Source organism: Panthera pardus, unplaced genomic scaffold, assembly GCF_024362965.1.
Source record: "Panthera pardus isolate Hobbes unplaced genomic scaffold, ASM2436296v1 HiC_scaffold_7, whole genome shotgun sequence".
Taxonomy (NCBI): domain Eukaryota; kingdom Metazoa; phylum Chordata; class Mammalia; order Carnivora; family Felidae; genus Panthera; species Panthera pardus.
This window is the reverse complement of record NW_026527002.1, coordinates 27262000-27550357: the sequence shown is the minus strand read 5'-3', so window position 1 is coordinate 27550357 and position 288358 is coordinate 27262000. Positions and strand designations below refer to the sequence as shown.

The window sequence follows — 288358 nt, the reverse complement described above, 5'->3', positions numbered from 1 at the left end:
CTTGTGAGGCTCTGCGCTGACAGCGTGGAGCCTGCTTGGGATATTCTCTCTCTCTCTCTCTCTCTCTCTCCTCACTCCCCTTCCCCCCACACATGTGTTCTCTCTTTCTCTGTCTCAAAATAAATGAATAAACTTTAAAAAAGTAATGCCACATCAACAGAAGACTGTCAAAATAATACTTTGGCACAACTTTTAGCAACATGGATGGGGTGTTTTCAGTATCCAGAATAAAAAAAAAATCTTTATTACATCCATATGGTATGAATTAGTTAGGATAGGTTGGGTTAAACTGTAGTAGCAAATATGCTTCCAAATTTCACAATTTAAATTAGAGTTTATTTGTTACTCTCACTACATGTACAATGTGGGTCAGCAAGGGGTGTTTACTCATGGGGGTCACCTGTGGACTTGGACTGATGAGGATCCATCTCAACAAACAGATGTTTCTATAAGCATCGTGGTAGATAAAGAGAATCATAAGGAATCATGCATTGGCTCATACTACACTTTTCTTCACATTTTACTGCTCAAAATAAGTGATATGGGCACATCTACCTTAAAATGGGTGGGAAATGCAACCATGCATGTCCCAGAATAGCTTTATGTTTCCCAAGTTTAAAAAATATATTCACAGGTGCCTGGGTGGCTCAGTCAGTTGAGCATCCAAGTCTTTATTTGGCTCAGGTCATGATCCCAGCATCATGGGATCAAACCCTGCATCAGGCTCTGTGCTGAGAGTGGAGTCTGTTTGAGATTCTTTCTCTCTCTCTCTCTCTCTCTCTCTCTCTTTCCCCTTCTGACCCTCCCCTCCCCACTTGCATGCTCTCTCTCTCTCTCTCTAAAAAAATTTAAAAATAATTAAAAATATGTATACATTTAGAAAAACTCTTTTATGGTGTTGTAGTTCCAATGTTGTGTGATGGGTTCAGAAATATGCATTTAATGATTATGCTTCATACTCTAATATCTATCACGTATATCAGATATTATATCTAAAAAGATAATACAGAAAAATGGAAAAATAAAAATAATCGCATGACTGGACCAGGAAGTTTAGGTGTTTAGAAGCAGCCACTGACTTGGTGATCTGCCTCATATTTCAGTTCCCCTGGAATTATTATGCTACTTTCTTCTAATTAAAAAAAAAACAGATATATAGTCTTTCATCTTCAGATAGCAAGTCTGCCTCCCTATTGTCAATATGTTTGAACTACATACTTATTGCCAGTCTATCTGACTTCATTCATTTATTGATTCATTCAATCATTTAGTCACTCACCAGAGATTTATGTAGCACGTATAAGTCAAGACCTATGTTAGATTTTGAGGATGTAATAATAAAAAAACCAACTTCACTTTGCTGTGGTAGCAATAGCCATGAAATATAAAATTATGAAAAAAGTGAAGTACAATAATAAAATCAAATCCATTATTCTTGTGGTACGGGAGACATGATAAAATCTGCTTAGAGGGATTGGGAAAGAACTTTATGGAACTGATAATTCATTTGGGACTTAAAGAATAATTTGTGTATCACCTCAGGACTTGGAAAAACAGAGTATTCATGAGTATTCCCATGTAACAGGATCCTCATATAGACTGGCATAAAGAGAATACAAGTCTTAAAAAAGGAAAGAACACCAGAATATGAGACTAAAGGAAGCAAAAAGGGTTTAATTCTTTTAAACTGAGAAAACGGATTATTCATAATTGAGCCACTTTGTTTTAGTTTTGTTTTTCATTTTCTGAATGTAAACTTTGAGAGTAAGTCTTCAAATGAGTTCATACTTGAATGTTATCCCAAGAAGTTTGTTTTTGTTTTGCTTTTTTAATACAGGAATTCACTGGGGTTAAAATAGGGAGTAACACAGTGACTGATTTATATAACTTAAGATCATTTTGACAGTCATTGGATGACAGATTGGCTGAAAGCAATACTAAGCTGGGACACCATTTAGAAGGACATCACACTAGTTCTGGGGTCAAGAAACAGTGAGATCCTAAACTAAGTTGAAGCAGTGGTGATAGACAGGAGTATTTGCAGACAAATTTAGGGGATAAAGTGGTAATTGTTCACATGAGGAGCATGGGAGGGAATTTACAGATGAGAAGGTTAAAGAAGAGGGAAGGCTTAAAGATGACCCTTAAGATTTGGATTTGATAACCAAGTGGAATTTTGGTGCCAATGATCATGAGAGAAAATATAGAAGGAGGGAGAGGTCATCAAGTTGTGAGGTTTGGGAAGGGCTAATGAAGACTTCTGCATAACATATAGGGAGTAAATGTACTTACAAAGCATTGTTTAGATTAAGTTGAATCAACCTTTTCAAATCCATTCACATAGACCAAACAAACTGAGCCTCATAACTCCTGGCCTATGTGGTGGTACTACTTTACAGCTTTTCAGGTACATTGCTGAAAGACACTGTGGAAGGAGAATCCTCTTAGTGAGCAGAACTAGGAATAGTTCACCTGGTTGTTCATTTTCCTTGGAAAGGAAAATGGTTAGAGGTATTAATCTGTATATTTTAATGGGCTGAGGCCAGCAGGACTTGGAAGAAACATAATTAGAATAAGTGGTGACAAAAAAGTATGGGGAAGAGGCATGTGGAAGAACCTCTATAAACGGGCAAATTAGGTGAAGATATTTGTGTCAAAGAATGACCTTAGTAGAGAAAGATTTTAATAATCAAGCATGGAAAATGGACCACTGAATGGATACCAGTGACCTTTTCCCCAGCCACTCCTATCACTGCCCGATGGCCTCAAGAACAAAGTTACCATGGTGGCAGGAATGGAGGTTATGCATGGGCTCACCAACATGGGCTTTCACTCCTTGACCAGGGTCAGCCTGGCTACCTCCAGTTCTGAGTGCCCATTCTGCCCACAGCAGAGGCCTATGCTATATCGCCAATATGGAACCATTCCCCAAGATCCACTAGCTACCTGATAGAAGGCTGATTTCAGTGTACTGCTTCCATTATGGAAGGTCTTTACTCTTACCAAAATGGACATTTACTGTGGATACAGATTTGCTTTCTCTGCATGCAATACCAAAACTATCATCTGTGCACTTATAGAATATCTTATCCACTATCATGGCATTCCACACAGCATTGCTTTCGTCAAGCAATTTACTTCACAACAGTTAAATGTGACAATGGGCTGATGCTCACTGAATTCACTAGCCCTGATGTGTTCCCTATCATCCTGAAGCAGCTAGTCTGATGGAATGATGGAATGGCCTTATAGATTCAGTTACAGGGGCATCTCGGTGGCTCAGCAGCTTAAGTGTCCTACTCTTGATTTCAGCTCAGGTCATGATCTCGTGGTTCGTGGGTTTGAGTATCGCATCAGACTCCACCCTGACAGTATGGAGCCTGCTTGGGATTCTCTTTCTCTCCCTCTGTCTCTGCTCCTCCCTCCTGCCTCAAAATAAATAAATAAACTTGAAAAAAATATTCCAGCTAGGTGGTGGTATGTTGCAAGACTGGGGCAAGGTTCTCCAGGAGGGTGTATATCCCCTGAAGTACTGTCCAATATATATGTCCATACCCAGAATCATGAATCCCCAAATCAAGGGATAGAAATGGGAGTAACTCCACTCATTATTATCCTGAGTGATCTACCAGCAAAATTGTTGCTTCCTGTCCTCTCAGCTGTAAGCTCTGATGGTCTAGAGATCTTAGTTCCAAAGAGCAATATTTCAATCAGGAGACACAATAATAATTACATTGTAGTGAATGTTAACCATCTACTTTGGGCTCCTCATGCTTCTTCCTCAACAGGCAAGAAATGGGTTACCCTATTGGCTGAGGTTATTAATCCTTATTATCAAGGATCCTTATTATCAAGGACATTGGGTTGATACCTGGAGGAAGGAAGGGATATCCTGAATACAGGAGATCCCTTAGAGTATCTCTTAGTACTTCAATGTTTTGTGATTAAATGAAAAACTACAACCTGTTTCAGGCAGGTGTGCTAGTGGCCCAACACTTTAGACATAAAAGTTTAGGCCATCCCAGTGGCCAAAGAACTATGACCAACTGAGATGCTTGTTGAGGGCAAAGGAAATATGGAATGGATAGTGGAAAAAAGTAATTATAAATACTATCTATAATCATCAGACCAGTTTCAGGAAGAAGGAGTATAATACTATGAGTATTCCTTATTTAATTTTGAATAAGTATGCATATATATTAGCCAAACATTTTTGTTTTTCCTCTCTTATCCCTCATCATCGAATATGAGATGTTACTATTAGTTACCTTTATATAACAGTGAGTTACAGGATATCAAGGGATAACAGTGAATATCACTCAAGAACTTTGTATCTTCTTCTGTGGAAAAAGAAAAGTATCTTTTCATTTTTAAGTAGAATAGTTGTATCCTGGTAGGTGGAAGCATGACTTTGCTATTGGCTTTATTTGGATTTTAAGTATGGGTTAAGGAAATGCATATAGATGTGGTGGTGTTTTTGTTGTGTCAACTTGACTAGGCTTCAGACCCCAGGTATTCAAATACAAATCTAGGTATTGGTGTTGAAGTACTCTGTAGATGTAATTAAAGTCTATAATTAATTGATTTTAAGGAAGGGAGATTATTCTAGATAATCTAGCTGGACCTGAGCCAATCAGTTGAAAGGCTTTAAAAACAAGGCTGAGGTTTCCTGAGAGAAGAAATTCTGCCTGCAGACAATAGCTTTGACTATACCCAAGAATCCCAGTCTGCTCTTCTTAGTGGCTAGCCCAGTGGGCTTTGGTATTGCCCAGACATGTCCCTTAAGCTAACTTACTGCAGTAACTTCCTCAGTATGTATCTTCTAATGGTTCTGTTTCTCTGGTTGACTCCTAAGTGATGTAAACAGGAAGCACATGTCTGCTGTGATCACAACTTAGTAGACTATATACCAATAGGTATGAGAAAACTGTGGGACTAGACTAAATCTGAAGAGATGATGATAAAAAAGTCAAACAAAAATGAAAATATTTATTAACAATATATTCTTTATGCACGGTTTGATCAAATTTGTCTTCTTTCTGAGAACCATCCTCTGAAAACTTCAGCTGTGGGAAATTAAGCAAATCCCAGCAAAGATGTGGCATGTTGCCTTATAAATTATTGAATCTGTCAGTTATTGAATTTGTGTTCTATAAACTCATTTCTAAGATGACTTGGCTTGCCTAGCATGAAGCCAAGCTCAGATTCATTTTTTATGTGGCAAATTTCAGGAAGCATTTTATTTGACCAATGATGGAGGGCAACCCAGTCCACTGCTTGGCTTTATCAGGATTTTATTAAATCTCCTCTGAGGCTCCTCAGATTTTCACTTTTAGAAATAAATAATGCTTTAGGCCTTGCTTAAATCATTTTCATTATTTTGGGGTGCTTTTTAAATGATTTATGTTATGGTGCTTTAGTTGTTGACCTTATTTATGATGGCCATAATACAATTCTCTGTATTTCCTTTAAAATAATAGTAATGATGCCAATATGTTGAGGGGTTACAATATGCAAGGTGCTCTGCTAAATTCACTATAGTGATTGCCTCATTTAACCCTCAAAAGTCCTTTGAGGTAGGTACTGTCATTATTCCCAATTCATAGATGAAAAAGTAGAAGCACAGAGAAGGGAAAAATAACCGGCCACAGGTCACATAACTAATAGACTCAGCTCCGTATAAGTAGAACTCATGTTCTTAACCACTGTGGGTTACTGTGATTAATTTAGAAGGAAAAGGAAATTAAGTATTTTTTAATTTCATAATTGGTTAATGTCCTAATGACTGACTTTTAAGATGAATACATTAAATGTATTATTAACTCCAAAAGCAAACAAAACTAGCTTGTTTTTGTTGGTATTCCCAGAAGTTTTTTCCTGAAAATTGATAATGCATAATAAAGCATCCTCATTCCTGATTCATAACATGACAGAATATATTCTGTTTTCAAACTTCTAAGAACAATAAAAAAATTTTCTTGACTTACCAATATTTTAATACTAGAAGACAGGTATTCTAATTAATGACTGGCCTTTCCCTCTTTCTTTCCTTCTCCTCTTTCCTTCCTTCTTTGCTGCTATTATTTCACTTTTGAAGAGTACTTGTGGATGCTTCCCTTGCCCAACTTTAGAAATGTATAGACCTTTCTTGAAGTCAAGATTAGTTATGCAGTCATTGCAAGCCTGAGTGAAACTTACAAACAGATAAACACTGTTCCCATCTTCCTGACCATGATGTCTCTCTGAGAAGCTCTTGTTCCCTCTTTTCCTTTTGAGAAAGAAACGAAATTCTTCACACATATTAATGCCTTTACTAGATTAGACTTACTGGAGGTTTATGCCGCAGCACCATGGCTCAATATCTCTTGAAGATGTGTCTTCTCTCTTCTCTCTCCTTTTCTTTATCTCTACCTGTTGTTTCATCTCCGTACCTGTTTGTATGAAAGTACATCTTCCTCTCTGACTCCTCCCTTGGCTGACATCCATTCTCTCTCATTCAAGGGAGGAAATTTAGGAAAGAGGACTAGTAAAGGAACATAGAGTGATATTGAGGAAGACTAGAAGTCCTGAATTTCTCTAGGGAGATAATGAATCAAGCAGCAATAGTCTAGTATGGTTCTTCTTCCTCAGCCCAAGGATGCAAACCTGTTCTTCATAATGACTCTGGTGGGAGAAAAATAAAACAGCAGAGAGAAGGGCTCAGTCATGTTTGGTATTGTACAACATGGAAGAGGATCAGTATAATTTGCTTTCTCAGTTTGAAATATAAGCTACAAATAGCAATTGTAGACAGCACTGCCCTAAATTGAGAGATATCCATGGGTTTCCAATGCAGTCTAGTTCTAACTCTGAATGATTCATGAGAGCGGGTACTCAGTTGCCAGGCTCCTCATCTATAATAAGCCTAACTCTTTCAAGGGACACTGATAAACCTTTGTATAGCTGTATTGACTGACTAAATGTTCTCCTTTAATAGGGTAGAGAAAAGGGATTTAAATAGATGGCACTTGAAATACCCTCCAGCTAGAAATGGTCTTATAATAAATGTATCCTAATTAACTATCACAAAATGTAAAGCCTGAGGTGACCAAGTAAGATCGAAAGCCATGTGCCCTCACAAACAGCTGAGATGAGGAGCACTACCCTCAAAACACCATGAAATGTAGGACAGGGATTAAGAACACGTTTTCAGGAGTCAGACCACCCGGTTTCAAATCTGACTTTATGTCCCACCTACTGTGTCACTGCAACCACTCAGAGAATTTCTTTTTACTTCTGTACCTCAGCAATAATCCTTCCCTTATAGGTGTGCAAAAATTGAATGAGGTAATGTGTGTGAGATATTGAGCATGCTGCCCGGCACATAAAAACAGCTTAGTGGAGGTTAACGTAATTAAGGGAAGAGAAAGATTTACAGTTGCTTTCAACACTGAAGGATATGCTTTTTTTCTCTCTTTTTTTAATTTTTAATTTTATTTTTAATTTTCTAAAATTTACATCCAAATTAGTTAGCCTATAGTGCAACAATGATTTCAGGAGTAGATTCCTTAATGCCCCTTACCTAGTTGCTAACTAGGTTGCCATCCCCCCTCCCACAACCCCTCCAGCAACCCTCAGTTTGTTCTCCGTATTTATGAGTCTCTTCTGTTTTGTCCCCCTCCCTGTTTTTATGTTATTTTTGTTTCCCTTCCCTTATGTTCATCTGGTTTTTTAATGAATTGAGGTGAATTTTTAAGAGAAAGACTTTAAGACAGACGTAGCATTTCATAGTTATCCTGAGGCTCTAACTTAGCGTTCTAGTTGCTTATTTACTTCTCTGTGTCACCTTCTCCAAATTCCATTAGCTGGGACAAGGACTCCGTTTTCTCCCTCTTGTATTCTCATCACGGCCACCATGTGCAGCATATAATATAGTGTTAGTGTAAAGAAAGACGGTGACTAGATATAGTATTATGTTGGTTTTCACTACTCACTTTTTCCCCAAAATATATGATTTTCCAACAGGAGATCATGATATTTTTACTTATTTTGTTTTCTTTTTTAAATTCATTTTTTAACTTTGTACTTGAAAACATTTTCAGATTCACAAGAAGTTGCAGCGATAGTACAGGAAGTGCCATGTACCCTTCACCCAGTCTTCCCCGGGTAGTTGTTGCCAACATCAAACCCAGGAAACTGACATTAGTACCATGTGTATGTAACTATATGCTATTTAATCACATGTGACAGCTTGTGTAACCACCACCACAATCAAAATATATAACTATTGCATCACCCCAAAGATCTCCCTCATTTTACCATTTCATAGTCACTTCCATTTCCTTGTTTTTCTTTTCTCAGTCTCTGGAAGCCACTAGTTGGTTCTCCATCTCTACTGTTTTGTCATTTTGAGAGTGCTATCTAAATATAATTATGTAATATGTGATTGTTTTTAGGACTAGATTTTTTTTTCATTTACCATAATGCGCTCGAGAACTAAGTTGTTGTTGCACATATTAATAGTTTGTTCCTTTACAGTATTGAGTGATATTTTTTGTATGGATGTACCATAGCTACCATGGCTTATTTAGCCCTTAACTCATTAAAGCCTATCTAGATTGTTTACAGTTTTCTGCCTATTAAAAATAAAGGAACTATGAACATTTGGGTATGCAGGAGTTTTTTTGTTTTATATATATATATATATATATATATATATATATATATATTATATACATATATATATATATTACTTTTTTAAATGTTTATTTTTGAGAGACAGAGAGAGAGACAGAGTGTGAGCAGGGGAGGGGCATAGAGAGAGGGAGACACAGAATATGAAGCAGGCTTTATGCTCTGAGTTGTCAGCACAGAGCCTGACACAGGACTCAAACTCACAAACCATGAGGTCATAACCTGAGCCGAAGTCAGATGCTTAACTGACTGAGCCACCCAGGCACTCTTATATATCTTTTAAATCTTTATTTATTATGAGAGAGAGAAGAGAGCACATGTGAGGGGAAGGGGGAGAGAGAGAAAGAGAGAGAGAGACAGAGAGAGCGAATCTCAAGCAGGACTCATGCTGTCAGTGCAGAGCCCGACGCAGGGCTTGATCTTGTGAATGGTGAGATCATGAACTGAGCCAAAATCAAGGGTTCAACACTTAACTGACTGAGCCACTCAAGTACCCTGGGTATGTAGTTTTTTTATGTGGCTATAAATTTTAATTTCTTTGGGATAAATACCCAGGAGTGAAATTATTGGGTCATATGATAAGTACACAGATAGTTTTATAAGAAACTGCTAAAACATTTTCCTGAGTGACTGCACCATTTTATATTCCCATAGGCAATACATGAGAGATTCAGTTTCTTCACATCCTTGCCAGCATTTGGTCACAGTTTATCAGCATTGACATTTTACCAGTATGAGTACATTTAGAAAACTTACTTCCATTTACATCCTTATGCCCTCCACTATCTAAAAGTGTCTTAAAGGTTTCCTCTTTATACATTGAAAACTACATCAGACAGTATTATAACTTTTGTTTCAAATAACAAGTAAAATTAAGAAAACTCCAGAAGAGAAGGAAAGTGTATTGTTTTTACACATATTTTTACTCTACTATTCTTTCTTTCTGATATTCCAACATTCCTGCTTTTTTCACTTTCTGTCTGCTAAAAGAACTTCCTTTATCTATTTTTTAGTATATGCCTGCTGACAACTATCTTAGTTGTCCTTTATCGGAAAATGTCTTGATTTATCCTTCATTCTTGAAGAGTAATTTTTGTTAGATACAGAATTCTAGGTTGACAGTTCCAGTGTTTCTGTACTTGAAAAATATCATACCACTTCCTTGGCTTCTGATGAGAAATGTGCTGTAATTTCAATAGTGTTTCCCTTATTGATAAGATATTGTTTCTCTTTTGCTGTTTTTAAGGGTTTTTTTTTTTGTCTTTAGTTTTTAGAAGTTTGATTATGAATTGTGTTGGCATGGATTTCTTTGGATTTACTCTGTTTCATGGTTTGTTCAGCTCTTAAATCCTTTGTGAATTTTGCCAAAATTGGGAAATTTTTAGCCATTATTTCTTTGAAGACTTTTTCAGTCCCATTTTCATTCTTTTCTCCATCTAAGATTTCAAGGATATGAATGTTAGATCTTCTCTTATAGTCCTGAAGGCCCCTGAATGTCTGTTTACTTTTTGTTTCAGTTTATTTTCTTTCTCTTTTTCTATCAAGTGATTTCTATTTCTGTATCTTCAGGTTATCTTCTATCTTTTTTCCTCTTGTCCTCTTCATTTTACTGTTGAGCCCAGCAGCTAGTGTTTGGTTTGCTTTAGGGTGGTTTTTGGTTATTGTATTTTGAAGTTCTGAGATTTCGTTTGATTCTCTCTATATCCTACATATCCTATATCTTATATCCTATATCTTTATTGAGACTTTGTGTCTTTTCATTTGTTTCAAGCATAATTTTTTTAAATTTTTATTTATTTAAGTAATCTCTACACCCCATGTGGGACTCAAACTTATGACCCTAAAATCAGGGGTCCCATGGTCTTCTGACTGAGTCAGGCAGGCAACCCAAGCCTCTTCACAATTTTTTAATAAAGCATTTTCACAATGGCTGATTAAAAATCCTTGCCTGTTAATGATAACCTCTCTTTTATCTTGGTGTTGGCATCTATTGATGGACTTTTCTCCTTCAAATTGAGATAGCCCTGGCTCTGGGTATGATGGCTGATTTTCAAGAATCCATGAACATTTTAAATAGTAAGTTATGAGGCTCGGCTGTTTCAGTAGACCTTTCCTGACACCACACCAGTGAGAAAATGGGGAACTTCGACCTAACTGCTAGATGGGGGAGGAACTTCAGGTTCCCCGCTTGACCCCCAGTGACACCAGGAAGGTGGGGAGGGGTAACCTGTTACTGTGGGCAGGGGCAGGATTCAGGTTCCCTGCCAATAAGGAGAACAAAGCAAGAGAAATTGAACCAAAAATGAAGAATCTTAGAACATGTGGCCCACCGATGTCCATCTGGGATATACAGGACATGACATTCCTAAAGGGTCTCGTGACTAATGTTTTACTACAGAATAAAGGGTAACCTTATCGTGACAATAGCCAACTTTCCACGGTCTTAGAGACCTTACTTTTAACGTGCACAAATTCTTTGGAGACTTGTACTACCTCTAACCCCTGCTGACTAAAAAGTATAGAATCAGTCACTCCTCACAATCCCAGTGCAGCTCTTTCAGCCCACGGTCCTGTCTCCATGGTATAACAGAACCACCCTTTTGCACTGAAAATGTCTCACTGGCCCCACATCACCCAACTTGGCCTCTACTGATACCACCATGGAAGTAGGAGAGGTAGACTGCCTTGTTACTCCTCACTATGTGGCCTCCACTGGTGTTGTATCATGTGGCTGCATTATCACTGGACATTGGAGACCCTGACTAGTTACAAGGCTTCCTCTGACATTATCCCAGCGAGTAGAGAGAAGGATGTCTCATTACTGTCATGTGGGAATGGAAGTCCAGATCTCCGCTAACACTGGGATCCAGGGAGCCCATTGCTGCCTAGTAGGAATGAAAGACCCCCTTGGTATTTTTTGACACCAACATAGCAAGAAGAGTGTTTTATTCCATAGGGTGAGGGTAAAAGTCTATACTCCCCACTCAGCTTTTGCTGGTGTAAGTTGAATTAGGGCCACAAATTATTGTGTGGTCTTTGGTTGGAACAATACAGTTTCGATTTTTTTTTTTATCTTTTCACTTTTTGGTCTTTGGCTAGATAGACAAAGCTTTTTTTCTAGTGTTTTCTTTTGTTTTTGTTAGCATTGATGAGTAGTTGGCTTCTCCAGTTCAGGATGTATATGGCAAAAAAAAAAAAAGGAAACTCTCCACCATCCTGTTCCTCGGGTACTGTAGTTTCTAGCTTGTCTCTGCCTTTTTCTCTCCATTTTTAATAGCATATATTGTTTTATATGTAAGTTCCAGGAATTTTAGGTGATGATAATGAGAGGTATAGGGGGAAATACATCTATTATATATTTCTGCCATAGTATTTAGTATATTTTTTTTAAGTACTTTTTGTCAACTGTCTCTATGGAGAAAAAGAAAAGTAGAATTTGGGAGCAGAAGATGGAGAGAAAAGTAAAAACTCTGGCCCTGATAGTCTACAGCAACATAGGAATTAAGCAGCTTGGATCCCTGGTTATTAGAGCCTCCTGCAAGGCCTGGAAATATTCTTCGTGTCCAGCAACACAAACTTCCTTGGCTGCCCAAGAGCTAAACACAGAATGGATGAGGCCTGGAAGATAAGAGAGGAAGGAAATAGGTTGGGAAAACCACTAGTGGGTAAGAAGGTGAATCCTACTATGTCACATGGTATGGATTAAATAATGAGCTGTATTGGGGAAGATTATATGCCCAGGGCTCAGCCTCTCATTCCTTCCATCAACCCACAGAGAGGGGAATAGGACCCAAGCACTGCTGGAGACATGGTATGCCCTTGAGGAGAAGAATCCCATCCTCTTTGTTAGCCTTCCTTCCTATAAGGTAAATGCGGATGAGCAAAGAATTCAGCTCCAACTAGTCTGGGATTCATTGCCAGAGGAGTTGGCTTGAAAAGCCATCTGCCTAACAGTAGAAGAACATGGAGTTCATGGGAGGTTCAGTGTTTTCTCCAATTCTGTGGTAAGTTCAGTTCAGATGCAACCTTTCTAGCAGGAGGAGGGGACTTCTCAGCCACAACCCGCTCCTGGCTAGCACATTGTCCAGATAACTCAGAATGAGATGTAAACATCACTTCCAGACGCATCTGTTCATTGGATCACACGTACCCCACTGTGTATTTCATAGCTAGGTCTACTCCTCCCTAGATACAAAATCCTTTTGTTTCAAATTATTATTAGCCACAAAAGATGGACCCAATAAGTCAATATATATGAATAATAACAGGGATATATTAAAATAGATTTTCTTTAAACTGATAACAGTGAAAAGCAATACAGTTTCTTTAAAAGTCAGCAGTTACACAGCTTTGTGACACAGCAGGGAGTGAAATCCAGGTTTGAACTGCAAAGTCACTTCCTTCTATTGCAATACGAGACAGCCTAAGCTGCCGTTTCTGTAAAAAAGATGATATCATTTTTTCTGAGTCTCAAGAAAATGCCACCATCTTTCCTTCCAATCATTATAGCAAACCAGATAAATCTGCATACTTATTTTTTAAGACATCTTTACCTTAATCATAAGTTAACTTTATTGTTCACTGCAACTGCCCCAAAATTAAATTCTTGCTAAAATTTGCATCATTTAACTGTGACAAAACAAGCAGTTTAACTAGTATTTTAGTCTTGTGTAAACAAAGTAATTAACAGACAAAAAGAATTCCACTTTTCAGCTGATTGTCAGGAGGCTTTGCTGACAGATCAAAGGAAGAAATAAATGAAATTATAAATCAAAAGCTGTCAGCACTGACTTCAATGTAAATCAGTGCTGACTAGAATCAACATACACAATACTTAGTCATTTTACAAAAAATATTTATCATCTGTCATATTTTGTTAGAAGGACTTAAAGAAGATTCAACACATGACTGCTGATTAATGGGTGGTGTGCAAGGACTGACAGCATCCCAGGCTGAAGAAGTGTGTTAGTGATATAGTCACACATAAGAAAATGACAAAGGAATGTTCTATTCAACACCAAATCTCTCCCTTTTTCCAGCATAGATGTGCAGGCAATGTATTGAGAAATTGGCAATGAACATGCAATATTTAGAAACATAAATGCAGCCCCGCTGAGAAATATCCTGGTCCAATTACTTGGGCTTCTTTCGGGATAAAATTAAGTTGCCAGGCAACGGACAAAGATCTAATTTCTCAGAAATAAGAGTGTATGTGAGGCGGTGTGTGTGAGGGAGGCAGACAGAATACACAAAGCGCCTTGATTCTAAATGGTTAGATATGACAGATTTGTTGTGATGGTGAATATAATAATGGGAAGGTGTTAATAAAATTGATTTTTCAAAAATATGGATTCTTACAAAGCAAACAATCCCCCCTCTATGCCCCCCCATCTTTTTTTTTTCAAATGGCCGTGATGCAGACATGAGAAAACCAACCTGTGGTAACTGATCAGGTAAGAGGCCAGGCTGTGACTTCTCTGTGTGTGCCACAGCATAGCATTAGGAGGCAAGAACTGAGAGAGGCATATTTCTTGATGCTCCTGCTGAGCAGGAAATATATGATGTGGCTAGAACTACAAAGGGTCGCAGCTTTTATTCACCATAGGATAGAAAAGCTAAGGCCAGTAAAGGAAGGCCTCAGCCTCCCATTGGAAAGGCAGCAGTGTAGAGATGAGCAAGGAGCATCATTCTCATTTTTTTGTATGTGTATGAAAAATCAAAGTATTTGCTTGTAAAGTCGGTAAGGGATAACACATATTGTTTTCCAAATCTCTAGCAAGGTATTCAACAAAGGTCCAAACTCATTCCTACACACACACACACACACACACACACACACACACACACACACTCCTCCTTTTTAAGTACATGATTGTCACCTGCTGCAATCTATGCAAATGTCTGTTCCAGATCTATCCTAATTGGATAAAAAAAGCAATAAATGTAATGGGACATAGTTAACCTCCCAAAGGCCTATTAGTCTGCTCAACTGTGACAGCTAGGAGGAAATTCAAGTAGTTCTAATAAATCACCCAAAGGCAGAGAGCAACTGCTAATAGAGAATCTCAGGGGAAAAAAATCTGATGGAAAACATTCTGGCTTTATAGATTATGAATCTACAGTTTCTTTAAACCTTACCCTAGCTTCCATCTGTCTCTGGTATCCTCCATCCAGTACTGTTTTTCTACAGAAGCGAGCTTGAATTGGTGCTCCCTAAATCTGAGTTTTTACTCTGTAGCGTTTCCATAATGTTTTCTTGGCTCACCATAGACCTTATGGAAAGTCTTATTGAAAAGGTCCAGTGCTTAGTATCACTTTCTCACATGGCCCATTGCATGCATATGTATGTACACACATGCTTCACATACACAGGCTGAAAATTCAAAATGAGACCAGCACTATAGCATGGACTCTTGGTATTCACAGATTTAGCATCCTAGGTTTTGGTATTCACAAAACAAAATTTTGAAGACAATGAGAGCTTGTGATTTTTAATTTAGCTGAAGTAAAAAAAAAAGTTTATTTTCTTAAAACATGTTTTTAGTTTATTTATTCATTATTTGAGAAAGACACAGACAGCATGAGTGGGGGAGGGGCAGAGAGACAGAGAGAATCCCAAGCAGGCTCCACACTGTCAGCAAAGAGCCTGATGTGGGGCTTGAACCCACAAAATCGTGAGATCATGACCTGAGCCGAAACCAAGAGTTGGACACTGACCAACTGAGCCACCTAGGTGCCTTAAAAAAGTTTCTCAGGTTGTTTTGAAGAGTATGTTTTATAGGTCATGGGTCAGCTCAGTTAATTGTCAAATATCCTGTTCATATTGTGTGTATTTTAGATGAGAGGTTAAATGACTTATTCAGGGGCCACAAATGGTGAATAGATATGCTGAATCCAATGTAGATCTCTTGAACCATGCCTAGAAAATAACTCAAATTATGAATGTTCTCACATAACCACATCAAAGGTTGTTCCAAACCCTTTTTTTGAAGAATTTACCAGACTCATTTTGCACATCAGGAAACAAAGTTTTTACAAGTTGAAGGTTGAATTGCTTAGAGCACAGTAAAATGATACTTTTATGTGTTTCATAAATTTTGAAGCTATATGACTAGGAGAGCTATCGACAACTTTTGCAGTTAAATATTTTTACTGAACGGTGCAAGTTATCTGTTTTCCAAATACAATCCACATCTTAAAACATTTTTTTAACTTGCTTCTTTTCTCTCTTAGTTCTCTCTCTATGACTCCATAGGGGCATGCTGGCAGGATTCTTCAAGGCTTCAGAAGATGTTTCTGACCACTTGCTGCCTGTGGGTCTTTGCAAACCACTAGCCCACGGACAATAGCAGATTGGAGGGACAATATGCCAAGGGTGAAAGAGCCCCTTGGCTGGCTGCTGGACAGGAGAGAACGGTAGCACACACCCCTAAGAGGCTGGGGCAGACCCTTCCCAGTGGTCAGCAGAGGCACAACATTCATAGTCCTTGCCCCAGGAAAGAAACAGCCCTATTTTCCTTACCTATAAAGAAGCCAGCAACCTGACCCACAACACTTAGGGGAAATACATCTACAGGTAAACAATAATAAGAAATAGAATTTGTATAAGGTACTTATTCACTTAAGACTGGAAAATCATGTTGGGGAAAAAAAAACCCAAAAACTGGTAGCTTTCATTGAAACAGAAGTAATAGAAGAGATGAACAAAATCTTCAGACAAAAAGTAACAAGAGTCTTCAGGAAATAGAATTAGAGCTCCGAAAAGACTTTCTAGAACTAACAAATGTGGTTTCTGCTTTTTTAAAACTTACATTTAAAAACAAAAAGAAAAAAAGAAAGATGTATGCTAATTAGCCATTTAGGGTTCTCAAAGATTAAGAGAGATATGTTACAAAAAAATTAAGTTTCACAGAGCTGGAATTTATGAGTGAGAGGCCATGAGCCACACAGAACAGACCCAGAAGATCTAATGTAACAAGAATGCCCAAAAGGACAGTGGGGTATAGATGGGAGATGAATTATTAGACAAAACTTTTTTTAAAAAAAGAAATCTACCCTGAATTGTAGAATATTCAGATCAAGATTTCACCATGCCATAGGCAGTGTTAATAAACACACACACATACACACACACTCACGTCTAGACAGATCATGGCAATGTTTCTGAAATGGAAGAAGAGAGAAAAATCTTACAACTTTCAGAGAGAAAATTACAGAAGAAAGACACACTTCTCAAATCATCTTTCATTAAGAGTTAAGTCTCGATGATGCCAGAAGGATCAGAATTTTGTAAAATGCATTCTAAAACAATTATTGAAGATGTAAAGCAAACCATCATGCTGTAAACCTTAAACTTATACAGTGATGTATGTCAATTATTTCTCAATAAGACTGAGAAAAAGAATTATTGAAAAAGAAAATATAATTTAAGAGACAGTCTCACAATAACATGAGACTAAAAATTCTTAATTGTTTTAACTAAGGATTTGAACCAAGCATGGAAGGAAGTAGGAAATAAAATATTTTCTAAAGGTTTCATGTTTGTGTGAAGTGTAGAAGAGACAGCAAGGAAAACCTTGTAGGAAGAGAGTATAGTTATTATTTAACACTCTTAAAATATTAGAAAAATACATGTTTAATTTTGATTGTTAAAGACTGGAATCAAACTCTATAATGAATAAGAATAAAGAGGAACAAAAAGAGAAATTTGCTAAGACAAAGGCAAGAAAAGGAAAAACAAAAGAAAAAAGAAAAAAACGGCAAAAAAAAACAGTAGCTTAAGTAAGATTTAAGAAATAAAACCCATGTTACATCACCAAAGTAAATATGAAGAAATACTGAAAATAAGTAAAATGTTTAATCTAAGAAAATGGAAGGAAAAACAAAATAGCAAGGAATCAATCATAATAAATACTGTAAGTAGTGAGAAATAATTAAAATAGAAAACAAAATATTAAAAGAATAATAAAAGAAAACCTAATTCTTTGGAGATGAATTAAATAGATAAAAAACCTGAATGAGGAAATAAAAAATTTTAAGAAAGGAATATGAAGGAATATAACTGTAGATAAGGCAGCAATGAAAAGAATCACAATATACCACGTGACTTCATAGCAACATATTGAAGTAGCCAGAGCAATGGTGCCAGTGGTGCCTAATACGAATGCAGGGGTGAGAATGTTCTCTCTCTGCGTCATCCCATATGGTAGCCACTAGCTACATGTAGCTGTAGAGCACGTAAAATGTGGCTGGTAAGATTGGAGAACTAGCTTTCCCCCTAAGGTCAGGAACAAGACAAGGATGTCCACTCTCGCCACTGTTATTCAACATAATATTGGAAGTCTTAGCCTCGGCAATCAGACAACACAAAGAAATAAAAGGCATCCAAATCGGCCAGGAGGAGGTCAAACTTTCACTCTTCACAGATGACATGATACTCTATATGGAAAACCCAAAAGATTCCACCAAAAAACTGCTAGAATTGATTCATGAATTCAGCAAAGTTGCAGGATATAAAATCAACGCTCAGAAATCAGTTGCATTCCTATACACCAACAATGAAGCAACAGAAAGAGAAATCAAGGAATCAATCCCATTTACAGTTGCACAAAAAACCATAAAATACCTAGGAATAAATCTAACCAGAAAGGTGAAAAATCTATACACTGAAAAGTATAGAAAGCTTATGAAAGAAATTAAAGAATACCCCAAAAATGGAAAAAGATTACATGCTCCTGGATAGGAAGAACAAATATTGTTAAAATGTCAATACTACCCAAAGCAATCTACATATTCAATGCAATCCCTACCCAAATAACACCAGCATTCTTCACAGAGCTGGAACAAATAATCCTAAAATGTGTATGGAACCAGAAAAGACCCCGAATAGCCAAAGCAATCTTGAAAAAGAAAACCAAAGCAGGAGGCATCACAATCCCAGACTTCAAGCTATACTACAAAGCTGTAATCATCAAGACAGTATGGTACTGGCACAAGAACAGACACTCAGATCAATGGAACAAAATAGAGAACCCAGAAATGGACCCACAAATATATGGCCAACTAATCTTTGACACAGCAGGAAAGAATATCCAATGGAATAAAGACAGTCTCTTCAGCAAGTGATGCTGGGAAAACTGGACAGCAACAGGCAGAAGAATGAACCTGGACCACTTTCTTACACCATACACAAAAATAAACTCAAAACGGATGAATGACCTCAATGTAAGACAGGAAGCCATCAAAATCCTCAAGGAGAAAGCAGGCAAAAACTTCTTTGATCTTGGCCACAGCAACTTCTTACTCCACACGTCTCCAGAGGCAAGGGAAACAAAAGCAAAAATGAACTACTGGGACCTCATCAAAATAAAAAGCTTCTGCACAGTGAAGGAAACAATCAGCAAAACTAGAAGGCAACCGACAGAGTGGGAGAAGATATTTGCAAATGACGTATCAGATAAAGGGTTAGTATCCAAAATCCATAAAGAACTTATCAAACTCAACACCCAAAAAACAAATAATCCAGTGAAGAAATGGGCAAAAGACATGAATAGACACTTCTCCAAAGAAGACATCCAGAGGGCCAACTGACACATGAAAAAATGCTCAATATCACTCATCATCAGGGAAATACAAATCAAAACCACAATGAGATACCACTTTACACCTGTCAGAATGGCTCACATTAACAACTCAGGCAACAACAGATGTTGGCGAGGATGTGGAGAAAGAGGATCTTTTTTGCATTATTGGTGGGAATGCACGCTGGTGCAGCCACTCTGGAAAACAGTATGGAAGTTCCTCAAAAAACTAAAATAGAACTACCCTATGACCCAGCAATTAATTGCACTACTAGGTATTTATCCAAGGGATACAGGTGTGCTATTTCGAAGGGACACATACACCCCCATGTTTATAGCAGCACTATCAACAATAACCAAAGTGTGGAAAGAACCCAAATGTCCATCGAGGGATGAATGGATAAAGAAGCTGTGGTATATATATACAATGGAGTATTACTCAGCAATCAAAAAGAATAAAATCTTGCCATTTGCAACTACATGGATGCAACTGGAGGGTATTATGCTAAGTGAAATTAGTGAGTCAGAGAAAGACAAAAATCATATGACTTCACTTGTATGAGGACTTTAAGAGACAAAACAGATGAACATAAGGGAAGGGAAACAAAAATAACATAAAAACAGGGAGGGGGACAAAACAGAAGAGACTCATAAATACGGAGAATAAACTAAGAGTTACTGGAGGGGGGATGGGCTAAGTGGGTAAGGGGCACGAAGGAATCTACTGTGGAAATCATTGTTGCACTACATGGTAACTTGGATGTAAATTTTAAAAAATAAAAAATAAAATTAAAAAAAAGATTGGGGAACCAATTTTTTTCAATTTCATTCAATTTAAATAGCTACCTATGGTTAGTGTCTACTGTATCGGGTATGGGGCAGCACAGAGGAAACAAGGAGACCCCCCCCAAATTTGACATAAGAAGGAGAAAATTTGAGTAAACCACTAATCATACAAAAGATCAGTCAAAAACCTACTAATTTAAAAAGCAACAAACCTAGACATAACAGCTGGCTTCTACCTGATGTTTAAAGATGATCACCATAGTAGTAAAAATATTACAGATTATTTAAAAATAAATAGAAGTTTCTCTAATTCGTTTTATAAAGTTGGGAAAATCTTGATACCACAACTTGACTAAGATACTGCAAAAACAACACTGTAGGCCAATTTCACTAATGAATACTAGTGCATGACTCCAAAAATCAACAAATCAAATCCAGTAGCATGTTAGAAGATTAACAACTGAGTTTTCTACTAAAATTATTGGTGTGGTTCAAGAGCAGAAAATCTGTCAACGTCACTCACTGCACCATTAAATTAAAGAAGGAAAAATATATGATTATAGGAATAGATGCTGAAAGCATATGATAAAATGCAAACTCATTCCTAATAAAAACTTTAAAAAATAAATTACTTAAACATGTTAAAGGTTACTCAAAATCAATAGCAAACACTATGCATGGTGAAATACTGTAACCAATTCCAGTGGATCATGAAAAAAGAGAAATAATGTATCTTTATTGCTAATTAAAATTATTTTAGACATCCTAATGCTCCAACACAATAAATAGAAATAATTACTATCAATTTGCAAGGGTAAGCTAAATTGGCTTTCCCTGCAAATGAATAAATGACTTAAATGTTTTCTTACACTGAAATATTATAGGGGTGCCTGAGTGGCTCAGTTAGGCATACAACTCTTGATTTGGGCTTAGGTCATGATCTCACAGTTTGTGAGTTTGAACCCCACATCAGGCTGTGTGCTGGGTGTGGAACCTGCTTGGGATTCTGTCTCTGTCTCACTCTCTCTCAAAATAAGTAAGTAAACTTAAAAAAACCTGAAATATTACAATAAAATCCAGAAAATTTTGTATATAAATTTAACATGTAAGACATCTTTTCCAGAAGTCAAGAACTCCAGAATCCTCAAAATAATCAAAGAACAAACCTGGACGCAAAAACAGAATAACTGAAGTAATTCAAAAAACTATTTGCCAGAGGAATTAAAATGGAAAATGAGCAAATAAAAAGGTGTTTAATCACACAAGTGGTCAGAAAGGTGCAGATTATAACTAGAGGGAGATATCATTTTTTAAGACATTAAATTGGCCTACAATTTATTTTTTTTTTATTTTTTAATATATGAAATTTACTGTCAAATTGGTTTCCATACAACACCCAGTGCTCATCCCAAAAGGTGCCCTCCTCAATACCCATCACCCACCCTGCCCTCCCTCCCACCCCCCATCAACCCTCAGTTTGTTCTCAGTTTTTAACAGTCTCTTATGCTTTGGCTCTCTCCCACTCTAACCTCTTTTTTTTTTTTTTTTTTTTTTTTTCCTTCCCCTCCCCCATGGGTTTCTGTTATGTTTCTCAGGATCCACATAAGAGTGAAACCATATGGTATCTGTCTTTCTCTGTATGGCTTATTTCACTTAGCATCACACTCTCCAGTTCCATCCATGTTGCTACAAAAGGCCATATTTCATTTTTTCTCATTGCCACGTAGTATTCCATTGTGTATATAAACCACAATTTCTTTATCCATTCATCAGTTGATGGACATTTAGGCTCTTTCCATAATAATTTGGCTATTGTTGAGAGTGCCGCTATAAACATTGGGGTACAGGTGCCCCTATGCATCAGTACTCCTGTATCCCTTGGATAAATTCCTAGCAGTGCTATTGCTGGGTCATAGGGTAGGTCTATTTTTAATTTTCTGAGGAACCTCCACACTGCTTTCCAGAGCGGCTGCACCAATTTGCATTCCCACCAACAGTGCAAGAGGGTTCCCGTTTCTCCACATCCTCTCCAGCATCTATAGTCTCCTGATTTGTTCATTTTGGCCACTCTGACTGGCGTGAGGTGGTATCTGAGTGTGGTTTTGATTTGTATTTCCCTGATAAGGAGCGACGTTGAACATCTTTTCATGTGCCTGTTTAAATTGGCCTACAATTTAAAAGAATAATAACATCTAGGGTTGGTAGAATATTAATTGCTACAATCTTTGGGATTTAATATGGCAAAATTTGTTAAAAGTATATGACTAATGCCTGGAAAGCCACGTTGGGATTTATCCCTTAGAACTAAGTGTGTGTATATATGGGAGCTGCATTGCAGCATTAACTTCAGTAGTATAAACCTACTACTATATGTTAACCAGTGGAAGAACTACAGAACATTATGTGACCATTTGAAAGAATGTGTTGGAGCTATGTCTGTTGTCCTGGTGATACAGATGCATATGTTTTATTCTTCTATGTGAAAATCAATTTGTAAAGTATATAATATGATTCAGTTTTTATATAAAGTAAATCCTATGTATGTGCTTAAATGCTTCTGGGACGAGGAAAAAACGTGTGGAAAGACATACCTATTAGACCATGTATTTGTTGCTATTTGATATTTTCCCATTTTATTGTTTTTTAATTTTTTTAAACTTTGTTTATTGTGAGAGAGACAGAGACAATGCAAGTGAGGCAGGAGCAGAGAGAGAGGAAGAATGCAGGCTCCTCACTGTCACAGCTGAGCCAGATGTGGGGCTCGAACCCACAAACCGTGAGATCATGACCTGAGCAGAAACCAAGAGTTGGACACTTAACTGACTGAGCCACGCAGGTGCCCCAATATTTTCCCATTTTAAACCTTCTTTTACATTATATTTTTTATTTTTGAAAAGTAAAATATTCTTGGTGTAGCAAATGAAATACTAAACTACACAAAGAAAAGCTAATTATTGCCCCTGCTTCATGTCTCTATTCCCTTTCTCCAATACCACCCCTTGTGATAACAAATGTTAACAGCCCAGGATGTATTCTTTCTCATCTTTATTCTTGCTTAAACAAATATGAATATATACAAGCATATGTTCATACATAATGGTTTGCTTATTTCTACTAGATTAGTATCATGCTGCACATATGACTTGGTGACTTGATATTTTTATCAAGTAATCTATCAGGGATATTTCTGATATACAAGTGTGAGTTTGTGTGTGTGTGTGTGTGTGTGTGTGTGTGTGTGTGTGTGTGTGATTGTATTTCTTTTTTCTCCCTCTGTTTTAGTTCATATACTAAACACAGTGTATATAACACAAATGTTCAAATAAATATTGGGAGGTTTTATCTTTTTTGATATTGGTTTGGCTTGATTTTGTGTTTCTGTTTTTGTTTTTGTGTTTTTGTTTTCCAGTCTTCTCTCCCCATCTTTCACAGACCACGCTATTAAAACTCAATACTTCAGATGAGTAGAAATTGAAGAATTGTTATTTTTTAGTAAATCTGGTCATTTTTTTCTCTTTAAAATGTTCAGTTATCTAGATAATCTAGTAAGGACAAAACTGAAGGGAAAATGAATTTATTGATGCTGTATACTATTATGTTCCAATTTTTATTCCTTGTATTTCACTTATATTCTTATTATATGGTACTCCTTATATACGAAGAGTAATTTAATAATAAGAATGTGTATGAAAAATCCATCTCGAATAATGTAACAGGTTAATTCAGAAGTTGGGGAGAAGAGGGTGCTCAATAAAATGCCTTACTAACCCCAAAAAAGAGTCATTTGGGAAGAATAACATATAGTACCAGTTTTCAGATGTATATAGTCCATTTCTGAAGAGACAGATTAATTCATTGAATTAAATATCTACCTGTAAAGACAACTGTGAGAAAATAACCCACGGGGTAAACTGTTTCCACCATAAACGAAAGGATGGTTGAAGCACAAAGCACCAGCCCCAATGTCATATCTTTAGCTTTACATGTCTACTGCTTGCAAACTTTGAATACTTTGAAACTAATATAATTCTACTCCCTTTGGAAAGGCTCTTCACTGGCTGTAGAGTACAGTGGTGCGGTGGGAAGCACACAGGCTCAGCCCCAGATTTTCTGGATTTGCATTGTAGATCCACCTCTCATTCTCTGTGTGATCTCAGTGTCCCATTCCTTATCTGTACAACAGACACAGAGAAAGCATTTGCCTCATAGGGTAATGGGGAGGATTCAGTAAATGAATATATGTGAAGTACTCAGAAGAGTGCTTGGCACTTACTTAGTGCTATGTAGGTGTTCGCATTATTTTTGTTGCCGTCAGTGTTGTTGAAACACGATTGGCCGTCACGCAGTGGGCTACTATCCTGAGTGAGAAGCAGAGTCCACCCAGCACCCTTCCTAGGAAACTCCTTGCCAATTCATATCAGGATATTCACAAACTGAACTCTCCCGGTTAAAGCATCAGTCTAAGGCCAATGTGAACACCGAGAGATTCTGAGAAGGGAAAGAGTATAACATTAAAACATGGAGTCAGGTGAAATTTTTAAAATTTGAAGTCTAAGATATTTAGAAAGCTGTCAGACTCGTACAAGCTGCAGTGTGTCTGCCTCCAGAAATTATTTCGCCCACCTTGTTCCTCATCCTAATGTCCTGTTTCCTGTCTACCATGCATTAAAATTTTAACTAAGTCAATTTTTTTTTCTAAAATAAAAGTTAGTATCATCTTCGCCAGAGACAAAAATAACAAAAATGTGGATAGAATATAAGAGTTTAAGTTGAGATATCTTTGTCATATCTATTTTGGAATTGCTCCACTGTTTGTCATATGATTTCTATTTGTTTATTATTGTGGTCTGTTGGATTTACATTTCAGATAGCTTTAGTAGTTGTATGGATATCCTGGTAAGTGAAATACAGATAAGGAACCTCTTATTCCTGCCAACCAACACTGCCATCCAGCCTCCCTCTCTCTGAACTTGAAACGGTCTCTTGTATCCCAACTCTTTTAGTCACTAGGTCTCAGTCTTCAAATTGTCTCTTTCATTGTGTCTTCTCTGTGCCCATCACCAGCACTCTCCTTTTTACTGATGGTACCTCATAGCAGGATCGCTATCACAGCCTCCTAGCTGGATTTCCTGATGCATCAATTTCCTGTACAATACATCCTGTATCAACATAAACAAGGGACTTCCTTCTCAACGTAATTTGTCTTCTCTTTTAAATTCTGAAATGATCAACGACTGGAACCATGATATGTTCATGTCTGTACTTCCAGGTTTTTAATTTTCAAAAATTTATTATTGAAGTGCAATTGATATACAATGTTATATTAGAACGTGTGCCCAATACACAGCAATTGTGGGGTAGAGGGATTTTGAATTTAAATTTTGCTTCCAGGGCTAAGAGTGCTATCATCAAGTTAAATGCTTTTACTTTAAACAGATTAGTTTACAAGCTCTTTGGGGTATTATGAGCTTGTGTAGGAATCAGAGGCTTTCTTTGTTTTTGTCTATTCAACCTTCTCAAATGTCTACTGCCTGTGCCAGGAGGAAAATCTAAATCTTTGTATGGTCATGCGTGAGTACTTGAAAACCTGTTTCCCCAACTGTTAGCAACAAAAAGATTCCCCATAGAAAAAAGTATCATAAAGATAACCTGATCTTAATTTTGGAAATAATGATTTTGATTAACAATTTATGTAAAAGGAAAAATATTACAAGTGAGTCATTTCTTTGGTAGAACAACAGGTGGCAGCAGAGGGAGATAATCTTGGCAGTCCCATTTTTTACAATTATTAAAACTGAAGATTGTTTTTTGTAAACCATTTTGAATCCTGTCTAAAAATGAACATGATTGCCAAAAATCAGTGTGTAGTTTTGTTTAGTAATTATAATACATTCAGCTTTTGAAAATAATGATGTTCCTGGGACAAATACACAGAGATGAACTCTCTTAGAACACTCTCTTGAAAAGTTACTTTTTGGTAGACCTGAAAAGAAGAAAAATAAACCAACTAAGTAGATACTTGGTTTCCAAAAAGATAACCACTGGACGTTTCTCTTACATTAATCAAATTTTCTCTTCCTATTATTCAATTTATCACGGCAACATTTCAGTTTTTAAATCACATTTAATTTATCATGTGATTTGGTATAATTTTTTTTAATCCAGAACTGAAATCTTTTGGCAAGAAATAGTAAATTTGAGGGGCGCCTGGGTGGCTCAGTTGGTTAAGTGTCTGACTCTTGATTTCTGCTCGAGTCATGATTTCGCGATTTGTGAGTTTGAACCCCCTCATTGGGCTCCATGCTGACAGTGCAGAGCCTACTTGGGACTGTCTCTCTTTCCCTCTCTCTCTGTCTCTCAGAATAAATAAACAAACTTTAAAAAATGGTAAATCTGAATAAAGAGCATTGCAGTTTTATAAAAGGCGCCAGAGCTTATCTATTCTTGGAAGAGAACTATGGCATTTTTCTAATAATTTCAAAGGTTAAGGTGCACCTTGACACGAGTTATCTGGACAATTGACTAAATTTTTCATTTTATTATTTATGTGATTGTAGCAGTGAAGACAACTCTTTTATTTTTATTTTATTTTTTTCTTTTGAGAGAGAGAGAGAGCATCTGTGCTCGTGAGCAGAGGAGTGGCAGAGGGAGAGAATCTTAAGCAGGTTCCACGCCCAACATGGAGCCAGTAGTGGGGCTCGATCCCACAACCTTAAGATCATGAGCTGAGTCAAAATTAAGAGTGAGACACTTAGCCAACTGAGCCACCCAGGCGCCTCTACAAATACTTCTTTTAGAGAAATACTCTTTTCATGTGTAGTTTTGTATGTGGAGGGAACTAAGGTCAGAGGGAGTCAAAGGGTTAAGATCCTTTTTTCACCCAAAGGGAACAGAAAGAAAATAATTAATAATCATATCAAATCTCTGGAGTAGCCCGAAATACACCAAAACTGATGACAGCTAACAGTAGAAGGTTAGACTCAGGTTTAATTATTGGTAGTTTTGAATGCATTTAAGACTTTCAGGCCACTTACAAATAAAATGGTCTTTTTTTTCTTCTTCCTTTAAAAGACATAATCTATGCTTTTAGAGACAGATCTTGCTGGGCTAGCCTACAGAAACTTTTTTTTTTTTTTATTGTGGCAGCAAGAAGGGATAAAGTTTGCCAGATAACAAAGTTTGCCAAACAAATTTTAGGAGAAGTATAGACTCACATAGTGTTTTAAAATCAGCAGTAAAGGGACACCTGGGTGGCTCAGTTGGTTGAGTGACTGACTCTTGATTTCAGCTCAGGCTATGATCTCACCGTTTGTGAATTCAAGTCCTGAGTCAGACTCTGTGCTGACAGCACAGAGCCTGCTTGGGATTCTCTCTTTTCCTCTCTCTCTCTCTCTGCCCCTCCTCCACCTGTGTTCTTGCTCTCTCTCTCTCTCTCTCTCTCTCTCTCAAAGTAAATAAATAAACTTTAAAAAATTTAAATAAGTAGTAAGGTATTTTACGCCCCAGCTTTCTCTTCTTTACTTCTTCCCTTACTCCTAGCAGCACTAGCCTCTTACCTCAGGCCCTCAAGCCTCCCTACACCTTCTTTCCTCTACCCTTTCAGGCTTACTTTCAGATTAAATAGAAATAAATAACTTATAACAGGCGCAAAGGCCTTAAGTTAAAGTTCCACTGAGTAGAATAAAAGTGTCAGGCTCCCAACTATCAAACCAAGGGGGCTTGTCAACAGTGAAAGGACAGAATTATGGGTACGGCACTGAAATAAATCATGTAGTTGCTCCTTCCTCTGTTTCCATGATGATGAGCTGAAACAATTGCAGACGTGGCCATGATGTTGGTCTTCAAGGCACATAACCTCTACGTCACCGTGATACACACCTATGACCAATACAATCAGAAACCAAACCACACCAACTAAACAAACAAAAAAGCCAAGCTCATAAACACAGAAAACGGATTGGTAGTCGCCAGGGAAGAAGGTAGGTGGGAAATGGGTGAAATGATTGAAGGGGGTCAAAAGGTACACACTTCCAGTTATAAAATAAATTAGTCATGGGGATGTAATGTGCAGCATGGTGACTATAGGTAATAATACTTATTGCGTATTTGAAAGTTACTAAGAGACTATATCTTCAAAGTTCTCATCACATGAAAAAAAAATTTAACTCTGTATGGTGATGGATGGTAACTAGATTTACCATGATGATCATTGCTGCAATGTATACAAGCATCAAAGATTAATGTTGTACACCTGAAGCTAATATATTAGCTTTGCCCCTCAATAAAAAAAGCTCAAATGTCCCTCAATAAAAAAAAAAATTACAACTCATTTGAAATGGTCTGAAGGGTACAGGTTCTCAAATGGAAAATTAGATCTTCTTCTTCAATTAAATAGTTTTAAGAAACAAGGTCTGCACACACATGTCTTTGATGACTTCCTCTCTCAAAAGAAAATACCTGAGCTGGTTTCAGAGTGTTTGTTTCTATCACACAGCAATGGCTCACTCCCAAATGGGGGAAGCTCTATAGGCAAAATGTGACTTAGGAAAGGGGAAAGAGAGCAAGATTAGTCAAAATAGTGAAAATACCAACAACACAAAGGAAAAAAGAAAGAGAATCATAATAAAGGAATTTTGTTTTTAGAGCAGGAAGAATCACACGTACCAGGACTGCCACATTCTGTCAAAAACATGTGGAAAATATGTCTCCTACTCAAACAACTCTTGGCAACTGAATGATAACTGTGGGTGTTGGGTCAGTATCAGGTCCTCTTGACCACCGAGGCTTACAAACAGGAAGAAAAGGAAGCATCTGAGTCAGGTTCCAAAAAAGGACAACAATGTGTATGTCCTCACTGTGTTTGGTTATCTCTAAATGAAAATAAATCTGGTGCCACCTGGATCACTACCAGAACAAGGTGATGATCTAGAGATGGGTTCATTCTATTCTCTTGTAACTCTTGTGGGAAAGAAAAGCTGTTACAGTACAGTTATATCACTAAAAACAAGAGCAGAAAGACAGTGATGACATACATTTCACCTCACAGGTTTAGAACAAGGATGCGTCAGAGCACATTAAAATCTGTGGAAAAAACAGTCTGTCAGATAGAAATGAAGCCAGAGTGTCAGGATATCTTTGAGCTCAGCTCAGTTCAACCAATCAATCACATTCTTGCACAGATCCAATCAATAGAATGAAAGCTTAAATAAATGGGTACAAGCCAATGTCTCTCTAATGGTCACATAATGAAGGTGTATCTAATTACACATGGATGTCCAACTGATCCAGCACCATTTATTGAAAAGACTATCAATTCCTCATTGACTTATCTTTGAATTCCTATCAAAAAATGGTTTCTTGTAGCATTAGAGTAAGTCTTGAAATGTTACTGTGAGTCCTCCTCCAGTTTTTTCTTTCTTCTTGAGTATTGCATCCGCTGTCCAAGGTCTCTTGACTTTACAGACACATTTTAGAATGATTTTGCTGGTATCTAAAAATAACCTTTATAGGACTTTAATTAGAATTGAATTGAATCTCTATATAAAATTGGGAAAATATTCTAAACCAATAACATAGATTATCTTTCCAGTATTTTAGTCTTTATTTATTTCATCAGTGTCTTCTAGTTTTCCACACACAGAAATTGTGCATACATATTAGACTTGTGCCAAAGTACTTTAATTCCTCATGGTATTGGAATTTTTTTTTAAATTTTGAATTCCAAGTGTTCATTGCTGGTATACAGAGAAATAATTGGATTTTATATATTGATTTGATATTTTACAACCTTGCAAAAAATCAAGACTTTTACATAAACTCGTCTGTAAATAAAGACAGTTTTATTTCTCTCTTTCCAATATGTATATGTTTATTTATTGTTCTTGTCTTATTGCATTAGCTAGGACTTGCAGTACAATGTTGAATAGGAGTGGTGAAAGAAGATATCCTTGCCTTGTTCTAGATCTTAGATGTCTCACCATTAAGTATGACGTTAACTTCAGTTTTTTATTTAAGTCCTTTACCAAGTTGAGGAAGTTCCCATTCTACTCCTAGTTTGCTGACATTTTCTATCATGCGTGGGTACTGGATTTTGTCAAATTATTTTTGCCAGTTGATATAATTTCTATTCTTTAGACTTTTTTAGAGAGGCCATGGTAATTAGACATCACCTAGCAGATGTTGGAGGATGAGGAACCTGAGGAGATATGAAGGGGGATTTGATATTGATGATGCAGGGTTGGCGGGGGAGGCTTCTGGTTAAACTGACTTAGCAGAATTCTTACTAAAGCTGAATTTTACAAGGAAGTGAGCAAATTGGCCTAGGAGAAGTTTCAGACACATGACTCACATTTTGTCAGGCAAGGAATCTTTGTTAAGCATAATGGATGGTCTCATTGAATGAGTTAGGAAATGTTCCTTCTGCTTCTATTTTATGTAAGAGATTGTGAGGAATATCATTTGTTATAATTTCTTCTTTAAATGTTTAGTAGAATTGACCAGTAAAACCCTGGACATGATGTTTTGGGTTTTTTTGAAGGTTTTTAATTTCCTTATTCCATTTCTTCAGTTATAGATGTTTTTCCCTTTAACACAAAGATCAGTCTGTAACAGATTTTGAATAATAATAATAATAATAATAATAATAATAATAAAAACCTGGTCCTTTACCACAAATTATTTGAGTATATCTCCTCCAAATTGTTGTATACTCCTGTAGCATGAAATGAATGTGTTATAAACACATTGGCTGCCTTCCAGAATCCATGAGATGGGTGAAGTTCCAGGCCTGGGCAAACTAAGGAACTAAAGGAAACCGAGTGGCCAGGAACATCACCAAGACCTGTCCTCAGAACGGTCCGATGAGAACACCAGGAACATCATTGCTGCCACCATGTCACAGTCGATCCACTCAAGGGGTCTGTTGATACCAAACAAAGATGCTGCTGCCACCTCTACTGCCCCTGGAATAGGTCTTTCCTGCCTCTGAGTCTTGGAAAAACTCACTCTAGGTTCAAACTACTGGATTAGAATACTCATTTCTCAAACCAAGTTCCTTCATTGAAGTGGGTTCTTAAAATGCCTAAGATCTGGGAATGTCCTCTACCAGCAATGTCTGTCCTGTTTTTTCACTCTTACCTAAGAACCAGACTCTGGTTATGGACAATGGGTATATTGTTATAGACAATGGGCAGATGGTCCTTGGGTAGTCATTGAAGACACTGAAGAGGTTCAAATGAGGGATTGAGACTCAACACCAAGGAAACATCCCTAAAGCATGTGCCATCTCTTGCTTTGTGGCAAATAAAATCACTCATATAATTGCCTACAACTCAGGAGTATGTATTCCTCCAGTGACCATGTTTCATTAAGGGCATAAAGCCTTAAAATTCTCAGGAATACAAACTCAGAATCAATACTGTTCTTTATTTAATATTAAGCTGTAGGAAGAAAGAGGAAGAATCTAATCTTTAAGCCAGTGTCCCCAGAATTCATAAGAGAAATATCAAACCCATGTGGAAACTGATGGCATATACATAAGATTCTACACATTATCTACATGTAATGCTGACATAGTCTTTCCTTGATATCTTGTTTTTCTTTGCAAAATAAATATTAATACAGTAATTTCATGCTTTCTCAGGAGTGAGACAGAATTTTATATCTATTAAGAAGCCGTTATTAAGGAGTAGCACAGAAAAAGCCTGTAATAACAGTAATAAAATGATGCAAAATCATGTATCATCAGGGACCTAAAATACCCAAAACTTTTTTTTGAATGCTATAAAATAGTGTGTTTTGATGGTGGGATATGGAGAGGAAAATAGAAGAGGCTTGGGGACAAAGTGCTGTTTTCTTTGTTGCAGAATTGAGTACAAAATAGTTCCAATGACTTAGCATGTGACAAGCTCTTTCTTAGTTATTATCAAAGTTAAAGTGAATTTCTGGAGCATGGCATGTCTATAAGCCTTAAATTTGTAGAAATGACAGTCTGTCTGAGAAAAAAACTTTTAGCATATTCTCAGCGGTGGCTAAATGTGAAATGTGAGACCTCTCCCTGTTCTGCTGAATGAATTTTTATGGAGACCTGATGTGTGATTATCTTATTTCTGAGGGTGAAGGAAAATTTACCGTATCTTTGGCATATTGTGCTTCTATATGCCCTTACGTACTCTACAAAGAAACCAAGTTTAAAAATCACAGAAATGCACAATTATACTATGTAAAATCACAATGTCAAAAGGTACCATAACAACACAATTCTAGTGTTGTAGAGAATGGAAAATAACATTTAGGCAAAGAGCAAATCTAACAAACAATATTTTAATATGATGTGGGCCATGTAGCTGGTTTAATATGTGAAAAATATGTCCCTGGCCAGCATTAGAGTTACAAATTTCTTATTCATGCTCAAGCAAAATGTTACCAAGATCTGGCATGTCACAGAACGCATCACACCAGTGAAACTCTATGACTTGGATATGAGGCACCAGATTCTACTCCTGTACTCTCAGGTGAGAGGAAGCCACTCTTTTGACAGATCCTAATAGCCACTACCAAATAGCTCAATCTGACTCAAAACTATTGAGATAATCATAGTGGTATTTTTGCCAGCTCAGACTTTTCTCACAAATGTAAAACAGTAAATTATACAATGTCCAAATGCGAATGCATGATACACATCAATCTTTCCAAGTTTATTTTTTTTAATTTTTTTAATGTTTATTTTTGAGAGAACAAGCAGGGGAGGGGCAGAGAGAGAGGAAGACACGGAATCTGAAGCAGGCTCCAAGTTCTGAGCTGTCAGCACAGAGCTGGATGCAGGGCTTGAACTCATGAACACCGAGATCATGACCTGAGCCGAAGTCGGTCATTTAACCGACTGAGCCACCCAGGAGCTCCACAGTCTTTCCAAGTTTAAGTTGCAAGATTGGTGACATTGCATAGACTATGTGATCTGCTTACAAACCTGCTTTGCTAGAAGTTTGCAGCAACAACTATCTTTTACTCTGAAGTGATGGAACTTCTGATTTAACTACAAAAATATTGCATAGGTAGTTTTAGGGTCATTATTCAGAGACCTGGCTGAGTGGTCCTCATTCTGGAAATGTGAATTAAATAAGGAACAATGCATAACAGGTGGTAAGTGCATGTTCTTTCCATTGCATCGACTGCTATGAAAACGAGAGGAAAGAGATTAGAATACTATCAAAATTAGTGGAATACTATTTTCATGTCAGCACAGAGAATTTCATGGAGGTTTTATAAACAATTGCAAACCCATCCTCTTTGAGTATTGATGTTATTACAGGTTGCTGAACTTGTACAGCTTGCCATTTGAAGACAAGGCCCACTTCATATTCATTCCTATATGCCCACTGCCTTTCATGGTGTCTCCTTGTAGATTGTCTCATTTACTAATACTTAAATCTGAATAGGTAAAAGCAGACACTGAGATCTGGATTGTCATAAGAACTATTTTTTTTGTCTGATTTGATTTCCTCCCTTCACAAACAACAGCTAAACTTATTAAGTGGTTTCATAGGGCAGGCACTATTCTTTTTTTTTTTATGTTTATTTACTTATTTTGAGAGAGAGCACTAGCAGGGGAGGGGCAGGGAGAGGAAGAGAGAGAATCCAGGGAGAGGGAGAGAGAGACTCTATGTTGTCAGCGCAGAGCTAGATGCGGGGCTCCAACCCACGAATTGCAAGATCATGACCTGAACCGAAATCAAGAGTTGGTTGCTTAACTGACTGAGCCACCCAGGGGCCCCTGGACAGACACTATTCTAAGTGCTTCGCGTTCCAATTTATTGACTCTTCAGAACAACCCTATGAGATTCTACTATTACCCTTACACAAATGAGGCACAAGGAGGTTAACTTGCCCAACATACTACCACTATTGAGTGACTGAGTTGTGATTTGAACTAATGCGGTTCTGGATCTGGAGCTGTGTTCTCAATTATTCCACTAGGCTACTGAAGGCACACGTGAGTTTAAAAGAGAATGACAAAATTGGACCCTCTCAAACATTTTTGGCACTTTCAATATCTAAGCAACTTTTCTCTCTTGATTACTATAACTTTTCACTGAGATCCACTTTATTATTAATCAAAACAAATTTCTTTCTTATGGCACTCAACTCTGAAAACTTCAAATACCTTTAGTAATGCGAGGTAAGCACCACCTTTTGAAGATAATACTTTATAGCAATATTTCTACCAGTTCTAGTCCACTTGGAAGTCTTAACATCTGAGGAATATAAAGGAGTAAAATATTTGAAGACATAATTGTCTTTTCATGTATTTATTGTATATATCTAACATATAATTAAATATTTTTTGGCTGCAATGGAAAAAACAATGTCTGTTTCTACTATAAAGTCCAGCCCTTATCTGATGCACAGACCTGGATCCACATGCTCTAGGTTATAAAGCATCTTCCTTTTATAATGGAAGATATCTAAAATCTTCTCATTTGGAATTTCTACACATGTTAATTAAATTCTTTTGAAAATCCTTACAGCACTTAAACCTAATTTCTGATTAAAGTATTGAGGTTGGTTGTGTGATGCTGTCTTGCTGTCATTGTTGTTTGTTTTGCTTTATGTAGGGACTAGTTTACCTGCTGTCTCTTTTCCAAAGGCTGCTTCTAAAGTAACTCCCATTGCCCAGCCCAACTGAATGGAACACTATTGCATTAATGTTTAAAAAGCATTGACTATGGTGTTGGTAGACATGTTTTCAACTACAACATATTTTACGTGTAAGAATCAAATCGCTTAACTTCACTTGCTTTACGTCCCTCATTTGTCCTATGCGGATTGTGATCATCTATTCTTCATGGAGTTCTTTGCTCATTCACTAACTCATTCCATCAGTCAGCAGATCATTTTAGCATCTTCAGGGGCCAGACACCAGAGAACCTACAATGAGTAAACAAATTGCCTTCCTTCAGGAAATCACAGTGGAGTGCTATTGGAATTAAGTAAGAAAAATGTAGGTAAAGTCTTCAGTGCCTCATGCATAGTAAACCCTAAAAACACATTAGATATTTTAATTAAACCAGAGCATTTCCTTTACCCATAAGGGTTTAAAAGGATGAGCAAACCTATTTTCAGTCCTCAGGCCCTGATAATCTTTGGGGAAACACAGGGACTACCAACTAAAGAGAAATGGGAAGTTGGAGAGTGTACTGAAGCAAAGATGTGAGTGATTAATTTTACTTAAAGTTACATGAAAAGCTTCATAGAGAAGGGTATTTGATATTTGATATTTGGGCAGAAGGGGAAGAGGAATTCGGCAACTGGATAAGAAAAGAAAGGGCAATCTGGGATCTGGGTGAAAGGAATGGCGTATGTAAAAGCTGAGAGAGGTGAGGGTGCATGATATGTCATGGGAAAAAACAAGGATCTAAGCAGAGTGTAAAGATGAGAGATGAAATTGGTAAGGCAAGTTTGTGGTCATGTTGCAAGCAGCCTCAAATGTCATGCTAAGTAAGAAGTTGGAAACCATCTTAAATATCATGTGGAGAAATATGAAGGTTTTAAACTAGAAAATGAAGGGATGGGTGCGTTATTTCAGAAATGTCACAGCTATACAGATCTGAGCGTGAAACCCTAGAGATGAGAATGTCCATTACAGTCTATGGTAATAATTAAGGGAAGATACAAAGAACCAGCATTGTGAGGTGAAAAAGTAGACTACAAAATCACTTTGAAGGAGAAGGAGGACCATTTGGTGAAAGGAAGTAGGTAAGGAAGAAAGTGAGGGAAATGAATCTTTTGAAGATTTGAAATACAAATCATTATCCTTTTAGAGGTAATGTTGAATATTGAAGAGGTCAATCAAGAGTCAGGAGGGATATAGAAAGAGGAAAAAGAGAGAGAGGGAAGGAAAAGGAAGGAGTGAAGGTATGGGAGAGAAGAGATTGATACCAGGAGTTTGAGGTTAATCAGATTATATATATAAAATTGCTGCCCCTGGTAAATGGCTAGGTTGTTATAGATTTTAGAAATTAGGAATAAACTCAAAGAAATCAAAGACGCAGAATGCAGACACAGGTCACATTGAAGAAATATGGTCCAGTCTCACAAAAGACAAATCTAGTAGATTCAGGGATGAAGCACACATTTTCAAGGACCAGAGGATAAGAATAGTAAATGAGACCTGATAACTACACTGAAGATTCTTATATCTAAAACACATAACAGAGAAGAGAGGAATATTTTTTCTAATAGGTTTTAGTACATTAAAAATAAAACATAATCTAAAAACTAGGAATTTTAAAATTTCAGTGAAATAGGGAAATTGACTGGTTTTACATAAGTGGAAATTAAGGCTGAGAGACATTATAGCTAATAGATCTGACTCTCAGACTTCAGCTCCTGCTTTTATAATTTGAGGAATTTTCCCATTGTACTACTCTTTTTATCTTTCACACATAAGATGCTTACTGATATAATAAGAGAATACCGATTTATTGGATGAGGTAGATTTAGTAGGATACAAAGCAAAGCAATTTCATTTTCTCTAATCATTCCCTTTAACACTAGCTATTGAACAATACATAATTATTAACATGACCAGCCAAGTCCAGTATTAAAGCTCTCAACTTTCTGCCAATTAAATACATCTTCACTCCCCAGCTTGAATCTGTCTTAAGTGGAATGCACTGGTTTATTGTTTCTCTCCTGCTGGCTCTAGTTTCTGGCCTCTTCTAAATGTGTAAATTGAGGTTAGGCAGGGAGGTTAAGGGTCAGCAAATGTTCTAAGAGACTAGTAAAGTTTTAATATGGCCCTCTGGTTTTTCTCTCATAGGTGCTATTTTGGATTTCTCAGAAATATCTATCCTCAATGAGAACCTCTGGTTACAATTTCAGGCAGTTGGAAATGCCTCCTTCCACCTGGCTGGTAGCTTACAAGGTGAAGCACCCCCACTTCAGCTCCGACATCTGGAAATCTCCCCCAGGCTCTTTCTGAAGTGTTCCTCTCATTCCTGGCAGAAAGGCCTCTCGAGTGGGGTCATCTCAATGTACTCTCTCCTTCCATTATTCCACCACTGGTATAGTTGAGGCTGGCTCCCAACGAGGCCTTTCTTCTTAGTTACCAATAAACCAACCAGCCTAGAAATTGGGGACCTGTCCCCAAATCTCCCAAATGATCAGGGCACACGCTTTGTGAGAGTTATAATGAAGCTTGGAGTACGCCTTGAAACATCTTTCTTCCCATCTTCAAATGGGGTTGGGTATTGTGGTAGGCAGCTTCCTCATTAAACAACATGTCTGTTTCTCTTCTCCTCTATATTTCCCAGGGAACCCTGTTGTATCTCGACCACACAAATACCCACACATTTTACATTAGAAGCTGAAAATTCTGTATTAGTTTTCTGCTATTTTGTGTGAACTGTCTTAGAGCAAAAGATGAATGCCTGTCTGTCTTTAGGGCAAATGTTGTCACGGGAAAATAAAACAATACATGCTGTTTGGTGTTTCAAGTTTGTTTTTTTTTTAATATATGAAATTTATTGTCAACTTGGTTTCCATACAATACCCAGTGTTCATCCCAAAAGATGTCCTCTTCAATGCCCATCACCTACCCTTCCCTCCCTCCCACCCCCCCATCAACCCTCAGTTTGTTCTCAGTTTTTAAGAGTCTCTTATGCTTTGGCTCTCTCCCACTCTAACCTCTTTTTTTTTTTCTTCCCCTCCCCCATGGGTTTCTGTTCAGTTTCTCAGGATCCACATAAGAGTGAAAACATATGAAAGAATGAAATATGGTGTTTCAAGTTTTAATCTACGAAAAATTAACACTTCACATGCCATCTGCCACAATAGGAAAACCAGAAACAAAATAAGCACTTCATGTTTATTCAAATATATCATGTTAAAGCCAATTATCACAGAGGTTCTCATTCCACACTTCATCTTCCAGAACTTCCCATTGGCCTCCTCTCTCTCTTCTTTTTCTAGTCTTTCCCTGACTTCCATTCATTCCACTTTTCCTTTTTATGGTGTTTTTTTCTTTCATTTTTCAACTCTCGTCCCTGAAAAAATGCTTGCTGTAAAGGGTTCATAGAGCCATATTTGCTGCAGTTTAGGTGGTATATTCAGTACAAGGCAGTACATTTGCTCCACAGGTTGTTATATCACGCACCTTGGATCAAGATCCAAGGAGAAATCTGCTATTCCTTGAACCAACTCTAATAGCAGTTTTGCACAGCTTCTTCATTACCATGGACAACTGCTATTAATGATCTAAAATATTGAAATATCAGTTCGAGAACACTAAAACTTGCTAATAAACTGATTTTTGTGTGGATGATGAATCCCATGTTCATAAATATGGTGATCATGCATATTTTGACAGAGAGAGAAAAACCATAGGGTATGATGTTAGTATTACTAACACTAATCTTAAAATGTAGTAATGTAGATGGACAGTTTTTAATTTTTAAAAAATAAATTCTGATCCAATCTAGCCCCTTTTTATCAGGTCATGATTTTGGCTTTCCTACTTTCTGCCCATAATAACACTGTGTGCCACCAACCCTCATAAACTCTAGCCTCACTGCACTTGACACAGTTTAATGAAAGTGTATTATGGATGCATTGCTAAGTTGTTATCTGACAGAGTTGAAGTACAAATAATGAACACGTGGATTGACCACCTTCAATCTGTAGGCTATCTCATTCCTCTGTAAGAATGTAGCTGCAATGATCTGTTCCCTCCCTCCTCAAAACTATTTCCCAAATTCTATCTGATGACCTGGCATTAACAAACTATAGCTTTCTTTTTTCTATAAACTACCTTCTTAAAGCTAATTATCAATCACTCTTCACATGACCTTTTGTTCTCAACCTCTTATAGTGCAGCTACCTTCACTGTCAGGCAATAAAAATCGTTCTCACCAAAACCATCACTAGTCTTCCAGTTGCTACATCCAATCAATTGCTAAATTTCAGCCCTACATAACTTTCCTGTAACACTTGGCATTGTTCACCCTCACTCCCTCTTTCTAGAAACTCTATCCTGATCTCTGTATTCCCTCCTCTCCATTGTCTAGTAATCCTGTGGCAATTTCTACTCTTTCATCTGTTGACTTGCCCTTTGAACATTCACTGTGTGTTAGAGCTCCCAGACTATGGCCTTCTAATCTTGCTCCAAATACTCTCCTCTGGAGAAACACTCTCATTGCTTTAACTTTGTGCAAATTTTAATTATGTCTCTAGCTTTTGTCTATTTCCCAGCCTCCAAATCCAATTTTGCAATTGTCTCCTGAGAAAATAAACTTTGTTTTCACACAGCTCCAACTTAACATCCAGAATAAAATTCTTAACCTACCTATATTCACACACAGACTATCCTGCATATACTTCCATCAGACAGGAAGTGTATTTAAGGTTCAATAGCATGGAGTCTGGGACCACACTGCTTGGGATTACATATTGACTCTAGCACTGATAGTTTTGTGACTTTAGACAAGTTGCCTAACCTCTCTGTGCTTCACTTTGTCACATGTAAAGTGGGGATGATGATGGCAGCTCCTTTTAAGATTGTTATAAAGATGTAAAGAAGTTGTTCGTATAAAATATTTAGAAGAGTGTTCCTATGGATTGAATATTTGTGTTCCCCAAAACTCATGTTGAAATCCAAAGCTCCCAATGTGATGGTATTAGGAAGTGGGAGGCAATTAGATCGTGAGGGTGGATCCTTCATGAATGGGATTCAGGCCCTTTGAAAAAGACATTAGAGAGCATACTTTTTCTCTGTCTCTCTGCTCTGCACCATGTGAGCTATCTGAAAACTGGAAAGCATGACCTCACCAGATACGGAATCTATCCCTCAGGAAGCGTGTGAAATAAACTTGCGTTGTTAGAGCTACCCAGTCGATGTTACTTTATTATAACAGCCTGAAGGGACTTACACAAATGTCTAGTACATAGTAATCACTCCAAAGTTAGCCATTATTAGTCATTACTGCATTTACCAGAACATAATAAGCTTTTTAATCCTACGTCTCCACCCACTAAACACTGAGATTCCTGATGGTAGCAACCATTTCTCAGTCATCTTATGCCAGGTTCCTAGGCAGCTCCTGCCACATGGAAGATAATCCATGAAAGGCACGTTGAATAAAAATCTTACTGGCAGCCTGTGTTCTCACATTAATTTAGTGACTTACCACCATAGCAACTCCCCTCTCGATCATCAAAATCTGTGTGCATGCTTTAAGGACCTCTGTCCCCTATCTCCACTGCCACTGAGAATCTTCATCATATCAGACTTGGGCTATTGAAATAGCTCCCCAAGTAGATTGCCATGATCCTCACATATCATCTCTAGGCCTCCTTTCTTTAAAAAAAAAATCATGTTATTTCTCAGGTTGAAAGCCTCCATTCATTACCTTCTACCCACAGAATAAAACACAACTCCACAGTATAACATATGAGATTTTTCAAACCCTAGTCCTACCCCATTCCCCATCTCCTGTCACCCCCTTTAATGCTCCTGCCACCTTGAACTAAATGTTCAGCAAATATGTCAAGTTCCTCTAATGTCCAAGTCTTCACACAAGCCTTAAAGCTTTTTCCTACCTATGACCCTGAGAGAATCTTAGTTGTCTTTTAAAATTCAACTCAAGTGTGATTCGTCTGCAAGACCTTCCTGACTCCCCTAAGAATTTGTCATTCTCCCTTCAATGATTCCACCATGCCTTGTTTCTATTTCTTAATGACATTTCTCAGGCAACACTCTTGTTACTACTCACCCATATGTCTCTTCCATTAGACTACAATCAGTTCTTTAATCATAGGGGCGATGTGTCTCCCCCTTCCACAAAGCCCAATCAGTTGAAGATACTTAAAAAAAAATGACTATTAAACTCATCACCAAATCCAATCAACCCACTCAATGGACATTCTTATCATCTATTCTTTATTAGATACTGTATTAGTTTTAGCTAGGAAAATTAAAATGTTCCCCTATGTAAAGTAAGAAGCTGCTCAACTATAAAACAAAAATATTTCCTTTCCTTTTCTTTCAATTTGGGAAGAAGTTTGGTTAAAGAAAACAACATTCCTAGGAAGGTGGATAGGAGTGTGGAGAGGAGGTAATGATAAGGACCAATTTTTGTGTGTGTGTATTAGCTTACCAAAATACATACATACATACATACATACATACATACATACATACCAAGCAAGTACTAGGAGCCCAAAACAATGAAGTTATTCCTAGCCCACACACTCTTACAGTCATTTGCTGGGGTATCTCTTTTCCTCCTGACCACTGCTTCTATGTCCCCATTTCTTTTTCCCCCAATTCTCAGAGCTGGGCACCTGTTGTAGCAAGATTGAGAAAAGAAAAGAGAAACTTTGGAAGGTGCTGCTAGAGACATGTCTTACAGATTGCAATGAAGAATAATTTGCTCTTGCAGATCTGCAGTAATCAATGGGTTTTTATCCCCAGATATATGTACGGCTACATAATAGTTGCTGGCCTCGATGCAATGCATAGGCTTAGGTTTGAAATTCCACAGCTGCAGCACATATGAGGACATGGAAAGGCTCAGCAAATTCTACTGGGTGCTTTCCACCTTCCCTAGGCTTAGCAACAGCCACACAGAAATTCCTCTCTCCTTTTTATTTTATTTATAGTGTCCTTTTAGGAAAAAGGTTAGAGAAATCAAGGTAAAATACATTAAAAAGCTTGTTTATCCAAATTTATCATCAATGAAATGAAAGAATGTTGCAGTGGAAGGGGACCTAGATTACATGCCAAGTACTGCTAACTAATTATGGGATCTTGGTTGAGGCACGTGTTTTCTCCAGCCTTCAGTTTTCCTCTCCGAAAAAAAGAGGGTGATCACATGGACAATGTTTTATGCCTAAAGTCCAGTCAAGACCCAAGACCAAACAAACTGAAGAATTCAACTAATTTAAAAAAATAAGGAGTGTGTTGAAAATATCTGAACATAATAAAGTCCAAGCTTAGGCAAATGAGGACTATACATAATAGCCACATTAAAAACTCAGCTCAAATTCTCAGTCTTCCAGTCTCAAGTTACAGTTCCCAGCTGGTGATTATTGAGCATAAATGCAACTTTTGGGAGGAAACTGAATTGTTTCCCAGTATAGAGACTTTTAAAAATGGCAAAAGTAAAGTAAATCGTGCCAATGTTCTTGTTTGGAATTGAATGTGTGCATAGCACCGTGTCCTTTTACAAGGCCTTCCTGTCCTCTACATAATTTTGTTTTTCATAATTAGCACAATTACCTCTCTTTCATAGAAAAGGGGAAAAAATGCCCTGTTGGTGAAGCCAATTATCTGAATCGAGTCCATTGTTATTTCCACAAACAAGGAGAGGATTTATTACTGCATTCTTTCTTTAACACTTAGAGAGTGAGAAGACAATGGTTCAGGACTTTCACCTGAATTCACCCCTTTCTTACTTCTTAGGAGAAGCAAGCATTAGAAAGAGCACCTATGGGGTCACAGTCCTCAAATCCCCCCTAAGAGCCTCTATGCCCTTGGTCATAGATTTAGTGCTTAAGATCCTGATTTGCAAAAAGTTGCAGTTGAACTAGATAACTGGCTGAATCTAAAACCCAATAAATGTGCTTGTTCTTATTTTTAGACTTTATTTCTCTAAGTGAAATAAATGAGAGTAATATTAGTTACATCAATGGCACTACTAAAGCATTCACTGAGCTTCAATAATAAGAGTAACAATAACAATAAAACTTTATGGCTTTTTTTCTCAAAGGAAATTGGAACACTTTACCAACATTATTGTCTCATTAATCTCATGTCTTTGAAAAATCGTGCAGCGTTGGGAGGATGGAAGGGTATGAACCAGGGAATCAGACAGACCTGTTTTCCATGTACCTACCTGGAAATTGTTTCAGTCATGAGTAAATAAGATAATGTACATCAAGTATGTACCTGCACAGTAAGCACTCAATACATAATTCTCTCCCTACTTCTCTATCTCTCCAGACCTATAGCCCTTTACCCCTCTGCTCTTCTCTCCCTCCCCCTGCTCTGGCAATCCCTCCCCTCTCCCTTCTCCCCTTTTGTAACCGTGCAAGCTGAGACAATTTCATTAAAGTTTTTGTCTTATTTTTGTTTTAGTGGCACAAAAGTATTCTGATCCCCTCTGAAAGAGCTCCTATAAGTTTGCTATCACTATTCATCTGTCAAACGTAGGCAAGAGTCCAGCTCTTACCTTTAATCAAGTCTCCAGAGGGTAAGTAACTGCAGATAAGTAACTCTTTGTCTCAATATCACTCTTCTTGGGTTCAAAAGAGTCTTAAGTTTGAGGCATCCTAATGTCTACACTTCGGGCACCTGCATGAAACAGTAAATCTCTAAATGGAAATATGCTAAAATCTAACATGGAATGAGACCTACAATTCCCAAGAATTCAAGTTATAATCTCTGTGTCAGTGTCTTTCTGTACATATGTCTCGTTGGTTGCCCCAAACCCTTTGCTACATACCACCTGTTTAAACGTTGTAGCCTTGCCCTGGGACATCATGAGAAAGACTGCACATTCATGCTTGGGTCGGGTTGTTCAACAGGGAGCTGTGTACTGTTTGAGGCCGACATAGTGGTGCTGGTGGAAGAAGCAGAAATAAATCCAAGAGCCTCTCCCCCTTCCATGGTAGGGTATCTTAGAATGAAAGTCAACTGACTTTTTCCCCACCCAAACACCTTCAGTGGGGATTATCTCTCCATTTCCAAACTAGGAGAAGTGGGAGTTTTGTAACTACAGACTGTGAAGTTTTATTTCATAGAAGGTAGCGTAATGTGTGAAATTTTAAAATACATATAGAAGAAATAGCTTATTCAAGAAAGTGTCATCATGTAGCCACCCTGAGGTTTTGCCCAGAGCAAGAGGTAGTAAATGACAGTGTTTATTCAGATATATACTTGGACAGCCTGATACTCTAGGAAATATTGCGATTTGTGGGATACTGAACTTGATGATGTCTTAGAGAAAAATAAATCATGATTTTAGGAGCTGGCTACAAATTTCTCTGAATCATAGTCGAATTGTGAGGCCCAGTCACTGGCTTGAGCACCATCTTCATTTTTGAAAAGAATGGAGCAAAACTGGATTCTATAAGCACACACACACACACACACACACACACACACACGAAATTATGAGAAACAGTTCCTGAATCAAAGTGAAAGGGAGTGCAATGAATAATCCTTTAGAAAAAGCAATGGATTTAGCAATGGGGACTGATTTATAAGTTAGTATTTTGAGAGGCAGATTTGTATACCTTGGCTCAAATAATTACAAAGGAAGACAGTAATAATGTAGGATTACAAGGTTGTAGTTTTAAAACCTCCTCTTTTGGAGGAGCAAAAAAAGTGTGGTTGCATTTTTAAAGGATATAGCAAAGCAGAACAATGAGAAATTAGGTAAAAGAAAAGCTGAACTGCTCTCACGAACATTTTCTCAACAGGAAGATGTGTTACCAAAGAGTGGCGTCTCCCAGGACTGCTAGAAATGCTTCACTGTTCATGTCATTTCAAATAAAATACATAAAGCTGCCATAGCAGGTGGACAAGGTGACCAGATGGGTCTCCTGTCTCTAATTTCTGTGATTTAAAGGTTCTGTCCTATTACCCAGCAAGAAGCACTGCTTCTTAGTGATTCCATTTATAAAATGATCCTACTGGTGTTTTCTCTTAACTTCCACCTTTGCAAACTCTTTTCGTTTTCACCTATGCAGTAAGACTCCAGATTACTGTATTCAGCATCACAGAGAGGGGAGGGTAAGGAGGGCGAGTTAAACAGAGTAAGTGGTTACTTACTTAGGAAAAATATTAAAGGCAAGGGAAACTGGAGGGAAAATGAAAGATCATCACACGCTAGTGAGTTTCTCTGCATCCAAATGGAATTTTGATTCAGATACCACATTTCTGTAAGAAAAGCTGCATTGAGTGTAGAAAAAAACCTTCACATTAATCTTCCTGTTGACAAGGCTAAGGAAAAACAAACAACGGAACTAATTTAACACTGGTTTATTGAAGTTCTCAGATCGTAATTTGATTCTTGAAGAAGTCACAGGATAGTGACAACCTTTGGGTGACACTGAGCATCTCCGACTTGTTAAAAGCCTTTTCATGACAGTTCTGGAATGTAATCCATGTGTGCCATTTACATGATCTATGTAAATCTTTATCTTTTGGTCCAGATGGACTTGGATTCACAGGATGAAAAACTCTCAGATGGCAACCCTTGCTGGGTTTCAGTTATAAATACAAGGTTTAGCCTGAATCTTTTCTCCCTATTGTGGGCAGTTGTGAATGGGGCCCATTGTGAATACTGTGTATTAATTATAAGAGACTGGATCACTGGTGGTTGCAATACACTTCAGCAGAATTCAAAGCTGATTTTTTGCTGTCAGAATAAAAGAATTTTAAATTGGATTTAATGTTTTAAGCTCGCATAGACTAGCAGGGGGACCTCTTAACCAGTCACTTAGTGTGAAAAATGAAAGAGAAAGGGATCACTTATGTCAGAGTTCAAAACTGGAGCAGGGCAGGGTTGGGGGGGGGGGGGGGTGGTCATTAAGGAGATGAACCTTATCATGTCCTAACCAGATGAAGGCATGAACTTTGAACTGGCCCACACTGCAACTCTTCCAAAGACTCTGCCCCAACACCTGCAACTTTGTTGCAGTAAGAGACTGCTTAGCGATAGCCTTCGTAGCCGGTTACATTCAGCCAACATCAGTTTCCAACATCAATCAAATTTCTTTGCAAATAACACACAAAGGTGTTAAAGTCCTTGACTTTTGTTCCCTAGGGGACACGTTTTGTGTTGCTACTTAAATCTGTGCTCCCCAGGGGCGCCTGGGTGGCTCAGTCGGTTAAGTGTCCGACTTCGGCTCAGGTCACGATCTCGCAGTATGCGAGTTCGAGCCCCGCGTCGGGCTCTGTGCTGACAGCTCAGAGCCTGGAGCCTGTTTCAGATTCTGTGTCTCCCCCTCTCTGACCCTCCCCTGTTCATGCTCTGTCTCTCTCTGTCTCAAAAATAAATAAATGTTAAAAAAAATTTTTTTAAATAAAAAAAATCTGTGCTCCCCAAATTACAATTCTGAGACCCCAGACTAGTACTTTGGCTTTATTTCAGCTCTGCTGCTTTCCTTTGGTTTTAACTTTATTTACTTATTTTAAGAAAGAGACAGAGCGCTCACAAGTGGGGGAGGAGCAGAGAGACAGGGAGAGAGAATCCCAAGCAGGGTCTGCACTGTCAGCACAGCAGCGCCCTACTCCGGGCTCTATCCCACGAAGTGTGAAATCATGACTTGAGCCGAAATCCAGGGTCAGATGCTTAACCAACTGAGCCACCCCCGTGCTCCACTGCCACTTTTCTCGGTTGACACGAGCAAGACACACTCTACCACTGAAGCATTAGGGTCATTTGTGACAAACTGCCACGTTCTGGGATCCACAAGGAAGAAGAACAAGACAATTCCTCTTTTTCTCATGCACACACACACGCACACACTCCTCCACCCCAGGCCTCCACCACCTATCAGTCTCGTTTCCATTTCTTTCTTCTCCCAGACATTGTATGAGAAGCATCAACCACAATGACAGTAAAAGACAGAGCATAGTTGTTGGATTTAACAAAACAAACGGAAGCCTTTGTTTTCCTCAGAACCTGGATGGAATAAGAAAGTCTAAGCTTGCACTAAAGAACATGAATGCCATTTTCCACACCTGCCCAATTTTATGACATTTGACTCCGTTGCTATTGGGCACTCTCACTGTGCACCCTCTACAGTAAGTCCACCCACACATCTACATCATCTTTTTCCTTAAATTTCACATGTAGGTGAAATTTTCAACACTCCTTTCCTGGCATTTTGCATATAGCTTTTTGTAGCTCTTAATATGTATTTCTGTAACTAATTAATGTATGAACATGTTTATTTTTGACATAGATAATGTAATCTGGAAGGGAAGATACAAGTTCTAAATGTGTTTATATTATCTGTTCCTGAAGTTTTAGCCCAGAGTTAGGAATTTTTTAATTAAAAAGTTTGTTGCATGAAGAAAATGGATGAATTTATCAAGAAATGGATCCCTGCTTACTCATATGGGAGGATCAAGGGAATATCTAATGCTTTGGGTACAATACAGGGTCCTATTTTTGAGATAATGTTGAATTATTGTTGCAATATACTTACCAAGAAGTTGGCAAAGCCATTACCTGGAAACTTCTTTCAATGAGAATCTGTAAGGCTTCGAAAAATATCTCATTTTTTCTATGAACTACTCTTACAAATTTGATATATATTGGGCTGATATATGTCTCTTGAAAATATCCACACACATAGGTTAGTTCTAGTACATGAGTTTACTTAGAAAATAAGTACTGCTAAAATTAGAAATAAGACAAAGACGCTATCTCTGCTATTATTCAATATTATATCAGAAGTACTAGCCAATACAAGAAGGAAAAGAACTAAGAAGGAATAAAAAATGAAAAAGAAAATATGATTGTCCTTATTATTCCATTTAAGAATATGACAGTATTCTTAAAAATACCAATCAAGTTTACTGTTGTGTTAGTTGAGCTACTAAGGGAATTCAGCAAGGTTGCAAGTAAAAAAACAAAACAAAAAAACATACAATTATTGGTATCATTGTAATTCAGTAATAAATGCTTAGAAAATGCAGTGGGCCAGAGATTCCATTTATTGTGGCTACAAACTATTATAACCATATTATTCACTTTATGTTGTCTATAAATTAGCATCTATCTATCCTTATCTTCCTTATTAAAAGAGTCTGATGGTGTTCAGATTCTTATCTCTGACAGAAGGGACACCATTCCCAGCTCAGGAGTATATTCTAAAAAGACTAAGTCAGCTATTGATTTTTAGCATTTCCTTTGCTTATGATTGGTTTGGGACAGCCCCTAAGCCAGTGGTAGCTGGGAAACGTGAGGGCTGCCCCTCAGAAAGAGTTACTTGCCCCTCAGAAAGAGTTACAGGCTCTTTTTCTAGTAGTTTTTTCCCTGTCTAGCTGTGATGCCTGTGTGGCAGCCACTCAGTGACAAGGAGGGAAACAAGCCAAAGGGGAAAAGAGAAACGTTAAGCATGACTAAGCTGAAAGATGGAAAGAAACTGTATTCTTGATGATTACTGAAGCCACTGAATTGACCGATCCTTAAGACCACTACTCTGTAATTGTGCTTCATAAGAAGATACACTTTCCTTACTATTTAAGCCATTTACCAAATAAGAGAAACAACGGACAGAGGGATTTATTTGCAATGCACCTAACCAATCAAGAATTATATCCAGAAGAAAGGAAAAAGAGAGTGAGAAAGAAAGAACAAAAGCTCTTATAAATTTATAATAAAACCATAAATAATCAAATAAGAAATCAGTGAAGGATATGAACAGGGAATTTACAGAAGGAGACAATAGAATATTCATGAACATAAGAAAGAATGCCCACCTCAATAGAAATCAGAAAAATTCAGAGTAAAACATAATGAGTATAATTTCCAGCTCATCAGACTGGCAAAAAAAAATGTCTGACTAAATTAAAATCACACTGATGATGGTATGGATAATTATGAACTCTCATGGAGGCTAATGAGAGAGTTAATTGATATAACACACACAAAACCAATTCAACCATGTCTGGCTAAAGATGTCTATATCCTTCAAGTCAGTCGTTTATTTTCTAGATGTAACTCTTAAGCAAACTCTAGCACATCTGCACAAGAATACATGTACAATAATATCTAAAAGCATTTTTATTATAAAGGAAACTGCTTAAATATCTATCATAAGGAGAATGTATTAATATTATTAATTGAGTGGTATAGAATACCATAGTTTAAATAAATGAAATAATCCATATATAACCTGGATAAATCTTATATGATACAATGTTGAGAAAAAATTACAACACTATCTAATATGGTATCCATAATAGTTAAAAAATATATAACATATACATTGTTTTTTGATGTACAGTCACATAGTAATAATAAAGCAGATATATGGGGATAATAAACACTAAATTAAGGATAATGGTTTCTTCTGGATCATAGAGGGAAGCTTCAACATTTTGAACTCTCATTTTTAAACTCTTTTGAAATTCAGATTTTTGAAAGTTAATATTTTTTCAAACTGACCACTTTAAGAAATCCATGGAGGAGGAGCCAAGATGGCGGAACAGCAAGAAAATTTTTTGTGTGTCTCCTGTCCATGAAATACAGGTAGACCAACACTAAACCATCCTGCACACCTAGAAAACTGATTGGAGGATTAACACAACAATCTGCACAACTCAAACCACAGAATTCAGCAGGTACGTGGTGCAGAGAGGTGAACTTGGGGAGAGAGAAGCCAGAGGTGGGCAGGGAGCCGCCTTTGCAGGCGTAGAGAGGATAAAGACTGGGGCGGGGGAGAATACGGGAAAAACACCCCTCCCCCAAAAGCAGCTGGAGAGAAAGTGGAAAATTGGAAACAGCCACAGGGACTAAACTAAAAAGGGAGAGAGGAGAAAGGAGAGGGTTTAAATTCCATTAAGACTGTAAACAAGGGGAGCGCAAAGGCTGCAACTCCGCAGTTCCATACCTGGCTCTGGTGCTCTGGTGGGAAGGGTGAATCCCTAGGAGCAGAGTGGGGTCCGGGAGGTTCTCGGGCCACACGGGGAAAAGCGGTTCCACTGCTGGAAGGACATTTGGTAGAGACTGTTGAAGCCATCTGGTCCCAGCCCAGAAGGGGGCCACATTCGCTGGTGCTGGAACAAGGTCCTTAAGGTGAAGCCTGGTGCCGGACGTGTGATGTGATTTTCCATAATCCCTGAAAAGCTGCTGCTACACTATCTCACGAACTTTTTCTGGGGCGAGCTGGCAGCTGGCTGCAGTCTTGGGGCACCGGCAGCAGCGGGGTCCAGCAAGTGTTCCTTGGTACAGCCGGCATTCAGTCATTGCTCGGTGAGACCCTCCTGCAGAGAGTCAGAACAAGTCAAAGCTGCAGTCCTTCAGAAGTAAGGGGCCAGGGAAAATAGCCACATCTGAGACAAAACTCAGCAGAGAGGTACTGCCTGGGGCTTGGTCACGGACAGTGAAAAAGCAGGGAGTGGACGAAAGCTGAAGACAGAGGAGGGGTGCCCAATTGCTGATCGGGGAGAACAGAATTCTGATACTAGAGACTGGGTAGCTGGGTGGCGCTGTTTTCACCGCTCCTGCGTTTTCACCGCTCCTGCGTTTGCGCATACGCACCTACAAGCAACAATGTTCCACCCCATTAGGCTACCAGCGCCATCTAGTGGAGAGCATAGCCATTACAGAGTCCACCCAACAGGGCCAACCTCGCTCTTCAAGAGCACAAGTCTCACTGCCTGCTTAGTTTATGGACTATAAAGTGCTTCATAGTCTGACTTCTAGGAAAAACAAAGTTTTTCTAGGGAAAAATTTTATTAAAAATATTTTTCTTTAATTTTTTTACTATATTTTTTATTTTTATGTAAATTTTTTTCAAATTCTATTTTACTTTCATCATTTTATTTTAGTCTACTACAGTGTATTCACTTTTTCAAATTTTCAAACAATTTCCTTTTTTCTTTTTTCTCTTTTTTGTTTCTTTTATTTTTCTTGAATACAGAAAGAGAAAAAAATTCATTTTTATTTTCAATTTTTACTAAAAATATTTTTCTTTAATTTTTTCTACCATATTCTTTACTTTTGTATAAATTTTTTCAAATTATATTTTACTCCCATCATCTCATTTTATTCTACTTCAGTGTATCCATTTTTTCAAATTCTCAAACAATTTCCTTCCCCCCCCCTTTTTTTCTCTAATCTGCCAAACCACTTTCACCACCTAGACCAAAACACAACTAGGATCTAGCATCATTTATTCTATTTTGTGTGTGTGTGTGTGTGTGTGTGTGTGTGTTTCTAAGTTTTTAAGTTTTTATTTTTAATATTTTTTAATTTAATTTTTTTAATTTTAATTCTTCTACCTCATTAATTCCTTTTCTCCCTTTGACAAAATGAAGGAATTCACCCCAAAAGAACACAAAGAAATGACAGCTAGGGATTTAACCAACACAGATACAAGCAAGATATCTGAACCAGAATTTAGAATCACAATAATAAGAATACTAGCTGGAGTCGAAAATAGATTAGAATCCCTTTCTGCAGAGATAAAAGAAGTAATAAGTAGAATGAAATTAAAAATGCTATAACTGAGCTGCAATCACAGATGGATGCAGCGGCGACAAGGATGGATGAGGCAGAACAGAGATTCAGCAATACAGAGGACAAACTTATAGAGAATAATGAAGTAGAAAAAAAGAGGGAGATGAAGGCAAAAGGGCACGATTTAAGAATTAGAGAAATCAGTGACTCATTAAAAAAGAACATCAGATCATAGGGGTCCCAGAAGAGGAAGAGAGAGAAATGGGGATAGAAAGGTTATTGGAGCCAATCATAGCCGAAAACTTTCCTAACCTGGGGAAAGACACACACATCAAAATCCAGGAAGCACAGAGGGCCCCCATTAGATTCAACAAAAACTGACCATCAACAAGGCATATCATAGTCAAATTCACAAAATACTCAGGCAAGGAGAGAATCATAAAGCAGCAAGGGAAAAAAAAAAAGTCCCTAACCTATAAGGGAAGACAGATCAGGTTTTCAGCAGACCTATCCACAGAAACTTGGCAGGCCAGAGAGGAGTGGCAGGATATAGTCAATGTGCTGAATCAGATAAATATGCAGCCAAGAATTCTTTATCCAGCAAGGCTGTCATTGAAAATAGAAGGAGAGATAAAAAGTTTCCCAGACAAACAAAACTTAAAGGAGTTTGTGACCACTAAACGAGCCCTGCAAGAAATTTTAAGGGGGACTCTTTGAGGGGAGAAAAGATGAAAAAATAAATACATACATACATACACACCAAAAGCAACAAAGATTAGAAAGGACTGGAGAATACCACCAGAAACTCCAACGCTACAAGCATCATAATGGTAATAAATTCATATCTTTCAGTACTCACTCTAAATGTCAATGGACTACATGCTCCAATCAAAAGACATAGGGTAACAGAATGGATAAGAAACAAGATCCATCTATATGCTGTTTACAAGAGACCCCTTTAGACCTAAAGACACTTTCAGATTGAAAATTAAGGGGATAGAGAACCATCTTTCATGCTAATAGTCAACAAAAGAAAGCTGGAGTAGCCATACTTATATCAGACAATCTAGACTTTAAAATAAAGACTGTATCAAGAGATACAGAAGGGCATTATATCATAATGAAAGGGTCTATCTACCAAGAAGACCTAACAATTGTAAATATTTATACTCCAAATGTGAGAACACCCAAATATATAAATCAATTAATCACAAACATAAAGAAACTCATCAATAGTAATACCATAATAGTGGGAGACTTCAACACCCCACTCACAGAAATGGACAGATCATCTTATCAAAAAATCAAGAAGGAAACAATGGCTTTGAATGACACACTGGACCAGATGGACTTAACAGATATATTCACAACATTTCATCCTAAAGCAGCAGAATATACGTTCTTCTCCAGTGCACATGGAATGTTCTCCAGAATAGACCATATACTGGGACACAAATGAGCCCTAAGTAAGTACAAAACAATCGAGATCATAGTGTGCATATTTTCAGACCACAATACTATGAAACTCAAAATCAACCACATGAAAAAATTTGGGAAGGTAACAAATACTTGGAAACTGAAGAACATCCTACTAAAGAATGAATGGGCCAACCAAGAAGTTAAAGAGGATAATAAAAAGTATATGGAAGTCAATGAAAATGATAACACCACAACCCAAAACCTCTGGGATGCAGCAAAGGCGGTCATAAGAGGAAAGTCTATAGCAATCCAGGCCTTCCTAAAGAAGGAAAAAAGATCTCAGATACACAACCTAACCTTATGCCTTAAGGACCTGGAAAAAAGAACAGCAAATAAAACCCAAAACCAGCAAAAGACAGGAAATAATAAAGATTAGAGCAGAAATTAATGCTATCGAAACCAAAAAAAACCAAAACCAAAAACAAAAAACACAGTAGAACAGATCAATGAAACCAAAAACCGGTTCTTTGAAAGAATTAACAAAAGTGATAAACCACTAGCCAGTCTGATCAAAAAGAAAAAGGAAAGAAACTCTTTCCACTGTTCAGAAAAAGTGGCAGGAACTCTTGCCACTGTTATTCAACATAATATTGGAAGTCTTAGCCTCTGCAATCAGACAACACAAAGAAATAAAAGGCATCCAAATCAGCCAGGAGGAGGTCAAACTTTCACTCTTCACAGATGACATGATACTCTAAATAGAAAACCCTAGATTCCACCAAAAAACTTCTAGAATTGATTCATGAATTCAGCAAAGTTGTAGGATATAAAATCAATGGGCAAAAATGGGTTGTGTTCCTATACACCAACAATGAAGCAACAAAAAGAGAAATCAAGGAATCAATCCCATTTACAGTTGCACAAAAAAACCGTAAAATACCTAGGAATAAATCTAACCACAAAGGTGAAAAATCTATACACTGAAAACTATAGAAAGCTTATGAAAGAAATTGAAGAAAAAAAAATGGAAAAAAGATTCCAAGCTCCTGAATAGGAAGAACAAATATTGTTAAAATGTTGATACTACCCAAGGCAATCTACATATTCAATGCAATCCCTATCAAAATAACACCAGCATTCTTCACAGAGCTGGAACAAATAATCCTAAAATGTGTATGGAACCAGAAAAGACCCCGAATTGCCAAAGCAATTTTGAATAAGAAAACCAAAGCAGGAGGCATCACAATCCCAGACTTCAAGCTATACTACAAAGCTGTAATCATCAGGATAGTATGGTACTGGCACAAGAGCAGGCACTAGATCAATGGAACAGAATAGAGAACCTAGAAATGGACCCTCAAATGTATGGCCAACTAATCTTTGACAAAGCAGGAAAGAATATCCAATAGAATAAAGACAGTCTCTTCAGCAAGTGATGCTGGGAAAACTGGACAGCGACATGCAGAAAAATGAACCTGGACCACTTTCTTACACCATACATAAAAATAAACTCAAAATGGATGAAAGACCTCAATGTAAGATAGGAAGCCATCAAAATCCTCGAGGAGAAAGCAGGCAAAATCCTCTTTGATCTTGGCTGCAGCAACTGCTTACACCACATGTCTCTGGAGGCAAGGGAAACAAAAACAAAAATGAACTACCGGGACCTCATCAAAATAAAAACTTCTGCACAGTGAAGGAAACAATCAGCAAAACCAAAAGGCAACCGACAGAATGGGAGAAGATATTTGCAAATGACATATCAGATAAAGGGTTAGTATCCAAAATCTATGAAGAATTTATCAAACTCAACACTCAAAAAAACAAATAATCCAGTGAAGAAATGGGCAAAAGACATGAATAGACACTTCTTCAAAGAAGACATCCAGATGGCCAACTGACACATGAAAAAATGCTCAACATAACTCATCATCAGGGAAATACAAATCAAAACCACAATGAGATACCACCTTATACCTATCAGAATGGCTGACATTAACAACTCAGGCAACAACAGATGTTGGCGAGGATGTGGTGAAAGAGTATCTCTTTTGCATTGCTGGTGGGAATGCAAGCTATTGCAGCCACTCTGGAAAACAGTATGGAGGTTCCTTAAAAAATTAAAGGTAGAACTACCCTACGACCCAGCAATTGCACTCCTAGGTATTTATCCAAGGGATACGGGGATGCTGTTTTGAAGGGACACATGCACCCCAATGTCTATAGCAGCACTATCAACAATAGCCAAAGTATGGAAAGAACCCAAATGTCCATCGATGGATGAATGGATAAAGATGTAGTGTGTATATATATATATACACATACAATGGAGTATTACTTGGCAATCAAAAAGAATGAAATCTTGCCATTTGCATCTACGTGGATGGAACTGGAGGGTATTATGCTAAGTGAAATTAGTGAGTCAGAGAAAGACAAAAATCATATGACTTCACTCATATGAGGACTTTAAGAGACAAAGCAGATGAACATAAGGGAAGGGAAACAAAAATAATATAAAAACAGGGAGGGGGACAAAACAGACTCATAAATATGGAGAACAAACTGAGGGTTGCTGGAGGGGTTGTGGGAGGGGGGATGGGCTAAATGGGTAAGGGGCACTAAGGAATCTACTCCTGAAATCACTGTTGCACTATAACTAATTTGGATGTAAATTTTAAAAAATAAAAAATTAAATTAAAAAAAAAAACATTCCATGGAGCACCTGGGTGGCTCAGTCAGTAAAGGTCTGACTCTGGGTTTTGGGTCAGGTCATGATCTCACTGTTCCTGGGACTGAGTCCCACATCGGGCTCTGTGCTGGCAGTGTGGAGCCTGCTTGGGATTCTGTATCTCCTTTCTCTCTGTACCTCCCCCACTCACACTGTCTCTGTCTCTCTCCAAATAAATAAATAAACTAAAAAATAATTTTTTAAAGAATTCCACATGCACCAAAAATTTAAATATGAAAAAAGTCCTTATTTTTCCAGCATTCCCCATACTTCTTTTTTAAGGATAAATCCATTCATCTAGGTGCTCAGATGAAAGTTCTTCAGGACATCCCTGACCTCTGTTTATCCTTAGAACTTGCATCCAATCCACTGGCCAATTTTCTTGGCTCAATTTCACCACCAATTTCATCCCCACTCTGGTAAGTTGACCATTATCTCTTGATTGGACCGCTGCTGCAGTTTTCTTACTCATCTCGCTGCCTCCACTCTTTCCCCTTGGTATCTGTTTTTTAATTAGCAGGCAGACTTGATTCCTTTAAAAGATTAGCCTAATCATGTCACTACTCTGCTCAAAGTACTCAATGAGCTTCCTATGACATCCAGATTAAAATCTAGTTGCTCTTGCCTCCTTAATGCTCCTTCAACCTTCTAAACACATTTCCACTTGTGTCTGGGAGAAGGCCTGGGGCTTACCCTTCCATCTTCTAGACACAACTTTCCACATGGGTTGTCCTTTCACATTGTCAAGAATGGCTTGCCTTCACCACCCTTCTCTAAAATCCCCTCTTCTTTTAGTCTCTTTCCTTCCCCTGCATAAATTGTTCCATGGCATTTCTCAACTCCTGACACACTGTGTATTTTGTATATAATACATATATTTCCTATGGGTGTTTTGGTTTTACTGCATGCTCTCATTAGAATGCAAATTCCAGGGAGTAGGGATAGTGCTTCATTGTTTTGTTGTACCTCTTGTAACAAGAACAGCACTTGTCAAATAGTAGAAGTTAAAAAATTATTGACTGGTTGAATTTCTTGATCTGCAGTTTTTTAATCTAAAGCAAATATGATAAAATTTTATATTTGATAAGTCTATGTGCTGCCATCATGGAATTTTTCTACATTTTATAATTTAAAAAAAAGAAGACCCTTTATTCAAGATTAGACCTGCTTTAAAAAATGACTTTGGGACATGAGAAGGGCCAGACAATAGAAGAAATGGCAGGAGGAGAACAGATAAAGAAAGATATTTCCCTTAATTTAATCTGACAGAATAGATCAGAAATTCTTTACTAGGAAGTCATTAGAAACTAATATCAAAACCTTATCACACATTACCTAATGTCATTGTAAAGAATGTGCCTGCATCCCCAAAGGCAAGGGAATTAAAAGCAAAAATGAACTACTGGGACCTTATGAAGATAAAAAGCTTCTGCACAGCAAAGGAAACAACCAACAAAACTAAAAGGCAACCAACGGAATGGGAAAAGATATTTGCAAATGACATATCGGACAAAGGGCTAATATCCAAAATCTATAAAGAGCTCACCAAACTCTACACCCGAAAAAACAAATAACCCAGTGAAGAAATGGGCAGAAAACATGAATAGACACTTCTCTAAAGAAGACATTCGGATGGCCAACAGGCACATGAAAAGATGCTCAACGTCGCTCCTCATCAGGGAAATACAAATCAAAACCACACTCAGATATCACCTCATGCCAGTCAGAGTGGCCAAAATGAACAAATCAGGAGACTATAGATGCTGGAGAAGATGTGGAGAAACGGGAACCCTCTTGCACTGTTGGTGGGAATGCAAATTGGTGCAGCCACTCTGGAAAGCAGTGTGGAGGTTCCTCAAAAAATTAAAAATAGACCTACCCTATGACCCAGCAATAGCACTGTTAGGAATTTACCCAAGGGATACAGGAGTACTGATGCATAGGGGCACTTGTACCCCAATGTTTATAGCAGCACTCTCAACAATAGCCAAATTATGGAAAGAGCCTAAATGTCCATCAACTGATGAACAGATAAAGAAATTGCGGTTTATATACACAATGGAGTACTACGTGGCAATGAGAAAGAATGAAATATGGCCCTTTGTAGCAACATGGATGGAACTGGAGAGTGTTATGCTAAGTGAAATAAGCCATACAGAGAAAGACAGATACCATATGGTTTCACTCTTATGTGGATCCTGAGAAACTTAACAGAAACCCATGGGGGAGGGGAAGGAAAAAAAAAAAGAGGTTAGAGTGGAAGAGAGCCAAAGCATAAGAGACTCTTAAAAACTGAGAACAAACTGAGAGTTGATGGGGGTGGGAGGGAGTGGAGGGTGGGTGATGGGTATTGAGGAGGGCACCTTTTGGGATGAGCACTGGGTGTTGTATGGAAACCAATTTGACAATAAACTTCATATATTGAAAAAAAAAAAAGAATGTGCCTGTCTATGTGTTTGTATACTAAAGGTAATTGTATAAAGTAAATAAAATTTCATTCCAAAATTATAGACTTAATCATCCTCAATTAATTCCTTTCCTGTTATATGATGTCCTGGGTTAAGAAAAGTACCTAGATTGCATTGATATCTACTGAAAATTTATTAAAATAAGTAACCTTTTTTTTTAGAAAAAACTCATTGCAAGCTGCATTTATGCCTCTGTATGCCATGTCCTATATTTGCAGATGGCTTCAATTTGATATCATGGATTTTGTTTCTTCCCTTCTTATTCAATATAATTTATAATGCCCCTGCTATTTAGTCAATCCTCTAGGAATACAGCAGAAAAGAATGATGACAATCATAATATGATTATTGTCATTACATTATATAATATTGATAATATTTGTTTATCATAACAAGAGTCAACACTTATACAGTGCCTATCATGAACCAGATACTGTTGTAAGAGTTTTAGATACAATACTTCATTTAATTGTTACAACAACCTTAAAAAGAAATAGAATCGATTCACATAAAAAAGTACTGGAAGGTTAAGCATCTTGCCCAAGATCACTTAGGATCAACTTCAAGGGCAAGCAACTAGTATAGTTGTCTTGAAGGACCCTGTATTTAGAAAGGCTCACACTTGTTTTAATGCTCTACTGTGGCTGTCTCAAAATTCTTAACACATTTTTAGTAAGGTGCCCTGCATTTTAATTTTGTGTTAGGTTCCACAAGTTACGTAGCTGATTCTGCTTGGATATGAAAATGGGTGGTTGATTTATGGCAACCTTGCAATTAATCACCATGCTCTACTACTTTTTTCTTCATGCAGAAAGGGAACTTTTCACACTTATTTACTCAACAAATATCACGTGCACGTCTTCTATGTTCCAGACACTATTCTAAACATTGGGGATACAGTGAGGAGCAAGATAGGTGATGTCCTCCTAATAATGAAGCTTATTTTAGTGGACATACAGATAATAAACAAATGAATAACAAAAAATCCCACATAGGATTGTGGTAAATTCTATGAGGTGAATTAAATTAGAATCATAAGATCAAAAATAAGTGGTGGCTGCTATAGATTGATCAAGAAAGGATGACATGCAAAACAAGAAATAACTAACAAGACACCACCCAGGAGAAGGTCTGAAGAATGTTTCACTTAGTTTCACGTTTGCTCTTTATTTGTTCACCTTCAGAAATAGACTTGACCAAAACTAAGAGCAATTTATTTTCCTCATTTCACATGCTTTTATTTGTTTTATTTATAATTCTTAGCGAATTCATTTTTCAAAATGGAAATTACATCAAAAGATCTGTTGAGAAAGCTTAGTATCTCTTACATTGAAACGCCAAAGGACTTTGTCAGTGATTTATAAGTCGGTATGCTTAGGAAAATCTGGCCATGATGCTAATTAATTGCAATGAGAACAAGATGGAACTGATTAAAATATTGACTCATCAAATCCAGGCTGCTGTGTGCTCTCCATGGGGAGTGCCACCTGAAGTTGTGTGGTGTGACATCACTGATGAGGAGTTGGCTTATAGCATGCACTTTCCAAAACCAGTAGAATATAAAACATTATAGTTTACACCTTTTATTTCACGGATGGGGAATCTAAGGCACAGCAAGTTCATTTAGGTGGTCAGAGGAAGTTCAGGCCTCCCGATTCATGCCCTCCTGATTCCTGTTATTTATCTTTAATTAAGGATGGAACATCATGACATATTTGTATTGCAAATAAGGGCCCGAAAGCAAGTCAGGATGATCTGCAGATGATTAGTTCTTCTGAAACGCTTATTATGCCCCACTTAATATACCTTCCCTTATACCACATTCAGACCCCAAGTCCACTTCCACACACAACCCCACATGCACATTTCATTCAGGAACAAAAGGGTCCTTATTCAACATAGATATTTGATACTTTAGAATTAAAACAAGACCCTGTTAATGAGATCATGTCATTCTTCTTTATACCCTTGCATGTCTTAAGTATTTCAGTATAGCCTACACTAAATTGCTCTTCACAAAAATAAGGTAAAGATATTAATAATTACATACCTTGCCCAATTAATATGTTTCTTCCACATATTAAAAAAAAATGTTCCCCTCCTAACAGTGATCAATTATTTGTAATTAGAATCTACTCGCCTTCATTTATCAAACTCTGCATTGCTGAAAATGACAAATAGCCCCTGGACATTTGAGAAAACAAGGAGTACAGTCAGAAATATGAAAATATTGTCTCTTAAGGAGTGTGGAGGAAATTATGGTCTTGGATTTCTAAGTACAGCTCACCTCAAGGCATGTTCTCATCTATTTGGAAACTCATTGGCTTTCTCTGACTTCTTTTTAGGGAGACAGAGCATGCGTGCAACCAGGGTGGGGACAGAGGGAGGAGAGAGAGAATCTTAAGTAGACTGCATGCCCAGCACAGAGCCCAATCCAGGCTTGATCCTGTGATCCATGATGTCTCAGCTACATACAATTTGCTTGTGAGGTTTTGAGAATGAATTAAGACACTGCATTAGAGAGTTCTCTATAGAATGTGAAGCAATCTGACTAGAATTCTTTTTTCTTCTGTGAAAAAGTAGACAATGTTGCATCTGCTTCTAGCAATCTAATACGACTATATTCATCAGAATATGGAGTCATTTTAAGCATTATTGCTTTCACAATTATACGTTAAAAAGGTGGAAGATAGGATATCTTCAATCATCGTGGCAAGACAACCTGAGTTCATATTACCATTTGTTTTAAAGTTTTGTCATTTTCTTCAGCTCTATTATTATTTCACAGCCTTTCCACCTTACCTGGTGAGAGCTGAATAATCCAGTGGTTAATAAGAATCTTTTTAACATTTTGGAGCGCCTGGGTGGCTCAGTCAGTTAAGCATGTGACTTTGGCTCAGGTCATGATCTTGCGGTTCATGGGTCAGAGCCCTGTGTTGGGCTCTGTGCTGACAGCCCAGAGCCTGGAGCCTGCTTCAGATTCTGTGTCTCCCTCTTTCTCTGCCCCTCCCCTGCTAATGCTCGCTCGCTCTCTCTTTCTCTCTCAAAAATAAATATTTTTTTTTTTAAAAAACAATCTTAACATTAAAAAAACCCGAATGTATGTATCCTGTTACCTTACCTTGTATCAAAATACATTATAATACCTTCGAGACAGAAACATCACTCCACATTTATTGCAGCTTGGAGCTATTTGTGATAACACTGTGAACACTATGTTTGGATTTCAGCTTCATAAAGCTGGTGTATGTATACATGCTTGTGCTCTTGCAGGTCATGTACTTGATCTAATTTAACTGCCCTTACTAACCAGTGACATGTTTTTATTGGTGTAATACTGGATCAGAAGCCATCTCATTTCTGTGTTAAATAGACTCCATTACAGAGCCTGTTGCATTTGACATTATGGAACTAGCCTGAGAGATTTTTGCGGGCAACTGTTTTGTGGCAACTCCCTTGAAATCCATGGTGAAGCTTGATCTTGGAAGGTTGGCTTTCTACTATTACATCTTTGCAGAGCCTCAGACAAATAAAATGCAGGAAGTTAACTTGAATTTAGATTGAGCTGTTTAGTAAATTGAACGCAACAAGTTTCTAAGTAGTGTAAAAATCATAACTGGTCACTGTGCTCTGTTAATTAATTAAAGAGATAAACTGAATTTAATTTTTTATTTAATTTAAAAACAAGCTACATATCTAACACATATCCTTAGAATGATCAAATTAGGGGTACCTACGTGGCTCAGTCGGTTAGCGGCCGACCTTGATTTTGGCTCAGGTCATCATCTCACAGTTTGTGAGTTTGAGCCCCCACATCGGGCTCTGTGTTCAGAGTGTGGAGCCTGCTTCAGATCCTCTGTCTCCCTCTCTCTCCCTGCCTCTCTCCCTCTCTCTCTCTCTAAAAAGAGAAAAAAAAAACCTTAAAAGAGAAGAATGATCAAACTACGTCAAGTTCTTTGTAAATCTAAATCCATTCAGTGTAGATGAAGTTCACTATATTTAAAATATATCCAGCACTATAAAAATAGTTCTTTTGTATTTTCTCCTTATTCTTCTTCTCTATTACAGAATCTGATGGACTTGACAAAGCAGTTGTTCTGTCATACCTTTCTTCCTACTGTTAGGTCCTCTCCACAGCCATGACACTGGACAATGTGTTACAAAGTCAACCCTTTGTGTTTGCTTACATTAATAGGTAATTTGACTTCCTATATACACTTCATATTCTTAAGTTTCCCAATATTTTATATAAAATTTAAAACATAGATTCACTTGTAGTTTATACATTGCATAGAGTGCAAAATTCATGCATTCCCTGTGTATCGTTTCTAATAGTCATTCAACCAATCTTGGCATATGAGAACTTCATACTCGGATTCAACTATTTCTGAAATTATGACATTTTGCTCTTCATTCCACATATTAGGAAGCTCGGAGTCACGTTAATTCCTCCCCCCTTTTTTCATCTCCTTTCTATTTGAATCAATTTATAATTCCTTTTTGCTTTACTTTTGAAAAGCGTTGGTTCTTCCTGTTCTCGGTGCCTTTCATAGTAAGATCACCAGGGTTAGTACAATACTGCCTAATGGGTACATGGCACCTCTAGACTCATCTTGTCATCTACCTCTCTGATGAGTTTCAATTTTATCTCTATGCAACTCTACTGAAGTTGTTTTCCTGGAATGAAAATACGATTGATGATCCCATTCCCCTGCTGGTGAACATTTCAGTTATTCTAATTTTCAATGTCACAAACTATATTGCAAATAACAATAGCATATATACCTATATATGCATGTATGAGTAATTTTGAAAACTAACAACCTAAAAGTGAAATTAATAGGTATGGGGATACATACTCTGTTAATTTTGATACATACTGCAAAAAAAATCATTTTAAAGATGATATTCATTTCTGTACCAACCCATAATATCTTTTTCTCCTCATACATACTTTCAGAGGATATTATCAATCTTTGTAATTTTTTCAATCTTAGGGGGAAAAGTCCTAACTTCTTGTTTTTTCCAAATTATTAGTGAGTCTAAGCATCTTTCATATGTCTTTATTATTCTAATGTGTTTCTTTTTCTGTAGTTTGCCTATTTATATGTTTTGCTTAGCTTAAATGTCAAAAACAAGTTTCACAGTCAAACAAAATGTCCAGATGTAATTATTCTAACAGCCACATAATGTTTTATTTTTTATTTTTTAAGTTTATTTCTTTATTTTGAGGGAGAGAGAGAGAGAGAGAATGCCAAACAGGCTCTTCCCTGTCAGCGATCATGACCTGAGCCAAAACCAAGAGTCAGAAACTTAACCGACTGGTTGAGCCACCCAGGCACCCCCTTCCTACATAATATTTTAAAACAAGTATATTTCATAATTTATTCAGTAGTTGTCATGTTAATAGATATTCAGAATGGTTCTAGTGTTTTGCTATTACTACTAATCCTACATTATATGTTTTTACCAAGAGGTGTTTTTAGTGCATTAGTAGAAATTTCTAAATGTGGTATTGCTGGGTTAAAACACTGACATATTTGCATACTTTTTTTATTTTAATAAATACTGATAGCTAACTTTTCTTTTGAAAATATTTGTATTTATATGTACAGTCAGATTGAGAACATGCTTGTGTATTTGTATGACTACTGTATTTGGTAGTCTTTCCCACTAGATTGTAACAACATTGACAACAAGGAATGTTGTCTTTTGTTCACTCTGTATCCCCTTTGTGTAGTGTACTGCATGGCACATTATAGACACTTAAAAACATGTTTTATGAGTAAACAATAATTGAATGCATATACAAGTTCCTAAATTCTAAATGTGATACCAAACATTAAAATCATGATACCACTGACATTTCATTCCTTCAGATAGAAAAGATAATTGGCAAAATAATTTTATGTAGTTATTTGATTGTCATACATTTTAGTGTGTCTTTACTGATACTGATACAGTATGTATCACATGACTGTGCATGTGCATATGACTGATGAAAATGACAGCAACTTTATAATCAACACAGAAACTATAATTCTGTGTCCAGAAAATTCTTCTCCCCCAAAGATTCAAGATTCAGAGCTTCTAAAATCCCCTTCCTTTAGTTCCCAAACATTCTCCATTTTCTACAGATTCTTTTTTTAAAAAAGTTTTTATTAATATATCTTGAGAGAGAGAGAGCACGTGCATGCATGAGTTGGGATGGGGCAGAGAGAGAATCTCAATCAAGCTCTGCACTGCCAGTGGGGATCCCAACACAGGGTTCAAACTCACAAACCGTGAGATCATGACCTGAGCCAAAATCAAGACTGGGACGCTTGACTGACTGAGCAACCCAGGCGCCCCTGTCTACAGATTCTATGACAAACCTTTCCTTGTAAAAAGAGAGATTAGCTGTTTTTAGACCATCAACACCCAACTGCTTTTTCTCTTTGATAATTGGAAGAACTCTAACTGTATTGAAAAAAACAGAGGACTCTGGACAGAAAGTAGTTACATATAGGAAGCATTTTCCTTGGGGATAGATGCTAACACCATTTGTCTAGTCTAAAGTTTTCCAGGGGTCCCACTTTCTAGGAAAGACAAACGTTATCCATGTATTTTTTTAATCATATATCTTTGGTCTTTAAAAAAAACCCCTATAACCATTTTATTATGTTAAGGGATTCTGTGCACCAAAAATTGGGAAAGAGATCAGTGGGAATGCCTTGTCTCTGTTCCATATGGGGAGCCTCAGCTAGGAAGTCTTGTAGCCTGGAGGTAAGTTGATGACTAAAGGTTGGCATCATTTGAAGTCTTGTTCACTCATGTCTAGTGGTTGATGCTGGCTTTCAGCTGAAGCCTTAGCTGGGACTCTATGGTACATGAAGTCTCTCCAAGTAATGATTGGGCTTCTTTACAGCAGTGTGACAGCATGGATTCAAAGAGCAAGTATCCCCAGTCCACAAGGCAGAAATGCTTGCACTTTTACAATCTAGCTTCGGAAGACATATAAAGTCACTTCTACTGTACTCTGTTGGTTGAGACAGTCACAAAGTTCCACCCAGGTTCATGGTGAAGGGGCACAGACCCAACACTAAATGAAAGAAATGATAAGGGCACATTATAAGAATATGCGGGATGAGAGATATTATTGTAGCCATTCCTGGAATACACAATCTGCAGTATTACTACTCAGAATTTGGTATTTGATATTTCTATGTATTTTTTTTTAATTTAGTATACATGCATGTAAAAATGAAAATACATTTTTATGCTTTAAAACTTTATACATATATTTCACAAGCTATCTGTGTTTTTTTTTTCCTCAATGTTGCTTTTTTTGTTCTGTTTTCTTTTGTTTTGAGAGAGAGAGAGAGTGTGTGCACAAGCAGGGGACAGGGGCAGAGGGAAAGAGAGAATCCCAAGCAGGCTCCACGCTCAACGCAGAGCCAATGTGGGCCCAATCCCATGACCCTGGGATCAAGACCTGAGACAAAATCAAGAGTCCAATGCTCAACTGACTGAGCCACCCAGATGCCCTTCCTCAATGTTGTTTTATGACTGATGTAGATTGTGGGGCACCCGGGTGGCTCAGTTGGTTAGGCATCCAGTTCTTGATCTCAGCTTAGGTCATGATCTCGCAGTTCCTGAGCTTGAGCCCCAAGTCCACCTCTGTGCTGACCACTTGGAACCTGCTTGGGATTCTCTCTCTCTGCTCCTCCCCTGCTCTCTCTCTTTCTCTCAAAATAAATAAATAAACTTTTAAAAAAGGATTGATGAAGACTGATACGTATATCTAGTTCTTTCCTTTTAACTTCAGTAGAATATCCTTTTGTGTAAGAATACCATAACTTATTTGTTCCTACTCCTGCTCCTCTGGTCTTAAAGTCCCAGCAAAAGTGAATTGTCAGCACTCTTTAACACTCTACCTGCAATGACAGCATGGTCCTCAATGTGTTAATTATAAGTTGCCACATTATGTTAACAGGAAAATAAAATTGAAATAGCTTGAGCCTCAAAATCTAGGTGAATGTTTAACTTATATACTCATTCCAAAAGTGTTTTTTTTCCCTAAAATTTTAATAGGTAATACTTGTAATATCGTTATAAAATAACAATATGTTAAACGAATGAATCAATCAACCAGTCTCCTGATGATTAGCCAAGCAGTAAATGAATTCATGGCCCTCCATTTTCTGGAGACATACTTTCCAACTTGGCTTATCATACTTCTTCCTCTGCTGACATTGGTGCCTCCCCTTGGAATGCCTTCCATTTGAATTTCTGTCAGTTACAAACCTTTCCATCCTTCGAGCTGCCTCTGAAAGTCAGTCTGGCAGGGACAAAAGCTCAGGCTCCAGATTCAGACAAATCTAGATTTAAATACCTGTTTAGCCACTTTCAAACTCTATGAATTTGAGAATATTTTCTAGACTTTTTTGTTATCAATAAACTACAGATAATAATAACATCAACCTGGCAGCCTTATTTTAAAAATTAAAAGATTTGTATCTTTTCTATGAAAAATGCTTATCATGTGGTACATTTTCAATAGATATGAGTTGGATGACATTTCCTTCATGACACCTCTGACCACCAATCCCAGTAACATAGTGAGGTAGTTCCATCAATTTTTTTTGTTTATTAGAATCATATGGAGGATCTTTAAAATTCCAAATCCCAGGTTACACCTCAGAACAATTAACCAAGTCAAAATCTCTGGGGGTGGAACAGAAGAATTTGTAATTTTTTTTTTTGAAATTCACTAGGTGATTCCAATGGGAAAACAAACTTGAGAACTATGGCAATAGTATCCCTCCAATTTTCCTGATCACAAAAGAAGCATCTAGAATATTTACTAAATAATTAAAAGAGCCTCCTCAAACCTAAGAATCTGAATCTCCAAGGCAGAGACATAGTAATCTGTATTGTTAAAAAGTGTCCTAGGTGGGGCACCTGGATGGTTCAGTTGGTTAAGCGTCAGACTTCGGCTCAGGTCATGATCTCAAAGTTGGTGAATTTGGGTCCCAAGTCAGGCTCTATGCTGACAGCTCAGAGCCTGGAGCCTGCTTCAGATTCTGTCTCTCTCTCTCTCTCTCTCTCTCTCTCTCTCTCTGCCCCTCTCCTGCTTGTGCTCTCTCTCTCAAAAAATAAACATTAAAAATAAATATTAAAAAAAACATTAAAAGTGCCTTAGGTAAATCTCACCAACAGGAAGGTATGGAAACAAGCTATTGGTATATTGGATGTACTTCTATATTAGAGTCTCTGAATAATTTCTAAGCTCATTTTCAATGTGGGAGAGTTCCTCTTTCAATTTTGTGTTTCCTAACATAGTGCTTACATATATTGGGTATTCAATAAATGTCTTTAGTTGAACTGAATTAAGAAACACAAAAGTAGAGTAATTATTATAAGTCCATTTGCTAATTAAAACGTTTCCAATTTGTATTAAAAAGTGAAGGTGAAACACTAGTATCCAAAGTACAAACACTTGTACATAATCTGTCATCCGAAAAGTGCTGGCATTAGCCTCAGCTTTGCCACCATCAAGCTTCAGGATCTTGGAAAGCCACTTAGCTTCTCTGAGCCTCAGTTTCCTTATACGCATAATGCTGTTCATACACAGATTAGGCAGACTGTCTACAGTTTATTCACTGTAAATGCCAAACAAGTCCAAACTGTATTAGGTATGCATGAGGAGAAACTGAAGCAAATTTCTCTATTTTAGGTTGCCTCTCTTAATTTTTCTTCCTGGAAACAATTGCATCACTTTTCTACAGCCAAACATTCTTTCCCATTTTATGCAGCTCTTTAGTATCTGCAGATGAAATGTGGTCAAAGCCTCAACGCCACTGCCCTTCCCACAGGGGCGACAGCCTCCAGGACTGCACTCTGCCACTGCTACATATGTCTGTGCTTATTTTTATTCTGAGACTTCTCTCTCACTGTCTGGTTTGTGAATTATGTGTCTGCTTTCTGTTTCCTGCCAGAATGTTCTCTCCTCAGCAGTCGGTCATTTTTCATCAGCAGACATACACAATCATCACTCTCATTGGTAATCCTCTCACTGTACCAAATGAAAAACATATTTATTTTTGTTGCTGTATTTTAACCCCATCTTTTCTCACTTTTCAATGAGTTTCGTTTTAAGATTAAGATGATCAGAATAAAAGAACAGATATAAGATGGTTCGTCTCTGGTCTTCCTACTCAAAGATTATAACAGAATCACCCTCAGAAAGGATAGAATAGTCAGTAATTAGCTGCCAGTTTATTTTTCACTAATTATGTGGAAGAAAAGACAGTGATATTGAAAAACTACTGACCTCAACTGACTTGAATGACTGCAATACACACAAACAAGGAGTGATATCTGCGCTAATAGGTACAATTTTGATAGTCAATTTCTATAACTGAAATTATAAATCTTTCTTTCCATCATTTTCTGTAAGAATTCATACACTGAAAGATGATTGAATTTTTTTAAATTTAGGACAAAATAGATATTAAAGGAAGTAAAATGAAAAAATATAAATAACATCTGATATCAAAATACTTTTAAAAGAAAATAATATTGGATTAGAACCATGGTGCATGTCTCTTGAATAAGAATATGCTTTTCTTCAGTGCTGCCTTTTGCAAAATGTGATTGAAAATGTTATCCAAAAAAGGAGGTAAAATGTTATAACTAAATCTAACCAGGCCTTGGGACCAACACCTGTTTCATTTCTTCAATTGATGGTTTAAATGTTAGGTAAAGGCCAAATGTCCATGATCATTCTGTAGGTCATTCAACTACCTGCAGTCACAATGAGTCATAGAGCATAACAGAACAGACGAGAATATTTTATGGTGGTTCTGTTTCTGTATCTGGATGAAACTAGCAGAGAGATTTTTCAGCAAGACATCTACAATAATTGTCCCAAACTTGAATGAATCAACAAATCTCTGTTCAGTGCCAGTAAACACCTTAGGAGATAAAGTAAAAGATGAAGAAGAAAGAACAACTGCCACTTCAGGTTTTAAGCTGCATATCGAGGACTGATCATACAGGGGTGGCTGTTGAAGACGTAGAGATAACCGGCACATGATCCGGAGACAGATGGTTTTAATAAACCCAGGAGCTATAATCTGATGGAGTTCCATTCTTACATCCATTGAGCGTTGTTCCTCAAGATAATCACTCTGAGCAGATATACAATATTCTCCGTAATTGTCAGTGCTCAAAACAATTTTGAAATACCTCTTTTGGTAGAAATAATGCATTTTTCAAATGACAATTGTGACTTGTTTGTAATTGGTCCTAATTTTTTAATTGTCTTGGGAAATATATTTTTATATATGTGCATGCATAGAAAAGTGTTTAAGAACATGGAATCTGGATCAAAAATACCTGGGCTTAAATTCCACCTCTACCAATTCCTACCTGTAAGAACTTGAACAAGTTACTTAACCCATCTGCGCATAGATTTCTTTCTCTATATCTCTGTACCTAATTCACAGAAAGGTTGTAAGGATCAAATGATTATACATATATGTGCAGATACATGTGTATACTATAAACATACATATATAAAACGCTAAATGAGAATTTGCTGTTATTGTTATTATTGAATAATTAGAGATCATCTTTCTTTTCATATTTTTCTTGGTGACGAGTTTCCTCTGAAGTTATTTAATTTTCCCTTTGTAAATTAATACCTTTAACCATGCTAAGTATATTTTCAAAATGTTATAAATTTTACTAGAAGTAAAATTAATATCATAATCTTAATAGGAGCCCTAGGGTGGCTCAGTCGTTTAAGTATTAGACTCTTGATTTTGGCTCAGGTCATGATCTCATGGTTGTGAAATTGAGCCCCACGTTGGGCTCCATGCTTGGTGTGGAGCCTGCTTAAGATTCTCTCCCTGTCTCTCCCTCTGCCCCTCTCCCCTTCGCTCACCCTCTCTCTCTCTCAAAAAAAAATTAATTAAAAATAGTAATTTTAATATAAATTGACATGATGATCTCAATATGTGAATAGTAATTATTACATGTTAATTATTCTATATGGTTGTAGAATAACTTTAAATTTTTACATTTAGGAAATATACGAAAATAATATTTATATGATATTTAATATTTCCACAAAAGTACATAGCCTATCTCTCCCTTTTCATGTTTTAATGTTGCTCACCAACAGTTTATAATTTAATTCATATTGTTATTTATATGTATTTTGCATTTTTAAATATCTTTTCTTTTTTAATGTTTATTTATTTATTTATCAGAGAGAGAGAGAGAACACAAGTTGGGGAGGGACAGAGAGAGAGGGAGACACAGTATCCGAAGCAGGCTCCAGGCTCTGAGCTATCAGCCCAGAGTTGGATGCTCAACTGACTGAGCCGCCCACGTGCCCAATATGTATTTTAAATTTTTCTGTGATTTATTATGAATGGAATTTTTTTCCCATTGTATTTTGTAACAGGTCATTGTTGATATCTTAGGTTGGTTTCCCAAAAGCAGATGTGGAGACAAATATTCATATGCAAGTAATTTATTAAGAAAGTATTCCCATGGAAATGTATTCCCAAGAGAGTGGGGTTAAGGAGGACAGAGAAGAGGTAAAATCTCAGCAAAGATACAGTCTCAGACCAAGTCTTGCCTAAAGTACCTTCAACTTGATCCTATGGGGAACTATGACATGTAAGCTAAGACTCATGTCAAGGAACTAGAGCTTTCATATGCCCATGCATGTCAGTCAATGGTTAATGGACAGACCCAGGAAATATAAGTTCCCAGAAACTTCTAGATATTCATTGAGACAATGTAAACACTAGTAACCTGAATGCAGTTATGCAACAAACAAGTGCCACAAATCCACCGACTGGAAATCAAAGATACTAAAGCCATGGCACATAAAAACAGTAAAAAGAGGACCTGATGCTCAACATCACTAATCATCAATGAAATAAAAGAAAAGCAAATAAAACCACAATGAGATATCACCATATATCTGTCAGAATAGCTAAAATAAAATAGACAAGAAATAACAAGTGTTGGTGAGGATGCAGATACAAAGGAATCCGTATACACCGCTGATGGGAATGTAAGTTGGTATAGTCATTGTGGAAACAGTATGAAAGTTCCTTAAAAATTAAAAAATAGAAATACCATATGGCCCAATAATTCTGCTACTGGATATTTACCCAAAGAAAACAAAAACACTAATTTGAAAAGATCTAGCATCCTGATATTTATTGCAGCACTATTTACAATACCCAAGTTATGGAAGTAACCTAAGAGTCTATTGGTAGATGAAAAGACAAAGAAGATTGGTATATATCTACAAAGGAATATTACACAGCCATAAAAAGGATGAGATCACGCCATTTGCAACAATATGGGTGGACCTAGAAAGTATTATGTTAAGTGTAATAAGTCAGACTGAGAGAGACTAATACTTTATGATGTCATTCATATGTGGAATCTAAGAAATAAATAAATAAACAAACAAGAAGCAGAATCATACCTGTAAATACAGAGAACAACTGATGGTTGCCAAAAGGGAGGATAGTTGGTGGTGGGCCAAATGAGTGAAGGGAAATGGGAGATAAGTGATTCCAGTTATGTAATGAATAACTCACAAGAATAAAAGTCACAATGTAGGGAATAGCATCAATATCATAATAGTGTTGTATGGTGACAGGTGCAAACTTCATCTGGAGTGAACATAGCATAATGTATGAACTTGTCCAATCACTCTATGTACACCTGAAAGTAATGTAACATTGTGTGTCAGCTATACTCAAAAAATAAATAAATAAAAAGAGAAAGAGGGAGAGAGAGACAGACAGACAGAGATTGAGAAGGAGTAAAGGTGACAGGAGACTTTTGCATAAGATTCCTGCACAGAATCTGTCAGCTTCACTTACAAAAATCATAGAAAATACAATTTTCTATAGAGGTGCTATTCATTGAATAAAATAGATGTTTTCCTGAAAAAAATAAATAAAAGAGGATCTGAGAAGATCATGACAGGGCATCTATATTGTCCCCTTTGGGACAAGCCTTGCTTGTCTCACACCCATTCCCATCTTATATTGAGTTCACTCCATCCTGTAACAGATTCTTCAAAATGATGGTTGGTCACAGTTTCTTAGAAAAAAATAGTTTGTATCTGGAACAGTAGCTGGAATTGGAGTTGCTACCTGATAAAGTTTAAAATAATGCAATCATTTTCAAAGACACACCACATTCTGCACAGGCTAATAAGAAGAGATAAATGGGAATGTGAACAGCATCACTACCCTTCATCTTCTGAGCCTTTCATAGTGGCACACACTTCAGCAATTCCCAGCATAAGTAAAGTGTACTTTCAATTCAACATCCTGAAGACAGGAGAAGTTCAAAGGCTTCCATGCACCCTTCCTACCATAATGACCATCACTTCCTGGATCATAGGGCCACTGGAGGGATTCTTCCAGATGCCAAGTATGCTCATTCCAAGTATACATTCAGGAACTGAAGAAATAAACACAGGATGGGTCTGTGGATCCACTGGGCACTTGATGATTCAAACTTGGGACATAGTCCATTTATTACTTGATTATTATAAACCTCACATTGGTATTTTGAGTCCCTAAGAATTGGTGTTAACCTCCAAGAGTTTATATTTCTCATTTTCTCCCATGTACAATTACTGTAGCAATTTACCTCAGATTTCTTTTAACAGGGCTGGAGGAAGAAAAATTGTTGATGCCCATGGCAGTGTTGAATGCGAGCCCAAACTCTTCCTTCAATAAAGAGGCTCTTGGTCTGTGAACTGACTTAGGTTTCGAATTAGGGGAGATGACATGATTCTCCATTGTGTTGACTCAAATAATGAATTTAGGCCACTACCTGGAATTTTTCTTGTTCTATATCAGGTAATGTTTTTGCTATGCTGTACATTTACTTTGTTTTAAGGACGTGAGATTGATTAGCTATTTCTAAAGATTTCTGTGGGTCAAAACTTCTAATGTACTTACACTAATATTTTCATTTTTTCTCTGGCCATTAAATGTTGTATTATCTTCATGAGTAGCCCAGCTCAATGATGGCATATCCTAACATTAAACCTATTGAAGACATTCCCATATTTTAAAGATATGGATGTTCCTCTCACCTATGTAATTTCCCAATGACTGAGTGAAGGGAGTGTCCTTTGGGCTCTCACAGAAAAAGCAATGTGGGGAGGACTGGTTGCACATGATAAATCCATTCCAATTTGCCTATTTCCCTAAGTCCTTGAATTCTTTCCTCTATATTATACCAAGGAAGTTCTGGTATCTCAAACTTATTATTGAGTTACTGGAAACAAATTTTTACTCAACAAACCAGGTAAAATGTTAGAAGCCCTTCCACCTGTCACAATGAATACATTACATTCAGACCCTTTGATAGGTGCACCCATATCAATAAATTTGGCCTTATCTATTCATACACATTTTGCAATTGATTTTGGAGTATAAGCTATTTCCTCCAGGTCACTTTGAGCATATCCCTTGGAGCATGCTGAGAATTGACACCAGTTATAAGATGGTTGGGATGAATCTTGAGAAGAAGGGGCATTACTTGTATGACAACTAAATCAGGAAAGGTTATTACAGTATCTTTAGTAAGAGAAAGCTAACCTCACAACAGGAGGGAAGGCTATTTCCATTAGCAAAGAAAGTTTAGAGTGTTCAAATGTTCAACATTCTTAACATGTCTAAGTCTTCCCAATTATCCCATTCCAAGTCTCAGGGTCCACACATTCTCCATCAATGTCCTGACTTTCACATTAAGAGATTTGATGAGGCTGTGAATTCACCTTTTGTAATCCATACAATGAAATTTTGTTTCTGATTTTTCAGGGAGATTATCATAGAACTTCAGGAAATAAAGATGATGGTTAGGTTCACCATTGAAGTTCTCTGGCTCCCTGATTGTGACTTGACTGAGATTCACATCACTTGAAAGTTTAAAGATTTGAAGTATTATTTTCTTTCTGAAAGCACTTCAATGTGCTGGGGAGCAGCCATCGCCCTCCACAGTGTTTTTGATCATCATTGGAGCCACAACAGTGAAACACATCAGTCACTTCAATTCTCCAACCATTTGTTTCACTGGATACTTTACCACACAATCAACTGGAGATGATAAATGTGTTAATCATGACATCACTGAATGTCATGACTTATCTGGATCCCATTTCATTTTCACAAGAATGGTAGCACTGCATTCAAGTTTAGTTCAGAGAGAAATTGAACCAATCCCTAAAGACAACCCAAATGTTTGCAAAGACAAACACACCTTGGGACAAAATACTTGCAATGCGTTTAGCTACAAATGATTAATATCCAAAACATAAAAAAGAATTTCTACAACTAGTAAGAGAAAAACTAATACCACAAGAAAAAATAGGTAAAGGCATATGAACTACCAACTGCACAAAGGACATGACCAATAAAAGCATGGTATAATCTGATTAATTGAGTACTTAATCTGTAGGTAGTGGTCCTTTTTATTTCTAATTATTTTGTCTTAAAAAATAATTTTTTTATATTAATAAAGTAATAAGAGTTTCTTTGGTTAATATCTTCTGGGTAAATTTTCTTTTTGCTATCTTTCTGCATCTTCAGTTGTCGGCTGTAAACTGCATAGAGCTGATTTTTAAAAATATAACCTATTTATTCTCGCTGCTGAGAATGATCTTTTTATATTTATTGCAGTTATTGCTATATTTGGAGCTGTTTCCACTCTGATCATTTCCATCTCATCTTTGGTGCTATCGTTGTGCCATATTTTATATGTCTGTTGATTTATTCTAATGTGTAGGCACTATTGTTATATATGTTCAATGATTGTTTATATTTACTCATGTGTTTAACATGTTAATTTTGGGGGCACCTGGGTAGCTCAGTCAGTTAAGGGTCTGACTCTTGATTTCAGCTCAGGTCATGATCTCACAGTTCTTGAGTTCGAGCCCCACATTAGGCTCTTTGCTGACAGTGTAGAGCCTGCTTGGGATTCTGTGTCCCTCTCTCTCTTTTCCCCTCCCTCTCTCTCAAAAATAAATAAACACTTTTTTAATGTTATTTTTTTTGCCCATTTAATGTATCTCACACTCTTTCTAGGATAATTTTCCTTTTATCCAAAGTACATCCTTTTCAAGTTCCTTTAGTGAGTATAAGAATAAACTCAGTATTTATTTGTCCTAATTTGAAAAAAAATAATGAATGAAAAACTCTTATTCTTGAAAAAGAGTAAATATTCTAGATTATTTTTTTCTCATAACTTTGAAAAAACCCTTCCTTTCTTTTCTGGCTTTCACTGTCATGAAATCTGCTGTCAATTTTATTCACATTAAGTTCATTTTTCTATGGCTTCTTAAAGATCTCTTTACCTTTGGAGGTCAGTTAGGAAACTGTAATGCATTTAGGAATTGATCTTATCTTCCTTTTATCTGCTTAAGATTCATTTAAGCTTCTGTAATTCAGTAATTCATGTCTTTAATCAATTATGAAAAGTCTTAGACTTTATTAAATAGATTCTTTCCTTCATTGATTCCATACTCTTCTAAAAGTCCTATCGGTTTGATTAAAACTTTCATGGTAAATATGTTTGAATATATTTTTTATTACAGATTCTTTTTGTTTCCTTGTATACTTGTTCTTCTTTTTTTTTTTTAATTTTTTTTTAACGTTTATTTATTTTTGAGACAGAGAGAGACAGAGCATGAACAGGGGAGGGGCAGAGAGAGAGAGGGAGACACAGAATCTGAAACAGGCTCCAGGCTCTGAGCTGTCAGCACAAAGCCCGATGCGGGGCTCGAACTCACGGACCGCGAGATCGTGACCTGAGCCGAAGTCGGCCGCTTAACCGACTGAGCCACCCAGGCGCCCCTTGTTCTTCTTAATATTTGTGCATCTTTCTCATATTTTCTATGTTGCAGTTGTTCCCAGTGTTTTAGTTTTAACTGTGATTTCTATTCAGTGGACTTTTTCTGGGGAATTTTCACCTCTCCTGGGATGCATCCTTCTTCAGAGGATATATATTTTTCTGACCACATATGTGAAGCATCTTATTTCATGCTGTTTATTTTGTTCTTTCTTTCTGTTCCATTTTGCTTTTCTTTTATTACGTGTTATATTTTTTTGCTTTCGGATCAACTTAATTCATGTTTCTGCTTGTGGTTCCCGAAAGCACAAGAGACCAATGCGATTACACATTCTCAATGTAAACTTTTTGCTCATTGTTTGACCACTGAAAGTAGTAGCCAAACCAGATAATTTTCTTTGTCTTCTTTCTTTACAATAAAATTTTTTTGGTTGTTATTTTTGGTTTGTTTTATTTTTTTCATCTATTCTTTTACTAATATTTAACTCTTTTGATTCTCAACTCTGTTCAAGAACTTCACATCCAACCTCCTTCCCTTTGCCTAAAGACAGCCAAGGCCTGGTCTCCTGGGAAAGCTTCCTGGTTTTCTGGAATTCTTCTGCAGAAGAATTATAAATTTCAGTTCTATTTCCCAATCAGTTTTCTAACTCTTTGGTTTTTATCTCTGGAGATTCCCTCACCTTTTGATGAATGCATTAAAAATTGTTTGTTATATTTTATCCTCATAGAAATGTATGCTGTAGTGAAGTTTTTCTGAGTATGGATACTGCATCATTGCCAGAAATACAAGTCCTGAAATTTTCATTTAAATTTCATCTTTTATTCAAGAGTTCCTTGAAGATAATATTTGATTTTCAAATAGTTGTTGAGTATTGCTGTTTGATTTTTGAGATTTATTGAAAGGTTATTCTAAAATATGACCTGTGTGTTTCCCCAATTGGGTAACTTATTGGGATTTCTTATGTGGCCTAGAATATCATCAATTTGGTCAACGTTTTAAGAAAAATGCAAAGGATTATATATATATATATATATATATATATATATATATATACACACACATATATATATATGTATATATATATATACACATACACACACACATATGTATATATATATATATACACACACATATATATGTGTATATATATATATACTTGAGTACTATATATTATACATATGTGTATATATATATATATATATACTTGAGTACTATATATTATATATATGTATATATATATACTTGAGTACTATATATTATATATATATATATACTTGAGTACTATATATACTCTAGATATATATATACATAAATTTATATATATATAAATACACACACACACATACATATGCATCTATTTTTTTTTTGAGAGAGAAGAGGGGAGAGGAGCAGAGGGGCAGAAAGAGATGGGGGGAGAGAAAGAGAGCAAGAGGGAGAATCTCAAGCAGGCCCCATGCTTAGTGGGGAGCCAGATGTGGGGCTTGATCCCACAACCCTGAGATCAGGACTGAAATCAAGAGTCAGATGCTCAACCTACTGAGTCACCCAGGTGCCCCAAGGATGAGATATTTTTAAGGGAAGAAATGTCAATTATCAATCTACTAGAATTTACTATTAAATCTATTAGGATGTTCTATGCTCTTATTTATTTTATAATTTATCATTTGCCAAAAATTGAAAGTGGTAAGAACAACATGTTTCAAATTGTACTATTTTACTTACTTTTCTTTTCTCTAGTAGTTTCTGCTCTGTATACGTCAATGCCACGTTATTTGCTGCTTAGATTTTGGTTCTATTATATGCTCAGTGCAGACAGTAATGTTCATCTTTCTTCCATTTACTGGTTTTGTTTGTGAATTATATTTCAGGGGACATTTGTAGTCACACTCCTAATAAATAATAGTTATTGTTTGTTGAAGATACCTTTGTTCATCCTTTTGTTGTTTACTTTTTTCTGCTATACTGTTTTGTGTATGGTACATATTTACATATTTGGGGTGACCAAATGCTAATCTTTTTTTAAATTCCAATATAGTTAACATACAATGTTAAATTATTTTGGGTGTACAAGAGAGTAATTCAACAATTCCATACATCATTCACTGCTCATTATGAGACTTTCAGCTATTTCTCCCATCCCCCCCCCCATGGTAACCATCAGTTTGTTCTCTATTAATCTTTATGCTTTATAAGAGAGTTAAACTTCTTTTTCCTTTGCATTTATGGTTGTGTATGAGATATTTAGTCATATAAACATCCCTGTGTTTCATGCTCTGTTTATTTTGTGCCTCCTTTCTGTTTCCTTTTACTTGTCCTTCTCTATCTAGATATTTTGTTTAATTTCTGTAGTGATTTAAGAGTCACGTTGTTTTTATGTTTCTACTGATCACTTACAAATTAACATTTAAAAAATGCAGTGGAAAATATCTATATTTAAATTTTTCTACATCAGTGCAGAAGTGCTATCCGTTGACTTCCTCCTATGAAAGACGAGAAATGTAGTGTGCTCTACTTCCTCTCCTCCTGCCACCAACCCCACCCACTGCTTAGTTTTAATAAAAAATAATCTGGATTCTTAGGTCCATTTTGGTATTAATACATGGTATGTATCTGAAAGAATTGTCCTTGTATACTAACATTAATTGTTACAGCCGTTTTTATAGCTCCTAGGTATCAAATAAAACAATCTTCAAATAGTTTCAATGCTTACTGACTGTTATTTTATACCATAACTTCCCCATTTTTGTGATCTCTATTTTAATTAATCTCTTTTTCAACTGCTAAATTTTTTTTCAGAAGTGAATGTGGGCAGTGTATTTTCTTAGAGTTTGCATGCAAGAAAAGAACTTTCTGTTGCCAAAACACATGACCAATGATCTGTCTGTGTTACAGGATGTTTCACTGGAAGCATTTTCCCTCGAGAAAGAAAAAAAAAAGGAAAAGAAAAAAAAAACTATGCCCCAATTTTTCCCCCTAAGGCACTTAATAATGCAGAGATAATTTTATTGCCTGATTTTTTTTCCTTTGGATCATTTAAAAAATATCTCAGGTCAGAGATCGAGTTGTCATCAGGGAAATAGGTTAGCATATCCCCACATAATTCAAGTAGGGCCTTTGCCTCTCTACCAATTCTTCCCTGTTGTCCTTGTCTACAAGAGAAGCAAGTCTCTACAGGACATGGTTTACCATCTGCCTAGCTGCCTATACCAGAGAGGAGACATGGAAGCACTGGGGACCACCATGTCAGGAGTCACTCTCCATGCTGTCAACTCTCTGCTTGGTGGAGGCTGAAACATAGTTACATGTTTAAAAAAGAGAGAAGCAATCCAAGTGCAGCACTCTTCATAGGCTACAAGTCTCATTTGCCTCCTTCATTCACCTCTTGATGTAGATATAAATATTATTTTTCATCCCCATCTTTCAATATTTATGTAAACTCATGAATCTGACTTTAGCTCTTTCATAAGAAGAAATGTATGGCTCAGCCTCTTAAGTCTTGGTACCACCAGCACAAAACAAAAACTTCTTGGCATGAAGACAGATCACATGTATCTGTGGAATATATACTGAGTGACTCTGTTTTGACTTTTCTTTTATGAAACTGAACTTGGTTTTCTATGCCATCTGCCTTTGTGAAGGATATTAAATGAAATCATCCTATGAAATTCATAAACATACTCACTGTCAGATATTGATGAGATAGTGTTAATTACTTTGCTCAGTAAGGCTGTCACCTGTAGATTCAGCCTTAACCTAGGTTTGAAAACATATCTTGTCCCGAAGTAGAGAAAACTTTAATTTTGTTCTGTCGATATATCCTAATCTCTAAAATTAGGTTATTGTCTTGTGACTTAGTTTCAGTAAGTGAATTCTGTTCTAGTAAGGCTATTTCTTCCCAGAAGTTCTTTGTTCTGCCTTGTCCTCATCAGTCTTCCTAAGTATTAGGAAGCTGTCTCTAAATTCCTGTTCTTATGATAGAATGATGGCTATCTGGATGAGACGGATTGGCCTCACATAGCTCTTCGCACTTACTGGTTCTCAGCCTACTGTTCTCCATGCATCTCTTGGCCATTGACTGTATCTCTCTTCAGAGCCTTCTCATTTCTTTCCCACTTCAGAGGCTTTCCAAAGTACTCCGCCATACCTCAGTGGGCCTATGCAACCCTATGAACCTGCATTCCTAAATCCAATCTATCCTACCATCCACCAAGCCCTTAGTTCTAACACAATATACTTATTTTTCACCAGAACTAAGGCAATTCTCAAGACTTTATCTGAAATTGCTTTTGAGTGACTAAAGTCTTTGGTGAAGGCAATAATATTTGCAGTGACTTAAGGAATGTGTCATAATGTATGAGGGGAGATTTTGAGGGCATATTTCCAGTCATCTGAAACTGAAATTTAGTTCATTCAAATTAAGATGATACCTCCTTCACACCACATAATTTTACCTCTTTTTTGCATGTAAATAACTCAAGGGTTTCTAGGCATGTTTTGCATTTTTTCTCTAATCATCTTCACAAAGGAAACCATGAATGGTTATTCCTCCACCACTGAGTAGTACAAAGAAAGAAATATACGAGTATCTTCATTTGTTTTGCATGCTTCTAAGTAAACTTTAACAGCATTTCTACATATATTTTCCAACAAGTAGAAATTCATTATTAAAATACTGGCAACTTAGGGGCGCCTGGGTGGCCCAGTCAGGTAAGCATCCGACTTTGGCTTAGGTCATGATCTTATGGTTTGTGAGTTTGAGCCCCATGTCAGGCTGTGTGCTGGCAGCTCAGAGTCTGGAGCCTGCTTCAGATTCTCTCTCTCTCTCTCTCTCTCTCTCTCTCTCTCTCTCTCTCTTTCTGCCCCTCCCCTGCTTGCACTCTGTCTCTCTCTCAAAAAGAAATAACAATTAAAAAAATTTTTAATAAAAATAAATAAATAAATAATAAAATACTGGCAACTTTTATTCTGCTTAAATCAAGAAATGGCTATTTTATCCCAAAAGGGATGAAAATTTTCAGAAATTCTGTTGGGATAATCCCCGTTGAAGTATGGATTGAAAATTTCTAATTTGAATCCAATTAATAAAAGAACAAAACAATCCAAACCTTTTAACAATTGTTTTTTTTTTCTGAGATAACCATTTTATCTTCTTGAATCTCTGCATGACTTGAGTTTCTATGATGACTTTGCACATAGTTATTTCTATTTATCAGTGAGCATTTATTGAGTGCCCATTATCAATCAGACCCTTTTCTAAGCATTTCATGTGTGCTACCTTGCTCCATTTCACATCAGACCTCTAATGCAAGGTCATCACCTTTCCATTGATGAGAAAACTGAGACCCAGACAGCTCCCCATTGCATCCCACTATCAAAGAACTTCTATCCAAACATTCTGGAGGGATAGGAGAAAAGAGAGCTAATTGTTAATATAAACATGTTACCTAGAGCATAGTGATTCTATAAAAAAAATGTTTATTATATTTAAACAAATACCACTGTCAGGCACCATCCTTTTTTAAAACAAATACCCACAATTTACAAATATCAACAACATGATGAGATAAGTACTATTCTTTTTTTTTTAATGATTATTTATTTTTGAGAGAGAAAGACAGAGAGACAGAGTGAAAGCAGGGGCAGGGCAGAGAGAGAGAGAGAGACAACAATCTAAAGGAGGCTCCAGGCTCTGAGCTGTCAGCACAGAGCCCAATGTGGGGCTTGAACCCACAAACTGGAAGATCATGACCTGAGCCAAAGTCCAAGTTCAGTACTATTCTTATCTCTGTTTTGCAAATGAGAAAACTGAGGCACAGAGAAATTATAATTGAGATACCTCAGTAAGTGGTGAATCAAAATTTTAGATCCTGGCAGGCAGGTTTCAGTGTCCATGTTCATAGTCATGACCATCATGCTAAAAAGCAAAATTAAAGGGTGCCTGGGTGGCTCAGTTGGTTGAGCATCTGACTTCAGCTCAGGTCATGATCTTGCAGTTGGTGAGTTCAAGGTACTCCCAACCCCTCACCTCTTACCTCTCCCACCTTCCACCCCCTGCTGAGCCCCACATTGTCTGGCTCTGTGCTGACAACTCAGAGCCTGGAGCCTACTTTGGTTTCTCCTTGTCCCTCTCGCTGCCCCTCTCCCACTCATACTCTGTTTCTCTCTCCTTCTCAAAAATAAATAAACATTAAAAACATTGAGAAAAAAAAAGCTAAAACAGCATAGGCAATCTGTACAGAGCAATAACCGATAGTGATATTTCCTTATAATGTTTTCCTTTCCACAGATTTGAGATTTTTGAATTTTGCATGCAACTCATCTCATTGAGAATAACAATGCATTATGTGCCTTTGCTCTGGGTTTTAGACAGTATAGTAAAGAATGAAAATCAGTGACTGACAAGGAAAGTCAAAATGAATGTTCAAGGGCTTTCTCTTTTGGGAAGGATCGTTCCTAGGAATTTGTTATTTATTTGGGGGATTATAATATTTGAGTGAAATATATTCATAGAATTATTAAATGTGAAATGCAAAAAAAAAAGAACTTTGAAATGTAAAAAAAAATTTAAAAGGCACTATCCAGAAGTATTTTTCCGCAGAATAATTTTAAATCACCTTAGCTTTAAACCTTCAGTTTATACAACCTAAGCGTTAAGGAAGAGTTGTTTATTTTTCAGTAAGTGAAATAAACTCCATCTCAAGTGATGTGCTACTAAAGGTGGCACGAGAAAACACATTTTAAAAAGTATTCTTTTCTTTTTACATTTTTGCAGCTCTCTGCTTGTCCTTGGGAATTTGTTTCTTTAAACCCTTTATCAGTCGGCGTCTGCCCCCTGTGGTAAGCTGAGGAGGCAGCAATAGCATGTACATGTTCCTGTATATTACAGAGTGTGTGTGACGAGGGCCCTGCACTTTGTACAAATTCAGCCCTATGGCCTTTTAAGGAGGTGTGACAGGGTCACTGGAGGCCTAAGAGAAGGGAAAATTGCACTCTGGATGCCCTGTGCTTCTAGGGGAGCTAGAATGTTGCAGGATCTGTTTTATTTCCTTGGTGCCTATGATGGCAACTGTGAAATCCTGGCCCAGGGAATAATCCCAGTGGAGTACCCGGCTTCTTGTTTCCCCAGGCGTCTGGGAGACGGGATGATGGCTCAGGCCTCTTGGATTCAAAGAGAAGTGATCTCGGTTAGCCTGAAGACCCCAATCAATCAATTTGCTAAATACCAATTTGTTAAAGAAAGGCTGTGCTCTGTGGAAAAATGTAAATCAAATTGGAGACTTTATGTATTTAATGTTCTACTTTATTTACAAATAGTTTAAAAATTATCCACAGAGAGGCGCCTGGGTGGCTCAGCCCATTAAGCATTTCATTCTTAGGTTTGGCCAGGTCATGATCTTGGGGTTTGTGAGTTCGAGCCCCACATTGGGCTCTGTGCTGACAGCTCAGAGCCTAGAGCCTGCTTCTGATTCTGTGTCTCCCTCTCTCTGCCCCTCCCCCGCTTGCACTCTCTCAAAAATAAATAAACATTAAAAAATTAATAAAAGATAAAATAAAATAATCCACAGAGAGATATATACCTAGGTAAAGAGCAAAATTATGCTAACATCAACTAGAATTTTTCTGTCCAAAATGCTAATATTCAGGCAGGGGAGGGGCAGAGAGAGGCAGAGAGAATCCCATCCTGTCAGCACAGAGCCAGATGCAGGGCTTGAACTCATGAACTGTGAAATCATGACCTGAGCCAAAAACAAGAGTCAGATGCTTTACCGAGTGAGCCATCCAGGTGCCCCACACGCTGAATACATTTGTAAGCAGCCTGGAGAGAATGAGGGGAAAAGAGGTGAAGAAGGAAGAATATATCAATTCTGACTCTCGGTGAACGGATGGCACTACTATTCAGATGTTTATAATTTATTTTTTTATTGAGACAACATTCTAGGTATGGTGCTGCAATACCATTGACTTGAACTCAGAAATGAGAATACCTGATTCTAGGGGAGACTGGGTGGCTCAGTCGGTTAAGCATCAGACTCTTGATTTCAGCTCAGGTCATGATCTCACAGTTTCTTGAGTTCAAAACCTGCGCCAGGCTCTGCACTGATAGTACAGAGTGTGCTTGGGATTCTCTCTCTCTCTCTCTCTCTCTCTCTCTCTCTCTCTCTATCCCCCTTCCTTTCTATCTGCCCTTCCCCTGCTCACGCTGTCTCTGTCTGTCCCAAAATAAATAAATAAACTTAAAAAAATTTTTTTAAGTTAAAACACCTCATTCTAATTAAGTGTAGTGGAAAGAAACAGGCCAGCTTGCAGCTTTGTGAAGCAATGGAAGGTAGTATAGCAGCCAATGCAGTTAAGGGTCCTGGAAGCACTCCCAGGTCTCCCACTCATCTGCTCCATGGCTTTGGTAATTTGCTTAACCTCTGTGAACAACAATTTCCATACCCACAAAATAGGGTTGATCGAGTTACTATGTTAGAAAACTTTGACAATCTTTAGCATCAGGTAGAGAAGCAATAAACACCAGAATGCTCCCAGGCACTGCCCTTCCCAAGAATTGTCCCACTGAAAGATACCTGGCAAGCGACAGGGAAATGTGACTTGGAGTCTTGTTTATAAGATGCCTGACATTTGAAATAAAAATTGACATTTCTGGGAGATCCAGGACCCTTCATTACTGGAGAGAACCAGCCTGGTAGGGGCCTCTGCTCTGCCTGTGAGGAACAGTTGGATAATTTCCTTTCCCATTCTACACCCACAGAATACTGATGGGGAGAAAAAAAAAACTAGAACACTTGATTCTTCTAGGGAAAAAAACCATAGACTATTATTTAAAGGCCATTAAAATCTTAAGAGCTATTCATATTTTAAGAGCAAAGTGGAGTTTGAGAACCATCCCTGAGATGGCAAATTTTAAGAAAGCAGCCACAAGTAGCAAGGTCCTACCCTACAAATGCTAATTTCACCCTTTCTCTCAGCCTATACCTAGAGTGTTAAATAGGGTGTCATAGGGCACTTGCAGAGCAATGTTCCTAGGGAGAAACAAATATAAGATCAGCTGTGTTTGGGGAATGTTTCAATATTATATTATTGGGGATGACAAAGATGAAAAAGACAAAAAAAACATGTGTATGTATATATTTACTGAATCTAAAAAAAGGGGAGAGAGGTGCGTGAGTGGCTCAGTGGGTTAAGGATGGAACTTTTGGTATCAGCTTAGGTCATGATCTTGGCTTCGTGGATTCAAGCCCCTCATCAGGATCTCTATTATCAGTGCAGAGCCTGCTTAAGATCCTCTGTCTTCCTCTCTCTCTCTGCCCCTCCTCCCCCCTCTCAAAAATAAATAAATAAATATTTTTTTAAAAAAGGGAATAGAGAACATGAAAAGAGAGAAAAAGAGACTTGGGGCTGAGAGAATTCCTGAACATTCCATTTCCAATGTATGAATGTGGGTGAAGTGTTCTCCACCCTACTCTGCTGAATCCTGCAACCCATTACCATGACCACAGTGGGAAAACAAGGTGTTCCCCCACTGTCAACAGCAGCCTATAAATGTTCCATGAATTAGCAATCCACAGAGCATAATTTGGAAAAGCTTCACAGTGTAAGTCATATAAATATAGCAACTAAGTGAACAATGAATAAGAAGATATAGGTATATAAACAAGTACTACTATCCAAGTTCTTCTGACAAATTTTCAATTCTTACATACCTTTATATTTGCCTATTGATAGAAGTCACTAGATCTTAATCCTGGCTGCACATAAAATAACCCAAGGAGCTTTAAGAAAACAAAAACAATATCTAGATCTCACACCCAGTGGCTGATAATAATGTTCTCGGAAGAGGCCCAAATGCTTATATAGTTAGAAGTACCCAGACAGTCAAGTGGAAAACTCAAGATGAATAGTCAAAAAATACCTCCTTCCCTCTTGGTTATAGCTCTTTGGTGTTCTTTCCATCCTCTTTCCTCTTCTTGCCCAATATTGCTGTTGACAAAATGTCACCATTTTCCTCTTTCACTAAGAACTGAATCAAATGAGCAAGAGTAATGGTGGCAACAGAAGCGGAAATAAGGAGAGATAGGAGGGACCTAACTGCTCTTATGGACTGATCTCCACCTGAGGGTGGAGGGTTCCAAGCCCTCAGGCAACTCCTCCCATGATTCCCACATGCAACTTCAGATTCTTGGTCAGTCCTGAGATTATTCAGGTGATGTATTTCTTAACCCTGAAATCTCTTGGAGAGAGTCTAACGTACACTTGTAGAGCCAGTGTCCATCAACTTGACCAACACTTGTCTCCTACACTCTCTTGTATAGGGTCCTACCATGACTGCTGGACTCAGGGATTGCAAACTCGAACAAGGATGCCAGAAAAAATTTACCAGAGCCTAGCCCAATTATCTCCCAAAATGCTCATTCCCACTCCCAGTCTTTCCTGTTCCTCTGCTTAATATTCTTGGTTTCCCTTTAGGACTTGAAGCATTTTCTGGACTCTAAGTAATGTGTCTAAATCCTGGGACTGTAGGTAATTTTTGTCAGGCCCTTCCTTTGTGTGTACCTTGTGATGTTGGACCTGAGTCAAGGCTTGGCTTTCTAGGGAAGACACATGCCAACCACCTGGGCTTCAACTTTCCAAATACAACATGAATCACACCTATCATGACCCACCCATAGGACTGTTAGCTTGGCATGCACACCTCCAGAGTTAGGAATGAGATAGATTCATCACCATCTGATTGCCCTCCGCTGAGCCAGCCTCAATAGCAAGATCAGTGTCCCCCAACCTGGTTCTGGCTCAGATTGCAGTTTCCAACAAGACCTTAGGAGGCTTAATGCCTATTAGGACACCTGCATCAAAGCGTATAACTCTAAACTCTATCACAAAAACATCCAGAGCAGGTGTGAGAAAAGCATTCTATAAAGTGTAATACTAAGCATATTATATATTAACAGCAATTAGCATAGAAGTTTACTTAATGTTTAATTTTTAAATGTTTATTTATTTTGAGAGAGAGAGAGAGATTGAGAGAGAGAGAGATTGAGAGCGAGTGAGCCATGTTCACAGGAGGGGCAGAGAGAGAGGAAAACAAAGAATTCCAAGCAGGCTCCCTGCTGTCAGCATAGAGCCTGACAAGGGACTTGAACTCACCCAACTGTGAGATCATGACCTGAGCAGAAATCAAGAGTCGATGCTTAATTCACCGAGCCACCCAGGCGCCCCAACAGCAATTAGCTTTGAATTTCCCTTAATAGAGTAGTCATGTCAGGTATATGATATATATTAAATAGGATCTATTGGTCTTCCTGAGATACTGATTACCATGACTGAGATTAGTTCTATGAATAAAATGCATTGAATTCTAAAGCATCTATTGGCATGCTTGACTCCCCAAATAGCTCATTAAACTATAAAACCAGTGACACTTGGTAGACGTAGGTAAAAGGTGCTTTTTTGGCAACATGTTTTCCAAAAGGTAGCTTAAAAAACAAGATTTGTCATCTTTTTTGTATTTTTTACTGTATCTAAAAGAATATATGCCAATCGAGATGAAAAGGGATAATTCAGTGTGGAGAATTGACTCAAAAAAGCCTTTATTGCTTTGTGTTTCTGGTGCTGTTTGCAAGAGACACAGCCCTAATGAAATCTGCCCAGAAGGGGCTCTGCCATATCACAGTTGTATATATTAGAGCACCAATACGCAGTTAGGTTAGAAAAGCAGAGCAAGTCTGTCCTTAGTTATAAAATCTGCTGCACTGCAACTAAGTAAAAAATCAGTGTGTCCTTTTCCCTTTAAATGCTGGGGTTGACTTCTCCTTACTGGATATGTGTGTTCCATATATTTTCCAGTAAGTTCTAATTTCCTCTGCACTGACCATTAGTTCCAATCAGCTTATAACTCTTCCCTTATATGAAATTCTTTAGCCCAAAAGGAAAACTCTAGGGTGCCAAAGTGATTGATGGTTTCTGTTAACATCATCTAAGGCAAATAAAAATTCTCTTTAAATGTTCACATTTCACTTGTAGTGGCCAAACTTGTGCCTTCATCCCATATTGTTCACAAGAATATTTGCATAAGCTTTGGACTTTCTCCCAAATCATATTTCTGGTTTTTAAAGCTAAAAGTGATGGGGATTAGTCTTCCACGTGAGCTCATGGGTGCAAGGGTCTGTTTCTCTGCCCTGTCTGCCCTCACAGCTCCCTGCCTCCCTCTACTTTTCAGACCCTCCTAACCTCTCAGCTCCAGCTTCTATTCTATGTTCAGTTTTGTGGACTTTGTTCTGGCAGTCATGGGCATGCTCTCTCCGAGCTCTCTCTGATTTGGATGTGGACACTATCTAGTTGAAAACATCAGACGGGTTGAAGGCTGGGTCCTCCTACTCCACCATCTTCCCAAACTCCCTGCTACCAATTTTGTGTTTCTGCCAAGGGACACTAAACTCAGTCACTACCAAGTGACTCATTCCCAACTTACCCAGCCTCTCAGCACATGTGATTAAATTCCTATCTCAGCAATATTTCAAATCATTGCACTTTGGGGCTAGTGTTAATTCACCAAAATGATGAATGTTCACTATTCCAAGGTGCAGGGTCTCCTTCAGTTCACAACATTTATGGGCTACACTCACATACCACATGCAATGACAGAGATGGTCCAACCCCAGAGCTATCCCCAATATCCAAAAGATGACCTAGAATTTTTTCTCTTTCTTTTCCACTTAAGAAATCACATTACTTGGAATGCCTGGGTGGCTCAGTTGGTTGAACATCTGACTCTTGACTTTGGCTCAGGTCATGATCTTAGGACCATTAGGATTGAGCCCCACGTTGAGCTCTGCACTGAATGTGGAACCTGATTTGGATTCTCTTTCTCTCTCCCTCTGCCCCTCTGCCCAGCTTGTTTTCTCTCTCTCTCTCTCTCTCTCTCTCTCTCTCTCTCACAAATAAAAAAAAAGAATAATTAAAATTTTAAAAAAAGAAACTGTTATAAATCAAATTAGTGACGATGCTATTATAAGTCTAACATGGAACACAGTATGTTTTGTCTTTAAAAAGGAAACTATATGATATCACTGACTTGGAAATATTAAGGAACTTGCAACATACTTCACAATGAATCTCAACACATCAATGTGTTACAAGAGCATATTTGAAAAGTATTGGTCCATAGGTTTCATTGCAGGGCAATGGGATTATTATGGCACTTCATATACATTGCTTCATTCAGTTCTCACAATATTCCTGTAAAGTGGGAGATGCACAGATAACTTCCTTCATACTAAAAGCCCAGTAAGCAGTTCTGTGTTGCACAAGGGGACATTTAAGCATTTGCTGCATTGAATGGAGGGAAGGAAGGAGTAGAAAGGGGGGTTTGGAGGGATGCCTTTATGATTAACTTTGCAAGGCTCACATTCAAAAGAGTTTATTCTTAACTTCTTCACCTGCAATTAGGAAATCATGTTGTTATACCAGTATTTTAGAGTCTGTTCTACAAATTCATTTTTCCCTTGTAATGCTTTATAGAAAATAAAAAAGGTGCTGAATTCAAATAAGTTCTAGGAAACACTGCATATTATGTCTGTTTTGTGGAATCACAATGCCCTTTTTTTTTTTTTTTTAATTTTTTTTTCAACGTTTTTTATTTATTTTTGGGACAGAGAGAGACAGAGCATGAACAGGGGAGGGGCAGAAAGAGAGGGAGACACAGAATCGGAAACAGGCTCCAGGCTCTGAGCCATCAGCCCAGAGCCTGACGCGGGGCTCGAACTCACGGACCGCGAGAACGTGACCTGGCTGAAGTCCGACGCTTAACCGACTGCGCCACCCAGGCGCCCCCACAATGCCCTTTTGTATAGTAAAGGTGCTGAAAATTCCTTCAGGAAAGAATCATGTTTAGTTTTGCTTCGCATGTATTATTTTTTTTTAATTTTTTAACAGTTATTTATTTTTTGAGAGACAGAGTATGAGTGGTAGAGTGGCAGAGAGAGAGAGAGGGAGTCTCAGATTTGGAAGCAAGCTCCAGGCTCTAAGCTGTCAGCACCAAGCCCCACGCAGGGCTGGAACTCAGGAATGTGAGATCATGACCTGAGCCGAAGTTGGACACTTAACCAACTGAGCTACCCAAGCACCCTGCTTCATATGTATTATTAACATTTATCTGACCATAACAAACTTTTCTCTTATATTTCCTTTTAACATGACATGTAATTCAGTTTTGAGAAACACATTTTGAGAATTGCTTTGTGAAGTGTTAACTGTCTCATGGTTCAATAATAAAGTGCCTTCTGGATGCTTTTTACTCATTTTTATTTGATAGAAAAAAATGGGCAATAATCTTATGAAAATCCCTTATAAAGGCCTCTTCTTGAAACTGACAGAACCAAAAGAAACAAAAATGAGAAAAAAATGTTTATCAGTTCTGAAACTAGTAAATACTGCCAAGGATGTAACACAAATCTTTGGCAGGAATGACTACCAAATACAGTAAATTTGAATCAGTGTGAAGAAAAACATCGAAGGTTGATGTGCAACTTCCCTTCCTGAAAATGTGCAGTTTTCAGAGAAGTAACTAAGGCAAATTCTGCCAATTCCCACTAATGGTGAATAAATGTAGAACAGGACTAGAAGCACAAGAGGCTTTGGGAGAAAGACTTCTGCCCTAATCTGTCCCTGCCCCCAGGCTAATGCGGGGGTGGTGGGTGGTGGAGGAAAGAATGAGCAGCTACTCTGGTATGGTTATTTGTTTAATGGTGCCATTTACTTAAAAGTAACATTATTTTCTCCAACCTGGCTGCTGGTAAGGGATCCTGGTAATCTGAAGACTCTAGAAGTAAGGGTGAGCAATTTTTACAGATACAAAGGTGCTTATGAAAGAAACAGGAAGTAAAAAAAAACAAAACAAAAAAAAACAAAAAACAAAAAACACTTGGCCTTACCAAACTACAAGGTCTTAGGCCCTAAGGTTTTTCTCTAACCTGACTTCCCATCTTCTGTCTTAGCCTGCTTGGGCTACTTAAGAAATAGCATAGACTGAGTGGCTTAAACAAGACATTTATTTTTTTTCTCACACTCTTGAAAACAGAAGACCAAGTTCAGGGTGCCAGCACAGCAACATCTTGAAGGCTCTCTTGTTGGCTTGTAGAGGGCTTCCTTCTCACTGTGAGCTCACATGGCCTTACCTAAATGAATACACTTTCTCATCCTCTTCTTAAAAGGGCACTTTCAAGGACTTTCTATCATGAAAGTCCTACTCTTATGACCATATCTAAACTTAATCACCTCCCAAAGGCCCTACCTCAAAAACCATCACATTAGGGTATCAATATATGAATTTGGGGGACATAACTATTCAGTCTATAATACCTGCCTAGCTAAAGTAGGTGAATAATACAGAATCAAAGGGGTCCTCCTTTACACCCTCAGTTCAGGACACATATACAACTCCCTACTTACCTCCTCAAATGTCTCATCTCCCCCACCCTGCCCACCTCTTCCACCGCACCCCTACCTGTCCATACACACTGGAATTCACCCCACACACTAGAAGAGAAATCCCAGTGCATTTTCCCCAACACATACAGAGAGTAATGCATACAGAAATGAAGTTTCCCACGGCCACAGCTCTTTTACTACCTGTCTCAGGTGTAGCATAACTGAATTTGTCTTTAAATTTTAAAGATGAATTAAAATGGGAGTCAGATAAGCAGAAAGGGAAACCATGAAAAATCTACCTAAGCTCTTTTGGGAACAATAGCAGTCTTGCCTTTGTTACTTTACACGAAGATAAGTAAAAGCAAAAAATTTGTTTAAAAATATGATAGAATCATACGGCATTTTTTGTGACTGGCTTATTCTAGAGATCTGCTGTTCAACACTGTGCCTATGGATAACAATTCTGTACTGCACACTTAATGGGGGGGAGGGGAAGGGAAAAAAAAGTTACAGAAGGAGAGAGCCAAACCATAAGAGACTCTTAAAATCTGAGAACAAACTGAGGGTTTGATGGGGGGTGGGAGGGAGGGGAGGGTGGGTGAGAGGTATTGAGGAGCACTGGGTGTTGTATGGAAACCAATTTGACAATAAATTTCATATTTAAAAAAAAAGTCTATTAAGAGGGTGGATCTCGTGTTGTGCTCTTAACAAAATAATTTTTTAATTGGTTAAATAAAAGAAATGAATCAAGCATTTATCCTTACTTTCCTGTTATCTATACCATTGAGCAATCAAGTAGCTTAGGAAAAATATCTTGTAAAATTGTTCCAGTTATTGAATGAAAACAAAATGAGAGAATGTGAGTGTTAACATTTTAGAACTCCCAATGTTTTAATGGACGTAGGTGTTGAGCATCAGTGGATGCTAACATTAAAAAAAAAAAAAAAAAAAAAGTGAAAAGCCGACATTATGTACTTCCTAATGAAAGAATGCATCCCGGCTACAATCAAACCAGAGTCTAATCAAGCATCTGGATCCAGTTACCAATTAATAGGAAATGCAGAAGAAAAAAAAAAAAACCTACTAAACTGTAAAAAACTCTGTCAGTCCAATTCCCCTGGTTCTTCAAGATATTTATTAGAATGGAAAGAAAGAAAGGAGAAAGAATGTGTAGATTAAAAGACAATAGTAAAATAAAGTTTTTGAAAGTGGGCGTGTACTCTTGGGTGATAAAATCATAAGGAAAAACAAAGAAGTAATTATGCTAAAAGTCAGGAGAGTGGGTACTTTTGGAGGGAGAAGAGCCATGATTAAGATGAGAAAATAAGATAAGTAAATCCTAGGTATACAAAGTACAGCATGGTGACCATAGTTAATAATACTCCATTATATATTTGAAAGTTGCTAAAAGAGCAGATCTTAAAAGTTCTCATCACAAGAGAAAAGAAAATTGCAAGTATGTGTGGTGATGGATGTTAATTAAACTTATTATGATAATCATTTTGCAATTGTACATGTATCAGATCATTAAGTTGTACATACAAAACTGATGCAATATTATATGTCAGTTATATATCAATAAAAAAATAAATAAATAAATAAGTAAAATTCAACAAAAACTACAAAAAAGAGATAGAAAATGGAGGGCCTTATGGGATGACTGCTAAAGTTCTATTCTTGAGCTAAGTGATGGTAATAAGATTATTCACTTTATTTCAGTTACATAAGATAAATAAGTTCTTAAGATATATATAGCAAGGTACCTACAATTAACAGTGCTGTATTGTATGCTCAAAACTTGCTAAGATGATAGATCTTATGTTAAGTATTCTAATCACAATAATAAATAAATTAATCACAAAAATAAATAAATTAAATAAATAAGCTAATAACAATAATAAAGTGGTAAGAAGGGAACTTTGAGAGGCAATCGATGTGCTTACAGCCTTGGTGGCAATGGTCTCATGGGCATATACTTATTCACAAACTGATTCAGTTGTACACATTACTTGTATACAGCTTTTTTACATGTCAATAATACATCAATAGTGTGGTTTTTAAAAAATTATTCATTTTATAATAATTTAGTAATCTCAAACTCTTTTATTGTTTTAAAATAAAAAGTTAAAAAATATGGCAGAAAGCAAAGTATGCAAAATGTAGATTAAGCATATTGGTTGCAAAAAAAGGTACTCCAAGAAAGAAAATTTTAAAGAGGATTTAAATGTCAAGATAATTATAACTATATAAAATAATATAAACTATTATCTACAGGTGATTCCCCTTCTTTTCAAGTTCCCAAGGAAGTTATTAAGTTTATGTAGTCAACTTTATGATTAGAAGTGTGAAAATATGTTTGAAAGACCTTTTTTCCTGGAAAAGCATAAATGAACTACATCCCCTCAAAACATATCAATGGTAAAATAAAGCACTGACAAAGCTACTATGCAACAACAAAGTATGTATTACAGGATAATTCTTTCAGATTTCAAGGAAGAATATTTCTATGAGTATGGACATGGAAGGAAAGGTTCAGTTTACACAAAGTTAATGTAATCCTGAAACAAAACCTAACCAAAACATCATACAAAAAAATGAAATCACAGACTCTTCCTTTATAAATTTAACAGCTAAAATTGCTGATACAATGTTAACATTTGTAATCTATTGACATATTGAAATTCTATTATATGACCAACTGATAGCCATTTCCAGAATGTAAGAATAGTTTAATAATAGAAGTTTTGTTAGTATCATTTCTCTCAAAATTGGATGAAGGGAAAAATACTCTGTAATCATCATAGGTGCCAAAAGTCATCAAACATCTATTCTACATTTTATTTAACTTCTTAATAAATGACAACATGGCTAAAAAAAAAAAGCCCTCAGTAATAGCCAGAAATTTTTACTCTCAACCTACTATTCATACTGTTCTATCTCAAGGAGGCTCCACACTGTCAGTGCACAGCCTTATGCAGAGCTCTAACTCATGAACCGTGAGATCATGACCTGAGCCCAATCAAGAGCCACCCAGGCACCCCAGGCTCAAAATTTATCAATTGCAGAAAAAATAGTTTTGTACATGAAGAAAACAAGAACATTGATTCAAAATAACTGAAAATAAGACAATTCCACAAAGGCATTCATTTTCAAAATTAATATTTTATCTTTCAGCAAATTAACTACTTAAACATATTCCATTGACAATAGCAATTGTTAGGCAATAGTCTTACAGACATCAAAATATAAATAGTAAGAAATGGGAATACATGGACTTTTTCCAACTTTTTTTTTTTTAGTTTTCTATACATCTCTATTTTTTTGTTTATTTATTTATTTGAGAGAGAAAAGGTGTGTGCATGCATGCACACAAAAAAGAGGGGCAGTGAGGGAGAGCACAGGGGAGGGGCAGAGAGAGAAGGACAGAGGGCAGGGGAGGGGCAATGAAAGAGAGAGAGAGAGGGAGGGAGAATCCCAGGCAGGCTCCACACTGTCAGCACAGAGCCTGCTGTGGGGCTCCATTCCAGGAACCATGAGATCATGACCTGAGCCGAGATCAACAGTCAGGAGCTTAACTGTCTTAGCCACCTAAGTGCCTCATCCTTTAAAAAGAAGAACTATCAATTTTATTGTCAACATCTAAAGACCTATTTCTTTAAAAATTGAAAAATAAAATCCATCAATAAATTTTATGATTATGTTTTAATAGATGATAGAATTTAAGACTCACCTCAGGGAAATATTGCTTTAGTTATTTTCATTTTATTTATTGTTTATTACTATTTTATTTTTTTATTTTTTTAGTACTAGGAGAGTCTTTAGATTATGTCTACCTCAAGCCCTCATTTTCAAATGGGAAATTAGAGCCTCCTCATAAAGGGTTTGTTTAAGATTTCTAGTCAATGACAAACCCAGGACTTCTGATTTTGAGTACATATTACCTTTACTTTTACCTTGATTCCTCTTATCTCCCTCACTCTCCATTATACCAAATGCCTAAGTTTTAGCCTTTCATGGTCTTTGTTTCATCTGACTTAGATTTAGAGTGTTAATAAAACACTTTTTTTGACTCTCTGTTCAACTCTCTGTTCAACTCTGTTTGGAGTAAAAATTTGTCAGTGGAGATTTGGGGATTCAGTCAAGCCTGACACTGAAAATTCCTGTGTGTATCTCCTCTCATCTGATACTGACTGTTCTGCCACAGCCACAACAATGCATATTTTCTGCTAAGATGATAAAACTAAAAATGGGCAAATATTCCTCTTTCCAGGGACTCCTTTGGCCCCTTCTTATCCATCTAAGAACAGAACAGATAAAGGGGACATATCCATTTACAAAAATACACGTCCTTCTTGCCCATTCCAGAAACTCTTTAAAAAGAAGTAAAGGTTTTGTGGCCAGCTGTTAGATATTGCTTTATTCATCAAATGGTTATACTAGTTTATAATCATGTTTCCATGATCCCATTCCACAAACTTGACTCAAAAACAGTTCCCTCTTTTAAATCTAGTCATAAATCCTCATTTAGCCAAACATAACCCCCATGGTCAACTTTAATTATCGATACAACAGTGGAATAAATTAAAAGTACAAATAATTAGCCCCAGGACAGTAGGTAAAGCACAGAAGTGCAAGCAGTGAAGTTTAGACAAGGAAAGGGAGAGTAGTTGGAGGTTTACTCTTCAAGAAGCAGAGGCAGAAGAGGAGAGAGGCTGAGGGTAGAACTCTAGCAATTTTGACTGACCTTAGAGCACCGAACTGCCCTGAGCTACCATGGTTAGGGTGCCTGCCACACATCCCCACATGCTTGTGCACTGTGATTATCTATAAAAACAAAAAAGAAGGGGTGCCTGGATGGCTCAGTTGGTTAAACGTCCATCTTCAGCTCAAGTCATAATCTCTCAGTTCATGAGTTCGAGTCCTGCTTTAGGCTCTGTGCTGACAGCTTAGAGCCTGGAGCCTGCTTTGGATTCTCTCTCTCTCTTTCTCCCTCTCTCTCTCTCTCTCTCTCTCTCTCTGCCTTGCCCCTCCATTGAACCACACTCAGACCAACATCTCCAATGACCTCCAAATTACTAAATCTAATTCTACCTAGTCTTAATTTTCATTTTATTTGATCCACTACAAAGAATCCTTTAAAATGGTTCTTTACATGGCTTTCAAGACATGTTCCAGATTTTCTTCCTCCGCACCCCTCCCGCCCCCACTGGTTATTCCTCCTCCATTTTCTTTTCATCCCTTCCTCTCCTCCCAGATCCTTTAATGCCCAAACATCTGACACTGAGTCTTTTAGCCCCACTTCTAAGTACCTTAACTGCTTTGGTGATTTTATCCTGATTCATGGTTTTCAATATCACCCTGTCATGGAGAGCACTTTATATCTGCAGCTCACAATCTTCCTGAACTACATATTCATACATCTAGGGTCCTTATGTGACATTTACAATTTAGATTAACATATCCAAAACAGAGCTTTCTTCTTTCCCAAATGCTGCACCTTTTCCCCATCCCTGGTAATGCAATTACCATCCATTCAGGTGTTCTGATCAAAACCTTGGACTTGCCTTGATTCCTCTTTTTCCGCATACCTTACATCTGTTCTCTTAACAAATTCTGATGACTCATTCTAAAAATTATATATAGGATCTAACCTCTCCCTAACACCCTCAATATCATCACCCTGAACTATGTTACTAGCTCCTCTCACCTGGATTATTACAACACCCTCTGAACTGGTTTTCTTGCTTTCACCCTTAACCCACTCCAGCCTGTCAATAAGGCAGCCAGAGTGATCATTTAAAAATGTCACTCATAGCCAATTACTCTTCTGCTTAAAACCTGCCTGTAAAATAAATATGCATTTGAAACCCTGCATGTAGGGGCACCTGGGTGGCTCAGTTCGTTAAGCGTCCAACTTCAGCTCAGGTCATGATCTCATAGTCCATGGGTTCGAGCCCCACATCGGGCTCTGTGCTGACAGCTCAGAGCCTGGAGCTTGTTTCAGATTCTGTGTCTCCCTCTCTCTCTGCCCCTCCCCCACTTGTGCTCTGTCTCCCTCTGTCTCAAAAATAAATAAACATTAAAAAAAAATTAAAAAAAAAAGAAACCCTGCATGTAAAATAAATAACTCCCACGTTAGAGCAAAAGCCAAATTCTTAAAATTGCCTACAAAGTCCTACACATCTGGCCCCACCATTGTCTCTCTGACCTCCTGGTGTCCTGCTCTCCCCCTTGATCCTTCTGCTTTTGCCACAATGGATCCACTAGTATTCCTAGAAGAAATGAGAAACTCTTTTGTCTCAGGGCCCTTGCACTGGCTATTCTCACAGCCTACATCCAACCTGTTAACAAATCCTGGTGGCTCTATCTTCAAATTAATTCTAGAATTTCATCTCTTCTTAACAACAACAAAAAAATGTTCTCACATTTCCACCCCCAATATCTATAGGGCTCACTCTACTCAGACATCACCTTGCCAATGAGGCCTACCCTCACTGCAACCCCTAACCCTCTGGGTATTCCCAAACCCCCTTATGTTGCTTTATTTTTTCTTGGTTATACTTACAATCTTCTTACATACCTTGCAGCTTAATTGTTTATTATGTTTTATTGTTTCTCTCTCTCTCTCTCTCTCTCTCTCTCTCTCTCCTTACCAGAATAGAAGTTCTGTAAGAGCAGGAATATTTGCTGTCTTTTTCACTGTTTTATTCCCACTATCTAAAAGTACATTAAAACATAATAAATCAATAAATCATTACATGAGTGAATGAATAAATGAATCTAATTGAGTAACTCATTACCACAATGGGATTTACAACAAGAATATTTTGCTTCCAGAGTAAGCTTGGTGTTACTATCAAAAACAATGACATCTTACATTTGCTTAGCACCTTACTCACTGTTACTCACCTCAACTCAGAGTTGCAAAATGATTTTCTAGAGAAACAGGTTTCCAATTTAAAGCTTAGATAATCAACAAGATATTTCCAAATAGTTGAATCTTTGTTAAAACTCAGCCTTGGTTTGTGATATCCCAGTATTTAAGCATGTGAATTTTCCACCTGCTTGCCTCATATCCTTAGATTATTAACTGACCCACTCTTTCCTTTTGCTTGTCACAGTATATTTTGAATTTATCTAATAAAACATGTAGCTCAAGATATAATTTAGTCTGTAAACCCATTTGTTCTGTGACCTCTTTCTTGTACAGATAACTTGCCTGGTAGTGCACTTGAAGTTCTAAGTATAAATAACACCAAGGTCATTTCCCACACAACATTGGAAGTATTTAGATCATCTTCTGACTGTAGGTGGACATGTTGCAATTACATTTCAGTATTAATAACATATCAATTTGTGATAAAGGATGATAATGCTTTCTAATCTGTAGAGTATACAAATCTGCTTTTGAAGATATCAAATTGGAGAAATGAGACCAGATTATATAAAGAACGGGTCTGTGCTTTGAGAAATTTAGAAATATGATCGTGTCAATTTTTAGAACACCTGTCTTTAAGCACAAAACATCACTGATGCATGGGTGGGTTTTTCCCCTACCTCTTCTAGATGTTAAAATACAATGGATTTCAAAAAACAATAACTGATGAAATATTACCAATATTTTTTAAATTCTACCTAATATCAAACCAACAGATCAATTCTATGTAGATTTCCAACTGCAACTTCCTGGGAAACCATGATGGAAGCAGTATTTTAAGCTGACACAGTAGGACTTGATATTTCTACAAATGCAGAAAACTGGTAATGTGACTATTACCAGTACTCTGCATTGGTGGTACTAAGACTCATCTTCCTTTTTTCCTAGAACCATTGTAGCCCAGGATCACCTAAAATTCTTTGCAAAGTGAGTCAGGCTAAGACAGGGTGAGAATGTGGTCCACTTCATGAAAGAAAAAGACCCACTGCTAAAGCAGAAGACTGTAGACCATGTAAATAAACCTGCCTCTGGCCAGGCTGCATCTGGTTAGGCTCTCTCACTCTCTCTCTGTCCCTCTCAATCTCTCTCTCTCACTCTCAGTCTTTCTCATTGCCTTTATACCACCACCATCACTCAGACACATTTCTGATTGCGATTTGTAGAATCTCAGTTTTGTGGATTCTTACAGATCTTGTGTTCACCAGACCTTTGTGTTAAGGGAGCATCTACATGTACTTGGTTAGAGAACTGAGGATTATTACAGCCTAATATAAATCTTAGAACATATGACATGTAACTGAAAAAAATAACGAGATAATTTTTCACTATCTATACCGTCTTTATCTCCAAGCATAGTGAAAGTCTCCATTACTGTAAATTACTACACTGTTTCACTTACAAAACTGAAAAAAAGTTTAAAAAAGCAAGAGTGTTTCCCATGAGCCTAGCAAAATGCTTCTCAGTCCTCAATCTATATTTTACCACCACATAAAAGACTGAAATATCAGTAAGTGAAGAAATCAAGTGCTAACCAAAAAGCGACTGAGGAAGAGAGCTGTTTCCCGCTCTAGTTCCAGACTGCTTGCATCACAGAATCAGGCCATTTCCCCTTGCTGCTGGAAACGTCTCTGCTTCCTGCATGCCCTCCTGTGGTGGGCTCTGTGCCCCTGTAGTAGATAGACAGACCTTTAGCGTAGTGCTAACTGACCAAGGTGTCCCAAAGGCACTGAATGGATAATTAATGTCATGAGGATGTTGTTTAGGGAGGAATAATTCAAAAGCACACCACCAGCATGGTCTTTTTAATTTGGAAAGAGCCAAGTTTTAAGACAATGTTTTCACTACAAAGCTATATCCCTATCTGGCACACACATCAACATAAATCACAGCACAGATTACAGAATTTTATGTTTTAAAAAATAAGAAATAACAAAGAGAATTAACTAAAGAAATGGGTCAAAGTGGTCAGAATTTTACAAACTTTCAGTTATAAAATAAGTAAATCCTGGGGATATAACGCACAGCATGGTGACTATAGTTAACACTATTATATTGCATGTTTGAAAGTCCCTAGAAGGGAGTAGTAGACTTTAAAAGTCCTCAATGAAGAAAAAAATTCTGTAACTATGTGTGCTGAGGGATGTTAACTACCTTATCGTGATAATCATTTAGCAATATTCACACATATCAAATCATTATATGATACACCTAAAACTTATACAATGATATGTCAATGACATTTCAATATTTTAAAAAGCTAGAGAAAAAAATCAAAATATCAAATTTCAAAAGACCTTTCTCATCCTAAAACAAGAATAATTTTAAATTTTTATAGATTACTGTATATATTATTTTAAAATTTCTGAACATGAAAATACATTATAAAATCAAAAGGCAATTAATAAATTGGAAAAATTATGTCAGCATAGATGAGTAAAAGGGTTAATGTTACCTAATGTATAAGGATGTTTTATAAATCAATATGAATAACCTGGTAGAAAAATAGGTAAAGGACATGAACAGGAATTTTACCAAAGAAGTACTGAAGACCATGAATAACACTTAAGTGTTCAATAAGCATATGAAAGCTCAAACTCATTAGCATTGTGAAGAATGAAAATTAAAACCAATGGTGCAATGGTTTTTTTTTGATAGCCTAGGTTATGGTGTGGCACTATAATAATCCCCAAATCTCCATAATTTAGCAAAAGAAAGCTGGTTTCTCATTCATGCAACAAATTTATCACAGATTAGAGGGGAGCTCTGTTTCATATAGTTACTTAGAGATCTACACTGAAGAAGGTCCCACTAACTCACAGCTCTTCAATCTGAAACCCGTGCCCTTCTTAGCCAATGAAGTATGAGAAGAGATATGAGAATCACACATAATCTTTTCTCTGGCTTAGCCTAGAAGTAACACATGCCGCTTCTGTTCACAATTTCCTTGGCTGATACTTATCACATGCCTTTCCAATTTTAGCATTGTTCTCTGCCAACCTTTCAAACCGGCAAAGATTTAAAAAAAAAAAAGGATGGACGGATGGATGGACAGAAGGAAGGAAGGAAGGAAGGAAGGAAGGAAGGAAGGAAGGACCTGTGTTGATCAAGATATTTATCAAAAAAAAAGCCATGCAAGTAAAGGAAAGACACATGAAACTGTATGACACATTTGGAATTCTGCAAGGTATTTGCCTGGGAGAGAAATGAAGATAAGAAATAGATTGGGAGGCAAAGAACAGCCACCTGATAAAGGTCCTTAAAGGCTCCACTCTGGAGATAATGGGTATTACTGATAAATTTTAAGCAGAAGAATGGTATGATCAAATGTGCATTTTTTAAAATTGCTTTGGCTTCTATAAAAAGTGGAAGCAGAAAAACTGGGAACTGAGAGATCAAGGAAGGCACTGTTGCAGGTAGTAATAAAAGTATAAATTAAAAATTATGACTATCTACCACCTAACAAATTTGGGTATGTCTATTATGTTAAATCAGGAGGGGGGATCACATTTCCATGTCAGTTTCATACAAAAACTGAGCATTAAAAACCAACTTCATCAACCAAACTATAAGATTTAAAGTTAATATTGCAGCTGGTACAAGAAGTTGCAAAACCCTTTTCCCGACTGTTCACAGCACTGGGATCTTATCCTTGTGTGTGACATTTTTTGGATACTGTGCCCTCCTTCCAGTTACTGTAATGAGATGGGTTCTAATAAGCTGCAGCCCCCAGTAAGCCATCTATCTTCAACAGCATGCCTCTCCCTTTCCAAAATCCATAGAATACATGCAAACCTTTATTTGATTTCAGAAGGAAAGGAGGGTTCTCAGTGTCACATTCTTACTGTAATCCTCATTTTTTTTCTATATGGCTTGTTCTTTCTTTCTCTCTATAGAGTTATTGCAAAGCCCCTTTGATACCCTTTGCCTTTCCTCCTCTATCATTCCACCAACTGATTTAATATCTCACTTGGAAGAGAGTAGATTGTAGCAGTTAAGAGCACAGACTGAACCAGACTGCTTGAATTCAAACACTAGTGCCACCATCTAATTACTCCATGACCTTCATCCACTTACTTAGCCTCTCCATATCTCAGCTTCTTCTAAAATGAGCATAATAATACCCATCTGTGGAAAAAGTTGCAAAAATGGCTCCAGTTCTTTACTGGATCCATATACTTGGCATTTGACTTCGCAACTGTTCTTATAAAGAAGCAGATTCTATTCCCCATCTCTTGAACTTGGACTAATGTCTCGACCTACCTTGTCCATTTGAATATATAGGAAGTGATAGTGTGCAGTCTGAGCTTGGATTTCAAAAGTTCCACTTTTCTTTCTTGGAATCTTGCTGTAGCTATGAGAATAAATCCTAGGCTGACCTTTTGAAAAATTGGGGACCACACAGAAAAGGACCAAGTTGTCATATCTGAGACCTTCCTAGACCCCACAACTCAACCCAAGTAGGCAGCTGAGTGTAAACAAGTGAGTGATTCAGGTCAAGGTCTTTTGGGCTTAGTCCAGATCACCAAACCAGTGATCTGTGAAAAATAATAAACAGCTATTGTTGTAAATTGTTTAACATTTTTAAGTTTTAGAGTGGTTTGTTATACAGCTATTATGGCAGTGGATAACTGATGCACTATCTCATAGGGTTGAGGCTGAAATGAGGTAATATGTGTCAAGTACTTAAAAATGGTTAGCATTTAGTAAGTTTTATTTAAATTGGTAGCTAGATTTATGGCAACCACCCAATTCTAAGAGATAGGAAGAATCTTCTCTGCTTTTAGCAAGAGATGCAGATAACAAAACAAAGAAAGGGGGTGGGAAAGACTCAAATAAGTGCAGATAATGTAGGTAAAAAAATGGGACAATTAAATTTCTTTTTCTCTCTCTCAACATAAAAGAAAATATTGCAGCCACAAATCAATAAAAGCTTCTCTACAAAAAAGGGGGGGGGGGCGGGAATCAGAAAATAAGAGCTCAAAAATTGGGGTTTAATTAATCACTCATTACTTTAAACTGAGACATCAAAAAGTTGTGCCCTCACGGTAGGAGCACTATGAGCAACACAAGCCTCATATACACGGATAGTCTGGTTTTTCATTATCTGGATGGTCCAAGAAACTTCAAACCTGGAACTCAGATTGACAGTCCCAAACTGGAAGTACATCTAGTTACCTGTCATAAGAACACAAAAGTTCTGTCTGGAGAAAGATGTCCATCATTCTAGACCTCCAGTCATTCCTACAAATAAGGTTTCTACAACAATGTCTAGCGCAAAATGACAGGACCATAACCCGGCACACAAAGAAACAAGACTTTACGAGTGAAAGCAAGCAGAAATAACAGTAGATAAAAACATACCCACAAATACTTAGCATACTATCCTTACCATAAATAAGTGGAAGTATAAGAAAACTATAAAACACACGTGCTTACTTTATTCAATAAAAAATAAAATTTTTTAATGTTTTTTATTTATTTTTGAGAGAAAGAGAGACAGAGTGCCAGCGGGGGGGGGGGGGGGGGGGGGGCAGATACAGGAGGAAGACACAGAATCCAAAGGAGGCTCCAGGCTCTGAGCTGTCAGCGCAGAGCCCAATGCAAGACTCCAACTCATAAACCAGGAGATCATAACCTGAGCCAAAGTCAGACACCCAACTGACTGAGCCACCCAGGCACCCCTATTCAATAAAAAATAAAAGACCAAGCTTAAACATTTCATCAGGGCACTATAAACTACCTGAGTAAGTTTTACAATGTATCATATCAAAAAGTAAATCTCTAAAATAGAGTTAACACTTCCTGTGAGTTAGGCCATTCTTCTGTGTGATGGCCCTAAATGCTTAAAAACTACTTTCTTCTGCTAAGCCAATATCTCACAACTCTTGTGTATAATGGTGTGCTGGTAAATGACACATCTGTATCATTTTCTAGTTTCTGTGGCAGAAATACCGTGGCTGGCTTCAAGTAACCAATAGGATGTCACTAAATGCACAGCTGAGAAGAGATGCATACAATCAGCTCTCCTAGTCCAGTATGAACCAACACACTGTTGGATGTATTCCTGATGATGTCTTTTCTTGCTAAGGTTAAATATCCCTAATTTTTTGTTATTTCCCCCATGCAGTTGATTATATGTGGAATATTCATTCATTCAATGGGTATTTATTAAAGGCCTACTATTTCCCAGTAATTGTTCCAGGAACTTAATATACATCAATGAACAGAAAATATCTTCATGGAGCTTATGTTAAAATGGAGAAGAAAAGATAATGAATAAACAAAAACAAGTAAATATACAATCTGTCAAATGTCGATAAATGATATGGAGAAAAATATATAGGGATAAGGTAGGGGGGATTTCTATTTCATATGGGGAGAAGGCCTCACTGATAAAAGACCATATGATGTATTTAATCTTCAGAGTTTGCCATAAAGCTTTTGATAAATTACAGAGAAAAGCAGTTGGTGTGTAGAGAGTTGAACTTATAAAAACTTTAAGAAGCTTTCATACAATGTAAGTACTATGAAGAGGTATTACTCCTAAGCAGAGATTGCAAATGAAGTGTTGAAAAGAACTGAACCAACATTTAAAAATTGGGAAGAGCCAGTGAATATGCAAATTTTCAGTTTTGCCTGCAAGACTGGAAACCAGGCAATGCTGATCTTACATTCTGATTTCCTTTAGAAAGGCCTGATCTCCCCAGGCAGTCACTGCAATCCCTAAAAGGCTGTCTAGCTTTCAAATGGCCCCTGCAGCCATTTGAATTCCTGACCTTGCCAAAATTAATTAAAAATTATTTTTTTAAGGATTCCATTGGAGTGCCTGGGTGGCTCAGTCAGTTGAGTGTCCCACTTCAGCTCAGGTCAGGTTCTCAGGGTTTGTGAGTTCAAACCCCACACTGGGCTCTCTGCTGTCAGCCCAGAGACTGTCCCCCTCTCTTTCTCTGCCCCCTCTCTTTCTCTGTCTCCCTCTCTGCCCCTTCTCTTTCTCTGCCCCTCCCCTGCTCACGCTCTCTCTCTAAAAATGAATAAACATTTAAGAAAAAGAATTCCATAATTCTTTTCGTTTCCAAATCAGTTTTTTCATTGTCTTTGAAAATCAAACCACAAACTTTTAAAAAGTAATATACTAATGAGGCTCTGTAACCTATTCTAAAGGTGTTTCTAAAATACATTTTGAAAAATGATGGCATGAACATAAAATTGATTTATAAATTCACAAGATAGCCACTTTAAAGGGAAAAAAATTAAGAAGTAAAAATTCCAGAATGTTAAAATAGTCATAATACTTTTTATTAGTAATCAAGATATATAATATTATATAGATATTCATATTTTTCAATATGTGTCCATTTCAACATAAATTGTTAGTTTTGGAGCATAGTTTTTTCTTGTGATTGCCCTTACCCTCTCAGCATCACTAAAATATAGTGACATACAAGTGGCATTTCATACTTTGAAAGTATTTAATATATATTAGACAATATGGAGGTCTGACAAAATTAATTACAAATTAATGAAAATAACTTCATCAATGAATGTAGTGTAAAGGATATCAAATTACTGCCCATCCAATTCAGATAGAATATTTCTTTAATTCATAATTCCAGAATACAAATAAAATTCAAAACAAACAGCAAAACCAATACCTACACTACTTTATAAAACAAATTTTCTGGACTCACTTTATGCAACATCACCTTCTGTCTGCCAAGACACATAGTTAAAAAATTTTATTTACAATGCTGCCTAGAAACCACTATTAGTCATCATAAATATTGCTATAACCAAATAATTCCCATAAACCAAATGTTGCAAATAAAAACAAGTGATTCTGGAATAATTTCTAGAACCAGTCTCTTTGATTTCAAATTATTTGTTTATGGGAAGGAATAGCAAGAGGATAAAATAACTAAAGTAGATCTTACAACTAAACCTATAATATTTTCAACTTAATAGTATATATGAATGGAAATGTTTGACAAAAGAAGCTATTTCATAATTAACTCAATTCTCTTCCCCATCACTTTGCGATTTCCTTTTATGTATTTCTTAGTTATAGAACACATACAACACACACAAAGTTGTTTCATCTTTATAGTGTTATTTTATGTAGATTATGTGAGGTTTAAAGATATTGAATTTTCAGGACAGTAATTGTCTCTTATAGCACAATTTTTTTTTATTTGAAAGAAAGAAAGAGAGAGTGGAGGAGAAGGGCCAATGGGGGTGAGAGCGAGAGGGAGAGGGAGATTGAGAGAGAGAAGCAGAGAGAGAGAGAGAAAATCTTAAGCAGGCTCCACACTGAGTGTGGAGCCCAACATGGGGCTTGATCCCACGAACCTGGGATCATGACCTGAGCTAAAATCAAGAGTCAGACACTCAACCAACTGAGTCACTGAGGCACCCCTCTTATACCACATTTTTAACATAGCCAAATATGTTAGTATGTTGATATCAGATATGCATGATGAAATCATAATACATTTGTTGTGCAAATATATAACTAAATTGAATGTGTCTAAAAGGTAGAGTCTGTCTGTATTTAGAATTTCTGAGTGAGATATTCCAATTAATCTAAACCCTAGTTATGAACTGATGTGTAAATAAACCAGCATGAATACATGCACCTACCTCTAAGATGATATTGGCTACATGTGTACTGAGTGCCTGTGATGTCCAGGGATTATGCTAAATATTGAGAATAGAACCAAAAATAAGATAGGTGCCTATCCTCAGGAAACTGTGAAAGTCTAATAGTGTAACATACAACAGTGGAAGTAGCCATCTATTCATTCAACATACATCAAATGCCTAAGGCAAGATAGCTTTGTGCTGGGCTCAAAAGATAGCATAAACAAAAAAGAAGTCTGTAGCCTCAAAATCATCAAAACAATTACAATATAGCTGCTAAGTGTTAGATAAAATAAAGACCTAGTTCATACAAGTGACACTAGATAGAACATCCCGTAGGAAATAAAAACTGAGCTTAACCTGAAGACTGTCAAGAGCACTCTAGACTGCAAGGACAGCAGGTGCAGAGCGAGGGAAGCCTGGGAGTCTGAATGACTTGAGGATTCAGGATGCTGGTGGGGTGTCTGTCTAAATGATCGGATGGCAGGAGGGTGGAGCTAAATCATGAAGAATCTTGTATTCCATGCAAAGCGTCTATTGACACAGCCCTTAAGAAACAGGAAGTCACTGAAAACTTTAAGCAAGGAGTGACATAGCTAATCAATTTTTTTCAAAAACATCTTTTAAGGAGGTTTTGTAGTGGAGGAAAGAGAGAGTGATTCCTATTGCCTAAACAAAGGCAATGGATGAGAAGATAGTAATAAGCAAATGGTATCACAAAGGGTTTTAGTGGTTAATTTTATCATTCCTAGGTTTCCAGCCTAGGGGATAAAATGTACAATTAAATTATATATTCTGGAAGGATATAGAGTGGGAATAATGAGGTAGAAAATAAGTATATGATGGTATATGTTGAGTTTGAGATATGTTTGAGAAACTCAGGTAGATGCACCATAGCCTGTTGGATAACGGGATTGGAATTTAAGGTCAGGTAGGATTATCCCAGAAACAAAAAATGTAGGCAATGAGCAGAAAGTAATGGTTAAAACCATCTGAATGAATGAAGTAACTCAGGAAGTGAGTGTAGCATGAGAAGAGATAGGTGAAAACAGAACCCTGAAGAATAGAAATGTTACAGGGGTGCCCGGGTGGCTCAGTCAGTTAAGTATCTGACTCTTGATTTCAGCTCGGGTCATGAGCTCACAGTTAAGGAATTGAGCCCTGTGTCCAGCTCAGTGCAGAGCACAGAGTTTCCTTGGGATTCTCTCTCTCTCCCTCTCTCTGCCCCTCCTTTGTTCGTATACATGCATGCTCTCTCTCTCTCTTTCACTAAATAAATAAACTTGAAAAAAAAAAGAATAGAAATGTTACAACAAATAGGCAGAGGAAGAGAATCAAAGGAATGAGAAGGAAAGATTTTCAGTTTACAAAATGAGAATTAAGGATGGCCATGAAAACATAGGAAGGAAAAAATATTCCAAGAAGGAGTGATTAAGTGTCAATGTTGCCGAGACATCAAGTAAGCTAAGTAGTAAAATGGACACAAAGTGCTTTTACAAGACTGCATCCAAACCAAGTGGCCAGCAATAGATAATGTTTAAAAAATTATGAGCCATTTATATATAATGCAGCTACCACACACACACACACACACGCACACACACACACAAAGTCTCTATGCTCTGATTTGGAGAACATATTTACCTACTGGGGGAAGCAAAGAAGGGACAGAAGAGGAAAGAGAAGTAGAAGTTCTGCCACACAGAACTTCTGTAGTAGTCTTTTCTATGTATCTCAATTTAGAAAATACCATTGGAAACAACTGAACCTATCATATATTAAATCAGCAAAATAGCCATAAATAAAAAAGATTGATTTTAAATTACCCTGTAATGCAACATTTTGATGTTATATATGTCCTTAGAGGGATGTGTTCAGGAACAGAAAGAAGTATGTAAACGGTTTAAAATTCCATTAGAAGGTATGTTGTTTAATATAATATTAGTATTAATATTTTGCAACTACTTTATGTCTGTTGTCAAAAAACAAGGAGTTAAATTAGGGATATCAAGAGTCAATATCCTTCAGTGAAAGAGAAAAGTGATAACATTCTAAATAAATAAATTAAGTGAAAAAAAGCTGAACTATTAAAATGTAATTAGAAAGATCAACACTAACTCATAATTTTTCCCAGCTGTGGCTACTGAAAGGTCTAGAAGAAATGGGCACTTCTAGTGCCCAGAATGTGATCTCTAATACAATAACCTACTAAAATAACCCAAAGCTCTAGTGTAATAGAGGTTTGGGGTCAATTTTGGAAATTTGAATATCTAGATATTAGATATGAATTACTGAAATATAAAGGTAGAGACAGATAAAAGAAAACAAAGTATGTTGCAGATCAATATGTATAGTATGATCTCACTTTGATTAAAAATATATATTAACAGCATAACCATCATAAATATGATGGCTAGATGGAGTGTTAATTTTTTAAAACTTGCTTGTCTCGATTTATTCAATGCTTACACTTTACATGTTCTGCTTTTATAATTTTAAGAAGTCAATTTAAGAAGTAACATCATCAAGAATTTACCAACTAGTTCCCTGAAGATCTGGAACATGGTAGACAGAAGCCAGAGTGCAGTGATGAATGAATAGGAGTGGAAACTGTAAGTGAAAACTATTCGGGAGTCCCAAGCCGAAGAAGGGGAGAAAGAAGGAGAGCAATTAGAAGCAGGCGGCTCAAAGGCTCAAATGCCTGTGGGGTGGCTGCAGGCTAAAGGCATTCTTTGCCCTAGAGTTTTGGTGCTGGATTTCCTCTCTCCAGAAGATGCTTCTTAGACATATCCATGTGACTCACTCAATTACCTCCTTTCAATCTTTGTTCAAGTGTCAGCTTCCTACTGAAGTCTGTTCAAAATCACAGCTCTCTCCCCTACCCTCTCTTCCACTTGCACAAAGCCCCTGCCCTGATGCTACTTTTTTTCCATTGATCTTGATAATTTTCTAAATTTTATATAATTTTTACCTTTTTCTTGCTTATCTCCTCCCCTGGAATGTAAAGTCAATTTAACAGAAATTATTTTGTCTTTTTTATACACTGATATATTCTAAGTACCTAGAACAGTGTATGCCACATAGTTTACTTGATAACCATGTTTTGAATTAAAAGAAGGGTTATTTAGGACTGGGAAAGACTTAAGCACATTTATGTGCTAATCTTAACTATTCCCAGGAAGAAAGGAAGAAAGGTAACCCCTGATCAATAAAGTTCACGACGGCAAAGCAATCTTTATGACATTTCCTTTGTATCTTCCTAGAGCATATATATCACATGTATAGCAGTAAGCAGATAAAAACAGTTCAGGATGTCTTATATGCCATTGAAAGAGTGGAACTGATTACCATTTTGTGTACTTGCTATTTGGCTTTTATTTCTAGTAACATAAAATGCACTGCCAGAACAGCTATACCAAATTTTGTTGGTGCTTTTTCAGTGGAAGATATTCATTGCTTTGGCAACCATGCATTTCAGAAACACAGGCTGTTTGAGTTGGTACTAACTACCATGGAAAAGCAAAGGTCCGGTTAATTCCATTTAATGATATGATATATTGAATTAACTGCACGTACACAGAAGGAAAAGCACCAAAAGAGAACTGTCAAAAAGGTCTGCTTACAAGAACAGGGGTGTCATAAGGTTTACTTCCTTTTACAGTTTAATATTCAATAAAGATTAAAAGGAGGGAAAAAAAGTAATTGTATTAAGTCAAAGTCAACAATACAAATATTTATTAAGAGAATCAAAAGACATAGAGGAAATTAAAGTCAGAAAGATAGTAGTCTCAATCAATATTAACACAAAGTAACTATAATAATATGTTGGAGGATGTGACTGCTGGTTGACCTTGAACTGGACCACCAAATCAGAGATTCCTCACCGCCCTCCTCCTCCCCCCATTCCTTGTAATTTAGGTTCCACTTGCATTCTCCCTTCCCAGTGGCTTCTTCAAAGATACAGCCTTGAAACAGTGATGTGGTGTTGAGACCATCTGGATGGTATACGTGATTGAATTCGGTTAAGACCTCTGTATAAACTTTTAAGATTTGGTGGGCAGGTGCAGAGATCTACTCATCTTACTTCTGCCCAGGACAAGCCCCTTGCCAATCTGGAGTGGCCTGCCTCTTTCTTCTGTCTCTCCCTGACCCCTGAGAACATGGACCAGTTTTAGGTTACACCTGGGAGGTTCCTAGGAGCCTGCTTGCAAACTGAAACAAGAACAAAAGTATGAATTTGTTCTACTCCATATCTCCTAGCATTTTTCTAGATCACCTCCTGAAATTTCTTTGGGCCTTTAATCTTTTTTGCCTTTTGATAGTGTCTTGTGGCTCTTGAAAGTCTTCAGTTTTGTATTGTTCTCATTGTTTGGGGATCTTACTTTAAAGTCACTGATTTATATGTGGCTATGGAACGATGCTTGAAAAAACCTCTAGTCTCAAAGGATCATTCTTAAACGATCAATGCACCAGCACATGCAGTATTTGTTTTTGTCTTGTCTGTTGGTTAGATCTCATTGGAGGCCACTTAGATCATGTATATAAAATGAAAATATATATTCTTAAAAGTTTAAAAGTAAATTTAAATCATTTAATACCTGAGGACATATTTGTACTTGGTAAACAGCTCTAATTTCATCAAGTTTAAGATAAAAAAAAAACGTTCCGGGGGCTCCTGGGTGGCTCAGTCCGTTAAGCCTATGACTCTTGATTTTGGCCCAGGTCAGGATCTCATGTTTTGTGAGTCTGAGCCCTATGTCAGGCTCTGCACTGACAGTGTGGAGCCTGCTTGGGATTCTCTGTCTCTCTCTCTCTGTCTCTCTCCCTCCCCCTCTTGTGTGTGTGCATGTGCTCTCTCTCTCTCTTTCAAAAAAAAAAAAGTTCTAATACAAGTTAGTTTGGAATTAGAACCAAAAGATCCTCACTTTTCTAATATAAATAAAAGTTTAAAAGTCTCAGAGAATGAAAATAACACAGAACATCATTTTGAAAGGAAAGAAATTATAAGAAATAGAAATTATTAGTCACTGGGGGGAGAAGCGAAGATGGTGGGACAGCATGGAAGGTTTTTTTGCATCTTGCCTCTATGAAATACAGCCAGATCAACACTAAACCATCCTGCACACCTAGAAAACTTATTTGAGGATTAACACAACAATCTGCACAACCTGAACCACAGAACTCAGCAGGTACGTGGTGCAGAGAGGTGAACGAGGCTCGGAGGGAGAAACCCACAGAGGGCAGGGAACCGTTTTTGCTTGCAGAAAGATGACAGAGACGGGGTGAGGGGTGGGGGAGCTTGGGAAAAGCACCCTCCACACCAAAGCAGGTGGAGAGAAAGTGGAAAAGTGGAAACAGCCACAGGGACTGAACTAAAAAGGGAGAAAGGAGAAAAGAGCGGGTTTAAATGCCACTAAGACTCTATAAACAAGGGGAGCGGAGAGTCTGCAACTCCGCAGCTCTATACCTGGTGGTGCTCTGATGAGAAGGGCGAATCCCCAGGAGCAGAGTGAAGTCCGGGCAGTTCTCGGGCGACATGGGGAAAAGCAGCTCCTTTGCTGGGAGGATATTTGGTAGAAGCCGTGCAGCTGACAAAGGTGCCAGCAGACCCCAGGGAACAAACACATTCTCTGGTGCTGGAACAAAGTCGCTAGGAGTGAAGCCTGGTGCCAGATGTGTGTTGTGATTTTCCATAATCCCCGAAATGCTGCTGCTACACAAGTGCATGAACATTTTCTGGGGTGGGCTGGCATCCAGCAGCAGTCTCTGGACACCAGCAGCAGCTAGTCCTGCGAACGTTCCAGGGTGTGGCCGGCACCCGGCCATTGCTCGGTAAGAACCTCCCCCAGAAAGTCAGAGCGGGATAAAGCCACAGTCCCCGGGAAGTGAGGGGTTGGGAAACACAGCCACATCTGAGATACAACTCAGGAGGGAGGTGCCGCCAGGCAATCTGACGGCTTGGTCACGGGCAGTGTAAACGCGGGGAGTGGAAAGAAAACAGAAACAAAGGACAGGCGCGCAATTGCTGATCTGGAGAATAAAGGTCTGTAACTACAGACTCGGTAACTGGCTGACGCCATTTTCACCCCTCCCGCGCATGTGCATACACACCTACAAGCGCCACAACAATCCACTCCAGTAAGCTAAGCAGCACCATCTAGTGGAGAACAGAGCTGTTACACTAAGCCCCGCCCTCCTGGGCCACCTCCCTCTTCAGGAACACCACAAGTCTCTCCGCCTGCTTAGTATATGGACTATAAATTGCTTCATAGTTTGACTTCTAGGGGAAAATGATGTAATTTCAATAGTACTTTGGTCTCTTTGCTGGTCCATCTATTCAATTTTCTTTTCTTTCTCTCCTTTTCATTTTTTTTTCTTTTTTTCTTGAATACAGAAAGAAAAAAAATATTTTTATTTTCAATTTTTATTAAAAATATTTTTCTTTATTTTTTACTATATTTTTTACTTTTTTGTAAATTTCTCAAATTCCATTTTACTTCCATAATTTCATATTATTCTATTTCATTGTATTCATTTTTTCAAATTTTCAAATGTTTTCCTATTTTTTTTTCCTTCCTCTTTTTCTCTAATCTATCAAGCTCCATTCAACAACCAGACCAAAACACACCTAGGACCTAGCATCATTTATTTGATGTGTGTGTGTGTGTGTGTGTGTGTTGTTTTTAATTCTTTACTTTTAATTCTTTTTACCTTATTAATTCCTTTTCTCCTGTCAAAATGATGAAATGAAGGAATTCACCCCGAAAGAAAGAGCAGGAAGAGACAACTGCCAGGGACTTAATCAACAAAGATACAAGCAAGTTGTCTGAACCAGAATGTAGAATCACGATAATAAAAATATAGCTGGGGTTGAAAAGATTAGAATCCCCCTCTGTGGAGATAAAAAACTAAAAGCTAGTCAGGATGAAATAAAAAATGCTATAACTGAGTTGCAACCTCGAATGGATGCCAAGGTGGCAAGGATGGATGAGGTGGAGCAGGGAATCAGTGATATAGAGGACAAACTTATGGAGAATAATGAAGCAGAAAAAAAGAGAGAGACTAAGGTGAAAATACATAATTTAAGAATTAGAGACAAGAGTGACTCATTAAAAAGGAACAATATCAGATCATAGGGGTCCCAGAAGAGGAAGAGAGAAATGGGGGTAGAAAGGTTATGGGAGCAAATCATAGCAGAAAACTTTCCTAACCTGGGGAAAGACACACACATCAAAATCCAGGAAGCACAGAGGACTCCCATTAGATTCAACAAAAACTGACCATCAGCAAGGCATATCATAGTCAAAATCACAAAATACTCAGGCAAGGAAAGAATCATGAAAGCAGCAAGGGAAAAATGGTCCTTAACCTACAAGGGAAGACAGATCAGGTTTGCACCAGACCTATCCACAGAAACTTGGCAGGCCAGAAAGGAGTGACAGGATATATTCAATGTGCTGAATCAGAAAAATATGCAGCCAATAATTCTTTATCCAGCATGGCTGTCATTCAAAATAGAAGGAGAAATTAAAAGTTTCCCAGACAAACAAATATTAAAGGAGTTCATGACCATTAAACCAGCCCTCTTCTGCAAGAAATTTTAAGGGGGACTGTCTGAGGGGAGAAAAGAAGGAAAAAAAAAAAGACCAAAAGCAACGAAGACTAGTAAGAACCAGAGAACACGACCAGAAACTCCAACTCTACAAGAAGCATAATGGCAATAAATTCACATCTTTCAGTACTCACTCTAAACGTCAATGGACTGAATCCTCCAATCAAAAGACAGAAGGCAACAGAATGGATAAGAAAACAAGATCCATCTATGTGCTGTTTACAAGAGACCACTTTGGACCTAAAGACACCTTCAGATTGAAAATAAGGGGATGGAGAACCATCTTTTGTTGAATGGTCGACAAAAGAAACCTGGAGTAGCCATACTTATATCAGACAATCTAGACTTTAAAATAAAGACTCCAACAAGAGATGAAGAAGGGCATTATATCGTAATTAAGGGGTCTATCCACCAAGAAGACCTAACAATTGTAAACATTTATCCTCCAAATGTGAGAGCACCCAAATATATAAATCAATTAATCACAAATATAAAGAAACTCATCAATAGTAATACCATAATAGTACTGGACTTCAACACCTCACTGCAATGTACAGATCATCTAAACAGAAAAGCAACAAGGGAACAATGGCTTTGAATGACACATTGGACCAGAGGACTTAACAGATATATTCAGAACATCTCATCCTAAAGCAGCAGAATATACATTCTTCTCCAGTGCACATGGAACATTCTCCAGAATAGACCATATACTGGGACACAAATGAGCCCTAAGTAAGTACAAAACAATCGAGATCATAGTGTGCATATTTTCAGACCCCAGTGCTATGAAACTCAAAATCAACCAAATACTTGGAGACTGAAGAACATCCTACTAAAGAATGAATGGACCAACGAAGAAGTTAAAGAGGATAATAAAAAGTATATGGAAGTCAATGAAAATGATAACACCACAACCCCAAACCTCTGGGACACAGCAAAGGCAGTCCTAAGAGGAAAGTCTATAGCAATCCAGGCCTTCCTAAGGAGGGAAGAAAAATCTCAGATACACAACCTAACCTTATGCCTTAAGGACCTGGAAAAAGAACAGCAAATAAAACCCAAAACCAGCGGAAGACAGGAAATAATAAAGATTAGAGCAGAAATTAATGCTTTTGAAACCAAAAAAAAAAAAAAAAAAAAAAAAAAAACCCACAGTAGAACAGATCAATGAAACCAGAAGCTGGTTCTTTGAAAGAATTAACAAAACTGCTAAACCACGAGCCAGTCTGATCAAAAAGAAAAAGGAAAGGACCCAAATAAATAAAATCAAGAATGAAAGAGGAGAGATCACAACCAACACAGCAGAAATAAAAACAATAAGAAGAGAATAGTATGAGCAATTATACGCCAATAAAATGGGATATCTGGAAGAAATGGACAAATTCCTAGAAACATACACACTGCCAAAACTGAAACAGGAAGAAATACGAAATTTGAACAGACCCATAACCAGTAAGGAAATCGAATTAGTAATAAAAAATCTGCCAAAAAACAAGAGCCCAGGGCCAGATGGCTTTCCAGGGGAATTCTACCAAACATTTAAGGAAGAGTTAACACCCATTCTCTTGAAGGTGTTCCAAAAAATAGAAATGGAAGGAAAACTTTCAAACTCTTTCTATGAAGCCAGCATTACCTTGATTCCAAAACCATACAGAGACCCCACTAAAAAGGAGAACTATAGACCAATTTCCCTGATGAACATGGATGCAAAAATCCTCAACAAGATATTAGCCAACCGGATCCAACAACACATTAAAAAAATTATTCACCACGACCAAGTAGGATTTATACCTGCGATGCAGGGCTGTTTCAATATCTGCAAAACAATTAACATGATTCATCACATCAATAAAAGAAAGGACAAGAACCATATGATCCTCTCAAAAGATGCAGAGAAAGTATTTGACAAAACATAGCACCCTTTCTTGATAAAAACCCTCAAGAAAGTAGGGATAGAAGGATCATACCTCAAGATCATAAAAGCCATATATGAAAGACCCAACGCTAATATCATCCTCAATGGGGAAACACTGAGAGCTTTCCCCCTAAGGTCAGGAACAAGACAGGCATGTCCACTCTCCCCATGGTTATTCAACAGAGTATTAGAAGTCTTATCCTCTGCAATCAGACAACACAAACAAATAAAAGGCATCCAAATCAGCCAGGAGGAGGTCAAACTTTTACTCTTCACAGGTGACATGATATGGAAAACCCTAAAGATTCCACCAAAAAAACTGCTAGAACTGATCCATGAATTCAGGAAAGTGGCAGTATATAAAATCAATGCACAGAAATCGGTTGCATTCCTATACACCAGTAATGAAGCAACAGAAAGAGAAATCAAGGAAGCGATCCCATTTACAATTGCACCAAAACCATAAAATACCTAGGAATAAATCTAACCAAAGAGGTGAAAAATCTATACACTGAAAACTATAGCAAGCTTATGAAAGAAATTGAAGAAGGCACAAAAAAGTGGAAAAAGATTCCATGGTCCTGGATAGGAAGAACAAATATTGTTAAAATGTCGATACTACCCAAAGCAATCTACATATTCAATGTAATCCCTATCAAAATAACACCAGCATTCTTCACAGAGCTAGAACAAATAATCCTAAAATTTGAATGGAGCTAGAAAAGACCCCCAATAGCCAAAGCACTCTTGAAAACGAAAACCAAAGCAGGAAGCATCACAATCCTGGACTTCAAGCTGTATTACAAAGCTGCAATCATCAAGATATTATGGTACTGACACAAAAACAGACACTCAGATCAATGGAACAGAATAGAGAACCCGGAAATGGACCCACAAATGTATGGCCAACTAATCTTTGACAAAGCAGGAAATAATATCCAATGGAATAGAGTCTCTTCAGCAAGTGGTGCTGGGAAAACTGGACAGCGACATGCAGAAGAATGAACCTGGACCGTACATAAAAATAAACTCAAAATGGATGAAAGACCTCAATGTAAGATAGGAAGCCATCAAAATCCTCGAGGAGAAAGCAGGCAAAAACCTCTTTGACCTTGGCCGCAGCAACTTCTTATTCAACACGTCTCCGGAGGCAAGGGAAAAAGCAAAAATGAACTACTGGGACCTCATCAAAATAAAAAGTTTCTGCACAGTGAAGGAAACAATCAGCAAAACTAAAAGGCAACTGATGGAATGGGAGAAGATATTTGCAAATGACATATCAGATAAAGGGTTAGTATCCAAAATCCATAAAGAACTTATCAAACTCAACACCCAAAAAACAAATAATCCAGTGAAGAAATGGGCAAAAGACATGAATAGACACTTCTCCAAAGAAGACATCCAGATGGCCAACCGACACATGAAAAAAAGCTCAACATCACTCATCATCAGGGAAATACAAATCAAAACCACAATGAGATATCACCTTACACCTGTCAGAATGGCTCACATTAACAACTCAGGCAACAACAGATGTTGGCGAGGATGCAGAGAGAGAGGATCTCTTTTGCATTGCTGGTGGGAATATAAGGTGGTGCAGCCACTCTGGAAAACAGTATGGAAGTTCCTCAAAAAATTAAAAGTAGAACTACCCTACAACCCAGCAATTGCACTACTAGGCATTTATCCACGGCATACAGGTGTGCTGTTTTGAAGGGACACATGCACCCCCATGTTTATAGCAGCACTATCAACAATAGCCAAAGTATTAAAAGAGTCCAAATGTCCATTGATGGATGAATGGATTAAGAAGCTGTGGTATATATATATACAATGGAGTATTACTCGGCAATCCAAAAGAATGAAATCTTGCCATCCACTACGTAGATGGAAGTAGAGGGTATTATGCCAAGTGAAATTAGTCAGTCAGAGAAACACAAATATCTTATGACTTCACTCATATAAGGACTTTAAGATACAAAACAGATGAACATAAGGGAAGAGAAGCAAAAATAGTATAATAATACAAAATAAATATAATATAAAAATAAAAAAGTAATATAAAAACAGGCAGGGGGACAAAACATAAGACAAAACTCTTAAATATAGAGAACAAACAGTGTTACTGGAGGGGTTTTAGGAGGGGGGGATGGGCTAAATGGGTAAGGGGCATTAAGGAATCTACTCGTGAAATCACTGTTGCACTATATAACCAATTTGAATGTAAATTTAAAACAATAAATTAATTAAATTAAAAAAAAGAAATAGAAAATATTACATTTCACTGGTAAAAACAATGTCTTACCCAGGACAGACCAGGAACAAAAGTGTTTGTCAGAGAAATAATGTAATGAGGAAGACATGATTAGAAAATTTGTTAGTTAAACATTAGGGAGAATTGCTAACATAGTAAAAGAAACAAGGAAATCAAAGCATATAACCGCCATTTCATAGGCCGTATTACTCAAGAAACCAATGACACTTGCTCCATTGTTTGAAGAAATCATTTCCTGAAACACCAAACTCAACAGCTCAGTGTTTTGATCTCTCAAAAACTTCCATTTTTATGCTTTTCACATTGAAGTGTATATGTCACTACCAGCTAATATATTGAATTTTTAGGCAAGCATGTCAGTGGTAGTACCAGGCTTTTGGGTTGCTAATTAATCGACACACTATTGGCATAGAGGAACAACTGATACCCTGGGAACTCAGGGACATATAAGATCTTTTTTAATTATTACTATTTATGGACTTAGTTACTGCTGCAATACACTTAATCATTCTATGTCAGGTACAAGTTAATGGATATTCTAAGAGTCCAATCAGAATCCGACACAGTGACAATGTGCTGGAGCAACTTGGCTTGCCTGAAGGAGAAGCAGATTGAACTAACTTTGTAATTTAACAATAAAAGGATTTAAATAAGACACACAGTCCTCCATACTAGAAAAAGAAGTCTAAATTTAAATTAAATATAAGAATTTTGACATGCCTACCAGATCCCTAGACATATCGATGTCAATCAGTAGTTGTTATTATAACATTCTTGGATATTACCACAGGTTTGCCAAAGCATTGTTCTCTGTAAGAATAGCAAGTCAAGACCCATGCAATTGGATATCTCCCTTTTCTACAAGTCATACTTGGAAAGAATCTGTAACTTGAATTCTATTGATTTCAGAGAATTCCAGGTTGAATAAGATACTGTCGCTATTGTCCATGGAGCTCACAAGAACAACTCAACATCTTCACATAGCAACTGGCTGATATTGAGGGACTCTGTCCAGGGATTTTAAAGCAATAAGGGGAAAATATTTTTCCCCTTTCTTCCAATAATTTCCACGAGGAAAATTGTCATAAGTGTAATCTTCTTTAATTAATCATCTATAAAGGCAATAGTTAAAAGCAGAGTCCCTCCAAAATTTAGTACCTAAAAGAAAACCCTAATTGCCAACAACATACCCATTAGTGTAAAAAAGGACGGGATGATGTAAACTACATAAGCTACTGCTCCTCCCTCTGAAAGACAATTTGGGCAATATTTCATCCTTACCCTAGCCAATACTCAATCCAGAGTACACAGGTGAGGTCATAGAAGACATTGCAATAAGAAACATGAAATTAGACACCAGATTTATAATCGATTCTGATTGTTTAGAATCACACAATTTAAGGACTAAAATGAAAGAGGAGAGAGAAATGAAGGGATCACATGAAGAAATCGTGTATCTTGGGTTTCTCAGTTCCATCCTTTCCTGCTTCTTCCAGAGAACCTAATTTCACTAATTATTATATAAATATGCTTTAGTACCACTCATGCATGAAAACAGAAACTTCTGTTATGCTTTACATGCCTTTCAAACCATAGCCTGATTTCTTTTATCTTACCAAAGATCTTTTAAACGCTGTCTCTTCTCCTTGCATCTTCCCTAGTACCCCACAAATTGGAATATAGCTTTTCTCTATACTGCTCTTCTCAAATTGTTGTCACAAGAACCACGGACAAACTCTGCTCTGCCAAATTAGTGGGCACACTTTACAATCTTCATTTTTCTTGATCTTTTTGTGACATTTGGAAATACTGACTACTTAACCTATTTTGAAATCATATCCTGGGACACTGACTTCTGCCTCTCCCACTCTGCTGTCCACTAGCTGTTAGTTTGTTGGTGGGCACCCATTTCTCCATCTACCCTAATGTTTGTGTCTCACGGTCCCTCCTGGCATTAGCCCTCTCTCTTTCTTATCTCTTCTAAGTTGGATGATTTCATTAATTTTCAATGGCTCAAGCAATCATCGATATGCTGACATATACATTTCCAGTAGGGTTCCTGATATTCTGATTCAGCCTCAGAAGAATCTTTTTATTTTGACTCTTCTAATGCTTGAAATTGATAGTCTCATCTGATCCCTGGGCTGTATCCCATGAAATTCAGTATGATTTATTGTTGAAATCTAGTCAATCACCCAGAAACAAATAGTTCATATAATAATTAAACATTTACAGTTTTAGAAAACAATAGAATTCCCAAATTCCTTTGTGAAGCCAAGAAAATCTGATGAAATATCCCAAGTCTGGTTAAATATAATATGAAGAACAAACACATACCAATTATAAATATAACTGCAAAAGTCTAAGTTAAATATTAGCAACTTGAATTTAGCATTATGGTAAATTTGATTCAGGAATACAACAAGAAAAAAATATGACCATGTAAATAGATGCTCAGCAGTCATTTTATAAAATTCAAAATCCATCCTCAAGCTCAGGCTTGAAAATAAAACAGATATGATTTAGAATTATAGGTTGTCCACTTACAGCTATTTGTCCATCAGATAGGTAGATTAACATTTTTTTAGATTTTAGTTTCACTAATCTTTAAAATGGGTCTAGATTGCCTTAACCCTTATTTGAAATACATCTCATCCTTTCCTTTTCATAACATTCTTTTTCTTTGAAGTCATACATTTAACATACATTCCCCCCCTCCCCAGATTGAAACCACCTTGAAGACATGCATATATGTGTGTGCATGACCAGTTACAGAATTTGCAGGGCCCAGCGCAAAGTGAAAATGAAAGTCCCCTTATCCAAAAATAATTAAGAATTTCAAGACAGTGACTGCAGGGTATTAAATTAAGCAGGGAGCCCTTCCATGGATAGGCCCCTGTGCAACTCCACAGTACGTATAAGGCTTTATGTGTGTGTGGTGAGTCTGTGTGTGTGTCTGTGATTGACATATGTTGAGTATTATGCCTGGAAAATTAAGTCATAGATACCTCAAAAAATATCCGTAGACAGGGGTGCCTGGGTAGCTCAATTGGTTAAGCATCTTAATTCAGCTGAGGTCATGATCTTTCAGTTCACGAGTTTGAGCTCCATGTCCGACTCTGTGCTGACAGCTCAGAGCCTGGAGCCTGCTTTGGATTCTGTGTCTCCCTCTCCTCTCTGCTCCTCCCCCCCAAACTAAAACAAAAACATTAAAAAAATTTTTTTGAATCCATAGACAAAAAGATAGCTAGCATTCAGATCTCAGACTATAAACAATAGTCATATTAAGTTGGGTAAAAAGTAGTTCATATAATTAATAAAGAAAATGTTTTCAGCTTTACCACAAACTAACTAATTTGACTGAAGATTTCAGAACAACTAAAAAGACATTGGTTAACCTTTAACGATTCTCTCTTTAAGTAGACATTCATATCGTTTTATTTCAGTTCTTTCTATTATATTGTTTAAATCATTCTGAGATGATGTCTTCCCTCTTAATATTTCTTGATTGTAATTTATAAACTGTGTACTATTTTGTTTCCATGGTGATTTTTCTGCACGATACATGGATTCTATGAGTGAACATTATAGTAACCACTCCATTTCTCTAGTTATAAAACATGAGCATATAAAAAAACCATAAAATGTTTAATCCCTGTCCATCTGTTTGATAAAAAAATAATGTTCAGCTTATCAAAATATCAACCACTGATTTAAGACTTCATTTTGGAATTTTTTTCCAAACAGTATTTATTCTCTTATACACAGAAAAATAATAACTTGATGTAGTCACAATGTATCCCCTTTCATATATCAATAGCAATTTCAAATTCTTCATGAATATTTTCTTCAGAGTGATTCTTTACATTTGGGGCCAAAATTTAGTGAGGAATTTACATGTCCTCTCCTGGAGCTCTACATAATTTCCCTTCATGATTCCCCAAAGTTCATTTATGCGCAAGCCTTTATTCTGCCATGTTTTATGGTGACTGCATGAAAAAGGAAGACGGATTTCCTCTTGAGCAAGTTATTGATGAATGCTCTTTTATTTGTCCCTGAAAAGTTTTTTTTTTTTTTTTTTTTTAAAGGTGTAGGCTATGTGCAATTGCATACCTCAGTGGTGCTATCAGGGATTTTAAATTTATAAATGACCAATCTAGGTGTGTTTAGTTACAGAATTCATTTTTAAAAGTCACTCCAGCCTCCTGTTTCTCCACTCCCCACTTGCCACTCTAGGTTCCACTCAAATGGAAATACTTGGCTTTTTCCACCCCATTCTGTCTCCTGGTCTTTATTGCTTCCCTCTGCTCTTCCTCTTTTCTTCTATTTCCCTCTGCCTTTACGTACGTCCTCTTCGTGTATGTTCTCATTCATGCATTTTCATACAATTGTTCTCTCTCATTCTGTCACTCACTTCCTGAATGCCTGTGTACTGGGTACTGTTCTTCTAAGTGGATGTAGGCTTGGCTGGGCACAGGAAAGAAAAGGCTTGGGGAGCGTTGTGAGATGTGCAGCAGGGAAGATCAGAGAAGGCAACAGTACCCAGATCACCCTGAACCTGGAGGGCTCGGTACACAGTGGGAAGTGGCCAGAGGGTGACCACAGAAGGTGGCATTGTGGAAATCAAATATCCTGCTGCTGTGAGGAGAGTGAAGGAGTCTTCAGCAAGGGTGAAAGCTGGATGATCCCCTAGACAGCAGGGTTTTAATGATCGGCCCATAGGCAATTCACATAATGGATAGATTGGTTCAGGGTTCATTTTAGAGGTAAAGTTGACAAGACGTGCTTATGGATTGGATGTGAGAAGTGAGACTAAAAGAGGAATCAGAGATCCAACTGTCAGGCTTGAGCAACTCTGTCTCACTCTCTATTTCACTGTTATTCTCTATTTCTTTCTCCCTTCTTTCTTTTCCTCTTTTCTTTGTTCACACTGTAATAGACTCTGGAAGGTTCACATCCCTACTTTAGTTCCTGCTTAAGTCTCCATTTAGAACTCAGAAACTCCAGAAAGCTTTCCTGAGGTCCCTACAGTGGGGAATAGACACACCCACATGATACCTGACCCTGCCTCCCTCTTGGCACCAATCTCTACACTATTCACAAGGATCACTAACACAAGAGTTTGCAAGCATGAACTCTAGAGTCAAAATACAGCAGGTTTGTGCCCAAGCTCTATTACTAACTAGCTAAGTGAACTCTAGCAAGTTACTTAAGGAAGTCTCTGTTCCCACATCTGTGAAGTGTAGATAAGAAAATTGTCCACTCAGAGAAAAGTTTGCATGAGAGGATATATATAAAATGCTTACTACTATACTAGTACAAAGCAAATGCTAGATAGATGATAGCCATTATCATCATCATCATCATTATTGTCACTTTACAGTACCCATCTTCTTTTAAGCAGGGTTCCTGCCGAATATCAGAAAACAAATTCAAACAGGAAATAGTAAAATAATTCAGGCTTAGAAAAACACACTAACTCTTCAGTAAAACACAGTAAAAATGGATAGTATGATTTATTGGCCAATTCTGACAAATGTATACGTGGAAGTCATAGTCGGGTTCAAACATACCACTTACCAGATTAGATGCACCCACAGGATTATTTTTCTTTGAGGTCTCACCTGGGCAGGTGCATCTACAAACCACAGGGCAGAAAGAGACTGATTACAGAGGTTGAGGGGCTGAGGGCGTGACCCTCTTAAACATTCTTTACTTCCTTCCACCCCACCCACCCCACCCCACCCCCACCCCCCACCCCACCCCCGCCCCAAGATGTCTTGGCATCAGTAAATCCGTGGCGACGCCTCCCTTGTGGCGTAGGCTTGCAATAGCCCAGCTTTCGCCCTACACATTTGCGGCTTCCGTGGACACATTAGCAACCAACGCTTTTAGATCCCAGTCGCCTAGCTTTGCCAAGGCGGTCAGAGGTCATTTGGAGAGTGTTTTGCCTCGAATGGTTCTCATTCAGAAGGCCATCTCATTCCTTCTGTGGTGCTTTGGAAATTCGCGCCCTCCTCTGGTCCCGGTTCAGGTGCAGAGAAACGTCTGGGGGAGGACGCAGGTGCTCAAGAGAGGTGGGGCGGTGAAGGCGCCCGAGTGGTGAACCCAAGATCGAACCTGCAGACCCAGCGCAAAGTAGAAACTGAAAGTACATTGCCGGCTGATCCTACGGAAGTTATGGGAAAGGCAAAGCGCAGAGCCGGGCCGTGGTGTGTGCCGCCCCCCTTGGGATGGATGAAGCAGCAGGCGCGGCGTGGGTGAAAGGAACCAGCCGCAGAGACCGCCCTACCCAGCACGCGCTCCCAGCAACTCCGCGGAAGACCAGGGGCCTGGCAGCGACTATGGGCGGTGAGAGCTTGCTCCTGCTGCAGTTGCGGTCATCATGACCACGCCCGCCTCCCGCAGACCATGTTCCATGGTAAGGACTCCTATTCCAGGCGCACCGGTTCGCGCGCCCTGCACGCCCGGGGACTCCAGGACGCTTTGCCGGGCCCGGCGCCCAGGCGCGTCCGGGAACAGTCCAGCCTTGCACTTTGGACCTGCCGAGAGCACTGGCTCTCTCACAGGCAGGCGTCAGCCGCGCCTCAGTACCCTGGCCCACAGCCACTTGCACTTGGGACTGCTGCTCCTGGCCGGCTGCGAGAAGCCGTCCCAGACGCCGGCTTTCCGTCCCGAGCCCTAGAGCTGCAGCCTCGGCGCCGCTCAGCGGTGGCAACCAGGTCTCAGAGGTAGCCAGTGGCTCGCCGTCAGTCTTCCCGAGCCAGCGCTGTCCTCGGTCAACCCGGCTCCCAGCCCGCCCTTCCCGTGCTCCTGGCGGCGCCCAGTTACTCACAGGCGCCTGGAGAGGGGCGAGTACCTGGGCTCCTGTAGCTCCGTACTCTCTAGAGAAGTGAAAGCGAAGCTCCCACGGGACGCGCTTTTAAACCCTAAAGGGACAGGTCTCTGGAAAACCCCGTTTCGCCCCCTCAGTGAGGCTGGGAGTTTCCGACTGGGGCTGTACCTCGTGCCCTTTGCTGGGAAACCGAGTCCTTGAGCTGGCACCGAGAAAGGCGAGTTTCGGGTTTTTGTTTTTTCCTATATGGGTACTCCTTGGAGGAGGCAGGATTAAATAGGCAAAAGTTCAAATTCTAGACTTTTGCTAGGATCCGATATATTTTATTTGTGCGGACTACGGACAGAGAGTAACAAGGACAAGGGCAGAGCCGAGTCGAGGGACCGGGATTCCGGTGGCAGCCATATGGCCAAGGAAAAGAGCCAGAAAGTTCACTGGAAGGGGAAAAAGGAGAAGACGAGATGTGAGGGGCGAAGATCTGTTGAGGGAAATTAGAATGCTTTATAGTGAATACTTCCTCAAGCAAAAAAAGACGGGTGGGGGAGGGTGCGGGAGTAGGGAGCAGTTTGCTCTTCCGTTTGATGCCTGGTCTGTGCGCTTTCCAGGCTACACCGTTAGATCAAAGAAAGGAGCCTTTCCTTCCTCTCTCATAGGTGTTAAAGAATCAAGAATTGGCATAGCGAAGAAGTACCAGATCAGTACCAAAATAAAGGGGGTTGTGGGGATAGAGTGTGGAGGACAATTATGGAAAAAGATTTGTAATGGGTGCCGTCCAGAAGTTCAGCATAGAATTAGAAATTAGGTATATCCCTGCCTTCCTTACAATGCCATGGATCGCCTGCAATTCTTTCTTTCTTATTGCTCTTGGTTCTAATCCCTGCATCACCTCTGATTTTAAGTGGAGAGGTTACAAAGAGAAAAGAAAAGAAATGGAAGCTAGGGTATGCATTATTAACAGGGAGATTTATTTCCTGAAGTGTATCTATATTGTTCATTTACCATAAGGTATTATTAGCAAACAATAGAATAGAAAACTGAACTTCTCATAATGTGTGGCTTTTGCATTTTGTTCCAAGAGATTTCACTAGAAGCTTAAAGACAGAGTTACTGTGAAGAGGGTTTTGTTTTGTTTTGTTTTGTTTTTGTTTGTTTGTTTTGTTTTGTTTTGTTTTGTTTGCTATTTGTTTTGGGAGTTGAAGTCGTTGAGACCCTACTATGTGGTTCTCAACTATGCTGTCTAGTTTAGGTAATGTAATCATATTTGAGGGGCAAAAGTGGAATAGTAATAAAGACAGGGAACCGAGAAAGATGAGAAAGCCTAAACAGGTACACAGGACAATCACACATGGTACCGCATTGATATTTCCATATCTGAAACAAAAATGAAAAGGCTATTTTATAGGACCAAGTTACATGTCATGTTCACACTCATGCACATGAGATTATTTTCTAGGATCTCACCTCTGACACATAACCTAGTGTAATAAGAACAAATATTTAGTGTCTGTTTTCTGAAATAAGAGTGTATTATGGTACAGTATTTCAGAGCTTGGCCAGGAAGCACCTTAGTGAGGTTCATGTGGGAAAAGATGGGTTTTTGTACATTCCCCCTAACTACACACACACACTTTTTTTTGGTAGCAAGCAGTGTAACTCGGTGGCTAAAAGCTGAGTTTCTAAATTCTTCCCTCTTCACAAAGTTTCTTTGTTCCTCAGATTCTCCATCTGCAAAACTGAGTGGTAGTACTTACCTACAGAAGTGGTTATGAGATTAAATGAAATATTGTATGCAGTATCATAGGACAGCTGCAGAAATGTCTTTAAGGGTTTATCATGGGATTTGTGGATAGAGTTTACAGTGCAATCTTAATATTGGCTGTGGGAGATATTAGATTTCTTTAGCTGAAGATAATCAAACTTATGTTTGTAACCTTAACGAGATCATTTCCATACAGCAGATGGTTTTCTGTTTATTAATTTTTTGTTTGCTTTATTGCACCAATTTGCTTGTGCCAGTTGTTCATATTAAAGGCAAGTCTTATATATTCAGATAATGTTTTCTGTTTCATCTTGAATGTCTTTTGAGTACTTTTTTTTAATTCCCAGTGAAAATGGGTCTATGAAATGTTATAATGGATATTAAATAAGCACTTATTGGTCTTAAAGACTGATGAAAGATTGGATTTGATACACAGTAGAAACTAATTTTTTCTAAGTTTATTTATTTATTTTGAGAGAGAGGGGCACACAGAGAGAATCCCAAGCAAACTCCATGCTGTCTGCACAGAGCCCCACTCAGGGTTCAATCTCATGAACTCTGAGATCGTGACCTAAGCAGAGATCCTGACCTGAGCCAAGATCAAGAGTCAGACGCTGAAACTACTGAGCCACCCAGGCTCCTCTGTAGAAACTAATTTTTTTACGTTCACTTTGACCCCATAACTTATACAGCTGAGGTTTGAATGTATTATTTGGCTTAAATTAAAAACCAACAAGAATTTTTTAGACAGTCATCATTCTGGTTTGACCAAATTCCCTACTGAAAACAAATTCTACAGTTTCAATCCCTTCAGGAAATCTAAAGACAATTCCACAGGCCCAAGCTTGCCTTGCATTATTCCTTATGGTTTGTCTTTTCTGTAACCTGAAGAAAAGTTCAGGGTTGGGAAAAGGGTGCATATCTATGTATAACCTGAAACAAAACAGAATGAAAGCAGAGATTGTTTCCTGTTGTGACAAGGATGTCAAAAGCATGCTCACACGAAGCAATATTAATATGTTTACTCTCTATATGGTGTGGAGGAAAGACTTCAATTGCAGACCAAACTGCAAATTGTCAATTCGAGAGGTGGGAACCTGAGAGATGTGATTCTGAAGCCCTGGGTGTGTTTGCAGTATTGTCCAGAGGTGATGTCAAGTCTAAAGAAATGCCTTATTTGGATGGCCAGGGGGATTCTTAGAATTACGGTGCTTGAAAGTTGAATGAGACGTTGAGAGATCATTTAGTCTAAAGATTTCCTTTTACAAGTCAGTTAAACAAGACTTAGAAGATGCTGTCATTCAGTCAGTCTCACAACACATTGTCATACAACCCCTTGTCAGAGCAAGACAAAACCCCCAAATCTCCATATTCCAAACCCTCTGTGTTTTGTATTGCTCTACTCCCTCTGGAGCTAAGCTGTTTAACAACAGCAACAAAAGACACTCTTTACAGACAAGGCAAATTACGTTTCAGAACTGAGAAATTAGTTGTAGTACATAAAAAAGACTGAGGTTTCTACCAAGGCATCATTGAAAGCCCTGATAAAATGTCATTCAATGAATAACTGAATTGATACGAATTTGGGGAGCACTAATTACTGAAAGTTAGGGTGAAGAGGACACAACACATACTACTCATAGAAAGTAAAACGGCCTCCTTTATTAAAACATGAAAGGTGGATGTTTGAAATAACATTCATTTCATAAATAGTAAAATATTATGAAATACTATTTCATAAATAGTAAAAGTGTCTCTTTTTTCATTAGTATTTAATTATTTTATTATATTCCCCCTAAATTGTATGCTGTATAGCTTCTCCTTATCATCTACTCTTTCCAAATACCTTTGGGACACCTGTAAAACAACAGAAAAAATGAAATTTGGCTGTAGGCAATCTATACAAATCCAGTATATTTAGTGAATAAATAGCAATTGATTATTGTTTGAGAATCTTCAGGATGCAGGAACATTAGTACAAGAGAGAGGCAAATCTGTGTAATATTACACAGAGATGGGTTTCATTCAGAGGACTAATGTAATTACATGTTATTAAAAGATTATGGCCATTTCTGATAAAATGCTGGTGAGGCAGTAAACTCAGATTAGAATCTGGACCTGGGACCTACTATCTGATTTTTACAAAAAGATTAATTTGCAGGACCCTTTTGATCTTTACAGATAATGTATATAAGGTAACAAAGTGCTTGGCACATGATAGGTACTCAAAAATAACTATCGTCATCATCATTATTCATCTCCTATGTGAATTTTGCCTGAACGCATATAGACACTTAGCGGCAGAGCTATGAATACATTACGTGTCTCATTTTGCTTCTCTTACCTTGTCAAGTGTCCATGATATATGAAGATGAGATATAGGATTCATATTTGTTGTTACACCTGCTATTTAGCCCAGTTCCTGTATTTGTAAAAATCTGGGTCACTAATAGCATATAATTTATTGGGGAGTGCTATTGATTTTTATACGACAGATAATGATATAATAGATGATAATGTTATTGGGAACTTTATGATGTATTTAACAGTGTTTAGATTGTCGTAATATTAGGTCCTTGGGTTCCAAGGAGTATTGTTTGTAGTACTACTCAGAAAAGGCACAGATGTGAAATGTCTTGCAGTCAACAAGTACAATTAAACTTCATTTGGAAATTCACAGGAAATATATTGTTAACTTAGGTCAAAAGTTTGCAGAAAGATGCAAACAAGACATTTTCACAGGCTTACGAAGAATAAGTCTGTATATGACCAGATTTTAATGTCTCTGGGAATAACTGGCTTTCCATCAGTGCGTTATTACTGCCTGAAATGATAACCATTTTTAATTTCATTCCTTTTGTTTACACAATTGTCTCCAACTAGGAAGGCTTACCCAAAACAGATATAAATCATTAGCTAACAGGGTGTGAATTTATTTATTGGGTTTTTCTAACATGTCAAGAAGCTAGACAGAACTGTGTTTGAAGAAAATAGGAGTCTCTGGGCACTTAGAAACCTAAAAGATAAAATGTGAAAATATAAATGCCAACTTTGTCACAGTTCTGGGAAGGGTAAAACTCTTTAAGGTCTAGTATTAAAAAGAAAGAATGTAATTACAGTGCACTATAATTCTGCACTGCTGCCTCCAGGAGCAGCTGGATACCTGGGCAACCATCAAGGTTTACATAAATATTCATGCCACAAATCATAAAATTTCAAAACATTTTATTTTATTTTTTTTTACCTATAGTTTACTTGTTTACCTGTAGATGCTTTTTTTGTAGAAATGTTCAACATAAACTGAAATTGAATAAACTGATTTATACCCTAGAGTGTTTTTCAGAGGCAAAGAGGCTGCTTTCATCACGCCTGTTTGGAGCTTTTCCAAAGAGTAATTTTTAAATAAAAAAGTAAAAGAAATCTGAACTCTAAAATGTAATCTTACTTTGGCTGTTACATAATATTGAATTTTAGGGTTCTTTCCACACTATCCAAAAGCCAAGATGCATTTTAAAAACTTATTAGAAATAAATGGTCAGTCTGGGGCGCCTGGAGGGTGCTGAGTTGGGTAAGCGTCTGACCCTTAATTTTGGCTCAGGTCATGATCTCACAGTTCGTGGGATCCACCCCATGCGGAGTTCTAGCTGAGAGCTTGGAGTCTGCTTGGGATTTTCTCTCTCTCTCTCTCTCTCTCTCTCTGCCCCTCCCCGCCTTGTGTTTCTCTCTCTCTCAAAATAAATTTAAAAAGAAAGATAGAAATGGTCAGGCCAATTGAAACAACACAATCAAACTATATAATATGACGTATAACATTTAGCTTATTCTTACTCACTGTTCAATTTAGTTTCTTTTAGGTATATCTTTGGAATTCCTCCCCTGATCCTTGTTCTGTTGCCAGTAGCATCATCTGATTGTGATATTGAAGGTAAAGACGGAAGAGAATATCAGCACATTCTAATGATCAGCATCAATTACTTGGTATGTGCTTGTTTGTTTTTCTCACATTTTAACAGTTTTATATTCAAGTATCCATCTGTATTCCTTGGAAGAAAGTGGAATAACTAAAGAGCAAAATTTAATGAGCTACTAAGTACATATTTTTGTAGTTGGCATCATTATATCCTTTTAAAATGATTCCTTAGTAGACCTTCAGATTCCCACCACTATCCATTTCAGCCCAGTTCCCTTCACTACTAAATTTCTTGTAAGCATAATTTAGCACAACTATCTGCATTTCCTCACTTCCTGATGACTGTTAGTCACTGTAGAAGCACTATAATAGAAAAGGGAAAATAACAGAATACAACATTAAAAAATTATCATGAAAAGAGATATATAGTTATTTTATCTGACTGTGTGTACATGCATATGTATTATACAGATATTTTTATACCCATGTATATAAGTAACTTGCTGTGAATTAATTTTTTAATTTACTGTGGACTTTCTTTACAATATATTTTATATTTTAGAGCGGTTTTAGGCTTCCAGAAAAGTTAAACAGAAAGTAGAGAATTCCCACATACTCATTCTTCCTCTGTACAATTTCCCTTATTATTAACATCTTGCATTTGCGTGGTACATTTGTTAAATTGATGAACCAATATTGATACATTATTATTAATTAAGGTCCATAGTCGACATGAGGGTTCACCTTTTCTGTTGTCCAGTGCTTTGGGTTTTAACAAATGCAGTGTCATGTATCCACCATTACAGTATCAGAAAATAGTTTCAGTGCCCTTAAAAATCCTTTGTGCTCCACTGATTCATCCCTCCCTCCTTCCCTCCACTTGAATCCATGGCAATCATCAATCTGCTTATGGTCTCTATAATTTTGCCTTTCTAGGATGTCATATAGTTGGAATCATGCAGAATGTAGCTTTTTTAGACTGGATTTTTTCACTTGGCAATGTATATTTAAGGTTACTCCATGATTTTTTTTTGTGTAAGTGGCTTAATAGCTCGTTTCTTCTTTTGCTGAATAAAATTCCGTTGAATGGATATACCACATTTGTTTCTCCATTCACTGATTGAAACACATGTCTTGGTTGCTTCCCATTTTGGGCAATTATGAATAAAGCTTCTATAAGCATTCATATACAGGGTTCTGTGTGGACATATGTTTTCAATTCATTTGGATAAATATCTAGGAGAGTTATTGCTAGATCATATTGTAAGACTGTCTTTAGTTTTATATAAAACTGTCAAAGGGTCCTCCAAAATGACTATACCATTTTGCATTTTTACCAGCAATGGATGAGAGCTCCTGATGCCTCGTATTCTCACCAGCATTTGGTGTTGTCAGTCTTTTTAATTTTAGCCATTCTTAGGTGTGTGATGGCATCTCATTGTTGTTTTAATCAAGTCCCCTAATATCGTAAGATGTTGAACATCTTTTCATACGTTTATTGCCATCTGTACATACTGATCGATGAAGTATCTGAACTCACATCTAAACTGACATCTTAAAAATATTAAATCCTATTGTGAAATATCTTTCCATTTATTTAGATATTTCTTTGATTTCTTTCATCAGTTTGATATTTGTCCTCATACAGATCCTGCTTACATTTTCTCTGATCTGTATCTAAGTATTCCATATTTATGGTGCTATTGTAAATAGTGTTGTGTTTTGAATTTCAAATTCCAATTGTTCATTGCAGATATGTAGGAAAGCAGTTGACTTTTGTATATTATCCTTGTATCCTGAAACCTTACTGCAATCACTTTACTAGTTCCAGGAGGAAAAATCCTTTGGGATTTTTTACACAATTATGCCACCTACAAAAAATGAATTTTTTGACAATTTAAGAGCTATATCAACATAATCAGATGTGTTGATTTAACAGATAATCAGTTCTTGAAGCCCCAAATGGCAAAGGAGAACCCTCCCAAATGTTCATGAGTTGGGAGAAATTGTCTAATCTGCCCCCTCCTGCCATTCCTTATCATCCTCTCCATATGCTTATACTGAAGTAGCACGTGACACATAGAAAAAATCATTGTTCTGCCTCTTAGAGGGATATGGGAAATTCAAGATAATATTGAACAGGGACCACAGAGGTCCCTGATTTTGCTCGTTGACAAGGAAAAAAAAATGTACTCTAAATGGTAATTATATCATTTTATATTTCATTCATTTTTGACACTTGACATTTTCTGCATTAATGCTACTAAATTAATGTTTTTGAGTCAAGATAATGCTTTTATTAAGTTTTATTATCTGGGCAAGGAATCAACTAGTATTGGTCCTACATTTATAAATAACTATTATGTGTGTAAAACTGCAAAAAAAAGAAAAAAATGCTACTAGCAATCCAAAAGGAGAGTTTTATCTACCAGATTCATAGCACATTTTTCCTGGAAATTTAGAGGAGCTTATCTCATTAAACCACACAGCAGCAACAAGAACAACAGCAGCAACAATGATGCTATTTAAACAAAGCAAAATATGGCTACTCTTCTTAAGAGATTAATTCACAAGACATGGAAGAGTGTATGAACTAATCAATTCCAGTGAATAGTGCCATGATAATCTCGAGAAAGCTGTTTGTAAATGTGAGGTGATAAATCAGAAGGAAGGAGAAAGAATTCACAAAGAATTATTCATAACAACATGCAGAATATTCATGCACTCAGTGTGAACTAGACGCTTTGTGGACATTACTGGGTTTGAGTCTCAGGGACACCATAATAATACTAATATTTACGAAATGTTTGTTATGTTCCAGGTGCTAGCCAAATAAACAGTATGCCTATAAGAAAGGTGCTTTTATTACATTTATTTCACAGAGGAAGAACCTGAGGCTCGGGGCGCCCAGTTTGTGTCAGAACCCGGATATGAGCCTCTGCTGTTAACCAGTACACTCACCTGCCTCTTGATAGCAATATCTGTGTTAGCGTATTCATGAAGCAAACATCTATTTGGAGCCTGCTATTATGGAAAACCTTTCTGTGGGGTGAAGTGGTGGGGGCTTCAGGGTAGATATAATGATGGACTAGGTATAGACCCTTCTTTTTTTTTTTTTCAATATATGAAATTTATTGTCAAATTCGTTTCCATACGACACCCAGTGCTCATCCCAAAAGGTGCCCTCCTCAATACCCATCACCCACCCTCCCCTCCCTCCCACCCCCCATCAACCCTCAGTTTGTTCTCAGTTTTTAAGAGTCTCTTATGCTTTGGTTTTCTCCCACTCTAACCTCTTTTTTTTTTTTCCTTCCCCTCCTCCATGGGTTTCTGTTAAGTTTCTCAGGATCCACCTAAGAGTGAAAACATATGGTATCTGTCTTTCTTTGTATGGCTTATTTCACTTAGCATCGCACTCTCCAGTTCCATCCATGTTGCTACAAAGGGCCATATTTCGTTCTTTCTCATTGCTGTGTAGTACTCCATTGTGTATATAAACCACAATTTCTTTATCCATTCATCAGTTGATGGACATTTAGGCTCTTTCCATAATTTGGCTATTGTTGAGAGTGTTGCTATAAACATTGGGGTACAAGTGCCCCTATGCATCAGTACTCCTGTATCCCTTGGGTAAATTCCTAGCAGTGCTATTGCTGTAGACCCTTCTTTAAAGAAGCTTTCATTTGGTGATGGTTAAGTCTTGGTGTGAAGTATGCAACTTGCATACTTCATATGGAGAGGCTGCCATACTGTCATTCAAAACAAACAGACTGGTTGCGAGCTAGATTTGGGAATCAGAAGATATAAGCTGGGTTCTCTGAGGAGGAGAATAGATTAGCGTGGCCCTAGGAGAGAGACCATGCTGTGGGATAGTGCATTGATCTCCAGACTTTAGACAGTACACTCGTTAGTAAAATTTTTGGAGCCTGCACTACAAATACACATTTAGCATTTATTTACATATTAGAGCATTTCATAGTATTTTTTTCATGCATTAAGAAAGATATATATATAGATATATATATATAGATAGATAGATATATAGATATAGATAGATAGATAGATAGATAGATATAGATATAGATAACAGAAGAAAATTTACAAAGGATGAGATAAAAACCACATGTAGATAGGATTTCTAAAATTTTCTTCCCACACAGCAGTGGAATCCCAAGCAGGCCCTGCACTGTCAGCACAAAGACTGATGTTGGGCTTGAACTCATCAATCGTGAGATCGTGATCTGAGTCGAAACCGACTCCGACGCTTAACTGACCAAGCCACCCAGGTGCCCTCACATACATTATCTTACTTGAGCTTCACAATACCCCTATGAGGTGATAATAATAATAATAATAGTAATAATAATAACTAATACAAATACAAGGTTTACAATGTGCCAGTGCTGCTGTGAGCACTTTCTGTGTATCAACTTATATGATTCTTAAAACACCTCTAGTAATGGGGAAACTGAGACCTGGATCACATAGGTAGAAAGTGGCAACACTGGAAATCAAACCCCAGCAATCTGGTTCCAGAAAATATACTCATTATTGTGAGGAAAAATAGAAAATAGCTCTGCTATTGTTTTGGCTATTTCAGGTCCTTTGCAATTTCATATGAATTTTAGAATCAGCTTTTAATTTTTAGGAAGAAGTCAGTCAAGAGTCTGATAGGGATTTTGTTGCACCTGCAGATAAATGTGAGGGCTTTGTATTTTCAACAATGCATAACAGTGCTTCTGATTCATGAACACATGAACATGGGATGATTTTCCTTTTATTTAGATCTTCAATTTCTTTTAACAAATATTTTGTATTTTTCAGACTGTAAGCTTTGAGTTTTTTTTGTTAAATGTATTCCTAGGTAATTTATGTGTCTTTGATGCACTTGATATTGTTAATGGGATTGTTTTCTTAATTTCATTTTAAAATTGTCTGTGGTTCTTAACCCAGTACTCCTTGTACACTTACCTAAGTTTATATCTTATTTCCCCATACTAGTCAGTAAGTATCTTAAGGACAGTTTATGCTTGATTTATCTTTGTATCCCATAGAATGTTTAACAGAGTACCTTGCATATAGCAGTTTTTCATAAGTAACTATATGAATTATAATAATATATGATAATAATAAATGAATTCAAAATCAGTACCATAAGTTAATGAGAACCCAGACCTTGTTTCAAATAGGCTAGAAGTCTCTTTACTTGAACATCTGTTTCTTTGGAAATTTGTTATGAATCAAATGTCAGGTACCTTCCTGATATTCAATCTGAACTAGTTTGAGATGGTGAATACTGTTGTGTTTTTTCCATAAAAAAATATTTTGCCTAAACATAATTCATATGGTTGAGTTACATAACTCTTAGTCACCAAAACAGAGGCTGATAAAAAATAAAAAGGCTGCTAGATATGGTCACATACTTTCTAGGAATGAGTCAGTCTGATTATAGGCACATGAAGGGCTGTTCTTTATTATAAGTTATTAAGTTATAAAATGTGAATAGGTGATAACTGGCTTTACAATTTCCAATGTCCTTAACTCCATCTCCATCTTTATTTGAGGGGCCTTCATGTATTCAACTTCCGTCTTTGCATACATAGATGGCCCTAAGGTTTACACCCCTTTCATAAACTTTAGCACCATTTAATTTAAATATCAATTAGAAGTCTTTACTCAGATGTACTGTACTGGCACATCATGCGTAATAGAAAACTAATTATCATCACTTTTCACCTGTTTCTGCTTCTACATTCTCTATCTTTGGTAACATCATTTGCATTTGCCCAGTCTATCAGTGTTGAAAGCCTGGAATTATCCCTGGCACCCTCACTCCTTCATTTCATCCATCACAGATTATTGTAACTCCTTAACACCTGTTTAAGTCATTCATCTATTGACTTCCACTAGTATAATTTTAGATCAGGCAGTCCTCGAACATCACTGAGATGGCTTCCATAGCCATCAGGAGGTTCCCCGCTGTATGATCTCCCCGCCACCAGAGTGTATCTGTCCTCTTTGCTGGCACTTTGTTATCTTTCCAAAATTCAAACCTGATACACTCTCTCTCCTTTTCAAAAAGCTCTTTAACATTTAAAAATCTCTCTCACCTGATACCTATTAGACTTTGATCTTGCATTTCATTTCATTGGTTTGCTGATAAAGGTAGACAAGAAAATAAATGATCAAAGTCTTGTCAAACATTACCTTATAAACATGTCTAAATATGTTTAAAAACTGTTATTAACAGAAGAAAAAAGATTTAAAGGAGCTAAAGTAAACCTTAAATTAGTTCTTTTTATATCAGATTATGCTAGAAGATAAATTCTCTGTGTATATAATTTAGCAGTCTGACTGAATCAGTTGCAATTTAACAAGAGAAGTTAGCTTTTAAGAGGCCAGTCTTTTTGTTCTATTAATGCTTTATTTTAGTTATAAAAATAAAACCAAAATACACTACTTCAAAGACAGATTTTCTGAGTGGATTTAAAAAAAAAAAAAAGGGAAAAAAAGGCCCAACTATATGTTGTGTACAAGAAACATACTTTAAGTATAAAGATATACATAGACTAAAAGTAAAAAGATGGAAGATGATATGCCATGTTAACACTAAACAAAAGAAAGCTGAAGTAGCCATGTTCATTTCAGGCAAAGCATGCAGTAAGGAAGATTATCAGTAAGGCATTAAATAATAATAAAGAGGTAAATTCTTTAGGGCAGCATAACAGTATTTAACGTGTATGTGCCTAATAACAGCATCAACATTTGTGAAGCAAAAACTGGTAAACTGCAAGAAATAGATACATCTGTTATTATAATTGAAGACTTCAACACCCCTCTATCAGTAATTGACAGATTCAGCAGATAGAAAATCAGTAACCATATAGTTGAACTGAAAAGCACTATAAAAACTGGACCCAACTGACATTTATAAAATACTTCATCCAATAACAGCACAATACACATTTTGGGCAAGGTGACATGGAATATCATTGGAATATCAATATCCAGGTCTGAACATATTCTGGGTTATAAAACACATCCTAACAGACTTTTAGCATATAGAAATCATGTGAAGTATGGTCTCAAACTAAAACATAATTGTAATTAAACTGGAAATCAATAACAGAAAGATAGATGGAATATTTGGAGTTTAAACAACATTTTAGATAACATATAGGTCAAAGAAAAAGTCTCAAGAAAAATTTAAGAATATTTTGAACTAAAGAGAAAATATACATTACCAAATTTGTTGGACACAGTGAAAGCAGTACTTAGAGCATTGAATTCATATATTAGAAAAGAAGAAAGATGTAAGTCAGTCATTTAAGCTTCCATATTAGGAAAATAAAAAGAGAACAAATTAAAACTAAATTAATCATAAGAAAAAAGATAATGAGAATTAAAAAAGTAATTCAAAACAAGAAATCAATAGAGAAAATCGGTGAAATCAGAATCTGGCTCTTTGAAAAGATCAATAAACTTGGTAAACTTTTCTCTAGCCAGGCTAACCAAGAAGATAAGAAAGACGCAAATTACACATATTAGAAATAAAAGAAAGGACACCACTACTAATACCATGGATATCAAAAGGATAATAAAAGAATATTATTGTGATGGTTAATTTTATGTGTCAGTGTGGCTAGGCTATAATACACACCCATTTGGTCCAGTAGCAGCATAAATGTTGCTGTGAAGGTATTTTTTAGATGTCAACATGGAAATCCATAGACAATGAAGAAAACAGATTATCCTTCATGATGTGGGTGATACTCATTTGTTACAGACTGAATGGCTATATTCTACAAAAATTCATATATTAAAGCCCTTAACCTCCAATGTGATGATCTTATTAGGAGGTGGGACTTTGGGAGGTAATTAGGTTCAGATGAGGTCATGAGGGTGGAGCCCCCATGATGGGATTAGTGCCCTTAGAAAAGCAGGAGAGAACCAGAGCTTTCTCTCTCCACCAAATGAGGCCACAGTGAGATGATGGCTCTCTGCAAATCTGGAAGAAAGTTCTCACTGGGCACCAAATTGACTGGCACCTTGATTTTGGACTCTCCAGCCTCTAGAACTGTGAGAAATAAACATCTGTTGTTTAAGTCACCCAGTCTATGGTATTTTGCTATAGCAACCTGAGCAAACTAAGACATCATTCAATGTTCTGAAGGCTGTAAGAAAAAGCACTGAATTCTCCCAAAGAAGAAAGAATTCTGCTTTCAGACTCAAGACTACAACATCAACCTCCCTGGGCTTCCAGCTTACTGGCCTATCCTGTAGATTTTGAGCTTGCCAGCCCCCACGATCAAATCAGCCTAATTCCTTAAAATACCACCCCCCCCACACACACACCTCTTTCTTCCCCTCCCTCCCTCTCCTTCCCTCCCTGTCTCTCTCTCCTACTCCTTATCTATCTATCTATCTATCTATCTATCTGTCTATATCTCCTATTGGTGGTTCTGTTTCTTTGGAGAACCTTGACTAATACAATTATGAACAACTCTATGGATACAAGTTTGATAATTTTGATGAAGGCACCAGTTCCTTAAAAGACACAAATAATAAAAACTCACACAAGAAGAAATAGATGACATGGATAAGACTGTATTTATTAAAGAAATTGAAAAAGAATTGATAACTTTTCAGAATACAAAATGCCAGATCCAGATGGTTTCACTGGTGAATTCTACCAAACATTTAAGTAAGAAAGTATATCAGTATACTACAAACTCTTTCAAAAACAGAAACAGAGGGAATACTCACCAACTCGTTCTATGAAGCCAGTATCACCCTAATACCAAAATCTGACAATGACACTGCATGACACGAAAGCTGAAGGTAAATATTTCCATGAACAGATGGGGAAAAAATACCTTAACAAAACATCAACAAATTAAGTCCAATGATGTATTAAAATAATTAAACATCATGACTATGTGGGATTATTCCAAGTATGCAAGGTTGGGTCAACATTTGAAAATCAATTAAAGTAATTTATAATATCAACAGATTAAAAAAAATCATGATCATATCAATAGATGCAGAAAAAGGATCTGACAAAATCCAACAGGGATTCATTACAAACGCTCTCAGAAAACTATGACTAGAAAATAATTTAAGCAAACTGATAGAATTCATTTGCAAAAATCCTACAGGTAACATCATATCTAATGGTGAGAAATCAGATGCTTTCCCTTAAGATTAAGAACAAGTTAATGATGAAGGGTCTCTTGAGTGGCTCAGTCAGTTAAGCAGCTGACTCTGGTTTTGGCTCAGGTCATGATCTGAGTGGTGAGTTTGAGACACATTAGGCTTTGCACTCACAGCACAGAGCCTGCTTCGGATCCTCTATCTCCCTCTCTCTGCCCCTCCCCCACTTGCACTCCTGCTCCCTCGCTCTCTCTCTCTCTCTCTCTCAAAAGTAAGATGTGGTATGTATATACAATGGAATACTACTCGGTGATTAAAAATGAATTCTTGCCATTTTTAACAACGTGGATGGAACTGGAGGGTATTATGCTAAGTAAAGTAGGTCAGTCAGAAAAAGACAGATATCGTGTTTTCACTCATATGTGGATCCTGAGAAACTTAACAGAAGTTCATAGGGAAAGGGAAGGAAAAATAAGTTACAAACAGAGAGGGAGGCAAACCATAAGAGATTCTTAAATACAGAGGGTTGATGGAGGTGCGGAGTTGGGGGGTGGGGAAAATGGGTGATGAATATTGAGGAGGGCACTTGGGATGAACACTGGGTGTTGTATGTAAGTGATGAATAATGGGAATCTACTCCTGAAGCCAAGACTACACTGTATTCACTGTATGTTAGCTAACTTGACAATATATTATTTTAAAAAAGAAGAAAAAAAGGTTAAAAAATTTTAAAAGGACAAGTTAATGATATACCCTCTTATCACCCCTGTTCAGTATTATTCAAGAAGAACTAGTTAATACAATAAAATAAGAAGAGAAAATAAAATATACTCAGGGGAATTAAAATGGTTTGTGTTTACTGGTGACATAATTATCTTCGTAGAAAATTTAGAGTAACCAAAAGAGCTCCTGGAATTAACAAGCAATTACAGCAAGGTTGCAGGTTACAAAAAGACAAAAGACAATTGCTTTTTTATATACCAATAAATGAACAATTGCATTTGAAATTACAACACTACTTACATAAGCATAAAAGAAATTAAATACTCATGGATATATCTAATAAAATATGTATAATATCTATATGAGAAAAACTATAAAACCCTAATTATCAAAGAAATTGAAGAAGAACCAAATAAATGGAGATTTATTTCATGTTCATGGGTAGGAAGCCTTAATATTGTTAAGATGACAATTCTTCTAACTTGATCAAAGCATTTCAGTCAAAATATAACAAGTTATCCTGTGGATCTCAAAAACCTGATTCTAAATTCACATGGAATGTCAAAAGACCCAGAATTGTCAACACGATATTGAAAAGGAAAACAAAGTGTCCTGACATTGTCCAAACTCAGGACTACTATAAACCTAGAGTAATAATAGCAGTGTGTTATTGGTGAAATAATAGACAAATCAGTAGAACAGAATAAACAGCCCCAAAGAAACCAACACTAATATAGAGAATTGATCTTTGACAGAGGATCAAAGCTGATTCAGTTGGAGAAAGGATATAGTCTTTTCAACAAATAGACCTTGTAGCTTTCACAAAAATTGACTCAAAGTAGAAAGTAGTCCTAAATGTAAAACACAAAACTATATAACTCATAGAAAATAAAATAGGAAAAAAAATCTAGGTAAACTTGAATTTGGCGATAACTTTTTAGATACAATACTCAACAGTGCAACCCATGAAACAAACAAACAAACAAAAAACTGAGATTGGACTACATTAAAATTAAATCTCTGCTGTGAGAAAGACCCTGTTAAGAGAATGAAAAAACAAGCCACAGACTGGGAGAAATATTTGCAAAACACATATCTGATAAATATCCAAAAAATTATTAAAACTCAACAATAACAACAACAACAACGAAAAAAAAACCTCATAAATAAGAGGCAAATACCAGACTAGACACCTCACCAAAGAAGATAATACACATAGGAAATAAACATAGAAGAAGATGTTCAAGATCATGTCATTAGGGAATTGTGAACTAAAACAGTGAGATAGCACTACACACCTGGTGAATGACTAAAATCTGTCATGACTAAAATAACTAAAAACAGTCACACATCAAATGCTGACAGAGATGCAGCGCAACGAGCACTCTTATTCATTACCAATGGGAGTGAAAACTGATACAACTATTTTGGAAGACAGTTTGGCAGTTTCTTACAGAGTTAAACATAGTCACACCATGTAATCATGATTCTAGGTAGTTACCCAAATAAGTTGAAAATGAATGTCCATGCTAAAACTGTCATGTTAATGTTTATAAAGGTTTTATTTATTCATAATGGCCCAAAATGGAAGCAACTACATCATCCTTCAACAGGTGAATGGATAAACAAAGTATGTACGTAGATTCAGTGGCATATAATCAGTGATAAAAAGATATGAGCTATCAGGCCACAAAAGGACATGACGTTATCTTAAATGCATATTGTGTAAAAGAATTCAGTTAAAGGGCTACATACCTTATGATTCCAAGTATACGCCATTCTAGAAATGGCAAAACTATGGAGAAAGTAAAAAGATCAGTGGTTGCCAGGGGTTGGGGAAGGAGGAAGGTAGAAATGAATGGGTGATGCACAGAGTAATTTTCGAGCAGTGAAACTATTCTATATGACACAGTAATGGTGGATACATGACAAACATTTGTCAAAATAGACTTTATTCCATAAAGAGAGAACCCTAATGTAAACTATGAACTTAAGTTGATAGGAATGTAACATACTGATTCATGAACTCTAACAAAGATACCACACTAATGCAAGACATGAATAAAGGGGAAATGATGGATAGAAGGAGTGGATATATTTGAACTGTGTCCTTTTTTCCAAGTTTTTCTGCAAGCCTAAAACTGTTCTAGAAATAAAGCTTATTAAGGGGCGCCTGAGTGGCTCAGACGGTTAAGCATCCAACTTCGGCTCAGGTCGTGATCTCGCAGTCCGTGAGTTCGAGCCCCACGTCAGGCTCTGTGCTGGCAGCTTGGAGCCTGGAGCCTGCTTTGGATTCTGTGTCTCCCTCTCTCTCTGTTCCTCCCCTGCTTGTGCTCTATCTCTCTCTGTCTCTCAAAAATAAATAAATGTTTTAAAAATAAAAAATAAAGTCTATTAAAACAAAGCAAAATTCATTCATTCATTCATTCATTCATTCATTAAAAAATAAAAGAAGGCTAACAGTACTTATTTTATGGCTACAAACTTTCCAAATCCAACATCCTTTTGTATGTACAACTAGTTGCTGGGGAGGAAATAATTATATTTCCAAAGACAGTTTCCTGGGCAAAATGAGATTAAGAACTCAACCTCTTATATTTTGAGGCCCAATGAAAATAGGTTCTTTATGAAGGACTGAATTGTTCCTGGCTGATATCCACTGGCAGGAAGATTCATCATGAGAGAAAGGAGTCTTGACTGGTTACCTGCACTGAACACCAACAAGATACTATTGTTCAAGATATTTGTTAGGAAAAGTTTACTCTGGAGAAGAGTGTAAGGATTGGCATCACTTTTAGATCTGAGTACCCCGCTATTGTAGATCTCTTTGGAGACAATGGTGGGCATACAAGAATGAATTAAATAATTGTGAATTTGGGACCTCAAGCCTGTGCACAGTTGGGGCATATACACATATATGGACCAGGAAGAACATCAGACTATGTTGCACTGATTTTCTGTGTGGATACCTTATATCCACAACAGAAATTAAAACAGAAAGAAAAAGCATAAGCAGAAAGCTATGGATGGATCACACAGTCCTGTTTTCTTTACATGGAATTTGGAAGGAAACTTAATCTGTTTGCACTGAATAAACCCTCCACATTCTTGGCTAATTCAGAAAACTGAAAAGAGAGATTTATACAAGTCTAACAAGTGGAAATAGAGCTAGTTTAGTTGGAAAGTTGTTAAAGATGTGACATTCTGACTACTCTTAGTCTGCTGAAGCGTATCATACCTGTTTTGAACACTACTATGATCTCATTACATGTAACAAAGAAATGACGTAACATATGTTCTAACCTTCATAGCGGGCTTTAACAGGTGATCACACAATAGAGTCTAAAGGTATATGTATCATTGGTATTCATGATTTAAAATGTACTGCTGGGGTGAGATGACAGATAGAAGCACATTAAAATGAGCTAAAATTGGGTACCTAAACCTTACAAAATATAAAATAGAGAATCAAACTAAGGAAAAGACACTTTTTATGCAAAAAACTCATTGAAAACTGTCAGCCCCCAGTGAGAAAGATCTTTCAGGAACCCTCACGACTAACAGCATGTCCTAAAACAACACCCCTCCAAAAATGGTTATATAAGTGGTGTAGTGGTTTGAATGGTGGCACCTCTATTGCACCTGGGATGTATAAATGTGATCTTATTTGGAAAAAAGGTGTTTGCAGATATAATTAAGAATCTCAAGGGGCACCTGGGTGGCTCAGTCCGTTAAATGTCCAACTTTGGCTCAGGTCATGATCTCACCATTCGTGAGTTCGAGCAGCCCCACATCAGGCTCCATGCTGACAGTTCAAAGCCTGGAGCCTGCTTCAGATTCTGTGTCTCCCTCTCTCTCTCTGTCCCTCCCCCACTTGTGCTCTGTCTCTCTGTCTCTCTGTCTCTCTCAGAAATAAACATTTAAAAAATTTAAAAAAAAAATCTCAAAGTCAGATCAATCTGGATTAGGTGGGTTCCAAATCCAATGACAAGTGTCCTTAGAAGTAAAGAATATGAGAAGAGACAAAGAAAAAGCCAGGTAAAGAGAGACAGAGATTGGAGTTATGAAGTTACAAGCTAAGGAATGCCAAGGATTGCTGGCTGCCTCCAAAAGCTGGGAGAGAGGCATGTAACTCTGCCAACCCTTGATTTTGGATTTAGGCCTCCAGAGAATACATTTTTGTTGTTTTAACCTACCCAGTTTGTGAACATTTGTTATGGCAGCTATAGGAAACTCATATAGATGGTGCCAAAAGTGTACACAATTCTGATAAAGATCTCACAAATAACTCCATCTTGGAAAGAAGCAGTGGAAATACCTGCTGGGAAAGGCAAGTGAAGCAGACAAAGGACTCCCTGAATATCATAGTCTCTACCAAAAGCAAAACACTTCACTCTTAATTGGAAGGGAACCTTGAAAGTGAAGCGACCACTCTCTTTCCAAGAAAGGCAGCTCACCAAACCCCCCACAATGGACTTGAAAAGATTGTTACGGAGTAGACAATACCATGACCTCATCTACAAGTACTGAGAAGAGACAGTGTTCTCTGATAGGTGAGAAGGGACATATGAGGTCAAATAAATATCAGCATAGAGTGGATCCCTATAAACTTAAGATGAAAACAACATGGCTACCCTGCAGAAATATCACTGACAGTAATAAGTCAATTTATGAATTATTATCCCTGAAAACCCATCAAATGGGAGAGTAAAATAACCTATGATAGAGGAAAATTTCCCCCAAAATGGCTGAAAAAATGAAATTAACAAATTAAAGGGGCATATCATGTACTATAAAAAATTGATACAACATGATTGTCAGTGAGTTATATCTTGGTAACGTGATTGAACTTCAAGATAAAGGAAGAATAATTCAAGCATTCAGACAGAAATGGCAAATCAATTTTGGGAAATCAGAGTGGCTTCAGATTTTTCACATCTAAATGCAAAAGATAATGAAATAATAGCCACAAAATTCTGAAAAAAATAAAATGTGACTCAAGAATTTTATACCTAGCCAAGTTATTGTTTATGCATAAAATACAGAGACAGAAAACTATGCATCAATGCCAAACTGTAGGGGAACAGAGCACTCATAAGCCTTAAAGAAGAAGAAGAAAGGGGCACCTGGGTGGCTCAGTCAGTTTAGCGTCGGACTTCGGCTCAGGTCATGATCTCACAGTTCATGGGTTCGAGCCCCGCGTCGGGCTCTGTGCTGACAGCTCAGAGCCTGGAGCCTGTTTCAGATTCTGTGTCTCCCTCTCTCTCTGCCCTTCCCCTGTTCACGCTCTGTCTCTGTCTCAAGAATAAATAAACATTAAAAAAAAATTTAAAAAAAAAAAAAAAAGAAGAAGAAGAAGAAAAAAACTACCAGCCACAAAATCCAGCTAGCCAAGAGAAAAAAGGATACAGTAGCAAAAGGTTAATTGATGAGCATAAAATGTACTTTCATTTAAAATTAGAGTGGTCTCTCCTCTCCCCAAAATATATTGTATTCTTTTATTTTTTTCATGGTTCTTACTAATATCTGAAATTTTCTTATCTGTGAGGCAGAGGCTTTCTTGTTAATCACTGTATCCCCAGAATCTACAATATTACCCAGCACAGAGTTGACCCCCTCAAAAATATTAATTGACTGACTGAGTGAACATACTTTACTATATTTACATAAAAATCTTAAGTGTTAATTTCAAATTATAGTGTAAAGATGTTGATATGCATTAGTGAAACTGTATAATTTATATGACTTACAGTTTTTACCATATTGACTGTACTCATGACTCCTCACCACTCTTAGTTTATCACTATTAAAACATGTAACCCACCTAATGTCTTGCTTACTGTTGGTGGGCCAGGCAGTGTTTACAGTTATCGCTGCCAAAGTAAAGCACTCCCTTCTGATTCTGCATGATACTTTGTTCTACCATACTTGATTATATTGCTTTGCCTGACATTTTTCTTCAGTAAATCTTCATCTTTGTTCTACCTGTGACCACCCCACTTCAGCTCACTATAATCTCTAAATATAGTCAATCTAGAACTTGGTTCACTCATATTCTCTCATTAATAAAATTTGATGTGTCCTAAGGTTGAAAGTGATATATAAAGTTCAGGCAAGTAATAAGGCAGTTAGAAAATGATGATTTTCATCATTTAGCATCAGCACTGATGATTACAAATTCATATTTGGCACATTTTTAATTGCTGGTTGTTATACTTGTAAGATGTTATATAATCATTACTGCCTATTAAAATTAACACTGGTGAGTGATTAAAATCTCCTAAAATGATTAATGTGCATACATTGGCAGGTTTGCAATTGGTTTTCCTGATATATGTAAAATAGCAACTTCTGTTCCTTAGTGGTTCAGTTAAACATTCATTAAGCATCTGACAATTGCAATCTTCCAACTCAAAAATGGATCTTATTCTCTCTAAGAGCTCTAGTGACTGAATGGAAAATTACAATTTTAATAGGGCTTTGAAGAATGGTAGGTCTTAAGGAGGCAAATGAAAGATAATAGAGGACTACTTGAATCAAGTTTGAAGTCCAAGGTTTTCAATGCAATTTTGTATGCACTTATGAAATGCCTGTTAGTGGTTGTATGCAAGCAATTAGATATTGAACATAAGTATAAAAAGACCAGTCTGGCAGAATGGGTTCCAGTCCTGTGAAGTTCACAGTTTTGTCATTCTATGAGGCTAGCATTACCTTGATTCCAAAACCAGACAAAGACCCCACTAAAAAGGAGAATTACAGACTACTATTCCTGATGAATATGTATGCAAAAATTCTCAACAAGATACTAGCAGATTGGCTCCAACAGTACTTTAAAAGAATTATTCACCATGCTCAAGTGGAATTTATTCCTGGGCTGCAAGGATGGTTCAATATCCTCAAATCAATCAACGTGATACATCGCATTGATAAAAGAAAGGATAAGAACCATATGATCCTCTCAATAGATGTAGAAAAACATTTGACAAAACACAGCATCCTTTCTCAATAAAAACCTTCCAGAAAGTAGGGATAGAAGGAACATAGCTCAGTATCATAAAAGCCACATATGAAAGGCTCACAGCTAATATCATTCTCAATGGGGAGAAACTGAGACCTTTTCCCCAAAGGTCAGGAACACAACAGGGATGCCCACTCTCACCACTGTTGTTCAACATAGTACTGGAAGTCCTAGCCTCAGCAATCAGAAAATAAAAACAAATAAAAGACATTGAGATCAGCAGGGAAGAAGTCAAACTTTGACACTTTGCACATGACATGATACTCTATGTAGAAACCCCAAAAGACTCCACCAAAAAGTTGCTAGAACTGATACACAAATTCAACAAAGTCGCAGGATAGAAAATCAATATACAGAAATCTGTTGCATTTCTGTACACCAGTAATGAAGCAGCAGAAAGACAAACCCAGGAATCGATCCCATTTACAATTACACCAAAACATAAGACACCTAGGATTAAACCTAACCAAAGAGACAAAGATCTGTACTAGGAAAGCTATAAAATGCTTTTTAAAGCAAGATTCCAAAGGAGTAGGTGGGACTAAAATAGCCCCCAGGGGTTGGAAAAAGAAGAAGTGGGAGTGGATTAAGTCCCAAAAATCATGTGACTGTTAAATAATGAAGAGGGGGAGGAATTGATAAGATATGGAAAGAAAACACAATAGGAGCGTTTGGAGTTCCAACAGCCAAGAAAATGCTTGCTACACAAAAAGCTGTGATTCCTCTCCACGACTGGGTGGGAACATTGTGGTTGTCACTAGACAAACAGCTTTACCCAACAAAGTCGTGATTTCATGAATATCATCATTTCTAGAGGAAGATCTTGACAGAAAGTTGACGAGATCAAACAGAAGAATTGAGGAGTTATTACAGAGTAAACATTAGATAATACCATGAGGACTTCCAGAAATAACATGGCACTTTGAGAGGAGTTTATCTCAATCGGGTAGGAAGTTAAAGGCTTATATTATAATGATGTATGTATAAAAGAGAAGAGTGAATTTATGTTCTAATCATTAGATGGACACACATGTAAAGGTCTCCTAAAAGAAAAAGGAAAGGCAAAGACTTTATGTAACTATACACATTACTTTTCTACCCACTTATAAACACTGTCTTACAAACACTGGCACAAATAACTACCTATTCTTCTGTGTATGTGTGAGTATATATATTTAAGAGAAGGCAATTGATACCAAAGACATAGTCCGGAGAGCTAATCTGTGAAAACAAGTGATTCTGAAGAAAAAAAAAAAAAATGAAATCGAAGCAGAAATTCCAAAATTGAAGAAAGATCTATTTCTGTATTTAAAAAAATATATATATAAAGTCTCTTGATTATGTCAACAGTAATAAGGAGAGACAAACACTAGGATATATCAAAGAGAAATTTTTCAAGCAAGCATTCATCCTAGAAGAATAAAGAGGAAAGGTTTCCCATAAAAGAAAATAAAATTTGGCTCCTCTTCATTTTTTCACTCATTTTTACCTCCAGTTGACCAGTCTCTACTGAGATTTATAATAACAAGAGCATGAATCCATAATCCTACACATAGGAAAATTTTAATTAATGTGCCAAGGGAAATAAAGATAAACAGAGCTCAGAAAATTTTAATTAATGTGCCAAGGGAAATAAAGATAAACAGAAATAAAGATAAACAACTTTCTTATATTAACAACAACAACAACAACAACAACAACAACAAAAACCTGACTGCAGGATTGTCCAACAAAAGAAGATATTAATATATTTCAATAGTGAAGAAATGATACTATAAAAATGACTGCTATTAAAAACTTAACTGTTTGGTGATGTCTGGATGGTTATTATAAATATAGAAACAATAACATGTTTTGCCTAAAAACTAAAAATATTCAAAGCATGTGATTACAGAGGGACTGAGAGGAAGTAAAAAAATAAATAAATCCCTCTTCACATTTCAGAATAACCAAATATGTTTACCACTTATATTGAGAAAGAATATAATTTTAACAGTTTTTTGGAAAATACTTTTTTTTATTTTTAAAGAGAGACAGCATGCAAGTGGGGACGAGGGGCAGAGGGAAAGAGAGAGAGAATCCCAAGTAGGCTCCATGTTCAGCACGGAGCCTGACATAGGGCTTAATCCCATAACCATGAGATCATGATCTGAACCAAAATCAAAAGTCAACTGCTCAACTGACTGAGCCACCCAGGCACCCCTAACTTTCTCTTTTGATTGTTTTATTGACCCATTGGTCATTTAGTGTTATGTTGTTTAGTCTCCATGTGTTTGTGATTTTTCATTTTTTTCTGGTGATTTCTAGTTTCATGTCGTTGTGGCTGGAAAAGATCTTCTTAAATTTATTGAGGCTTGTTTTGTGACCTAACATGTGATCTATTTTGGAGAATGTTCCATATGCACTTGAAAAGAACATGTATTCTGCTGTTTTGGGATGGAATATTCTATATATATCAGTTAAGTCCATCTGGTCCAATGTGTCATTCAAAGACACGGTTTCCATGTTAATTTTCTGGCTGGGTAATCTATCCATTGATGTAAGTGGATTGTTAAAGTCCCCCACTATTATTGTATTACTATCAATTTCTCTCCTTATGCCCATTAATTTTTGCTTTATGTATTTATGTGTTTCTGTGTTGGGTGCATAGATATTTACAATTGTTACAGTCTATTTTAAAGTCTATTTGATTTAAGTATTGCTAACCCAGTTTTTTCTTTTTAAGATTTTAAAAAATGTTGTTTATTTATTTTGAGGGAGAGAGAGCATGAGTGGGGGAGGGACAGAGAGGGAGAGAGAGAATCCTAAGCAGGCTCTGCTGTATGCTCAAACCAGCATACAGTCAGATCATCATCTGAGCCAAAATCAAGAGTCGGGCACTTAACCAACTGAGCTTCCCAGGCATCCTTAACCCAGCTTTTTTCCACCTCCATTTGCATGGTAAATGTTATTACAACCCTACACTTTTAATTTGTAAGTGTCTTTAGTTCTGAAGCAAACATCTTATAGGCAGCATACAGATGGATCTTGTTTTTTAATCCATCCTGCCACTTTATGTTTTTTGATCCAAGCATTTAGACCATTTACATTCAAAGTAATTATTTATTCGTATGTACTTATTACTATTTTGTTATTTGTTTTCTGGTAGTTTTTGTAGCTCCTCTCAATTCCTTTCCTCTTCTTTTCCTCTTTTTCATTGTGATTGATGAGTTTTTATAGTGTTATGTTTGGCTTTCTTTCTCTTTATTTTCTGTGTATTTGTCATAGGTTTTGGGTTTGTGGTTACCATGAGGTTTGTGTGTGTGTGTGTGTGTGTGTGTGTGTGTGTGTACACACACACATATATATATATATAATCCTAAATAAACAGCAGTCTATATTAATTTGATGGTCATTTAAGTTCAAACACATTCTAAACAAACAAACAGAAAAAGAAAAAAAAAACTTTCTTTGTTTTTCTTTTTTCTTCTCCCCCATTTTTTTACTCCCTCCTCCATATTTTATTTATATGTGGTCATATTTTACTTTTTTATTCAATATTTTGTTATGTCTAATTATGACCATTTATTTTCCACTTAAAGAAATCTCTCCTCAGCATTTCTTGTAAGGCCAATTTAGTTGTGATAAACTCCTTTATCTTTTGTCTGGGAAACTCTATATCTCTTTCAAATCTAAGTAATAATCTTGCTGGGTAGCATATTCTTGGTTACAAGTTTTTTTACTTTAGGCATGAACAAATGCAATCTGAAGTTTAAAACACACCATTTACAGTAGCACCCACCAAAATGAAATACTTTGGTATAAATTTAACAAAATATGTACAAGATGTATATGAGGAAAACTATAAAACTGATGAAAATTCAAAGGAAAACTAAGTAAATGGAGAGATATTTCATATTCATAGATAGAAAGACTCAATACTGTCAAGATGTTACTTCTCCCAATTTGATCTAAGATTTATCACAGTCTTAATAAAATTCCAGCAAGTTATTTTGTGGATATCAACAAACTGGTTGTAAAGTTTATATGGAGAGGAAAAAAATCCAGAAAAGCTAAATCAATTTTGAAGAAGAAAATTAAGTCAGAGGAATGACACTACCCAACCCAAGACTTACTATAAAACTAGAGTAATCAAGACAGTGTGAAAGTGGCAATACACACACACACACACACACACACACACACACACACACACACACACATATAGACTAATGAAACAGAATAGAGAGCCCAGAAATAAAGCCATATAAATATAGTTAGCTGATCTTTGACAAAGAAGCAAAAGTAATACGATGGGAAAAGTAATACGATGGGGCAAAGACAGTCCCTTCAACAAATGTGCTGGGACAACTGAACATCCATATGCAAAAAAACAAATCTATACACACACTTTACATCTTTCACAAAGTATAACTCAAGATGTATCACAGTCCTAAATCTAAAACGCAAAACAATAAAGCTCCTGAAGCTAACAGGAGAAAACGTAGGAGACTTTGGGTATGGTGATGACTTTTTTTTTAAAGTTTTTATTTAAATTCCAATTAGTTAACATACAGTGTAATATTAGTTTCATGTATACAATATAGTGATTCAACACTTCCATACAACACACAGTGCTCATCACAATAAGTGCCTTCCTTCATCCTATCACCTATTTAACCAATCCCCCCACCCACCTCCCTTCTGGTAGCCATCAGTTCACCTGTATAGTTAAAAGTCTGTTTCTTGGTTTGTCTCTCTCTTCCTTTTTTTCCTCTTTGCTCATTTTTTTTTGTTTCTTAAATTCCACATATGAGTGAAACCATATGGTATTTGTCTTTCTCTGACTTATTTTGCTTAGCATAATACTCTCTAGCCCCATCCATGTCATTGCAAATGGCAAGATTTCATTCTTTTTGATGGCTGACTAATACTCCATTGTGTATATATATATACCACATCTTCTTTATCTATTCATCAGTTGATGGACACTTGAGCTGTTTCCATAATTTGGCTATTGTAGACAATGCTGCTATAAACAGTGGGGTGCATGTATCCCTTTGAATTAGTATTTTTGTATCCTTTGGGTAACCTATCTAGTAATACAATTGCTGGATTGTAGGGTAGTTCTATTTTGAGCTTTTTGAGGAAGCTGCATACTGTTTTCCAGAGTGGCTGCACCAGTTTGCATTCCTACCAACAGTGTAAGAGGGTTCCCCTTTCTCCACATCTTCACCAACACCTGTTGGTTCCTGAGTTGTTAATTTTAGCCATTCTGACAGTTGTGAGGTGATATCTCATTGTAGTTCTGATTGGTATTTCCCTGATGATCAAATGGTATTGGGAAAACTGGACAGTAACATGCAAAATAATGAAACTAGATCACTTTATTACAACATACACAAAAATAAATTCAAAATGGATTAAAGACTTAACTATAGGATGTGAAACTATAAAAATCCTAGAGGAAAATACAGGCATAGCACAGCCATAGCAACTTTCTACTAGATATGTCTCCTGAGGCAAGGGAAACCAAAGGAAAAACTATTGGGACTTCATCAAAATGAAAAGCATCAGCACAATAAAGAAAACAATCAATAAAACTAAAAGACCTATGGAACGGGAGAAGATCTTTGAAAAAATATATATATATGTATATATATACACACACACATACATATATTTATATATATAGGGTGTATATATATATATATATATAAAGGGTTATAACCCTTTATATATATATATATATATATATATATATATATACCCTATATATATAAATATATATACCCTATATATATATATAACCCTTATATATATATATAAAGGGTTAGTATCCAAAATGTATAAAGAACTTATAAAACTCAATACCCAAAAAATGAATAATCCAATTAAATAATGGGCAGAAAACATGAATAGACATTTTTCCAAAGAGGACATGCACTTGGCCACCAGACACATGAAATGATGTTCAGCATCACTGGTAATGACTTTTTAAATAAAATTCCAAAGGAATGGTTAATGAAAGTAAATGATAATCTGGAGTTTATTAAAATCAAAACTTTCAGGGGCTCCTGGGTGGCTCTGGCCCAGGGTCGGTTAAGTGACTGACTCCAGCTCGGGTCCTGATCTCACAGCTTGTGAGTTCAAGCCCTGCGTTGGGCTCTGTGCTGACAGCTCAGAGCCTGGAGCCTGCTTTGGTTTCTGCGCCTCCCTCTCTCTCTGCCCCTCCCCTGCTCACGCTCTGTCTTTCTCTGTCTCAAAAATAAATAAAAAAAATAAAATAAAATAAAAAAAACTTCGGGGCGCCTGGGTGGCTCAGTCGGTTAAGCGTCCGACTTCGGCTCAGGTCATGATCTCACAGTTCGTGAGTTCGAGCCCTGCGTTGGGCTCTGTGCTGACAGCTCAGAGCCTGGAGCCTGCTTTGGTTTCTGTGCCTCCCTCTCTCTCTGCCCCTCCCCTGTCACGCTCTGTCTTTCTCTGTCTCAAAAATAAATAAAAAAATAAATAAAAAAAAAAAAACTTCGGGGCGCCTGGGTGGCTCAGTCGGTTAAGCGTCCGACTTCGGCTCAGGTCATGATCTCACAGTTCGTGAGTTCGAGCCCTGCGTTGGGCTCTGTGCTGACAGCTCAGAGCCTGGAGCCTGCTTCAGATTCTGTGTCTCCCTCTCTCTCTGCCCCTTCCCTGCTCATGCTCTCTCTCTGTCTCAAAAATAAATAAACATTAAAAAAAATAAAATCAAAACTTCAAAACCCATTCATATGTATATATACATATATATGTGTATATATACACATATATATACATATATACATATATGTATACATATATATATATTTCCCCTGATTCTAGTAATTATAGTAGCACTATTCATATTTATATATGTATGTAATGTAATTTATGATATATGTAACATATGACATATGTTATAGTAGCACTGTGTACATATAGTTACATATTTATTATATTCACACACACATACACCTATGTCTTTGAAAACAAAGTTTGCAAAATAAATGTTTTTAGGGACTTGTTTACTAAGGTTCTTCACATAGATAAGCAGGGAATCAACAGAAGATAAACAAGCTATCACCTAAATGACAACACCTGTGATTATTAGCCTTGCAGCCACAGTAAATAATTTCTTAAGAATCTAAGTGTCTTTAAATGATGCCATTCCACCCAGAGGTGATTTTTCCCTAGACCAGATGAATACCAATGTAGAATTATAACATTTTTTTACCACATAAGGTTGTACGAAGTGACTTAGCATACAGTCAAACCATAGATTCCTGCCTTACCTGTATTGGCCTCCTAGACACTTTTTTTTTAGTTAAGATATAATTGGCATGCAACATTAGTTTCAGGCATCCAAAAGTGATTCACTATTTTTGTATATTGCAAAATGGTCACCACAATAAGTCTAGGTAACATCCATCACTACACAGTTACAATTTTTTTCTTGTGATGAAAGTTATAAGATTTACTCTATTAGCAACTTTCAAATATACAGTATAGCACTATTAATTATGGTCACCATGCTTTACATTACATTCCCCAGACTTAGTAATTTTATAATGGGAATTTTGTACCTTTTGAGTACTTTCACCCATTTCGCCCCCTGCATCCAACATTTTTAGAGCACATTTGGCTCTATGTCAGGCCCTAGCACACAAACACGCTGGAGATAGGATTGTTGCATTTGAAAGGAAACAGCTTGTAGACTGGAGGAGGTAGAAACAATTTTAATTGGACTGAGGTAACATTAAAGTTTATGGAAAAAGTGGAGAAAACAGGAAAATAAAGAGGGGTATCTTAGTAATAATGATAATATAATTGAATTTTTAAATTTAACAGATATTTACTAAACAACTTAAAGATTCAGGTGTGGTTCTAGGGACTGAAGATCCACAGATGAAAAGGTACTCTTATGATACTTTCATTCACAGTTTTCAATGTGTGTTTCTGTAAAAGACACAAAGTTTAACTACATATCTCTCCTCATCTCACAAAGATCTTTTGAGTTCAGTACTATTATTATTCTGTTACCACACTGGGATATAATATACAGTTTCTTTCATAGGAAAAACTGAGGCATAATGAAATAAAGTAATTTGCCCAGAGTCACAGCTAGTGGATGCTACAATATAAAATTATGCCCAGACCATCTAACTCCAGAGTCCTTTTCATAACTGTATTGCTGTAACTGCTTTCTTTTGGAACAGTTATATGACATATTTGTTATGGAATGGGATTTTTTAGTAGAAAAGCCAGTGTTTCAAGAAAAAGAATAAACAACTAATTATATCCAAATTGAGTCTGAGCATATAAAATTTCAAGAGCATTTTCTCCAAGACAGAAGGGAATGAGAAGATTGGCATATTTCTAAGAGAGGATTCTCTTATTTTGATTCACTTATTTTGAGAGAGAGAGAGAGAGAGAGAGAGAGAGAGAGAGAGAGAGAAACCAAAAAACAGATCCTTAACTATAGAGAACAAACTGAGGCTTACTGGAGGAGAGGTGGTTGGGTGGGGGCATGTTAAACTGGTGATGAGTATTAAAGAGGGCGATAAGCACCGGGCATTGTATGTAAGTTATGAGTCACTAAATTCTACACCTGAAACTAATATTGCTCTATCAGTTAACTAGCTGGAATTTAAATAAAAACTTGGAAAAGAAAAAAAAAGAAAATATTCTTCTTTGTTCTCTGTGATAATACTTTCGAAGTTTATTTTTTTCACGGGGTGACCACATACCCCAGTTTTCTGGGACCATTCTGGATTGTACCAGAATGGCAGCCTATTTGATTAGTTTCCTCTTGCATTCTTAAAAGTGTTCTAGTTTGTGCAATAAATTTTTTGCTCACACTATTTGTACTATGCTACTTTAATTTTTGGTTTGCATGGTACAGAGCTTTCCTATATTTGTTTTTTTTTACTTACTTTGAACATAAAAATATTTTTAATGTCAAATATGTTACTTGTTTGCCATTATTCAAACAGTACTGAGATGTATGAAACCTTTTTAATTTCTCTCCACTGTTCCCACCAGAATCATGTACCTGAAATAATTAATATTAGCAGTTTGATGAAAATATCCTTCTTGCTCAAGAAAAGCTATGCATATATGTAATGTGCATATAAACATACAAAATTCACACACATATCTGCATATATAGGACATATGAAGGTATTTTCCTTTACAATTTTTAATAGAGGGTTCATAATATATTCATGGCTCTTCTATTTGTTATGCATTATTTTCACTTTATATCATGACTATCATTCTAGGCCAAATATATCTAGGACAGTTTTTTCATAAATGCATTATGTTCCACATTTAGTGTATTCTACAGTTCTTCCAACAGTTTTCTTATTGGTGATCAGTCAATATTTAATCCTACAATGTTACAACAGACATCTTTGTATGTGTATACATATATATATTTGTATGTGCATATTATCTCCTTTGAGTTAATCCTTGAATTTCTTTTTTTCAAAGTTTATTTATTTTGAGAGAGAAAGAGCACTAGCAGGGGAGAGGCAGAAAGAGGGAGGGAGAGAATCCCAAGCAGGCTCAACGTTGTCAGTGCAGAGCTGGATGTGGTGCTCAAAACGTGACCTGACCTGAGCTGCAACAAAGAGACGGACGCTCAGCCAACTTAACCACCCAGTTACTCCTTATCCTTAAATTTCTGTAAAATTGGTTCCCCTAATTGAGATTTGCTGAAGAAAATGGTATATTCATTTGAAAAATGATTCACACTTTGGCCAGCAGATAAGGGAGCACATTTTGTCACATCCTTGCCAGCAACAGATGTCATTAGCCTTTAACATTTTTACCAATCTTGATAAGTGAAAATCTGTGCCTAATTATAGGCTAAATTTGCATTTCTATTGCTACTATAAAATGGGCATCATTTCATGTTGACAGTGTGCATTTCCTTTTATATTAATCAAGCCTATTCTTATCCATTTTTAGGTTGTCTTTTAATAATCAATTTGTACATTTTATATAAGAAATATTTTTAAAATTTGTTTTATTTCCATTGTATATCTCATATAATCCATTTTTTTGTGCAGTTAGTCTCAATTTCAGAGTTTAAAGTGATTCATTACTTACTCTCAGATACTATTCTTTCTTTATGCTTCTTTTCATATGTTTTATAATTTTGGTATATGAATTTTGGTATTTAAGATAATTCTTAAAAAGAATTTTCCAGGGGTGCCTGGGTGACTCAGACACTTGAGCATTTGACTCTTGATTTTAGCTCAGGTCATGATCTCACGGTCAAGGGATCAAGCCCCACATCAGGGTCCACGCGTAAGCCTACTTAAGATTCTCACTCTCTTTCCCTCTGTCCCTGCTCACATGCTCTCTCTCTCTCTCTCTCTCTCTCTTTCTCTCTCTCAAATAAAAAAAGAGAGAGAGAAATTTTTTTAAATGGAGAAAAGTGAAAATGAAAACACAATGGTCCAAAATCTTCAGGACCCAGTGAAAGCCATTCTAAGAGGGAAATATATAGTGATATAGGCCTACCACAAGAATAAAGAAAAATCTCAAATAAACAACCTAACGTTACACCTAAAAGAACTAGAAAAAGAGAACAAACAAAACACAAGGTGAGTAGAATAAAGAAAATATAAAGAAATAGGTGAGATAGAGACACACACAAAAAAAGGAATAAAGGGAAAAAATTAATGAAACCAAGAGCTGGTTCTTTGGAAAGATAAACAAAATTGATAAACCCTTAGGCAGACTTATCAAGAAAAAAAGAGACAGGACCCAAATAAATAAAATCGGAAATGAGAGGAAAATTAACAAGTGACACCACAGAAATACAAATGATTGTAAGAGAATACTATGAAAAATTATATGCCAACAAATTGGACAACCTAGAAGAAATGGATAAATTCCTAGAAACATACAATCTTCCAAAACTGAACCAAGAAGAAATGGAAAATCTAAACAGACCAATTACAAGTAACTGAATTGAATTGGCAATTTAAAATAAAAGGTAGCAAAAAATAAAAGTCTGGGACCAGATGGATTCACAGGTGAATTATGCCAAACATTTAAAGAATTAATACCTATTCTCAAACTATTCCAAAAAAATAGAAGAGGAAGGAAAGCTTCCAAATTCATTCTATGAGGCCAGCATTACCCTGATATCAAAACCAGACAAAGATACCACAGACAAACAAACAAACAAAAACACTACAGGCCAGTATTCTTGATGAACACAGATGCAAAAATTCTCAACAAAATATTAGAAAGCCACATACAATACATTAAAAAGATTTTTCACCATGATCAAGTGGGATTTATTCTTGTAGATACATGGAGGGTTCAATATTTGCAAATCAACAACATGATATACCACATCAACAAAATGGAGGCTAAAAACTTATGATCATCTCAAGAGATGCAGGAAAAATATTTGACAAAATTCAATATCTGTTCATGATAAAAAAAAACTCTCAGTAAAGTGGGGTTAGAGGAACATACCTCAACATAATAAGACTATATATGAAAAATGCCAAATCTGCCAAAATTTACCCAGAAATAGACAACCTGAATAGGCCTATCAGTATTAAAGCAATTCAGTTAATTGCCAATAACCTTTCAAAACAGAAATACCAGGCCCAGATAGATTCACTGATGAATTCTATCAAACACATAAGAAATTATATATAGCAGATTATGTCTTTCAAAAAAGTAGTCCATTTTATCTAGGTTATCAATTTGGAGATATAGAGTTATTAATAGAATTCTCTTAATTGTCTTTGTAATGGTCATGGAATCTGTAGCGATGTCCTCTTTTTCATTTCTGATGTTAGTAATTTCTGTGGTTTTTCTTCCTAGTTAAACTGGCTAAAGTTTATTGATCTTATTATAAGTCTTCAAAGAAGCCACTTTGGGTGTTACTGATTTTCTCTGTTGATTTCTTATTTTCAATTTAATTGATTTCTGCTCTAACTTTTATCATTCTTCTCTTTTGCTTACTTTGAATTTAATTTTCTCTTCTTTTTATCGTTTCCTAAGGTGGAAGCTTAGATTACCGATTTTCTTAGATTTTTACTTAGATTTCAATATATATATATTCAAAATCAATACTTTTTCCTTTTTTTTTTTCCAGATACTTTTTCCTTTCTAACACAAATTTAAAGCATTCAATACTTTAAGTTTTCCACTAAGGATTGCTTTCACTGCATCTCAGATTTTGATAAATGATATTTTCATTTTTATTTATTTCAAATATTTTAAAATTTCTCTTTAAATTTCTTCTTTGATCCATATATTACTTCAAGGTATGTTGTTTAATCTCCAAATATGTTGTGATTTTCTAGCTCTTTCTAGCTTAATTCCATTGTGATCTAACAGCAGACATTGTATGATTTCTATTCTTTTAAATTTGTTAAGGTTTATTTTATGGCCCAGAATGTGGTCTGTCTTGGATAATATTCCATGTGTGCTTGAGAAGAATCTGTAATCTGCTGTTGGATTAAATGGTCTATGGATGTCAATTATATACAGTTAACTGATGGTGCTCTTATGTTCAACTTGTGTTCAAATGTCCTTACTGATTTTCTGCTTGCTAGATCCGTCCATTTCTGAGAGAGGGATGTTATTGCTTCCAATTATAATAGTGGATTCATTTATTTCTCTACATCCTATCAGTTTTTGCCTCATTTATTTTGTCTCTGTTATTAGGCACATACACACTAAGAATAGAATTGATTCCTTTGCCATTATGTATTGCCCATTTTTATCCCTGATAACTTTCCTTGCTCTGAAGTCATCTCTGTCTGAAATTAATACTGTTACCCCTCCTTTCTTTTCATTAGTCTTGGCATGGTATATATGTCTCCATCACTCTACTCTTAATCTACATGTCTCTTTATATTTAAAGTGCGTTCAGGGGGATGAGGTGCCTGGGTGTCTCAGTCGGTTAAGCTCTGACTTTGGGTCAGGTCATGATCTCACGGTTCATGAGTTCAAGCCCCATGTCTCATAGTTCGTGGGTTCAAGTCCCATGTCTGACAGCTCAGAGCCTGGAGCCTGCTTCAGATTCTTTGTCTCCTTCTTTTTCTGCTTCTCTCCCACTCATGCTCTGTCTCTCAAAAAAAAAATACATTAAAATTTTTTTTTAATAAAATTTTTAAAAAGTGCATTTCTTGTAGACAATATATACTTGAGTTATGTCCTTTTGATCCATCTGACAATGTTTTTTAATTGATGTATTTAGACTATTGACATTTAAAGTGGTTATTAATACAGTTGGATTAATGCCTACTATATATTTTTTTACTATTTTCTATTTGTTGTTCTTTGTTCCTATTTTCATTTTCCATCCATTCTTTTTTTTGCCTTTTGTGATTTGAAATTTTATATAATTCAATTTCTCTCCTTTGTTAGTATAGAAATTATACATTTTTTACTTTTTTGGAGCTACCCTAGAGTTTTCCATATATATTTACAACTAATCCAAGTTCATTTCCAAATAATGCTATACCACTTCACAGGTGGTACAAGTACCTTAAAATAACAAAATATTCTCAATCCTTTTCTTCCTTCCTCCTGTCACTTATATCATTGCTTTCATTCATTTCAGTTATAAGCAAACATTATACATACACACACACATATATATAATCAAGTTATATATATATATATGTGTGTGTGTGTGTGTATACATATATATATATACATATATATGTATATATATTCAAATGCATCATTGCTAATATTATTTTAAATGAACTGCTAGGGAATAAGAAAATAAAAGTTGTTATTTTATCTTTACTTATTAATTCTCTGATGCTCTTCCCTTTGTGTGTGTGTGTGTGTGTGTGTGTATCTGAATTTCTGACCTATATAATCTTCCTCCCCTCTGAAGTACTTTTTTTTTTTTTAACATTGCTTTCAAGGCAGGTCTATTGACAACAAATTACCTTAGCTTTTATTTGAGAAAGTCTTTGTTTCTTTCCTCTTTCAAGTATAACTTCTCAGGGCACAGAATTTCAGGTTGGTGGTTTTTTCTCTCAACACTTTAAATATTTCACTTTACTCTCTTCTTGCTTCAGTGATTTCTGAGAATTTGGATGTAATTCTTATCTTTGCTTCCTTTATAGGTAAGATTTTTGCCCAACCATCTCCCCACCCATGGCTTCTTTCAAGTTTTTTTTTTTTATCTTTGATCTTCTAAAGTTTTAATACAATATGCCTAGATATAGGATTGGGGTGCTTATTCTGCTTAGTGTTCTCTGAGCTTCCTGAATCTGTGGTTTGGTGTCTGGCATTAATTTGGGGGGAAATTCTCAGTCATTATTGCTTTAAATATTGTTTGAGTTCCTTTTTATCTCTTCTTTTGATATTCCCACTGTTTGTTACACATTTTGTAGTTGTCCAGGATTCTTAGAGACTCTGTTCTGGATTTTTTTCTAGTATTTTTCCTTTTTGCTTGTAAGTTTTAGATGTTTCTATTGTCATATTCTCAAGCTCAGAGACTCTTTCCTCAGTCATGTCTACTCTAATAAAGATCATTATTCTATCATAAGAGTTTTGATCTCTAGAATTTATTTTTATATCCTTTCTAAGAATTTCTCTCTGTTACATTATCCATTTTTCTTGCATGTTGTCTACTTCTCCCAATAAAGCCCTTACTGTAAAATTCCCAGTCTGATAATTCCAACATCTCTGCCCTGATTCTGGTTCTGATGCTTGCTCTGTCTCTTCAAATTGTGCCTTTTGCCTTTTAGTATGCCTTGTAATTTTTTTATTGAAGGATGGACATGATGTATTGAACAGGCATCTGTGGCAAATAGGCTTTGAGTAATGAAGTGATAAGACGTGGGGAGAAAGGGAACATTTTATATCACTATGATTAGGTCTCAGTCTTTTGATGAGTCTGTGCCCCTGGACTGTAAACTTTCCCATGCTTCTCAGTATCTCCCCATGTTAGGTGAGACAAGATGGCTAGAGGGGATGGAGTTGGATATTTCCCTTACCCCAGATAGGTTGGGCTCTGATAAAACCCATCAGGTTAGGTTCTGTTTAACTAGTTTCTCCTGAGGTAGGCCTTGTTAAGAACAACATAATGCTCTGACATATTTGAAAATCGTTTTGTTTCCTTCCCTCTGCCAGAAGCACATGGGGATTTTTCTTAGATATTCACTGTGAGGAACTGATAGAACTTCTATAGGAAAAACTCAGAAGAGTGTGCCTCGCCCCGCCCCACTACACACACACTGATGATAGGGTACCCTTGGAGTTTTAACTCTCAAACTTGTCCACTCAGCATTCAGCAAATTATAAATTATGGATTAGGTTTTTCTGTCTAGCTGGCTCCCATGGAGATTTATGCCGCTATAAATTGTGATTATTTGTATCTATCTGTCTGTCTCTCCAATATTTGGGGCAGCAGTTTTCCCTGTAAACTCCCTTTTCTGACAGATATAAAGAGTTGTTGATTCTTCGGTTGGTTCAGCTTTTTACTTGTTATTATGACAGAGTGGCAGCATCTAAGTTCCTTACATGCCAGACTATAACTCAGTGTTAAGGAATTGACTTAGTAAATATGCAACTCAAGTCATAAGAGCAAAAATGTATGAGTATGTCAGGAACTAGACTACTAGTTGGGGGTGTTCAGTGTGCTGTGGCATTGGCCAATATGTTTTTACAGAAAAGATAAACTAGAAAGTTAGTTTAATGTTGATCAGTTAAGAGAGCCTCTCCTATATATGTTCATATGTGTGCATATGTACATACATTTGAATATATGCTTTATGTAATATTTTTTTCTTTTGGTGTTTTATTATAAGCATATTCCTTTGTTCACACACATTACCTGAAAACAAATATAATATCTGCTTAATATTTTATGTTCCATCATTAGTATTACCATTTATTATCAGTTTTTTTCTACTTTAGTTTGCTCCTTTTATATGGATAAATTTCATACAGAACTTAGCTAACTTGACCTTTAAAATTTTTTTTAATGTTTATTTATTTTTGAAAGAGAGAGAGACAGAGCACGAGTGTGGGAGGGGCAGAGAGAGAGGGAGACACAGAATCTGAAGCAAGCTCCAGGCTTGGAGCTGTCAGCACAGAGCCTGAGACAGGCCTCAAACCCACGAACCGCGAGATCATGACCTGAGCTGAAGTCAGACGTTTAACCAACTGAGCCGCCCAGGTGCCCCACTTACTTGACTTTTTAGTTGGCATTTTAGATAATGGAACTTCACCTCTTTAAAACAATCTATTCTTCTGGTTTTGTTTACAGTTCTCTGACTTTTCTATGTATGTGTCTATTTGACATCTGTTCTTAGATCTCTGAACATCAGTTCAAACTTCATCTGTTTAAAATCACACACATGACTTATTACTCCACCTTTTCTACTATTCCCTTTCTCATTAAATTGCAACACAGTACCAGAAAAACCATCAATCATCCTTGGTATGTCAATCTCCATTAACTTTAATTTTTAAATCATGTTAAATTGGCTTCCTAAAGATTCACCTATCTCTACATTCTCTCCCACCACCAGGTCCAATAAACCATGATCTCAAGCACAGACAATGCAATAGCTTCCTAAAGATTCATGCATATACCTTCTTGAATTCTTCTGTTCATCAGACTGCTATTAATATAATCTCTGAAAAAGGTATTTAGCCATTAACTCTTGCTTTTAGGATCAAGACAATGCTCTTTAACATGTTCTTAAGCACCTGCGTAATTTTGTCTCTTCCAGCCCTTCTGTTTTCATGCAGAACCAGTGATTTCTTTTGCTTTCTCAGCTATACACCTGCTTTCCCTTACTCTTTTTTTCCAGAAGCATATCTGTCATTGTCCCCCCCCCCCCACCCCATTTAAATGTAGCCACACATGCAGTTTCCTACATCACAAATCCTCCTCTATTTTCTCTTTCTTTAGTTCACTCATGGTTCAGATCTCAGTTAAAGTATTTCTTTCTCAGGAAAGTCTTCACTGAGGTTCTTTTTTTTTTTTTTTTTTTTTTTTAATTTTTTTTTCAACGTTTTTTTATTTTTATTTTTGGGACAGAGAGAGACAGAGCATGAACGGGGGAGGGGCAGAGAGAGAGGGAGACACAGAATTGGAAACAGGCTCCAGGCTCCGAGCCATCAGCCCAGAGCCTGACGTGGGGCTCGAACTCACGGACCGCGAGATCGTGACCTGGCTGAAGTCGGACGCTTAACCGACTGCGCCACCCAGGCGCCCCGATTCACTGAGGTTCTTAAGTAAAATCTTGTATAGGTTCTTGTATAGGTTTTCATGGCTGCATATGCCCTTTATTCTTAACAGTTATCAAGTTTGGATTTGGTTGTGATTATTGGAATAATGTCTGTCTTTGCTACCAGACAGTAAAATTCCTGAAGTTTGCAACCATTTATGATTTTGATCACAGTTCTGTCTCTACTACTGTAAAGTACATGGTAGATGCTCAACAAGTATTTGATTGAAGAATAAATGAATGACATTTTATTTACACTAAGAATCAACTACCAATTCATACTACAGTCTGCTAAGCTACCTGACAAATGGTAAAATTTGTACCAATTAAAATAGGATTCCAAGAGCAATATACACCTTTTCAAATTTCAGATGTAGTACAGATTTCACCAAAAATAAGTCTCACTTTGAAAAGGCCCTCCAAATGAATCTTTATATGGGACAAGGCTTTGGACCATGGATAGGCTGTGATAGTGATGATCAGAAATTAAGACTATTTCTGTAGGCAACAAGTTCATTTTCAGAGAATGGCAAGGTATGAGTCTGAATCTTTATCTTCTGCGTCAAAACCCCAATCCTTAGAATCAGCCTTGTCCTACAAAATGAATAGGAAGATAGAAAAGAAATAGCATGTAGCTGATGACCAGAATCATTTATCAGCAATAGACATTAGTTCATTTAGACACATGTGACCATGAAGATTCCATGTAGGCCAGACTGACCTTCTCTCCTAAAGGAAAAAAAAAAAGGAAAAAGAAAAATTAAGAAGAGAACTATCTCTTTGTGATGCTAATTGAGTAAGAATGTTCTAAGACAATATATGTGAACTGAAGGTACTAGCTGCCCCGGGCCATTACTCTTCCCCCTTCCTACCTTATTTTTGGCCATTAATTGATCCAAAAAGCAATAGTTTTCTGTGAGTCAGCTTTTACTTCATAACAAACAGCACTAAGACATACAACAGTATGCATTTATCTCCAAATCACAGGTATGCAACTTGGTTGGGCTCGATCACCTCTACATGCTTCATTGTGGGTCACAGGACCCAGAAGGAACAGCTATGTGGTAGTTGTAAAATATGTTTACAAATTCTTTGATGCTCCTTTGAAGAGATGGAGCTTAATTCTCTGCTTCTTGAGTATGGACTGTAATTAGTGACTCACTGGCAACCGATAGAATAAGATGGAAGTGGCAGTGTGTGACTTTTGACCAGGTCATAAAAGACATTTTTGTAGCCTCCTCCTTGCTGTGTGTTGAACTGCATGCTTGTGAGGAAGTCAGCCACCATCTTGGTAAGGATACTTACACCTATGGAGAGGCCCATGTGGTGAGAAATTGGGGCCTCCTGCTAATAGCTATGTGAATAAGACCTCTCGAAAGTGGATCCTTTAGACCTAGTCAAGCCTCACTTGACTACAGATAAGGCCAACATCTTGACTGCAGCTCCACGGAAGATGCAGAGTCAGAAGCACTCAGTTAAGCTCCTCCAACATTTCTGGGCCCCAGAAACTATACGGTAATAAATGTTTCTTGTTTTAAGCTACTAAGTTTTGTGATAATTTAGTAGGCAGTATTAGCTAATGAACAAGCTGCTACCAGAGGCTTATTCTCATGTTGAAAGACATTGGTGTAAGTAGCCCAACTCAGTTGTGCAAATACATTTCAAGCCTCTGCTCTTGTCCCATCTGCAAATGTCCACTATCCAAAAGCACAGTATTTTGGTCAAACTCAACATCAATGGGCAGGGAAGTACTTCTCTACAGGAGGCTATGGTCACTTGATGACATCAGGTTCAAATCTTTAGAAATTTATAAGGAAGAAGAGTCTTTGCAGATGTGATTAAGAATTTTGACATAATGAAACTATCTTGGATTTAGGCCCAGTTGGGCCTAAATGCCATCACAGGTGGCATTCTCTTTATAAGAGAAAGGTGGGGGTGCCAATGCAAACTGGTACAGCCAATCTGGAAAACAGTATGGAGCTTCCTCAAAAAGTTGAAAATAGAACTGCCCTACAATTCAGCAATTGCACTACTAGTTATTTACCCAAAGAATACAAAAATACTAATTCAAAGAGATACAGGAACCCTGACGTTTATTGCAGCACTATCAACAATAGCCAAGAGCGAAATTATGGAAGAGCCCAGATGTCATCGACTGATGAATGGATAAATAAGAAATAGTATACACACACACACACACACACACACACACACACACACTAGAATATTTCTTAGCTATCAAAAAGAATGAAATCTTGCCATTTGCAATAACATGGATGGAGCTAGAGAGTAGTATGCTAAGCAAAATAAATCAGGCAGAGAAAGACAAATACCATATGATTTCACTCATATGTGGAATTTAAGAAACCAAACAAATGAACATTGTTGGGGAAAAGAGAGGCAAACCAAGAAACAGACACATAACTATAGAAAACAAATTGATGGTTACCAGAGGGGAGGTGGATGGGGAGATGGTTAAATAGGTGATGGGGATTAAGGAGTGCACTTGTTGTGATGAGCAACAGGTATTGTATTTAAGTGCTAAATCACTAAATTCTACACCTGAAACTAACATTACACTGTATGTTAACTAACTGGAATTTAAATAAAAACTTGGAAGAAAAAGAAGAGAGAGAAACACAGGGGGAGATCTAACAAACACAGAAAAGAAGCTGATGAAGTTGCAGGCAGAGGCTAGAGCCTTGTGGCCACAAGCCAAGGAACGCCAAAGCATGCTGGTAGCCAACAGAAGAAAGAAGAGGCAAACAATGGATTCTCTCCTAGAATCTCTGATACCTTCCTTTTGGACTTCTGACCTCCAGAACTGTGACAGAATAAATTTCTGGGTTTTTTGAGCCACCAAGTTTTTGGTAATTTTCTACAATAGCCCTAGGAAACTAATACGTCCTCTGATAAGGTGGAGGGAAGAGTTGTATACCGGCTGAAAAATCATCTAATTTACTTTAGCATCACTTCAAAAGATAACCAGACAATAAAAAGACTATGTATTGATACTACCAAAATAAATGAACAAATAAACACATAAATAAGCAAATGAATACATAGATGAGAAAAATGAATTCATATCAAAGATGAATTATCCATGAAAGCAGTAGAAAATGTCAAAATTTTTCTTCTCAACATTTTCTAAGAAACCAAAGTAAAAAGATCTAAAAATAATACAATGTAAGAGAAGAGAAAATAGAGAAAATTAAGGTGAGCTCTTTAGATTTAGGGGGAAAATGGAGGATAGATGGAACAAGGAATAAGTGCTGTGTTAGAACAGGCATATGGAAGATATGGGGGAAAAACACAATGAGATTTTTAAAAATCAAAGATAAATATATAAAAGAAAAGATGAAATCCATTTTATATACAATTAGTGTTTCTGAAAAAGCTACTGTTACAAACATAATAGGAAAAATTCCCAAGAAGAAAATTATACTGAAAGACATGTCAGTTTATAATTGAAAGGACATTATGTATTTTTAGAACAATTTATGTAACATGTTTCATACTGGAAAATATTGCAGTTCAAAGTCAATGTGATCTTGGCTTTTCTTTTTTGATTTTACCTATTCATAATAAATATGAAGAAATCTTCGAATATGTCATGATGCCTATAAGAAATTATTATTGATAAATCAAGTAAAGTAAGTCAAGAGATGGATATCTAAGGTTCTCAACTCCGTGATTCCATTGACCTTAGTCTGAGCCATCCTTCTCATCAAGTTTGCATAAAAACAATTTCAGAAGCCAACTGTAATTGGCACTCATGTGCACCTGCTAATGTATTCATAAAATGCACTGGAGTCAATAATTGTTACCTCTATAGAAGTCAACCTTTTAAGTGTATTGTCACTTCTTTATATACTATAACAAGCACTTGGCAAACAAATCAACTGGCATAACATTACCTTTCTGTATGTTATACATACATACAACAACATATGACTACATATCAATGAGTTGTTTTTTTTTTTAATACTGGGAGCAATGGCTTCACCAAATGGCTTTTCAAATATTCATGTGCCATGCAATTTGTTAAAATGATCCAATAAATATACTAATTATGTACTAATTGTGTATATTTTGTATATTTTTGGTAAATTGGAAAACATTACAGATTAGCCACACATTTGCCTATCTTCTTTTTTTCTTTTTTTTTAAATGCTTCAAGTTCTTTTTTAAATTCCAGTTAGTTAACATATAGTGTACTTTTAGTTTCAGGAGTAGAATTTAGTGATTCATCACTTACATATAACACCCAGTGCTCATCACAAGTGCCCTCCTTAATACCCATCACCGATTTAGCCCATCCCCCCACCAACTCCCCTCCAGCAACCTGTTTGTTCTCTATAGAGTCTCTTCTATAGCTTTTTAAAAATAATGTCATGACAAAAAAATTCTCTGTGTTTTATCAAAGAGAAATATATGTATGATTTATTGGGTTTTTTGGAATTAAATGGATATCCATAGGAAAATGATTTAATAGGCAAATGTCAATTCTTCACTACTTCTTCTAGAATGTGTATAATGGCGACATGAGTTATAGAAAATATACCCATTTTCACTTGAGACATTTTCAGTATAATGGGGGTGGTTGACACTAACAAATTTTCTGTTTACAAAAGCATACTTTTCCAAAGGTAAAAAGTGATATAAAAGTGTCCGAGGGATGCAGCACCTGCCCTTTGTATCAAATGGCACAAGAAACTGGGACTGTGTTTTCTTAGTCTCTTTTTCTCATAGGGCTGGGCAGGGACCTTGCACTTTGGCTGATAGTAAGTGTTGAGTGGTTAAATGAATGTTCAGACACTAATTCCTGCAGGTAAAGCAGATAGTACATACTACTATTAAGGCCAACATATACCCAGAGACCATTTATGCTTTTCACGGGTAACTAGAGTAATGCACACTTTTCTGAGAGAAGCCCATGACTAAAGTTTGCCATTACTCCATTTCTCCTGTTTCTTTGGTGACAACCTGTAGGCTAAGATTACTTGAAGTCTTTCTAGAAGCTCTCATAGCATGGAATTGCTGGTTTGCTTGACAGAATAGTCCAATCCTGTGCATAAGAGAATCTGAATCCTTAGGAAGTTCTTCCTAATACCTCAACTAAATTCTTGATTCAAGTAGTCCCCACATTTTAATACTACATTCCTTAGAAATGAAAAATGAACATGTACTATCTGCCTCCGTACTCCTACATTACAACACACACACATTCAATCCCATTGTTTCTAGCAAAGTTCTATCTCAAGCATCCCAGACAAATTGGATTAAAAAAAGCTGTGTAGAATAAATATCAATTTCACTGTGTCAAGAGGTTTTCTTTTATTCTAATGTAAGTTTCTTTTGTTGCTGTTTTGTAGTGGCAGGAAACCGGACTGGAAAACCTCTTAAATGCATCTCAACTTCATGATTTCAAATTTTATAGTATTTTGTCTACATAACATAACTTCTGAAATAGGTACTTACTTTTATTTCCCCAAATGAACCAGATTCTCTCAGTGACTTCTGGGATTAAATTATGGAGTCTGGGGGAAGCTCTAAAGATGTGAGGGGTTGTATATATATTTGTTTATTCTTCAACTACAGAAAACTATTCTTTATGCCTAGTCAGCTGAACCAGGCTAAAGTTATTTTCCTTAAAATGCATATATTAAGACAAAGTTTTATAACGTTGTTTTAAAAATTGCTACATATTAGAAAAGTCCCCAATTTAACCATACTGTTATATAATTACTTTCTACAGGACACCATGATAAAAAATCGTACCAATTGCCCGAATAATGAACCTAACGTTTTTAAAAAACATGCATGTGATGATAATAAGGTAATAATAATTACTTGGAATTTATGTCATTCAAATTTGACTTTATAGAAGCTTATATTATTTGTATGTCTGTTAGAGATAATTATATTGCTTATATTCATGTCATATTCTTTTGTTTCTCACCAGACAGTTCCTATTGACCTATTAAGTTATACTGTGGTCTTCTTTTATAATTATTTTACAAAGATCCTTATGCTTATTTGGTAAATAATTTTTTTCTATTTTAGCATTTCTATTTTCACTTTGAAAATGTTAGAAGAGCTGCTGAATTCAAAGACATACATATCCCTTATTTCTGAAATTCTTCTGCAGCAAAATATTTGTTAGAGTGATTGCTTGCATATTCACAAACATGTCATGACGATAATTTACTTCTAGGACTCTGAAATTTTTTCTTTCAATATTTGTTTATCTTCAAACAACTACTACCTCTGGTTGGTGGAATATTACAACTTACAAACCTTACAACAAAAGTCTGTGTCATTTCCTTCTACAGAAAATATTATGTGTTATTTCCATCTACAGAAACCAGTATGATATTCAAGTCTTTTTTAATTTCACAGTAACCAAGTTAACCTCATAGTATCTCATAGTGTATTCATAAATTCTTTTAATTTTAATTTCTTTAAATATTTGAAAGACTTGTTTGAAGTGAATATGGACCTTGATTTTCTTATTGCCAGCTATTCATCCATAGCTCAAAAGGTACAAAAATAATAAGAGAAATCACATACCTTTCATTACTGTTGCCTCCAGAAGCCCTCTCCTTTGGTTATCTCATTTAAAATTGAATAATCTTATTATATGCTCACTCATAAGTGATGAGATCATAAATGTATATTATAAAGAAAGGAGACTTTAAAAAGTCAAATAATCATTAAACCAAATTCTAGGGACTTCAGACTGTCACTTAGGAGCTACACAGTTTTAGTCTAGTTATTTGTCAGTCATGTGATTAACTGGAATGGAAATCTGGGGTGGAGGTGAGGCATTATTTGGCAGCACAGCTCTGGCTTTAGGCTCCTTACGAAAGCTTATCATTTCTTCATATTTTATTTGAACCACAACCCTTCTGATTTTTTTTCTATAATAGGAAGCTGTGTTTTTATATCGTGCTGCTCACAAGTTGAAGCACTTTGTCAAAGTGAATAACAGTGAGGAATTCAATCTCCACTTATCAAGAGTTTCACAGGGCATGTTACAGTTGTTGAACTGTACCCCCAAGGTAAGTTATTTACTTTGAACAGAAATACAAACTAGTCCTCTGATAGGATGCTATAATTCTCTTATGGATGTATCTATTATCTTAGAATTCTAAGTGCTTATTATTACCTGAGGTTTAAGTACATTTACTCAACTCTAGTAGAGGAAAATCTTACCAATTCTTAGCTGGGCAAATAGTTTATGAAAGAAGAATAAAAATAAATGACTGCATACTTCATTGCTATAATAACTTTCCAAGAGGCTAATGTGATAAATTTTTACCTCTAAAACACATTAATAATTTTAATCCGTATATGTACACATTTATAAGAACTCATAGCCAATAAAAGAGATCATCTAATGTATTTAACAAATATCTTTACGTGTTAAAACTGGACATATATATATGTCCAACAATTTTTTTTATTTTTTAAAATAATTTTGATAAATATATAGGGCTAATTTTCCCCTACTTGTCTGCTAGTGGTTATGAAATATAAACAGCAAAACAAAATTTGGAAGACACTATCTTGACACTAGGCAACTGTTTCTTCATGTGCAAATGGAGAAAAAAATAGTATCTTATAGGAGGTTGAAAGGATTAAATGGCATAATTCATGTAAAGTGCTTAGTACTAAAAAAAGTTTCAACAAATATATTATTACCATTGCCCCCCCCCCTTGAGGAATTTTACCAGCTGTGAGAGAAAGCCAAAAAGTTTCTTATGCTTTTTTAAAAAGAAATTTTTAACATTTTCATGATAGGGAAAGGGTCATGTGTGTTTCTGTTTTTTAATACTAGTAGTTGCCCACAGAAGGTGAGATGGTAAAATTATCTTTGAGCCCTATTGACAGTGATGAAAATAAAAACAATGGAATTTGAACTTCATTTATCATTACATTATCTACCTGATGCAAGCCAGTCTCCTCTTGGTGTCCTGGATTTACCAAGCTTATTTCCAACTTTTTCCCCTTACTTATGTTAGTCCTTTATGTGGAATTTCTACTGTCCTTTTTTCTATAACTTTGGACTATCCTGTTCTATGCATCCATCAAGGCCAAGCTTACATCTTGTGAAGGCATATACTCCAGGCGACTGCCTTTTAGTCCTTATTTAGAGTGATTTCAAAGCACTGTCTAATGGAGGAATGGCAGATAGGCTTCTTATTGCTTATACATCCAGTTGCTTAATAGTGACTGTTGTTGGAAAAGTTATGTTGAACATAAAGTCTCAAATCAGGGCTGAACTGAGAAGTCTGCAGACAAAACTGGTGATATCAACTCTTGGCTTAGGAAGCAGTAAGGGTTAGAGGTATGCTATATATTTGCAATTCCTTCTCTCATGTGTTGAATGTTGCATGGAATACCATGTTCCAAAATCAACTAATTGTAGAAGAAAATACACAAATAATTTCTATCTTGAAATTAAATTAAATTCTTACAAAGTTAACTAACCTGATACAGCCCACCTTTTTCTTGAAATTATAAGGCAAAATGTTAAATTTTGAATTTAGCTACAGTGAATTTCCTTCATGAGTCAAGCATGTTATCAGCTTTTATTGTTATTTAATTCATTTTGCTTCCGATGGATAAAGCTTATTAAAATTTATGGTCAGGATTTAATAAATTAATGCTAACTTTATTTTCATGTTGATTAAAATTCTACTTTTGTCCCGGTTAGTATACCCTTCTATATTAGTTTTTCATATCTCACAGGCATTAACATAGTGCTGGACATGGGAATGCCATGGGAATTCAACTTTTAAAGTGGATCCCCTGAGTGATTGCGATGGAGTTAAGAGACATTTCAAAATAGCTACCAAGGGTGGGGAGGTCTTGGAAAGGAGACACAAATAGCAGTGAAATAATCAGTTCTGTGGTTCATGGTGGCAGAGCTTGATTGGAGTCAGCAAAGATGGGGCTTGGAAGTAGGATTCTTATTTGTTCTTTACTCTGACACAAATTCTCCAGATATGTTATTTTTAACAACCCTTATTTGGTGCTAAGAGAGTACCAGGCACTGCTCTAGGTATTATATATATATTACCTCAGACTTTACAAAAATCCTGCAAGTATGTACCATTAAGAAACTACAACACAGAAAAAGTTAGAAACATTCCCAAGGTCACAGATTGGTATGAGGTACATCTGGGGTTCAATTTAGGTGGTGTGGTTCGACGCTATGATCTCTCATACCACCACCCTGCCTCAACTGTAGACCGATTTTACGGCCAAATTCTGTGAATGAATTGGGAAATAGACACAGAAGGCAGATATGAATTAAAAGTGGGGCTTTATTGCCAGAGAAGCTGGATTGAAGAACATGGCTTAGACCTGAAGTCAAAGTGAGGACTCTGAACACTTCCCCAGGAGCCTAGCCCTGTATGCAGCAGGAGTCCAAAAGGCTCCCCAGTTGGAGAGAGAGCAGCAGGAGTCCAAAAGGCTCCCCAGTTGGAGAGAGAACCTGAACTGACAAGTGCAAAGAGAAAGCCCAGCCCAGACTGTGCATTGTGGCATTATTTCCTAGAACTTACCCCTCAATAAAGCACACCCCATCCTTTGCTAGGTGTGATGCCTTCAGAATTGATATGCCTAGTAAGTCAAGTAGGAGTACTATCATTTATTAAGCACTATGTATCTAGCCCTCTCTATAACCCTAGGAGAGGTGGTCGTATTGCCATTATAGAGATGAGGACACTGAGCTTCAAAATATTTAATTTCCCCAGGGATATACAGCTAGTAAAAGAACAAATTGGGATTCAAACTCCTATCTGTCTGAATATCTTGCTCTGATCCACACCTAAAGAACCTCTTTGCCTTTTTCAGAATCCCATTTTGAGGGTCAATGTAGTGATTGAGTTCAGATTATATTCAACATTAAATTAGAAAGAGAATGCATTCTGGATAGACTGAAAAGGACATTTGTAATTCAGACTGAATATGTCCAGAAGGGGAAGGGAAGTAGGTATGGGGTAGGAAATATCTTACCCTTGAGATTGCTGCATACCCTAAACACGAGGCATGCTCTCCAGACAAACCTCTTTCAGCTGACTCAGTGGCAACCAATGTAGGAAGTGATTACTGCCTTGTCTAGCTGCTGATTCAAGTGTAGTTTCTATCTCCCTTCTATACCAGTAGTGAAGCCTCTGGAGTCAGACTCTGGATTCACATCTCAACTGTACTATTGACTGATGGCATGAGCTTTAAAAAGTTACTTCTTTGAATCCCTGTTTCCTCAGTTCTGCATTAAGACTAATAGAAGTAGCTACCTCTGTTATATGAGAATTAAATATGATTATATAATATGCTTTAAAAAGTGTTTGCCACATAACAAGCTTCAGTGAGCAATACAGCACCACCAGTGGAGGCTGGAGCCACTTACACCAAAACCTGCCCCCCTGTATCCTGCAGGGGCATCTTTATTAGGACAGGTCTGTGAGCAAGCACGGCAGGTCTCTTCCCCAGAGGACCAACACAGACACCCCGCATGCAGCAGGTCTACTGATCATAGAGTGCTCCAAAGTTTCTGCTTCGGTTCTGGTGGAAATAGGACTGGCCTTTTTTTTTTTTTAGTTAGGCTTATAATTTTTGTTTGTTTGTTTGGGTTTTTTTCCTTTTCCCATTTTTGGATCAGGTCTTTCTTTCTTTCTTTCTTTCTCATTGGAATCAGGCATAAAGTTTTTTGGTTGCTTGTTTGTTTTTGTTCCTTTTCTTTTTCTCTTTTTTTGGAGTAGGATTTTTTAAAAAATCAGGCTTATTTTAACAAACAAATCAAATACACCTATTTATAAAGGCCCAAACACTCCCCATTGCAAACAAGGGGGAACTCTGCAGAGGACTGACCTGGGGAAAGAGCAGCCAAATCACAAAAGTAGAGACTGCACACAGCATACACCAGAAACACTTCCTAAAGCACCAGGTCCTGGACAATGTATGATCCCTTCTTAATATAGCACTACTCTCAGGAGCAGGAAACAACAAGCTTTCATAACATGGAAAAGACAGAAACTTAGACAAATGACAAGATGGAGGAATTCTCCCCAAAAGAAAGATCAAGATGTAACCACAGCCAGGGATTTGCTCAAAACAGATATAAGCAATATCTGAACAAGAATATTGAACAACAGTCATAAGAATACTAACTGGGCATGAAAAAAGCATAGAAGACACCAGAGAAACGCTTGCTGCCGAGATAAAAGACCTAAAAACTAGTTAGGCTGAAATAAAAAATGTTTTAACTGAAAGGCAAAACCAACTGAATGTAATCACAATGGGGATAGAAGAATCAAAGGAATGAATAGGTGATATAGAAGATAAAATTATGGAAAATAATAAAGCTGAAAAGAAGAGGAAAAACTATTAGGTCACAAATAAAGACTTAGGGAACTCAGTGATTCCATAAAGTGCAATAATATCCATATCATAGGAGTCCAAGAAGAAGAGCAGAGAAAAAGGGGCAGAAGGTTTATGCGAACAAATTATAGCTGAGAACTTCCATAATCTGGGGAAGGAAACAGGCATTCAAGTTCAAGAGGCACAGAGAACTCTCATCAAAATCAACAAAAGCAGGTCAACACCATGATATATCATAGTGAAACTCGCAAAATACAAAGGTAAAGAGAAAATTCTGAAAGTAGCTAGGGACAAAAGGTCCTGAACCTACAAAGGTAGACACATAAGGTTAGCAGCAGACATATCCACAGAAACTTGGCAGGCCAGAAGGAAGTGGCATGATAAATTCAACATACTAAATGGGAAAACTATGCAGCCAAGAACCTTTAACTGGCAAGACTGTCACTCAGAAAAGGAGAAATAGAGTTTCTAAGACAGGCAAAAAAACTAAAGGAGTTGGTGAACACTAAATCATCTCTGTGAGGATTTTTAAAGGGGGCCCTATGAGCAGGAAAGAGATACCAAACGCAACAAAAACTAGAAAGGAAAAGAGACAATCTACAGGAAGAGTGACTTTACAGGTAATACAATGGCACTAAATTCATATCTATCAATAATTACTCTAAATGGAAATGGACTAAACGCTCCAATCAAAAGACATAGGGTATCAGAATGGGCAAAAAAACCCAAAAAAACAAAAAACTCCTTGATATGCTGCTTACAAAAGACTGATTTTAGCCCAAGACACCTCAACATGGAGAATGAGGATATGGAGAACCATTTATCATGCTAATGGGCATCAAAAGAAAGCTGGAGTAGCCATACTTATCTCAGACAAACTAGACTTTATTATTTTATTTTATTTTATTATTTTATTTTATTTTATTTTATTTATTTCATTTTATTTTTTAAATAGTTTATTTATAAATAAATAAAGACAGACAGTGTGAGTGAGGAGGGGCAGAGGGAGGGAGACAGAGAATACCAAGCAGGCTCCATACTGTCAGCACAGAGTCCCATGGAGGGCTTGAACTCATGAAACCACGAGATCATGACCTGAACTGAAATTAAGAGGTGGACACTTAACTGACTGAGTCACCCAGGCACCCCCAGAAAAACTAGATTTTAAACCAAAGGCTGAAATAAGAGATGAAGAAGGGCACTCTATCATAATAAAGGCATCTATCCATCAAAAAGATCTAACAATTGTAAATACTTATGCCCCCAGTGTGGAGCCACCTAAATATATAAATCAGTTAATAATAAACTTAAAGAACTTAAAGTGAATAGACACTTCTCCAAAGAAGACATCCAGATGGCCAACTGACACATGAAAAAGTGCTCAACATCACTCATCATCAGGGAAATACAAATCAAAACCACAATGAGATACCACCTCACACCTGTCAGAATGGCTAACATTAACAACTTAGGCAACAACAGATGTTGGCGAAGATGTGGAGAAAGAGGATCTCTTTTGCATTGTTGGTGGGAATGGAAGCTGGTGCAACCACTCTGGAAAACAGTATGGAGGTTCATAAAAAAAAAAAACTAAAAATAGAACTACCCTATGGCCCAGCAATTGCACTACTAGGTATTTATCCAAGGGATACAGGGATGCTGTTTCAAAGGGACACATGCACCCCAATATTTATAGCAGCACTATCAACAATAGCCAAAGTATGGAAAGAGCCCAAATGTCCATCGATGGATGAATGGATAAAGAAGGTGTGGTATATACATACAATGGAGTATTACTCGCCAATCAAAAAGAATGAAATCTTGCCATTTGCAACTATGTGGATGGAACAGGAGGGTATTATGCTAAGCGAAATTAGTCAGAGAAAGACAAGTATCATATGACTTCACTCATATGAGGACTTTAAGACACAGAACAGATGACCATAAGGGAAGGGAAGCAAAAATAATATAAAAACAGGGAGGGGGACAAAACATAAGAGACTCAAATATGGAGAACAAACAGAGGGCTACTTGAGGGGTTGTGGGAGGGGGGATGGGCTAAATGGGTAAGGGGCAATAAGGAATCTACTCCTGAAATCATTGTGGCACTACATGCTAACTAATTTGGATGTAAATGAAAAAAATAAAATTAGTAATAAAAAGAAAAACAATAGTAACAAACTTAAAGAACTCATTGATAATAATACAATAATAGTAGGAAACTTTAACACCCCACTTACAACAATGGACAAATCATCTAAGCAGATCAGCAAGGAAACAATGGCTTTGAATGATACACTGGACCAGATAGACTTAACAGATATATTCAGAGCATTGCATCCAAAAGCAGCAGAATACACATTCTTTCTGAGTGCACATGGAACATTCTCCAGAAGGGATCACATACTGGGTCAGAAATCAGGCCTCAGGCAGTACAAAAAGATTGGGATCATACCACACATATTTTAAGACCACAACACCATGAAACTTGAAGTCAATCACAAGAAAAAATTTGGAAAGACGAGGTTACAGAACATCCTACTGAAGAATGAATGGGTTAACCAGGAAATCAAAGAAGAAATTAAAAAAATACATGGAAGCAAATGAAAATGAAAACACAACAGCCCAAAACCTTTGGGATGCAGCAAAGGCAGTCTAAGAATGAAGTATGTAACAATACAGGTCTCCTTAAGATGCAAGAAAAGTCTCAAATACACAACCTAACCTTATACCTAAAGGAGCTGGATAAAGAACAGCAATTAAAACCCAAACCTAGCAGAAGAAGGGAAATAAAATAAAATAAAATAAAATAAAATAAAATAAAATAAAATAATTAGTACAGAAATAAATGACACAGAAATTTAAAAAAAGAATAGATCAAAGAAACCCAGAACTGGTTCTTTTAAAGAGTGAGCAAAATTGATAACCCCCTAGTTGGACTTAACAAAAGAAAAGAGAAAGGACCCAAATAAATAAAATCATGAATTGAAGAGGTGAGATCACAACCAACACTGCAGAAATACAGAGAATTGTAAGAGAATAATATAAGCAATTATATGCCAACAAACTGGGCAATCTGGAAGAAATGGACAAATTCCTAGAAACATATAAACTACCAAAACTGAATCAGGATGAAATAGGAAATTTTAACAGACCCATAACCAGTGAAGAAATTCAATCAGTAATAAAAAATCTCCCAACTACAAGGGTCCAGGTCCAGATGGCTTCCCAGGCGAATTCTACCAAACATTTAAAGAAGAGTTAATACTCATTCTTCTGAGAGTGTTCCAAAAAATAGGAATAGAAGGAAAACTTTCAAACTAATTCTATTAAGCCAGCATTACTTTGATTCCAAAACAAGACAAAGACCCAACTAAATAGAATTTCAGACCAATATCCTTGATGCACATGAATACAAAAATTATCAAAAAGACACTAGCAAATCAAATCCAACAGTATCATAAAAGAATGATTCACCATAATCAAGTGGGATTTATTCCTGGGCTGCAGGGGTGGTTCAATATTCACAAATCAATCAACATGATACACTACGTTAATAAAAGAAAGGATAAAAATCATATTACCCTCTCAGGAGATGCAGAAAAAAGTATTTGACAAAATATAGCATCCTTTCTTGATAAAAACCCTCCAGAAAGTAGGGATAGAAGGAACATACCTCAGCACCTAAAGGCCATATATGAAAGCCCCACAGCTAATATCATCTTTAGTGGGGAAAAACTGAAAGCCTTTCGTATAAGGTGAGGAACACGGCGAAGATGTCCACCCTCACCACTGTTGTTCAGTATAGTACTGGAAGTCCTAGCCTCATCAGTCAGACAACAAAAAGAAATAAAAGGCATTGAAATTGACAAGGAAGAAGTCAAACATTCGGTCTTCGCAGATGACATGATAACTCTATGTAGAAAGCCCAAAGGACTCCATCCCAAAATTTCTAGAACTGACACACAAATTCAACAAAGTTGCCAGATATAAGACCAACATACAGAACTGTTGCGTTTCTATACACCAATAATGAAGCAGCAGATGGAGAAATCAAGAAATCGAACCCACTTGGAATTGCACCAAACTGTAAGATACCTAGGAATAAGCCTAACCAAAGAGGCAAAAGATCTGTACTCTGAAAACTATAGAGCACTTTTGAAAGAAACTGAAGACACAAAGAAATGAAAAAAATATTTCATGCTCGTGGATTGGAAGAGCAAATATTGTTAAAATGTCAATACTACCCAAAGCAATCTACACATTGAATGCAATCCCTATCAAAATGCCACCAGCATTTTTCACAGAGCTAGAACAAACAATTCTAAAATTTGTATGGAACCAGAAGAGACCCTGAAGAGCCAAAGCAATCTTGAAAAAGAAAACCAAAGCAGAGACATCACAGTTCCAAACTTCAAGCTGTATTACAAAGCTGTAATCATCAAAGACAGTATGGTACTGGCACAAAAACAGACAGAGATCAATGGAACAGAACAGAAAGCCCAGAAATGGACCCACAATTATATGGTCAACGAATCTTCAACAAAGCAGGAAAGAATTTAAGAAACAAAACAAATGTGCATCAGGGAAAAAAAGAGAGAGAGAGAGAGAGAGGCAAACCAAGAAGCGCTCTTAACTATAGAGAAGAAACATGGTTACCAGAGGGGAGATGGGTGTGAGGATGAGTTAAATAGGTGATGGAGATTAAGGAGTGCACTTGTGATGAGCACATAGTGATGTGTGGAAGTGTCGAATTACTATATCGTACATCTGAAACTAATTCAACACTGTATATTAACTATACTAGAATTTAAGTAAAAGCTTAATACAGAACTTAAAAATGATGTAAATATTAACTAGAGTGGGACATGGAAAACGAAGACAGTTGATTCATAGCAATGATGGGTTATTTCCGTTATTTCACATTTCTGTTACTATTATAATGTTATTCCACCAATAGATATATGGGAGCATGGACATCCCTTATTTCTCTTAAAGAAGGAGGGGGAGTTGCATGCTCTGGGACTCAGGAAATCATAGGAATTCCAGCTGAACTGGAAGAGTGGAAATGAACACTAGCAATATAAATACATTGAGGGCTTCTGGCTAAGAAAATTTGGAAACAAAGCTTAGAGAAGGGAGATAACATCTGTGTTCCCAGGATTACAGAGGTAAAATCATGTTTTTTTTGCATTTGTCTTTTTAATGAATGCTCAATCTTGGTGTCCTAGGAAATGTCACTTAAATTTTCACATCTATGCATTTCAAAACTGCTTAGTCCTATGAATTTCAGTTTGTATTTTGTGAAGATGTCCTAGACCCTCAATAAAATGAATATGAGAAATTCTCCTTCATATTTTTCTTTGAAATCTACTTAATCTTTTAAGTGTATTATTTAAAGGCTATGTGTTAGTGTTACTAAATATATAACAAAGAGAGATCCCAATTTGTGGCTAAACTAATAATAGGACAGATGATCTTAAACCACAGGTATTATACTTACATGACTATGGTAGCTTATTTATCCTCTGCAGCTCAGTTCCCTCATCTGTGAATGGAGGCAAAATCATCAACTTCATAAAGTCATTAAGTAGATAAAATGAAATAATGTATGTAAAGCATGGAACACAATACGTGACCTAGAAAACACTCAATAATTGGTTGTCATCCAAAAGATGAATTACGCTACCCTCCATGAATCCCCCTTCCAGGGGTTTACTGGAACGTGATCAAGTGTATACAGAGCTGCTCCCTTATGTATCTATTCCGTGTGAAGTATTTCTTTCTCCACTCTCTGTAGGTTGTACAGGTAGCCTTTTGTAAGATTTTCATCAGGGCCTGAAAACTAGTTTTGAGGCACGTGTCTTCTATACTCTAGTGAAAACCAACCAGATTGTCAGGGTGGACCTTAGGGCACAAGCTCAATCAGGTAGATCATCATCAATCAACTTTGCCAAAATACCCTGAATGTTTTCAGTGTTAATTCTTCCTTCCACAAAAAAATACACTTTTTTCTATATTAAACAAGACGATTGAGTAATCTACAAATATCTTTTCCATGTAAATTTCAGCAGAATTTCAATAGCATGTACACTGTTGCAGTGGTGAAAATGGCAGCCACCTGATGTAGCTCTTTGATCCTAAATCTTAAGCCACAACAATCTTGAATTTCCTCCACATCAATTATCACAAGTATAGTTAGAAATCATAGTTCAAAAAATATCATTCAAGATTCTCCCTTTTCAATTACACCAAACTTTCAGCATAACCTAATAGGATGGAAATTAATAATTGAATATTTTAAAAGGTGTTTTTTTAATGTAAATTTGAAACTTTTTAAATTTATTTTTCTAGGAAGACAGCAAATCTTTAAAGGAACAGAGAAAACAGAAGAGCTTGTGTTTCCTAGGGATACTACTACAAAAGATAAAAACTTGTTGGAATAAAATTTTGAGGGGCTCTAAAGAACATTGAAAAATATGGAGTGGCAATATAAAGACATATGACTTTAGTTGTATCTTCCAAGAATCTATTTGCTCATACAGTTTTTGGGGGTAGAATACCCTAGAAGTGACAGAATGCCTCCTGGTAAAAGTGGATTACAGCAGCTGAGAAATTCATACAATAGAACTAGAACTAGATGGACGCAGACAGTGGAAACCAAATGCTGCAATCAACAAACTATTTTATATGTTTTTGGACATAATCAATCAGTATTAATTCTGTGATTTTTGTAAGATAATCCATGTAAACTATTAGTTGCAATAATACTTTTTAAACCTGTTTTAAAATTTCAGAAGAAGAGATAAAATCTGTGAAGTATATAAAGGTTGCAAGGATTAAAAAATAACATTGCTTTATTATCAAATTAATTTTATGCATCAGCATCCTACAATGAGAGTGGAAATTGGTGTCTCTGTGCTGAAAATGTTTCAGAATTAACAGTGAGATGTGGGTAACGTCCATGAGAGGAGGAGTCATATACCTTAAAGCAGCAGCAGTATGAAGGAGTACAAGAGATTTAAGAGAGAGATTAAGACATGTAATCATACATGAATGTATAACACAGTGCCTTCACTAGATGGTATAGCAAATGTTTTAAGATGACCATAAAGAATAGTTTCACAAAATAGAAACTCACCTGTTCTAAGGATGCTAAACCATAATACTGAGTTATTTTGGTCATTTATATGTAATAAAATTTGTCTAAATGAGTTTGCAATTTGGGAAGTATATTTTTAACAGAATAATATATGTTGACCTTTTAATTAATGAAATGTGTATATTTAATTTTGACACTGTATCTGTATTATATACAAATATTTTCATACAGTATTACAAACGTTGCTTAGTTTGGATAACATTCCTCCTTTGATAATAAATGGCCTATGTAATAACACTGTCAGATTCACTTAATGCCTTTTAAAACAAGATTTTAATACTGTACCACTATTTGATCTCTCACTGCCATTGAATATGTGACTTTTAATACCTTATTACTCAGAATGTGCATGAAACCAGGACCCAAAACTATATAAGAACAGGAACTTTGCTTTCTATGTTAAATTTTAGTCTATTAAAAGAAGCTTTTGTATATACCACATCCAGTTTAGAAAAGTCTGCCAATAGTCTTTGCTTACTTATAAAGGGAAATGAAAAACCTATTCTAGCCAGGCCAGAGTCCTTCAACAGCCACCACTTTGCTTAACTCACAGCCTTACTGCTCTTTTACGCTTTCATTACCACCTGGTAAAGTGCTGACCAGCTTTGAGCTTCAGATGAGGCTCTGGTGCCAGTGTGTGGTGTTAAGACTTTCCTCTAGGTTCAGGTTTGTGTCCCTGCCTCTCTTTCTCCCTCTCCCTAAATCCTATGGCGTTTCACCCTCACTGGTGCAGGTAGCTGTGTAGAATTGTACAGACAGTTGTACAGAATTCACTGACTGCTCCATTAATAGGGCTTTGAATCAAGTATGTTTTTTGTTTGGTTTTCATTATTAACTCCAGAAAAGGGGGCTAACACTTTCAGGAGCAAATGATTCTTCACCAAGCTCTTTCTTCAGATGGACTTTTCCAAGTAAGCTATGCTTCCTTCCACCATAAAACATGGTCAACTGTGTGGTACACCTTCACTCTGATGAACTGGTATTGTCGGTAAACCATCAGCTGTAGAAATGAGGGAATTTTAAGTTTCTAAGGCAAACTCTTCAAACTGTCCTTGAAAGTGTTCCTTGAAGCCTGTCTAAAACATCCCTAACAAGTGTTGAAAAGAATTCCAAGATTATGGCAAAATAAAGAACAATATTTTTAAATGCTTGCAATAAGTTATTAAAATTTTCTTCCTTGATTTTCATTTGTTTATGATATGTTTGAATTTTAGAGAAAATTCACACTCAAAACAGTATTCAGCCTATACTGTGTACCAAATGCTTGAAAAAAAAATACCCAGGCATTTATGGTTGTATTTACCTTCGTTGTTTCCTACCCACTAGGAAGGTAAGTGGAGACAAGGCAGGCTAGTTAATAACTAACTTGGATATTATATTTTTATATTTTTACTCTCCAATTAGAGACTTGTTTTATCCCAATGAACATTTTCTTTCCGGTATGCACATATACAATGCTTTAAAGCAGTATTTTCTAAAGTTTGTCCCAAGTAATCCTAATCCTCATCAATGCTACAGAAAAAGATGATGACGGCACAGATGAAGAAAGATGAGGAGGAGGAGAAATATAAAAAGAAAAATAAAAAGAGGGAGGATTCTGAGTTCTGGAGTCAGATAAATTTTCTTTCAGAGATTTACAATTTATACAAGTATATTAAAGGATGTATAAACACATACAGCTTTAAAAAAAAAAGCTTAACACTAAAAATCATTTCCAAAATTTGACTAGAGAGCACTACTTTTATGTAAAATCCATTACCTAAATGCACTTTGGGGAATATTGCATTATATAAAGGGTCTCAATTAAAAGTCTTTTAGAATAGGCTCCCAAGGAATCCGTTGAAGGAAATACTCCTTCCAGGATTAAGACAATTCTCTTAAAACTACAGATCCTGCTCAAACTTCAAGGGGCATCTCAATTCCTTTCTCCTCAATTGCTATGGCTTCCATGATGATTCTAGATAATGTTAATATTTCTTCCTTTCGTTGCCCAGCACTTAATTTCCGGTATCAGGAATTATTATTTGATCAGATTCATCTTAATATTTTATCTTAAATACAACTTATTATTTACATAATTTGTTTTCTATCCACATTTGTTTAAAATGTTTTCTCCTGAAAAAGTATATGATCTTTTGCGTTCCTTTAAGCTTCTAATGGGAAAAGCTAGGTATATGGTGGTTAATACATAAAGACAAATCACATTAAACCAGTGTATCAATAAAAATCTAATTGTCAAAAAAATACATTACTGGAATAAAATACAACTTACTTAAAGGTAGATATGATAGGAGCATATAATTAATTTAAACCAATAGGACTCCACAGCTTTGTGTTCTCAACATCTCCATGGAATTTTCATTTCTAAACTTTGTTGTGAAACAGCTTTCAGTCTTGATTCTGACCAAATAATAGAATCTGTGGAGATATTATAGGACAAGAAAAATACAATAGGTAGGTACATTGATAATCACCAATTCCAACAGTTTTTTATGTCTCAGTACCAAAATATATGTATGCACCTAGATTCACCAAGTATTTAGTATTTGAGAAAGATGCAAAATGGTTACTTTGGTTTGGAATAACCTGGGGTTTATTTTCATTTATTTGTTTTACATCCTCTTCATACACAACGGTAAGAAAAAACTGCGGTTTTCTGTAGAAAACAAATTTTCTAAGTAGGGGGGAGGTTAGATACACGTTAAGATCTTATTATCAAAGTGAATCAATTTTCTATCTGTATCTTACATGGGGAATATTGTGGAAACATTTACAATTTAGGGCTCACTGCTCCTGTTTTTCTTTCTTTAAAACACAGACTAAGGGTCCCATCCTTTCCACACTTCCCGGGTGGGATTGATGATTTTTTCGTTTGTGCCACCACTAAGGTCAACAAATAACTCAATAATCTACCAGGTGCTACCATGTGAGAGATGGGCATGTGCTTGCCAATTTCTACCTTTGATGCTTATCACAAATTTTATGTTTGAAAATAATCTGAATCAAATGGGAACATTTTACCTAAGAATTTAATTGGACAGGAACTCATAAATTGTTCTGGAAATGGTCCAAATCCTATGAAGTGAAAGGCGGTTGGTTTGAAGAACATCTCATCAGGTGAAGTAAAAGCTTTCTAGGAGAATCAGAAAGATCTGACAGGAAAGTATAAAATCACAGATATCTACCTTATCATCTCCTTACCCAGCATTCCCAGCAGAAAGGAAAGTATTTGTCTTTAGCTGTGAAAAAGTTTAAATATGTAGACAAATACATCTTTATACTTAAGAAAGAGGAGTTACTTTCATCAAGGTTAAGTTAAATACTATGGTTGGGACTTCTATCTTCACAGCCCAGTGGGTTTAAAAAGCCCCATCCTTTGAATACCACTTAACAGGAAGATGCAACACAGATACAGATAATTCACTCAACAAATATTTATTAAGTATCCATCTCTAATGTGACAGTTCTGGACCTAGAGGTACAAGAAAGTCCCTGCCTTCAGGGAGCATATATTCCAAAAAAGGCAACACTCAACAAATGAACAAAATTATTACAGAAAACAAATTCTCTGGAAAACAAAGAAAGAAAAAACAAGATTGATCAACAGAGGAGGTATTTTAGGTAAGATGATTAAAGACCCCTTTGAAGACATTTGAAAGTATGTTATTGGTCTCAAAAATGTCAACATATATCACTGGCAATATAAATTTCATTGAATGATTCAGGTAATTTGCAAAAACCAAAACAATATTTCAGCTATAGTACATAGTACCCTGTAATAGAAATAAATTATGAAAATATCGATTGTTTGACTCTGAAGCTGTATGTTGCCCTTAAGTATAAGCTTTATTTATATATTCTGAAATAATTTCAGATATATAGGAGTTGCAAAGATAGTACAGAGTGTTCCTGCATACCTTTTACCAAGTTTCCTCTAACGCTAACATCTTACATAAGCATGGTACATTTATCCAAACCAAGAAATTAGCATTCTTTGTTGTGGGGATGAGTGTGTGGTGCATGGTTGAATGTTTGGCAGCATCCCTGGTCACTACCAGAGAAATTGAGGTTGCGAGAGGGGAGGGATGGGGGAAATGGGCAAAATAGGTGATGGGGATTAAGGGGTGCACTTGTCAGTGATGAGCACTGTGTGATGTATGTATGGATGGATTGTTGAATCACTATATTGTACACCTGAAACTAATATAACAGGGTATGTTAACTAACTGGAATTAAAAACTTAGGAGCGCTTGGGTGGCTCAGTTGGTTAAGCATCTGACTCTTGATTTCAGCTTAGGTCATGATCTTGTGGTTTGTGAGATCAAGCCCTGTGTTGGCTGCATGCTGAGGGTACACAGCCTGCTTGGGGTTCTCTTTCTCTCTCCCTTTCTGCCCCTCTCCACTCTTTCTCTCTCTCTCCCTCTCAAAATAAACATTTAAAAAGAAAAAACAAAACAAAAAATAAAATAAGTAGATGTCACTCACCTATATTAAATATCGTTAAGTTAGGCTAGATGATTAAAAAAAATTCTTATCTTAAAAAAGATTGTAACTCTTGTACAACTAAAATGAAATATTAAAGTAATAGCATAAAGAGTATCTGGTAATGTTTGAGTAATAGGTTTGAGATGCATAAATTGTTAACAAAATGTGAGGGTTAAATATTAAACATTCCTATTAATTACTACCACAATGGTGCCTAAAATGAGCTAGATTAAGGTTCTTAAAAATCAGCATATGGGGGCGCCTGGGTGGCTCAGTGGGTTGGGTGGCGGACTACAGCTCAGGTCATGATCTCACGGTCTGTGAGTTTGAGCCCCGCATGGGGCTTTGTGCTGACAGCTCAGAGCCTGGAGCCTGCTTCCGATTCTGTATCTCCCTCTCTCTCTGCCCCTTCCCTGCTTGCTCTTGCTCTCTCAAAAATAATAAACATTAAAAAAAAACAGCTTATGAATTATTAAAGTCACAACAAAATGAAGAATAAAAACTATCTTTTATAAATCTCCATAATGTCATGAGATAGATATAGATATATCTATGTTGCGGAGAGGCCTTTAAAATAAAATTGGAAGCTGGTAATATTAAATTATCTAAAAGCACCCTCTAGTGGCAAAAAAAGCAATCCACGTATAAGCCAAGCAAACTTACATATAATGAGTATCCTGATAGTAGTAATTAACTAAAAAACTTCTGAATGAAAATAAGTGTGGCTATCATTAACTTGGTTTTAATGATTTTCTACTGCTCAATTCAGTAACACAGTTGGAAAAATTATCTTAGTACTAAAAATATATCCACCACATAAAATACATATACCTACAATGCAAATATATTGCATTGAGTACAAATCAAACATGTTTAATTATATTAAAAAATTTTTTTATGTTTATTCATTTCCTGAGAGAGAGACAGAGTGCAAGCAGAGGAGGGACAGAGAGAGGGAGATAATCCAAAGCAGACTCCAGGCTCTGAACTGTCAGCACAGAGCCCAATGCAGGGCTTAAACTCACAAACCGCCAGATCATGCCTGAGCGGAAATGGGATGCTTAATCGACAGCCACCCAGGTGCCCCTAATTTGATTATATTTTTACTAGAGACAGCTCCTGTTTAAAATTTTAAATATGATAGTCTAAAATTACTAAGTATTGATGACAAACCAATACTTTTTGCCATTAACTGTAACATTACCTAATTCGAAATATACACGCAACGTTTTCTATCAATCTTAAGTTCACTAATGTTTTCAACTGCTATATTTTACTGGCCATGAAGAGACTTTACTATTCATTAGAAATCTTGTAATGAAACATTTAGAATACTTTGAAGTCAGAAAACACTGCAATTCAGTAAAGTAATAGCAATTTTTTTAAAAGCTGATGGCACAAAAAAATGGCCAATTAAAAGCTACTTTCTGTCATTTAAAAAAATTTGTATTTAGACTTTGAATATTTTCTTCATATTTCAGTGTGCTCTTATCTTTCTACCTATGTCTGGGTAAAAGCTAAGACATTAATAAAGACCGACTGGAATTTTTTTTTTTTTTTTGCTTCATCTTTATTGAATAGGTTCAAAAATGAAGACAATATTTATAATAAAAAACTGTGAACAAGAGACAACAGCAACCATAATAATTTTACTTTTTCAAGCTAATGACTTTCAGAATAATATATAAGCAATTTTTACATTTTAAATTTAAGCTTATAATCATTTTTTATTCTACCACACTGGCAAATACTTGTGAAAATAAATAAAAATAAACTAAATGATCTAGGAAAATTTCTCATAAACTGAACTATTGCACAACAAATCAATGTGAGAATAATATATGTAAGTAATATAAAAATGCATTTAAACACATTGTCACAACATGTTTCATAATTCATAAGTATACTTCACCAACTTACTATTTATAATAATCTCTGGGTTCTAGAATTGGATGATTTTTTTTTTTACCAACTCATTTTCCATGTAGTACATTGTAACATTTACTTGCTACTGCAAAATTCTGTGAGAAACAAACACGTGCCACTTCTGTTTAAGTTCATTTTATCTACCCCTCCCCTTGGGCAAAAATTATGTGGTCTTAAAAAAAAAATAGTGCTCAGTTCCAGGTAAAACAAAGTTTAAAGTTCTTCCTATGATTTATAACAATTAAGACAGAATAACATATTATAGAAATGAAAATCTAATACGTACATTATTCTCCTAAATTAATTACAGCTTATTCTAATAAATGGACTTTTTTTTTAAAGACTAATTTGACTGAATGAAGACAACCAGAAAAAAAGAAGTTAATAAAAAATAAGGAAAGAAACCATAAGGAAAATAGAATAACAATTCCCATTATCTCAAGTTTACATACCCTGCCCGAATGAAAAACAAAAACAGAAACAAAAAACAAAAACCCCAAAAACTAATGAATACAATTACAAAGTATAAGCATAAATAAATTTCAGAAAAATTGTAAGCCACAAATTTCTACATTAACCCTTACAGTTGATCACAGTCATAAACGAGAAGCTATAAACTGCCTATAAAAGATTTGCTTATAACTTTATAAGATCAAAGCTCTTTCCATTCAACAGAAATTACTAATAAATTACAGAATATGGCTGCATAGGCGATCAAAGAAATCTGCTAAATACTGTTACATTGAAAGTGACAATGATTAAAAGCTACATTTTAGCCAAAATTAAAGTATAATTAAATTTTTGTGAATGTTTAATTACATAAATCAGCTAATGCATTAAAGCAATGCATTTTCAGTGGGGTTTTTACTGTGATGTGAATGGTGTTTTGGCATTAAACACTAAAAAGAAAATATAAGTAGGAAAATTAGATATTCTCTTGACCTACTCATAACTACATCTAACTATACTTCAAGGGAAATTAAAATTTAAAAATTGCTAATGATTAACTATCTAAATTATTTATTAGGTGAGGTGGTTTGTTTTAAAATCTATTAAAAATAATTTTTTCTAATTACACAGAAATAAATGTGTGGAATTTTGTAAGGAAATTTATGCATTTTATATTATTTTCAAACTTTGCAAATAAAAAAAGTAGTAAAATAAAACTCTTTAAACATGAGGTTATGAAAAAAATGAAATATGGAGATACAATTAGAAATAGAGTATACATTCAACTAACAAATAAGTAAAAAAAAAAAATCATTCAGTTATGACTGGAATAAGACACATTTGTATTTTTCAGTCTTGTGTCTCTAAAAAGGAAACTGCATAATTACATTTTAAAGAATGAGTAAAGACCTTTAAATTATAAAATTAATGAATGATATACCGAGTAAAGGACAACCTAGACCCGTGGGGCTTTTTTCCTTTCTTTTTTAATATTTATAAAATTAATTGTTGGCAAGCTCTACAGAAATGATCTCACATAACTAGTTGTAACTAAAAATATTCTCTTCATTTCCAAAATTTCAAGCATCCCATCCTATGATACTATCTGAAAATAGGCACCAATAATAAATATGTTTGTTCTGATTTTTTGCTCAAGGTAATGATCATCCCTAAAGCTTGCAGGACTGAGCACTAGTGTTTGATTTTGTGGAGGTATGCTTCATGTGCTTTAACAACAATAACAGAAAAGTAACACCTAAGTTAATGATTCCACTTGAAATTATTTTGACAGATGAGTGAATATTTCCTTGAATGGCACAGTTTGGGGCATCAGGTATTTATTATACACAGTATATGTACACAAATATATACACACACACATTACACAGCCAAAGATTATGCTTCAAAAATTGCTGAAAAAAGTATTTTGAATAATTTTAGCATAAATTCACTAGAGGAAGTACTTAGCTGTCCAAGCAGCAACAGTCATAAAATTTTAGACTTAGCTTTTTTTTGGACTCTGTTCACAGAACCATTCTTCGAATGCCACATTCACAGCAGAACTTTGCCCATTCTACAGGGTATTTAGTCCCACACTCGTGGCAGAATTTTGGTAAGTGTCCTGTTGAATTTCCTTCCATGCCTTTAATGTTTCCGCCATTAAGTGAAGATACACAGTCTCCATCTGGCCTGAAGAAGTATAGGAAAAAAGTGGAAACACAAAGTTCTTGTCAGTAGTTTTCATAACCCTTAGAAAACACAACATAAAAATATTAAGTACAACTAAAACATTGTTTAACCTCATTTTTAATATTCTTCTAGTTTAGATTAAAAAAAAAAAAGAATCCCTTTTAGGTAATAATGAAATTCTAAATGTCTTCTTTGGCATTTTATTTGTCCCTGTTATGAGAATCTTTCAGGAACAAATGCCACCACACTTTGCATCTCCTCAATATACAATGTATTTACTACAATGGGAGCATGATGGAAATTTAGGTGTCCCTTCTGCAAAACCATCTCTACAGAGAAAACTGGAACTCTGCCCTGAGGAAAGGTGGAGGTCTTTCCTCCAAATATACATCGTAATAAATATGTACATATAACATATATATAAAACTAAATACATAATTTCTCCCAATCTATTATGCTATTTTCACTGTATCCATAGTATCTTTTAAAATTCTCATCATTATCATTAGGTCCTTTGCTCTAATTTAGTTACACTAACACACTCAAATTCTTTCATCCTTTATCCCCTGTACTGCAACCCTCATGGCTCTGGACCCTCTCACTGTCACCTTGAACTCTGTGTCCCCCTTTGCTTTAATTGTTGTCCATCTGACATGCAGTATATGTTATTTATGTTATGTCTTCTCCATAAGATTGTAAGCTCCCTGAGTGCAAGGATTTTTATCTGTTTTATTACTGCTCTAGGCTAGGATCAAGAGAAGTACTGGACATAAACTCATCTCTCAGTAAATATTTTTTTAACGAGTAAGTGAATGAGTAATACATGACAAGGATAAAGAAAGCAAAATATTTGGTCTGTTTAAAATGCCAAAGAAAACTTCTCTCAAGATTGATCAACAAAAAAGGAACAAACAATATTCAGAATAAAAGAGGGATGTAACTACAGATATAACAGAGATTTAAAATTATAAGAACAATTCTATGCTAGCAATTTGAAACTCAGATGAAATGAAAAATTTCCTAGAAAAATGTACTTATGAAAACTGATTTCAAATAAACTAGCACTAAACAAACATAATCATTAAATTATGAATGAAATAGTAATTAACAGACTACCCCTCCTTATCACGTAGGTACACACACACATAATGGACTCAGGACAGTTTTACATGGTAAATTCTACTAAACTTTTCCAAAAGGGGGAGGTGAAAAACAATATTCTGCAATTTCTTTTCAAAGGTTGTTTGAAACTCAAACTAATAAGATAATATAAAATTAAAATAAATTTTACCTGTTAACTTGGAAATACATGTAAATATCTTCAAGAATTTCAGCAAATGCAATTTACAAACATGTAATTCAGGACACTTTAGATTTATTTCAGAACATAGGACTGATTTAACATTAGGAAATATATTAATACAATTTATCACATAAACAGACTAAAGGATTTAAAAATATTAGTTATATGTACATATATGATATTCAATAACACTCACCACTTATTCTTGATTAAAAAAACACTTAGAAAATTCGGAATAAAAGGGAATGTCATTACATCAATAAAATGTATTTAACAGAATTCTGTATCAGTCTCCCTCTTTAATGGTGACATGTAAGAATTTTCTTTAAAAACAGAAATGTCACAAGAATGTCAGCTATAATCATTTCTATTTTAATATAACCTATAATGTAGCCTAAGTTGAACTCCTTGTTTCTGTGGACACATCTGACACTGGGATAGCTTCCCAGCCTTCTTTAATGAAAACCTTTAAAAAGGTGGAATGCCAGCTGTGCTTCCAGGCCATAGAGCTTATATGCTGTCCACTGAAACCAGACATCCCTCAGGACAAACTGAAAGCTATGTCCATGGAGTGTTACATGAGAAACTCGTTCCCTTTGGGGGACAAAGAATTTCCAATTAAACTGATCCTACACACACTTATAAGATCTTGTTCTTTCACACCCAGGCTGTCACTTGGACGGTCAAAGACCAGCTCCACGATGGGGGCAAGGATTTCCAGGAAAGAGACACACCTGACACTTCTTGCTATCATTCCCTATTTCCTGTCAGTAATCCCAATGCCAAATGTCATATATTACCATGTCACTACATCTAGCTGTGCCTCCGGATGAGCATTTCAAGAGTCCTGGCTTAGAGAAGAGGCATGAGGAGAGGGGAAGGCAAAGTTGAGTTTCTAAAGCACCACTTTGTACAAGTCCAACAAACCAACTCCTCTCTCCCACAATGACATTAAAACCCAAGCCTTTCAACAGGAAGATCAGTAAAGCCTCAAATGTAAGTGCAGTGTCAGGGTTAATTTACCCATTTGACCTCTAGTTTCCTTTGTTTATTTACCTGTGGAGGTTTCCTTTACTTTTCTGAGAGCTAAGCTATACATTCTAAAGGATATTTGTTCCATCTTGTGTAGTTATTTCTAGGTATTTTGGGTGGAAGAACCATCCAGAAAATGCAGTCTCTCAAACTTGCAGGAAAAGATATCTATGAGATTTCTTCATCTATTATGGTTGTAATTATTCCATCTGGGTAGGGTAGTAAGTCAAGTGAACAAGGTTCAGGGTTTCCTATCACATATCAACCATTTAAAAAGAAAGAAAAGAAAAACAAAAAAAAAAAGAACCCAAACTCATTTTTAATGGATTTTTACCCCTGATTGTTGACACTTCTTTTGTCTACCTCTTTAGAAAGATTAAATGATCTTTTTATTCAAGCGCATGTATTTATTAAGCTTTCTACTTTATAAGAGAATATTAATTCTATACTCAGAATGGCCCTATACTTACACAACAACATAGTACAACCACATGTCAGGAATCCAAGAAACATTAAGTTCACTTCTTTAATACTTAACATGCATCAAAACCTCAGCTGAGACAAACAATGTTTATTAAAGAATGTAGCTGGAAAGGTAGTAATTCACCTATTCATCTATTGCTCTCATTCCATGTTATGCCTAAACATCACTCTTAAAACTTTAAAAATCCAAACCAAAGAATTCAAACTCTCTGGGAGGGATGTGGACCTGTTCATTTTCAGAAAGTTTCACAGGTGCTTTGTTCTGAAGGGTAACAACCAAGATTGACAGCTAGGATTTAGATACTTGAAAATCTAACCCTGCATTAAATCTAAATAATGGATAACTGTGTATGTTATATACTTATAACAAAAGCGGACAACATATATACCTATACATCACAAATATATATCACAACAATTTTTGGTGAATTCATGTTATAGGCCTGCATTGAGGGCATCTTAAAACACCCTATGAAATTCATTACTGTATTTACAGTGGAGATGTTAATTAAGAAGTTATCCATTGGATGGGGAGGATAAATTAGAGGCAGGTGGTCAAAGGTATAAACTTCTAGTTGTAAGATAAATAGGTACTAGGGATGTAATGTACAACATGATGACTACAGCAAACAGTGTGACAGATAGGAACGTTTCTAAGCGAGTAAATCCTAAAAGTTCTCAACACAAGGTGAAATCTTTTTTTTTTTTTTTGCTTTTTTCCTTCTATCTGTGTTAAGAAGATGGATGTTAACCAAACATATGGTAATTGTTTCAGAATATATGTAAAACAAAACCATCATGCTGTCTGCCTTAAACTTATCCAGTGATGTATGGCAATTACTTCTCAATAAAGCTGGAAAAAAAAGTTATCCATTAAATTACTCAGTTCCTCTTTCATAAGAATTCACAGGCAGATTTCTGAGGCCTTGAGACTAGTGCTTTCAAAGAGAAATAATTTTTGTTTTTTAAATATAACATCAATCATGTAACTACTCTTCTCTTCTCCTGTACTCTGGCTGCTACAAAGTTTGGACCCAATTTATGGCCAAGGGCTAGGCTGTGGACTAACTTCATTCCTTTTTTTGCTTTATCTTTTAATTCTCATTTTTCCTTTTCCTATTCTTTCATTTTTATACAATACTGTATCTCAACGTGTATCTCTGTATATTGCCTTAAAGCTTTCTGGAATAGTTGGAATACACACACACACACACACACACACACACACACTTTTATATAATATTGTATCTCAACATGTATCTCTGTATATTGCCTTAAAGCTTTCTGGAATAGTTGTGATTGATACACACAGACACACACACACACACACACACACATATATATATACTAGCTGTAACTGGAAGGATTTCATTATATGCTTAAACACGGAGTGAATGTCAAAGTTGTACAAATATTGTGACAGATAAGAAAGGGAAGTACATGGATATTCACAACCTCAGTAGGGGAATTTAAATGTATTAAAATGCTGCTGAAAATTACAATACCAGTGGTATAAAGGGTCTATGACTCAATTTGTTGAGGTAAAAAGAACTACGTTGCACTTAAAATTAAGATATAAAATACCAATGAATCCAGTGAAACTGAACAGATTACTTTGAGCATTTACAACATTAATAACTACAAGGTATAGGAAACTATTATTTATGCCTAAATTATTTCTTTAGTGTACAGCTTAAAAACCAAACTAAATCATTAACAGTAAAGGAAAATTAGATTTTCTATTAACAGTCTGATACATATTTTTGTATATGGTCCTTAAAAAACTACATATATTCATTTTTATTTTAGTTCTTACAATCTCAGAGCTAAACATACCTGGCTATGTAGCTCTCAGTATATGTTTTTCTTTTGTTTGTAAGCACACCTGAAGCAGGATTTCGTGCCAAACTAGGTGGTGTGGAATTTCGAGGTTTGATGTTAGTTCTAAGAGAGAAAGAGATGACATAATGAAAACATAAAAAATAGTAAGCATTTATTTCTCATATTGCTTATTTGCATGATTAGAAAAATAATTTGAAGCTGTAGAGAGGTGAATTCAAAAGATTAAAATACAAGTAATTATTTTAAATCTGAAAACAATATTTAAAGCTAAGAATAATCCAAAGCACTTTGCATTTACTAACAGTATCCTGATGGCATATAAAATCAACTATATATATATATGTTACGTGAAATTTAAAGTTAATAATTCTGAAAGGCTTCAGGATTTTAAAAGCTTAAATCTATAGTTCCTTTAAAATAGAGATATTTGTTAAATGCCTGTGAATACCTGTTATTACACATTATGAGTTGTGGTTAAAAAAACAACAAGAAAGAGGGCGCCTGGGTGGCTTAGTCGGTTAAGCATCTGACTTCGGCTCAGGTCATGATCTCACGGTTTGTGAGTTCAAGCTCCGCATCAGGCTCTGTGCTGACAGCTCGGAGCCTGGAGCCTGCTTCAGATTCTGTGTCTCTCTCGCTCTCTGCCCCTCCCCTACTCATGCTCTGTCTCTGTCTCAAAAATAAATAAACATTTAAAAAAACCCCAAGAAATATTAGCCAGTATTAGCCAAATATTAGCCAAGAAATATTTAATAATTTTCAATAAATGAAAGCCTACTCTTGGAAATAGCAACTAAAATAAATGGGTTAATATAATTTCCCCCTTTTAAGATTTAATCTAGTCAACTACACAGCCTGGACTATCTGGTATCAGTAGACGAGTTCTGGTTGGATCATCACTGAATTCCCTTTATGAAATTTCAGGAATCAAAGAAAGCTTAGACGGTTGAATAACAACACAGTGGTAAAAGTACAAGATTTGGGATTCAGATGAACCCGGATTCAAACCCAAATTGCTACTGACTAATGTGGCAGTAGCAGGCAACGTGAGTCTAAGTTCCCCATTTCTAAAATTAACTATCATCAGTTTTCTTATAGAAGTTATGATATGCCAGCTGCAATTTATATAAACATTCAGAATAGTTGACGATGATGATAATACTATTTTATTACTACTATGGCTATTGTTACTACTACTACTAGTTAACATTTACAAAATGGTGCTTACCACATTTGGTATAGTTATATTTCTAATTGCCTTCATATATAAGCTTACTTAATCCTCATAATAATCCAATGAAGTAAACAGTATTAATAACTCTACTTTAGAAATGAGGCAACTAAGGCAAAGAGTGGTTAAGTAACTTCACCAAGGTGACACATTCAAATGTGTTGCCAAACAGATGTTAAAGAGCTAGTTCCTTCTCCCTCTTTAGAGATTTAGTCAACTCTTTTCAGAGATATCCAATGTTGTGTCACATGAACAAGCAGAATACATTTAAAAATTCCTTTAGATGGTAAGTTCTTAAACAATGGCTGAAATTCTTCCTCCTTAGCGAGCAAAGTTGGAGACAGTCTCTGAAATAGCTACCTCCAAAATAGACATAGGTAATAACAACATCTACTGTTTTTCAAATGCCAAATATGATGCCAGGTACTATACATACTTTACTTTGTTTAATCTTCACAGAAATCTCAGAAGATATTATTATTCCATCTTAAAGTTGAATAAACTCATACTCAGAGAAATTAAGTAAGCTGCAAAGCTATAACATGGTCACAGTATTTGAACTTGAATTTAGATGGGTTGTTACATTTCTTATATCAATATGCAATGCTGTCATTCAAAAAGAGGCTGCTTTCAGTAGTTACTTTAAGTTATTTCTAAACTTTGGGACGCCTGGGTGGTTCAGTCAGTTAAGTGTCTATCTCTCGGTTTCAGCTCAGGTCATCATCTCGCAGTTCGTGAGTTGGAGCCCCGCATCAACTCTGCGCTGCCAGTGTGGAGCCTGCTTGGGATTCTCTCTCTCTCCTTCTCTCTCTGCCCCTACCCTGCTCTCGCTCACTCTCTCTCAAAATAAGTAAACTATAAAAAAAATAAATAATTTCTAAACTTTGACAAGAATCACCTTGGTGTATGAATGGGTTACCCTGGACCCTTAAAATGGCGACTGACAGTCTAGCGATGAGGTATATATATATATACTCTTATATAGCCAGCCCCTCCAGGGATGTTGCAGAACTGCTACAGTACCTTTTCGGGAATTCAATCTCTAAGAACTAATTGCCAAACAATGGCAATTCCTCCAGTGAGAGTCAGAAGAGAAATAGGAAGGACACTTTTTTTTTTTTTTTTGGCTCTAAAACAAAGTCTTGCTAGAAATCCTATCACCTTCTTATATTATGTACATATAATACAAACACACCTATAGATATACACATATAACCTCACCATATCAGTGAAGTTATTCAAATAATTAGAAAATTGTTTTAAAATTAGAGAAAAATTAGATTATCAACAAGAATCATCATTATGAAATATCAATCATGTACTTTTAGTAACATCTTCTAAGAGGTGGAATCTGAGTATCAAGAACCATTCTTAGGAGATTGGGAAAAACAGTCTTGATCAGTACTTAAAACATGCTGCCCCAGTCCCACATGGTCAGCACACTTTTGCTCCTGGCCAGAGTTTGAAAAGTGCTACCCTTATTCTGTATCTGTAATCTGCTTGACCTAGGTCACACAATAATAAAGAAAGTTTAATTTTGGAATTATACTTACTTTACCTTGCCGCCAGTCACTGTTTCTTTGAGATACACTTCAGAGCAAATAGAGAGCAACAGGAGTACTAAGAAAATGGCTCAGGGCACAAATTCTTCCTTCTAGGATTGATCACTAACTACTTAAAAAGAACACATGGGGGGCGCCTGGGTGGCTCAGTGGTTAAGCGTCGGACTTTGGCCCAGGTCACGATCTGTTTGTGAGTTTGAGCCTCACACTGGGCTCTGTGCCGACAGCTCAGAGCCTGGAGCCTGCTTCAGATTCTATGTCTCCCTCTCTCTCTGTCCCTCCCCTGCTCATGCACTCTCGCTCTCTCTCTCAAAAATAAATAAACATTAAAAAAAAATTTTAAAAAAAGAACACATGGTTGCTGCTAATATCTCAAAGACTTCTCCCATCTTTATTTTACTTTATTTTACATTTAGTTAAATTTATTCTTACTTTTCATACATGGTAAGAGAATGCTGTAGCAGGCATCGGTTTAAAAGTTAAGTAAGTGAATTCTGATGAATAATACACATTTCAACTTTAATAAGTAATTTATCAGATTCTAATTTCATCATTTTAAAATGAGAGGGCTAGACTTGGGAGTTGGAGCCCAAACTAGAAAACCCTGAAGACTTATGTGGAAGAGTTCCAAGATGACTGCCATCGGCACTTGCCACTCTTCTCCGCTTTCTAGGCCAGTATAGAGAGGGGAGTGTACCTGGCAGTGTCTTATCCTTTCCCAGTTTCATATGTTATTTGTAACCATGTAACCAAAAGGATGAGAATTCCTGGACCAAATGTTTTCTAAAATCTTTTTTCTGCCTTTTTATAATAATTCATTATCTAACTAAAAAATAATACAGGAATATTACATATTATGTAGGGCATAATATCCCCTATTCTCTTCTTTTTAAAAATATTGCTCCTAAAAAAAAGTTTCATAAAAATAACAATTATTGAAGGTGGCTATTTCAATCCTCTAAAAGTTAAAATTTAATGTAAACAAATGTATGCTAAAACCAGCTTTATGTAGAACAACAGAAATGCTCATCTAACATCAGTGTTTTAAATCCTAGAAGATTATTTAGCACTTCTAGGCTTACAAATGATTAAAGAAAGATTTTTTTAAGTATAGGAATGTATAAGTTTATAATATTCAATTACATAAAGCCTTTAAGGAAATATCTGAAAAAGATTAACCAAACTGAGTTACAAATACTTACTTGTAAATGGGTAATAACTCATGTCTTTTGATGGCACTGTCTGATTTTGTATCACTGTCATACAACCTTTGCACATGTCTTCCAGTTCGAAGTGGAGGGCCTAACTTGTCCATCTTACTATTAAAATATATAAAGGTGTACCCATAAGGAGATTGCTACTGTTTGTTTCTTTATATTAAGAAAATATTTTTAACATTATTCTTATTCATCAGAAATCTACCCACCAAGCTCTAAATTATCAGACTGCCAGGGTAAGGACTATCAAAAAGAATCCTCAGTTCATACAAAGTCTACTATTAGATAGGAAATTCTGACGAGGCAGACCACCCTGCCAATTTTGAGGAACATCCAAAAAATGCCACATTTTTATATAGCAGGGCAATGGAATCAATAAAGCAAGTTAAGGACAATGGCCATTTCAAATAAAACTTGTAGAGCTAGAAAAGTTATTATTCTGGTAAATAAGACTGATTCGATGTTTGTTCTTATGGAGTTCACAAATAATCTAATTTCCATGTTTCCTGATTTCATAGTAAGTTGTTTTTTCTTCTTTATTATTTTATAATTTCCTCTGCATTTTAAAATTCCAAATATAAAGGAATCAAATAAATTACATATATCTTTACCCCTGACTTTCTAACAAAGAATGATTATTTCTAAAATTTATACAGAGAAAGGTAAAGCATAATACAGTGGGAAAAAAAATGGATGGCAATTCTGAAATATCACATGTAGAAATGTTAAGTGGCCATGTCATCTGAAGTTTCCTATTTTTTTTTAACCAAAAGTATAAAGGAGCTCCATCTGGAGGAAAATATGGAAGACTGCAGGTTTGTTGAAATGTCATTGTTTTACATCAACCAAATAATTAAATCCTACATACTATCACCAACCAATATCCATTCATGGTAGGGAGCAGGAAAAATTAAAATAGGAAAGTGACTACTGAATAACACATCACTGCTCATTAACTTAAAAAGGATACTCTTTAAGAGATGCTTGTTTACTCCACTTAATCTTCCATTTACTGACTCTACAAATCCTGAGCACCTACTATGTATCAGGCACTATGCTACATTCTGGGGATATCCTGGTAAATGAAACAAAACTGATCTTGTTTGTACAGAATTTAGTGTCTAAAAAGAATCCGTTCATTGCTCTTGATTATAAGGGTCTCTATAGAGGGACACATTTTATACATTTTAATGTTTTTTTAGTATCCTGTACATAGCAGATATTTCACTGTGAAAGTTGGTATTAATGCTTTGCAGGTGGTGGTGCTTATATTAGGTGTTTACATCACAATATTTAAAACACTCTAAAGTTTTTTAAAAAATGCCTTCAATAAGATGTGGGGTACACACACACACACACACACACGTGCACATAGGAATATTACCTAGCCACAAAAAGGATAAGCCTGCAACATTTGAGACAACACAGATGGACCTAGAGTGCATTATGCTAAATGAAGTAAGTCACACTAAAAAAGACAAATACCATATGATTTTACTCATATGTGGAATCTAAAAATCAAATGAATAAACACACAAAGAGCAGAATCAAATCTATAAATACAGAGAAGAACTGATGGTTGCCAGGGGGGTTGGAGGTGGGAAAAAGGGCAAATGGGTGAAGGGGAGTGGGAGATACAGGCTTCCAGTTATGGAATGAATAAGTCACAAGAATAAAAGGCACAGCTTCAGGAATATAGTCAATATTGTGTTGAATGGTGACAGATGGTAGCTACATCTGTGGTGAGCACAGCCTAACATATAGAGAAGTTGAATCACTATGTTGTACACCTGAAACTAATGTGACACTATGTGTCAACTATACTCAAAAAACTTCTTAAAAAATACCTTCATTAAATATATATATTTTACATAATTTCTAAAATGTTTGAGATTAAAATTAGGTTTCATCTGTTAAAGATTATTAATTTTACTATTTAGTAAATGTCAGTAAAAACTTAGTAAAAATCAGATTTTTCTTTGAATTGCTTAACAAGTATCAAAACTTTAGTGTTACAAATAGTGGTTATTTTACAAAAGATATCTGTGTCTTCGGAATAAAGAATGAAAGATCTTATTTTCTTTCACAGAAATTACTGAAATTAAGATTTAGAAAATTTTAAACTACATTTTTAAACCAAATTTTTCTAATAGGTTAAGAACTATTCAAATCTGACATATGACACAACAAAGTTCAATTTGATAAAGGAGATGTATAAAATCTAATAAAATCTAAAGGTAATTATCTAATGTATTATAAATTTTTCATATATGAGATTTAACCAGTATTTTCAGATTTTGAAAATCTAATTGAATGTCAGTTTCCAATAAGGATTTGTTTCGTGGCCCATATACCTGTGTCATAAATTTTAACTCAGTTGACCTATCTACCTATGTATATGTTTATGTATATACATATACACACACAGACACAATTCAAGTATTACTTCAGCTGAATTACTGAATTCAAGTAATTCAAGTATTACTTCAGCTGAATGTCAGTAAATGCAATTCTTTTTTTTAAGTTTATTTATTTATTTTGGGAGAGAGAGAGAGAGAGAGAAAGAAAGAGAACACAGGGGAGAGGCAGAGAGAGCGGGAGGGAGAAAATCCCAAGCACACTCTGCACTGTCAGTGCAAAGCCTGACACGGGGCTTGATCCTATGAACTGTCAGATCATGACCGGAGGCAAAATCAAGAGTTGGACACTTATCCAACTGAGCCACCCAGGTGCCCCAGCAAATGTTATTCCTAAACTCAGTTCACTTAAACTTATGCTCTTGTATAACTTGCTATTGTTATGCTATGTTATCAAGGTATAAGCAAACAAAAACAAAATTTATAAATCCCCATAATGTAATCAAGATTATATATATACCACACATAAAAATTTATATATAATGTACTTACTTTATAAACTATAGTATTTTTATAAATTTATTTATATGTAAATTTTATATATTAAATATATTTTTATATATAAAATCTCGATTACATATATTTTTTGGCCATGCAATAATAATCAACACTGGGGGGCACCTGGGTCGCTCAGTTGGTTAAGCATCTGACTCTTGAGTTTGGTTCAGGTCATGATCTCATGGTTCATGAGTTAAGGCCAGTGCCGGGCTCTGTGCTGACAACATCGAGCCTACAACATCGAGCCTGCTTGGGATTCTCTCTCTCCCTCTCTCTAAATATAAATAAACCTTTAAAAAAAATCGACATTGAGGCTATTATGTAAATTTAAAAATTATTAGTTTATGAAAGAAGACCTTTCAAATAGTTAAATCTTTCCCTAAACTAATCCAGATCATAAGATATAACAGATGATTTCTCGTGTACCATCTGTGTATTTATTTTACTGAGCATGAACACTTCTCTACTCACATTTCTTTTTATATCAAATCCCTTCATTCTGTTTTTCAACCTCCAACAGCACTAAAGATAAGTCAAAGCAGCAACAAGATGAAGGGATATTTGGAAATAAATTAAAATCTTGCAAAAGTAGTAACATGTTTTCAAAAGGAATTTAAAGGGTTCACCCCAGCAGATTGCTCTTTGGTTGAAGTTTCTTCTCTTTATCTTTCTTGGTTGTGCAAATCATCAGCAAATGACTTAAGGAAGCAAATAAAATGAGTTTAGGAACCTGGAAGCCTGTGTCTATTTAATGTTTTGTTCTGACCTCAGGGGCATTAGATGTTCAAAGCTATGAAAAAAATTCACCTTGATTGATGTTAACACTGAATTTATACACCCGGGGTTACTTTGAGAATAAATCTGGGGAAAGTAAAACAAATTATCTATTAGGTATTTTTAGATTATTCACAAAGTTTGAGCAATATAATTTCAATCTGATACTAATCCATTATGGAACTATCAGTATCAATGTTTTTAGAGTGCTTCTATGCTATTTTTCTTTTAAAGGTTCCAACTGGTGATGTCAATTATATACCCAAGGACTAAAAGAAATTAAGGCAGAAATAAACTAATCCATTCAGCAGTAGAAATAGTCTTGCTACTGCTAAGGAAAGCAGAAGATGATATTTTGAAGTCAACTAAGCACACACACATAGCATACATCTAGTGCAGACTAAGCAACCTGATACACATAACATACGGTTTCAATCCCACATGAAATTCAAGGATATGCCCTTAAATTGGCACTTAGATTTCATCAGAGTCAACATGAAAGTATATTTTCAATTTCTCACTGTTCTTTCAATACAAGCACACAAATGTGCTAGGTTAGTAAAAGTTAAAAAATCTTTTGGTTCCATGGACCTCTAATCAATGGTCAAAGTTTCCAGATATTCCACATGACCGAAAAAAAAAAAAAGTTCTAACTCTGGGAATAAAGAATCCTTAAAATCCATACTTTCAAATTATAAATGTCTAATCCCTATGATAATTTACTTATTCTAAAATACAGAATGGCAAACTTTTCCTATGAAGGGCCAACCAGTAAGTATTCTAGGCCTTAGGGGCTATGCTATCTTTGTCACAAATACTATCTGCACTACTGTAGCATGAAAGCAGCCACAGACAATACAATACATAATACATGGTGTGGCCATGTTCCAACAAAACAGTTGTGGGCAAGATTTGGCTCTCAGGCCATAGTTCAAGAAGACTACCTGATCTAAAATATAAAAACTCCATATATGAGAGGATGCCAGTATTTTAAGATTTTGAAAATGTAAATGAAAAGCAGATCTCAGTGATGATTTTTAAAGTTTTACCATATATGAAAGGGTTACGATGGGTATCACTACATTACTTATAATCCCAGACAAGTATACATTATTTTTTGCCAAGCTAATAATACATTTCTATAGACACTAAACTGTAATTTTGACCAGGACTTTTTAATTTAAAATTACTATCTGCAGTTGCATACAACTGCCACAATTATAAGGAGTGTACCTAAAAAGGAATAATACTTTTGCAATTTTTCATAATATTCATAGCTGAGTATGAATTCCCATCTTAAGAAATATTTGGCAATGATACCAACCTACTGAAATACGTTTTAATTTGAAATAAATATTAACCTTGAGAAGGTCCTTGTTTATTATTGATACCATGAGAGCAAATTACTCAGGAAATATGTAAAACACTCAGTCTTTTAACACTATAGCAAGCAGAGTAGGTATAATAAAAAGGTGACTTCTTAAAGAATATTGGGAAAAAAATTACCGGTTGTATTTTGTGTCTGTGTAGACTCCCAAAGTTATGATGTTCTGAGGCACTCCAAGTTTTTAAGTGTGTTATACTTCTATTTTTGACCCTAAACTCATCAAATCCTATACATAGGGCAAAGTTAGTTTCCCTAAACCAATAGCCTCAATCACTGTTGTCCATATAAGAAGCCAAACTCTGCAATTCTGGCTTTTTAAGGCATTTCTAGATCAGTAATAAATGACAATGAAATTCATAAAAATTTACAGTGTTCCACACAAAATCAATTCACACATATCAAAAGTTTGGCTTACGAGAAAGGCCTATTTCCACTTCTACAAAAATGTACTTAAAATTTAGATATCGGTTTCTTACTTTTATCAATATAATTAAAGTAAAGGAAACCAAATTCAATTTATTAAAAAATGCTCCTTAAATGCATTCCATTGCTCTAGTTTCACTACATGTATAACAGCCTATCTCCAAAGTAAATGTCTGTTTTTCATAGTAACTGAAAAGAAGTTAAGTCTTTGATATTTGGTATTTTACCTATTGAAAATTATCGGCTAAAATATCCACTTAAGCTGATAATTAGCCACTATGAAAACACAAACCTCAAGGCATGACTGTACATTCTGTGACACAATTCAAATGTGGCAGTATTTATTTAAAAGCTTTGCATTTCATCATACTTCTAAAATTCCCTGGGATTAAAGATAATCATCTTTTACAATAAAGGAACATTTTTCCATTGAGAATAGTTTTTGCTTTAAAAAAAATCTGATAAAATCAGCTGACCCACAGATTATCTAGAAGTTAATTACCAAATATATGAGAATTTTTCCAAGATAAAATTTTTCTGTAGTATGAGTCCAATATCCACTAAATATTACACATCACTGTTATACATGATTAAAACTGGTAGCAATCAAGATTATATACACAAGGCATTATTTAAACAATCCCAAGCTACGGAAATGATTGTTTCATTAACCTCAGAAGGTGCTCAATTTCTTGAACATCGTAGCTAACCAAATGTCTTAATTCTACCTTTACTCAATCCTGAATCATCTTTGTCAATGGAAATAATGATTGCCATACAAACTTCAAGTAATATCCTACCACTATCAGGACCATGGTTCTATGCTGTGCCAATAGGTTAACAAATAAGGGATTTAATTTATTATTTCATTTTTTGTTTCATTCATTCACCAAAAATTTATTATGTGTCTCTATGCCAGGCATTAAACTACATTTTATAGTTACATTTGTTAGCAAGACAGACAGATACATGAGCTTTAGCCAGAGAGCTTACGATCTAGCAAAGGAAAAGTATAAATCAACATAATCAATAAATAACAATACACTCAATAATTCAAAAAAAAAAATGAACTCTGACACTAAACAGGTAGCAATGAATGGTTCTACTTAATATAGTAATATAGTAACGTTCCAGTTAATATGGTAACATACTAGCCACAAGCAAACACCAAAGCTCTCTGGCAGTAGTTGGAAACATTCTTCTAACATGTAAGGACTATATATAAAATGGACAATTGACATTTACACAGTTATGTTTGACAGTTTAATACCATGTGAGACAACCAGAAATTTTAAATCTTCATGGCATTGTAAGCAGTGCATAATTTATAAAATTACTGTGCTCAAAGTCTTTGCTAATTGTTAGTAAAAACAAATTTTCTCCTCAGGATTATATAAATGTTGATCAGAGTTTCTTAGATCAGTTGAGTGACACAGAGGAGATATGCACAAAGTTATATGGCTATTCAGTGGCAAAGTAGGATCTAGAAGCCTAACTTTCTAATCCAAAGTCAGTGCCCCTTTTCATTACACCTGCCAGTTTAACATGCCCTATTAAGAATACAGGGTAGGGTGTCAGGACAACTTAATATTGCCAACAGATAAAATTACTAGTAGGAGAGGAAAGGCACTAAAAAAATATGAGCTTTTAATTCATGAACAACTGTAAAAGAAACTATAACACAACATGGAAGGCAGTTCTGTGATATGGTAAAAAAAGCTTTGTAAAAGTTAAAATGCATATATTACTGTCTACACTTTAATTAAAAATTATCTGAGTCAACTCAATAGAGAAACTAAAAAAAATATCATAAAATCGTTTTTTACAACCAAACTTCCTACTTTTTAACCACCTATTCTACTGATAACCTGTCTCTTTCTTAAGGATAGCCTGTGTCTTCTTTATGGAAGCACAATAAAAAGAAAAAAAACATGCAACTAATCAGATCTTGTTAGCTGACTTTTTCTTTTTCTATAATGATACTTACATTAACTTAATTTAGATTTTGTACTTTCTATGTAGTCCAAATTAGGGAGTTGGAGGGAGATAGTTACTCTTACTTTATAGATAACTCTCTATATATTTCCTACATTAAAAACAAAAATGAACCCATATCTGAAAATATGTGTGTTATATTTTCTAAATCAACTTTATTAGTATCTGTATAGACATAAGCTCTCATTCTTATTTTTTTTGAAATTTTTTAATGTTTATTTATTTTTGAGAGAGAGAGAGGGAAACAGAATGTGAGCGAGGCAGGCAGGGGTAGAGAGAAAGACACAGAATCTGAAGCAGGGTCCAGGCTCTGAGCTGTCAGCACAGAGCTCAACGTGGGGATCGAACTCACGAACCGTGAGATCATGACCTGAGCCAAAGTCGGAGAATTCACGAACTGAGCCACCCAGCTGCCCCATAAGCTCTCATTCTAATGATCACGTGGTAACCCTTAATTTTCTGATTTATCAAAATGAGAGAAAAAAGAGTTTCTACTGAGATAGGAGGATGTTTAAAATCTGTGGTGTTACAAACAAAATTTTCCCACATTAACATAAAATAATTGTGGAAAGCTTAATTATACTACTTTCTTAAAACCCATGTATATAAGACTGTAGAAAGATAAAAAGTATTTAACAAGTCTACTAAATAGAAAATAATCATCCACTGTTAATATTTCAGCATATTTTGTCTACATGCATTTTTATAGCTTCTATCACAGTATACATGGAGTTTATATCCTACATTCCTCTCCTATAATAATAGAATCATCTCCTTAAAATTTATATACAGTTTATGGTGGTATAATATCCCTGTGTAGATTTTCATAATTTTCTATTCAAACAAAAGCTAGAAACTTAGGTGGTTTGATTTTATTTTTTTTACGTTGTAATAAAACCATATGAAAAGAAACTAATGTTTACAGCCAAAGAGACTCCAATTGGTATCCTGCTTCCAACTCTTAACAGCTGTGTGGCTTCAAGCAAATTACTTTGCTTCTCCGATCCCCTCATCCTATGATGGTGGGGTGGTTTTAATAAAAATATGTGAAAAATGTCTAGCACAGTGCCTGATACATAATTTTTAATAAAAAATGGTTATTACAAAAATCTTCTGTATTTCAAATGATTTCCTTAGACTAGATTCCCAGAAGTAAAATTATTCAACTGAATATATGAATGTGTTTTGGGCTCTTGATACATGCTACTAGATTTTTTTGCAAAATGGTAATCCTAATTTAGACACTGAACAGTAGTGTATGTGCCCCTGAACAGCAATATATTAAAAGACAAATGAAATTTAGAAAGAAAATCAAGGTTAATAAAAAGGCCAATTATCTAAACATAAAACTTTGGCATCACTTACATACATACATACATACATACACACACACGTACACATATACATACACATATGTATACATGTATACATATATACATGTGTGGATATATATATATCCACATACACACACACACATATCACTAATCAATTAAATTCAAACTGACTTACCCTACATGAGGAGCTGCTATCCCTTTATGGGAGGGAGATAAGGTCTGAAGTTTGCTTCCCAAAGAGCTGCTAACTGAGGACGCTTTACCTGAAGGCACACCTTGTAATAAAAAAGGTATTAGTTTTAACAACAGAGTGAAAGAGAAAAATCACATAAAACAGAGAATCTGACAAGGAAAATGATGCTTTAGTCACAATGAATCTTTGTGGCAATAAATCAAAACAAGTTATCAACTAAGAAAATGTTTTTTTTTTTAATGAAATTTCCAGAGAACAACATATAACATCCTTCATTTAAAATTTCCATATTCCTTTATTACAATTTATGTATAAATAAAGGTACACTTCAGTTAATCAATATCTTCTTCAAACCATTAAATGTGTCTATTAGGACAACTGTCAAGTTTAGAGCAGTACATATAGAAATGAGTGGAAAATACTGTGGTTAAAAAATCAAGAAAAGAACTTGGTTGATCAGACAGGTTGACTCTGACAGGTTATGTTATCAGTAAAAATATCAAGGACAGACATTTAAGGTGGGGAAAAAAAGTACTATAAAATATCCTAAGTAGAAGTTATTGAAAATTACTTTATTTTTACCCACAAAGAATTACTTATCCTCCACCTCTTCCAAATTATAAATCTATTTTAATAACCCAAAACAGAACACTCTCTTAATTTCCATCTCTACCCCCCCCCAAAAAAAAAAGTCAAATTATTTTATGGAGCTCATTACCTACAACAGTTTTGCTAGTGCCACTTGGTTGTGGTAATCGTGAAGATCCTGATGGTGCAGTTCCAGGAGAATTTGACTTTTTAAGTGCAGGCGGCTTATACTAAAATAATGAAAAAATATTTTATCAACATCACTTTTTGATTATGGATTGTAAACTAGCATTTCAAAAGCTCCCATACCCTGAAATGAGCAATTTTTTATTAGGTACTGAATTACTCAAATCGAGAGAGTACAGATTAAAATACATCATCTCAGAGAGAGGTTTCCCAAAATACATTTGCTCTCAAAACTAGCATACTAAAAGTTTGGCTCAGATATTGCACTGCTAAAATAAACTAAGAACAGCTTTACTCAGTTCACAGGGGAAAAAAAGGTCAAACGGAAAAAATTTCTTCAATGTTAAGATTTTAAATGCCAAACAAATATTAATAGAAAAAGAAACACCCAATGATGCTCACTTAGTAGTGCAGATTTAAAAGTCAAAATTTTTACATATTCCTGAGCATGGTTTTATATTTCACATACATAATCCAGCCATATTTTCTACTGATAATAATTCATAAGATTACAAATAAGTTTGGATAAGTTTTAACAATAGCTGCCTTATGGATTTCCTGAATGCAAAGAGAAAGAGCTAATTTTGGCTTCACTATCCTCACCAGATGTTAGATGAATAGAATACAGGTTGAGAAAAGATAGAGTATTTATTTTTTCTCCACTCTCTAGAGAGATATCATTAATTTTAGGCCGTGGAGCCTGCTTTGGGTTCTGTGTGTCCCTCTCTCTCTCTGCCCCTTCCCTGCTCGCTCTCTCTCTCTCTCTCTCTCTCAGAAAATGAATAAAACATTAAAAAAAATTTAAAAATAAAATAAAATTAAAATAAAAATAAAGTATCTTATTGATCACCTGCTCCAATATAATGAAATGAACTTTCCCACAGTAACACTCCAACATAATCACAGAACAGGAATTAAGACTCATGCCATTCAGTTCTAGCCCTTCAACTATAAAGTGCTTACTATACTTGAGATTTAGCCCAACACATATTTAGACTGCTTAGGACTTCATGTGAAAACTGGTTTTAAACCTAATTTTCAAAAATCAAATCATATTTTATAACCAATAATCAGTATAAAAGTTAAGAAGCACTACTACTAAAAATTGCTAGCTAAACATAAATTTTAAAGTCAAACATTACACCCATCAAAATTTAGTATGTGACCTTTTAATGAGAATAAATCTTGATAAAAGGGTCTCTCTCCCCCCTCCCCACACACACACATTCCATGCACATCTGGCACTACTATGCAAGAGATTAAACTTTTTTAAGCACTTGACACCTAGAAAACCTTCAATAACTTTCAAATGAACAAATGACTAGGATCCTTTGGAGATAAGCCATATAAAGATACGGTTTCTCTCAAAACCCAAGAGGTGTTTCCAGTATTTAAAAGGGCATCTGATTAGTATTGGTCTCTCCCACTAAAATACCAATGAAGGCATTAGGAAAGATTTTAAAGCTAACAACAATATGGAAAACAAGCCCTAACAAAGACCTGTTAACATATGAGGCATGTCTACTAAAAATAGGCTCAGTAAAACTGGATTAAGAAACAGGACTGGTGAGCCACTCATATTCTGTGAGCTACCAAAAAAAATAACAAAACAATTAGCATAGACAAAGGGAACTGGTACAGCATATTACATACAGAGAAGTCAAATCTTTAGGCTGGGCACGGGTGGGAAGAGCTCTGGTACCATTACATACTGCGGAGTAAATATTTTTATGCACATATTAGAAATCAACTTAATGGTGTACAACTAGAAAATAAATTTATTTCAAAAGGTGCTCTGTTTTTCCCCTCTCTATATTAGGCCTCCTATTTTACCCAATTTTTTTGTCAAGGTTTCCTGAGATATCCAGAACATAGACTAATCTCATCTATCTCCTATAATATTTCCTTTTACTTTTGACCAGAACTAGTCAGGTTTGTTTCTTTACTGAATCCTCATACCACTCTGAATGCACGTTTAAACCATATTCGCCTACCTCTCAGTAACTTGCTGTTCCCCTGACCTAGATAATCTGACTCCTTCCTTACTGAGCTGTATTCCCTTTATTCTACGGCTAGCTGAAATTCTACTGGTATAATAAAGGTTTTCGGGATGACTCTGGCTATCAACCATTTTATACAAATCCATTTCAGTCATCAGAAAAACAAAACAAAAAAACCCCAAAATCACATTATTTTTATAGTTATATTTAATACATATTTTTCTCATTCATTAAATATGCATTTGTTAGTTTATTATTTCATGTGTTTTTATATGATCACAAATCTAATAAATTTCCTTAGTGAAATATTTATGTTTACAAAGACTTTTTCTTGAAATTGGAAAGAGCTTAAAGAACATAGAGGGCATTCATTTTTAATAACATAGTAGAAGGCACTATTTGGATTGACCTTTCAACTAAAAAGTAAAAATGCTCAGGAAAGTATAAAAAAAACACTTTATAAGCACAGAATGACAGAAAGAAAAAAATAAAGTGGTAGGCCAACACCATTTGAGATTATAACAAGTCTGGCCATCACATGGATTTGCTGTATAAATCTGCATTACTAGGTGGTCAGGCAAACTAAAGCCAATAATTTAAAAGTGCCTTCACAGTGGCAGTACTCTTAGATACCTGGAAGAAACAAATAAAAAGTCTCTTCACATGAATAATTCTCATGAATAATTTAAGGGCAATAAGCACCAAATGATCAATAATAATTATGTACATAATGATATAAGAAATCATAAATGAAAAAAAGCAAGAACATATCCATAAAAATCAAATGATATCACAATTATATACATAATAGAAAACAATTATGTTTACTACACTTAAATAAAAGACAACTCTGAAATACAGAGAGGGAATTGGAAATAATCAAAATAACATAGGAAATTAGAAAAATAATCAAATACAAATCAAACAATCAAATTAAAAATATAATAACAGATTACAAACTCAATGGTGGGGGCGTAAAACATATGTTTAACTCTCCTATAGATAATAGTTTTTTAAAAAGTATCTTAAAAAAATAAGATGCTAAGAAACTGGAAACCATCCAAAAGTAATTCTAGAAAACTGGTAACTGTGTATTCTAGGTTTAACTGCAGGAAAGGGAAAGGAACAGGGAAGGGAAAGGGGGCGGCAATGAAAGAAAAGGGAAAAGGAAGGAGAAAAGCATGACCCATATTTATTTGGCAAAAACAGTCAACAAAAATGGACCTAAATGGGCACAGGTGTATTAGATTTAGAAGTTTAAAAGACCTTCAAAACATTTACTTACAAATACGTTCAAAAAGTAAAGGAATACATACACAAGAATTAAAGGAAAATATGGTTAGTGAATGAACGCACAGAGAATCTCAACAAAGAAATGAAGGCAAAATCAGGCATTTTTTCAGATATCCAAAACCAGAAAATTGCCTTCTAGTATATCTGCACTCTTGGAAGGCTCAAGAAGCTTCTTCAGGTTGAAAGAAAATGACATTATATGGTGACTAAGATTACAAGAAGAAATCTGAAAATGATAATATATGAGTAAGTAGTATGTAAGTTAAATACAAAATGTATATGAGGCGGCAGAAGAAAAAAAAGTATATGCATGTATGCATAAATATTCATGTGTGTATACGTATATAAATGACTATATATTTACTTTATTCTCCTAATTTCTTTAAAAGACAGATGACTTTTAAAGGTGTAAGTAGAACACTGTAATACAGCACATATCAGGAATATTGATGGGTTTATAAGGCTATAGAGTTACATACATATAACAATAAATTAAGACTGGTAAGAGATATATGGAAATATCCACAGATATGGATAAGTTAAAGATGCATTTTGTTATTCCCAGAGTAACCATTTTAAAAAAATATGATGATTTATAGCTTAAAAACCAATAGGGAAAATAAAATGTCTTTCACTAAGACAAAAGAGGCAAGGAAGAAGTACCAGAAAAATTTAATAAAGGGGGGGGGGGGGGGGCACCTGGGTGGCTCCGTGGGTTAAAACATCTGACTCGGTTTTGGCTCAGGTAATGATCTCACACTTTGTGGGTCTGAGCCTTGCACCAGGCTTTGAACTGAGGGCATGGAGCCTGCTTGGGATTCTCTCTCCCCCTGCTCTCTTTCTGTCCCTCCCCTGCTGGCACTCTCTGTCTCTCTCTTGCCAAATAAATAAATAAACTTTAAAAAATATTTTTAAAAAGACAAAAATAGAAAACAGACAGCAACATGGACTACTTAACCACAAACATCAATAATTATATTGAGTGTAAATGCCTAAATACTTCAACCGACAGTTTGAAGCTGCCAGATTCGAAATACTTGAACCAAAAACTGGCAAATTAGTAATACTGAAAAAGTCACAATCACAGTTGAAGACTGTAGAAACATGTAGAAACATTCACCAAAAAGACCATATGCTAGGCAATAAAATAAATCTCAATAAGACGAAAATCTTACCAAGTATGTTCTCAGACCATAAAAGAATTAAGTAAACAACAACAACAACAACAACAACAAACTAGCAATAAACATCTAGAGGAACACCAAAATCTGGAAGTAAATGACTCCCATTTGGATAAACTATGAGTAAAAGAAGAAATTACACCTATAGGCATTATTGCATTGAATGCTCTTGATAACTGTTATGAGGTAGGTACATATTATCCCCATTTTATAGATGCAAATGTGAGGGAAACCAATCTACCCAAATCAGGGTAGATTTTACAGCATGTAGGGAACTAAGTCGGTTGAGATGGATGGAAGGTTTGGATTATGGAGGGTGGGAAAGATCAGGCACAGTGCCTGATCAGGCACCTAGGTGGCTCAGTCAGTTAAGCATCTCATGGTTTGTGAGTTAGAGCCCCGCATCAGGTTCTGTGCTGACAGCTCAGAGCCTGGAGTCTGCTTCGGATTCTGAGTCTCCCTCTCTCTCTCTCTCTCTGCTCCCTCCCCTCCCCTGCTCATGCTCTGCCTCTCTCTCAAAAATAAACATTATAAATACATAAATAAACAAGTAAAATGTCATGAATTTGCTAGAATTTGCTAAAATTCCTAATGAAGAAGAATGATGGAAAATTAAACGAGAAAGATTGTTTTTACCTATTAGAAATAGATCTTCATTGTATTTTTATCATTATTTTGATCAGAGCTGGGTCAAAAAGTGGGCTGTAATTGGGCCAGATTATAGTTACTAAATATGATAGGGATTCATTTTAAGCATCTTTAGGAAAAGTATTCTATTTAGTTTACTAATGTAGACCAGGTACTTGGTAAAGTGTCTAATTCAGAGAGGGTACTCAATAAAAATTTCTTGAATAAATAAAGATGAAAAAATATGGACTTACACTGAAATGACTATATAGGACTGGGCATAGAATCAGAACTGATACACTTTAAGTGAGAACTATCAGCTACCTGGATTTTACACTTATAATCATTGCCTCCAAGTTGTTGGAACACACACATTCTATTCTATTTCCTTTACTGATTATTATGACAAAAGAAAAAAATCATATTAATGGTCTTAACTGTCTTAAGTCAAAGATAAATGTTGTTTGACATCTGTTTTGGAAATTCTTCAAAATGAGTTTTCTTCACTGTTCTTTCCCCACAATGATGATAATAATAATGAAATGTTCTATTCTCAATAATATTAATAGAACTTCAATATGGATTTTTCTCAAGAAGGTTCCCCATTGTAATGGCATCCTTTAATCCCATATTTTATTCCTAAGTAACAAACAAAATGAATTTCATGATTATTTACTGCCTATTAGATTTACAGTACTAGCAGGGAGAAGATAAATGTGAAAATAAAAGATCTGTTTTCTAGGCTGTGAATTGGAACCGCATAGGAAGAACTGTGAGGGTAGCAGATGGAAGGAGAAATTTGAAAGGGAAAAGAAGGGCAAGAAAATAGACTGATATTTTACATACATATTAGAGGAGAGCTACCTATGTTCACACATAAACTAGGAAGACAAATGTGATAGTCTGAAAAGAAAACAAATAATCTTTAGAAATTATAGTACATTTTGAGAGAATCTTGTATTTATTTTCCCTCAAGTAGGCTCTATGCCCAGAGCAGAGCCCAACATGAAGCTTGAACTCATGACCCTAAGACCAAGACTCAAGCCATGATCAAGAGTCGAATGCCCAAACAACTGAGCCACCCAGGTGCCCCGAGAGAAATCTTAGAGGAAGATTTAAATAAATGTAGGAGTAGTTTATATATTTAAATAGAAGCAGCATTTGGATAGGGTATAAAAAGGATTACTGATATTTTTGTGATTATTAATAGCTGATGTGCTTTCTACTTTCTTGCCAGTGATACTGAGAAAAGTAAGTGAAATGATTCAAAATTAACTAATAGACTTTTCAGTTCCAAACCAAATGCTCATGTTTTTAGGCATAAAGATATAGTAAAAAATAAACTGTATATCAAAGCTTTGTGAAAAATGAAGTTTGCTTAAAAGTATGCCATTATCAAAGTTTTTGTGCCATAATATGCTTAATGAAAAACAACAGCGCTGTACAAATTTCATATAACAAAATCCTTTCATGGTTTATGGCTCTAGAGGTGCTTTCACATACACCATTTCATTTGCTTCTCACAAAAATCAGGTAGATTACTTCACAGACGAAGAAAAAAAGGCTCTTATGTACTTGCCTGAAAGTTCAAAAATAGCAGTTGGTCTTGACCCCAGGATTTCACTCTCTCATGTGTATGGTCACATATAACATGGAAACATTCAGTACTTACATAATTTTCAAATGTGTATTTTTACTGCCATTTTCTCACTCTTCTAACCCCACTAGGTTCCTCTGAATCTCCTTCACCTACCTTTTAACTAGTTTTCTTACTTTTTCCTAATACCTTTATCAACCTGTGTATTTTCAAATCTCTATAAGCTCAAGTCCACTTAAAATTAATAATTTTAATTACTTGTTATCAATTAAACACTCAAATTTCTTACTAAGTCCCTGAACAGTAATAAAAAATTTTAGCAGGTGAGAAAATTATAGTCAAATGTTCTGTAAAGCATATGCAAAAAACTGTAAAACTGAGTCATTTTCTTATTTGTAGAAATAATTGAACATTTCACCTGTGTCCGAGAAGTCGCCTTTCCTTTGGTATCAGTAGAAAATTTGCCTTTGTTACTAATACGTGCTGCCTGTTCTTTACAGAAATTAATATGTCTATCAGCTGCATTTTCATTAAACCTCCTTTGGCAATATGGACACTGAATATAATCTAAAACAGAAAAAAGAAACAAAATAATAACATAATTCTTAAAGTGAAACATAAGAAATTATAAGTTTTTTGTGAACCGTAATTCAATATGTGTAACAAAAGCAATAATATTTGATACACAAAACTTGTTATTTCCTTATAACCACCCAACCTGACCACTAAACTTGGTAAAGACATTTAAGAAAAAAGTCTGCTAGCATATGGTAAATTCTGATTTTCTCTCAGCTTAGAATCTTATTTGAGGGGAACAAAACCCAAAACATAAATCCTTAGTACAAAAGAATGAATAAGTAGAGGAAAAATAGGATTTCTTCTTTGTCTTTATAATATATCATATGTTTCCACAATATATACATATTTTTATACTGGAGACTAAGTTATTAAGCAGTAATAACATATTACATTAAAAATAAATTTTAAAATTTGAGGTCATCTGTTAAAATTTTTCATTTTAATTAGAGTAAAACTGTTGGGCGCCTGGGTAGCTCAGTTGGTTGAGTGTCCAACTCTTGATTTTGGCTCAGGTCATCCCAAGGTCGTGGGATTGAGCTCCACATTGGGCTCCATGCTAAGCATGGAGCCTGCTTGAGATTCTCTCTCTCTCCCCACCTCTGCCCTTCTTCCCTGTTAGCACTCTCTCTCACTAAAAATAATAATTATAATAATAATAAATAATGATAATAATAGGATAAAACTGTCAAGAAATAGTTTGACTTTATACAGTTTTATTTTCTCTTCGAAGTTCCAACAGATAAAAATATACCTCATTACGATACGATCTGGCCCTTTATAGAAATAGTTTGTTAACCTCTTCACTACAATAAAACGTTAAAAACGATCATATCTAGGTTTTCTACAGGACTCCTTTTAAAAAATATATATATATTATTGAAGTATAGCTGACACAATGTTACATTAGTTTCAGGTGTACAACACAGTGATTCCACAATTCTGTACATTACTCAATTCACACCACAGTAAGTGTAATTACGATCTGTCAGCATACAATGTAATTACAATATTATTGACTATATTTCCCTATGCTGCACTTTTCATCTCCCCGACTTATTTTATAAGACTTTTCTTTACTGAGAAATAAATCTCAGTCACAATACAAACACAATTTAATGCAGGTAACTTGTTATATTAAAATAACTACCTCTTCAGACTACTCTAATAGTCAATGTCCAAGTGTCAATTGTGTTATTTTAAATGTTTCAATATCTCAGTATCTTATATGAGGTTGCCAGCATCTTACCTTGCTTTTGGTAACAACAGATAAGCAACTTTTATCTACCTAATGAAGAAAGTATAATAATACATGAAATTAAGGCATAATTTAGGTAAATGAATTTTTATGGTGGTTTCCCTACATGAACATGTACCTCTTAGAAACAACAGTATGTTTTTTTTTCCTTCCCAGATAAGAAGATACCAAAGGCATCAGGCAACAAAACAATCTGAATCTTACCAAATGACTACATTTCAATTGATAGTGAGCATCTTCAAATATTTCCTGGTATATTAACATTTGAAAGTGACTATAATAATGTTTCAAATGATATTATAATGCTTTATGTTTAAATAACAGTATTGAAATAAAAAGATAATGAATTTCTATGTTCAACACCGATGTGTCTTTATAAGCCTAAATGTCTGAAAAAATCAGCATTATTTTATAGTTAAACTTTTAAAGATTATGCTTCAAGTTCCATAATTATAAATTAACTTTAATAACAATTTAAATTTATAAAAATTCGATCAGTATTTTCTCTCCATATGAACATTTCTGTCAACAGTATTCCACATACCAGGATCATAAGAAGGTGGAGGAGGAGGAGGAAGTTTTCCACCCTCTTTAAGTGCCTGATCAAGGCCTTTAGCTGCTCTTATGGTGGCAATGAATTCTTCATGTTTTCTTCTCCAATTAGATGGTTTCTTTGGTGGTTCAGGCTATACACAAATAAAGAAAAACCCATTTCAAAACATTTTTTTAATTAGTTGAGGGGCGCCTGGATGGGTTAGTTGGTTAAGCATTAATTTTGATTTTGACTCCGGTCATGATCTCAGGGTAGTGAGATGTAGCCCTGCATTGGGCTATGTGCTGAGCATGGGCCCACTTTGGCATTCTCTCTCCCTCTCTCCCTGTCCCTCCCCAACTCACATTCACACACACACTCTCTCTCTTAAAATAAATAAACATTAAAAAAAATAATAAAAAATGAAAAATAACTGAAATAAAACTTGAGGAAATGCTATGTTATTTTAAATGTTCCCTTATTAGAAGTCCTTAAGTGACTTTCTCCCCAAATTTATAATTTTAAAAATAAACTTCATGTAATTCTATTATATGCGATTTTTAAAATGCAATTGTAATTGTTAAAAACACTGCTAAATTGACTTCTGTAGGTGTTATATCCATTTAAGCTCCACTAACAGGGTAAGTTCCCTATTTTCCTATGCTTTCTCCAACAGAGTATGTTATTAAACTTCTATTTTTTTTAACTCACTGGAGAGGTGAAAAATACTTCTCTCTTTGGTTTTAGCTGGCTTTTCTCTTATAAAAAGTGAGTTGAGCATCTTTTCGTATCATTAAGAATCATTTGCACTGCCTTTTTTGTGAACCATTTATGTGCCTAGTCAAATTACCTGTTGGGTCACTGGTCTTATTTTTAACAATTTCTAGTTAACTCTTTATAGGAGACTAGCTTCAGCCCTCCCCTACAATATGGCTATCTTATGAGCTTGTCTAAGGCTGTTCTGATATTAGTAATTATTTTTAAAATATAGTTTGTTTCTTTTATGAGTTCCAGATTTGTAGTCATTGTTAGCAAGACCCAACCTCACACTAAGGTAAATGGAATTTTCCCATGTTTCCCTGCCCCGCCCCCCCGAATTTTCATGGTTTTACTTAAAATTTTTAAATCTTTCATTCATTTGGAATTTATAATGAGTTATGGTGTGATGTATGGATTCAACTTTATTTCTTGTTTTTAACATGGCTATGCAGCTGTCTCAGTATCCTTTACTGACTTTTCTCACCATTGAACTGGTAACACTTTTATCATTATTCTCTTTTGTATTTGGGTATTTCTGAACTTTCTCTTCTGTTCCACTGTTCTGATTATCCTTGTGTTAGTATCAGTGTTTTAAATGTTAAGACTTTATAATATAATACTAGTTTAATATCTGAGAGGATAACCCTACTTTAGGCTGCTTCTTTTTCAATCTTTTCTGGTTATTCTTGTTATGTACATTTTCCCATATGAACTTTAGAATCAGCTTGTCTAACTTTTTTAAACTATATTTTAACTGAAAAAATTAAACATTGCATTCATAAACAACTTAAGGAACTTAATACTTAATACCTTTATTTTTTTGAACCTGCCTATCCAAAAACATGAGATATTTCCATTTAAAGAAGTGTTTGTGTTTTTCAGTTTTTTTAAAGTATTCTTTGTGGAAATCTCATACCTTATAAGGCATAATGTATACCTTATACCTTATACCTATATAATTCCTAGATATTTTTTATTTTGTGTTATTTTTCTATAGAGAGTCTTTTCTTCTTTTTTATGTTTCAAGGGGTTTCTTGACATATGAGACTCAGTAATTTCTGTATATCTCAGAATTCTGTATAATGAGCATTATATCTCATTACTTCACTGGTTTCTCTTACTGTTTATAATCATTTAACAGTTGATTCTCTGGAGTTCTCCAGGCATATCATCTAATAATGCTACTTTTACTTTCTCTTTTCTAATCTCTATGCATCTAACATCTAACTGTGTCTGTTATAGCAATTACTATATTGATTAGAGTTTAATCTTGTTCCTATCTTTAAAGGCCACCTCTAAGTATCTTTCCATATGCATAATGCTGGCACCTGTGCTACAATAGGTTTAGTTGTGTCATATTATTGAAACACCCAACTATCTCTATTATGTCTTTATTTTTTAAGTCAAGAATATACATTGAATCAGCAAAGTCAAAAGATGGTTCTTTAAAAAGAGTAATAAGCAGGACTAGTAAGGAGAAAAAGAAAACACAAAATACCAAGGAATGGAAAATAGTACACAATAGAGTTCTTATAAACATGAGGAAAAATGAAGATATGTACTATAATGTACCTTATGCTAATAAATTCGACCACGTTATATGAACACTATCCTTGACAAACACCACAAAAGGGATACCAGAAGAAACAGGAAATCACAACAGTCTTACATTAAGTTTTTTTAATGAATCTATTATTTAAAAACCTCAAGACAACTTCTGGCCCAGATGCCTTTACTCTGTTGAATTCTTACAGACATTTAAGAAAGAAATAGCATTAGGTGCCTGGGTGGCTCAGCTGGTTGAGTGGCCGGCTCTTGATTTCAGCTCAGGTCATGATCTCACAGTTCATAACATTGAGCCGAGCTCTGTGCTGTCAGGTTCTCTCTCTCCCTCTCTCTTTATCCCTCCCCGCTCATGCTGTCTCTCTCTGTGTCTCTCAAAATAAATAAATAATATTAAAAATAATTAAACAAATAAATAAAAAAGAAAAAGAAATAGCATCAATCTTTTAAAACTCTTTCAAAAAATAAAAAAAAACTAAGAGAACAATTTTCCAATTAGGTTTACAAAAGCAACAAAAATTTGATAGAAAGAAAAACGACAAACTCACTTCTCTCGTGATGATAGATGCAAAACCTTAACTAAATACAAGCAAATTTAGATACTGGAGATAACTGACCCTTTAAAGTTTCTTATTTAATAGTGAAAGGTCTGAATACAACATTCATCTGCTCCATGAGTATAACTCATCTACTGGTAAGTTTTGGTGCTCTCCTCTACCTTTTTCTCATAGCATCCTTGTGTGGTTTATTATTATTCATCATTGAATGAATTAGGTTTTCCTGGTACAGCTATTTACAAGAGGTTCTGCAGAGAAGGAGAGGTCCACAGTCCCTTTCCAGGCTACACAAACCAACAGCTCTCTTCTCCTTTGTAGATACAGATGTAAATAAGGCCTCTCCATGATTACAAGACACACCTCTCATTCTTCTCTAAAACAATATGGGTCCAGGAAGGCTACTGCTGCCAGCCATGCTTCCCTCAGTAACCATACTAACTAACCATTTCAAAAAAAATGGGACCTAGCTCTTTAGAGTGGGCCCCTTACCTTCAGAAAGGGTATTTTATTTTCATTAGTGCTTTTGGAGATCTTCTGACATTGGGCTTCTTCAACTCTGTGCCTCTTCTCCCTACTTCCTCCTTTCTGGCTTTTGTTCAAATTAAGCGAGGCTCATTCCACTTCCTGGCCATCCAGGGTCCTGTACTCACCCCAGTTCCTGCTTTGGCTATAGTAAACAAGGGATATATACTTCCTGATTAGACTCCTCTCACATAAGGAGTCACCTTTAAGGTGAGGAGACCCTTCACCTTTGAGGTGGCAGGTTCCCATTCTGGGCCATGGGTCCCTCAGCAACTTCTTACACTTCCTCTGTGGGTAGGTTCTCCTGGCATTCAGTTGCTTTGGGCAGCCCTTACAAATATTTTGTAGTCTGTGGATTAGTTTCTCCCAAAATGGAGTTTGTATCTGCTTTACTCCACTCTGCTTATGATTTTGTAGGATTTCCTTGATACAGATAGAGAACTACACTATGATGTTTAAATCTTCTAATACACAGATTTTCAAGGGGGAAGAGTTAAGATGGTGGGACAGCATAGAGACCCTCAGCTTGCCTCGTCACTGAAACACAGCTAGGTCAGCACCAAACCATTTTGAACACCTAAGAAACTGATCTGAGGATTAACACAACAATCTGGGTACTTGAGCCACAGAACTCAGCAGGAATGCAGTACAGAGAGGTGAACTGGGGGAGAGAAAAGCCATGGAGGGTTGGGAGCTGTTTTTGCAGAGAACAGAGAAAGAGTAAGGGGGGAGAGTGCAGTGCATCGGGATCATGCAAGAAAAGCATTCCTGCAAAAGTAGCTGGAGAGAAAGAGTGAAAACACTCACAGGAGACTGAACAAGAAATTTGTTCTCCGTAACCGCTAATGTGAAGAAAGGAGAGGGTTTCAATACCACCAAGATTCCATAAACAGTGGAGTACAGAGTCTGAAGTTCTGGGACTCAGTGCCTGGCAGAGCTTGGGAGGAAGTAGGGCGAATCCCCAGAAGCAGGAAATGGGGTCTGAGGGATTCATGTGCCACATGGGGAGAAATGGTTCCCCCGCTTGGAGTGCATTTGGTAGAGGCCATATGGCTTTCTCACAGGCAAAGGTCCCAGTGGACCCTGGAGAGTAGCCATATTTCCTGATATTGGGAGAAAGACGTCAGAGTGTGGTGAAACCTGGCACTGGCTATGCATTGTGATTCGCCATAATCTCTGAACCTCTGCTGCTGTGCGATCACATGAATGTTTTCTGGGGGCAAGCTGGCACCCAGCCATTGTTCAGCAAGACTCTCTGCCAGAGAGTTGGTGCAAGTCCAAGCAAAGGTCTTTAAAGTGTGGGGTTTTGAAACAAACCCTATCCGAGATAAAACTCCAAAGGGAGGTGCAGCCTGGCGAGTGGACAACTTGGACACGGACAGGGCAGAGGCAAGGAGTGGATGGAGGCCTGAAACAAAGAAGGGGTGCTTGATTGCTGGTTGGTGAAGAGTGCCAAGTTCCTGTGTCAGAGACTAGGGAGCTGGGTGAAGCCATTTCCACTTCTCATGCACACAGGCATCACACTGATCTACCCCAGTAAGCCAAGCAGCACAACCTAGTGGAGAATGGAGCTGTTATATCAAGCCCCTCCCAATTGCACCCCCCCCCCCCAAGCACATCCCCTAGAAGACCAGGACAAGTCCCTCCACTTGCTTAGTGTACAGACTAAGGCTGTACTAAGGGCTTCATAGTTTCAGTTCTAGGGGAAATGGGATGTAACTTCATTCAGGTTTCATTCTGTTTGCTGGTTCATTTATTCATTTTGTTTCTGTTTTTGCTTAAATTGCCTTTTTTTCTTTTTTTTTTCTTTCCTCTTTCTTGGGTACAGAAAGGGAAAAATTTATTTTTATTTTTTTATTTTATTTATTTTTTAAAATATTTTATTCTATTTCATTTTATTCTACTTTATTATATAGTTTTTAAAAATTTTTTCTTACCTTTTTTTTTTCTTTTCTTTCCCTTTTTTCCTCTATCCTGTCAAGCTTTTTTCAACAAACAGACCAAAACACACTTAGGATCTAGCTCCCTTTATTTGTTTTTTTTGTTTTGTTTTTAATTTTTATTTTTTATTTTATTAATTTTTTTTCTATCCTCCAAAATGACAAAACAAAGTAATTTACCCCAAAAGAAAGGACAGGAAGAAATGACAGCCAGGGGCTTAATCAACATAGATATAAGCAAGATGTCTGAACTAGTCTGAACTAGAATTCAGAACCACAATAGTAAGAATGCTAGCTGCAGTTGCAAAAAGCATAGAATCCCTTTCTGCAGAGATAAGAGAATAAAGTTTACTCAGGACTAAATTAAAAATGCTATAACTGAGAAGCAATCTCTAATGGATGCTACAACATCAAGGATGGATGAAGCAGAGCTGCAAATCAGCGATATAAAAGATAAAATTATGGAAAATAAGAAAGCAGGGAAAAAGAGGGAAGCAAAGGTAAAAGATCATGATATAAGACTTAGAGAACTCAGTGACTTATTAAAAAGGAATAACATCCAAATCATAGGACTCCCAGAAGATGAAGAGAGAAAAAGGGGCAGAAGGTTTATATGAGCAAATTATAGCAGAAAATTTTCCTAATCTGGGGAAGGACACAGACATCAAAATCCAAGAATCACAGAGAACTCCCATTAGATTCAACAAAAACCCACCATCACCAAGGCATATCAAAGTCAAATTCACAAAATACACAGACAAGGAAAGAATTATGAAAACATCAAGGGGAAAAAAGTCTTAATATACTGATTTTCAAACTTTAACATGAATATGTCTCCCCAAGGATTTTGTTAAAATGCAGATTCTAATTCAGTATGTCTGGGTGGGACCTGAGATTCTGCATTTCTAACATGTTCCCAAATAGTGCTGACATTATTGTTCTATAAACCACAATTTTAAGTACCAAGAAATTAAACTACTTAATGTAAAGCAATGGTTTTTACCTTGCTTTTATCTGAGGCTTAATTTTTCACTATTGGAACCCTTCTCCTTTAATAAGAAATAGGATAGCTAACATTTATTGAGACATCATCATGGGTAAACTCAATGTAATCCTCATAAGAACCCCACAAGATAGATACTACCATTACAATTACTTTACAGATAAAGAAAAGTATAGATTAAGTAACCTGTCCAACACAATATGGTAAGTAACAGAGTAAGGGTTAAATCCAGGCAGGCTGCTCTTGAGCCAGCTTTCATTTTTATACCCACTATATTACATTGCCTCCAAAACTTCCAATAAACAATAGATAGTTTAACTGTCTTAGCTAATTAAAGCCAATATAATCATATATCTGGAAGACATACTAAGAAAAACTTCAAATAATGGTTTATGTACATTATTCAAATTTCACTATTCTTGACTTAAACAGTCACAGACTGAAAAACAAAGATGGACATTAGATTTTTCTATTGTCAAATAATTTTATTGTAAGATTAATTGCCCCACTGGGAATGTTTTCCTGTAGCACAAGGAGAAGTCATTATCACTGAAGTAGAACCCATACAATGAGGTACTCAAATTTTTACTATTTCACTGAACTATTTAAAACTATGCCCAACAAAATATGTATGTGATTTATTGTTAGCAATATAACACAACACAGGTAGCATTAAGGAGAGATTATTAAAGGAGATTCACTGCTTTCAAAGAAAACAAGCTGACAATGGCTATACATGGAGAGATGAGGAACTGATCAAACTTCCCCAGAAAGCATAAGATCACAATTACTGACAATCAAAATAATCAGTCTCTATTATACTAAGGTATCTATAAATTATAGCTTTACTTTTGCATATAGGGATTATACTACTGATATGACACTTAAACTTATACACAGTACCTAAGTTATGTTTGAAGTAATTAACAATGACTTAAAAAGAATATGTGAAAACTTTTAAATTATTTCCAGCCTACAACTAAGCAATTGGCTTTCCAATGCTATAAAAACCTCAGTGTAATAGGTTTTTAGACAGTAGTTGGTTTCTTCTTTGCAGAAGTTTAAAATAAACAATTTTCTGATTGTTTACAAACTGAAAACATGAAACAATTCTCCTTAATTTTCAATCTTAGCACAACAGAAAATTACAATTTTTTTCAATATATATAGCAGGAAAGTCCATACTATTCAAAAAGCTATGTAATTACCCTAGGTTTAAGAGGCTTTACTGTTGGAATATCAGTTCCTTCAGCTCTTTGTCTGCTTGAATCAAAAGTCTTCCGTTTTTTAGTGGCAGTTTTCTGGCAAATAGGTCCATGTTTTTTCTGTCAAGATGAATAAATGCAATATATCATTTTCTTTTCTATAGAAGGGAATTCTAAAAAACTTTAAATTGCAATTTGAGACCAATTTAAAAACTGGAAGATGAAATAAAAATAAAACAAATTAAATAAATAAATAAAACATAAATAAGACATATTTTGCTTTAACTAAAATTGTTAAAAAGCATATATGATGCATGCTGTAAGTTATCTTTCTCAAGAAAGTACAATTACTATATACAACAAGAGAGTATAGAAAAATACTCTTCCAAAATGTTATTAAGTTATTGAATACTCTAGTTTTTATACTGCTGAGAATAAGGAAATGTAATGTAACCAAATTGAAGCTCTTGAGTGAAAAAAAAATTTCCCTTCATCACTGAATACATGAAAATAGATACTAGAAAAAGAATGTAAACAGAGACTGGATTAGCGTGAGGATCACAAAAAATTAACAGAATAGTAGTAGTCTGGGCTACTAAAATTATTAACATAACAGTAGTAAGTTAATGTAAAGTTAACACAAAATGATAGGACACAGTGGTCCGATTTCCTTCACAATCATCTATTTCTTCCCTTTTGGAAATCAAGTTCTCTGCCTTTCTTTACCAAGGATTTTTCTTGAGCTGTCTAGCCTTCCACTTCTACAGTTTTGTGTTTTTTTTTTTTAAATACAGCTGGCAGCTCATTCATTTAATCTTTCATGCATTCATTTCAATGGAAGCTCTCATAACTGATTCCAGTTAACCTAATGGATAAATAATCATTTCCCTTCCCCTAAATAAAACACGTTAACAAATGACATCAGTGCACTATATGCACTTTTTTTACTTCTGTATTTTGATAAACACTGAACAAGCTAGAACCGTTGAACTTTATCTGAGAAAAGAGGAAACCTCAGAACTGGTTGGTTTGGTATCATGGAGCCTCTTATATTTTCAATACACAATCAGAAATCAATTGTTCTATATATGTGTTTTCAGTTTTCATTTTCAACAAGCACTGTAATTATAGCTATTAGAATAAAAATCTCTTAAATATGAAAAAAACTAAAAGTGTGGCTAACAGGCAACTTCCTAATAGATGTCTATTCTCACATTGGGTTGTATGTGTCAAAAGTATGTAGCGCTTATTCCCAAATAGTGATCACATTATTTAATTAAATAAATAAATGAGGGCAAAAAGGGCAACTTTTTTCCTATGTAAACTGAGCTGAATGCTTTGAAAATAGTTTGAAAAACAGTGAATTGATAATAGAAACAAGAAAAAAAATCACTAAGTGTGGGCTAGATGTTTTTAAAGGACAAAGGAAAAAAAATTATTTATAAGAAGTCCATAGTTTGATGGACATTTTGGATCATTAAATCCTCACTTTGCTGTAAAGAAACAAACTGGAAATAGTAATAGACATTCTGGATTGTGGCAGAACTCTAGCCAGCAGATCCATATTCAAAGAAAACTCTTTATTCTATATCAAAATATTAATAAATGTATATTTATATTTAAAAGTAAAAATCAAGTATTTTATTAGTACATAGGCATTTTTTCCCTTATTCTCTAGTTGGCTATTTTTATATTAAAATCAATTAAAAGTGCCTTATGTTTGTGTACATCAAATATCTAAAAGTATCTAAAGAAGCATAATATATCTTAGGTATACTTTTAATTGAAAACAATTTTTCTTCAGAATATTTCAAATACATTTAAAAATTAAGAGAACAGTGTCATGAACTCCTATTTCCTCATTAACAATTACCAAAAATTCAGCAATCTTGTCATCTATACTAGCTTTTTTTCCTTAAGTACTTTAAAGCAAATCCCAGACATCATATCATTCTGTCTTTAAATACATTATTATGCATTTCTCAGAGTTTTTGTTTAGTTTTGCTAATATTCCCAGAGAGGAACACTTTAACACAGTAGTTCTGAAGACCAAACTCTAAAAAAAAGAGACCATTCTGGAAGAAAGATCTAGATGAAACTGGTATCTTTAACAAAGAACACTGGCCAGTATATCTTTTAATTATTCCACAGAGGTTCTTTCTGTAATGGCTGTCCTGAAGTATCAAACAATTACAGATCTGCCATAACCCAAAGGAAAAAGGTACTCACTAATGCCACTGGAAAGAATGTTCTTCCACAAATCTTGCATGGTAACAATTCTCCAACTTGGACACTTCCATTTTCTGAAACAGAAAAGAATTTTTTTTAATGTTTATTTTTGAGAGAGAGATAGAGTGTGAGTGGAGGAGAGGCAGAGAGAGAGAGAGAAACAGAATCAGAAACAGGCTCCAGGCTCTGAGCTGTCAGCACAGAGCTCCATGCGGGGCTCGAACCCATGAACCGTGAGATCATGACCTGAGCTAAAGTCAGACACTTAACTGACTGAGTAGCCATCTAGGCGCCCTTAGAAAAGAATTCAATCAGTAAATTCTTTGGTCAAATTGTGAAAGTTTCAAATTTCAATGTCTTCCCTTGGTTTCATATGCAAGTTGTGAATTCTTGTGGAAAATGACTTGTTTCATTTTGGAATAAACAATATTATTGATTAAAATGGGCACAAGATAACCACAAGTTATCAGTGGTCAAAAAGGCCATGCCAAATACTGAAGTCATGATTTAAGGATAACCAAACACATATTGCTGGAAATATGTAGTTTTCTTTTAATTTTAACCAAACCAATTTGTTATATTCTCTGAACTTATAGGCTATCTCTCTTGTAAATTACCAAACGTTAAAAACCAAGTTTATCTTGGGGTGCCTGGGTGGCTCAGCTGGTTAAGTGTCTGATTCTTGATTTTGGCTCAGGTCATGATCTCAGGGTTTTGTGAGTTCGAGTTCTGTATGCTGACCGCACAAAGCTGGCTTGGGATTCTCCCTCTCTCTCTGCCCCTCCTCTGCTCGTACTCTCTGTCTCTCTCAAAATAAGTAAATAAACCTTAAAAAAAAGTTTACCTTAAGGTTAATAATACGTATTATTAATCCTCAAAGCATTAAGATATAACATTGGTGATCAGTGAGGTGGCTTCCTGAGATGATCTAAGGAGTCTAAGATAAAAAGAATCTTGTTCTGTTTAACACCAGACAACAGGAAGTATAATGCTTTAAAGAAAAAATCATCTAGTTACTATGCTGCCCTTATTATATGAATTGTTCATTATTTTATACATACAATATTATATTAGGATTCAATGGAGATATTACAATTGAGATATTCTGACAATTCATTAAATAAGGAACAAGTAGCTGCGACTTTTACTCAATTAAAACTTAATACATCTATCACGTTTTTCATACAACACATTTTGTTACTAAGTTGATTTAAAAAAAAACAACTACATTCTTTGGAATTCTACATAGCTGAGTCAATATGTCATTTTATTTTCTAGCCAATCATCAAACCTAAATTTATTTCCATATCCGTAATTTTCTAAAAATGATACTTGAACCTGTATCTTAAACATATTTTCTGCTGAATATTTTACTGATTGTTTTATCACATGAAAGACAAATAGAAGCCACTTTGTTTTAGAAGTAACCTAAATAAGTTCATTAAAAAGTACAATTAGGACTTCATATAATTTATTCCAAAACATTTAGTGAGTTCACAGAAAACTAATAGAAAATCAAAATAGAAATTTTTGAGAATACAATCAAACAGTACCAGAAAAACTGCTGTGTTCTCTTATTCTCTTAACACTCCACTACCTTATTTTAATTGTAGACAGTGACTATTTGTCATCTCAGATGGAGGCAATGTCTCTATGGTGGCAGCTAAGCAGTGGGCACTATAAAGGCAAAGCTAAGATTTGCATGATTTGTCCTTCTCCAATACCACATGTTAGGTTATTTAGGGAGAGCAACCTCATTTATAGGGACTTAATTCCACTATCTAAAAAGTTGAGGCAGTTGCTGGATAGAATCCATTACATACATTAAGATAAGCATGTCTTCATAATGATGGTCAAAGTGATATCACATGATGCATAATCTATTAAGTTGCTTATTTATAGTTTTCATATACTCTTAAATTCTATGCAATGATTTAAAAATTCATTAATACAAAGTGTTAAAAAGAATCACATATTTTATTTGCCTAAAAGTATATTTCAGTATCTCCTTGTTAAATAGATGACAAAGCAAAATTTTATAAAAATTAACTATTGAGAAAAATAAATTCAATCCATGGAAATAATGTGAGTGCCTGTGTGAGCACCCACAACTTGCCAAGCACATATCAAGCCATAGTGACACAGCATGAAATAACAAAATCACTGTTCTATAAAGCTAAGAGTCTACATGATTTACTTCTTCACTATATCTAAGAACCAAATCATCTCCCATTTTTTAGTGTAATAGCAACTACAATACTAACATATAATAAAATCCAACTCCTGGGATTAATTACAAGTTATCAAATATGTTCAAATTGTCTTTAAAGGAAAAATCTTTATCTCTAAAAGGTATAAAAAAGAGGAAACCGCATTAAAGAGAAAGGATTTAAAAACAATTATCCTGAAGAAAAAAAAATTAAGTCATTACTTCATTCAAAATAAATAAAAATATAAAGTTATAATTTCTTCCCTCTTATATTAGCTGGTCATGGAGGATTGCCCTATAATTCACAAAATATAACACATGTATGTATGTTAGTGTCAACACCTCCTTCTACCAGCAAGTCATGATAAGCAGTTTAGATTCAGTCACAAAGCCAAATTTTGTTGTAACGGTATTCATTAAAAGATATGACAGCTTAGCAGAAAAGGCACTGGTCCCAGCTCTATCACATAGAACTGTAACTCCCTGGGCACCTAAGATTAAGCTTCCTCTTGTATAAAATGAGAAAGTTAGGTTAAATGGCCTACATGGCCCCTTCTATCTCTAATATATCATAATATACTATATTCATCTAATAAAATCTATCTTAAGACCACATTGGGAAGAAAAGTACATGGATGATAACATATCTCTCTTACCAGCATTAAATTTAAAAAAAAATGGTTATATGTAAGGATGATTAAACCAACTGACCATTGCAGATGGTGGAATGAATGCTTCAGGTAGCATGTGGAATGTTGAGAAAATCACTTCCATTTGTCTACATACAGAACTGAGAATCTACAAGGAACTATTGCAAAGAACATGATGTCTCTCTCCTTGTTGGAAATGTCTTCAAGAAGAAAATGTATGATTAATCATATAAATAGCTTCAGTTTAAAATTTGTTAAATGAGGATATTATCTGTTTAATCTACCTTAAAATTTAAGGGATCATCTAAGATGGTATATATAAAAATGCTTCACAATCAATGAAATAAAAAAATACTACTCTGCAGCGCATGTGGGCAAACTCCACTAATCTGTCCTGAGTGGCAAAAGCTAGCAAATTGTGAGGCTTATAAAAGTATAGTAGAGATGATATGCAGAGGGTTGACTATTGTAGCAGAGAGCAAGCACTGTTGAAAGAAGCATTCAAACTAAGGACAAAAGCAAGTAAATAAAGTACTTTAATATTCTAAAACTCTCAAGAAGGTAACCTCTTATAAAAGTTATCACAAACACAATGTTGATTCTGTTATGCATTACCATGTTTAGCAATTTCAAACGTGCACCATAAAGCTTGAAACTGTATCTTCATATAATGCTGTTACATATATGTGTGTGTGTGTGTGTATGTATATATACACACACACACACACACATATATAACTACACACACATATATATATCATATAAAGATGCGATATATATGTATAAGTATGATATACATATTATGTATTATATGATAAATATATAGATACATAGAGATGTGAAATAATATATTGTTACATAAGACAGTTATGACATTCTAAAATGTACATATTTAAGAAATAGGAAAGAATATTTTCAAAAGAAAAGAAGTCTTGAAATTCAGAACAGTTCTGGCCTCTGTGTAGCATGTCTATTTCCTCACCTCTGGCCACTGTTCATCTGAATGCAATCTTTAAAATAAAACCTTCCTTTTGCAGCACATGGCATCTGTTACACACCACGTTCTTCCAACAAATCTTTTCAAAATTTAATTACTTCCAGGTCAATAATCTCTAGTATCTCCAAGATTTTTCCCCTTGAGCCCATCCTAGATTTCAACATTTCAACATTCACACTTAACCTACTCACCACACTCACACTTAACCTACTCACTCACCCTCCACTCCTCTTTAGTCCATCCCTCCAGTTCAGCAAAAACCACTGTTGAAACAATTTAGTAAAGGTCCACATTTGACTCTTAAAATGCCCAACCACCCTCTCTAACCACACATTTCTACCTTCTACCTCTCTCTAAAGCACTTTCTTGATCTCAGAGTGATTTGAATTTTCTTGATAACCCATCTCTGGTTGCACTTCCCTTCCTGCTCAGTCTGAACCTGACTAGTCATTTCCATTTTGACCAATCACCCTCAAATCCCTTGCTCCAGGGTCACATGTTTGGAAAATGCCACATTAAATAAATGGGTATTCTTAGGGCAGAACTTCCTCAGTCTTAAAAAAGAGATTAGTATATTATTATTTCCTCAACGGAAATCCTTTCTCATCAAGGAGATATTTTAGGACCAATGTCCTGAGTAGCACATTTTTTTTGGAACAGTGGCTTACATTTACTGACTAGCTCCTCTCTACTTCCCTTTCTCTCCCTATCTGAATTGCAGGCAAATTTTATCAGGCCTAAACACTATATTAAAATACATCAATTTGTTGATCCACAAGTATTTGCTGAGCACCTAGCATGACACAAGAACTGTTCTATGAGGTAAGCAAACACAGATGAACTTACAGAACTTCTACTCTTCTAACAGGGAAAAAATAAAAGCAATGAAATATATAAAATGTCAGGTGGTGATAAGCACAATGTAGAAAAACAGCAGAGTAAGGAGAGAGAAGACAGTCATAGTGCTATGTGTGTTTGAAAGTGGGCGGGATCAGGGAGAGCTTCTTTAATGAGGAGACTTTAGAGTAGTGACTTGAACAAACAGGGAACTAGGGGCGCCTGAGTGGCTCAGTAGGTTAAGCAACCTACTGCTGGTCTTGGCTCAGGTCAGGATTGTATGGTTTGTGAGTCTGAGCCCCACATCGGGCTCCACATTGTCTTTCTCTGGCCTCCGTCACTTGTACTTTCTCTCTCTTTCTAAATAAATAAATAAACTTTAAAAAAAAAAAAAAAAGAAATAAACAAGGAATTAAACCACCCATGAATCTAACTGCCACATCCAGAGGCATCTGGCTGGCTTAAGTGGTAGAGCGTATGACGCATGATCTCATGATCTCAGCATCATGAGTTCAAGCTGCATGTTGAGCATGGAGTCTAGTTTAAAATAATAATAATAATAATAATAATAATAATAACAACAACAATAATAATAATTGTCAAATCCAAAGCCCTCTCTTCAGTCCTCATTCTACTGAATCTTTCTATAGCATGAAGCACTGTTGATCAATCCCTTCTACCTTTAAAGTCCTTTCTCTCTTGGCTTAAATGATATTTCTCCCTCCTATGCCCAAGTTTTTCAGATCTCAGAAGCTAAGTAGGGTTTGACCTGGTTAATACTAAGACCTCCAGGAATTTCTGGTGCTATAGGCTTTTTCTGGCACACATTCACTACTCAATAAATATTAGTTTCTTACCACTTTCCCTTCTTGATAATTTTTAAATCTCTTTACAGACTTCTTCCTACTCCAATTTCCTTTCCTGTTAAACCCTAAAGCATCAATTCCTCCCCAAGCTTCTTTCCACATTTTGTTACATACAGCTTTCCTGGGTTAGTACATCCACTTGCTGTCACTTATATGTCATGGCTACTAAGCTAAAAATTCCAAGTAAACATTTCCAAGTAGCCATGAGACATTTCCACTAGATAGCCTCCAAGTACTGTACTAAAATTTCTAAAGCCAAACTCATTACCTCTTCTCCCACTCCACTTGGTCTTCTTGGTTAAAGATACTAACATTATCTCTTAGTTCAAGCTAGATAGACCTTTATATTTGATTCCTTTTCCCTGTCACATCCACCAGTCATATCTCACCTCTCTATCTCAGAAATATCTTCTAAATCTACCCTCCTTTTTAAAAAAAAATGTTTATTTATTTATTTATTTTGAGAAAGAGAGAGAAAGCGGGGAGGAGGGGGCAGAGAAAGAGGGACAGAAAGAATCCCAAGCAGGCTCCACACTGTCAGTACAGGGCTCAACATGGGGTTAGAACTCACGAACTGAGAGATCATGATCTGGGCTGTCAGACAATTAACCAACTGAGTCATCCAGGTGCCCCTATCTTCCCTTTTTAATTCCTGCTACTTGTGCCTTAGTTCAAATCCTCATCACATATATGTATTTCCAGTTTCTTCTTTCTCCAGTCTATCTAACCTGCTGCCATAGGCATCTAATGAGACTGCCCACAACACCTCCCAAGCATGCAGTTTTACCTGTACCGAATCACTCCTAAGCTCCTAACACACTTCTTATGAGTTTACCCATCCAATAAACAAGTACTGAGGGGGCTTCCTATGTACTAGGCACTTCGTTGAAAGCTTTATATATGTGACATCATTTAATCTTAATATAGTCAGGCAGGTCAGTATTTAATAGCCCCACTTTTTATAGCTGAAGAAACTGAAGGTCCAATTAACCAAATCATAGAGCTAAAAAGAAACAAAGCAATGATCCAAACACAGGCCTCTCGAACACACTGGCTATTAAAATAATCTAGTTTCCAACTCAGCACAATAAATAAATAAATAAATAAATAAATAAATAAATAAATAAAGGCAAGATAAATTTAAAAAGATGAAGAATTGTTCAGTAAACTAGTATGTATTTGGACTAGGGAAAAACAAAACAAAAAGGAAACTCTAATGGGTCAGGAATGCTTGTCTTAACTAAATCAGAGGCTACATTAAAGAAGAAGAATTAGACTTCTAATGAGGTTTTAGAAGATAGTACACTTAGATCTACTAAGTTAGTAACCCACAAAAGGAATGGGCAGCCTGATCTCTGTTAAAACTGTTAGTAACCACTTATCAAGATGTTATGAAAGAAATGACAATACTGTATTGATTAAATCTGCTTAAAGTTTATCATTTCTACATTTTAAGGATGAAAAGCTTGGGAGAGATTGGAACTCTCCCAAGTCTAGAACTACTTCTACTGGTCTCGAGTATACCTATTGAGCACAAGGCTTAGGTGAAAAGGAATTAAAGGCGTTGCTCTAACTACACACAGAACACAGAAGTGCTCAGATATAGATTACACAAAATCATGAGCAATAATTTATATTTAGTTTTGAAATACAGTGTTCGGACTAATACCTCATCCCGTTAACAACCAGAAAACATGAAAGTCCCAGAAGACCAAAAATAATATAAGCGGTACATGTTTTATATAAAAATAATTTTTAAAAGAGTACAATAATCTTCAATAGAATTTTTTAGGAGCCCATATATTTTCTGGTTTTATAATCAAGCTTAGTCCAGTTACTGGTTTCAACTACAAACATGGGTATAATGCCAAACAGTACAATATTTGCTCAATTACTATGATGTTGAGCAAATTCCTGAAGATTTTCTACTGGACACTTCAATATAATGTTTATTAGACACTTAGTGCTAGATTTTAACTTCCAATAAGGGGAAAACTTTATCTTACTTATCACTGTATCAATGTTTATTAAATGAAGACATGGATAAATGAATTAATGAATGGTAACCTTAAGATTCAAACTTATGATCTTTGCAAAATGTGACCTCATAGGGACTGATTTTAAAAAAGAAGGAAAGAAAGAAAGGCACTGTTCTAACTTCAACAAAACTTCTCAGAGCTTTTGTTGTATTAGCTTAAACCACTTTTGAAATTACTAATATTCAATTACTTTTCTGTACAGAAAATCAATTTAATATACTTTAACCTAATTCATTAGAACTAAACACATTATAGTTAATGATAATAACTAATTTTGTTTAAAACTCAAAACAAAACAAAAACAAAAGTAAAGGGCAAGTTACTATTTACCATGATACATCACAAGCTGGGCCCATAAAATGTGCCCCTAATAACACACTATATTAACATCAGAATACATGTATTTCTCCACCCATGTAATTGAGTACTATAATAGGTTTTCATTATATTTTAAAAGCATTCTTATTAAGATTTCAATAGTAATGTCTTAGTACTGCAAAAATGTAAGGTTTACTAAAATACCGACTTAATGAGAGCAGAGCTTTGACTTTATATTTTTTGCTACGTCTCCAGGGCCTAGAATGATGCCCACCATAGACAAAGTCATTAATCTAACAACAAATATTTATTAAGTACCTACTCTGTGTCAGACACTGTTTCAGGTGCTTAGCATACATAAGTGAAAAAGCAGATGAAGATCTTTGCCTTAATTACAAATGTTGAATAAAATAATAAAAATCTGCAGAAAAACTGTTTTAAAGCATTTTAAGTATGTTTTGATAACTTCATGAAAATTCCAGAACCCATTATGCTATAAGACCAACACATATTACAAAATACATTAAAAAATATAAGACGCCGGGTCACCTGGGTGGCTCGGTTGGTTAAGCCTCCTACTTCAGCTCAGGTCATGACCTCACAGTTCTTGAGTTCGAACCCCACATTGGGCTCTGTACTGACAGCTCAGAGCCTGGAGCCTGCTTCAGATTCTGTGCCGCCTTCTCTCTCTGCCCCTCCCCCGCCCACGCTCGTGCTCTCTCTCTCTCTCTCTCTCTCAAAAATAAATAAATGTAAAAAAATTTTTAAAAATAAGATGCCTCCAGGAGTCCTCTAAAAAAAATATTGAAAGTAAGGAATGCTATCATTACAATTCCTATCTCATGGAAGCTTAATGATCTCCCTAAAATAAATTAAATGATCAAAGACTAAGACCTTCATTTGCAACAGTATACTGCAGCTGCCCACAAATGGAAAATTATCAGAATTCTTATCTACCATTCTCAAGCTGTTTACTATGAGAGCAAAAGCATGAAACACTATCATACTCATCATTACACTTGTTTTTTGGTGAGCTTAGGTAACTGCAAAAAGTTACCAGTTATTACTTTTCATAACATAACCTGAAATAATTTGCTGTCTGGCATGCAACAATACAGGGCTGAATGCTTCTGTTTATTTTTAATTCCACCTGAATCTATGTAAACTAGGAGGGGGGGAAAAGAGCTAAATCAAGGCAACATGATTTTTCAATTCTGCAGGCTTCTTCTTCATGGAAAGGATTAACCACAATTTGAAAAATAATCTTGAAACTGTTGTTGCCAATGTTAGTTGGGTTTTTTTTTTTCCTTTGTTGTTTTTAGGCAAACGCTATACTACACAGTATTAAATGGATAAAAATAATAGAGAAGTGAAAGAATTGGGAAAAAAGCAAAATCTGGAGTCATGGTTACAGCACAAGGATAAACTCGAAAGATAAGGAATCAATGCCGGCTCTTTCTTACAGAATCGTAATGAGTAAGTCTTAAATCCTTCTGTTAATCTATTGTCCCGGCTCTAAAGCTGGCCAGAGACTCTTCCTTGGGAGATGCTCTTGGCATCCCTCCAACAGAAGATGCGGTACAAATAGAAAACCGGTTACCTAGGGAAACTGGCCAAGGAAAGTGTCAGAAGCTAGAGGCTGGAAACAGCCTAGAGGTGGAAATACACCCCGAGGCCCCCCAGGAAAGGCTAGCGGTAGGGAGCCCATGGACAATAATAAAGAATCTACTTTGCAAGAAAAATAAAATCTGTCCGGAGTCTATGATTACCAAAAGGACACTCAGGAATCAGGCAAGACAAGAAGATGTTAGGAAGAGACCTTCAGGCAGATGCCAAAGGCAGTATCAAGCTCGAGGTGGAGAACCCCAGCTGAAGACCGTCTGAAGCGGGGCAGCCAGAGGATCATTAGCTCCACCGTGTCGGGGGCTGTAGAGCTACCGCCTGCCAGGGCCTGGGGAGGAGCGGCGGAGTCCACCACTCTGGACCCGCCCTCGCTTCCCCGGTACAGCTCTCCTGGGCACCCCTGGCTGCTCCGGGTCCGCTCTAACCGCCCGGCCCGTATTCCTTCACCTCCTCACCTTCCAGTCCCTCCATTGCGCCACCACCTCTGATTCCGTGAGATTCCTCCGGCAGCGCCCGCAGCAGCTGCCACCGCCGCTGCCGCCGCCGCCACCGCCCAGCTCCGGCTGTAGCAACCCGGCCGCACCTCCCACCCGCTAACATCCCGGGCTCCCATTGGCCCGACGCTGGCGGGGCGGGGCTCGTGAAGGGCGGGGCCTCGTGAGGAGGCGCGCCTCTAGCAGCTCCTGCGCGGCTGCCTCCTGGCTGTGAGCTTTCCCGGCCGTCCTCCCTCCCGGTAAGCCTAAACCACTTCAGGTTGCGTAGTGCCGCCCAATGACGCCTTTGTTCCTCTGACTGCAGACTTGTTTCCCTCACAGCTTATCCTTCTATTTAGAATGTCTCAGCACCTCACGGGCAGCCCTTTACCAGTCCCTCAGTCGGTCAATGCAGGTGTGTCTTCTATTCTATCTCTCTCTGAGGACTTTAAGCAAACAAGCAAGCCAAACACACGTCCTACACTCGACTGTGCAGCGCACTCTCCATTTTCCGCTTGTTGGTCACATGACACTACCTGAGTGTGTTTCCTTATGCTAGAAATTCACACACAGATTTAGGGGTTGAGGCACTTTTTTTTCCCTTTTTTAGAGAAATCATACTTTGCGCCTGGCGTGTAGAACTGAGATTGCTCTAAATACTTGGAAATCATTTCCTCAGCATGAAAGTTTGGGCGGAAAATTAGAAGGGAAAGCCAGCCCTGCCTTCATCTTCATCTACTCTGGGCTTACCCAGGCCCTTTTAACTAAAATAGTCTGCTGGCCTCCTAATTTATGAAGTAATATCAAAACTATGATCAGGGAGTTTAAGGGCGGAATGAGGGAATGACTTAGGGAGTGAGGGCTATTTCTGTCAGAGTCCAACCCTTTTGGGGATGAAGGTAATTTCGAAACCAGCTAAAACTTTTGCTTAACAGTCTAATACATTTCACCAGAACTAAATTTCTTTGAAAATTTGATTTAATAGTGAGAAACCATGTGGTGTGTTAACTCTAGTATAACCACTGGCAAGTTATCAGTATTAATGTAATTTCTGAACAAATCTTATATTAATTTTCTTATTTATCTGTCCAGTTGCCGAGTTTTCACATCATATCTAACTTTGTCTATTGTTAAAAGGATGTATCTTACAAAGCAGTAGCGTTTAGGAAACAATGGTCCTCCTACTCCCCACTCAAAGGTATTACAGTCAACCCTTGAATAATACTGGATTAAGGGTGCTGACACCTGCACAGTCAAAAGTCCACGAATAACTTTTGACTCCCCCAAAACTTAATTAATAGACTGTTGTTGACTGGAAGCCTACCAAGAGTATCAACAATTAACACATATTTTGTGTGTTACATGTATTATATATTGTATTCTTACAATAATGTAAGCTAGAGAAAAGAAAATGTTATTGAGAAAATCAAAAGGAAGAGAAAATACATTTACAGTACTGTATTTATAAAAAAATAAAAATAAAACTCCATGTGTAAGTGGATTCCCGCAGTTCAAACCTGTAGTTTTCAAGGGTCAACGATTATAAACTAGAAACAAACACTAGGGGGGGATATCACCTCTTATTAGGAAGGTTATCCAAGTATAGTTAAAAGCCATATGGTCCATCTCTTACAGAGTCATGTAAAGGAAAACTTCAGCCATTCCTGTCTCTATTCATGCCCTTCCCATGGTTCTGCTTTGACTTTTCTGTTCCTCTAACATCTGAGATCCTGGGCCTAATTGGCTAGGCTTCAGCCACCTGCCACTTAGCCTCCTTGGCCTGAGTGGATAAGTCCTTTTTCCTTGGTGCTGCTAAGACAAAGCTAGAAGTGTGTGTGTGTGTGTGTGTGTGTGTGTGTGTGTGTGGAGGGCACTTTAAAAAAAAATTTTTTTTAACGTTTATTTATTTTTGAGACAGAGAGAGACAGAGCATGAGCAGGGGAGGGGTAGAGACAGAGGTAGGCACAGAATCTGAAGCAGGCTCCAGGCCCTGAGCTGTCAGCACAGAGCCCGACGCGGGGCTCAAACTCACAGACCACGAGATCATGACATGAGCCAAAGTGGGACTGTCAACCAACTGAGCCACCCAGGCGCCCCTGGAGGGCACTTTTAAAAGAGCACTAAGAAAAAAATAAATAAATAAAAAAAATAAAAGAGCACTAAGGAGGAAAAAAACACACTTGGAAGAAAACCCCAAAGAATGAAGGAATTTGCTTTACAAATTGCAAATTCTTGATCTCAAGTCAAGCCAAAGATGGAGTTGGCTGATACATACTCTGTTAGGCATAATAGCTGTAGTAACAACAAAAACATTAATAGTAATGATAACAATAACAATTTTTTTAAAAAATCATGTTAGGCATATTTTAGGTCCTTTTCATATGTTTACTTACTTCATCTTCAAAACAGTTCTTCAGAGTAGATACTATAGTGTTCATTTTTCAGAATTAGTGTCTTTGTTTTCTAGATATCTCAGATTAATTTTTTGCCATTATTTGTACTACTAGTGAATGGTAATTTGGATTTAAACTCTGGTCTGTCTGATTTTACCTATGGCAATTTCATGGGACACATCACTTCCCTTTCTCACCTTACCTTCTAGTTGCCTCAAATATAATTCTAAATGTTCAGACATGTCATTGAAGGTATACTTGAGTAGGCATTATTACTCTGAATCTTAATTTTCTAACACATGCCTGCTAATCTCCTGGACAGATAACGGTCTCTCAGCACTTTTATGCTACAGCAACCCTGGCTCCTGCAGCTTTTCCCTGGTCCTGATCTCTGGGCAAAGAGGATAGTTTCTTCTCTGCCTTTCTAAATTCCATCCTCTGCCTCCTACATGCCTGGCCTGAGAGTCTCTTGAGTCTTGGTGCTCTCTTCTGACTTTACTTCCTCTTGATCTATTCCATTCTTCTGATTCATCCTTTCAACAAATATTTGTTAAGTACCTACCTTGTTTCAGGCCCATTTCATTACTACAAAAATGAATGAAACTCAATTTCTTCTCTTATGTTCCTTATCTGTTCATATCATTTTTAGCTGTCCACTGATCTTTTTAGCTCATGATCACATTCATAGATGAATACAAATTAAAGATTTTCTCACCTCTTTATCATACAAAAAAGAAAGCAGTGGTTCAGAGATGTTTACTGACTCCATCCAGGTGACAAAACTAGTAAGTAGCCGAAATAGATATTGCACCCTTATCACATCGTATCCCTGCTTCTTTATGCTTTGCATTACTTTCCCTTCAACCATCATTTCCTGGAGCGAACCCACATCTCTTTTGCACCTTCCAAAGTGCTGAGCAAGCTATGTGTATCTTCTTGTTTCAAAGCTCCAACCTCCCTTTGGATCTTACACAAAGATCAGTTTGCCTCTCTGAGACAACATTTGGCTGCCATTCAAATCATTTGCAGAACACAGGTAAATGAGATTCTGAATCTCGGTGAGAATCCAACTCAGTTTATCAACTCCCATTACGTAGGGCATTTCTTCCTTCCATAGCCTCCAGAAGAATGACCCATAGCACTTTAGGAATTTATGCATTTAGTAACCTTAACAAAATGATAATTTTCATCAAAAACAAAAGAAGCATATTTCCCTTAAAGGGGAGAAGGAGCTGTTGAACAGTTTTCTAGATTGAGGAAGCACATCCTGAGTTGGCTCTTATTAGTTTTATTTTGTAGATTGAAGTAAAAACAAAATTCTTTTAGTGTTCAGGGATAAAATAGTATAGTTTTAAGCAAGAAAACACTGAGAAAAGAGAGGAACTTAAAGCAAACTTCATCTCCTTCATTGACTGGAGGGCTATTCAATTCACAGTGTGATAGTGATTATTCTACTCTTTCTCCTCTAGTTCCAAAAGGAACTCCAATTCCAAAAGGAACATGTATTCTCCCCACTTGCAAAACTAATTCTCAGCAGCAAAAGGATAAATTTTTTTCAACCTTCAGTTATGATCCCATCTACCCATCCTTTGCCACCACAATCCAAAATCTTAACTGGAAATCTATTAATTGAGATACTTATTGAGATACTCCCACATAAAGATCTCTGTTCTTGGCAGAACAGGAGGCTCCAAAGAAGTCTCTCTGCTTTTTATGCAATTAACATCTGGTAGAGGAAGCCCTGGGAAAGACATAATACAGAGTGATAGAGGACAATATATTCAATATATTATTAAGTCTTAGGTGTTGTGGCACAGCTTATAAAAGTGATTGGTTTCAGGAAGACATTTACATAAATGAAACAATTTAAAAGGCCTTATGGAGAATAAGAACTTAAATTGTATTTTGAAGGGTGTCATTGGATAGGTAAAGATCACTGAGGATGAGGGGGCAATGGCTTACTTAAGTCTTAAGAAAATAATGCAAGCCTGGCATGTTCTGGGATAGTCAGTAAATGAGAGTATTTATATATATTTGTTCCTGTAATATTTTTTCTTAAGTTACAAGTACAGCATTATATAACTTATATTTTTTTAAATCTCAGGTGGAGGGTGTTAAGTTAATAATAAATGGGTGAGGGGCATTAAAGAGGGCATTTGTTGTGAGGAGCACTGGGTGTTGTAGTTAAGTGATGAATCACTAAATTCTACACCTGAAACCAATTTTACCATATATGTTAACTAACTAGAATTTAAGTTAAGTAAAAACTTGAAAAATGTATAGCACATATGCCATGTGTCTACACAAAGGCATCCCCCCCCCCCCCCCGCATTTTATTATTTAGACTTTCATTCATCATTTTAACTCTGTTTGCCAACCTCCTCATAATAGAGCAACATTATATTGCATTTGGGCTCAAAGCTCACAGTTATCTTTGGATATATATGCTTCCTTGAAACATATGTGGTACTGTTTTATATGTACATCTGTTTTTAATTTATATACATGACATTATACTGTAGCCTTCACTCAGTTTGTAATTTTTAAATAAATATTAATTTAGAGATTTACCCATGCTGCTGTATGTGACACTAGTTTATTGCTTCTAAATTCCGGATAGTATTTTACTGTATGTATACACCATGCTTTGTTTACCCATTTCTCCAGTGATGTACCCCCAGTTGCCTCTAATCCGCTACTGCGATGAACATCTTTGTGCCTGTCCCCTTGTGAACCTGGACTCCAGTTTCTCTGGGATGCATCCCTGGAATGGATTACTGGATCATATTCATTTCTAGTAAGTATGGCCAAATTGTTCTCTACAGTGGCTGTACCACTGTACACTGCCATCAGCCACGTGCAAGAGTCTCATTTCCCTATGTTTCATTAATACATGGTTTACCTCTAATTTTCACCAATCTGTTGAAAATCAAGACATTGGCATCTCTTTACATATTTGCTAATTCAGATTTGATTTTCAATGAATTGCCTAATTTTATCCATATTTTGTGTCAGGATTCTCATTTTTTCTTAACGATTTATAAATTCCTTATGTATTTTAGATGTTTACTTATTGCTAATTTTGATTATGTAAAAAAAAAAATCTTTTTCCAGTGTGTCGAAAATCTGATAACTTAGTCTATAACACCTTTCATAGAACAGAAATTGGTCAGGTCGTCAATATATTGTTCTTATGACTTGTGCATTTGGCTTTTTATTGAAGTTCTCTTCACCCGTAGATTATAACAGTACTTGCTTACACATTTTTCCATTAGTTAACCAAATCTAATCCTAAGGAAACAGAAACAATTTAGATACTGACTGGGGAGGACAGCAAAAACGTTTTGTATGTGTGTGTCTTATATGTTATAGGGTAACTCTAAAAATTCAAATAAGAACCAATGCCTAGAACTTTTTCGAGACGTTGTAAACTTCAGCTTTATGCCTATTGTCTTCAGGAAAGCCATATGTTTTTGGGTGCTCCTTTTCTCACCTGGAGGAAGAGAAACAGAAAAAAAGAAAAAAAATATCCTAAGTCCTTTCCCCCTTGTCTTATTATTAATTATAGCAGCTTCCTGGGTCCTTCAAAAGCATTTTCTTAAAAATGCTCTAATGTATTGCAAATAAATATTATATAATATTAATCATGAAGAGGGTGTTTATACTAAGGACAAAAAAAAGGAAAAGTCTCCCATTATAAATCACATAAGTGAATATCTTGGCATTTGTTAATGATTTTAACACCCTAATGAGTATGTTTCTTAAAACAATTATTAGATACTGTAGTTTCTCCAGCTACTTTTAAATGGAAACCGCTATATGAGAATTAACCCCATGAATACATGTAATTACTAATATAATTGATTACTTGATTTTAAGAACAAACAGGTAAAAGTGAAAAACTAAAGCTCTAATTTTCAGTGTAGTTGTGCCTTTATTAGAACTATCTGCCATTAATATACAAATGCCCACATTTGCAAACCTATCATTCTAATAGAAAAGTTACTTATTTACAGTTTTACATTGAAAGTATACTATTCTATTTACTTACTTCTTACTTAGAATGTACTTCTTACTTAGAATAGATTTGGTATATTGTCTAATTTTATAATATGAATCCAACAATTGTTTGCTTACTGTTTCTAAGAAACAGAATTGCTTAAGCTTTGAGTACATTTATGTTTCTTAGCAGCTAACAGATAATCAAAAAAACAAATGAGGATTTTCTCTGGCTCTGTTTTCAAAACAAAATAAAGTTTATGTTTTCATAAGAAAGAGAAATTCCAGATAATAAAATAATGGTATTCATAGGAACTTAGTTTACATGCAATTCAAGGAATGACCAGTTTTCAAAGAATTTGAGTACCATAATATACTACAGTGAATGTCAGGGTTATGTTTTGTTTTGAGAATTCAGAGCTCTTAATACCTTTATAGTGCCTCTGTTATTGTGAACATCTGTGACCTTTTGTAATGGAGGATGTTGACAGTTTCAGATCCCCTCACTGGGAGGTGCATCCAGCCTAGCTGTTGAGAATGTTAGCTGATAACCCATAGCTACTTCCTTCTCTAAAGAATTGCCCTTCTTATGAATAGTACTGCCATACCTAAGAGGTTATGGCCCTCGCCATCAGGAGGGCATCCCACAGCCAATGGCTGACTCTTGGATACAACAAGCTAACCTTTGACTGAAGGTGAGCTAAAGCCAGTGTCCATGTAAGACTACATCCTTGCTTACCTATCTTCTTCCCTACTACCCTAACCTGTTTCCCTTAGTCATGGAGAGTCATCTGTAACAAATCATTTACACCAGAATCCCCCTCTCAGTCCCTGCTTCTAGGGAACCGTCCTTTTATAGATATATAGTAGTGCCAATTTAATGACCTACTACTGTTACTAAAAGTTATTCTATCTCATGCCCAGCTGTACTTGAGTTGATAATAACAACACAGAATATTAACCAGTGCTTTTGATAATTCTCTACATTTTCATAGGGCATTTCATTTTTGAGAAGCTTAGTATAATACTTCAGTCAATGGTATTCAATAAATATTTGCTAAATGACTGAATAGATATGAGTGAATGGTGTGGTTTTCAAAACAGTTCTTTTGGGTAGGCAGAGAGATTTTATGTATTTATTTTTTAAAGTTTATTTATTTATTTTGAGAGAGAGTGTGAATGGAGAAGAGGCAGAGAGAGAAAGAGAGAGAATCCCAAGCAGGCTCTGCATTGCTAGGGCAGATCCCAATGTGGAGCTTGAACTCACAAACCATGAGATTATGACCTTAGCCTAAAACCAAGAGTTGGATGCTCAACCAAGTGAGCCACCCAGGGGCCCCTAGAGAGGTTTTATTTAATGTTTAGGGTTAATATACTATGCATACCATTTTCTATATACTTTGATGTTGTTCTCAGAACCTACCTGTGATGTTATTCTTCCCATTTTAATGTTGAAGACAATGAAATTCAATAAGACTAAGTGACTTTTTCAAAGTTACAGTGAATAGGTAGTGGAATTGGAATATATAAATAGATTATCTGACTTGAGATTCATATACTGTAGCATAACTACTTTTTCTTAATAAGAATAGTGACCCTGTTGAGAATGACAGAAGGGAAGGCATTGGATTTCTGTTCTCTCAAGTTTCAGATCAGGAAACAGAGAGGACTGATAAACTGTTCATGGAATGAAATAAAGGCAAACCATCTGAGTTACTCTTTATTTCCATAAGGACAGAATCAATGTGTGATGGTTAATTTTATGTGTCAACTTGGCTAGGCCACAGTTTCTAGACTAGATTTGGTGAAAAATTATTGTGGATGTTTCTGTGAAGGTCTTTTCTGAATGACATTAACATTTATTTATTTATTTATTTATTTATTTATTTATTTTTAATTTTTTTTTAATGTTTATTTACTTTTGAGACAGAGAGAGACAGAGCATGAACGGGGGAGGGTTAGAGAGAGAGAGCGAGACACAGAATCTGAAACAGGCTCCAGGCTCTGAGCTGTCAGCACAGAGCCCGATGCGGGGCTTGAACTCACTAGCCGTGAGATCATGACCTGAGCCGAAGTCGGACGCTCAACCGACTGAGCCACCCAGGCGCCCCTGAATGACATTAACATTTAAATTGGAGATCTTTGGGGCACCTGGGTGGCTCAGTTGGTTAAGCATCTGACTTGATTTCCCCCTGCTTGGGATTCTCTCTCTCTCCTTCTCTCTCTCTCTGCTCCTCCCCTGCTCGCTCGCTCTCTCTCTCTCTCTCTCTCAAAATAAATAAACTAAAATTTTTTTTTAATAAATCAAAAAAAAAAATAAATTGGTGATCTTTGAGTAAGGTAGATTGTCCTCCATAATGTAGTGGTCCTCATCCAATCAGTTGAAGGCCTTAATAGAACAAAGACTGTCTTTCCCTGAGTAAGAAGGGATTTGGCCTTTGGAGTCAAACTATAACTCTACTCTGGATTTCTAACTTATGACATAATCCTGAAGATTTTGTACTTGAAAGCTTTCACAGTCATGTGAGCCAGTTGCTTAACATAAATCTCTTTTTCCATATGTATGGACTCCATATAGACATGTGTATATGTATGTATGTATGTAAGTATATGTGTGTACACGTATGTGTACATCACGTATACATCCTTTTGGTTCTGCTTCTCTGGAGAACCCTGATTGATACATCATGTTTACCCACAGAGGTGGGTAACCAAAAAATAAAAACCAACAAAGTAACACCAAGAATATTCTCTGGAAGAATTCAGAATCTTTATGTAATCTTTGCCATATTAAAATACCCCATTGGCTGCTTTCAGTTGTTAGGGATCTCCTTTGTTTCTCTCCTGTTTTTAGAGAGATATGTATTTCACCTCTTTGTGTATCAATTTGGACACTGTAGAAGAGGAAAACTATGGACCAATTTCAAAAAATAAATTTTTGAAGATCTTAAAACTCTTCTTGCATTACAACTTTATTCTAGAAAGGCCAAGAAAAATTTACTAAAAGACTGTCCAGCATGGATGGTTGGTTAGCTAAACCAAGGACTAGAACTCAGGTCTTCTGTGTTCTGGCATTTTGCCTTCCAGGCTATAATTTTGTGTCTCATTATATACACAAATGTTTACATAGTTCAGCTCTAGACATTAAAAAAAAATGATGTGACCTCAAGGAACTTAAAATATAGTTAATAAAGCAAGAATATGTGAAGAATATAATGACACATGACAAACAGCAAATAAATAGCATATTGGATATAATTAATGGCCAAATGAAAGATATAGGAAATACGTATTAAATATTCAAAGTAGAGAGATTATCAGGGGCTGGGTTTCCAGAGAAGGATTGATGAAGAAGACTGGATATTGAGAATGAAGGCCTACAGATGTGTATAATCTAGATGAGATGATTAGATATAAAAAATGCTGCAAATACAAGGTCACACACCCAATGCTACACTGCTAGAATGAAAAGTTTAAGTCAAAAGAGGCAAAGGATCTATAGGGGAAAATGTCAACATGGTTTGGAATTGGGAAAGTTTCTTGTAGGAAATACATTTTGTATTTATTCTTAGCAGATGTAGAGGATTATGGCAGGTATTTTGGGTAATGGGTTGATTGCAGGATAAACAGAGGGGAAAAAGTAGCAATGATAATTGTCCAGGTCAAAAGACAGTTAAGAACATGTTGAAGACGGAAAATTAGTTAAATAAGTAGTTACTGAGCAGCAATTGTATGTGGGAAATTTATATTAGGCCCATATCACAGAGGATCATGAGTGTGAGGCTTTCAAACTAAAATTTATTTCATAAACAGTGAAACATCTTCAGCTTTGATGATTTTTGTACAGGGTAAAACATTTTTTAAAAAGTATAATTAAGATGAATATTTCTGGTAGAGACAGTGACCAAGGTAATCATTTGGAAGGAACCAAACCTAACAAGATGATGGTCTGGCCCATTGTTGGTAACAGAATTGGTAGATTCAAGGGTATGGTTTATAATATTTAATATTACTATTGTCCAGGGCACAAGTGTACAAATCTTCCCTTCCTAATTATGTCAGCCACCAAAGGGTGGCTTAAGCAGATCACCCACAAAAAATACTAGTAAAATGTGAAACAAAATGCTATTTTTTTTATTATTGGTTGGGAAAATGTCTAATACTTCCATTGTTAGAATTATAATAAAGCTTAGTTGGACTGTATAGCATAAGCATTATATTAGTCAGCTTGGGCTACCATAACAAAATACTGTAGATTGGGTTTAAACAACAGAATCTTATTTTCTCACAATTCTGGAGACTGAAGTCTGAGATCAGGATGCTGGCAAGATCAGGTTATGGTGAGGCTATCTTCATGGCATATAAAGAACCAACTTCTTGCTGTTTCTTCCATGGTAGAAAGAGAAAGATCTCTCTCTGTCTTCCTCTTCTTATAAGGCCACCAATCCTATTAAAGGAGGACTCTCACCCTTATAACTTCATTTAGCCATTATTGCCTTCTAAAAGTAATAACTATATTCACGTATGGTAACTTTGGGGGATTGGGCTTCAACATATGAATCTGGGGGGGGGGGGCACAATTCAGTCCATGGCAGCATTTATGTAGACATAGTATTGGAAAATTAAAAAGTGACATACAATGTGTATGGCAGTGTAATTTACAATGACTTCTCTTATTGTTAAATGTCACCTAAAAAGAGTGTGTATGCAAAAGATGAAAAAATAAAGCAAAGTGTGTCTTAATATAAGTATGGAAATTTAAGGGTACAATAGATATTTCAGGGGAAGGAGTCAACATGGCAGAGAAGTAGGGGGACCCGAAGTTCCCTCGTCCCTCCAACACAGCAGTATTGAGGCTAGAAGACTTGTAATTCCAGGAAACCAGGCTACAGAGTGACAGAAACATCTCCCGGGACCCACGAGGACAACTTGGAGGGCCATAGGTGCATGATTATGGAATTGGGAGAGATAAAATGGGTGATGTAGGCACAGAGGGGAGGATACCTTAATGTGGAGAGACAAAAGGAAGAGAAAGAGAGGCTACGGAAGTGTAGGATTGTATTTGGACAAGAGAAAAACCATGGACCAAGGAACTGAAAAAATGGAGAAAGAACCAGTTTCTAACTTGATCCAGTGTTGTGGCGCTTTCTCCAGACTGAGGCCTGCCGCCCTGTACATGCACCTTGTGCCATGCTCATGGATCAGAAGAACAAATATTGTTAAAATGTCAATACTACCCAAAGCAATCTACACATTCAATGCAATCCCAATCAAAATTGCACCAGCATTCTTCTCAGAGCTAAAACAAACAAACAAACAAACAAACAAACAAACAAACAAAAATGTATGGAACCGCAAAAGACCCCGAATAGCCAAAGTAATGTTGAAAAAAAAAAAAACAAAGTGGGAGGCATCATAATCCTGGACTTTAGCCTCTACTACAAAGCTGTAATAATTAAGACAATGGTTTTGGCACAAAAACAGACACATAGACCAATGAAATAGAATAGAGAACCCAGAATTGGACCCACAAATGTATGGCCACTAATCTTTGACAAAACAGGAAAGAGTATTCGATGGAAAAAAGACAGTCTCTTTAGCAACTGGTTCTGGGAGAAATGGATAGCAACATGCAGAAGAATGAAACCGGACCACTTTCTTACACCATACAAAAAGATGAACTCAAAATGGTTGAAAGACCTAAATGTGAGACAGGAAACCATCAAAACCCTGGAGGAGAAAACAGGTAACAACCTCTTTGACGTCAGCTGCAGCAACTTCTTTCTCACTATGTCTCTGAAGGCAAGGGAAATAAAAGCAAAAATGAACTATTGGGACCTCATCAAGATAAAAACTTCTGCACTGCAAAGGAAACAATCAACAAAACTAAAAGGCAACCAACGGAATGAGAGAAGATATTTGCAAATGACATATCAGATATAGGGTTAGTATCCCAATCTATAAAGAATTTACCAAACTCAACACCCAAAAAAGCAAATAATCCAATGAAGAAATGGGCAGAAGACATGAATAGACACTTTTCCAAAGAAGACATCCAGATGGCCAATAGACAAATGAAAAGATGCTCAACAGCACTCATCATCAGAGAAATATAAATCAAAACCACATTGAGATACCACCTCACACCAGTCAGTGTGGCTAAAATTAACAATTCAGGAAACAACAGATGTTGATGAGGATGTGGAGAAACGAAAACCCTCTTCACTGTTGGTGGGAATGGAATAGCACACTGCATACACTGTATGTTAGCTAACTTGACAATAAATTATATTTACAAAAATTGATATTTGAAAGAAAGAATTCACAGACCTCATTGATGGGTCAGATGCATTTTTTTTCATGTCACTCGTATGCAATTCTCTACTTCTTGAAGTATGAAAGCAACTTCTAGTAACATCGTTAAAATATAATTTAACCATTAAGAATCTGTGATTAAGAATCACAGATGTAGAAATAAAATTATAATAAACACCGGATTTAACATATATATATACTTAACTTAATATGTGGTCAATAGGTATTTGTTGAAAAGAATTTATCTGTCAATTTTACCCAAACTAAGATAAAATGGCTATTATAATTAAGGATTAACCATAATTCCAAGACTTTCTGGCAGTTAAGGTTACCCAAATTGAGAAGGAACAAACTGAGTCACAGATCTTTTTATCAGATATTAGGAAGTATTTTGATTCTTCAGGAAATTTTCCTCTAAAACTGAATTATAAAAGCAATTTATGGTGAGAGAATAGAATCAAAGGCAAATTAGAAAATGAAGACTAGTCTGGATGATTAAAAGAATGTAAATACTAGTGGGAGAAATAGGGAGATTGGCAAAGAAGTTCATCTAAAACAAAAATATAGATTTGGTATTTTATAATAATGGGAAACTTTACAAAAAGTAAAGCTAAATGTGGTATTTTCAATAATGCATGAAGTATATTTGTCAAAGAGAGATTTGTGTTGCTTTTTTAGAAATGAATTTTTAGTCATTGTGTTTTTAGTAGATATTTCTGTAGCAAGATATGAAGAACTAAAATTTGGGGGGCTTACTAACAAGTGAAATCATTTGTATATGGGAAATTACAGAATGAAGAAAATGAGGTCTTACTGAGTTAACTGTCACAAGATCGGTGGGTAGATTTAATCATCATTTACAACATAAGATTCAACATTAAGTGAACAAACACACATTTCCAAACCAAATGTGGTTTCCTATAACAAACTCTCATTGCCTCAAAGTTATAAGTAAAAATTCTTTAAAACTCTAAATAGTATTTTCACCATTGTATGAAAGCATTTTGACTCTCTTAGCAAGTAAACATAAAAATTAAATGGTAAGTTAAAAAAGCAACTTATGATAAAAAAAAAGATTAAAATAAATACAAAAAAATTTTTGGTATGGAATTATATAAATATCTGTAAACTTTTCCTTATCTATCTAGCACAATATAATGAGCCCTCCTTTTTTAATTCAAAAACAAATATGACAATAGTTTATATTCAGTCAAGATTTATCATTAGGGGCGCCTGGGTGGCTCAGTCAGTTAAGCATGACTTCAGCTCAGGTCATGATCTCACGGTTCGTGAGCTTGAGCCCCACATTGGGCTCTGTACTGACAACTTGGAGTCTGAAGCCTGCTTCAGATTCTGTCTCCCTCCCTCTTTGACCCTCCCCTGCTCACACTCTCTCTGCCCAAAAATAAATAAACATTAAAAAAATTAAAAAAAAAAGATTTATTATTAAATTCTCAACTGAGACTTGTAGATTCTGGATTCAGATATATTTTTGCAGTCTGAGTTGAAATAATTAATATAGGGTTTATACTTTCTATTTCCACATAGTAAAAAAAGTAAACATGATTGGTTCAGTATTGAGGTATGTGGCATATAAATATGAAGTCTAAATATTTGAGGTTTCAAATGCTTTTTTTTTTTTTTTTTTTACTATTTTTATTTCCAAAGATCTCCTAGTAGTACCAATGTGGCCAAGAAATTTAAAGTAAACCTTATTTTGAAATTAAAAATGAGGCTTAAATTATTTATCCTTTACAAATAGACCTTAGAAATGCAAAAATGCAAAAGAAGATTCTGTGCTGGAATTTTTGTTTTTTTTACACAGTGAAGCATATTTATAACAAACACATTATAGTTCTTCCTAAAAGACAACAACAAAGAGAGATTAGAAAATTACTCCTTGTGTTCCAGCTGATGAACATTTTGGACAATAATTCTGTGACGTGTTGCTAAAAATTGCAGCAGCAGAACAGTGTTAACACAACTCTAGAACAGAATTGACCTATTTGAAGTCAGTGTGTCCTTCAGAAGTTTGTTTAAATTGAACACTCTTCTTTTTTCCCAAGAATTTTGCCAATTTATAAATTTTGTATTCTCTTGGTGATGTCTGATTCCAAGGACATAGTTTTGTTGGATTATCAACCTTAGCCCTGGTGCTCGGTCTTCATTCCCCATGCTCCTGATGATCCCAATGTGGAAGCCAGACCCATTTCTGTTTTTGTTCCCTCAATACCATTCTCAGAAACATCTGGACGTATAGTAGATTTGTGAAAACTTAGTATTAAGAATAATACACTGAAACCACAGTTTTATGGTACTTAGAAACTAATATATTAAAGATATAGTTAAAGTCACATATAAGCTTCTCCAGTTTACATGCAACACAGCTATTAAATTTTGGTTTTGAAACAATTATTTTATTTAAATCTTTATTTTTATTATTATTTGTTATTTTAGAAAGAGTGTGAGCACACTCAGCATAGAGCCTACTTGGGCTCATGACCTGGCCAGAAACCAAGAGTTGGATGCTCAACTGACTGAGCCATCTAGGTGCCCCTTAAATGACAATTTTTTTTTAATTTTTTTTTTAACGTTTATTTATTTTTGAGACAGAGAGAGACAGAGCATGAACAGGGGAGGGGCAGAGAGAGAGGGAGACACAGAATCTGAAACAGGCTCCAGGCTCTGAGCTGTCAGCACAGAACCCAACATGGGGCTCGAACTCACGGACCGTGAGATCATGACCTGAGCCGAAGTCGGACGCTTAACCGACCAAGCCACCCAGGTGCCCCAATGACAATTTTTAACAAACTTATGACACAGGTGAACTTACCACTAGGTGAAATTAAAACAGATATCTGTGCCACATCATTAATTAATCACAATTTTTTAATCATTGCAAGTTTCCATTTTAAGTTAAATCACTTCTTCAAATTTTAGAAAATAGGAGATAAATATCTCCTTTTTATTATTTTATTTTTTAAATGTTTATGTATTGTAAATGTTATATAAAGAGACGGAGTGCATGTGCAGGTGTGGGATGGGCAGAGAGAGGGGGAGAGAGAGGATCTCAAGCAAGCTCCACGCTGTCAGTGCCCCGGGGCTTGATCTCACACTGAACCATGAGATACTGACCTGAGCCTATATCAAGACAATGATGCTTAACTGACTGAGCCACCTAGGCACCCCTCCTTTTTATTATTTTAGATGTATTTCCAGATAGAACTTTCATAATAACCAAATGATGTTTCACATTTTTTCACATCTCAGCCCAATATTTCACTCTTAAGCAGCAATATCTTCTAAGAAATTTACCCTAATTTATAGTAATACAGGATATATAATTGAATGAAATTTAATATTATGTCTTCCAAGTAAAAAGGTGAACATGAAGAAGACAGACTAATGTGTTAAAATTTAATATATTTTGTGAATCCCAGGATACTAAAAATTTATAAATTGATAGAATTAGATATGAATGCCATTTGAAAATAATAGAATTTAGAAAAACTTACAATAGGATTAAGTCAAATAATGTTTCATGCTATTTTTCTCTAGGGAAAGGAATGTTGAATTCACTTTTTTTCCTCTTCTATAAATTATTTTTATCATTTCTTAATCCTTCAATTCCCTTTGCCATTTCTCAATTTCTCAAGTCAGAAATTCTATTTGACTGCTTGTTCAACAGCAGCTTCCAATGTAATTTGTATTGATGTTAAGAACTATTGCCTGAAATCTCAGAAGGCAGCAGTGTTGGTGACCATTCTTGCATAATATGTTCTGGCTGGTTGTGTTTTTCTGCAGAGGTATTTGACTGGAAATTCATCTCATTCACTAAATTATAGGAATTGTTTAACAAAAAATAATGAAAAATAAAGGCAAAATAATGGCCAAAATCTCAAATTAAAAACCCATTTTGGAGGCAACTGGCTGGGTCAATGGGTTAAGCATCCTACTATTCATTTGGGCTTGGGTCATGATCTCTTGTTTGTGCATTCAAGCCCCATGTCTGGCTTTGCATCACACTGACAGCACAGAGCCTGCTTGGAATTCTCTCTCTTTCTCTCTCAAAATAAACTTTAAAAAAATTAAAAATCTATTCTGATTTTAAGAAGTACGCTTATTTCTAATAACATAATGTAATCACAACTGATTTTAGTTTTTTGTTATACAGGAAAATAAGGTCAAACTCAGAGAGCTAGGTGGTAGAAAGATGATTATGTGGGAAAAAGAAGTAGTGCAGAATAGTGATTAGACCTTTGGTCTCTAGAGCAGGACTGGCAAACTACAGTCCATGGATCAGCTGCCTGTTTTTATAAATAAAGTTTTATTAGAATATAGCCATCCACATTTATTTACAAATGACTTTTTCCACGCTACTGGCAGAGTTAAGTATTTACAACAGAGATTGTGTGGCCTACAAAGCCTAAAATATTTACTATCTAGCTGTTTAAGAAAAAGTTTGCCCATCTACCCCTACATAACAAACCTGAATTTGTACCCTTCCTTTTCTTGAAAATGGATTGAGCTTCTGTGAGCCACCCATTCTACACTTGTAAGATATAGATAATAGTAGCTTCTTACAAGGTTCCTATGAAGATTAAATGTGCAAGTTAAGGTGAAGCACTTAGTACACAGGTGTTAACAAATGTCAGCTGGAATTATGAGCTTGTGTTAGGCCACATCTTGTTTTGTATTATCTCACAGGTATATGTATAAATGCTGCAATTATTAGCCAACAAAATTCATGATGTTTACTAATGTTATAATGGATAAATGGTTAGCCTAAGTAGAATATTTTCAAATCCCCAAAATATGCCATATTTATTCATAAAATTTAATATATAATACATAATTATGTTTCTTTTTAAAAAATTTTTTAAGTTTATTTATTTTGAGAGAAAGAGAGGGAACAATGGTGGAGGGGCAGAGAAAGAGGGAGACAGAGGATACGAAGCAGGCTCTGTGCTGACAGCAGAGAGCCTGATGTGGAGCTTGAACTCAAGAACTGTGAGATCATGACCTCAGCTGAAGTTGGACACTTACCTGACTGAGCCACCCAGGCACCCCTATAATACATAATTATGTTTCTTAACGCAGGTAGTTTTATTCTGATTTAAAATATTGTGAAGAACCTCCAGTACTGGTTAAGGACTTTCTACCCTGTCTCTCCCACCTAATACAACTAAAAATCCCTGTCCAGAGGTATGAATCAGCTGTATGAAGACTCTGAAAAATATATGGTAGCAGTGAGATTGGGGAAGAAAGGCACTACTCAGAGTATGAACAATTTCGCAATGAGTTTCCTATTATTGTTTTTGTTAACCTCCCAGCCTGAACTCAAAGGCAGTGCAAATCTCAGAACTGTACACCAGCACGGACAAGAAAGAACTTCAATAGAAGCACTATCTTTCTGGTTTGAGGAGTGAGAAGGGGAGTGTCCATGGAATAGAGAGAGTAGGGGAGTCTGTTGGATGTTTTCCCTTCTGGCCCTACCATCAGGCAAGCTCCAGTCCTAAAGCTACAGTCTCATGGTGGCAGAGCTATTGCAGAGGCCCAGAAAGCCCTAAATCTCTGAAAGAGGTCAATCCTTGCCACTGACTAGAGTGACTATGGTTGGAAGACTATGGACAGATCCCCATTGCTTTTGTTTTTTCTCTCTCTCCTCTTGCCACAAGTCACAGGATGAATGTGGTAGAGTAGGGAGACTAAGACAAGATTACTCAACATAAACACACACACACACACACACACACACACACACACTCACACACATACAAGGAAATCTCAAGAAACTTCAAGGGAAAAGTCTAACAGACAAATTCTGAGATGACCTAGATATTGAAAATAATCAAAGACTTTAAAGCAACTACTATGACCATGCTCCAAGAAATAAGGAAAATTACCAATGAATAGAAAGATAGAAAGTCTCAGTAGAGATAGAGAAGCTATAGAAAAGAATGAACTAGACATTTTAGAAGGGAAAACAGAAGTCGCAATCAAACTGCTGAAAACCAAGCAAAGTAAGAATCTTTAAAACAGCCAGAGAAAAAGATTAACTACATGTGGGGGAATAGTGATCTGAATAACTGAATTTTTCATCAGAAACCATGGAGGTCCTAAAGCGGTAGAAAAACAATTTTAAAGTGCTGAAAGAAATGACCTGTGTTGGTTTCAAATTCTCTAGGAACTTCCTAGGTATAATCTGAAATTGACTCCCATATGTGGAGGGCATAGCGAGACCAAAAGACACAGGCCACTCTAGGTTGTTAGGTGGCAGTTTTAATTAGCAAAAAACACTTACATATGAGGCTTATCTTGGGTGGCAGTAAAATGAATGGATCCTCATACCTGCCCACCAAATCTTAAAAGTTTATAGAGAACCCTCAACTGGGTTCAGTCACATATGCTATGCAGGTATTCTCAACAGCACATCACTATCTCAAGGCTAATTCTTTGGAACAGCCTCTGGGAGCAAGAAAGGTAAGTAGAATCTACACTCTGCGTTCTCAGGTCCGGCTCACAAGTCACTTGGTGGTCACATCTTTTCGATGACATTCCTCAACAACCTGTCAACATAAAATTCCACATTCAACAAAAATATTATTCAGGAGCAAAAGGAAAATAAAAACATTCATATATGAAGGAAAACTTAAATAATTTGTTGCCAACAGAATTGCTCTAAAATAAATGCTAAAGGAAGTTTTTCAGGTGAAAGGAAAAGATATTAGAGGAAAAGTTGGAAGCTCGAAAGTGCAGGAAAAGCAACAGATCTGATAAATCTCTGGGTAAATATAATAGTAGAGTAATTTTCTTCTCTTAAAGTCTTTAAAATACATATGATGATTAAGAACAAAAATGATCACAGAATTTTCTGTGTTTATAGGTGAAATACATACAATAATCACAATATAAGGGGGGAGTAAATGTATCTCCAAAGTGGTAAGATTTCTACATTCCACTTGAAAGTGGTAAAATATTTTAAGTATAATGTAATAAATGTAATAAGCAATTATATACATTATTATCCCTAGAACAACTATAAAATAGTTGTACAAATAGTTACAGTCAAACCCAAAAATAAATTAAAATGGATTACTGAAATGTATTCAAATAATCCAAATGAGAACAGGAAATGGAAAACAGAATAATCAACATAGGAGACAAACACAAAATAAAACAGGCATAAATCCATATTATAATTACATTAAATGCAAGTGGTTTCAATATACCACTTACAAGATAGACTTAGAATCAACAAAAAAGAACCATCTATATGCTACTTACAAGAAATCCATTTTAAATATGGTGGTTTAAAAGTAAAAGAATGAGAAAAGATAAACCATGCAAACACTAATCACAAGAAAGCTTGAGTGCTGTATTAACAACAGGCAAAGTATACTTCACAGCCAGAAAAATTAGAAGGAATTGAGTGACATTATATAATTATTGAAAGTGTTAGCTCACGAACAAGACATAACACTTAGATTGTGTAACTAACAACAGAGCTTCAAAATGCATGAAACAAATACTGATAGAACCAAAAGAAGAAACAGAAAATTCAAAATTAAGAGTTAGAGATTCCAACTTTCTTCTATTAATTAATAGAACAAGTAGACAAAATAATCATCAAAAATTGTTTTAAAAAATTGAACAGCCAATTGATTCAGTCAGTTGGAACCATTTGACATTTGTAGACACTCCACTCAACAATAGCAGAAATGCAAATTCTTTTCAAGGCAGTTGGAGCATTCACCAAGATAAATGATAACATTGACAAATTTGTAAGAATTGTAATCATCAAACTATATCTTTGACCATAATGAAATTAAATTAGAAATCAATAATATAATACACGGAAAATCCCCTCATAGTTGAAAATTAAATAATACATTTCTGAATAGCCCACGGGGCAAATGCAAATAAAACTACAATGAGATACCACTACACAATATCGTACATTTCCTAGCATGGCTAAAACAAAAACAAACAGAGGCTAGTATGGATACAAAGCAACTTGAAATCTCAGATTTTGTTGAGATTCGCAAAATGCTACAGCCACTCTGAAAAACAGTTTGACAGTCTCTTATAATGTTAAATATAGATTTAACCATTTGACCTAGCTACTCCTAAGTATTTATCCTAGATAAATGAAAACTTATATTCACACAAAGCCTGCAAATAAATTTTATAGCAATTTTATTCATAGTTGCTAGAATTGGAAACAACTCCAAAGTCCTTCAGCAACTTAACAGATAAACTGGCATATCCATACAATGGAATACTACTCAGCAATAAAAAAGAACAATGATTGATGCACTCAACAGTATGAATGAAACTCAAGGGCATTATACTGAGTAAAAGAAGCCAGTCTCAAAAGATTACATTCTATATTATTTTATGTATTTGACATAGGAAAGGTCAGTTTACAGGGACAGAGAATGGATTATTGGTTGGTAGGGAGTAAGGGTGGAAGGAGGAGAGTATGTTACTGTAATGGAATGGCACAAGAGAGTGTTTTGTGGTGATAGAAATATTCTGTATCCTGATTGCTACAGTGGTCACATAAATCTGTACATCTGTGAAAGCCCAGAGAACTACACCAAACAAACAATTTGCATATAAGTTTTTAAAAATTGTGGCTGTAAACCAAAATACCAGTTTGTGATTATTTTTCATTTACTTCATTCATTAGAATAGAAATAACTAGGAAGCAGACAGAGATTAGGTCAAAGATGAATTTATTGTTTCTTCAAGTAGATTAACACACCTAGTTGGCTGACCCTTTGACAACATGTTGGAATTAAAAATGTACTTTTTAAATTGTTGTAATGGATCTGAAGATGAAAAACAAACGTTATAAGTAACTTCTTGATAAAATTTTTCTCTTTAGTGGTCATATTTGGGATTTCTTGGTACGTATGCTATTCCACTATAATTCAAATATTTTATAATAGTTTTAGTAAAAAGTTATTTTAAATGTGAGGTTCCTTTCATAGTACATTAGACATAACTGTTAAACAGTGTATGCCAAGAGGCTTGACATTAGTGATCTCGTTCCTTTTGAATTCTTGTACTTCTAGCCCACATTCTATCACTAACTAGCCAGGCAGTCCTTGAGCAAATCAATCAACATCTTTGTCTTCAGTTTCTTCTTTTATGAAACAAGGATTTTATGCTAACTCCAGGACCCATTCCATCTTAAAACATCAACATTTTGTGATTCTAGTAGTATTCTGTAGCCATTTATGAAAGGAATAGCTCTTGGGTAGGTTTTCCTTCAACCAAAAATATCTTGTTAAAAGCCTATCTTTGCATTGTTTGATGTATTGCTACATTAGGCAGTAGAAAGCCAATTTTAAGAATTATTAGTAATATCTTGACTCTGAGTCAAACTGTTAAGGTAGGGCAGATTATCTACTTCAAAAGGCTTTTTTGATTAAATGCCAAGTCTTTAGACAAGGACAGATCTGTTAGAATCATAATCCTATCTCCTATCTCCAGTGACTTTTCACAACTTCATTGATTTCCGTTTGTCCATTTGTAAGCAAATGTAGTAATAGCTTTTCAAAAGGTTGCTGTGAAGGCTAAGTCAAGTAATACATGAACATACCTAACAGAATGTCTGACACATAAGCATTTACTATCATTAGGCTCATGTAAACTCCAATTTCTATTTTTTCTTGAAGTTAAGTAATTGAAAACTCAGAACAATACTCTGTATTTTCACTACTCAAGAGTGATGAGCGTGTCACTAATCAGGATTCATCAGTAAACAATGTACTACTGCTTCTATATTTATGGAGGAGGAGGCCAGGCAAATGTGTCTATTAGAAATGCAATAGAACAGTGAGAAAAACCAGGTGAACAAATCAGTCCTTTAAAAGGGAAACTTTACTCACCTTTTCTGTAGCACCAACAGTGGACAGAAATACAAAAATCCAGGAGTACTTTGGAAAACTCAACTGTCACTAACACTAGGCCATCTCTATCCAACTGCAAAATTTTGCATTACTCAGAACACACATTTCTTGTATATAGCTTTCAGTTTCCTAGCCATAATTATTTATGTATTCTTTATTAATAACTGTGATGATTTGAAAAGAAGCTCATCGGTATTAATTTCCTAGAGCTGCTGTAAAAAATTACCACAAACTGGGTGGCTTAAAACAACAGAAACTTAGTTTCCTCCCCTACATCCTCTATCTTCCCCTTCCTTCCATTCCCATTAACTATACTTGCCCATTCTTATTTTTGAGGGTAGAGATCATGTTTTTATATTTTATTTCAATCCCTCATTAAATCCAGCACCATGCCAGACCCTAAGCATGAATTTATAATCATTATAATTCTATTTTATAGTTCCAACAAATTTCATTGAGTTGAATTAAGCATCAAAAATCTTTGAAAAGGGATATTTTGAGGAACCTGTGAGGGAGAATTTGAAAGCTAAGAGGGGGGAATAGTATATAATGATAACTAATCTGTCCATGAGACAATGGCAGGAGTATTGTGAAGATGATGCATTTTGTCCAACTCATACATCAAGATGCAGAGCTTCCCATATAATAGTAATTCTCCATTTTTGAGTGGGAGCTTTGTGCCAGGCATGCTACTTAATACATTACATATAGTATTTCAGCTAATCCACCAAGCAATCCCATGAGAGAGGAACTATTTATTTCTCAACTGTGGCTTAGAGAGTTTTCTCAAAGTCACACAATTAACAAATGACAGGGCTTGATTTCAAAGCTCAGTAGTTGACTCCAGCAGCACATTTTGTCTAGAAAATAAGAGGATAATATTGACTTGCTTATTTATAGTAGCCTGCTTCCTGGTCCAAAAGCTGGGAGAATTGAGAGGTAAGTACTTTGTTTAACTGCTTCTCTTTCTGTTGTCATTGATTTAAATACATATTTATTCCATTTTTGTAGATAAAAGACTTCTTTATAGTTGCTCATCATTTCAGAAATGTCAATAGGTAATTAAATTGGTATTTTCCAAAATTTCTTATTAAGCTTCAGACTTTTGAGAGTTAAAACTATTGAAAATATTTCTTTTTAAGTAAAGACTACTGTAATTTTTCTATTTGTGATTACTAATTTGTATTTTATTAAAGTTTCTCAAGGTAAACTTCAGGAAAAAATAGAATAAAACAAATTTAGCCATGTGCAAACCGATTGATTACTTCTCTCAAAAACAGACTTACCATTTATTATAGTTCATTATCTTTATGTTAGCGTATAATTTTTCAAATGTTAGGAAATGATCTCAAGAATCATTTTCAGATTGTGTACTAGATTTTCAAGCTTTTGGTTAATTTATATAATTCATAATCTCAGAGGGAACACAAAATTCACTTCTGCTAGAGTAAATAATTCATAGTTTACATTTGACCTTTATTTATATTTTAAGAGTATTTCAATAACTTAAATCCTTTAAGACTGAATAACATGGGGTATTTAGAAGTACTTAAACTTCTTGTGAATAATTTGTGTTGAATTCAGTTTTATTTAAACATTTCTAGTAACTTGGAAAATCTTGAGGAATACCAATGAATTAATTGATTGTAAAACATTTATAGAGTGTTAATATTATGCAAATAATATTAATAACCAGAGCCAGAGAAGAAAATGAAATGATGTTTGGTCACCCCCTAGTGGTTTTTCATTGGGAATTAGTATTGTTTAGCCTATGCCCAGAAAGAATTATAAAAGATTACATATAAAGTGCTGCTATGATTTAGAGTTTCCATGGTCTATAAAAATACTCTGTTGTTTCAAAATCTGAGAACTTTCTGTGAAATGGAAAGAATAGTAGATATATAATCTTTGCCAATATTTATATAAAAGAAGGAAGGTAAGGAAGTTATTTAAATGGTATACTTGGATTATTCTATTTATTACTGATTTCTTTAGAGCAAAAAAATTGGAGCATGGAGTTAACAAGAATATAGATAAATCTTAGAAGAATATTTCTGTACTATATTTTTAGTATAGAAATCCTCTGGTGGCACAACAGGTATTTAAGAAACACATGCTCAGTTCTCATGGTTATATGAAGAGTAATCATAGTGGTAACATAGTTGTTAACAAAGCTCTAGGCATTCCCATTTCTGATAACCTGTGAGATTTTTTTCTCTTAAATATCATGTCATGATCCTAAACAAAATATGTAGTACTTAAAATTAAATCTATTAACATCCCCCCTGAATTCTTTCTCCCTTCAGAGCTTCCCCAGTTTCTGTCAGTGATTAGTACCATCCTTCAAGGCTAGAGGCCATGATTAACTTCAATTGTTTTTTTTTTTTTTTTTTTGCCTTATGGTAAAATTATTTTGAAAATAAGATTTCATATCTATGAAGAGTTTTGACTATGTATTTTAAAAATCCTACATGACATAAACTTGGATCTATATAACAAAGGGGCTTTCAAACACATTACTTTCTTCTTTAATTTTCTTTAATTCAGAAAGCATATGTAGCTGATACTATATCAGATGGTTATTAGGGATAATTCAAGTTTGTAAGTAAATCAGTTTGAAGTACTAAGAAACACTGTAACTACCACTAAATTCATACCAGGAAAGGAAAATAGCTTTTTATACATGGATAGTCAATGTTATGTGTTAAAATAAAAAAATTAAAATACAATTATGTTTCCATTATCCCTCTCTCCTAATACATGGAAGAAAACCAGAAGGCAGAATCTTTTAGAATAATATGGCAGACTTAGAGCTTTTCCTCCGTACTGAAGTTTTCTCCCTCATAATCATACCATAAGCATCAGCCATAAGCATGGCTTTGAGAATAGTTTCAGGAACTGTAATTCAAAAACATATCAGAAAAATTGAGTAGATCTGGAAAGGTTCAGTACAGAAGTCGAAGCAAGGAAAGAAACAAAAAAAGCAAGGGCTATGTTGCTAAAAACTATCCAAAGGTAAAAGGGCACACACACAGTTTAACTTATAGGAGATTATGATAAGGAGGATAATGCTAAATTGTATTCAGTGTCTTTCTAAAAATATTTTGCTTTATCCTTAATATTTTCGGATAAAAATAGTTACTTTTTCTCTTCTGTTCTTTTTTTTTTTTTTTTTTTTTTTTTGTCATTATGTACAAGATGTGAGGGCAAATCTGGTTCCTGTGGCTCCATCGTGGTCAAAAGTGAAGTCTATATTAACAATTTGGTTTAAAATATGTGTAACAAATTTTATAAGCCAATGTGATAGAGATTTGTTGATCTAGATTTAGAATAATAGGTAGTAAAGAGACCCTTATTATTTGTTTAATGTACAGTCAGTGCACATGAATATTCTTTGCAGTACCCTGACCCCATCTCTTCCTGTTCATGTTACAGAACCATCTTGTCATGTTTGTTGTGAAACAGTGCCATTCTTGGTTAATGGCATGTCTTGCATCACAATAATTGTTATGACAATGCCTTGGCTCTCTGAAAATTATATTGAAAATATAATAGGTCTTTTTGCCTGTGCTTCCCAAATATAATTTTAAAACCATTATGTCATTACTCATGATGCTGCTGCACCACTCATCTTGCTAGTGTGAATGAATATGTGCTTCTACTCTCTCTCTCTCTCAGTTTTTTACTATGCTTCATTGATAATGCTGCAAATTCAAAGCTTAATCAGAATATGCAGGAAAATGTAAACTATATACATTTCTTGTTCATCTTCAATTTAACATATTTTTAATTTTATAACATATACTAAGCACCATATCTTCCAACCATGTCTCCTCTTGAACTCTTTACACAGAAATCAGTGCATTCCTAGAATACAGCCTCTTCTGATGTTGACTATATCTCTGCCTTCTACACATCACCCCCAGTGGTAAATACGTTCAGATTTAGAAGATTTGTCCATTTGGACAAAACAAAGGTTCATTCTTTCTCTGTCAGCATGATGTCACACATTGGTCAGAGACAAGAGAAGACACAAATTAGTAGAAAGTTTTCAGGGTGTATGTTACAGTCAAGCAAGTATGTAGAAAGCTGAAAATCAGAACTTTTGAAGAAATAGAAATTGAAATACTAAATCCCATTAGCTTTTTAAAAGAAAGCTACTCTTAAAGCCTTACTGAGTAAAATTAGATCAGTAAACATTAAAAAAGTGTCCCTTGGCTGGCTTAGTTGGAAGAGCGTGTGACTCTTGATTTCAGGGTTGTAAGTTCAAGCCCCACATTGGGTATAGAGATTACTTAAAAATCAAATCTTTAAGGAAAAAAAAAAGCGTCGTGTGTGTGTGTGTGTGTGTGTGTGTGCACGCACACGTAAAACAGTATGTTAGACATGGGTTTTTTTCCAGAAGAAATTAGATATTACAGTCACTCTCCTCAAAGAAACTTACAAGTTGGAAGATATATGTGTACACAAATACACAAAGAAACAAACACATGCCAACAGCGGGAAGGGAGGGAAAAGAGGAGGATTTGGGTAGACTGTCTTTTTCCTAATATGCTTTAGACTGTCAAAGCAAGATATACTTACAACAAAAATCTGAATAGTTTATGAATAAGAAATAGATCATAAACTGGATGTCATGTTAGTTTCCTATTGCCAAAATTATCGCTCTACTATGGCATGTTTAAGTGTCCTCCCTGGAGCTGTTGTTATAGGTCCTTTTATGGAGACTCAGTGGGGGAACTGAGTTTGAAGAAACAATGGTAACAGTTACTGCTAAATATAAACCTGATACTTATGCGAGCCATTATACCAAGGGTAGGGGTAGCTGTTTAATTCCTTTCTGTGGGACATGTACAAGAATATTTCTAACAGAATGAACTGAATTTGAGCATGCAATCCACCATTAATAGTTGATAGCTTTGGAAAAAAGAGCTAATTCTATGTCTTAATCTCCTAGATGAAAGGGGATCAGAGCATTCAACACTTAAAGACCAGGTGCAGAGACCTTTAATCCACATTGGTCCCCCCTCTGCTTTCTGACTGTAAATTATCCATTTGTAACACATTTATTCTCTTCAAGTTGTCCTTGATAATTCATTTTATTCTGTTTCTATCTGTATCATTTTAGGGGCTAAGAAGAACATACCTCATAATTTTTCTAGCAACACTCACTGGATGGCTCTTTTTATACTCAAATTTTGGGGCGCCTGGGTGGCGCAGTCGGTTAAGCGTCCGACTTCAGCCAGGTCACGATCTCGCGGTCTGTGAGTTCGAGCCCCGCGTCAGGCTCTGGGCTGATGGCTCGGAGCCTGGAGCCTGTTTCCGATTCTGTGTCTCCCTCTCTCTCTGCCCCTCCCCCGTTCATGCTCTGTCTCTCTCTGTCCCAAAAATAAATAAAAAACGTTGAAAAAAAAAATTAAAAATAAATATACTCAAATTTTATAGTTCACAAAACTTGCACAATATTTAATCTGTGACAGTTCCAGAGCAATGTGACAGGGTATGTTCAACCACAATTGGAGTCAAAATAATTGCTTCAGACCTTTAATATTATTTTATCCCGTATCCTCAGGATAGTAAATCTTTTGAGGCAACTGTAGATACGAGTTTATTTCCTGGGGGAAATACTTTCTGTGTATTTGTAACAGAAGCTCTGTTACTAAACTCTAATGTTATTCTCAATAGGATAATTTTTTTTTATAAAATAACCAAAATTAGAAAAGAATAATAATTCTGTTATTCTTTAAATTAAGCTGTTTTCTAAACAAGTAGCCTATCCTAATAGGCAAACTGGGACATAAAGAGGCCATTTGGTGGTTTGTTTAACAGACAAAGGCAACTGCAGGACAGCCAGGAGACACATTTAAATTCTGTTAAAAATAGCAGGAAGTATTTTGGTTCTCAGCAGTATACACCACTTGTGGTTTCCTTGAGCACACAAGACAAGTCATCTCAAGCCTGTGAATTTTTTGGGTGAATGGAAACAACTCCCTTCTGTCCTTGTTTTTTACTGGAATGCTGACATGTGCAATGCTTGAAAATTCAGATCATTTACTGTAATCAGCCAGAGTTTACCCTGGCACTTGAAAAGGAGAAACTATTTCAATAGTACAGCACCGTCCATTTTCCTGTTAGCAGAAAACGTATATAAAAATGTTTAGAAATGTGAGATTTGATGGTTGTGTTACCTTTTGGGTGATACAAGTACAGTATGGTAGGTGAAGAGATGAGAAATCTTGGTTAGCTGTTACATTCCTTAAACTTGGCAGAAATGGTAGACAAGAGCAATCATTGAAATACCATCCCTTATACTAAAATTCTAGAATATAAAGAACTTATGAATCTTAGATTAAAATTCTTCATACGTTTCACTAGTACTCCACAAATTTAAACCTTTCCAAGTCTGACTATGGAAGTGGTTTGGTTTTTCAAGTGCTTATGGGTTTTATTTGTGTTGGCTACCATGAACACAAATGCTACCCAATAAAAAATCAAGTGGAAAATGGAGGTATGTGATTGGCAGTTAAAATAAGAATAAAAATTTATTGAGAACCATGGATGGGTTTACATTCAGTCAAGTTAGTGTTAGGGTCAATGGTGGTTACTAAGTAGAATTGTATATCCTTTAATCAAAGCCACTCCCAAAGATAGCCAAAAGAAAGAACCTGTTTGTCCCAGGCAGGCAGAAAGCCAAACCCAGTTATGCAAATGAGAAAAAAAGAGAAGACAATAGCTATCTCTGGCAGTGAAAGGATCAATAATCAGTAGGTCTGGATTTGGAAAGGAAGGGGCAACATGAAATTTTATTTTCCTCTTTCAAGTGGACACTACAGACAGATGTAGCAAAGCTGATTCTGGTGAGAATTTTTGCCCTCTGCTGGTTTTGGTATTTACCAGAATTTCCCCTTGGCTATTTAAGGGAATAACATAGCAGTTTATCAGAAAATCCTTCATTTTGATAACTCTGAGAGGGACCCATATGGGGGCCCTCCTTTGAAGGTAGATAGGGGATGTCTTTAGGTCCATTGACTTGACAGACTTTGGTTTATGGTTTAGTCTTTTTGGAGTAAAAAAAACAATTTAGACAGGGAATGAGTACTTAATGGAGGGAAAAGGAGGAACAGTAAGAGTTACATTAATCTTACTGTCTTGTTTTAGGTATCTCTTACTTTTTTTTTTTAACGTTTATTCATTCTTGAGAGATGGAGAGAGACAGAACATTAGTGGGGGAGGGGCAGAGAGAGAGGGAGACAGAATGTGAAGCAGGATCCAGACTGTGAGGCGTCAACACAACCTGATGCGGGGCTAGAACCCACGAACCATGAGATCATGACCTAAGCCAAAGTCAGACGCCTAACCAAATGAGCCGCCCAGGCACCCCAGGTATCTCTTACATTTTTAATTTTTCATTAGCTTTTTGTAATGAATCTTTTAATGAAAACTATTTTGAAATTTGGAAAAACTTTTGGAGATTTCTGCTTGCCAATTAAAACAGGTATCCCATTCTGTTTAATTTGGGAACTGCTGTTTTTAAGTGCACTCCTTAAATGATTTTATCTAATTGGAACGTTTTCCATAATGGCCATTATATTTCTAGGTTGTAATTCCCCTAAGGACTAGCAATAGTTTAGTAGGATCCTGGCTGCAAATGGAGTTAGCTCATATTTTTGTCCAGCCATATCTAGATGCAAACAGGGTGCAATTCACATTTCTGTCTGGCCTTATTTTAGGACTTCCAACCTGACAGTTACTAAGCCAAGTTCCTCAAAACATAAAACAAGTTTAGTAAGATTTTGCTGTTTTTGCTAGATATCTGCAACTCCCTGAACATAAAATAAGCAGATGTGCTGGCAGGTGGCATACTTGGCTCTTTAGAATTTAAGGATCCCGTTAGCTAAGCCTTTGGGCTTTTCAGAGCTGAAATAACACCTAAAAGGGACATGCTGCCAGGTTGGGAGTTGTGTGTGTTTTACAGTGTACCTCATTGCATGGAAGTTTCCTCGAGGTTGGTGGCTGACCTAGTGTTAATCTAACCTGTTCTGAGACTAACTTATACTATTGTGGGAAACTTCTTGAGGTGGTGAGTGCTCTAACAGCCTTTAAATACTCTACCCGTGCCCACCAATTTTTGAGACTTTTTGGCCTCCAAGATCCCCCACTAGCAATAGCCTTTATTTACATAAAATAAAACAAACGTGCATTTTAATGTGTCGGCAGTAACCAAGAGATGTTACTGAGTGCTGGCCATGAGAAGGCCCTGTGTGCACCAGCACCATTTCCTGTGGAACATTGGTGAGGTTTTCTACCTGGGGAATTGTGGTCTGAAAGGCTAGGAGCTTAGCTCTGGGCATATCCTTCTGCCAGTTCAGTCAGGCTCCAGGCAAAACTGCCAGCTCAGTTGGCTCCAGGCAAATAGGCCAGCTCAGTTTTCTCTGGGCAACCAGCTGAAGTTGGTCTGCCTTGTAAAGGAAAGCCAATTATATAGGGAGCTCAAATACACACAAAGTAGAACTCAGAACCAGAGGAGTTTACCCACAGCCCTCAGAAGTGGCAAGACAGTGAATTCAGGATTCTGGGGTGCCTGTGTTTTCTTGTTGTCCCCAAATGCTGCTGAAAGTTCACTTCCAATCCCATCACTGCCACTAAATCTGTTAAATAACAAAAATTCAACTGAATACATTTAAAAGATTTAATTGGCTTTATTAATCAAATCAAGCAGCATCTCATCTAGCAAATAGCTCCAAAGGGCTACAGAAAAAGAAAAGTTTTTAAAAGTAGAGAGGAAGTACAAAAAAGGAAATTATTAGCAAAGAATCCATTGTTTTAGGCAAGGTTGCCCTTCCATGGGGAAGGGAGATGGTCTATCAGTAAATTTCCTAGTGCTGAACACAAAATTCTCATGTTGACTAGTTAAAGTTTACATTCCTGGGGAGTTGAAACTACCCACCGTTTAGGTATTAAGTCTTGGTTTACTGACTTGGGGTCTTAACCTAAGTGATGCCATTTTGGGCCTGTGGTTTTCTTTTTAACAAGTCATCATCTCATTAAAAAAACAAACAAGGGGCGCCTAGGTGGCTCAGTCAGTTGAGCATCTGACTTTAGCTCAGATCATGATCTCATGGTTCATGAGTTCGAGCCCCACGTCGGGCTCTGTGCTGACAGCTCGGAGCCTGGAGCCTGCTTAGGATTCTGTGTTTCCCTCTCTCTGTGCCCCTTCCCTGCTCATGCTCTCTCAAAAATAAATAAACATTAAAAAAAATAAAAAATAAATAAGTAAAAAATAAGAAACAAAAGTGTCACGGAAGAAGTATAGCAATTAATTCAGTATGTAACAGTAGCCTTTGTACATATAAACATAAATTTAATGGAGGAAAAGATTCTATACACTATAATAAAAATGAAAATCAGCCAACCATTCCCCACCAAAATATCTCAAAACCTGGAGTGCACCTGAAAAGAAATGTCCAAACCTATTTGGGAAAAACTATAAACTGCTCTTATAAGATGCAAAAGAAGGATTAAATAAATGGAAAACAGATTACGTTCTTGAAAACAGTATCAAAATGATGTCAACCGAGTTAACATACACATTTTACATGATTCCAATGAAAATATCAGAATTTTTTTCTGGAGCTTAAATTTTTATTATAAAGTTAACTTGGAAGAACAAATAAGCAACAAGTAGTGAGGGGAAAAAATGGGGGAATGGGTGCAAGAGTGTATATGACAGACTAATGGCCTTGGCAGATGTTAAAGCATAGTATAAGATCACTATAATTAAAAGGGTATATGGTTCTTCACTGTGTAGACATACAAAAAATAGAAGAGAAAACAAACTTCAGAAATAAACTAAGTTGTATATGAATATTTAATATATGGTAATGGTGGCATTCCAAATGTATGCATATTATCTTCATAGTATTTAAAAAAAAAGGCTTTTTAATAAGTGGTGTTGGGATACCTGGGAAGCCAGATCCTATCATGATACATTCTACATGTTGTAGATATTTAAATATATTATTATATTTATATACATATAAATATATTAATATACTAAATATTTTAAAAAGTGAAATCACAAAAGAACCAGAGAAGGCATTAATTCATCTATAAATTGGGAATAGGAAAAACTCTCCTATGACTCAAAATCCAGAAGTAATAGTGGAAAGGTTTGATACATTTTACTACATCAAGTGAAAATATTTTTACGTGGTAAAAACACCAAAATAAAAAATTTTTAAATGACATTGTGAAAAATATTATACATTAAATATGTTAATGTTTTGTTTGTGACTTAGATCAGAAACAAAATACTGACATATCTAATATATAAAGAGATTTTCAAAAGAATAAAGTAAAAGACCAACAATACTATAGAAAAATGGGCAAGTAATCTATATATTTCTAAGAAGAAGAAATACAAATGGCACACACACTTAATGAAACAAATTAAAGCTGTACTACGATACCATTTCTCATCTAAAATACTCTGTTGGCAGTCTGTGGGAAAATAGGCACTCATACATTCCTGGTGGAAATGCAGAATGGTTCACTCCTATTGAGGCAAATTTGTCACTATCAGACAACATTATATATGCATTTACACTCAGATCCAGAAATCCTATTTATAGGAATCTATTCCTAAGATGCATTGAAAAAAAAAATACAAAAAGATGTGTCCACAATATTTGTTGCTGTACTATTTGTAAGAGCAAAATATAGCAAACTCTGCAGATGCCCATCAATGGAGGGCTGTTTGGTAAATTGGATGATATACCCAAATCAAAGGAACTCTGCAGATATAAAAAAGAATGTAGACTATTTTTATATTCTATATGAAGTAATATTCAGCAAGTATTGTCAGGTGGAAAGAGCAATGTGGAAAAAAAAAAAAGGTGTGTATCTTAAGTGACCAAATACAAACACACATTATTTAGAGGAAAATTTTAAAAATACTAAAAAAAAAAAACAAAACTATCTATAGGTATAGGTTACCTATTGGAAAAATAGAAAATTGTATGAAGGGCACAAAGATAGAGGCTTGATTTCTTTGAACGAATTTTGTTTTAGAAACATATATACAAAATTAAATCAATGTGAAATTAAAATTAAAACAATGTAAATAAATGAGCCTAATTGTGTATGGAATTGATGACATAATTACACAGAGAAGAATAATTTCAAGTGGTTTATAAGACATTAACTGTACATTCATAGTAAGCTATACACTAAGGATAAAAAAACGTATAATCCTACATTCTTTTTCAGTAATCATAGTGTCTGTGTGGTTGTGTGTATGTACATATTCTACATATATGAATAGCAAATTATTTGCTTTGACATATTATATATAAAATGTCATTAAGAAAAAAATTTTAGTATAAAAGATGCAAATATCAAAGAAATTAAGTAAACACTTTAATTTTAATTTTGAAATGTAAATACCAAAATGAACTTATGATGTACTATCTTTGTTTAGTTATCTTGTCTCTTTTCACTGATGCCCCTATGAAATTATGCCGAAGCCAGTAACATTGAGCATCCTTAGCCATTTAGCACCAAGATCATGGTCTTTAAATAGAGAAATGGCAGGACACTTGGGTGTCTCAGTTGGTTAAGCTTCCAACTTCGGCTCAGGTCATGATCTCATGGCTTGTGGGTTCAAGCCCCATGTTGGGCTCAGATCCTGGAGCCTGCTTCCGATTCTCTCCCTCTCTCTCTGCCCCTCCCCCCGCTCATGCTTGCTTTTTCCTTCAAAAATAAATAAGCATTAAAATTTTTTTGTAAAATAGAGAAATGGCTAATTCAAGATCTATAGCATAAAAGGGAAGCCTGCAACATCTTGTCGATGGGAAGCAAAAATTTAACAAAGACTGCTGGGGTCTTGGTAAAAAGAACTCTAAAGCCATTAAGGAAGGATAATAAATGCACTGTGTGAACACACAGTAAATATTCTAACACTTATATGTGTATAATGTCATTTTAATATAAAAGGATATAGAAAAGAAAAATTTCCTGGTCACTTGTGCATGGGAAAACTGCCAACATAGTTTGTTTGAGATAGGTTCAGTTAAATCTAATGTCCCATTTTATAAATGGGACAGAATTATCCAGAATGTTGTGTCTATCTTGGTCAAAGTTCCATGTGATCTTGAGAAGAATATGTATTCTGCTGTTGTTGGATGTAGTCCATAGATGTCAATCAAATATCTAGTTGATTGTTGATGATGTTGAGGTCAACTATGTCCTTACTGATTTTCTGACTACTGAAACTGTTCATTTCTGATAGAGGAGAGAAGTCTCAAAGAATAATAGTGGATTCATTTCTTTCAGTTCCATTAGTTTTTGCCTTTCATAGTTTGATGCTCTGTTGTTAGGCTCATACATATTAAGAATTTTATGTCTTCTTGGAAAATTGATCTCATTGTTATTATTATGTAATGCCCTTCTTTATTCCTGATAACTTTTTTGATTTGAAATCTGCTCTGTCCAAAATTAATATAACTACAGTTGACCCCTGAACAACACAGGTTTGAACTATGCAGATCCACTTTTATGCAGATTTTTTTACAGTATGGTACTGTAAGTGTATTTTCTCTTTATGTCTTAATAACATCTTCGTTACCTTACTTTATTGTAAGGTTGTAATATATAATACACATAATGTACAGAATACGTTTTAATTGACTATTTATGTTATTGGTGAAGTTTCCAGTCAACACGGGGCTATTGTTAAGTTTTGGGGGAGTCAAAAGTTACATGTGGATTTTTGACTCCATGGGATTTGGTGCCCCTAACCTCCACATTGTTCAAGAGCCAACTGTATTTCTATTTCTTTTGATTAGTGTTAGCATGGTATATTTTTCCCCATCCATTTATTTATTTATTTTTTTTATCTATATGCGTCTTGATATGTAATGTGGATTTCTTGTACACAACATATTTGGGTCTTGATTCTTGATGCACTCTGAAAATCTCTATCTGTTATTAGGTGCATTTAGAGCATTAACATCCAGGGTAATTATTGATTTAATTGAATTAATAACTATTACATTTATTATTGTTTTCTATTTCTTGCCTTTATTCTTTGTTTCTATTTTTGTCTTCCACACTATTTCTGCCTTTTGTGTATTTTTTAAATGTTTTTATTTATTTTTGAGACAGAGAGAAACAGAGCATGAGCAGGGGAGGGGCAGAGAGACAGGGAGACACAGAATCTGAAGCAGGCTCCAGGCTCTGAGCTGTCAGCACAAAGCCTGACGCGGGGCTCGAACTCACAGACTGTGAGATCATGACCTGAGCTGAAGTCGGACGCCTAACCAACTGAGCCACCCAGGGACCCCCCTTTTGTGGTTTTTAATTGAAGATTTTATCTGATTCCATTTACTCTTCTTAGCATATCGATTTATACTCCTTTACTTTTTCTCTTGTTACCATTTTTAGTAGTTGCCCTAGGGTTTGCAATATACATTTACAATAATCCAAGTCCGCTTTAAAATAGCACTATATTGGGGCACATGGGTGGCTTAGTCTGTTGAGTGTCCGACTCTTGATTTCATCTCAGTTCCCAATCCCAGGATCATAGGATTGAGCCCTATTCCGGTTCTGCACTGAGTGTGGAGCCTGCTTAAAATTCTGCCCCCCCCCCCACCTCTCCCTCTGCCCCTCTCTCTTGCTCATGCACCCTCTCTCTCTGAAATACAAACTAAATAAAAATAAAAAATAAATAAAAATAAAAATAAAAAATAAAATGGCACTATGTCATTTTATGGTTAGTGTGAGTATATTATAGTAACAAATAATTCTAATTCCTCTTTCTTGTTGCCAAATCAAAACATTATTGCTATTATTATTTTAAACAAGCTGTTATCTGTTAGATTAAGAATAAGAAAAATAAAAGTTTTTATTTTACCTTCACTTATTTCTTCTTTGATTTTCTTTCCTTGTGTAGATTCCAGTTTATGATCTTTATTATTTTCCTCTCTCTAAAAAACTTTTTTTAACATTTCTTGCAAGACATGCATGTCTGGGGCGCCTGGGTGGCTCAGTCGGTTGAGCGTCCAACTTCGGCTCAGGTCACGATCTCGCCGTCCGTGAGTTCAAGCCCCGCGTCGGGCTCTGGGCTGATGGCTCAGAGCCTGGAGCCTGCTTCGGATTCTGTGTCTCCCTCTCTCTCTGCCCCTCCCCCGTTCATGCTCTGTCTTTCTCTGTCTCAAAAATAAATAAACGTTAAAAAAAAATTAAAAAAAAAAAAGACATGCATGTCTACTGGCAACAAATTACATTTTTATTGTCTGAGAAATTCTTTATTTCTCCCGTTTTGAAGTATAATTTCACAGTTCTTTTTGTCAGGTTTCTCCTTTGTAAAGTTATTCTTTTGCTTTCCCTTTTTCTTGTCATGAATAAATGAATGTTTGTCCTTGGTAGCCAAATATATGATTTCTTTTTATGAATTTATTGTTTCTTCAATTGTTTAAGAGAACATTTTTCTATGATAATACAACTCATTCTCAAAACAATAGTATAAGTATAATAGTATAGTATAATGATTTGAGTTCAGTTAATTTAATTATTGTCTATTACTTACATTAAAATAATATCCACCAATCCTTTCCCTTCTGCAGACCAACACTAATCAAAGGAACACTATGAGATATGTGGAATAATGCATGAATATTTTCTATATCACTTTCCCAACTAAATCCTCATGTTGCAATCAAAAGTGTAAGTGCTAGCAGTGCCTGAGTCACTCAGTTGATTCAGCCTCTGACTCTTGGTACTGATTCTTGGTCATGACATGACACCTGGTCATGATCTCGCGGTATGTGAGATCGAGCCCCATATCAATGCAGATCCTGCTTGGGATTTTCTCTCTCCTTCTCTGCCCCTCATCCGCTCTCTCTATCCCTTTCTCTGTCTCTCTCTCTCTCTCTCTCTCTCTCTCAAAACAAATAAATAAATAAACTTTAAAAAAAGTGTTATAAGTTCTTAGTCTTGAGTCAATTAATCTAACAATTTCAAAATTAGATTTTGTCAAATTAATTTTAGCCACTAAGTTTGTCTATTGAAACATGTGACTTCTATTTAAAAATTATTCTATGTCATAAGTTTATAACTTAGGTTAAATATTTATTAGTGACATGACATATAACGTACTTTACTCTTATTTCTACTGAGGAAACTCTTCAGAAATTGACTCAGATTTTCATAAATCATAGTTTTAAAAATTGCCTCAGTAAGTTATTATTTTGACAAAACCTCCTGCATTTCTGACATGGTTTTAGTGAGCAATACTATGTTCCTGTCAGGGCATGTTTGGTACTTCCCAGGTTTTATTCTATTGCCAAGTACAGGTGCTTAATCAAACAAAGAAGCATACGTTTCTAGGCCATATGTGATTGACACAAGAGACCTTACATCAGGAGGTAATATATATTATGAGGAATATTCTGTTTACTAATAAAGGCATATTGCACTCTAACCTTTGGATTTTGAGGCTTAAGGGAAGATATTTGTAATAAGCATATTAGAGTTACCAGCTAAGCTCTTTAATTTTATCAAAACTGGTTTTCATGAGGACTCTTTGGAGTTTATGTGCATATATTTATGGCTTACAAGCCAATTGAGTCTAAAAGGGAATTCTGCTTCACAATGTTCTTGGAAGGCACAATGTCCTGTTGGCTGCCCCTGCTGCTTTTTCCCTTCTTGGTACCAATCTGACCCATCATTGCTTTCCAGAGTGAACAGCTTTCTAAAAAAAATTCTGAAACAAAATCACTGTTGTGTTTTAGAGACACAGGGTATTTTTTTCCTTTTAGAACTGCATATGGCCACCAGGAGGCAGATATCTATTACTTATTATTTATCAATATTTAGAAATACAAAGTAGAAAATAGAAATATAGAAACATAGAAAAATATAAAGGTATATTTTTATTTTTCACTTGAGACATGTACAAGAAAATACTAGTTTAACTATTGTTAAATAACTTGATTTTCCTATCTGACTGAGAAATGTGCCATAATATAGAAATATTTATTCAAGGGCAATTATAGTCAGTCTTTGATTAACCAGAATATTTATTACAGAATTCGCTTCAGATTAAGAAGAAAATGCTTTTGGGGCATGTGGGTAGCTCAGTCGGTTAAGCTTCTGACTCTTGATTTTGGCTCAGGTCTTGATCTTATGGTGGTGGGATCAAGCTTTGGGCATGCAACCTGCTTGGGATTCACTTTCTCTCTCCCTCTGCCCCTCTTCCCTGCTCACTCACTCTCTCTCTCCCTCTCACTGTCTCTCTCAAATAAACATTTCTTCTTTTTAAATACAAATTTCTTCTTTTTAAAAAGAAGAAAATGCTTTTTATTTAAAAATTATTATTTATAGCAATAAAATTTTAAAAGTCTGCTTTTCTGATTGAGTAAATAGACTGATATGCTTCACAACCCCTGTGTATGCTGGTTGAGATTCTGAGGAATTTGGGACCTTTTTTCTTTTTTTTAAATTTTTTTTTTAACGTTTATTTATTTTTGAAACAGAGAGAGACACAGCATGAACGGGGGAGGGGCAGAGAGAGAGGGAAACACAGAACCTGAGCTGAAGTCGGACACTTAACCGACTGAGCCACCCAGGCGCCCCGGGACCTTTTTTCTTTTATTAATCAACAAGAAAATAACTTTAGTATGTATGAATAATGTGGGTTAAATTAATCATGTAATTATTACTGTATGGTGGAAATAGATATTTATTTTTTAATTTTTTTTAAGTTTATTTTTATTTATTTTAAGAGAGAGATAGAGAGCAAGCAGTGGATGGGCAGAGAGAGAAGGAGACAGAATCCCAAGCAGACTCCACACTGTGGAGGGCTATGCAGGGCTTGAACTCAGAAACTGTGAGATTATGACCTGAGCCAAAATCAAGAGCTGACACTTAACCAACTGAGCCTCCCAGGCACCCCTAGATACTTATTTAAAGATAGTTTTCATGATATATCTAACTAGTGCAAGAGAAAATTCTTAATCTAGGAATTGTGATAGGAGGAAGTCTATAGATTAAAAGGGAGAATTATCTGGATGGTGTCTCATTACTCTTCAGAGGATCTTATGAATAATGGGAGGACCTTGAGATTCTGGACTAAAGTCAACTAGATTAAAAATGAGAAACCTTCCTTTAGTAAGCCAATCAATGTATACTCTATATTTTTCTTTTCTTTGGTCTCTTTGGTGTTTACCAGACTCTGCCTGATCTCAGTTTTATCAAGGGGAACCAAGAGGATATACTTTTGTCTGTACTTGAATCAGAAGACTAAAGAGAAAACAGCTCTCAAAGGTGCCAGTAAGAGTTGACAGAGTAAATCAGTGTCATCAAATGACTAAGCCTGTCTGGTGGTTCCCCCAGTCCTTCTAGTGCCAATCCCTCATGGCTTTGCATTTTATTTTGTTATGAGAACTTATGTCTCCTTCTACTATTTTTTTTAACATTGTGACACTCCAAAGGTAACAGTTGTAAGAAAAAAAATAGACATGAACTTGAATTCACCCTAAGGCAGTCCTGAAATAGTTTCCCTTTCTCTCTTTTCTCCTGATTGGAACTTTGCTCTCACAATTTGGCTTTCCTCATATAGGCTAGAGGAAATGCTCTAAGTATTCCACTTGCTAGGATCCAACTAAGCCAGGCTTTACCAGTCTGTGAGCTCTACGTGGCTGAAGATCATTCCCTACAGTTAAATTATATAGTTAGCATCCTGAAAGTACCTGCTACATAGAAGAAACTCATTCATATTTGTTCAGTGGATGAATAAGTTAAATCTTTGTGCCATTGGGTGGCACTACTCATTAAGAGGTAGAAGAAGTCATTTGACTATGTTCTCTGAGTTATCTGAGACTGGATATCTCATATACACCAACAGTAATGTTAATAGCTAACATCTACACTAAGTGCCAGGCACTTTTCTCAGTGCTTTATGTGTATTAACTAATTTGAACCTTTAACATTATTTTTAATATTTTTAAATGTTTATTTATTTATTGAGAGAGAGAGAGAGAGTGAAATATCACACAGGGAATGGGCAGAGAGAGAGAGAGAATCCCAAACAGGTGCCACGCTGTCAGCATAGAGCCCGACCCGGGGCTTGATCTCGCAAAGTGTGAAATCATGACCTGAGCTGAAACCAAGAGTCGGACACCTAACTGATTGAGCCACTCAAATACTCTATGACATTACTCTTAATATTATTCAACATTGCTAACAGATGCTATTATTATTTCTTCTTACAGACAAGAAACTGATACCCAGAGTGGTCGAGTAAATTGGGGGAAATGATACATTTAGTTAGTAAGGAGTCTGGGTTTTGAGCCTATGTTATTAAATTCAATCTCTCTTAAATGTATTTTCCAAGTGTTACCTAAAGTTATCAATCATTTGGAGTTTCAGTGAATGGACAAATGAAAAATTCAGGGTCTCTCTGATATTTGGAGTGGTTGGCAGCTGGTGGCAACTGGGTATCCTCTACTCCCTCTCCTGTTGTTGTTAAATGACTTAGTGGAAATCTGTAGTGATAGAGGTGAAAATTACTCTTGCCCCCAGTGTTATTTATGTCTTATGCCTTCATTTTTTGTTTCTTTTTTTTTTTTAATTTTTTATGTTTATTTATTTTGGAGAGAGAGAGAGAGCAAGGGAGGGGCAGGGAGAGAGGGAGACACAGAATCCGAAGCAGGCTCCAGGCTCTGAGCTGTTAGCACAGAGCCCAATACGGGGTTTGAACTCCAAACTGTGATATCATGACCTGAGCTGAAGTCAGCGCTTCACTTACAGAAGCCACCCAGACACCCTGCCCATTCTTTTTTTTCTTATGCCTTTCTTCCTCCCCAATGCCTAAGGGTTGGTTATTCCCATACTTCAGGCAAACTTCAGATTGGTCTTAGAAGCCTAGATATGGAACTCCTTTCCTTTTTTTCTTTTTCCCACATAAAGTTAGGTAGGGCTAAGTAGAGTGTAGAAAGTGCTAGGCAGGGGGCTTAAGGAGAAAGCTGGACTTGGGAGGATGGAGATTGGAATGCAATTCATTGAGTATTCTTGAGGATTGTGAGAATTATGAAGCAATAAAATGGAGGAAAGTAGTGATATGTGAGCAGGAGGAGAGGAACGTGGAAAGACAAAGTGTAAGTGAAGAAGCTCAAGTGGGAAACTTGTGGAATGAGGCAGGTGGGCCGAGAAGGAGGGAGTCAAGGAGGAAGACAACTGTGTTAAGATATTGTCAGATTGAGTCATGAAGGGAGAGAACAGATGGTCATGTTTTGCTATTTTCAGCTGCAAATGCTGTCTTTGCAAAGTCAGACTCATTCAAAATATTCTTGTATGGGCTGGAAGTACAACAAGGCACTGTTCTGAGAGCAGGGAAGAAAACAATACTGTGAAGCAATTGTAATTCCAACAAATGGCAGGCCGAATATTGCTGGATATTTAATACTTTGAGAAGTTGTTTACTTAGGACTTATTGTAGCATGGGACTCACAGATTCCATTTGCTTTTATATTTGCTCAGGTTGGCTGGAGTTAGGAAATGTCTTAATGTTTTGTTTTGTTTTGTTTGATTAAGCCAATGAGGGAATACCTGTTGATGACACCAAGTTTACCTTTTGTTAGAAATGTACCTAGAAAGAAAGAAAGAAAGAAAGAAAGAAAGAAAGAAAGAAAGAAAGAAAGAAAGAAAAAGAAAGAAAGAAAGAAAGAAAGAAAGAAAGAAAGAAAGAAAGAAAGAAAGAAAGAAATGTACTTTAAATCATTTGAACCTGGGCAGGTAAAAGACCAGTGGGAAAAACAAATGCTGTTTCCAAAGAACTGAATTTTATAAGACCAGAGGATCTGTGTGGTAATGAGAAGGGCTGGAGCAGAAGGTTGGGGAATTATGTACCAAGGAAAAGGACATTAGTTTGTGACTTACATTAAAGCCTGTTTAGCAGGAAATTGAAATCTCTATTACTGGTGTCACAAAACTGTTATCCATTTGATCTTTTGCTAGTGAGAGAAGTAAAACTCAGATGAGAAAATGGGTAGATTGTGCAGAAAAGAGGGAAGAAGACCCAGTCTTTGGGATCATGCACCTAAAAAGGGCTGCATGGAGGCAGAGCTAGCGGTTTAAGGCTGAGTGGAGATAGGACCTGTGTGAACCAGGGGATATAATGGTTTGAAGGACCTGTGTTTCCTTGGGTAGAGATCCTCTAAGAGATAGATGGGTTGGCATGTGGTTTGTTATTTCTGGGGCTACCCACTGACCTGAGAATCCCAAGCATAGAACCTTGCAAAAGAGCAGCCTGCAAGGAGCATTAGCATATTAGGTGACAGTTCTGGGCTGAACTCCAGGGCCTGCTCTGTAAGAACAGATGGACGTTCACCATTTTATTAGTTTCAGGGGATGCAGCCCTTTGCAGGAGGTGGTGACCAGAAGAGAACCTGATGAGGACTTCTAGAGTATTGGAATATTCTGATCTTTGATCTGGATGATGGTTACCTGAGGGTGTTTGTTTTATTGAAATATGGAAAACTGCACAGTTATGATCACTTTCTAATATTTGTTATACTTCAACAAAGCTAGAAAAAAGTTGACGTCTTACCTTGCAATAGAGTCAAAATAGAGATGAGGCTAAGTTCTTAATATGTTAAAAGTTTTTCTGGTGATTCTGACAGGAGGCCAGAGTTGAGAATCCATGAGAAAGAACTATACACAAACATGCACCCCCTACACCCCTTTGCCTCAAAAGTCAGTCCTTTCTCTGCTTAATCCATGGAAAACAGAATAGGGCATATAGTTTGTGCCCTATGATATGTGCCCTATGGTATGGATGTCCCATAAAGTATTTAGCCCACTTGAAATGTAGCTAGCCTGAATTGAAATATAGGCATAAAACAGACCCTGGATTTTGAGGAATTGGTACAAAAATGTGTTATTAATTTTTATATTGATATATTTTGGTGCCAGTATTTTTGAAAGCAGTTGTTTACTGCTTTGTTATTCTAATGTGACTACTAGAAAACATAAAAATGCATGTCTGTTTTGTAGGATTGTTCTATTGGACAGCTCTGGTGTAGTCGAAGGAGCATGGGAAATTATTATCAGAGAAGTTGAACATAGGTTTCAGTCCTGGCTTTGCAATACAAAAACTGCATGACCTTGGACAAGCCACTTAACTTCTCTATGCCTTAGGTTGGTCATTTATAAGGAGAGAAGTATATCCATATTTCAGAGTAATTGTGAGAAATAGAGGCAATTTAATGAAGCATCCAATACACATTCAGAACCTTAGAAAAGATCATCTTTCTGTGGTGCTATAAAAAGACCTCTTTCTCTTATACTTGCGCCACATGTCAGCAGAGAAGTATGGTGCTTTTAAAAACTGAGGCGTGTGTCAGGGCCTGAGTGGAAAGCATGGGTAAAGGACAGCAGCAGCTGCTGTGCCTCTTGTATGCATTTCTGCTGCTTCTCACTTTTCCTCTGACGTTTGGTTTTCTCAGCGGCTGGAACCTTAACCTTGGAATACATCCTTGTGTCTACTTTCATCTGTTAGCCTACCTTCAAAAACCTAACTCTCAAGTTCAGAATTCTTCCAATTCTATGTTAGGCTCCTTGGCATGGACCTCCTCTTTGTGTCAGGGTCTTTGTGCCTGGAACCTGCTCAGATGCTCACTCTTCCCTCTGAGTGATCTTGTGGAAGCTGGTCTGTCAGCTGCCAGGCACACCCTGAAGCCCTCAGTGGCTTTATCAGCTTCTGGGACTTCCAGGTCTTCCTCTTGAGGGTCTCAGATTTCTACTTCTCTGCCTGACCCAGTGTCTCACCTCAGACTTAACACATGTACTGTGTTCTAGCTAACTTGGATTGTTTGAAAAATATATGACCCCATGTTTTCCTACCTGTTTACCTCAGTTTACATCATTTTTTTATTCTATGTACAGTGTCTGATCTCTTTTTCTTCAATGAAATAAGTATTTTAAGGAATCATTCTATTGCATCCTTCTCCATGATCTTTCCTGTTGAGTGACATTTCTTCCCCAGCATATGCATGAGATGTTCCTGGTTCATCTGTTATTGTTAATCATATTAAGATGAATATGTGATTATGTATGTACTTGTCTTGCCATTGCTATTTGATGAGTATACTTTAATAAGTCATAGGGTCTCATGTGGCCCTGTCTTTGAATGGAACCACATTTTAAAAAATCTCATCTAAAAACCAGAACTAATTGAAAAGTATTCCCAATATTTGCATGTATCTCTTGGAAGGTCTAGTTCACAACCTATAGAAATGCTGTTTACTATCCTTTCTAAAATTTTCCTTGTTTCTTCACTGAAATCTCCTGTGAACCCTCTCAAACTGTCTTTTAGAAACCCCAGTGTCCGGGCACCTGGGTGGCTTAGTCAGTTAAAGCAAATGACTTCAGCTCAGGTCATGATCTCAGGGTTCGTGAGTTCAAGCCCTGCATTGGGCTCTGTGCTGACAGCTCAGAGCCTGGAGCCTGCTTCAGATTCTGTGTCTCCCTCTCTCTCTGCCCTTCCCCACTCATGCTGTCTCTGTCTCTCTCAAAAATACTAAACACACATTAAAAAAATTATAGAAACCCCAGTTTCATTGCTTTTGTAATTTCCCAATTCTTAGCTTTTTATTATGCAAACTGATTTAAACATATTCGCTTAAATTTTTTTCTGGTGTATCTTCAGAAAAGAACAACTCTTGTGTTGATTCTTCATGGAAAAAATCTTTTTCCTCTTATCAAGCTAACCTGTGTCTAGATCTATTCTTCCAGTTCTGTGTTATAAAGGCCTAGGAATCACCTGAGCAAAAATAAATTCTCACTACACAGTGGAATTGAAGGAAAATTCCTTATAATAAGTGATAAAGTGACAATGGGAAAAGGCTGGGAATAATGACAGAAAAAAAAAAAAAAAACTATGGTTACTGTCACATGTTCCAGTATCTACTAGTCAAAGATTTTGTGGTATTAAAAAAAAATTACTCCTTATTGCACCTAACACAGTGACTTAAACTTACTAAATGTTCAACAAATATTTCCTAAATAAAATTGATGATTTACTGGATTTTATTTAGGACTATGCAGGAAGATAGATTCTGTTTAAGTTGTTACTGCCTAGCTATAGCTATTTTTACATAACTTTTTGCCCTTAAAATTCATTGTTATATATTATTTTATGGATTTTAAAGAATGTGTGGGATAAAAGAAAACTTAAAAATTAAACAGGACAGTCATACTGGTCACACTATCCTACTCAAGTGAAACGTGTAAAATTAATCATGGTAGCCAAAGTGCAAACATGTGTTCTGTTAGGAGTAACCTATATCATTTCCTTGGCCATTCTTATTTCTTAGTTTCAGAGTCCAAAAGCACACAGTCCTTCTTTAGTATTGCTAGATTTCAGTGTTAATTTGGTTACTATTTTTCTCTGTTTTCCAAAAGATACAGTGTTCAGGAAAAAGACCTTAAGTTTCTGTACATAAATATCAGTGTCCTTTCCTTTACATGTTTCTTGGTCCCTTCGTATTATTTTCTCCTTTTTATTCTATGAATTCCTACCAAGTTCATCATATTCTATCAGAACGTTCATTTTTTTAGCCTATTAGAGTACATTATATTTTATTAGTGTAAAGCATATTCTTAAAAACTTGAGTGTCCCCTTCTGTAAAGACCAAAAATCTCCCCAAAGATCTTGTTCTCTGACTAATGTGTTGCTAAGACTAGGAGACTATGATACAACATCCTTTTTTGGGGGGGGTATTCTTAGTTTTTGCAAACTGAAGGGAATTTATACTACAGAATGTCAAGAAATACCTTTACCAGGATCACTATTTAGCTGGAAGACTTACTCTGATTTGCTAATTTGTATGTATGTTTTCCTATTGGACATCTCTTATCTGTATGTCCTATCAAATCTGTGTGAGTGTGTGTGTTTGTGTAAATGTGGAGCATACAGTTTGAGAACCAAATTTAGAAATAGTTACGTTATTTTAATAAACTAGAAAAAAAGTGATAGAAATTAAGTTTTTATGTTCTAAAAGGCAATATTACACAGATTTCACTATTTTCAACTATCAACTGTATCTCTGAATTGCACATTTCCCTAATCAGTGTGTAAATTTTGTTTGACTACATTGTGAGCTTCAGAAAGCAGACATTCATTTACAAATATTTATTGAGTATTAATAGACAATGAGGATACAGAGATGAATAAAAAAGGGCTGTTTCCATCAAAGAGCTCATATTCAAGTTGGAGAGATACACATGTAAACAAATAGCTGTGATCTAAGGAGATACATTTGCAGATAAGGTGTTAGGGAATCAAGAAGTATAGAATAGCTAATTTCTAGACTGGGGCTTCAGAATGGGAATGTAAGTCAAAAAGGCTCCAGAGAGTGAAATGGGACAGGGTCTGGACGGACCAGTGAGAACTTGCAATAAAGCATAAAGAAGAACATCTTAGGAACAGAAAAACAGCTAACACAGAGCAAAGAGTTATGTAAAAGTAAAATGTGGCATTTATATCAAAAAGTTTTATCTGGCTAAATTTAAGAATTTTTAAAATTAGGGGAGTGAAACAATCAAATTTATGTTTTAGAAAGATACATGTGGTTGCCAGATGGATAGAAAGAGTGCTGGACAAGGCAGGTCCTAGTGAGCAGGCTATTGCATTATATTAGATAAGTGATGATTTAAAGGATTGTAATACAGGGGTGCCTGGGTGGCTCAGTCGGTTGAGCATCCGACTTCGGCTCAGGTCATAATCTCACAGTTCATGAGTTCGAGCCTCACGTTGGGCTCTGTGCTGGACTCTGTGCTCAGAGCCTGGAGCCTGCTTCCGTTTCTGTGTCTCCCTCTCTCTCTGCACCTAACCCACTCGGATTCTGTCTCTGTCTCTCTCAAAAATAAACATTTAAAAAATTTTTAAAGGATTGTAATACAGACAAAAAGAAGTGAGAAGTTTCAAGGAGTAGTAAGAATTAGAATTGATGGACTGAAAATCAAACTGCAGAAAGAAGAGTTAAGAGAACTGTAAGAATTTGGATTTTTAATTTGGTTTGAATTTGGGAAACCAGTGCCTCCATATATGAGATCTACAGCATATTAAGAAAAGCAGTTTTGGGAATGGGGTCATATATTGGATTAGGTGTTGGAATATTGAATTTTAAGATGTTTTTGGGAAATCCATATTGAGCTGGATCCAATAAGTCAGCTGATCAGGAGTGACCTCTGGGATTTATCATGGTAAAAGTGGTGATTGATTGTGTTGGTCACGAATAAGTCATGTGAAGACTGGGATTGTATAAGAGGAATAAATATATAATCCCAGGGAACCACAGTATTTAGTAGGGAGGTAAAGAAGGTTGAACTTGTCAAGGAAAGTAAGCAGTTGCCAGAGAAAAAGGAACAAAGGATTAAATGCATACATACATTCACCCAGAGGGTGGGAGGTGGGGTAGGAAGGTAAATGAAACATCTCAAAAAAGATTCCGTGGTGAATAAGATTAAATGCCATGTGGTAGACTATAAAACATACATGACCTATCCATTATATTTGGCTATTAGGGTTGATATACTCACTTAGGTCTAATTCAGAGAACTAGAGTGGGACTAGATACAAAGAAATTGAGTGGTTTTGCTTGTACCTAGCTGCTGTGGAGAGGAGCTAGTGATACCACTGGCAGTCATCCTGGAGTATAATATAATGGAACACAGAACTCTAAAACATCACATCCTAATCTTGCCCATCTCTCCATATCCAGTCTCCAGGTTAATGCCTAGATACGTGCAACCACCCCTATGTAGAAATGAGCACTGTAGGATCTGGGGGTGTAGCAAAAAAAACCTTATGGGGAGAATATTCTGGAAGAGAAAGGGCATATCTATATATAATGGAAGACTTGTGAATCTGGAGAATTTGTTTCTTAGGATACATAAATTCTTTCCTTTAGGAGGCTTTATTATGTAGCCACATGAATATCAATTGGAATTATAGAACCACTATATTTTATTTTAGGAGAAGTTTGAGTCCTTTGGAACATCATCGCTTTTTAATTTCCACATTGGCCAAAGCTTCAGTGACAATTACT

At 36.0% G+C, this 288358-nt stretch overlaps 2 protein-coding genes across 5 annotated transcripts; one reads left to right on the top strand and one right to left on the bottom strand.

Moving 5' to 3' along the window:
* Nucleotides 1-124333: 124333 nt before the first annotated feature.
* IL7 (interleukin 7) lies at nt 124334-219655 on the top strand. Of its 3 annotated transcripts, none has more exons than XM_053896220.1 (5): nt 124334-124978; nt 130996-131129; nt 170951-171031; nt 172125-172256; nt 219452-219655. In XM_053896220.1, the coding sequence occupies exons 1-5, from the start codon at nt 124969-124971 to the stop codon at nt 219554-219556; spliced, it is 462 nt and encodes a 153-aa protein (XP_053752195.1). In that variant the 5' UTR covers nt 124334-124968; the 3' UTR covers nt 219557-219655. The 3 variants fall into 3 exon arrangements, with proteins under 3 accessions (XP_053752195.1, XP_019308875.1, XP_019308874.1); XM_019453329.2 differs by lacking the exon at nt 219452-219655 and adding an exon at nt 182941-184898 and having other exon boundaries at nt 124346-124978; XM_019453330.2 differs by lacking the exons at nt 170951-171031; nt 219452-219655 and adding an exon at nt 182941-184898 and having other exon boundaries at nt 124342-124978.
* Nucleotides 189779-239731, bottom strand: ZC2HC1A (zinc finger C2HC-type containing 1A). 2 transcript variants are annotated; one of them, XM_053896219.1, is made up of 10 exons: nt 239600-239731; nt 229606-229679; nt 227380-227496; nt 219840-219981; nt 217880-218028; nt 210708-210807; nt 209972-210071; nt 200954-201070; nt 196953-197060; nt 189779-192298 (listed from the first exon to the last, which is right to left on the bottom strand). In XM_053896219.1, the coding sequence occupies exons 1-10, from the start codon at nt 239613-239615 to the stop codon at nt 192133-192135; spliced, it is 1089 nt and encodes a 362-aa protein (XP_053752194.1). In that variant the 5' UTR covers nt 239616-239731; the 3' UTR covers nt 189779-192132. The 2 variants fall into 2 exon arrangements, with proteins under 2 accessions (XP_053752194.1, XP_019308866.2); XM_019453321.2 differs by lacking the exon at nt 200954-201070 and having other exon boundaries at nt 239600-239730.
* Nucleotides 239732-288358: the final 48627 nt, after the last annotated feature.

What these genes read in the sequence shown, in the direction of transcription:
- IL7 (XM_019453329.2), top strand. An exon ending in ATGCATGTGATGATAATAAG is followed by an intron (nt 171,032 to 172,124) that starts GTAATAATAATT and finishes TTTCTATAATAG; the next exon opens with GAAGCTGTGTTTTTATATCG. An exon ending in TGTTGAACTGTACCCCCAAG is followed by an intron (nt 172,257 to 182,940) that starts GTAAGTTATTTA and finishes TTATTTTTCTAG; the next exon opens with GAAGACAGCAAATCTTTAAA.
- ZC2HC1A (XM_053896219.1), bottom strand. An exon ending in TAAAGCCTCTTAAACCTAGG is followed by an intron (nt 219,982 to 227,379) that starts GTAATTACATAG and finishes ATTTGTGTATAG; the next exon opens with CCTGAACCACCAAAGAAACC. An exon ending in CACTAGCAAAACTGTTGTAG is followed by an intron (nt 210,072 to 210,707) that starts GTAATGAGCTCC and finishes TTTTATTACAAG; the next exon opens with GTGTGCCTTCAGGTAAAGCG.